General features: G+C 51.2%; 5 protein-coding genes and 3 pseudogenes across 48 annotated transcripts in view; 4 read left to right on the forward strand and 4 right to left on the reverse strand.

Annotated features, from left to right (window-relative positions):
- The first annotated feature begins 8,890 nt into the window (after positions 1-8,890).
- RAP1GAP (RAP1 GTPase activating protein) lies at positions 8,891-82,503 on the forward strand. Of its 31 annotated transcripts, none has more exons than XR_008679851.2 (27): positions 8,966-9,050; positions 13,011-13,117; positions 28,716-28,751; positions 52,197-52,290; positions 58,539-58,574; positions 59,517-59,564; positions 60,609-60,647; positions 61,089-61,274; positions 64,482-64,585; positions 64,866-64,944; positions 65,343-65,396; positions 66,463-66,546; positions 66,756-66,856; positions 66,991-67,120; positions 68,297-68,452; positions 68,926-68,997; positions 69,744-69,830; positions 70,329-70,466; positions 72,488-72,619; positions 74,797-75,051; positions 75,792-75,901; positions 76,907-77,020; positions 79,108-79,231; positions 80,220-80,322; positions 80,629-80,763; positions 80,996-81,038; positions 81,460-81,563. XR_008679851.2 is itself a non-coding variant. In XM_031016616.3 (27 exons), exons 5-26 carry the CDS (start codon positions 58,557-58,559, stop codon positions 81,002-81,004), a joined length of 2,070 nt encoding a protein of 689 aa, XP_030872476.1. In that variant the 5' UTR covers positions 8,966-9,050; positions 13,011-13,117; positions 28,716-28,751; positions 52,197-52,290; positions 58,539-58,556; the 3' UTR covers positions 81,005-81,038; positions 81,460-81,573. The 31 variants fall into 31 exon arrangements, 21 of the variants coding, with proteins under 21 accessions (XP_063558042.1, XP_055243078.1, XP_055243067.1 ...); XM_031016616.3 differs by having other exon boundaries at positions 74,797-74,874; positions 80,660-80,763; positions 81,460-81,573; XR_002003142.4 differs by lacking the exon at positions 13,011-13,117 and having other exon boundaries at positions 8,893-9,050.
- Positions 82,504-100,303: 17,800 nt separating this feature from the next.
- ALPL (alkaline phosphatase, biomineralization associated) lies at positions 100,304-169,843 on the reverse strand. Of its 3 annotated transcripts, none has more exons than XM_063701986.1 (12): positions 169,722-169,843; positions 124,975-125,138; positions 118,488-118,607; positions 118,022-118,137; positions 115,945-116,119; positions 115,013-115,188; positions 110,655-110,798; positions 108,547-108,616; positions 105,148-105,282; positions 103,018-103,209; positions 102,077-102,196; positions 100,304-101,335 (listed from the first exon to the last, which is right to left on the reverse strand). In XM_063701986.1, the coding sequence occupies exons 2-12, from the start codon at positions 125,033-125,035 to the stop codon at positions 101,070-101,072; spliced, it is 1,575 nt and encodes a 524-aa protein (XP_063558056.1). In that variant the 5' UTR covers positions 125,036-125,138; positions 169,722-169,843; the 3' UTR covers positions 100,304-101,069. The 3 variants fall into 3 exon arrangements, with proteins under 3 accessions (XP_063558056.1, XP_055243051.1, XP_055243053.1); XM_055387076.2 differs by lacking the exon at positions 169,722-169,843 and adding an exon at positions 127,792-127,932; XM_055387078.2 differs by lacking the exons at positions 124,975-125,138; positions 169,722-169,843 and adding an exon at positions 169,316-169,468.
- A 22,280-nt stretch (positions 169,844-192,123) lies between these two features.
- Positions 192,124-236,601, reverse strand: LOC101131274 (neuroblastoma breakpoint family member 3). The gene is made up of 22 exons (XM_063702015.1): positions 236,357-236,601; positions 217,087-217,169; positions 216,748-216,817; positions 214,012-214,221; positions 212,174-212,276; positions 211,123-211,337; positions 210,000-210,072; positions 209,325-209,536; positions 208,067-208,276; positions 206,229-206,331; positions 205,178-205,392; positions 204,055-204,127; positions 203,385-203,590; positions 202,039-202,090; positions 199,419-199,496; positions 198,699-198,880; positions 197,605-197,656; positions 196,800-196,972; positions 196,043-196,094; positions 195,265-195,437; positions 194,499-194,550; positions 192,124-193,881 (listed from the first exon to the last, which is right to left on the reverse strand). Exons 3-22 carry the CDS (start codon positions 216,770-216,772, stop codon positions 193,638-193,640), a joined length of 2,703 nt encoding a protein of 900 aa, XP_063558085.1. The 5' UTR covers positions 216,773-216,817; positions 217,087-217,169; positions 236,357-236,601; the 3' UTR covers positions 192,124-193,637.
- LOC129529740 (profilin-1-like) lies at positions 222,653-223,465 on the forward strand (annotated as a pseudogene).
- Positions 236,602-241,335: 4,734 nt separating the features above from the next.
- Positions 241,336-242,331, reverse strand: LOC129533533 (rootletin-like). The gene is made up of 2 exons (XM_055387068.1): positions 242,122-242,331; positions 241,336-241,407 (listed from the first exon to the last, which is right to left on the reverse strand). Exons 1-2 carry the CDS (start codon positions 242,329-242,331, stop codon positions 241,336-241,338), a joined length of 282 nt encoding a protein of 93 aa, XP_055243043.1.
- A 748-nt stretch (positions 242,332-243,079) lies between these two features.
- On the forward strand, positions 243,080-260,386 carry LOC101149432 (rootletin-like; annotated as a pseudogene).
- Positions 260,387-265,046: 4,660 nt separating this feature from the next.
- Positions 265,047-283,426, forward strand: part of LOC115930576 (neuroblastoma breakpoint family member 3-like) — a 50,463-nt gene continuing 32,083 nt past the window's right edge. For 8 of the 12 annotated variants that reach the window (XM_063702030.1, XM_063702029.1, XM_063702035.1 and 5 more), the window contains exon 1: positions 265,056-265,324. Coding sequence is in view for 1 of the 12 variants with exons in the window: in XM_055387063.2 (XP_055243038.1) it covers positions 265,288-265,324 (37 nt within the window). In the remaining 11 variants the exon portion in view is untranslated. Of the gene's footprint in view, positions 265,325-283,426 lie in introns of all 12 variants that reach the window. The other 4 variants (XM_063702023.1, XM_063702027.1, XM_063702040.1 and 1 more) reach the window with 2 other exon arrangements.
- Positions 278,212-279,036, reverse strand: LOC109028375 (profilin-1-like; annotated as a pseudogene).

Consider the following 283,426-nt stretch of genomic DNA (forward strand, 5'->3'; position numbering starts at 1 on the left):
TTCCTTTAAAAAAAAAAAAAGTTTTCTCTGTTGAGTCCGTATGTGTAAGTTTGTGGCTGAGATGCTAGCTTAGGCATCTCTCTTGTTAACACTTTTCTTGGCCTTGGGTTTGTGCAAGGCTTTTTCCCCCTTTCATGAAAATGTGAACTCAGATCATGGATGGGGAAGGCAGATTTTGATTTGAGACTCGATAACCTTGGCAGCATCCCTTTTGAATAGCTCCTTTTGTCAGAGTAATTACGGCCATTTGGTAAAATTCTAACTTCGTTTTTGTGTTTCCCCTCTGTGTTTCTAATGTCTTCAGTCTGCCCCCTGAGGAGGCAGGGGGTCTCTAATGAGCCTATCTATGGGGGAAGGTGAGAGCTGCACACAGCCCCCTGAGAAACCATCCTAGGAGCGGAATCAAGGGACCAGCTGTTCTGGCCTTGAGGTTGGCACAGGGGAAGGACTTGAAGTTGAGCTGATGGATCCTGATTTTTAGATCTCATTGTTTTATTAGCTCCAAAGAAATGAATGCAGGAGCCTAAAACTAATAACACAAACTTCTTCTTTCCCAAGGTAAAGACTTTTATAAAAGTTCGCACAATGCTTGATTGAAGCCGCTTCCTTTTCCTTACAAAGAAGCTTGTTGGCCAGAGAAGGTTCTTTTTGGGGATTGACATAAACATGTTAGCAGCCCCCAGAAATCTGATACATTTTCCCCAATTTGCTGTTGATAACAGTTTTGAAATTTGTTACTTGGGTATTTTTTCCTCCTGCAATGCTACGAAATAACAGCCTTTTGTAAATCTTTCAGGCTGGTGGTACCTGCTCTGAGTACTGGCTTCTTTATTATCTCTGTCCAGGGGTGGGGTGGGCACCGAGTGAGCAGGTGATGCTGCAAGAGTCTGCCCTTGGCTCAGGGTCATCTTCCTCCTGCTCTGACAACTTGCCTTGTTCTGCCAGCACTGCTGAAAGTAACTGCAGCCCAGCGGCTCCAGTGACACTGTGAAGCTTTATTACCAAGGCAGGAGCTCAGGCCCTAGACCCGCTGAATCGGAATCTGCATCCACAGGCCACTCCTGTACTCTTTGAAACCCTGGGCTGGGGCCTCTCCCACCCATAGTAGGCAGAGTTGCAAAGAAACGTATGCTTGTATTGAATGGTTTTGCATTGCCACCCTTCTCACTTGGTACAGGGAAAAACAGGTAAAGGGTATGACCTAAAGCCCAATTCTCGTTTCGTCTGTAATTATGAATAGATGGAGTCCATTTGCCTTCTGGACTGTGAAAAGTTCAGAGACTCTTTGTGTTGGGGTTCTAATGCCGTGCATGTGTCCTTTTTTATATTAGATCAGTCTCCTGTATAAGGTATTATGAAGCTTGGGTCTTTTCCCCTTGATTTTTCTGACCATTCTTTAATCTGAAACGAATGTGTTCAGCATACTACACTGGTACAGATTGTCACCACGAACTGAAATGTAGGCTGCATTTGGGTGTCTTCATTTCCTGGGGAGTAAGTATCTTTCTGTGTATTTATGAACTCTATTGTTTAGAATTACTGTTACCTTCCTGCCAAATTAAAAAGATATGAGTGTCCCTTTATTTCTGTGGGATCATAATCCATAGTGAATTTTTTGGTTATTTTAAATGTGCTTTTGGTTGGTCTATGTGGTCATAGATCTGTTAATCAGACTCTGGTTAATATTGGAATCTAATGCTCAGGTTGAATAACCTGTTTTAAAAACCCAAGGGATGATTTATCTCTGTCTAAACAAACCACTGAAGCGAAATGAGCAAGAAAGCCTGTCTTTCCTGTTACCGAATCATGGGGCAGAATCAGATCCTTTCTCTTGGGTACTTTAGTCCTCAGCTCATTCAGTGTTAACAGGGGTCTGCGAACAGAGTGCATGCAGATTAAAAGCCAGCGTTTTCATTTTAAGATTTTCCCAGCCTGAGAAACATAGTGAGACTTCATCTCTATAAAAAAGCAAAAATTAGCCAGGTATGCCGGTGGTCCCAGCTACTCTGGAGGCTGAGGCAGGATAATTGCTTGACCCCAGGAGGTCGAGGCTGCGGTGAGCTGTGATCACACCACTGCACTCAGCTTGGGCGACAGAGTGAGACCTTGTCACAAAAAAAAAATGTGCATGTCTGTGATAACGCCCCATACTCCCACCCCCACCCCAGAGTACAGGGTTTTGTCAACAACATTTCTAATTCTGAAAGCTGGCATCACCACCCCCACCCAAAACAAACACACACACACACCCCCATCTCCTAGACATTCTATAGGCAGAAATACTGGCTGGGGATTTATCAACATTATTCGAACCCTCTATTTTTCATTAAAGTACAAATTATAAACATTTGTAAAATGGTAGGTAGCACTTTGTTGATTTCCCTGAGCAACATTTCTGTGTCAGGTACTGTGTGCCAGGTAGACAGTCTCATTGGAAGACAAAACCACTTCTCCATCCCATATATCTCAAACCTTGGATTTTTTTTTTTTTTTCCATTCTGGCTGTTAATTGGGCTAAGGAGTATGCTAGCTATCCAGATAGCACATAAACATACAGGCAAGTGTTGAAAGTGTGGAGTTGTAGAAGTTGGGTCACCTGTGTTACAGATAATTTCACCATTTACCTTGTAACCCAGAAAAGTGACTTAATCTTGCTTTACCTTAATTTCTTCATCTCTCAGAATAGCAGTATTTGCTATTTTTGTTTACTACACTCAGAGGATTAAACAGTAATAAATATTGTTGAGGTAAAAGGCTTTGTATTTTTCTTTGCATTTAGAAAAACTGTTGCCTTTCTGAGGAAATGATGTTGGAATCTCTTTTGCAAGTCTTCAAAAAGAGGCCTTGTAACCACCTAGCAAAGCTACCTGGAGCATCTTCTCTGAGAACTTTAGAAACTACCTTTTACTTCAAGCCCTTCCAACTAAAATGATAACTAGACAGGTGTTCGACCATCGTGTTACATAAATCTTTTCTCCTGGCCCATAAGAATAATGAAGCCAATGGCCAAACTGCAAGCCTTCTCAATTCGGTGTTTTTTTTGCAGGGTCATGTCGAAAGGTATTTGAAACACGCTTAGAATGCATGTTGAAGATTTATGTCTCGGTGATGGGCAGTTTCTGCCCCAAAGGGGCAGCTTCAGTTGTTTTGATTGTCATTGCTAAGAACATCAGGAACAGATGTCTCGAGCTGCCGAGGCACGGCTCTGCGGGTACTGGGAAGCAAAGCCGTGCGGAGGCCTGTGGCTGGTGCTCAGAGGTCACTTCCTGGTCTGAGAATTGCGTTTTTCATTATTTACCTGGTGATACTTAGTGAATAATATCGTTCCAGGGTAGAGTACACGAAACAGGTATTTCTTACGTCTCCTCTCCCCCAACAAATGACAGAACCAGTTATCAAATAAATACAAGATACTAACCATGTGAGATTTCTGCATATGGTAAGGTTTAATATCTCTTTGAGCCTCACTAGATTTTAGGAAGGAGGAGGTTGCAGAATTGTGGCTTGCCAGGAGTTGTATGACCTCTTCAAAGTGACATTAGTTTAACTTTATTTTATTTTAATTTTTGAGACTGAGTCTTGTTCTCTCACCCAGGCTGGAGTACAGTGGCACAATCTCGGCTCACTGCAATCTCCGCCTCCTAGGTCCAAGCGATTCTTGTGCCTCAGCCTCCCGAGTAGCTGGGATTACAGGTGCCCGCCACCACGCCCTGCTAGTTTGTTTTGTTTTGTTTTTGTTGTTGTTTTTTTTTTTTTAGGTGAAGTCTTGCTTTGTCACCAGGCTGGAGTGCAGTGCTGTGATCTTGGCTCACTGCAACCTCCGCCTCCAGGGTTCAAGTGATTCTCCTTCCTCAGCCTCCCAAGTAGCTGGGACTACAGGCACGCACCACCACGCCCAGCTAATTTTTGTATTTTTAGTAGAGACGGGATTTCACCATGTAGGCCAGGATGGTGTCGATCTCTTGACCTTGTGATCCGCCCGCCTCGGCCTTCCAAAGTGCTGGGATTACAGGCATGAGCCACCATGCCCAGCATTTTTGTATTTTTAGTAGAGATGGGGTTTCACCATGTTGACCAGGCTGGTCTCGAACTCCTGACCTCAAGTGATCTGCCCACCTTGGCCTCCCAATGTGCTGGGATTACAGGCATGAACCACCACTCCTGGCCTGGTTTGACTTTAGAATTGGGACCTGCACCAGCTTGTAGTGGATTGGGCCTCTGCTGTGTCTCACCCAGCAGAGACCAGACCAAGGTTGCTGCAGAAGGGGATCCTGCTGCAGAAGGGGATCCTACTGCAGAATGGGCTGCATCCCACAAGCAGAACACGGGTGGCAGGCTGGTCCTTCTCATTCCATGAGCTTTCACACTTCTTATTCATGAGGCTGGGGTTCCCCCTCAAGTTAGCCCTAAGAGCTTGTCCAACATAATTACTGTATTGATCTCAAATAGAGGGCATCATCTGTTTCTCCCCAACATGCTTAAAAAAAAAGAAAGGGAAAAAAACCCTGCTTTCAAGGACTTGGAAGGCCTTTGAAGTGAAATTGCTCTCGGACAGGGAGGGAGCCAGCCTTATAACAGCAGCTGGAATGGCTGCTTGAATTCCAAATCTGCGTTAGTGCTGCCAGGCGAGGCAGGCCCTCAGCCACAGGAAGTGGGGCACGCACTCCAGGGAGGCCAGGAGGCCGACGCAGCCACTGCCTGGGTTGGATTGTTGCCTGCTGGCACACTGGCCTCTGCACAATTCTATCTGGGTTTTCCTTTCCCTGGTGCTCTGGTGTTTTGTAACCAAGGGAATGCTAAACTGCAACCAGTTCCTTTTATGATCCTGGACAAGTCTGTTCCCCTTTGAGCCTCGGCGTTCTCTCTGAAAGGAAGTGGGATGTGTAGAAGTTGTCAAACATGAACTCCGTGGAAGTAGATAGTGGGGCCTCCTCCCACACCCACCTACTCCCTTGAGGAAGCTCCAGGCAGTACGTTTGGAAAGCTACCAAACAGGACTACCTCTCAGGACTTCTCTTGTTTTATTAGTCTCTGAGCTGCCTCTTTGGTTGGTTTATCTGGAGTTTTTGTAGCATCTTCTCACTCATCCACAGCATGTCTCTTGTTCTCTGGATGAAGGAGGCTCCAAGTCATGCTAGACTGTGGAGTTCTGGAACTAGAGTATACTGTTTATTTCCTGTACTGGAAGCCAGAGTTAGGGCCAGGCTGAATTTTATGTCTGCACCTAAAACCATTACGTCCCCCACAAGTGAATCAACCTAATTAGTGCTAGACTGTTGTAGCTCCCTGAGAGCAGGGCTCTGGCCATCTTACCACTGTATTCCCACAGCGGCCCACATGATACATCCTCAGTAAGGAAAAATGAATGACAACTTCGGAATCTGTTAGAAGTTTTCCCGTGGCCCCTTGCGGGAGAGCTCTTTTTACTACTTTGGTTTGACCAGTACTGTCCCCACGTTCAGGCTTTTCTTCTTTGTCCTCAAAACAGGGACTTCCTAACTATTCATGATCCAAAGACCTCTAACCCCAGGGGTAGTCTCTGTCATGTCTGCTGCACCAGGTTGGCAGCCTCCCACCCAGACGGGGGCCGCTGGCCCTTCCCTGATGCGTGTGCCCTGGCGCCGACTGCCACTCTTCATCCTGCCTTGCTGTGGTTAGAGTGGAACTGTCCTCTGCTCCAAGCCGCCCCTGAAGCCCACCCTCCTTGCCGGCCTTTCCTAGACCTTACCTGTGGCTCTGTGGACAGCACACCTTGAGGACTTGCTGCTTTGGGGTTTTCTTCCCCTACTTGCTCTGGTGGGCAGTTCCTATCTCAGTTTTTCTCCCATTTGATCTGACTGGGAAGGAGTGGGCGGGCAGAGATGGGGAGTTATTTCCAAGAGGCATCATTCCCATTTTAGGACTCTTCCCCCCTCCCTCACCTGCAGTCTCATGCATTATTTGGAGTTTACTGTGGTGCCACCCATGTTTTCGTTCTGCAGCCTTTTTGGATGCCAGATTTTTAAAGCCAGCTTTCATTTCTCAGTGATCGGGAGCACAGAGATGGTGGCTGGGTTGCAACGTATTAAGTGTCTGAGACAAGGCTTGTGCCCAGAGGCAGCCATGCGTGAGTGGTCAGTCCTGAGTGGTTTGGATTGAAATAGGACAGGGAAAGCAAAGCTCCGGGGCCTTTGTCCAATCTTCCCCCTCAGTAGCTAGGCTCCATGCCAAGCTCTGTGCCCAGCCCCCTACGGCACGTGCTGTCTCCTCGCCAGGGGCCCTGACAGTCTCAGAATGATGCCCCCAGGACACGTGGGAAATTATAAGCCTCTTGCATTGAGGGAGGTTTTCTGTAAAGGGGAAAATGCTGTAATTGAAAAGCTCCTTGATTATAAAGAAGAAATAGAGACGCCTGGCATAGAAGAGCCTTCGTTCTTTGGTCTGCTCAGCCAGGGTCGGGGACATTCAGTACCCCCAGGCTAATAGGCTCTTGAGCTCTTAAGGACCTTGGAGTCTGCAGGTCCAGACTCCAGAAGGTTATGGGACCATGAAGAGGTCACACAGCTGTACCCCTTGGCTTGCTGCATTTCTGCATCTCCAGTGCCTCCATCTGCCCCCTCCCTCCAGCTCAGGTGGGACACCTTTGTCTCCACTCAGCACTCTGGGATGTACCATCAGCAATGCCTGGCCAGAATTGAGGGTCTCTGTCTTAAAGCATGGAGGAGAAAGGGGCCCTTTTGGAACAGGAGTTAGGGAAGCAAGAAGCATGAAGATTGTGCTCAGAATTGAATTCAGGGAGCAATGCATAAAAAAGCGAGAGGATGGGTAGGGATATGGTGCTTAAAAGGATCCTGGAATCCATGTACTTCTGAGATCTGTGAGCCCCGCCCCTGCTGAAGATGAGCCAGCCCCAGTACATGCTGCCCTTGAAGGTCTATAGGCATTCTGTTGGCATTTCCTAAATAGGATGTATTTCACCAAGCATCTCCCAGGACCAGAGCCCTGCAGGACATACCTGTCTAGGGCAGTTGCTATGCCCCACAGTCCCTTCCCCATCATCCCCAGAAGCGCCTCGGCCAGCCTCATTCAACTTCTTGCCTTTTTATTACAGTGTTTGAGCCAACTATATAGTCCTGGTGTATTCCTAGGCAGGAGATCAAAGGGCCCCCCGGGTCGGGTGGTCTGTGAGTGAGCACGTGATACTGCAGAAGTCTTCCTCCTGCCCTGACAACTTGCCTTGTACTACCAGTGCTGCTCAGGATGTCTGCAGCCACGAAGCTTCATTATGAATGCAGGAGCTCAGGCTCCAGGCCCACTGAATCTGAATCTGAGTCTACAGACCGCTCCTGCACTCTTAGAAGTTTGAGAAACCCCCCTGGGCTGGGGTCTCTTTCCCACATACAGCTAGGGAAGCTTGCTGGAGGGAGAAATCGACACAGAGGACTGAAAAGAACAAGTGCCTGATCTACCTTCCCCTCTGCCCTTTCACAGGTGGGTGGATGCGTGGGAAGAGGGTGGGGCATTTCCTGCTGTTCCCCCTTACTCACCTTTTCTCCACGGGGATTAGAGTCTTGACCGGGAAACATGGCTCTGGTCCCTAGCCCCTATGGGACTGAAAACCCGGAGGCTTGCATGTCTCAGATCCTCCAGAGGCTGATGTAAGGGTTGCTGAAGACCTCGGATCTTTTCTTTTGTGAAATGCAGCCCATGTGGCCGGGAAAATGGTGGGAGCTGGAAGTAACAGTTGTGGTTTTAAGCACACAGTAGATGCTCAAGAAATATATTGAGTACATGTCTTGGACTTTCCCCTCCCTAAATATTATCTGTCAAGTGGGCCTATTGGACTTGTTGACCTTGGAGGGCCCTGTCGGCTTGACCCACCAATTCGAAATGGTTGAGAAAGAGGTCTGTCTTTGTACCTTTTGCAGCCTGTTTTCCCAGTTCTTAGAACATTGGGGTGAGATCCAGAGATCTCAGAGATCCCCCTGGAACACGAGTGTTCTGTGACGAGTTCATGACCTTGGAGCCACCAACCATACCCCTCACCCGTTGTCCCCAGTTCTGGCCTTGCAGACCCACTGCGTGTTTCTTTGCTTCATGTGGGATGTTCCCCCGGGAGGGAGCTCAGTGGAGAACAGAAAGAGGTGTGGGTGAGGGCTCCCCCTTGGTGGGGAGTGGGGCACAGGAGCCTCAGGCTCTGTTGACCATCAAAGAAGGGACTCGAGTGGGCAGGCCGCTCACTTGCTGTGGACCTTGGGCAAGTCTCTAACTCTCCTTGGGCCTTGGAGGTCAGGCTGAGGTGATCTCTGCCGCCCCCTCCCTGCCTGGGGCACTCTTGTTCTGATCCCACTCTCTTCCGGGTGCCTCCCTTCCACTTCTCCGTAGCCTGTGGCTCCCCTCCCCACACCCGCCCTGGGCCCGGGTTAGGCTGGGGCGCGGGCGAGCTGCCCAGTCCAGAGACAAAGTCCAAGAGCCGCGAATGGGCTGGCGAGGGTCAACCGCGTGGCCTCTGCCAGGAAGCGCACCGAGCGCTCGGGTGAGGAGGGCGTCAGCCAGGGCGCAGCAGCTTTCTAGCCCAGCGAAGCCTGTGCGCCTTCCTCCCGCGCCTGCAGACAAGCGGAGCCCATGGGGGCCGTGGGCCCCACCTATCCCGACGTCTCCGCTTGATCCAGAAGTTGTCCCAGTCCCCTTGGAGCATGAGCTGTTGCCTGGACAGCTGGGCTGTCGCCCAGGTTCTGCCACTGTCTAGCTGTGTAAGCTTGAGCCAGTCCCTGCCCCTCTCTGGTCCTCAGTTTCCCCACCTGTAAAATGGGGGCACCGAGAACCCTCCTCCAGGACCTGCGGCGGGGAGGGGCGGCAGGGCGGGGGCCTCCCCGCCGCTCCCGCGCCCGCGGCTTGGGCTCCGCAGTGAGTGGGGAGCGGCGCCGGGGAAGGAGCGCTCCGCGGTCATGTGACGTCCCCCTCCCCGAACTGCGGCGGCGGCGAGCGCCGGCCGCGTCTGAGCAGAGCTGCAGCGGCGGCCGCGGGCACCAGAGTGCCGAGCCCAGGACGCCCCCGGCCCAGGCCCGTGGGTGAGTGCGCCCCGCCAGGGCTGCGGCCCTGGAAAGGGGAAGGGGACAGAGGTGTCCAGACTCCCGTCGGCCCGCAGCGAAGACCCCGCGCGGGCGGGCGGGGATGGAGGGTGGGGGCGAACGCGTGGGGGACCCGGGTCTCCAGGGGCGAGGGGTGGGCGCAGCTGGGCTCGCGCAGCTCGGTCTTGACAGCAGCTGGAGAAGTCGGGGGAGGCCTGGACTGAGCCGGCTGAACCCCCAGCCTGCGGGACTTGGTCCAGGCCGCGGCCAGGGGGCTTTGGTCCCACCCCCCTGGGTGGGTGGGGAGTCCAGTTTTCCGCCCACCTCGAGGTGGGGGCGCCTGGGGTTTAGAGGAGGGACTGTGGGAAGTGGGCGCGTTTCCTCCATCCCTGGGGAGGGGCCCAAGCCCTAGCGCCCCCCAGAGGGTGGCGCTCCTGTCCTCAGAGGAGGGAAGTGGGGGCCTCAGATCAACGACCCTGAGCGGGGAGGGCGGTGATGTCCTTGCATCCCCAGAGACAGGACGCATTCCCCTGTCCCTGACCCCCGCGGCAGAGCGGGGCACACGCGTCACGAAGTTGGGCGCCCCCTCGTCGCCTCCCCTGGCTCGGCAGGATCTGAGGACTCGGTGGGAATTCACGGGGCGGTTTCCGTGCCCTGCAGGGTTTGGTGCCAGCTGCGGGGCGCCTGGGCTTGGGGAAGAAACCTTGTGTACACACACCTGCACACACACACAGTCTCCGGAGGTGAGCGGCCCCCTCCCTACCCTAACAGACCCCAGCCTGTGCGTGCCCTCGGAGTCCTTGTTGGGGTCATAGCACAGGCCTGGTGGTGGGGTCAGGAAGAACATCCACTGCTCTCAGGGCTCATTGGCCTCTGTCCCCGGGCTCCATTCCCCTCCCTGCCAAGTCAGAGGTCAGGCCCCTGGGGCGGCAGGCAGGAAGGACACTGAGGGAAGGGGCACTGAGGCGGAAGGGGCACTGAGGCAGCAGGGGCACTGAGGGAAGCTGGCCAGGTGGAAGTAGGAGAGAAAGGCAATGGGGGTGAGATGGTACCACTTCCTCCCCATATGAGGCTCTCAGGAGGCTCCTGGCCCCCCCTGCACAGGTAGTGGTCCCTCCTTCCTGAGGGTGTTTGGGGGAAAACGCTATGGTTGGGGCACTGGGGAAGGTTGCCTCGCAGATGAAACAGAACATCGGCCAGAGGTGTCCCTGAATGGACTTCTGGACTGGCACAGGGCCCTGAGGGCTGTGGCTGAGTGGGGAGGCAGTGGTCAGGTCCAGCTGGCCATGGGGGCCCCCCATTCCCTTCTCCATGACCTCAGCCTCACTCTGAGAGCCCCCAGCAGCTGGAAGGTCTGGCAAGGTGTGCGTGTTCCTTGATGGCCTTGGGAAGGGTTCCAGGGTAATGATTAATCCTCAGGTGGCACAAGCAATTTCCCCCTTCACAGCAATATTTCAGGGCAGGGGCTGAAGCCTCCATTGCACAGGTGAGGAAACTGAGGCTCGGAGAGGCTAAATGAACTGCCTGAGGTCACCTAGTCACCTTCAGCGAGGTCTAGAATCGTGGTACTCTGACTCTTGATGGGAGAAGATCTCCACAGCGGTGGAGAGGAGGAAGGGTGAACGCCGTGGTGGAGTGGTCCATGTGGACCTGCTCCCGTTTGCTGCCAGGAGGGGAGGGTGCCTGTGGCTGGAAGCTGGGTCAGGTTGAGGAGAGGGTCCAGAGTCCTAGGCTTGCCTTGCCACCCCTTCCCATGGAGGGAGGGTTGTCCCATGGAGCACCATAATGGTGCTTTCACCCTGGGACCTTCCCAGCTTCCTTGGGCAAAGCCCTCTCCTCTTCTCTTCTTCCCAAGGTGCCTGCCTGGCAGGGGTCTCAGGAGGCCCCTCTCCTGGCTCTAACTACCCTCCACCCTTAGGAGACAAGAAGGATTCTTCCTTTGGCCTCTTGGAGGGCAGCAGGGAGAGAGGTCTCTGCCACTTAGGCCTCAGGCTCCCACAGCAGGGCCTCCACCTCCCTCTCACCTGGCCCTGCCCCTGCCCTGCTGTCAAGTTCTGGGGCCAAGAGGCCCTTTGAGGACTCCTCGGGCAGATCTGTCCTCCAGGCTGCCATCTGTCTGCGGAGGCCTTTGTCCTGGCTGTCAGAGGCTGCTGAGCAGCCGCACGTGCTGTGCAAACAACCGAGACCTGAGCACGGCCAGACACAAACGCAAATACAGTTAGACTGACAGATACCCTGAGACCCAGACACAGGAACACACGGACACACCCAGGCCAAGACCCCTGCCCCCGACTCTGCCTGACACACAAACACTGAGAATCACACCATCCAGATGCTGGCATGTGTGTACACACAGAGAGACGGAGGTTGTCAGCAAGGAGAAGAGCCTCTTCAGAAGCCCTCGTCTTCTGTCGTCTGCCTCCATTATCTCCTCCAGGGTGCACACATGGTACACGCGCATGCAGGAAGAACACGAGGATGCCCTACGCCCTTAAAAATGAACCTGGCAGACACGCACATGCACCCACCCACACCCAGGCCATCATGGGTGCACACACGCATGAATTACATCAGCTTCCTGCGTGTGGGATGTGAATGCTTCATCACCCGGGGAGGGGAGTGGAGGCCCCTGACCGTCCCCAGCAAAGCCTCCCCTTCCTCCCTCTTTTCTGATTAATGTGGACCCAGCTTGACTGGCCCCAAGAATCCTGGGAAACTGCCTGGTGCTTCCCACTCAGTGGACCCTCCTCTCCTGCCTCCCCTCTGTGTACACACCCAGCGGGTTGCCACGGGAGCCTCTCCCCAGGCTGCTCCTTTGCTGTCTCTGAAGGTGTTGTTCTGCAGGTCCTTCCCAAGACAGGACAGGCCCCAGCGCAGGCTCCAAGCGGCTCTGGGGTTCCCTTTCCTTTCCACTTTTGCTAGAGGCATTACCAGGCCCCAGTTTCTGCTTTGTCCTCCCAGCAAGGCTGGGGGCCAGCTGGTGTGAAGGGAAGGGAGCCCTCAGCACTCTCTGCTCACCTCCTTGCATGCCAGGACCTCTGCCAGGCTGGCCCTGGCACCCTGTGCCTCTGAGAGACTGGCGCTGTGGAGAGGTGCTTCTGTGGGCTTAGGTGAGGCCTCCAGGGCAGACATGCTAGATGGGGAGCGCTGAGGGGCTCCCAGCTCCACCACGCTCCCTCAGCACTCACACCAAGCCTGCCAGAGTGCTGATTCCCTGTCCAAGCCTGGCCCTGCCTCTTGCTGGCTGTGTGGCCCGGACAAGTCATTTTCCCTCTCTGGGCCCAGCTCCAGCTCTGGGAGGCAGCTCAGCCTGGCTGGGGGATGACGAAAGTCAGAGGTGTGAGGTGGCAGCCCTGTGCCAATAAGGAAAGGAAGTTGGGCTCTGGTGGCAGTGTGGGCCCATGGGGCCCCAGGCTGAGGACTTCCTACAGAGTGCAGCCTCTGGATCCACACTAGGGCCAAGCAGGGGTCGCCAGTCTCAGGGCTTCTTGGGGTGGCCACCCTGGGGTCAGCCCAGGAGGAGGGTACCCAAGGGCAGTGGGCTGCAGCTATGTTGCTCACATTTGTGGACATTTTATGCCTCAAAATGTGCTCTATATTTAGGGCTAAAGACCAGCACTGTCAGGCAGGTGGTGACTCAGAGAGGAAGAAGGGAAAAGAGGCAGAGGAGTGCTGGTGGGGAGACACCCCAAAACAGAAAGGTCCCACTGGGATTCCAGCCTTTCCTACTGCAAGAAAGGAAGCAAAACATGATACTCCTGCTTTGCACCAGCACAACGGGAGCAGCCTCGTGTGCCTACTCACTAAGCATTTAATGAGCATGTAGTGGATCCCAGGGACTGTGACAGGCACTGGGGCACAGAGATGAGCTGGGTCCTGCGGTCCCTGCCACAGCCCGGTGCTATGTGTCAGATGAGGAGGTGAGGCTCAAAGAGAGAAAGTGACTTGCCCACTCTACAGGTTAATACCTCTGCCAACCGGGGCCACCCTCCCTCAGACCCCCATTCGGAGGAAGCAGACCCAAGTTCGAATTCTGACATTGCCACTGAGCAGCCGTACAACTTTTGGTGAGTTCCTCTCTCCCTCTGAGTCTTTTTCTTGATCTAGGAAGTGGGAATCATAGCACCTGCCTGATGAGTATGTTTCAAGGGATAAGAAGGTGAATGCAAGCAAACACTGAGGGCAGTGCCCAGCTTATCCTAGGCATTCTGCTGGGTCTAAAAGGACATAGATTGGGAGTCCTCAGAATGCCAAATCCAGCCTCTGCTGTGTGACTTTGGAAAAATCACCTGCCTTCTCTGTGCCTCATTTCTTTCTCCCTAGAACGGGGATGACAAGCTTTTATTTGCCTGCCTCCCTGGGGATGTTGTTTGCGAGGCCAGACATACTGGCTGGGAACTGCTTTGAAAAATATAAAGCTGCACTCAGAGAAACACAGAGAGACACACTGAAGGAAAAGCAAACACAGACAAATCTGGAGAAAAATCTTTTCTAAAAACATCAAATACTTCTCTACAGCCAGAAAAAAAAATAAGCCTTTTCTTCAGTGTTTTGAGGGTAGTGAGAATTTTTTCCGTAACTTCGCATTTCCAAGGTAGTTGGCATGGCTATCACCAGGTGAGCTGGATAAGTTTCCTCCTTGAGGAGTCCTTGCCTGGCACATATTAGGTGTTCAGTAAGTGATAATGTTAGTAGTAGAATTACGAGTTGCACAGCAAGAGGAGAAGTGGAGGCGCTCCTGGAGGCGAGACCAGCTACGGCGTGGGCAAGGGCGGGGGATGGCAATGTGGACACTGGGTTGGATTCATGGAAGGTGTGGGTAGGGACAAATCGGGGTCAGTCTATTAAGGGCCTTGAATGGCAGGCTGAGGAGTCTGCATTTCCTCAAAATCAATGCGGGATACATGGGAGGGGCAGGCTGAGGAGTCTGCATTTCCCCAAAATCAATGCGGGTTACCCGGGAGGGGCAGGCTGAGCCCACTAGCCTGGAATGAGGAACCACCTGGCGTAGTTCTCTGCCCTGCCACTGCTGTGTAAGGATGGCCCCCTCGCCTGTTTCCCTGGACCTCATTTTCTCCCAGTGTGCAAAGGAGAGGATTCCAGCCTCTTCCATCCCAGGGGCAGGCAAGAGGATCAAGGCACCAAACCACCCAGGAACTAGGTTGCTATGAGAGCTGGAGAGCCGGGGGCTATCATTGGTTCAGGAAGTCAGGAACCTTGTGTTCCGCTTCTGGCCCCACCCCACTAGCTGGGTGAGCTCAGGCAAACCGCCCGGCCTCTTTGAGCCTCCCTTTCCATCTGTGGAATGGGAGGATGTAGTTTCTGTTTTTGCAGTACAGCTCCCATAAGTTGAACCTGGTGACTGTGTTGTGTGAGCCTCAAGTGTGTTGCTGTATCTCTGGGGGAATTGCAGTATTTCTTGAAGCTACAGTACCTGTTCCTCAGACTCCCCTGAGACGGTGGATCTGCTGACAAGGCTGGGGTTTGGGGGCAGTGGGTGAGGATCAGATGCCTGAGCCACCTCAGAGGCTGTGACCTTCTCAAGGCCACGGGAGCCATGTGTCTGCCGCAGCCAGGCTGTGGGGGCAGCAGAGGGAAGGTGGAGGTGGGGCAGATGGGTCCAGCCCTCTGCTTGCCTCCTGAACTCTGGGCCCCAGTTCTGTGAGGGAAAGCCACCCCAGTACCCTGCTCAGAGGACAGCCGTCTCCAAGGCCTCACTCCTTGACTTAGGGCTTGAGGGGTAGGGTGGAGGTGACTGATGGAGGGTGACCTTGGGAACTTCTTCCTGCCTGCAAGCTCGGTGCCAGAACTGCCAGGGCAGCCCTGATTCTTCTTGCTCAAAAGTTGGCAGCATCAGGGACCCTCGAGAGGCTGCCAGGACAAGGCCTGAGCTGATGTCACCATCACCAGCCTCTTGCGTCTTCCCCTGTGTTGGAGGTCCAGAGAGAGGCCATCCACCCGCTGGCAGACTGCTGTAGGCACTGTGCCCACCCGGGCAGCAGGCTCAGGATGCCATGGGACTGAAGACTCTGGCCTTGCCTCATTCACCACTTGCCTTTCACTTGAGGTGTGGGAGCTCTGCCAGGGATAGAGGGTTGCCCTTACAGCCCCTCTCCCAGGGCTCCCTGCCTCTAGAAACAGGACTGGGCAGAGCCGCTGGGACAAAGACCTCACCTGTCCGAGTCCCCAAAGCCCACAGCCCTCCCTGGCTGGAGAGGTGTGGGCTCTGTAGTCCTCTGAAGGGCAGAGAAGCCTGGGTCCTGCCCAAACTCTACAATGCTGGGCCCACCCAATGGCAGTCAGGGTGGGAAGTGGGCAGCTAGCTCAGGAATTCTAGGAAGATTCTGGATGGGGGGAGGCATGATGGGGCCTGAGCAATTGTATGCAGGTGGGGGCATTCATTGAGCACTTGCAGTGTGCTGGGCCCTATGTAAGCACTTTTCATGGATCTATCTCATTTAATCCTCTTAGCAACCCTCAAGGGCTCAGAGAGGTTAAATAGCCTGCCCCAGGTCACCCAGCTGGTGAGTGGCTGGGGCTGAGATTTGAATTGAGGGTTGTGTGACTCTACTTTTAGCCATTTCTGTGTACTGCATGCAGAATGAGAAGGGGTTGGGGAGGGCGCCACACAGAATCTGTGCTCTGGGTAATGGGAGCAATTCTGGGCAGGGGCAGGAGCAGGGGTGGGGCTGAGACTTGGAGGCTCACACCTGCAGGACTTGGCCCTGAAGCTTCCAGGCCCTAAAGCTTCCAGCTCCCCCTCCCCATGGCCTATCCCTGGGGCCCAGTGCCCCAGGCTGGCTTGGGGGAAAAGGATGAATGGGGACAACTTTTCAGAGGTTCCCGTGGACACACAATCCCACAGACCCTGACTTCTCCTGGCCCCCTACGTCTCTGTGAATTCCCAGCTTGGAAACCCAAGAAATCCCCAGCTTCAGAGCTGGGAAGGAGCCCACAGAGATCAGCTGGTCCAACCCCCTCGTTTTACAGATAGTAATTATCATGATTATGCCTGATGGGAGCAATTCACAAAGGACTTTCACATCTGGGTTGCTGTTGAGTGTGCCGGAGCCCTTGGGGCCAGCAAGATTCATCCACATTTTGTGGGTGAGGAAACTGAGGTTCATAGAGGCAAGGAGATGGACCTAGGGGCACGCAGTTGACCTTGGTACAGGTCTCTTCCTTCTGAGACCCAGCACCTATGTGACGTGGCTCTGGGGCTGCACCCTGCATTGGAGTGGGGCTGGTCCTGAGAGGTCTGTATGGCGCCAGGGCAGGTATCAGATGAGGTTCTGAGATTCCCAGTGATGCCTGCCTCCTCCCTGTCATGGGAACACCACGCCCTTCAGTGGCGTGGTCTGGAAGAGACAGACTGGTGGGCAGAGCTGTTTCCAAGAGACTTCTCTGCCCACCATGCACATGGGGGCTATGCTGCCCCAGAAAATCAGATTGAGAAGGGCCCTTGGAGGGGCCTCATTATTCAGAGAAGAAAACTGGGGAGCTGCCCACAGTCACACTGTGAGCCATTGGTGGCACTAGGCTTAGAACACAGATTTCCTGGCTCAGCTCACAGCTGTCCTTGCACGTGTCCAGTAATAGTACTAAAGACAGTCTCCATTTATTGTGTGCCTACTATGTGCCAGGGGTGAGCAGTTTACACTGAATCCTAAGAACAATCCTATGCGGTAAGTACTTTTATTATCATTGCCATCCTTTTTTACAGATGAAGAAACTGAGGCTTTGAGAGGTTATGAAAATGGACCAAAGTCACAAGCCAGGAAATGGCAAAGCAGGAATTTAAGCACAGATCCATGTGATTCCAAACCCATACTGATGCCAGTCCTTATATATATTATGATAGGACTAAAGTTGACTTTCTGTTTCTTTATGTTCATAGTCAACGTAGGCCATCGTTCATTCATTGAACATTTATGGAGTGCTCACTAAAACAAGGAGACTATAGAGCTGATCAGGGTTGAGGGTCAGAGATTAGGTCATGAGGCAAGGAGTCTCAGACACTGCTAAGCTCTCTGCCTCCACCAAGAATGGCTGCCTCTCCCTCCCTTTTTTTTTTTTTTTGGAGACAGAGTCTTGCTCTGTTGCCCAGACTGGAGTGCAGTGGCGCGATCTCAGCTCATGCAACCTCGGCCTCCTGGATTCAAGCGATTCTTGTGCCTCAGCCTGCTGAGTAGCCAGGACTACAGGCATGCACCACCACGCCCAGCTAATTTTTGTATTTTTACTAGAGATGGGGTTTTGCCATATTGGCCAGGCTGTTCTCGAACTCCTGACCTCAGGCGATCCACCTGCCTCAGTCTCTCAAAGTGCTAGGATTATTACAAGCATAAGCCACCGTGCCCCAGCCATCTCCCTCCTCCTCCTGTCCCCAGCTCAGCCCGACTACATTTGCATCCTCTTCCTCTGCTCCTCCTGCCCACCTGATTTACCCTTGGGGTAAATGAAGGCATGACTCAGCTAGGGCTCCTGGGCTTTGTGTATCCCAAAGAAGACCCTACTGGCAACAGTGTTAACAGCCACCACCGTGCAAGCCGTTCGTGAGCACAAGGCACCATGCTAAGGTGTCTGTGTGCATCACCTTGTTTAACACGCCATCACCCTGTGAGCTAAGAGCTAGTATCATCTCCATTTTCCAGATTGGAAACTAAGGCTGACGGTCACAGCTCAAGACTGAGTCGGGGCTGGGTGCAGTGGCTCTTGCCTGTAATCCTGGCACTTTGGGAGGCTGAGGCAGGAGGACCACTTGAGGTTGGGAGTTGAAGACCAGCCTGGCCAAAATGGTGAAACCGCATCTCTACTAAAAATACAAAAATCAGCCGGGCATGGTGGCGGGTGCCTGTAGTCCCGGCTACTCAGGAGGCTGAAGCGAGAGAATCGCTTGAACCCTGGAGGCAGAGGTTGCAGTGAGCCAAGATCGTGCCATTGCACTCCAGCCTGGGTGACAGAGCAAGACTGTCTCAAAAAATAAATAAATAAATAAATAAATAAATAAATAAATAAATAAATAGCTGAGTTGGAACCCACTCTGTCCAGCCCTCTTGAGCCTGTGCCCTTCCTCACTGGCTCACACTGCCCTGCTCTGTATCCAGGCTGTGTAGTTATGCATTCAGAGCCCTGGTTCCTGGAAGGCAGGGCTTCAGCCAAGCAACGGGTTTATTAAGCACCTGCTGTGTGTCTTGGGGAGGTGCTTTGTGAGGCTAAAGCTTGTGAGGACGGGGAGATTGGGTTCCTCTGTGAGAGATCTCAAGGCTCCATGCCCGCATCCTACCCCAGAAGGCATTCAAGCCCGAGGATACCAGGACAGAGCAGCCAGGGCAGGGCAGTGTGTACTGTTGGAAGGACTTTTTTCCTGGCAGGAGCGTCCCTCACAGTGACTCAGAGCAGTGTGAAGACCTCAGAGAGGTTTTGTAACCATATCTGCATCCACTGATCCTTAGGCAAGCCACTCGGCCTCTGGGACCTTGGCTTCCTGATCTGTGAAATGGGGAAGATGATTGTACCTAATTTACAGGGTGGGTTTAAGGACTGGATGAAAGCACTTGGCACAGGGCCTCGGGAACTAGAAGGGGCTGTGCCACTGAGCCGCAGCGCACGGGTGATAGGGACTGAGGTCCCGAAGAGCTCGGAAGAGCTGGATCTGCTCTGCACACCTCAATTTCCCCCGTCAGCCATGGCAGACATGTAACCCTTGCAAGATCAGCCTCACGGGGCTGTTGTCAGGATCACAGAGATCCCGGAACGCGTAGGTGCGGCCCCGTGATCTGCGAACCGAGAGAACGGGTCCCGCGGGAGGGGGCGGCGAGAGCACAGTGGGCGGGCGCAGGTGCGCCCTTGTGAGCTGGGAGACGTGCGGCGGCGCCTGGCGCCGGGGAGAGGGCGAGGACGGGCGCTGGGGCCGCCTCCATGTAAGGGAGGGGTGAGGAAGTGCGGGGGGCGGCGAGCGCGCGGCCGGTGACTGGGGGCGCTGTCCCGGCGGCTCCGGGTCCCCACCCTTCTCTGAGAGGCTCCCGGGGCGCTGTCCCTGGTCCTGGAGCCCGGGCGGCTGTCGCCTGCAGTTCTTATGACGGCCAGTTGGCGGCGCCCGAGACCGCGGCGGACTCCCGGACCCATTAGAGAACACGTTTTAAAAAGCGTTCTTCGGCCGGGCGCGGTGGCTCACGCCTGTTATCCCAACACTTTGGGAGGCTAAGGCGCGCATCACCTGAGGTCGGGAGTTCGAGGCCAGCCTGACCAACATGGAAAAACCCCGACTCTACTAAAAATACAAAAATTAGCTGGGCCTGATGGTGCATGCCTGTAATCCCAGCTACTGAGGTGGAGGTTGCGGTGAGCCGAGATCGCGCCATTGCACTCCAGCCTGGACGACAAGGGCAAAACTCCGTCTCAAAAAAAAAAAAAAAAAAAAAAGCGTTCTTCATTTTCCTGTCATGATATTCCTAGGAAATACGCCTGCCTAGACACCTGACTTCAAAAACCAACTATATACTGGCATAAGAGATGAAAAAGGACCTCCACCTCCCTACATGAATGCTGTGGCATGACCACACCACAAGAGCCAATGAAGTAACCAGCCTTGGGCACCTATTTATTAAAAATGTACTCTTAGATTTAAAAAAATTAAAATTATTGTAATAGAGATGGAGTCTTGCTTTGTTACCAGACCGGTCTCGAACTTCTGGGCTTAAGCAGTCCTCTCACCTCAGCCTCTCAAGGTGCTGGGATTACAGGTGTGAACCACCTTGCCCAGCCTACACTTAGATTTTTTGTTTTTGTTTTTGTTTTTTGAGACAGAATCTCAAAAACTCCAGGCTAGAGTGTAGTGCTGTGATCTTAGCTCACTGCAACCTCCGCCTCCTGGGTTCATGCAATTCTCCTGTCTCAGCCTCCTAAGTAGCTGAGACTACAGGCGCATGCCACCACACCTGGCTAATTTTTGTATTTTTAGTAGAGACAGGGTTTCACCATATTGGTCAGGCTGGTCTCGAACTCCTGGCCTCAGGTGATCTACCCGCCTCAGCCTCCCAAAGTGCTGGGATTACAGATGTGAGCCACTGAGCCCGGCCTACCCTTAGATTTAAGAGCAGAAAGTCATGTCGCTGTACCTGACCTGTAGTTCAGAATGACTTCAGTAGCTGCACCTTTGAAAAATGTATTATGGATTAAAGCCACACCAAAAAATATTCATTTGTAAACCAGAGTTAGGTTCTAGGATGGGTTACCCGGGCTTTTTACCCACTTGAATATCTAGGAGGATATCTGATGAACAACAAATCTCCTGAAGTGGGACTCTCACCAGCGTAGCTTTCCTGTCCCCCACCCACTGAATGACAGTGGTGACCCCGTCATTTCTGAGGACTGAAACCACCCTGGTGCCCTCTGGGGGGCAGAGCCACCCTTGTTGAGAGCCACTGCCTCAATGAGGGCCTTGTCGGGGTGGAGAGGGGCTCTCAGAGTCCCAGACTGGTTGGCCTCCTGGGAGGGTGGTATCATAAGGAACTGCTGGGAAACTCTCTCCCCCCATTATAGATGAACCAGCAGAGGCCAGAAGTGGGAAGGCACTTGTGATGAGAAATGGTGGGTTGCCAGCAGAGCTGGGGCCACAGGCAGGTCTCCCCAGGTCAGGACTCCGCCAGCCCAGCTTCCTGAGGGGAGCTCTGGGCCTCAAGCAGTCTCCCAGCTTTGTCCAACTGCCCCGAAAATGGGCTGGGAGGGCCACGCCCATAGCAGTGGAGGTAGGAGAGGGGGGCTGGCCGGCTAGACACCAGCCTGTAATACATGAGAGGTGTCTTGGCCTCCACTCTGCAATCCTGGAGATGCAGCAATTGCACCCTTCTCTGACCCCCAAAGAGCCATTCTGTCTCCTACCTTTATTTCTTCCCAGTAGTTAGCTGGATGCTCCATGCGTGTTTGTGAGGTGTGTACACATCTGTCTGTGTATATAGTATGAACACAAATAATGTGATTTGAGTAAGGATGTGTGGGCCTGAGATTCCTGTGCCTGCATGTGCTGTCATCAGTGTGTACTTACATGCATGTACAAACCCAGCCGGAGTCAGTAGGTGCATGTGCACTGATTGGGGACCTAAGGGTGGGAGCTGGAGTTGACCTTTGCATGTGCACGTACTTGTGGGTTTGCAGCATAGGGGCTGGTGTTCATGTGAGCCTGTCTGCATGCATTTGATCTTGATGTGATCTCTACAGGCATGAGTTAGATGACTCTTTGCATGTGCATGGCACGGTACTAGGCCAAGTGCATGTGTGACCTGGGAAAGTTTGTGTGCAGGTGTGCACACAGGTCTACCAGAGACCTTGTCTGTCTTGTTCAGACTCTATCGCCAGTGTCTGAACAGTGTCAGCCACACAGTGGGTGCTCAATACAGTGTCAGCCACACAGTGGGTGCTCAATACTGAATGAATGGGGGAAGGAATGAAAGACCGTACACCTGGGTGCTGCCTCCAGAAGGGCTTTGCTTCCAGGGCCTTTCAAGCCACATGATCTGCATGGAGATGAGAAAGACATCCTCAGGGGTAGGGCCTGAGTGGGGGCAGGTATTCTGGCCAGGCCAGATTTTCCTGGTCCCTGATGGGGTCCCTTTAAGTAGGCAGGGGTTTCAGAAACCCATTGAATAGAGCAGGAGTCTCAGAGCCAGGGCAGAGGCTGGCTCAGTAACCTCACTGGCCAGCTGCCTAGGGAAGGGCTGTGAGCCAAGTCACACCCACTCTTCCCTCCCTTCCCAGGGGCTGGGGAACCCCCAAGAGACTCTTTTTCCAGAAGCTTCCTGGGATTGGGTTGGTGTGGCTTGGCTAGAAAGGCCACAGGCAAAGTAAGGATAATGATACTTTCAGAGCTAGCAGAATTCTCTCAAGGCAAATGTATCTTTCCATTGTTAGGTCTTTTTTTTTTTTTTTTTTTTTTTTTAGATGGAGTCTTGCTATGTCGCCCAGGCTGGAGTGCAGTGGTGTGATCTTTGCTCACTGCAACTTCTGCCTCCTGGGTTCAAGCGATTCTTCTGCCTCAGCCTCCTGAGTAGCTGGGTGCCACCACGCCCAGCTAATTTTTGTATTTTTAGTAGAGACGGGGTTTCACCATGTTGATCAGGCTGATCTCGAACTCCTGACCTCATGATCCACCTGCCTCAGCCTCCCAAAATGCTGGGATCACAGGCGTGAGCCACCGCGCCCAGCCCACTGTTAGGTCTTTAATCCAGCAAAGTGAGAGTAGGTGTTTAACATATGAGCAAACTGAGGCCCAGTGAGGAAAACTGATTAATGCAAAGCTACACAAGAGGCTGCCTGGCCAGGGCAGGAAGCCCAGACGCCTCCTCTCCTGCCCAAGAGGCCTGGGGCAGATATCCTGAATGAGTATGACTCGGGGAGGGGAGGAGGCTATTGGAGGCCCTGGCAAGAGTTGGCTCCACTAGCCCCACCTAGAGCCCAGACCTGAGATCTTCCCGGGGTTTGCTCCTCCCTCTCCCCTTCCATTTCCCTGGAAAGGGGGAGCTGGAGGTAGGTAGGTGGAACACCCAGAGTTCAACAAGAGGTGAACTTGGAAAGGCAGCTCTGCAACCCTCCACCCGGTGCTCTTCTCCCTTCCTCTACAGTCTGGCAGCTGTTTGAACAACTTGGGTACAAATCTAGGAGGCCCAGAGGGGAGGCTTCCTCTCAGAGGGAGGGCCTGGACCCTGGAAAGCAGCCTGGCACTGTTTTCTAGGTAAGAGGCTGGAGGCCAAGGAAGAAGGGGGCTCAAACTCCTTCAACGATGGCAGTGACTTCCCAGTGCCAGTTAGCAAGCACCCCGTGCTGACTGCAGAGCAGTGATGTCCCCGTCACAGTGGGCCAGTGAGGCCAGTGTCATGGGATGTTACTAATGTGTTTGACATCACACAGCTAGGAAGCATCAGAGCCTGGTCCAGCCCTGGTCCCTGTCACACTGCCTCTGTGTGTGTGTGTCAGTCCTGGAGGCTGTTCCACATGCCCACACACAGATCTTCCCCAGTCTGTCCCATAGCTGCATGGCACTGCATGGCATACATGGACCATAATTTATCAAATTTCCTCTGGGTGGCCATTTAGTTTTAGAATTCTTACTAATAAATCTTTGCTAGCCCTACAAAAATGGCAACTTCATATAGTTTAGCCTAATAAAAATGATGCTGCTACAACAATTTTTTTTCTTTTCTTCTTTTTTTTTTTTTCAGACAGAGTCTTGCTTTGTCACCCAGGGTGGAATGCACTGCAACCTCCACCTCCTGGGTTCAAGCAATTCTCCTGTCTCAGCCTCCCAAGTAGCTTGGACTACAGGTGCCAACCACCATGCCCGGCTGATTTTTGTGTTTTAGTAGAGATGGGGCTTCACCATGTTGGCCAGGCTGGTCTTGAACTCCTGACTTCAAGTGAACTACCCGACTTGGCCTCCCAGAGTGCTGGGATTACAGGTGTGAGCCACCGTGCCTAGCCTTTCTTTTTCTTTTTTCTTTTCTTTTTAAGACAGGGTCTTGCTCTGTCACCCAGGCTGGAGTGCAGTGGTGCAGTCAGGGCTCACTGCAGCCTCAACCTCCCAGGCTCGAGCAATCCTCCCACCTCAGCCTCTCAAGTCACTGGGACTACATATGTGCACCATCACACCTGGCTAATTTTTAGAGTTTTTGTAGAGACAGGTCTCACTATGTTGCCTAAGCTGTTCTCCAACTCCTAGTCTCAAGTGATCCTCCCTATTCAGCCTCCCAAAGTGCTGGGATTACAGATGTGAGCCACCGTGCTCAGCCAGCAAATGTTTTACTTAACAAACACATGTTAAGTGACAAATACTCTACTATTCTCAGTGCTTTATCATTATTAACTTATTTAATCCTTGGCAAAACCCTTTGAAGTAGGTACTGTTATTTTCATCATAAATCCCATCTTGCAGATGAAAAAACTGAGGCTCAGAAAGCTTAAGTAACTTGACCAAGGTCACACAGGTGACAAGCGGGAGAGCTGAGATTTTAGCCTTCAAGGGTGAGGATATAAGCAAATGCCTCAATGTCCATTGTCCTTGCCATTCATCTACAGGCTCACATGCTATGATGCAGAAGATCAATTCTTGGAAGTGGTCTTGCAGGTTAACAGGATGCATTCAAATTCAGCTGTCACCAAAGGACCAGGAGCTGGTCAGGGACTGTCCTGCTGCAACCCTGGCCAAGGGAACGTGACCCCCACTAACTACCCCCACTCCCACCCCCACCCCCATCCCTTGCCAATGAGGCAGCTGCAGCTGGTCAGAGCAGAGAGGCTGGAGCCCACACTGGGCTCTTTGTCTTCGGTGGGAACCCTTCAGCCCCCATGGCCCCTCTCAAGGGCCCACTGTCCCAGTACCAGTGGGGCCTCCCGGGGGCCAGGCCTGGCTGGGAAACTTGCCACGTTGGCAGACCCTTGGCCACTCTGCCAACTGGGCATGCAGAAACCACTCAGGAATCATTCCCACTAAAAAGACTGGCGAGGTATAGGTCCATGTCGAAGGGGATGCAGCAGCTCAGATGTGGCTGGAGTCCAGGCCCCAGCCCAAGCACTGTGCACATCCTCATAGCCCAGGCCTAGCTCTTCAGTCCTCTGCCCCAGCCGCCTCCCACCTCTCTGAGAGCCCCTGCTGCTGCTGCTGCTGCTGCTACTACTTAGGAAGGAGGGAGGGAGGAAGGGAGGGAGGAAGGTTGTTGCTGCTACTACTTAGAAAGGAAGGAGAGAAGGAGGGAGGGAGGGAGGGAGGTAGGCTGTTGCTGCTATTACTTAGAAAGGAAGGAGGGAAGGAGAGAGGAAGGGAGGGAGGGAGGCTGTTGCTGCTACTACTTAGGAAGGAGGGAGGGAGGGAGGGAGGAAGGAAGGAAGGAAGGAAGGAAGGAAGGAAGGAAGGAAGTTCGTTCCTCCCTTCTCAGGCAAACTTCAGTGCTCTCAGGACCCACCCCTCAGGAGCCTGCCCCGGTGTGATTCCTCCCCCCAGGAATCTGCAGCACTGCCCAGAGCAGAAGGGGCCCAGTCCAGGCTCCAGAGCACCTTGCAAGGGGAAGCCAGACCCTCCTCTGAGGACTGAAAACCAATGGACATAGTTCTAGGAATGAGGAAATAATGTTTGCCCTGTCCAGGCTCTGAACCCTGCAAGGGGCTCTTGAGGGCTCCTGCACCCACCAGAATGTGCAGAGAAGAGGTCCCAGGTGGGAGCCGAGAGGGGGCTGAGGGCAGATCCCCAAGAGAGAAGTAATTGGTGTGAGCGAGGATCTCAATTTCTTCGTGTCTAAAATGGGGAAACTGCAGCGCCACTTACCCTGCCTAGGTGAGACAAACCGTAGACCCTGGTACCCAGACTCGTCATTTCCCAGGGGATGCTGGAGCTCACCAAGCCCAGGCCCGGGTCCCAGGTGGAACAGCTCCTGAAAGGCGTCTGCAGAATCCCTGCTGCCCTGTCCTTGTGCCCTTGGTCATCCTTCCTCCCTCATCCCGGCTGCATCTGTGCCCTAGAGTTTGTTTAAACAGAAAATCCCATAGCAAACCTTGAGACTGTGGGGGCCTCCTTGGGTGCAGGGCCTGGGGGAAGGATCTCTCCCTCTATGGGGGGAAGACTGGGTGTTGGGCTGGAGGGCAGTGTGCTCTGGGGTCAGGGCTAGTGACCCGGTGTCTGCTGACACAGCTCCACTTGGGTGGGGGAAACAGCTTACTCTGAGGAAGAGCACTGGACTGTGAGCTCTGGGCGAGCTGGGTGCAGAAGAGGGACTTGGAGTGTTTAGTGAGCGAATGAGTACCTGCTGCAGAGCTCAGAGCCCAGTTCCCTCTAAAGGTTGGGACCTGGACTGCATGACTTTTCAAGAGGGGAGTGGAGGGGGGCGTCTCCACTCCTCCCCTTTGCTCTTCCTCCTCACCAGGGCAAAGGGGAAGGGGACTCCTGGGAGAAGGGGAGACAGGTGGGCAAGGAGGGGCTGTTGGAGGCTCTGTTCATTCACTCATTCGTTCGCGGGAAGGGTAGAACGCTGTCCCCGCTGCGGAACTCTTGTACCCGGCATTTATTAAGCATCTGCTGTACGCCAGGGCCTGGGCCGAGCGCTTTACGTGCGTGAACTCATTTCGTCATCCCCAGGTCCTAGGAGGCCGGCGGGAGGAATCCCACTTTACAGACGAGAAAGTCGAGGGATACGGAGGGGCGGGACATGCCCGCCGTGCAGACCCAGGCTTCTGGGAGGGAGCTCCCAGCTCGTGATGATGGGGACGGATCCGCCGAGGAGCGCGGCGGCTCGAGGGGGCGGGAGGAGGGCGTCCCCCCAACAGAGGGTCTGCGGCCTGGACGGGGGGCGGCGGCCAGGAAGCGGGTGGGGGAGGGGCTGCCCCGGGCCCCGGGCCCCGGGCCCCGCAATCCCCGCCCGGCTGGGCCCGGCTCGGAAAGTCCCGCGAAGCCCCCGCCCGGCCGGCCCAGGGCGGCGCGAACAAGCGGCCCTTTCTGCGCCGGCGGCCCCCGGCAGCTGGACCGCGGCCCGCAGGGGCGCGGACGTATCCGAGCTGGGGCGGGGGCGGGGGCGGGGCGGCCGCGTTGCCAAGGTGACCCGGGCGCGGGAAGGCGGCTCCGGCTCGCGCGGGCCGGGCCGGGCGGCGGCGGCGGCACCATGAGCGGCCGGAAGCGCAGCTTCACCTTTGGGGCCTACGGCGGGTAGGGCGCGGTGCGGCGCGGGGCGGGGCGCGTGCGCGCGTGTGCGTGTGCACGCGTGGGGGGAGCCCGTGCGGGGTGTGCTCGCGCTTGGGCGGGTGGGCCTGGGCTGTGACTGCTTGTGGGGGCTGAGCGTTTGACCTCAGTGCGCGCATGGCTGTCGTGCTGCGGCGCCTGTGTGTGTTTCTGTTTCTGTGTCTGTGTGTGTTCCCATTGCGTGTCCATGTGCATGTGTGGGGAGGTGAGTGCAGGGTGGGCATTGCTGTGTTTGTGTCTAAACACATGATAGTGGCGCTTACGCATGTGACTGGGGCTGCGGGGCTACCCCGCCTGTGTGTGTGCGCGTGTGTGTGCATGCGTGTGTGCGCAACTGCTCACATGTATAGGTATGTGGGAGTAGGGGCAGGCAGGTCAGGGGGAGGTTCTGCTGGACCTCCCACTTTGCCTCTGCAGCTGTTGGGCCCCTCAATGATGCTCTGGATAAAGGGACTCTAGAAGCCCTTAGCAGGCCCTGCCCACCCTGGGCACCAGGCTGCCCTCCTTCCTGCATCCTGGCTCTCAGGAACCTCCTCCTCCCTGGGCCACTGGCTGCCTGGGCTTGGAGGCCTGGAGGAGGTCAGAGTGGCAGCAGGTTCATCTTGGGGTCAAGGGGTGCAGAGGTGGGATGGGGATTTATGCCTGTTGCGGAGATTTGGCAAATTGGAGGGAAGATGGGTTAGACAGAGTGGGCTCAGAGCCCCTGCCCAGCCAGGCAAGCGGCTCCATGACCTTCACCAGGCCCTACCTCCCAGTGGTCATAGGGACCCATGGGACCCACCTTGGGGTGTGGAGCGCTGGGGCTTGTGTGTGGGCATGGTCAGTGTTCTCTGAGCTATGGGGGTTGTGTCCAAGCTGCCTTCCCCTTGTGGACGCTCAACTTCTGAGGTGACCCCAGCAGAGGGTGGGGTGGAGTGGGAGGCCAGAGGCTACCCCTCCATATGGGGTCTTGCTAGCTGTCAGGTGATGAGAGGAGCCTGGGCTAGGCCCTGAGTTTCCTGGCCAGCCAACACTGAGGGGCAGCTCACAGGCTGGGTCCTGTTCTATGACCTTGGGCAAGTCCTGGCTTCTCTGACCTCACTGTCTGCAGAGTCGACCTTCCCCATCAGCTGTCCCTGGGAGCCCCCAGCCCTGCCCTGCGGAGGACGTCCTCTCGCTGGCAGAGTTGGGCTGGGCTCCCTCCTCATCCCCTTCTTACCTCTAGGCAGAAGGCGAGTTGTTTGTTGTCCCAACAGCTGCTCAGCCCCTGCCCCCAGCGGCACCAAGGTGCTCTCAGAGGGCAGTAGGAGAATCGGGGCGGGGCGGGAGTGCTACCCACACATGCGTCCTGGGGCTGGATCTGGGTGGATTTGGGGGAGACAAAGTCTGGGGTACCCCTGAAGTCTTAGGGAGCAGGGTACGTGTGTTGGGGTGAAGGTGGGGGGAAGCTCCTCCTAGATCTCCTCCCAGATTCGCAAAGATTTGCTTCCTGGGTGGGTATGAGTAAACAGCTTCAGGATTGAGGCAGGCTACGGGCCTTGGGGGTGATGTTCTTTCTGCCCACCATAAACCATAGATATCCAGCAAACTTCCATCCTGCCTAGAAAGGCTCTAAGCTAGCCCCAGCCACACCCCTACATCCTTGCCATGATCCAAGCTGCTGTAGTCACTGTCCTACTCCACCTGTCCCCCCACCCCTGCTAACACCCCACAGCCCTGCCACCTGCCCCACTGCCCCCAGTCCTGCCTCTTTTCCTGGCTCTTTAACCCCTATGCCTTCCCATGTCCCTAATCTGACAGTCAGGCGACTGCAGCCTAAGGGTGATAGTGACTGCATCAGGCATCCTTAGAAACAGGACCTTCTCCAGCCCCTCTGGGAGGGTGGTGCAGTGCAGGTGGGTGTGATATGCTGGGCCAAGCTGGTGAGAAGGGATGTCCCCTCACCTATGGCTCCTCTTGTTGTGTTTCAGGGTGGACAAGTCCTTCACTTCTCGCCGGAGTGTGTGGTGAGTACTGGGGACTCTCAGGAGGGCCTGGGTTGCCTTGGCTGGTCCCTGCAGATACCCCCAATCCATTCCTGCCCCTGCGATGCCAGGCCAGACCTTACCAAGCTTCCAACCATCCTCTCAGGGCAAGGGGGTGGGCAGACCCTCTTACTGTCCCCCGAGTACTTTTTTAGAGAGCCTTGGAGGCAGGCAAAGCAGGTTTACATCTTCACTCTGCCACTGCCTGTGTGAATTTCAGCAATTCCTTAATGTCTCTGAACCTCAATTTTCTCATCTGTGAAATGGGGATTAAAATGCCTATTCATAGGGTGTAAGGTAAAAAGAACAAAAACAAAAACTGGCCCTGGCATATTTTAGGCCCTTTTTGCTTAAATGCTTCCTTCCTTTTTTTCTTCTCTATTTCTTCCCACCTCAGGGTGGCCCTTCGCTGGGCTGGGGTTCCCTTAGCCTTTACTGACCCCCAAATCCTCTACTCCCCCCGACAGCCCTCAGAACCCCTTCCTCCCATATTTCCTGTGTCTGGGGCTTGCCCTCTCTTTGGAGGAGGAGGGAACGAGGCAACTGTATGTGCAGCTTCTCAACACCAAGAGGCAATGGGTGGAGGTGCAGCCTCACCTCGGGATACACCGTGGCACCCTGATGCCCCAGCAGGCAGGTGCCTCCGGGCTTCCCTGGCATCAGCATCATGTGGGCCTGGCTGGCTGCTCCTGCTGCTGCTTCACCTCCAGCAGGAGAGCCCCCGACAGCTCTGGCTGCTGCTTCCTGCCCCTGCTCAGGGCTTCCTGGGGTCCGTGGGTCCTGCAGTACCCCCCAGCTGCTGGGCGACTCCCATCTGGCACCATCGTCCCCGCAGAGCCCTCCTGGGAAGCCAGGCCTGGGGTGGGAGGCACACAGGGTGCCTCAGCTAAGCTCCCAGCCTGCCTTTCTGTTTCCCTTTGATGCTCTCCATGCAACCTCAGGCTGCTTCCTCTCCCTTTCTGGGCATCATCTTCTGCTGCTGTGCCTAGTCCATTTGAGCCCCTCCTTCTGCAAGATGGTGTGCTATGCTCAGAGCAGGGGTAGACTGAGGGGGGATAAAAGCAGAGGTGAGGAAGATGCCATCCTTTCCTTCAGGGAGTTCAGTAATAACACCACTGACAACTGCCACTTGTTGGGCACCTGCTATGCACTGGGTACTGTAGTAGACGCCTGACATGTGTTATCTCATGTAACTCTGACCACACCTCAGAGTTAGGGACTATTATCTCTAATTACAGATGAGAACAATGAAGCCCGGAGTGGGGAAATGAGTTGCCCAAGGTCACACAATCAGTTGGGATTTGAACCTTGATCTTCCAGACTCTGTGCAGAGCCCAAAACCTCACCTACTCTGTCCCAGGGCCACCAGGCCACAGGGAGGGTCTGAACGAAGGATGCGCTTGAGGGAAGACTCAGAGACAGGGGCCACCCAGAAGGCCCACCCCAGGAAGCCCTAAGCCAAGAGTTAGAGACGAGGGCCCAGGACTGATTGTAACTGGCCAGCTGTGTGACTTTGGGCGAGTCCCATCCCCTCTCTGGGCTTCAGTTGACCCATCTATCAAGTAAAGATCGGCCGTTCCCCAGGACTCGCCCCATTACCCAAAATGCCTTGCCCGTGCCCGCCTAGCTGGAGCCGCTGTCCAAGGTGCTAACCCTAGGCCCTCCCTTCCCAGCTGCCAAAGGCCATCGCTTAACTCCAGCCCATGCGTCAGTGGTGGCCATTTTGACCATTAATCATGATCTCCTGGCACTCAAGGGCTGTCTCCACCTCCTTTTCTAGTCTGGGGCTTGCTTCTCCTGTGCTCTGTATTTCTGATCAACGGGAACATGGCCCAGTCAGCATCACCTCCCCTTGATGTCCCTCCACTTCCATTTGCACAGGCCCTCGCCACACCTCCAGCCCACCTTTGTCACCATTTGTTGGGTGCTTTCTTTCTTGATCCCTACACCCCCATTCCCTCTTTAGAATGCCTCCTCTGCTGCTACAGAGCACGCATTCGTGAATGTTCCTGGGGTAGGGGAAAGAGCATGGCAGGTGTGGACTTGAGTCTGACAGGTGTGGACTTGAATCTGCCTCTGCCACATTCTAGTTGTGTGACTTTGGCAAGTCATTTTCCCTCTCTGGGCTGCACTTGCTGCTCAACATGTGCTTGTTGAATAGGGCATTTCCGGGAGTTGACTTCAGGTGAGCTGCATGTGTTCACATAACCCTGCAGTGCAAAGCAGTCTCTGAACTCCTTGAAAGGAGAGGTTCTTGGTCGCTTTTTGTTTTTTTGGAGACAGGGTCTCACTCTGTCGCCCAGGCTGTAGTGTAGTTGTGCAATCTCGGCTCACTGCAACCTCCACCTCCTGGGTTCAAGTGAATCTCTTGCCTCAACCTCCTGAGTAGCTGGGACCACAGGTGCATGCCATCACTCCTGGGTAATTATTTTTGTATTTTTAGTAGAGACAAGGTCTCACCATGTTGGCCAGTCAGGTCTCGAACTCCTGAGCTCAAGTGATCCTCCCATCTCGGCCTCCCATTGAGTCACATTTGAGCTCAACTTAGCCCCACTTTCTCCCATAAAGGCCAGGCTGTACTTTTCTCATGTCTCTGTCCTCCACATGGTCTTGTGCAACTACCATGCCCATAAATGCTTAATGCTTGTGGAATTGAATTGAGTGTATTCAGGGAGGGGAATAAGTAAAACCTTGTCAGTAGGCTGGGAAGGCTTCCTAGAGGAGGTGATTTTCCCCCACCCCTTTACAAAACAGGATTAAGAGGTTAGGACTTGGATTAAAGGAGCAGTGAGTCCTGGTAGAGGCCAGATGTGATCATGGCTCAGTTCCCCTACACATCCCTAACCCCTCTCAGCAGGTTGTCTGCAGTGGAGGACCTCAGAGTAGGTGTGCAGATGCAAGAGGAAGGAGGCCCAGTGTGAGGGTTGGGAGCCAGTGGGACAGTGGGTGACTGATTCTGCAGCCCTAAGGGACCCAGATATCCTAGAATGGGGGCTGGACATTTAAAGTGTATTCAGATGGGTGGTGGGAGGTAGAGTGGTGCCAGGGTAGAGGAATGGTCAAGTGGACTTGCGCAAGGCAGGAGGGTTCTGAAAATACCTCTGGGAAGAGGAGAGTCAACTTTGGCCTTAAAACTAGGAGCCTGGGAGGTGGAGGCAGAACCCAGAAAGGATTAAGAGCTGACAGCATGCCAGGCATTTTACTCTGAAGGTCTCATTAAATCATGGCATCAGTCCTGCAATTTGGCCTATTGTTGCCAGTTTAGAGGCCAAAACCAGGACTGAGAGTGGTGGAGGCTCTGGCTCAAAGTCACAGCTGGTGAAGGCTGGATTTGAATCCAGCTCTTCTGCTGAGGAAGGGACCTAGGTCAGAGACAGTGAAGCTGCAGAAATGGGGAAGGTCTTGGTTATGAGTTAAGGGAGGAGCGAGGAGTGATGTAGCCCTGAATGCCACCCAAACGGGAGTCACTGCTCAGTCCATGTGTCCTGCTGGGAAGGCCCATCTGGGTGCTGAGATGTTTCCTCTTGACAGAATTGGTACCAGTCTCTCCCATATATGGAACACTTCCTGTATCCCAGGCCCTGGGCCCAGCACTTCCCCTGAATCATTTCATTCCATCCTGACACCAGCCTTACAGATGACTGTTTGTCCCTTACTACTGTCCATCCCCATTTTACAGATGAGGGAACTGATGCTCAGAGAGGGGAAGTGGTGGCCCAGGGGCATGCAGTCAGTGAGGGGTGAACCAAGACTGACAGTAATGCCACTCTGAGCCCATGCCTTTAGCCCTCGATCTCCTGGATGCTGCTTGTGCTGAGTGGTGGGCTGGGGTGGGTGGCCCTGTCCTCAGGTGGCTCCTTATGGCAGTCACTGAGCCAGAGGCCCTGGGGCCTGTGTGCTGCTGCAGGAAGCACGAGGCTGGCCTCATTAGTGGCTCTGAAATGCCAAGCAGGCACAGCCCGCTGGGCCTCCTCATCTATTATGCATCTGGTGGGCAGGCCCCTGACGGGCAGCTGGCAGTGTATGGGATGGGGGAGCTAGCAGCTGCTTCCTGAGCCCATGGCCGCCACTATACCTCTGGGCAGGGATCTCCCAAGGCAAATGCCAAGGCCTCCTGCCTCATCCCCTTGGCCAAGCCAGGGTGAGGGGGTTCTACTGGGGACAGGGGCATGGATGCTGGTCCCCAGCTCATTAGCCTGGCTATCCTAGCAGCCACTTCTCTTTATTTTATTTTATTTTTATTTTTATTTTTTGAGACAGGGTCTCACTCTGTCACCCATGCTGGAGTGCAGTGGGGCAATCTCAGCTCACTACAGCCTCGACCTCCTGGGCTCAAGCGATCCTCCTCCCTCAGCCTCCCAAAGTGCTAGGATTACAAGTGTGAGCCACCATGCCCAGCCCCTGGCAGCCACTTCTAAGAGAGGCTGAGACTTCGATTGAGCTGGGGGTCATTTGGGACCAGAGTGGGCAGAGGTGGGCTGAAATAGAATCTTAGATGCCCAAGCTCCTGGCTGTACAGAGCCTCAGAGCGATAGAGCTGTGGTCATTTGTTCATCATTTATTCATCCAGCCACAGTAACCACTGAACACGTACTGTAGGCCAGGCATGGTTTTAGTTACTGCAGATTCAGCAGAAAATGAGACAGGCCTAGCCGCTATACTCAGAGAGCTTGGTTTGGGCAGTACTTCACCTCACTGAGCCTGGATTTCCTCATCTGTAAAATTGGGAATGGCGGAGGCAGACTATAAGTAAATAGACAAGGAAACAACCTCTGATGGGTACACTGAATTTCTTTCTTTCTTTCTTTCTTTTCTTTTCTTTTCTTTCTTTTTTTTTTTTTTTGAGACACGGTCTCACTCTATTACCCAGGCTGGGGTGCAGTGGTGCTATCTGGGTTCACTGCAACCTCCACCTCCCTGGTTCAAGCAATTCTCTGCCTCAGCCTCCTGAGTAGCTGGGATTACAGGCGCCCGCCACCATGCCCGGCTAATTTTTTTGTGTATTTTTAGTAGAGATGGGGTTTCACCATCTTGGCCAGGCTGGTTTCGAGCTCCTGACCTTGTGATCCTCCTGCCTTGGCCTCCCAAAGTGCTGGGATTATAGACGTGAGCCACCGCGCCTGGCCAGGTCCACTGAATTTCAAAGCAAGGCTACATGCTAACAAGAGCTGGTCCTTGCCAAGAGCTGAGCGCGTGCCAGGCTGTGTTTCAGAGCACTTTGCCCATGTTCATGGGTTTGATCTTCACAACAGCCCTGTGAGGCAAGACCGTTATGAACCCTGGTTTAGGGCTGGGGAGGCTGAGGCAAAGAGAGGTTAAGTAACCTGTTCAAGGTCCCTTGGCAAAGCTGAGATTGGAGCTTAAGTAGCCAGGCTCCAGTTTGCCTGTCACCCTGCGCTGTATGGCTGGAAAATGAAGGAGTCCTGGAAAGCCTTTCTGAAGAGGGGGTGTTTGAACCAACACCTGAAGGATGAGAGGAGCTGGCCATGGGGGAGCTGGCAGGGTGTCCAGACAGAGGGAGCAGCAGGTGCAAAGGCTCTGAGGCAGGGATGAACCTAGTGCCAGAGAGATGCCCTGCTTCCAGGAAGGATCCCCTATAGCTTCAGGAGACAAGAGAAAAATCCCCTCCACATGCATTGTGGCTCTGGGACTGCCACTGTTTGGCTGCGTGATCTTGAGAAGTGGGTCCCCATCTCACTTGTGCACAACCCTGCTATCCCACGTGTATTCTCAGCATCATGAAGAGAGGACTCTTGCAGCCCTGAGGTCCCTGGTCTGGTTGGCCCTGTGTGCCCCTATCTCCTGGTGATGCTCAAACTCTGGTCTATTTGTCTGAGATGCATGGGAATATTTGAATTCTGTTAGGTAGACCTGAGTTGAAATACCCAATTCAACTTCCACTTACTTGCTGTGTGGCCTTACCCCAACTACTCTGCCTCTCTGAACCTCAGATTGTCCATAACAATGGAAACAGTATTGCTTCGAATGAACTGAGTGCAGAGTGTATGCGCAGGGGGATGCTCTCCCTTCTAACTAAGCATTTGCATTTTGAGAGGAAAGACTCATTCATCCAAAGAGAGATTCTCTAGTGATAGAATTTTAGGCACTGTGGTGGCCACAGCGGGTGAGTAGATGGCTAAGGAGGGGATTTTCTTTTTTTCTTTTTTCTTTTCTTTTTTTTTTTTTTTGAGACAGAGTCTTGCTGTCTTGCCCAGGCTGGAGTGCAGTGGCACGATCTTGGCTCACTGCAACCTCCGCCTGCCAGGTTCAAGCATTCTCCTGCCTCAGCCTCCTGAGTAGCTGGGATTACAGGCGCGTGCCACCATGCCCAGCTAATTTTTGTATTTTTAGTAGAGACGGGGTTTCACCATGTTGGTCAGGCTGGTCTCGAACTCCTGACCTCATGATCCGCCCGTCTTGGCCTCCCAAGGTGCTAGGATTACAGGCGTGAGCCACCACACCCAGCCTCGGAGGGGATTTTCTGATAGCCGAGATCCTGGAAAGGCCTTCTGAGTTCAGGATCTTCCCCAAAGTTCATTCATTCAGCAAACTAATTCAACAAGCATTTAGTGTGGGGACACCCTCCTAGGGCCAAACCCTGTGCTGGGCGTTGGGGACATGGTGGTGGAGAAAATAGATGAGGCCACTTCTTCTGGGTTCAGAGTCTAGAGAGGGTCATAAGGAAAGAGGTGGTCTGATGGGAATGACATGTGCTGACTAGGGAGATGTGAGGGTTGCTGAGATCTCAGAGAAGGGACTCCTGCCCACATCTGGGAATCAAGGAGGGCTTCCTGGAGGAGGTGACTCAAAAGTCGAAGTGGGCCAAGTGGCTGTGTGTGTGTGTGTGTGTGTGTAGTGGGGAAGGGAGGTGCACTGTATGAGAATGTTCCAGGGACAGGAGGTGGCAGGTCAGCAATGTGGAGGAGAAAAGTGTGTGGTGGCACGTGCTGGATTCAAGACTGAGTTGGGCCTGACAGGTGAAGGGAAGAGAGACAGCCACCAGATCATGTCCCTGCAGGCCCTGCTGGGACTTCTGTGGGCTACGCTGGAAGGCTCTGAACCCCCCAGCCACCATGGGAAGAGGCCTGCTAGGGTGCCAGTCGCCCATCCTCCTCCCTGCTCCAAGGAGCTGCTGTGTGAGACTGAGTCAGTCCGCAGCTCAGGGAGGCCCTGACTGCTCTTAGTGCAGGGCTGTGGAAGCCCTGGAGCCAGAGTCTGGGCTGGGACCGCAGATGCTGTCTCGGCCACCAGCTGGCTGGGTGACTTCTCTGGATCTCAGTTTCCTCGCCTGTAACATGAGGGCAATAAAAGTACTACCTGGAAGTTTGGTGGGGGGATTAAATGAGATAATGGGTGCCAAGGCCTGAAACCAGGGCCTGGCACAGAGCACGTACTCCGTCGATGCCAGCTATTGCGGTTACTGCCGTCATCGTGGTCATGGTTACCTGCTGCGCCTGCAGTGGGTGTGGAATTGCGCTTGGTGTGTAGACTCTGTCCTCTGGAAGCTTGCTGCCTGCCAGGGGGTGACCTGCCTGCCTACACGTGACTGTACACCCCAGCCGTGGGCACTGGCCTTAGGCACTGGCCCTGAGAACACTGGCTTTGGAGTCTGATGCGCCTGGTGCCAGGTCCTGGCCAGTGACCTTGAGGAGTCCGTCACCTTGCTGAGCCTTGGCTCATTCCTTTGTGCAGTGGGGGTGTTCATGGCCCCTGCCTCACGGTGAGTGAGAGGCAGTGAGGAGGTGCTTTTAAAGGGCCGGCCGGTGTAACAATGCAGCTGTTTCTGACCCCATGCTGCAGGAGGGAAGAAATACGTGCCTCGGACCCAAGTGACCTAGAGAAACGTCACCCTCCCTCTCGGAGGCTCATTTTCATACCTATGAAATGGGAAGGTTGGCTGTGATACACTCTGATGTGCTGGGGTTCTAGTGGAGTTAGCTTGTCCCTAAGTTTGACCTGGTCCAGCTGTTTGCTGTGTGACATTGGGCTAGAGACTTAACCTCTCTGAACCTCAGTTTCCATGCCTGCAAACGGGCAATGTTCACCTCCTGGGATCTTTCAGGGCTTCCATTAGCCACTCGTTAATTCAACAAATACTTACGGAGTTCCTACCACATGCCAGGTACTAGTCTAAGAACTGGGGATGCAGCAGTGAACCTGACAGACACGGTCCCTGCTTCACGCACGTTATCCTCCAGTGCAGGAGACAGACAGCTAAGGTAGCTTCAGATGGGTAATGTGTAGTACGGATGGGGTGGGTGCAAGGCCTGGCTTTGCCAAGGGTATCAGGGAGGGGCCTCTCTGAGGCCTGAATGGGAAGGAGCTGGCTGTGGGAAGAGTAGTCCAGGCAGAGGGCAGAGAAAGTGTAAAGGATTGGGGGCAGGAATAGGACCCCTTCCCCCGCCCCAAAGCTGGAACATTCCAGATCATCTCCTGGCAACAGGTGGAGGTGGCTGAGAAGGCAGAGAGGCTGGAAGCCCACTTCTTTCAGATCAGGAACTGCTCCCCAGTCAGGTGTGGTGGCTCATGCCTGTAATCCTAGCACTCTGGGGAGGGAGGTGGGTGGATCACCGGAGGTCAGGAGTTTGAGACCAGCCTGGCCAACATGGTGAAACCCTATCTTTACTAAAAATACAAAAAAAAAAAAAAAAAAAAAAATAGCTGGGCGTAGTGGTGCATGCCTGTGATCCCAGCTACTCAGGAGACTGAGGCAGGAGAATCGCTTGAACCCAGGAGGTGTAGATTACCATGAGCCGAGATCACACCACCGCACTCCAGCCTGGCCAACAGAGCAAGACTCCATCCCACACACACACAAAAAATAACTGCTGCCCACAAGACAGGCCCGGTGGGGTGGTGGGGAGTGTGGGCAGCCATGGAAGACCAGGCTTGGCTTGAATCTCAAGTGAGCTGGGCTGTGCAGGCAGGAGGCTGGGCTCCAACCTGTAGGAGCAGGCAGGGGTGGAGCTCACTGCAGGGCAGAGTCAGGCCTCCAGCCTGGAGGCCACCTGACTGGACCTACCTGGCGCAAAGACCCTGGACCTATTTTAGTCGGGGGTAAGGGAACTGGTGCTTGTTCTCCCCTCACCCCAGCCAGCCTGGGCACTGGCCCCAGGTTGCCTTGGCTTTTCCCAGCCCACCTGCCTGCAGGCTGAGGAAAGGTTCTTTGAGATGACCCATTACATGTACACACACACATATTTCCCTACTCACACTCATAGGCTTGACCCTCGTAGAGACAGCTTCATCATGAACATAGAGGCACAGACATACACATTCATTCATGCAGCAGATCAGACCCAAACAGACCCAGGCATGACCTGAAGAAACCCCATTTCTAGCAGGAGAGACTGACAGTGGCTTAATGGTCACACCATGAAATGTGCAAACGCAACAGGTAAATCCATGAAGGCCCAAGACAGGCTTCTGGGAAAGCTGGTCAGGTTGGGAGCAGCTTCTCCTGGTCTGGGGAGGGGCCTCTGGAAGACTGAATACAGACATAGCACCTGAAATGTGATCCAGGCGGACGGGAAGAGGGTAACAGGCAGGGGGCACAGCGTGTGCAGTGGCCTGGAGGTGGGAAGGAGCACCTCGGGTTTGAGGAGCGGAAAGGAGTCTGGAGAAGGAGGAAAGATGCCCTGGATGAGGCCAGAAACAGTGGGCGGGCGGGAGGGGGGCCGGGGATGGGGAGCAGACACGCAGGGCCTCGTGGGCCACGTGAGGCGGGCGTCTGGATCCTGCTCGCGGCGGGAAGCCATTGGGGCCTTCTAGGCAGGTGGGTGGTGTGATCAGATCCAAACATGCGACACAAGCGCTTTCCCTCCCACACCCATTCACGCTCCTGCCGGGGCCTCCCATCTCCATTCTCACCCACAGTCACACACACCCTCTCGCACCACCAGGCAGAGCTGCGGAACACCCGGTGCCGACTCCCAGGAAAAGTGTCAGACGCTGCCGCGCCCACCAGCTGAGTCTGTGCGGCAGGGCCCTGTGGTCCAGCCAGGGTGGATCCTTGCTCACTCCACATCCGCACAGATGTGCCTGTGCCCCCTGCCTGCCCCCACAGGAGTGAGGTCATAACTTCTCTACACGTGCAAGGTGGCTTCTAGCTTAGGACGTACTTTCAGGTGCATTCTCTCATTTAATGCTCTCAGCAGCCCTGCAGGGAGAAATTCTCAACACCATTTTATAGCCGAGGAAACAGAGGCTCAGAGAGGTGAAGGGACTCTCCCTAGGCCACACAGCTAGAGCTTGGCACAGGCAGGATTTGAACTCAGTTCCGTTTGACTTCCAGGTCTTGTTCTCTGGCCCATCCAGACTCAGACACACTCAGGTGTGATTGTCACCTTTCCAGGCTGTCACTGAGAAGGTGACAAGTGACCTTCAATGCCAAATCCATCCACAAACAGGTTGATCAACACAGAAAGTTATTTAGAGCTCCAGGGAAGGGCCTGGGCTAGCACGTGCCCACCTGCCTGGTGACCCTGAGGCTTCTGGGGGTAGTGCCAGGGGTGGGGCTGGGCACCTGCCAGCCTGGGGCAGCTCAGGGCATGGAGCCCGCGCTAGGAGCAGAGCCTACATTTGCATTTACAAATGAGGTAGACAGCCCTGTCCCCACACATGCTAACCCGGCTGGCCTGGCTTGCAGGACGTGACAGCTGAAGTCCCAGGGCACATCCCTGGGCCCAGCTGCCTGGGCCGCTTCTGTGCTGCCTCTGCTCTTCCCTGACCCTCGGAGCAGGTTGTCTAATGCCTAATGTAGGGGAAAGAGTGTGGGCTTGGGAGCCAGCCAGAATGGGGGTGCAACCCAGCTCTGTAACGCCTGGCTCAGGGACATTGGTCATGGTGTTTAGTCTCTTTTCGTGTCTGCTTCTCCCCCTTGGAATAAGGGGTGAGTCATACCTCCCTCTCAAGGTGATGGAAAAGGGTAAAGCAGTCAGGTGCTCAGGGAGCTGAGTCATAGTGAGTGCTCAGCTCTCTAAAATCTTTAATTTTTTTCTGATTACACAAATACTAAGTGTTCATTATAAACATCCAAACCGTGCAGAAAAGTATTTGCCACAGAAGGCAGAAGTTCCTAGTGGTCCTGCTTCTCAGAGATAAGCCATGTAAACTTCCTTTTTGTTTTTGTTTAAAGAGAGAGAGGACGGACAGACAGACACAGCCCAACTGGGCTTCATCCCACTCAAAATTCTGAGGGCTTTTGGGCCTCAGGGTCCCATACGCAGCAAGCCCCTTTTCTCTCTTTTTTTTTTTTTTTTTGAGACAGAGTCTTGCTCTGTCGCCCAGGCTGGAGTGCAGCGGTGCAATCTTGGTTCACTGCAACCTCTGCCTCGTGGGTTCAAGCGATTCTCCTGCCTCAGCCTCTTGAGTAGCTGGGATTACAGGCATGCGCTACCATGTCCGGCTAATTTTGTATTTTTAATAGAGATGGGGTTTCACCATGTTGGTCAGGCTGGTCTGAAACTCCTGACCTCAAGTGATCCACCTGACTTGGCCTCCCAAAGTGCTGAGATTATAGGTGTGAGCCACCACGCCTGGCCTTTTTTTCTTTTTCTTTTTTTAATAGGATCTTGCTCTGTTACTCAGGCTGAAGTACGGTGGTGCAATGTTGGCCCACTGAAGCCTCAACCTCTCAGGCTCAATCAGTCTTCCCACCTCAGCCTCCTGAGTAGCTGGGACTACAGGCATGCACCACCATACCCGGCTAATTTTTGTGGTTTTTTTTTTTTTGGTAGAGATGGGGTTTTGCTATGTTGCCCAGGATGGTCTTGAACTCCTGGCTTCAAGAGATCCGCCTGCCTTGGCCTCCCAAAGTGCTAGGATTACAGGCATGAACCACCACTCCCGGCCAGCCATGTAAACTTTGACATGTAATTTTAAATTTTTACAAATGAGATTTTTGTTGTGTGCAGCCCGCTTTATTCACTTAACAATATGCCTCAAACCCCCTTTTCCATCAAGACTAAAGACCTTCTTTGTCATTGCTGTATAGTATTCCATGGTTTGATATATTTAACTAATCTCCTTGTAATGGACATTGAAGTGGCGTCCAGATGTTTGTGGTTGCAAACCCTGCTTCATGACGTTTTTGTTCATATATCTTTATGCATTTGTGTTATATTTCTGGAGAATAAATGCCTAGAAATGGGGTTGCTGGACCAAAGAATATGCACATTTTAACATCCATTGCCTCTGCCCTCAGTCACAAGGATCCTAGAGTCATCAAGAGGCAAAGAATCCCAGATGTGGAGCTGGATGCAGTGGCTCACTCCTGTAATCCCAGGACTTTGGGAGGCTGAGGCAGGTGGATCACTTGGATCCAGGAGTTCAGACCAGCCTGGGCAACATGGTGAAACCCTGTCTCTACAAAAAAAAAAATTAGCCGGATGTGGTGGCATGCACCTGTGGTCCCAGCTACTTGGGAGGCTGAGGTGGGAGGCTTGCTGGAGCCCAGGAGGCAGAAGTTGGAATGAGCTGAGATCTCACCACTGCGCTCCACCCTGGGCGACAAAGTGAGACCCTGCCCCCAACCACCACCAAAAAAAAAAAAAAAAGAAAAAAAAGAATTTCAAATGTGGGAGGCGCCTTGAGGTCCTCTAGTCAAACCCCCCACCGCTCCTCCCATTCCCACACCTTCAGATCTCCCTGGCTGCACCTCTGAGAAGCTCACTCTGCCTTTGCTTGATGCAGAGCTCGGTACCTTACATGGCAGGTTGCTTAGGTTGCTTTCCCTTCCTCCCTCCCTCCCTCCCTTCCTTCCTTCCTTCCCTCCTTCCTTCCTTCTTTCCTTCCTTCCTTTTCCCTCCTCCTCCTCCTCCTTCTTCTTCTTCCTTTCTCTCTCTTTCTTTCTTTCTATTTGATATGGAATTTTGCTCTTGTTGCCCAGGCTGGAGTGCAATGGCATGATCTCGGCTCACTGCAACCTCTGTCTCCCTGGTTCAAGTGATTCTCCTGCCTCAGCCTCCCGGGTAGCTGGGATTACAGGCGTGTGCCACCACACCCGGCTAATTTTTGTATTTTTAGTAGAGATGGGGTTTCTCCACGTTGGTCAGGCTGGTCTCAAACTCCCGACCTCAGGTGATCCGCCTGCCTCGGCCTCCCAGAGTGCTGGGATTATAGGCATGAGCCACCATGCCCTGCCTAGATTGCTTTACTCTTGGGCAGCTGTGTTTGTCCCATCGTTTCTACCTTCTCACAACTTCCACCTAGGAGTCTTGTCTCAGTCCTCAGGCACCTACAGAGGAAGGAAGAAAGGAAGGAAGAGAAGGGAAGGCCAAGAAATGCTCATGGTGAATGTTAAGCACTTTACACCAATGAACTCATTTAACCCTCAGAGGTCAGCACTGCTATCCCCATTTTATAGATGAGGAAGCTGAGGTTCATAGTGGTTAAGTAACTTGTCCAAGGTCACACAGCTGTTATGTGGCAGAGTTAGGATTCACACTCAAGGATCTGGTTCCAGAGCCCACACTGACGCTACACTGCCTCTCCAAGCAGGAGCCTGTAATTTATTGAGCACCTACTGTGTCCTCAGCTCTAGGCTAGTCAGGTTGTCCATATAATACCTAATTTATTCCACACAACAACCCTGCAAAGTTGGTGTTACTCTCCCATTTTGTAGCTGAGGAAACTGAGGCTCAGAGAAGAGAAGCGACTTAGAAGAGTCTAAGGTCCTCTCCACTGGGAAAGCCCTCCTCCAGGGTTCTGCTTCCAGCCAATCCTTGGTGGACTCAGTTTCCACTTTCTCATCCTCCCATTTGTCCTCTGTAGGATGAGAGAGCCGGCCTGAGACCCAATTTTTAGTAGAGAAACTGAGGCTTGGAGAGGTTATGGTGACTTAATCCTGCACACACTGTGATCTGGGGGCAGAGCTAGGGCTTCCCCATGTCACCTTTGGTTAGGAGATGGAGACCTTGTCTATCCCCGTGGGGGTTTCGCCTTGGCCTGGGCGGTCACCCCGCCTGGGGAGTTGTGAGGGGCAGCAGGTACTTCTGCTCACCAGACTGGCCTGGAGCCTATGAGGCAGCAACCCCAGCCCCAGCTAGGGCTGGTGCAGAGCGGGAGGGAAGGATTAAGCAAGGCCTCAGCGCTGGGGGACTCACTGTCTAGGCAGTGAAGCCAGAGGCTCCTCAGGAACAGTCCAGGCAGGTATCTTTGGGGCTCTGCTTTGAGATTGGGGAGGCCTGGTTCACCCCACTCTGATCCCAGCACCCAGCACCATTGTCCAGTCCAGAGCAGACCTCAGGACATGTGTTCTGAATGAATGACTGAGCAGAGGAATGAAGGGCAGATGGGGGAGTGGGTAGATGACCGAGTGGGTGAGTGAGCGAAGGAATGCCTGGAGCTCAGAGAAGGGAGACCCCCTGGGCTGCGGAGGCTGGGGAGGGACAATGAGGTCAATGTAGGGAGTGAGGAGAGACAGAAAGCGTAGGCGGCTGTAATACCATGTATGGGCTGACGGGTGCTGGGAAGGTCACCCTGGCCCAGACTTGCCCATCAGTGGGAGCTGTGTCCTGCGTGGACGTGGGCAAGGGGCAGAGCAGCTGGGGCTGAGCTTCGGGGTGGAAGCTTGGAAGTCACGATCTCCATCCAGGCTCCAGTTTTCTTCCAGGCAGAATGGAGATTAGCGTTACTGCTCTGTGTTCCTCAGGAGGCTGTTGAGAGGGTTGATGGCAAAGGCAGTTTGTAAACTGGAAAGTGCCAGGCTGGGGAAGCAGATGATGTTGCCCGGCAGGAAGAGGCCCTGCGGCCGGGTCATCTCAGAGTCACTCCTCCTCCTTACCCCAGTGCAGGGGAGGAGTCAGTCCACACTGAAGTCCACGGTGGGGTGGGAAGGGTCAGGTTTTGGCCACAGTGGGGCTCAGGCCACCTGAGCAAGGGAGACAGATGCTGGATAGACAGCAGGTAAATGGGTGGCCTGGTTCCCAGATGCTGTGCCCTGGGCAGGGACCGGTCCCGTGACCACCTCTCTAGGCTGCCAACCTGTTATTTGTTCAGGAGGCCTCTGCCTGGCCCAGCTCCGGGATCCGGGTGTCTCGGCATGCAGCCAGCATGGGGCGAGGGTGGCGGCCCCATGTGCCACCTTTCTGCCCATCCCTCTGCCCAGCTTGGGGCCTGAGTCTCCCACCCACACCCCCAGGGGGACCCTGCCAGCTCTGTCACTTGGTAGCTGTTGAGGCCCTTGGCCCATCATAAACCTCGCTAAGCCTCTGCCTCCTTATCTCTGAAATGGGTGAAGATAGCATCCTGAGGTCAGGGTTGTTGTCATAAGGATTGAATGACATCACAGTGCCCGCATGGCAAACAGTCCCCCTGCCGCTCCTCTACCCCATCGCCACGCTCCCTCTAGAGTCCTGGGAGAGGTCAGCGGTGCCCAGGGAAAGGGGACGCAGGAGCCTCCCGTGCCTGTGCCTGTCTGTTTAGGCTCCCAGTGGGCTGGGGAAGAGGGGGCCAGCCTCTCCAGACCTAGCTTTGGAAACCTGCTCAACTGGCTGCCCCGGCCACCTTCCCTGGCACTTTGGCAGGGACAGGGGCAAGCCAAGGGGAGGGCAGTGCCGGCTGGTTGAGCTCAGAAAACAATGGGCTTCTGTGGCCCCCCCTGGGAGGGGGCAGTTCTGGGGCAGCCACTTGGTTCTGGTTTCAGGAGATTCGAGTCCCCTCAGACCCGATGCCCAGGGCTAGGAGACCCGGCTCTGGCAGCCTCCCAGCCCTCATCCAAAGGAGCCTCTCTCAGGGTTGCCCTCCACAGCCCTCTTGTCACTGGGAGGTCTGTGCCCTTGTCCTCATCCTCCACCCCACATGGGTGGTAGAACTTGGTAGAACCAGGTTGATCTCCTGGAAACCAGGAAGACCCCAGGGAACTGGACCCAGGCCTTCCCCTCCTGACTTCTGATGACCAGTGCTGGACTGGCCGGAACCCCTCAGGCCCCTGTTCCAGGCTGCTGCCCCCAACAAATTCTTCTCTGCCCTGTGTTCATTGGCTCCCTGAACCCCTCCCCCGCCCTTCCAGACCACTCCCTCTTTCCGTGTCCGGTCTCCCAGCCTGTGTGCAGTGGGTGGCTGTCCTCAGGGTGGGCTCCTCCTGCTCTTGCTCCAGGCACTGTCACCTGTCCAGATCCCCATTCCCCTGCTCCCGGTCCCAGCCTTCTTGCCTTGATGGTCCTGTACCACCTGCCCTGGCCACCAGAGTTTCACCTGGTTAAGTTGAATTTCAAAGCATCAATGGTTCACTAGGCAGAAAAGCAGGAGAAGGCACCCCCAGCAGAGGGGGGATGCCTGTGAACAGTGTGGCTGGTTAGGAAAGCTGCCTGCAGCCTGGGGAGGTTAGGACAGAGCCAGGACAGGCGGCTGGGGCAGGACAGGAAAGGGGAGGTATGAGGTTGAGGCTGGAGGGAGTCAGCAGGGGCTGGACCCACTGGGAGACCACCATCCAGGGCAGCTATCTCCGGGGGGCCAAAGGGCCAAGCCCACCACCCAGGACAGCCCCACCACACTTCTGGTGCCCTGAAAGGGTTGGGCTCTCCAGGAGAGTGGCCAGTAATAATAATTACAAGCACTTTATAGCAACTCTATGAGGTGGGTACATTATCTCTCATTTTGCAGATGAGAGAAAAAGACAGGACCCTCTCACCACCCTCCAGCTGGTTAACAGTTGAGAATCACCCCAGGAAGGCATCTGGCCACCTGTGCTTGGTCTCCCCCTCTGCCCAACCATTCCTGAGTCTGACCCTCATGTTTTGTTGGTCTGTTTCCATTGTATAGATGGGGTCTTGCTCTGTCGCCAGGGCTGGAATGCAGTGGCACCATCATGGCTCACTGTAGCCTGGAACTTCTGGCTCAAGTGATCCTCCCACCTCAGCCTCCTGAGTGCCTGAGACTATAGGTGTGAGCCACTGCAGTGGGCTGGTTTTTAAATTATTTTGTAAAGATGAGGGCTCACTTTGCTGCCCAGGCTGGTCTCGAACCCCTGGCTTCAAGTGTTCCTCCCACCTCAGCCTACCAAAGTGCTGGGATTACAGGCATGAACCACTGAGCCTGGGCTGACCCTGCTGTTTTGCAGAGTATGGAACTCCCTTGAGATCTGCCCACCTTGGACTGGTGGAAGGCCTGTGTTCTTATCCCTGATCTGCTGCTCAAGGCCTTACTGGCTGACTTTGAGGTCGTGTTTTCACCTCTCCAAGCCTCAGTTTGCCCTTCTGGGAATTGGGGATCCTAGTGACTGCCTTATCTCCACTCCAGTTCCGGTGAGAGCCCCAGGAGTGAGCAGATAAAGAAGGCTTTTGAAAAGTACAAAGAGCTGCACTCACGATGGTGCGATTATTATTGTTACCTCGATGCAGAGATAAGGGAGGGGGAGGAGGTGCAGTGACAGTTGCCAAGAAACCGAGGAGCTGTCAGCAGCGGCTTCCGGCCGGGCCCATCCCACTTAGGAGCTGGGCCCTTCCCCCACACCCTTGCTTCACCCTTTCCCTGGAAAAGATGGGTGCTCTCCCCGAGAGGGAGAGATAGCCGCCACACAGACACAGGGGCTGAAGGTGACCCCGGAATGTGCCTGGCCCAGACTCCAGGTTGGCTCCAGCTTTCCATGTGACCTTGGGCGGGTCACCTCCTCTCTGGCTGCTCCCATTTCATGTGTTAGAGGAGGCAGCGTGCAGGTGTCCAGGCCAGACAGAGCAGAGCCGGAGCTGGGCCTAGGGAAGGCGCTTGGCGGTGGCTGCAGGAGCCAGGGCCGTGATGGGAGGTCACTGGGGTAGGAGGCCAGGTGACGGGACTGAGGGCCTGGGCTGAGGGCAGTGGGATGCACGCTGTGGAAGGGACACTGGACTGGAGTCACACCTCAGCCCTGCCCTTTCCCAGTGTGCGACCTGGGGCTTGTCACTGAACCTCTCTGAGCCTCAGTTTTCTCATCTGGAAAAAAGGTTTATATCTCATCTGGATTTCTTTTTTGTTTTTTGTTTTTGTTTTTGTTTTTTGAGACAGAGTTTTGCTCTTGTTGCCCAGGCTGGAGTGCAATGGCGTGATCTCGGCTCACTGCAACCTCTGCCTCCTGGGTTCAAGTGATTCTCCTGCCTCAGCCTCCCAAGTAGCTAGGATTACAGGCGCGTGGCACTACTCTCAGCTAATTTTTGTATTTTTAGCAGAGATGGGGTTTCGCCATGTAGGCCAGGTTGGTCTCAAACTCCTGGCCTCAGGCGATCCACCCGCCTCAGCCTCCCAAAGTGCTGGGATTACAGGCGTGAGCCACCGTGCCCAGCCTCATGTGGATTTTTAATAAGTTGCTGTGGCTCTGGAATGAGACAATGCCAGTGTAAGCTCCAGGGTGCTGCACAGATGTGACCACGGTCATGACGGGGGGAAGGAGGAGAAGGGAGAGCACCCCATGTCCCGGCATGCTCTGGGCTCCCCGCAGCTGCTGCCGCCCAGGAGGAATGCAAAGCATTTTAAGCTGAGCCAGGCCAGGAAGTTGGATGGTTTTTGGAGACATGGGGAAGGGATAGAGACCAGGGGGACAGCCATGATGTGAACTGAATGGAGAAGACCAGGAGGAGACCAGGGTGGGATAGGAGAGAGAAGGGGAGGGACAGAGAGGTTCGGGTTCGTGAAGTGGGAGGAAACGACCACATTGTGGGTGGTCTGCAGAGGCCAGAGGAAGAAGGGGATTGGAGGGGTGCTGGGAAAGGTGGGGCAGAGATGGGCGAGCTGGTGAGGAAGGCTGAGCAGGAAAGGACGTGAAGCAGAGAAGGGCAGGGGGCTGGTGAGGAGGGAAGAGGCTTTCATTCATTGCTTCAAAAGTATTTATTGGGGCCAGGTGCAGTGGCTTATGCCCCAATCCTAGTGCTTTGGGAGGCCAAGGTGGGAGGCTCATTTGAGGCCAGGAGTTCCAGACCAGCCTGGGCAACACAGCAAGACACCCATCTCAACAACAACAACAACAAATTTATTTTTAATTAGCCGAGCACACACCTGTAGTCCCAGCTACTAGGAGGCCGAGGGGGAAGGATCACTTGAGCCCAGCAGTTCAAGGCTGCAGTGAGCCATGATCATGCCACTGCACTCCAGCTTGGGTGACAGAGCAAGACCCCATTTCTTAACAACAACAAAAGGTCAGGGGCCGTGGTTCATCCCTGTGATTGCAGCACTTTGGGAGGCTGAGGTGGGAGGATCTCTTGAGCCCAGAAGTTCCAGACCAGCCTGGGTAACATAGGGAGACCTCATCTCTACTAAAATTAGCTGGGCATGGTGGTGCCTGTAGTCCCAGCAACTTGGGAGGCTGAAGAGGGAGGATGGCTTGAGCCTAGGAGTTTAAGGCAGCAGTGAGCTTTGATCACGCCACTGCACACCAGCCTGGGCAGCAAAAGCAAGATCCTGTCTCAAAAAACAAAAACAAAAAAAAAAGGGAAAAAGAAAAAAGTATTTATTGAGCAACTGCTATTTACTAAGTGTCAGTGTGGTAGAGTGTTAAGGGCACTGCAACCAGATGTTGGGGGAGGTCAAATCTTCAGACTTTCATTTACTGTGTGTGACCTTGGACAAGTTACTTAACCTCTCTGTGTCTTAGTTCCCTCCTTTGAAAAATGCAAATTAAATGAGTTAATACAATAAAGTAGAGCAGAGCCTGCACATAGTAAGCTCTGTATCAGCTGTGTCTGCCGTTGCTGTTGTTACTATTACCTTTCCAACTTGACTTGAGGTGCTGGGTCGTGTTCCTGAGCTGGAAGTTGTAAGGCTCTGTGGGGAGGCCCACAGGATTGGACATACATGTTATAAAGTTCAGATCTTGGGCTCTGAAGTCAATAAACCTGTGTCCAAATGCCTGCCCTGCCTCATTGCCTGTGTGAGCTTGGGCAAGTTAATGCACCTTTCTGAGCTTCGTGTGGAAAGCAGGAGGTTTCTGAACATCTGCCTCATTGGGGAACTGTGAGGATTAAATTAAATTATGCAAGACGCCCGGTAGGACGTGGCTTTGTCATTCCTGTCCCTCTTCTACCCCTTCAGGTCTGGGGATGGATGGGCAGGCAGTGCCCAGAGCCTCCAGTTTCCTTCTCTGTCCCCATCCTGGAGCCCCTCCCTTCCCCTGCCCCTTACGGCCTCAGCAGTGGCTTTTTAGGTGGAGTTGCCTTCGGGGGACAGGACTGTGGCCAGCCAGGAACTGGAGAGCCAAGGGCCCTGGGATGGGGTCCCAGGTGCAAGCCAGAGCACCCTGGCCTTCAGAGGCTGCTCTGGTTCTGCACCCACATGAGCAATCCTGAGTGAAATGGACACCTACACATGGGGAGACTGAGGCAGAGAGGGTTCTGGAAGGGGGTTTGTCAGGGACTGCTGCATGGCTATCATATGAGCCTAGGGGAAGACAGAAGGGCACCGCTGGACTAGCCTGATCACAAGCAACAGCCACCACTGGGCAGCCACAGCCGCACCCAGCACTCCAGCTTTACCGGGCTTCTACCCCAGGACTTCCTGACCCCCAGGCAGCCTCTGCCCTCCACCCCACTGCAGGATCCCTACTTCCTCTAGGGCATGTACTTTAAATTCCAGCTCCATCCCCCATTCGTTAGGGGAAGTGGCTTCACCTCTCTGAGCTTCAGCCTCTCCATCTGTGAAAATGGAGAGAAATAACACCAACCTTCCTGCACAGTAGTCAGGGGAGAGTATATGCTTGACGCAGTCCCAGTCACATAGTAGGTCTCGCCAAAGAGTCCCCATGGGAGCCTCAGTGGAATTGCCTGGAAGCCACCCTCCCTCCCTTCCTTCCTTCCTTCCCACCTCTTTTTTTTTTTTCTGAGGCGGAGTCTCCCTCTGGAGCCCAGGCTGGAGTGCAGTGGTGTGATCTTAGCTCACTGCAACCTCTGCCTCCCAGGTTCAAGCAATTCTCCTGCCTCAGCTTCCCAAGTAGCTGGGGTTATAGGTGCCCACCACTGTGCCCAGCTAATTTTTGTATTTTTTTATTTGAGATGGAGTCTCATTCTGTCGCCAGGCTGGAGTGCAGTGGCGCAAGTTCAGCTCACTGCAACCTCCGCCTCCCAGGTTCAAGCGATTCTCCTGCCTCAGCCTCCCAAATAGCTGGGGTTATAGGTGCCCACCACTGCGCCCAGCTCATTTTTGTATTTTTTTATTTGAGACGGAGTCTTGCTCTGTCGCCAGGCTGGAGTGCAGTGGCACAATCTCAGCTCACTGCAACTTCCACCTCCTGGGTTCAAGCGATTCTCCTGCCTCAGCCTCCCGAGTAGCTGGGACTATAGGCGTGCACCACCATGCCCAGTTAATTTTTGTATTTTTAGTAGAGACGGGGTTTCAACATGTTGGCCAGGATGTTCTCGGGATCTCTTGACCTCATGATCTGCCCACCTCGGCCTCCCAAAGTGCTGGGATTACAGGCGTGAGCCACCACGCCTGGCCTGTATTTTTTTTTTTTTTTTTTTTCAGTAGAGATGGGGTTTCACCATATTGGCCATGGTTGGCCAGGCTGGTCTTGAACTGCTGACCTCAGGTGATCCGCCCGCCTTGGCCTCCCAAAGTGCTGGGATTACAGGTGTGAGCCACCACGCCCAGCCTGCCCGTAACTATTTCTATGGACCTCTCTTTAGTCCCCACCCTCCCACTCCAGACTCTCCCCATGTCAGTGTACCCTGCAATATGCAGGAACCTGTGCGTAGGGACGTTCCTTTGCTCACAACCCTTCAGTGACTCCCAACCTTCATTCATTCATTCAGTCATTGAACAAATAGTGAAACTTGGGGAACGAGAGTTTACCATGAACAAATGATGTGAAAGTTTTCATTGAGTGAGTTCCCATGAGCTGCCCAGGCTCTGCGATGAATGTTTTTGGAAACTGAGGCTGAGAGAGGCTGTGTCACTAACCCAAGCTCACCTAGCCAGTCAGTGTCTGAGACTATCTCCCCCACACTGATGCCACAGGCTTGAAATGCCACTGCCACCATATCTGTCCTTTTGGGTCAAGCATTGCCCAGCGCAGACCCCTCTTGTGAGATGCCATCACTCCTGGGAGGTGGAGAGGACTCTAGTGCATAAGTGGGGCTGTGGATGGTTCCTCTGGGCCATTTCTCCTGCTGGAGTAGCTGGGCTGAGTGGAATTAGAAGGGAGGCTCAGACTGGGCGCAGTGGCTCACACCTGTAATCTCAGCACTTTGGGAGGCTGAGGCGGGCAGATCACCTGAGGTCGGGAGTTCGAGACCAGCCTGACCAACATGGAGAAACCCCGCCTCTACTAAAAATACAAAATTAGCCAGGCATGGTGGCGCATGCCTGCAATCCTAGCTATTCAGGAGGCTGAGGCAGGAGAATCGCTCGAACTCGGGAGACAGAGGTTGCAGTGAGCCGAGATCAAGCCATTTGCACGCCAGCCTGGGGAATAAGAGCGAAACTCTATCACAAAAAAAAAAAAAAAAAAAAAAAGAAGAAGAAGAAGGGAGGCTCACAGCTTTCTCAGTCTTCTTCCTGGGCCAGACTTTTTCGGGTCCTTCCCCTCTTGGGGTGTGGCAGCCCCGGCTCTGCCTGACTCAAGCCTGCTGTAGGCCACCAGCGATCATCTGAGTCACCCTCGAGGGACCAGCTTCTCTTGATGGGACCTGAGCAGAGGTGCAGCCACGTCAGGGTGGCCCAAGGCAGCAGCGGAAGCCAGGCCTGCTTGCCCAGCCCCAGGATCCCGGGAACCACTGGGCATTTCCTCTCCCTGCCCCAGAGGTGGCCTCAGCAGGCTTTTTAGGGTGATAGGAGCTGACTTCACCCTCGCCAGACCTGCTTTCTTTCCTCAGGGAAGGGTGTGGTGTGGGCAGAGAGTCCGGGCTTAGAGTCAGGCAGGTCTCACGCAGATGCTAGCTTTGCTGCCGGCCAGCCGTGTGACCTCTGTGCACAGCTGGGTCCTGTCCGTAAAGTGGGAATACCAGTGTGGTGAGGAGGCCATGCCGTCAGGCCTAGAACGAGGGCTCAGCACAGGGCCTGGCATGTAGTAGGCCCAATGAGTGTCACTTATGGTCACTGTCATTCGTAATAGTGGTAGCCCTGGTAGCCTCTCAATGCCAAGGCGGCTACTCCCAGAGGCTCAGGGAGGGGTCCATTGTAGAGGCGGGGGCACCCTGCTTAGTCCAGAAAGCTCACCCTCCACAGCAACCCTCAGTGCCCCTGCCTCAGTCTACTCATCTTCAGAGTAGGTCACTGCTTGGCTGGAGGCCTAATGGAGAGCTTGGGGAGAGACCCTGTCCACGTCTCTGATCTCCGGGGAAGGAGAGCCTGTGTGGCAGCCCTGCTAATGAAGCCCCTCCTCTCCCTCCCCTTGGGGAACCCATGACCCTCTCCTCCATGAAGTCTATCCTCCCTCACATCCCCCAGCTCTGAGAGTGACTCTCCCAGAGTTCCCAAATTTCCTGGCTTGGGGCTCTCCCTGACCTCAGACTCTTTCTCTTCCAGGAGGAGTGATGGGCAGAACCAGCACTTCCCTCAGGCACTAGACCTGTCACGAGTGAACTTAGTTCCCTCCTATACTCCTTCACTCTACCCTAAGGTAAGTGTCCCCCTCCATACCTACGGCCCCTGGTCTGCCCCCTACCTCCGACACATGCCCAGGGCTGGGAAAGGCCCAAGAATGAGTTTTGGGCAAAGGTAAAATGTTCAGGCAGATGCTGATGGGGTTTAGCTCCTAAGGGGTTGCCACTCCTGAGCCCTGGGTGAGGCTGGTGCAGTCACAAACGTTGAACCTAGGTCTGTAGACTGTGGCGGGGAGGGGCTTAGGGCGAATCTAAGCAAAACAGCTGGGAATAAACCAGCCCCCCAGCTATCTTCATCATCTCCACAATCAACGTCACCATCAGTCTCCTTATCTGTAAACCAGGTGCAATGAGAGGACGCACTTCACAGGGTCATTGTGAAGATTGCTGCAAAGTACAGACAGGGCGGCCCAGGCACAGCATCCGGCACAGAGCAAGAGCCCTGTCAACGAGCCTCTATCATTATCGCTAAAATCAAACGTTTGCCCAGTACCTGCTTCATGCCAAGCCTTGTGCTGGGTGCCAAGGGACCAGAAACCAATCTGATACAGATCCTGCTGTCAAGGAGCCACAGTCCAGTAAAGCAATAGATAACTGAACAATGTATGCAGGATATCAAATAGCAGAAATAACCTCTAATATTTATTGAGACTTACTGTGTACTAAGAGAGTACTTAATGCTTTATTTGCAGTATTTCATCTCATCCTTGGACTATGTGATAGCTACTATAATCAGTCCCATTTTGCAGATGAGAAAATTGAGGCTCAGAGAGGTTCAGTCACTTGCCCAAAGTCACTCAGGTTGGATGTGGTGGGGCCACGACCGGATGCAAGCTGTCTGACCAGAGGGCCTGGTGTTAGGACCTCTCTGATGCAGGGGTGATAAGCTCTCACTTTTGCAGTACTTTTTGCAGTTTCTAAAGCACACCCACAGACATCATGCCACCTGGTCCTTTTAGTAAACCTTGGGTAGTAGGCATTATCTAGCTGAGGATGCAGGAGATCAGAGAAGTAAAGTGGTCTTCCCAAAGTCACACAGCCAGAAAATAGCAGAGGCGAAATCCACCAGGCTCCTCCCTGAGAGCTCTGGCCTGGAATAAAGGCCAGGTACCTTGCCTAGGCTGGGAGGGCAGATGGCCAAGGAATGGTGACCATGTGTGAGGCCACCACCTTCATGGGGGTCCCACGTGGGGCTGCTGGGAGCAGCAGCAGGAGATTCCTGAGACTGACTCCTGTTTTCTCTCTCTGGGCAACAGCCCAAGACTGGGGCATGTGGATCCGGGGCTTGGCAGGAAGGGAGAGACTCAATGGCAGCCCTCACTTGACAGCTGGGTTCATGAATGAAGCTCCCAGTCCCTCTTCCCCTGAGCATCTCAGGAGGAGCCCTGGGTTCTCACCAAGGGCTGTGTGCCCTCGGACCACAGCTTCCCCTCCCTGGGCCTCAGTCTTCCCATCAGGAGACGAGAGAGAGAGCAGCCCATAGCCCTGGGCCCTGCGTGCTAGACAGCCCGGGGTTGGCCTTCTCAGATTATTGAAAAGCTGCCTCCCCTCGGGCTTCCTGGCTTCCACCCAGTCTGGCTAGAAGCCTCCGTTTGTGCCAACACAGCTCAGACAGCGGGCTCTGAACCTTCCCTTCCCGACAGCCCACCCCCACCTCAGAATCAAGAGTCTGTGGATCATCCTCCTTTGACAGGAGAGGAAACCAGGGGCTAGAGAGACTGAATGATTCATCTGGGGTCTCCAGCAAGCCAGTGCTGGGCTGAGGGAACACAGGCCTGTGACATATTCTCCATTCCCCTCCCCTGGTGTCCCTAGCTCTGTGCACATTTATAACATGGATGGCATCCATCTGAAGGGCAGGTGACCTTCCTCTGCCAGTGGGCAAATCCCTGCCCCTCTCTGGGCCTCAGTTTCCTCATCTGTAAAACAGAGGTGACAGTTTCTTCTCTACTTGCCTTGCCAGCTTGCAATTGGGTGAAAGTACTTTGGAAAGTAGAAATTAGGAAGCTGAGCTCTTATCAGCGTCATTACATTCCCAGGGCTGGACAGGGCACCCAGAAGGGACATTCTCCTCCCTTCAGGCCCCACATTTGTACAGGCATTGAGCTACCCAGGACCCTCCTTCCCTCCTCCCTACAGGGGTTTCTCCACTCGGGGATTCAGAAACCTGCACACACGTATATACACAGCCTACCCACACCTACATATGGGGACAGAGTCACAGACACAAAACACACAGCCACAGCCACCGGTCTGTAAATATATTCAGAGACTTGCACATGCATGAGATACACATGTACAAACACAAATTCCCATACCAAGGCATTCCCATACACACAGAAAGACAGTATGCCCACATATATACAGCCACATCCGGTCGTGGAGTCTCACACGCATGCCCACATGGCTGCACGCATATGTGCACACACCTTCCATGCCACCTGGCACACAGCCATCTCCAGTGCTGTGAGCAGGTCCTGCCTCCCCCGGGGGCAGTGTGGGAATGGATGTTTCTCTGGCTGGATTTCGATGGGTGCCCGGAAGCGTTCAGGCCTGGAAGTGGCTGCATAAATCAATATTTGCTGTTGTTAATTATTAAAACCAAAGCTACACCGTGTCTGGAACACACATCTCCAGAGTTCCTGCTGGCTCTCCAGGCCCAAACCTGATTCAAGGCCAGGTCTAGGGGGAAAGGGAGGGCACAGTGCTTTCCTTCCAGGAGCCCTTGGCTTTGGGGCTGGAGGGTGGTGGGCAGCCGCTGGCAGCTCTTTCAGGAAGCTGAACAGAGGTATGGCTCTGAGCTGGTGGGCAGCCCTGCCCCCGCAACATCCAAAGCAGCTGTGTCTCCTTGGCCACAGTTCAGGAAGCATTTGCTGTGTTCCCAACATCTGTCTGGAGGAAGTGGTAGCAAGGCCCTGTCCCTGTCCCTGCTGTACAGTGGCTATACCAGGCCAGGGACACACTGCAGAGCCAGCTGGAAGGGCCTACAGAGTCCTTATATTTTAAAGATGGGGAAACTGAGGTCCAGAGAGGAGGTAGGGACTCACTCAAGGCCACTTAGCAAGTTGTAGCTAGAATCCACATGTCCCAAAATCTACCTGGGTCCTTTCCTCCATACCACGGGCCTGGCAGCCCCTCCCTAGGTGCTGTGGCCATCTCCCCAGGATCTGGGGCAGCTGGGGCGGGGGAAGGGACGGAGCAGGCCAGCCACTGTGAGGCATGGGAAGCAGGATGGAGGAGAGGAGGAGGAAAAGGGACAGACCCCAAAGAGTAGCACCAGGCCTTTCTCTGGATTCCACTTTGACTTCTTCCTGACTGTGTGGTCTCGGGCAAGCTATTTCACGTCTTGGAACCGGCTTCTCATCTGTATAATGGAGATGACATTTGTACCTCCTGGGCTGTGACGAGATTACAACACATGCGAAGGGCCCAGCATTAAGTAGGTGCTCAAGAAAAGCCCTCTGTCTGCAAGGTAACCCAACCCTGTCCTTGATGCCGAGGCGGGGATACCCAGAGCCTGGGAAGATGGAGAAAGTGAGGTGGAGGCGCGCTGGGGAGAACCGAGTGGGGGGCCCCCTCGGGGAGCCCGACGCACCCAAAGCTTCTAGCGCTCGGGCCGGAACGCGCAGGCGCGGTGTCCCGGGGCCGCGGGCTGGGCCGCCCGGGGGGCGTGGCTTCAGCGCCCCCGCCCCGCCCCGCGCCGTGCCGCCCGTACCTGGCGCCCCGCCCCCTCCGGGCCCCGCCGTGGGGCAAGCCCATCGCAGGCAGCGCCGCCGCCGGGAGCCGGGAGCGCGGAGCTCAGCGCTGCGGGGCCCGGACCCGGGCGCGCACGGGCCAGGAGCCGGCTGGGCCAGCTGAAGTGTCGCCCGGGCGGGGGCCGGGCCGGGCCGCGCTCGGGATGGCACAGCCGCGGCCCGCGGTGCCACCCGGCCGTCCGCGGAGGGGCTCGCTGCCCGCGGGGGCCAGCTGGCAGGTGAGGACCCGGGCGGGGCGGCATGGCGGAGGGACCCCGGGGCTGGGTCACCCCGACTGCTGGGGAGCCCGGCCGGCTCTGCCCCAGCCAGGGCGGGCGCGCAAGGCTCCGTCATGGTGGGCGTGTGAGCTTCTGGGCTGACACCGGCCACGGGGCGCACCCCTACCCTGGGGTCCCGGACCCTGGGGCTCTTGCTGTGGCCTCCCGGGTGGCACTGTGGCTCTGGGCTGCAGTGGCAGGGTGTGTGTGGGTGCGTGCTACCGTCGGGACCACTTTACCCTGCCCCTGCCCCGTTTGGGGGGCTCTGAATGCTCCAGGGCCACTTTGTGGTGGTGCTTTCATGTGGGGCACCCCCCATCTGGGCCCCATCTCTCAGAGCCCTCGCATGTGTCAGGGCGTCTGCTGCTCCCTGTGAGGCTGTAGCTGTGGGTGTTGCTTGTTGCTGTGTGTACACTCTGGGTGACAGGACCATGTGTCAGTGTTTATGTGACTGATTCCCAATGCAACAAGGCGTATAAGAGTGTTCCTGGCTACGTTTGGTCACCCTGAGTGGGGTGTCTTAATGGGGGACATTAATGCACCCATCATCAGTGTGACTCTTTGGGGTCATGCCCAGCTGAGGTTGTGTGGCTGACCTGGGCACAGAAGCCAAAGTTGCTGTCATACAGTGTGTTGTGTTGACAGGCATGTTTGTCTGCCTGGACTTCAGGTGTGTGTCTGTGGTTTCTGCAGTAACTGCCTGCGGAATTGTCTCTTTCAAATGCAGAGGTGTTGGGTGTGACCATAGGTGACCATGGGTCAAGGTGTCCTATGGACTCCTGTGGTGGGTTTTACAAGGTGGGTCTTGCCTCTATGGGCAGGCCTCACAGTGTGCACATTTATACGGGCTTGGATCTTGTGACCCTTCCCAGGGCTCTGTGTGTGTGTGCAGGTGAGGGCTGTGTGAGGTTCAGACCGTGGCCCTCATCCTTGGGGATTAGCTACCCCGGCAGTTGCTGGATACCTTTTGAGTCTCATTTACTGTTGTTATGTGACCCTGCTGGGGCAGGCAGGGCTTGTAGCCATGAGTGGGGCTGCATCTGGGTCTCCCTGGACACACCTGCCCGCCTCTGTGGCTGCGTGTTGTCATGCCTCTTGTTCTCACACGAGAGTGGTTTGTGGTGTTACCATAGCTTTGTGTGCAGTTACTGGTGTGCAGACCTGCACAGGTGTGGGTTTGCATTTGTGTGTGTATCTCTCCTGGTACTTGGACCTGCATGTGTTTGAGTGGGTGTGCTCCTGTGTAACTCAGAACGCCAACGTGTGTATTTGTGTGTTAGTATATAGCTCTAAGAATCACTGTGCACAGTCCTCATCATATGTGTTTGTGTGTGTTGTTTTCTTGGTACATGAAACATATACGTGGTGCAGTGGGACTTTAAATATTGGTGTGCAGGCTTCTGTGTGTGTGAGCAGGAGGGGAGGGAGAAAGATGGAGAGAGAGAGAGAGTGTGCATGCTTCCTGGTGTACAACTCCATAGCACATGTGTCAGCAGGAGCTGCCTGAGCTGAGCCTTGGAGGGGCAGGGGGAGGGTCACCATCCTGGAGGCTCTGGGGGCTTCCCAGGCCCAGCCCCCAGCCGGGCCAGCCGGCAGGGATGCCGCCTTCCAGGAAGGCTCGCAGGGAGTTGGCGCTGGAGAGGCCAGGGCTGCCAAGCGCAGCTGACAGACACCGGATTAACTCTGTGTGTGCCCTGGCTCACCCGGGAGAGGGTAGCTCGAGCGTGCGAGGGTTCAGGTGGCTCATGCACAGGTGCTGGGCCGCTGGGCATCCCAGTGTCCTCTCCCCTGAAGCACCCCCAGCTCACTCCCCTTGGAGAGGGGTGGGCTGTCTGAGCAGTGGGCTGTGGCCTGAGCCTGGTTGACTGAGCCTTGCCCCCTTCCGGGAGAGGTGGGGAGAAGCACAGACCCCTCCTGGGGATCCAGGACAGGCTCATCTCTGCAGCTGGGACTTGGGGACGATCTGTCCATCCCCAAGGGTAGCAGCCCGTCAGGGAGCAGGACTGAGTGGGTGGGTGGCTGTGGCCCTGGGACCTAGGCTCTGGGTTCACCTCACTTGGCAGTCGGCCAGACCCTGTGGGTCTCCCACACAGAGCCCCCTCCCGCGATGCTCCCGTCACTCCCGCTTGCTGCTCAGACAGGTGCCTCGGTCACTGATCAGAGCTGGTGGGACCCGGAGGGCCGGGGCGGGTGGAGACTCCTCTGGGGCTTGGCGGGATCAGCTGACCTCACTCTCCCCTGTCTCTATTGCAGAACACAGATCTATTTGAGATGATTGAGAAGATGCAGGTGAGGATGGCTCTGTGGCCTGTTCTGGGGAGCCACAGAGCTGGCTGGGCTGGGGCTGGGGGGCCCTTGCTGCATCTCCAGCCCTTCACCTCTCTGAGGACAGGCCACGCCAGTAGAAGATGGTGGCTATTGGTAGTCCAGGGTCCTCTGTCTGGAGGTCAGGGTAGAGGGTGCCCAACCCCCTCTCTGATGCCAGAGTCCATCTAGGCTCCCAGCTCCCATCCCTGTGTGGAACTGCACCAGGGCTGGGGTCAGTTCATCAACCCACCCCACAGACACACACTGCCTCTCACCCAGTGAGAGACACTGCAGGCTTTGTGGTGGGGGGCCCAGGTGGAATGGAACTGGAGAAGGGGACAGATGCTGGGGGCCTGTCAGCCAGAGACTGTGCTGCAGGAATGGGAGGTATTACCCCTCCACCCTCCACCCCACAGCCCCGTCTGCGTTTCACATAGGTATGCATGGGAGGTGGGCCGGGGGTGCTGGGATGGGAGTGCCTTGAATACCCTCTGATCTTCGATGCCTCCTGTTTCTTTCTGTCTCTCTCTCCAATGCCTCCTATTTCTCTGTCTTTCTGTCTCGTCTCTGCCTCTCCCTCCCCCTCTCTCCCTCAACACATATCTGTGTAGATAACAGCCCCCCCCCCCCCGCCAGCTCGCACACCAGCGTGTGCACCTCCCCTGCCCCCACTCCCAGTGGCACGTGCGTTCCCGCAGAGTCCCCAGCCCTCCCTGAGGCTGCCAGCCTCCAGCCCCGGTCACTACCGGGACAACCAGCCCTTCAGACAGGCCCAGGGCCCCCAGCCAGCTAGCACCCTGCCCTGGGAGTACCCCTACCTTCGCGGGCCGCCTCCTAGGGCTTTCCCCTTGCACGCCTTGGGGAGGGGAGGCAGCGCCTGGCGGCGGGCCTGGGAGGGTGTAACAGTGCTGCCTTCTCTTACAGGGAAGCAGGATGGATGAACAACGCTGCTCCTTCCCGCCACCCCTCAAAGTAGGTGGGCCTGGCAGTCTGCCTCCCTCTCTAGGGGGTGGAGGGGGTCCGGGAAGTGCTGCCACCACTGCCCATCAAGCAGGAAATCCATCCCCTTTCAGCAAGTAGTCTTACAGTGTGCCAGGTGCGGGGAGGGGCAGGCACAGCCCCTGCCCTCTAGGAGTTCTGTGATGGGGAGAACCCCTCTCTTGCTAGAGGGCTGGGGCCTCTATTCTAGCTCCTCCTCTCGGTCTTCACTGCTGCAGACTCCCCCTGCCTCTCCAGGCGTCCCCGCCCCAAACTCAAAGCCCTCCTCTCTCAAAGACAGCTGCTGCCAAATGTTTTCCCTGAAACCAGTGATGACCAGCAGTTGCAGGAAGACTCCAACTCAGGCCCTAGGAGACTTATGAGCTCCTACTCCATGAAGCTGCTGTCTGGATGGGGAGGGAGTGATAGGGAGGCAGGCCTGGGTGCCCCCCAGCCACTGGTGAGGAGACTGACTGGAGGCAGGGGACCCAGCGAGATGAGGGGGAGGCTTTTGATTTTGACCCACTTTTCTTAGCATATGGTTCTTGGTGAGTTGAGATCCCAGAGACCCTAGAAGACCAGGCCTGGTGGAGTGGGCCCAGGGCTACAGGGTGAGGGTTGGAGGAGGGTGCATGGGCAGTAAGCCTGATGCTCTCTTTGGGGCAGAGGCCCTCACACCAGCAGCATCGGTGCCACCTGGGAGCCTGTGAGAAATGTACATTCTCAGACCTTGCCCAGACCGCTGCATCCAAAGCTCTAGGGTGGGGTGCAGCAACCCGTGTTAACAAGCCCTCCAGGCAGTCCAGCGGTTTCTTCTGGGCAGGCAGTGAGCCCTCCTTTCTCCAGGCAAGGAGAGCCCCAGAAGATGCCAGCACTCAGCACGCTAAGCCTGCCTCAGCCCCTGCCCATCTGTAAGAGGTGATGAGGCCAGGGCCCCATCCACACTCTCAGCCCTGAGGCTGGCCAAGCAGAGGCGAGCTCTTGGGGGACTGGAGGATGGACAGATGGAGAGACCCTTGCCCTGTTTGTGTTTTGCAGACAGAGGAGGACTACATTCCGTACCCGAGCGTGCACGAGGTACTCAGCTAGACCCCCGCGCCCACCCTTACTCAAGCCCAGGAGGCACTTACGCAGGGCTTCTGGATACCAGGTCCTCCTCCTTAGGAGCCTGACCTGCAGGCCTTGCTGCGGGCTGGAGACTTAATTTGCAGGCCCAAGGCCTCAGAGCCCATTTGAACCCTTAGGCCTTCTGAGCCAAATGTTCCAGACTCCTGGGCCAAGGTCGTGCTGCAGCTCTACCTGCCCCCACACCCCCCGTTAGAGACTTGGCTCTCGGCGCTGTCTGGGTCTGGCTGAGGGAAAGGGCTGGAGCAGAACCCTGGGGCCCACACGGGCTCTGGCCTGTCCCTCATACCCCTTAGCCACGACAGAAGCAGCTCCAGGTCTGAGTTGGGAGGGTGTCCTGGGGCCCCCAGTGGGGTACAGTGTGGGGTGGCTCTCAGCTGAGTCCCTCTTCAGGTCTTGGGGCGAGAAGGACCCTTCCCCCTCATCCTGCTGCCCCAGTTTGGGGGCTACTGGATTGAGGGCACCAACCACGAAATCACCAGCATCCCCGAGACAGAGCCACTGCAGTCGCCCACGACCAAGGTGAAGCTCGAGTGCAACCCCACAGCCCGCATCTACCGGAAGCACTTTCTCGGCAAGGTGGGTGGCCGGCTGGTGCAGCGGGGCTGGCAGGGGTGGGTCACAGTTCAGCCCCATTCGAGGTTGGCCTGGGAGGGAGCAGAACCCATGGGCCAGGGCTGGGTGACAGTCCTAGAGCCCTGAGTGAATGTGCTCCCACCACACACACTCCCAGTCCCCAGGGAACATGCATGGCAGAATCACTTGTTCATTCAACATTGATTGCAAAGGCAGCATTATGGCATGGTGGTTCATGGCAGAGACTCTACCAGGGTTTGAATCCCGGCTCTGCCACCCACTGCACAGGACATCGGGCAAATCACTTAACTTCTCTGTGCCTCGTTTCCTAATCTGTGAAAACGGTGGTTGGTGGTAATGATACCCACCTCCTGAGGTTGCTGTGAGGCTTCAGTGAGCTGATATCTGTAAGGTCTTTACAGTGGTGTCTGGGACAAAGTAAGTGCTCAGTCAGGGGTGGCAAATAATGAGCACTAGCTGTGTGCCCGGCCCTGTTCTAGGCACCAGGTATACAGCAGCCAACACAATAGACCCAGGCCCTCCCTTTGGGCAGCTTGGAGTTAGGAGAACAGTAATGTCATGGATTGATGCAGCCCCTGCCCCACCACCAGCACAGAGCAGGGACCCTGCCCAGCAACAACTTGTCAGAGTGTTGTGGGAGCCAAGGGGAGGTCCCATGCCGGGAATGTGTGTGTCAGGTTGCAGGCCGGGTGCTGTCTCTTCGTCAGCATAGAGCCAAAATGGGGAAGTGTGTCGTGGGCTCTGGAGCCTCGTGGCATGTGTGGGAATCTTGGCTCTTCCATTAACTGTTTGTGTGACCTTGGGCAAGTTATTTAACTTTCCTCATCGGTGAAAACAGGGATAATAAAAGTACACGCAAAGCTTCTAGAACCACACCTGGCACATGGTAAATACTCAGTTAATGTTAGCTGTTTTCATGTCTTCATAATTACTTGGTGATATCAGGATTATTCTGTTTTTGCAGAAGAGGAAACCGAAGCTCAGATAGGTAAATGATTTAGTCAAGGTCACACAATGACTAAGCCTGGGAATTGAACCAGCTTTGGCTGACCTTCCATTAAGGTGCATGGGAGAGATCATGCTCCTAGTCATTGTATGTGTGTGTGTGTGTGTGTGTGTATGTGTGTGTGTGTGTGTGTTGGGAAGAGGGGGTGACTCCTTGGGGGTTGGGAAGATGTGTGACCTCAGTCTGGGCCCGGCCATTGGCCTAACTCTGGGAGACACCGGTGCTAACCAATGGAGTTAGGGGAGGATCCATTGTGACTGGGACTAAACCAGCAAGCCCAGGTTCAGGAGCCTTTGCCTGGGAACAAACCCAGAACCCAGCATGGAATTCCACTTCCCAGCTGAGCCCTAGAGGTGGAGCGAGACCTGCATCCTAGGCACCTGCTGTCCAGAGGTTCCCAGCTGGGTCTGGCAGGTGGTAGGATCTGAGGGTACTGTATATGCCAAACACATGGTTGGCACTCAGAAAAGTTTGTTGAAAGAGTGACAAGTGACAGATGAAGGTAGGAACAGATGAAGGTAGTGGACCTTGAGTGCAGCAGGCTCTGAAGAAGTGCAGACTGGAGGGTCAGAAGAGGCGGCTGGGCGCCGTGGCTTATACCTGTAATCCCAGCACTTTGGGAGGCTGAGGTGGGCAGATCACTTGAGGTCAGGAGTTCAAGACCAGCCTGAGCAACATGGCAGAACCCCATCTCTACCAAAAATACAAAAAATTAGCCAGGTGTGGTGCTGGGCACCTGTAATCCCAGCTACTCGGGAGGCTGAGGCAGGAGAATCGCTTGAACCTGGGAGGTGGAGATTGCAGTGAGCTGAGATGGTGCCACTGTACTCCAGCCTGGGCGACAGAGCAAGACTCCATCTCAAAAAAAAAAAGAAGAGGCTTCATGTACAGGATCAGATTAGCAGTAATGAGGGGAGAAGCCCCAGGGCTGGCGGAATGGCAGGGCCCCTTCCTGACTCCAGGTGGGGTAATGGGGGAAGCAGCTAGGTGCTCAGGCACTGGGCCCTATCCTGGCAGAGGGGGGAGGTTAGGATGACTTTGGGCGTTGACTTCCTGGGACCCTGAGCCCGCTCTCCCACTGTGTCCCGGGGGCTCCTCTGGGCTTGGGGGTGTCCAAGGAAACTCCCCACTCTCTGGACTTCCCTGCCAGGGGCCTCCTTATCAAGTGCCTGCCACTCCCTCTTTGCTGGATGATGTCAAGCATTTGGGGGTTTCTGCCACTCTGTGCCCAGGCAGAGCTGGGGGACTCTGCCCCAGGTCCATTGAGAATGCCCCTGAGCTGCGGATTCGTGGGGCACATTCACTGGCCCCTGCCTCTATCTGCTCCTGGCCTCTGAGCACAGGTGTTCATGTTTGAACAGGATTTACTTCTAGGATGATTCCTGGGGCGGGTGTGGCCGGGCAGCCAGCTCCACTCCCAGAACTTGGGCTAGGGCTGGGGCTGAGGTTGGCAGGGGGAGCCCGGGGCCAGGCTGGGTGGTGTCTCCCTGAACTTCCAGCCCTCGGCTTTGGGACTTCCCCACCCGGAGGTGCCAGCCCTGGGCTCCTGTCTGGGGGTGCCATCCCTGCCGCAGCCACCCCTGATACTCCCCAGGGTGTCTTCCCAACCCTGTGCCCTCTCCTCCAGGTGAGACAGGAGGGTGGAAACCTGCCTGGCCAGCCACCCTGTGTGTTGTGAGATGTTTCGCTTCCTGTTTCTCACGGGCCCTGGCTTCAGGGGCCACAGAGTCACAGGTTGGGCAATCAGCTTTTGCTCATTGAGCACCTGCTGAGTGCCCAGCCCTGAGAAGGACCAGGGCTGAAGACAGGCACGCAGGTCCGAATATGGTCCAGACTCGATGAGCACCCAGAGATCCGGCGTTACTACCCACCTTCACTGAACTGAGCCAAGCACTTCATCCCTTTCAGTCCTGGCTGCCACCAAAGTACAGGGTTCCCTCCTATTTGGCAGACTAGGAAAGTGAGGCACAGAGAGGCCAAGTGACCTCCTCAGGCTGCCCAGCTGGTCAGTGGCAGAGTGGGGCTTTGAGTGCAGGTCTGTCTGATGTGGGGTCTGCTATCAGCCGTGACACCTGCTATCGGCGAAGGACCTGCATCTGGGAGTGGGTTGGCTTTCTGGCCTCCTTTCCAAAAGCCCCATGCTCAGCCTCACCCACTCCCCTGGCCCCCACCTCCCACTGCAGGAGCATTTCAATTACTACTCACTGGACACTGCCCTCGGCCACCTTGTCTTCTCACTCAAGTACGATGTCATCGGGGACCAAGAGCACCTGCGGCTGCTGCTCAGGTGAGGGTGGTGGGGGAGTCCCGAGATGGCAGGAAGGGCTGAGGTCTTAACAATCTCAGAGCCCATCTCATTTGACCCACTCTCTTCATCAAGGCCCATAGAGGGGCAGGGATTTGCTTGAGGTTGCACAGCAAGTTAGTACCCGAGTCAGCCTGACACCCATCATCACCTCTGGTCCTCGCTGTGGTCCACCCCCTTCTGGCCTTACTTTGTGGGGGGTGGGGTTCCCATTTTCCTGTCCTGCTGCCCAGGCCTTCATCATGTGACTTTCTCTTCTCAGGACCAAGTGCCGGACATACCATGATGTCATCCCCATCTCCTGCCTCACCGAGTTCCCTAATGTCGTCCAGATGGCAAAGGTGAGGTCTCCGCTCCCCTGAGCTTCCCTGGCTGGCTCCGCAGATGGGCACCTGTGGGGCTTCAGCTTGCCTTGGCGCGTCCCCTTCAGCTGTAGGCCCTAGCCCTGGCCTGCCGCCCTATCCTGAGGCCATCTCTCACTTGTTCCCATCGTGTCTTGGGCTGCCACGTGTTCTCCTGGGCCCCCGTCCCCTGCCTGTGTGCTTTTGGTTTTCTCTATAGCACCTTCAGATCTCAGGGGACCTCCGTTCCCTGAGCAACAGTGAACCCCGAGTCCTGCTTTAGCCTTGGCCATTCCCAGCATGGCTCCTCCCCAGACCTTGACCAGGGAGGCCCAGGCAGCCCCATCCTCTCCTCCCTGGCCCCACACCTCACACCCCTCCCTTATCTCCTCCTGCAGTTGGTGTGTGAAGACGTCAACGTGGATCGGTTCTATCCTGTGCTCTACCCCAAGGTATGGCTGGATCTGGGCACAGCTCACTGAGGGTGGGTGAGTAACTGGAAGACCGAGCATTTATTAAGCACCTTCTGTGTGCCAGATACTTTCCCCAGGTTCTCTCATTTAATCCTCACAATAATCCTGTGAAGTCCACAATTTGCAGAAGAGGAGCCACCGAAAGGGCCTGTGCCTTCCCCCAGGGTGCACAGCAGATAGGAGGGCCTGCATTTAAGCCTCGGTTTGTCTGCCTTCGAGGCTGGCCTCACATCTGGAACCTCTGTGATGTTTGGGGACCCTCCTGAGAGCAAGCTGTGCCATAGTCCTCCCCTGGAACGGGTGTCTTTTCTACCGGCCTTGCCTTTTTATCCCAGAGGAGACCTAGAGAGAGAGAATAGCCCTGGCACTTCCTGCCTGGATGCTGGGAGCTGGGCTCTAGGCACTGTGACAGTGTGGGGATAGGGGCACGGGCTTCTGCCTTGGATGAGCCAGGGGCACCTCCTGGAAGAGGACAGACAGGTAAACCCTTGGGTCCCTGACTGAATTCTGGAGCAGTGTGAGGTGGTGTGGTCCAGGAAAGGTATCCTGAAGGGGCTTCAGAAATCAGGGCCCCCCTCCTGCTTATGGGATAGGAAACTGAGGCCTAAGGTGAGGAGGAGAACTTGCTCAATGCCCACAGCAAATTGGTGGGACATGTCCTGTTCTGGGAGGATGATGTGGGTTTACAGAGGAGCCGAGGAGTGAGTTGGGAGTTAGAGTGGAGTAGGGGTGGGCTTGGCATGGCAGGACCGGGGCTCACAGCAAAACTCACGAGCGATGAACTTAGGCTTTGGAATCCAACAGACCTGGGGTCAAATCCCAAGCCTGCATGTGCTTGCAAGCCATTGACCCTAGGTGAGTCACTTAAGGTCTCTGAACCTGAGTTTCAGAGGGGACAGCTGGACTGTCTCCCTCCCAGGCTTGTTCTGAGAATCACATGACGTGATGTGTGTAGAGCGCCTGGCTCAGTGCTTGGCACGGGGGAAGAGCACGTCGAATGGCAGCTTGCACACGCAGCCTCTTCACCTGGCGTCCTCTCCTGCAGGCTTCCCGGCTCATCGTCACCTTTGACGAGCATGTCATCAGCAATAACTTCAAGTTTGGCGTCATTTATCAGAAGCTTGGGCAGGTGTGCTCACCTCCTCCCTGCCGCCCCTCCCCACCTGGCCCCATATCTGGAGCCTCACACCTTTTCCAGGGCAGCACACCGGCCAAGGGACTCAGGAGCCCAGGGGCTGCCAGAGGTCCTCCCTCCGGCCCTCTCTGGGTCCAAGTAGGGACAGAGGGCAGGGGCTTCTCAGGAACTCCAGCTCAATGACCTTGGCCCCTCACCCCCAGACCTCCGAGGAAGAACTCTTCAGCACCAATGAGGAAAGTCCCGCCTTTGTGGAGTTCCTTGAATTTCTTGGCCAGAAGGTCAAACTGCAGGACTTTAAGGGGTGAGTATTAGGGTGGGCTGAGCAGAGTGTAATCTGACTTGTGCTCCTGGGCAGGGAGGGAGCCCCTGTCCTGGCCCCGTGGAGGCCTGGCCGGGGCTGGAGACTGAGCCGTGGCCTGGGGGGCCCGGGGGCAGGTTCCGAGGAGGCCTGGATGTGACCCACGGGCAGACGGGGACCGAATCTGTGTACTGCAACTTCCGCAACAAGGAGATCATGTTTCACGTGTCCACCAAGCTGCCATATACAGAAGGGGACGCCCAGCAGGTAGCCTGGGCACCCCCACCTGCCTCCCGTCTTCCACCTGTCCTCCCCCTCCACCTGTCCGTTCAGCCTCCATCACGCCAGGCTCAGCGCTGGGCCCTGGGATGGAGATGGAAATGATCAGCGCCCCCACTTGTGGGCTCTCGTTGGGTCAGGGGAGACAGAAAGCCTTGGTTTCTACAGTCAGAATGGCACCCACTTCCTAGGTGAGCATAAATGCGTGGGTGCATAGAGGGACTAGAACAGTGCCTAGTACATTGCAAGAGTTCAGCAGATCTGAGCTGGTGTTTTATGGGGAGTGGAGAGCATCATGGGGTCATGTGGGGACATGTAGTCTTGGCAGAGGTGGGAGTCAGGAAAAGCTTTCAAGAGAAAGTGACTTTTAGTCTGTGAAGGAGCTGGGAGAAGGAAGGGAAATGTTCCACGTGGCGAGAACAGCTTCTGCAAAGGCCTGGACTCGAGGACATGCAAGGCATGTGCCAGGAACTGAACTCAGAAGCGTGTCCCCTTGTCCTGAGCCTCCTACAGGGCTATCTGCCTTCCCAGTCAGGTCCCCAGCCCAGGGGGATAAAAGGAAATGTGAGAAAAATGGAAATAGCTATTCCTTATTTTTAGTGTCTTTTAACTTTCGTTTACTAAGGGTCTGTGTTCATTTTAGCAACATGAATGTATACCAAGTTGAGCTTGTTTATTCAATTGGGGGCCATGTTTGGGGCATTGAGATAGGAGAAGGGCTGAGAGGTAGGGTCTGGGGACCAAGAGACCTGGGCTCGAGTCCCCAAGCTCATTATAGCTCATTATAGCACCTTCCAAGTCACTTCTCTCGGCCTTGATATCATCATCTGCCACAGCATCCCAAGAAAACTAAAATAATTTTTCTTGTAATTTCAATAGATATCCAGGTACAAGTGGGTTTTGGTTACATGGATGAATTGAATAGTGGTGAGGTCTGGGATATTAGTGTACCCTCATCACCTAAACAGTGTACGTTGTTCCAAACAGGCCATTTTTCAACTAAAATAGTTTTAAGACAAGTTTTTTTGCTACATTATTTTGGGGAAAGCAAATCCTTAGATGTGCCCTCTGACTACCCCAAACCCTCCTAAACCCCCGTGGGCACCCCTCTCCCCCGTGGGCCCCCTCTGGCCAGACCATGAAGGCCCGTGGCTTTGTGCTCAGTTGCAGCGGAAGCGGCACATCGGGAACGACATCGTGGCTGTGGTCTTCCAGGATGAGAACACTCCTTTCGTGCCCGACATGATCGCGTCCAACTTCCTGCATGCCTATGTAGTGGTGCAGGCTGAGGGCGGGGGCCCTGATGGCCCCCTCTACAAGGTGGGCGCTCTTGGAGCCTCCCAGGGGCATCAGCAAGGGTCCTGGCTGCAGCTCTGCCCTCCCTGGGATGCCCCTCTGAGCCTCACTTTTTCCAGCTATAACGGGGGGACCATGGAAGGCTTCAATGGTGCACTGTTCACACCACGCCCCCTGTCTTCCCCAAAGCTCACCCCCTCAGAGAGGACAGTTTCCCTCCTCTGCCTCCTGGCCTGGTATCACTGTCCTCCACCTCCCGTAGCCTCCTCTGCCTTCACCATCCCGATGATTCCTAAGGCCCCTACCCATCTCCACCACTAAAATTCAGGGCAAAAGATAGAGGGCAGAAATCTCTGGAAGAAAGATTCATCCAGCCCACAGTCACTGGGTCTCCCCGATCAAGGGGCAGTCCAGGGAGGCAAAGTAGGCGTTTCTGGCTGGGTGGGGCAGAGCAGACCCCAGGCTCCACAGGAACAGACAGCTGCCCTCCCTTCCAGGTCTCTGTCACTGCAAGAGATGATGTGCCCTTCTTTGGACCCCCCCTCCCGGACCCCGCTGTGTTCAGGAAGGTGAGGGGCACCCCCCCAGTCATGGGCAGAGCAGGACAAATGGGTGGGGGCCTGGGGGGTGCATACACATTCTGCCTTATGAGGTCCCAAAGTCTCATTGTATGCCAGGGCAGCTGGGCTCCCCTAACTGCAACCGGGGCCTGGCTTTTCCGTACATCTTGAAAACACCTTTTTTTTTTTTTTTTTTTCACAAGGTCACAGGATAAACTACACGATTGTTTTACACTTTCCATAGTAGACTGGCCTTTCCTCATTTCTGTTCTCTTTCTGACAGTTCCAGTCTCTTCTTTCTTCTTAAATGTTTGGGGAGGGGCACACTTCAAGCCTGGGCTTCAGCTCTGTACATAGCGTGTTCTGCTACCCTAGACTGAAGCAGTAGGTTGAGACCCCAACCCAGACCCTAACATCTGTGGAGTTTGCTCTCCCGAGGGCGTGGGCAGCCATGAAGGGCACTGGGGCCCCTTGAAGGTACCTGGGGAGCTGAGCCCAGGGAGATACCCTTTTGGGAGTGAAGAGGGTGACCCCAGGCCCCAGCAGAGCATGGTTCAGGAGCTGCAGCCTCTGCCTCATTGGGGTTCAGACCCTTGTTTATGTGTCATTACCCTTTTGAGAGTGAAGAGGGTGACCCCAGGCCCCAGCAGAGCATGGTTCAGGAGCTGCAGCCTCTGCCTCATTGGGGTTCAGACCCTTGTTTGTGTGTCATCTCAACTTCCCTTTCTTATCTCCTCCACACTGGGGGTTTCCAGGGGCCTGAGTTCCAGGAATTTTTGCTGACAAAGCTGATCAATGCTGAATATGCCTGCTACAAGGCAGAGAAGTTTGCCAAACTGGAGGTGAGGATGGGCTGTGAGGGCTGGGTGACCCTCTTCTCACCTTCCAACCTATAACTTCAGCCCTGTCCCTGGGAAGGGAAAAGCCATATTCAGACCTTGGCCTTAGCGGGGACACCTGGGGCTGGATGGATTGATGGACGGGTAGGAGGTCGGGAAGAGGAAGCCGGAGGGATACTGAGGAGTTCCCAGGAGATGCTGGGAGGCGGTTAGGCTGACAGGGACACCTTGGGACCTGTCAGGTGGGGGGTGGACCTGGGGGGTGGGGACATGAAGCCAGATCTTGAAGGGGCTTTGAGGGGCCCTTCATATGAGGGTCCCTGGGGGATGCTTGAGCTGTGGAGTGGCCTGGGGGAAGGCGGTGCAGGAGCCCTCCGCCCTCCCCACTCCCCACTCATTCAGAGAAGGTGGCCCGTGCCTCAGAAGGTGGCCAGGATTTGAACTGTGGGCCGAAGGGCTGATCCTTGGGGTCCCTCCTGACGGCCCGGGCCTGGCCCACAGGAGCGGACGCGGGCCGCCCTCCTGGAGACGCTCTATGAGGAACTACACATCCACAGCCAGTCCATGATGGGCTTGGGCGGCGACGAGGACAAGATGGAGAATGGCAGTGGGGGCGGCGGCTTCTTTGAGTCTTTCAAGGTGAAGGGCCCCACGTCTAACTGGCCGGGGAGCAGGGATGTGGCCAGGGCGGAATCCCAGGCTGAGGCTGATAGACTGATGGACACGGCGTGGGGGTGGAGTCTGGCAGAAGGGGCGTGGCTGAGGGGGTGGAGTCCCGGACTGGGGGATTGACACAGCATCGGGAGTGCGGCTAGTGGCCGTTCGCATTGGAGTCTGAGAGGGGGCGTGGCTGGGGCGAAGTCCCGGACTGGGGCTGATTGACATGGTGTGGAGGTGTGGCTAGAGGCCGCTCGTCTGTGGGTAAAGTCTGGGATGGGACGTGGCTGGGGGTGGAGTCAGGGGCCGGGGCTAATGGACATGGCGTGGGGGTGTGGCTAGAGGAGGCTCTAGTCTGGGATGAGGGCGGGGCTCGATGTGGACTTGGGCTTTAGAATGGGCTTACACTTGGGGACATAGTCTGCCTTGGGTAGAGTTTGAAGGAGCAGCATGTAAGGTGGGGCCCTGGCTTGGGGAGGAGTAACTGTTGGAGGTGGGGCCTAGGTGGGGAATTCACCTGGGAATTCTGCTGAAGGGTGGAGGATTCTGGGAGACAGCAAGGGCTGCTGGTACAAAGGCTGCTAGGTCAGCAGGAAGAGAAGAGAGGAAGAGGCTCTGTCTTGACTGAGGGAAAGAAATAGAGTTCTCAGAAGAGGTGTGTGAACCATGATCATTGGAGAGGGACTTGGCCTGTGTGACCTACCCTGCCTGTCCCTGGTTTAGCTTAGCATTAAGAGCACGGACACTTCAAATTTCAGCTCTGTTACTTATCAGCTTGGGCATTCTGTGAGCATCAGTTTCTTTATCTGTTGAGTAGGGTAATGGCAACTTGCCTCATACAGTTATTGTTATCTGTAAAAGAGTTAGGTTAGTGCAATACAAGTTTAAAAGCAAAATGCAAAACCTTGCCTGTCTGCCTCAGCAACTGTTGTCTGAAATGAGAAGTGTGGGGAGTGGAGTAGTTCCTGGACAGGGTCTGGACTCACTCAGGCCACAGGGCCCCAGGTGGTAGCCTTTTTGCCACCATCTCCTCCACCCACAGGAGGATAACTGCCCATCCTCCAGCTTCCCGGCCGGCTGGTCACACCTCACCCTCAACCCAGGGCAGGTCACACAGCTGGAGCTATGGGTTGGAATAAGGGAATTAGTCCAGCTGCCCAGGCCTGCCCAGGAAGTGAGGTGAACAGATCATCTTTGAGAAAGAGGCTTGGGGACTGGAGACAGGACAGGTGGGGTCAATATGGATCTGGAGTGTCTCCTTTGAGGAGGGCTCCGATGGTCCCACATCTGGTAGGTGCTGGATGGTGGACCTAGATTAGGTCAAAGAATTTCTCAGAAGCAGCGGAGTCCAGAGTTGAGGGCATGGGTCCTGGCATGCCGGGCTCACCCCTGCCTCAGTTCCATCGTGTGTGAAATGGGCATGATTGCTAGTCCCCATCTTGCAGGGGGATCCAGTGACAGAGTGATTGTAAAGCGCTGGTCCCATAGCAAGCATTTGGTATAGATTGGTCTGAAAAAAACAAGGAAAGAGGGTGGGAGGGAAGAGAAGAAAGAAGGCAGGAGAGCTCTAAGAGGCCCTAACAGGAATGAAACTCAGGTGTCAAGAGGGCTCTCTGTGCACACTTTTGGCCATGACCCAGTGTCTTCTGCAGTCCTTACGCAGCCACATGAGGACACTCAGCACAGAGCAGCCTGTGTGTCCCAGAGAGTGAGAGAAGTGAAGTGGTGTCCCCAAGGCCACCCGGCAAGTTGGTGGCAGAGCCAATACCTGAGCTACCCTTAGGCCCCATATGTACCTGCTTCTCATGTGACGCACAGGGAAATTGAGGCCTGGCCCCACCTCCCTCTGTTGCCCTGCTGGCCACATGCCCAGGGGAAGGGATTTCCAGGGCTCACCCAGAGTGGCATTGCTGGGGAGAGACCAGATGCCTGGGCTCCTGGGTTTCCCCAAGGGGACAGCCCTTAGGAATCCTGTGCCTCCTCCACTGCCACCCCCTTCACAGCGGGTCATCCGGAGCCGCAGCCAGTCCATGGATGCCATGGGGCTGAGCAACAAGAAGCCCAACACCGTGTCCACCAGCCACAGCGGGAGCTTCGCGCCCAACAACCCCGACCTGGCCAAGGCGGCTGGAATAGTGAGTGCCCTCCCCCTCCCCAGGCCCCTTCCCCTCCCTGGGGGGCCCTCAGCTCTCCTCTGCCTCCTGAGGCCTGACTCCAACTCTCTCTGTTGCCCTGCTGCCCACATGCCCATCCTAGGCTCTGGATTTGGTCTAGCCACTACTTTCCATGGGAGGGGGGTGAAGTGCCCAGGCCAGGACACTGCGGTGCTGACAGCTTGCAGCCTGCAGCCCCTTCCCAAGCTCCTTGGCCCTCCCCTCCTCCTGGCCCTTTATGCATTGAGGTGTGACTTTCTGCAGGTCAGCCCTGGGACAGCCTCTGTGTCTCATTCCTTATTGAGTATCTATCTGTTTGCTGGGGACTGGGCTGCTGTGTGGGCACCTACTGTCAAGCCTTGGGTTTCTGGGAGCACCTACTGTGTGTCGGGCTGTGGACACCCACTGTGTGTCAGGCTGTGGGTACCCACTGTGTGTCAGGCCCTGGGCTGCTGTGTGGACATGCACTCTGTGAGCATCTACTGTGGGCCTGGCCCTGAGTACGTGTGAGCACCCACTGTGTGTCAGGCCCTGGGCTGCTGTGTGGGCATCAACTCTGTGAGCGCCTACTGTGTGCGCAGCCCTGGGCTGCTGTGTGAGAACCTACTGTGTGTCAGAAAATGGACTGCTATGTGAGCACATCGTGTGTGATAAGCCCTAGATGTCAGTGAACACCTACTGTGTGTCAGGAAGTGAGCTGTTGTGTGGGTACTTTCTCTGTGAGCACCTCCTACTGTGTGTCCGCAGCAGCCAGGGCCTCTGTGGTGTGGCTGCCTATTGTGTGTCGGGAATCTGGCTTCTGTGTGAGCATCTCCAGAGGGAGCACCTCCTGTGTGATCACTGACTGTTGTCCAGGTTCTGGGATTCTGCTGCTCACACTCAGGAGTGCTGGGCACATGGATGAATACGGCCTATGGCTGTGGGCCTCACTGCTGTCCACTGCCTAGTGGCCACCCCAGGACACTGCACCCACTGCTGTGCTCCCCACCCATCCATCCAGCCACCCATCCATCCACCCACCCATCCATCCATCCACCCACCCATCCACCCATCTAGCCATCCACCCACCCATCCACCCATCCAGCTATCCACCCACCCACCCATCCACCCACCCACCCATCCACCCACCTACCCATCTACCCATCCACCCACCCACCCACTCATCCATCCACCCACCCATCCACCGATCCATCCATCCATCCATCTCTATCCATCCCTCCATCTCCATCCATCCATCCACCCACCCACCGATCCATCCATCCACCCACCCACCGATCCATCCATCCATCCATCCTTTATTGACTGTCTACTGCATGCCAAGCCCTGCGCTCAGTGCTGTGAGGCTATGTCACGTGGCAGGAGGGAATTCCCCGACCTCTGCTGTCCAGCAGTCACCAAGCACACTGTCATGCGAGGAGCAGGCCCAACCTCCCCCAACCCAGTTTTATCAGCCACTCCCTTCCTCTCCACCAGAGTGACCCAGCCTCCTGTGGGTGGCCGAGAGGGGCCCCAGGGACAGGACCAGGCCAGCAGCACCCACCATGGCAGTAACCGGACCCATTTCTGTTTTGTTTTTGCACAACTCTCCCTCTCTCTGTGTTTCCTCTTTTCATTCTACTCTCTCTCCTTGTTTTTTTTGTTCCCTCCTCCCTTCCCTTTGCCCGTCCTGTGGCCTCTCTGCCCTTTGGCTCTCTGTTTCTCCTTCCTTCTTGCACCTGTCTTTTTTGCTCCCTCTCCTCCTTCCCTTCTCCGCTCTTCTCACCCTCGCTTTTTCCTTTCGGCCTTCCCCTGGCTTCCTTCTCTCTCTGACCCTCCCTGGGCCTGTCTCTGTGTCCTTGCGTCCCTGTCTCTCTGGATTTCCCTCTGTGCCCATCTGGTGTGCCCTCGCTGGCTCACGCGTGTCCCTGTCTCTGGGTAACTGTCTGTCTGTCCATCTCTCCCCCATCTCCCTTGTCCTCTGTCTCTCCTTGTGCTTCTCGCCTTCCCTTCCCCGGCCCTATCTCTCCCATTGCCTCCTGCGCCATTCTCTTCCTTTTTCTGTCTGTCTTCCTCCTTTCCCTGCCTCTCCTCCTCTCTGTGTCTCCCTCCCACCATCTCTCTCGCTCTCTGACTCTCTCTCTGTCTCTCTCTCTCTGCCCCCGCCCTCTGCTGCTTGCCAGTCATTGCTTATTCCTGGGAAAAGTGCGAGTAGATTCGGACGCCGGGGCAGTGCCATAGGCATAGGAACCGTGGAAGAGGTTGTCGTCCGCGGGGCCGCCGGCTCTGGAGGCTGCCTGCACGCGCTGTTCTCTGCTCGCTCTCAGGACGGAGGCCATATTGGGGACGTTGCCCCTCTGCCCCCGGGACAGGCCCCAGGGCGTGCGGGATGGAGTGGCGGCAGCTCCGATGGCACTCAGCACCTGCTTTGGGGCCTGGTACCTGTGCCAGAGCCAGTGCCCCTCACCAGGGGCTTCTGGCCCTGCCTTGGCCCCTGGGACCCTGGCCCAGTCCCTGCCAGGATCCGGTACCCAAAGGCCCTACACCCAGCCGCACGTCCCCCAATATCGCCGGTCTGCATGGAGCGCCATCCCTCTCCTCTGCCCTGACTCCTCCCCGCCACGAAGTGACCTGGGGTCCTACCCCTTCTTGCCTCCAGAGAAGCTGGGGGCGGGCTTCTGGGGCCTGGGGCATCCCAGCACAGTGTGTGGGAAGCTGGGGGAGTCTTCCAGCTACTGGGCCAGAACCTCCCCCAGCCAATTTGGAGGTTCCGGGGAGGGGCCCTAGCTGGCACGGGGTGGGACTTGGGTTGCTACACTGCCCTCTGACCACTGCCCTTAGGCTGCAGATCCCACAGAGCCCTGGGGGGCGGAGAGCGGTAGCCATTCTGAGGACTCGGCCTCCTGCCACCCTAGCCCCCTCAGGACGCTGTCCTAATCCTGGGCCAGTATTGATGTGCAGTCCTGCCGTGTGAGCTCGGGAGAGCCCCTTGCCCTCCTGGGGACTGTTTCCCTTTCGTAAACTGGGAGGCTGTCTCTGGGGATGGATATCTTCTCTCGTTCTTTCTTGCTCATCAACTCTGCTTCAGGGCCTGGGGCAGCAGGGTCCCCAGAGGGGATGTGGGGGGGCACTGGGGCTCCCAGGTAAGGTGGCACTGAGTTGGGGCCTCTCCCCACAGTCACTGATTGTCCCTGGGAAGAGCCCCACGAGGAAGAAGTCGGGCCCATTCGGCTCCCGCCGCAGCAGCGCCATTGGCATCGAGAACATACAGGAGGTGCAGGAGAAGAGGTGGGTGAGTGGGGGACAGTGCCCCATTCCCCTGCACCCCCATCCCTGAGCCCCATTCGGTGGCAAAGCAAAGCAGGCAGAAGGGAGTGCCCGCCCCTCTGCCTCTCCATCCCCACTAGTGACAGCTGTGTGGTCAAGTCCCTGCTGCGTGTCGGGCACCAGGGCCAGCACGTCACCTAACGTGCCACATGCAGATCAAGAGGCGGTAGGTCAGAGGGGTCAAGGGGCTTGCCCAGGTCACACAGCCAGTGATGGGCAGAGCTAGGATCTGAGCCCTGATCTGTCTAGGGCCAGCATCCGTGCTCTTCCCACGGCCCCAGCGCATGTGGGAGGGCCTAGTGCTGGTTTTCAGGGTGGCCACAGATGGGCCTGGGGGGTCCATGAATGTGGGCAGCATGAGGGCAGTGAGCCCAGGCCAGCAGCAGGGCTGCCCCCGGACATCAGAGGCTAGCTCCCGGCTGCCTCCCCGATACTAACCATGTGGACCTTGGGCGAGTCACTGACCTCCTCTGAGCCTTACTGTCCCAACCTGGAAAAGGGACAAGAACACAACCCATGGCATGGGGCTGCTGTGGGGACTCAGGGCACTGCGTGTGAGGCCAGGGCCAGGTCCCCTGAGAGGGCTCCAGGAGGGGAGTGGGCATTGTCATTGCTGCTGCCAGAGCTCCGCGTGCTGTGAGCCCTGGGTTCAGGTCTTGGCACTGCCACGTCCTAGCTGTGTGTCCCTGGGCAGTTTCCTTATCCATAATGGGACAGCTATACCTGCTCCTGTGGAGAGGACCTGGGAGGAGTCCCATCCTGTCCCGTATAGCCCCATCAGTGCCAACCCCATCACTGGCCAGGCTAGCCAGGGAGCCCACAAGACTGCTCCAGGGCTGGCCCTGAGTATAGGGGCGTGGGTATGAGGCAGGAGGCACTGTGACTCCCCTCACCGCCTGGGCCTCACGCTACCCCTGATGCCAGGCCTGGTGCTGAATCCCCCCGCTGCCCCCGTGTGCCCCGCAGGGAGAGCCCTCCGGCTGGTCAGAAGACCCCAGACAGCGGGCACGTCTCACAGGAGCCCAAGTCGGAGAACTCATCCACTCAGAGCTCCCCAGAGATGCCCACGACCAAGAACAGGTTGGGGCTCACGGCACGTGGGGCTTGGGGGCTTGGGAGTGGTGAACCGTCCTTCCCCTCCCCTGCCTGGGCCCGGGACAGCACAGGAGCCTTGACTGTGCCACAGCAGGGTGTCAGGGGGACCTGGGCATTCTCTGGGGCCCTCCTTTGACATATACCCAGCGAGCACTTTGTGCACGCCCAGCCCCGCGCCCGGCTCTGGAGCACAGAGGTGCCCTGCGCATAGGTCCCTGCCTCACGGCCGCAGGTCCATCAGAACACGGCCTCATAAGCTGTTGCCAGATCATGGTGATAGGAGGAACCCGAAGCAGGGTTGGGGGGATGAAGAAGGACTGGGGGCAGAGGTGTTTTAGATGGGTCCTCAGGGGAGACACCTCCATGGGGTGACATTTGAATTGGGAACTGAACCAGCCCTGCTAGGACTGGCATGGCAGAGGAGCTCGGCCAGTGCAGAGGCCTGGGGCACACTCCAGGGACAGAAAGAAGGGTGGCTGGGAGTGGTGACGTATGCCTGGAGTCCACCTACCTGGGAGGCTGAAGCAGGAGGATGATTTTAGTCCAGGAGTTGGAGGCTGCAGTGAGCTATGATCATGCCTGTGAATAGCCACTGCACTCTAGCCTGGACATCATAGCAAGACTCCATCGCTTAAAAAAAAAAAAAAAAAAAAAAAAAAGAGTATCTGAGGGGCTGGGCCTGGACAGACATTGTGACATTGTGCTGGGTGGTGGCGGGAAGGAGGTTGGAGAGGTGGGCAGACACTGGCTTATAGCTTAGCAGGCTGTACAAGAGCTTTGACTTTTTTTTTTTTTTTTTTTTGAGACAGAGTCTTGCTCTGTCTCCCAGGCTGGAGTGCAGTGGCACGATCTCGGCTCACTGCAAGCTCCACCTCCCGGGTTCACACCATTCTCCTGCCTCAGCCCCCCAAGTAGCTGGGACTACAGGTGCCCGCCACCATGCCCATCTAATTTTTGTATTTTTAGTAGATACGGGGTTTCACCGTGTTAGCCAGGATGGTCTTGATCTCCTGACCTCGTGATCCGCCCGCCTCAGCCTCCCAAAGTGCTGGGATTACAGGCGTGAGCCACCGTGCCCAGCCTAAGAGCTTTGACTTTTATCCTAAGTGTGACAGGGAACCTTGGGAGGATTTTAATTACGAGGGCGATGCTTTAAGAAGCTGACTGTGGTTGCTGTACAGAGAAGAGGCTGGAGTGGGGTGGGATGGAAGCAGAGAGGCCAGTGAGGAAACTGTCCCTGCATTTGGTGTCCGTTGGCTGAGCTGCCTCTGTGTTGGGCTCTGGGGGAATCAAGAGGACTCAGCCCAGGCTAAAGAGCCGGGTAGGTGAACAGAGAGGCAGGAAAGGGTGGCAGGGACCGGGGAGACGCAGTATGCAGGAGCCAGAGTGGGGAGGGTCATTCTCACCTTGGGAGGAGGAATCAGGGAAGGACTCCTGGAGCGAGAGCCCTGGGCTGATTTTTTAAAGGCACATTTGCTTTTCGGGATTTGAGAGGACTGAGACTCCAGGCAGGAGGCACGGAGGCCCTGAGCATGAAAACCTTGTGGGGTTGAGAGAGTAGACTGTGGAGTTGCCTGGACCTCATCCCCTGCCCTCCCACCTGTGCTGAGTGACCCTGGGCTGTGTGCCTGTCCCCTCTGTGCCTGGTGTCTTCTCATCTGGAAGATGGGTATAATAATCATAGCGATAAGATAATTCAGGTAAAGGCACGTAGAGCAGTGCCCGGCACAGAGTGAACGTGCACCCAATGATGTTAGTGTCGCTAACCGCTGCTGTTTTTGAACACCACGCCAAGGATATTGTGCTTTATCTGGGGAAATGGGAGGCCAGGAGAGGGTTTTGAGCAGGGGAGGGACATGGTCAGATTTATGGATTAGGAAGGACAGTGGGGGTAGGAGGAGGCTGCAGGGGGAGTTTGGGGGGCTCAGAGGCCCAAGGATCTGTAAGGGGTCCTCAAAGGTGCTTGGCTGCTACAAGCTGGGCCTCCCGGGTTGGGGAGGGCAAGGGAGTGAGGGCCTGGCCCAGGAGGGGCTCGGGGTGGACACCGGCTAATGGGGCACTGTCTGTGGCAGAGCGGAGACCGCGGCGCAGAGAGCAGAGGCGCTCAAGGACTTCTCCCGCTCCTCGTCCAGTGCCAGCAGCTTCGCCAGCGTGGTGGAGGAGACGGAGGGTGTGGACGGAGAGGACACAGGCCTGGTGAGAGGCTCAGGGGGTCAGGGGCCCCACAGGAGCTTGGAAGGGGGCTCTTTGGTCCCTGGAGATGCCCTGAGTAGAACCACGAGCCTGGGCGTGGCTGAGATGTGATCAGGGGACCCGGCCCAAAGGAGCAGTGCAGACGAACCCTCCCCTGCTCAGAAGCCTTCCACGGCTCCCCACCACTGTCCACAGGAAGCTCAGTCTCTGGAGCTCTTGGAGATCTGGTCACTCCCTTCCTCTCTAGTCTCCTGTCTTACCACTTCAGACATTCTGTACTCCGTTGCAGTCCCCCAAGCCTCCCAGGCTCACTGCACCCCTGGCCCTTTGCACATGTGCCATCTCTTCTGTCTGGAACACTTCCTGCCGCCTCCTCCTTTCTTTGCCAGGCTGGCTCTGACTCATCCTTTTTGACTGAGTCTCACACACCTCCTCCTGAAAGCCTTCCCTGATTTCCTAATCTCGGGGTAGGTTAGGAAGCCCCTTTACGTTCTCACAGTCCTCGGGCTTTGCCCGGAACACCCTTTATCATTCTTCATTCTGCAAACCATCAGTGGGCCCCTGTTCCTTGCCAAGCGCTGCCCCAGATACAACAGATGCAGCTGGGAACAGCGCAGACCCAGGCCCTGCCCCCTGGGGCACAGAGTCTAGAATTGCAATGGTCTCTTCACAGCCTGCCTTGCCTCCCAGATATCAGGCTCCTGAGGGCAGGGCCCATGCCTGATTTATGTCAGTGGCAAGCCCTGGAGAACATCAGTGAATGTTTGTTGAGTGAGTGAGTGGCAGTGGGTGGCGTGTGCCTGGGTCTGTGCCTGCCCTGACTCTGCCCTCCTGTGGTCTCCCTGGGGCAGACATGGCTAGGCCCGTCCTCCTCGCAGGGGGTACGGGTGGCGGGTTGTGGAATGCAGAGAGGGAGAGGGTCTGGGAGGGAGCCCTAGCCAGTGCCAAGGGCATGGGCTAACCTCCCTCCCTCTTTCCACCCCCTCCCCAGGAGAGCGTGTCATCCTCAGGAACACCCCACAAGCGGGACTCCTTCATCTATAGCACGTGGCTGGAGGACAGTGTCAGCACCACTAGTGGGGGCAGCTCCCCAGGTACCAGGACAGGGCAGCTTCCCCACAAAGCAGGGCTACCTTGGGGTAGGAAAGGGACAGGGCTGGGCACCAGTTCCCATGCCCCATGCAGTGGGTATGTGATGTGACTGCCCCTGACTTGGAGGACAGCAGGCAGGTCATTGTCCAGCCTAGGGTGGCTGGGTGGATTGGAGGGCTGGTTTCTTCTGGAAGGGTCTCGGAGGATAATGGGGGATGGCAAGGAAGAAAGTTAAGGGTGGGGTTGGAGCGCACTGGTGCCGACCGCACACCTATGCCCCCGTCTCCCTGGTGCCTCCCCGCGGCCAGTGAGGTGGCTCCCTCCTGCCCCCCTCCCCAGGCCCCTCTCGATCACCCCACCCAGACGCCGGCAAGTTGGGGGACCCTGCATGTCCCGAGATCAAGATCCAGCTGGAAGCATCTGAGCAGCACATGCCCCAGCTGGTACGTGCAGCCTCCTGGGGCTGGTGTTGAGGGAGCCCCACCCGGGAGGGGATGAGCTGGCGGGGAGGCTGGGAGCTGAGGCTGGACCAAGAGGTCCCCCTAGGCCCCCCTAGGCCAGGAGGGGTGGGGCTTGCCCGGCCTGGACACAGCCAGTGACTTTGTGCACCTGTGTCTCCCGCCCCGTTGCTTCTCCCGTCTTGCCACCTGCCTCACCACCACTGTCTGTCTGCAGGGCTGTTAGCCGGGCCACCCCCTCTGAAGGTGAAACTGAGCAGGTTAGACCCAGCCCCTCAGCTTGTGTTTGGTGGGAGAGGGTGGGGGTGTATAGAGGGCTGAGCTGATTCCTCCCTGTTCTTCTGTCACCTCTCTGGGGTGGGAGCTATGTATCTGGGTTTGAGCCCCCTGGTCCTCAGTTGCTGGGTGACTTGGGCAGGCCATGGCCCCTCCCTGTGACCTCTGCCCTTGCATTGTTGGAGGATTTGATGGGAGTGTGAAAGGGACTTGGCAGTTGCCAGGTCGGGAGAAGTTTCAGTGGTTCCCAATGGGATGGAAAGACCTGGAGCCTGGAATTCCAAGGGTGGGCCCCTCCCAGGGTGGGGTTCTCTGAGGCAGGGACTTGGCAGAGTTGGGGCACACTGGTGCCAGCCACCTATCATGCCATGTTTCATGGTGTCTCCATCCCCCTTTGCCCTGCAGATGAGGCCACAGAAGCACAAGGGGAAGGTGCCGTGTCAAGCCCAGGCAGACGAGACCTCTGCCCTGAAGACCAACACCAGCCCGTGGGCTGCCCCCTGCCTCCCCACCCTCCCCATGGCCCACCCATCTGGGCTGTCTCTGCAGGGCAGAGCCGTCCAGACCTGGGATCAGGGAAGCTGCTGGCATCGTCCTCACCCCCAGCCTGGGGGTCTGGGCTGGGGCAGGGATTGCTCAGTGGAAGCAGGACTGGGGGTCTGGCTTGCCCCTTCCCTGGGCCTCCATCACCCCTGAGCATCCCTCTGGACTCAGACGGAACAAGGTGGGAGAGAGAGTTTGAGACAGCTCTGTGTGGAGAGCTTAGCCTCTGGAGGCAGCACAAGGAGGATGTGATATGTGGGGGAGTGAGCACTGGGTTGGGAGCCGGGTCCTGGTTTCCAATTTGGGTTCTGCTGTGTGACTCTGAGCAAGTCACTCTCCCTCTCTGGGCATGTCTGCTACAAATGGACAAGATTATTTCAGAGGTCACTGAAGACTGTGATTACATGCACCTGCCCTAGAAGGTGGGATTTTCTTCCCAGGGACCTCCCATCATCCTACCCTGCTTCTTGAGGTCCCTGGAGCCCCAGGTGGACTGAGGGGCAGGGAGCTGGCTGTGCCCAGTATGCCTCCTGGACCCTCCAGTTCTGCCACAGGTCTGCCGATGCCCTGTCCACTGCCTACACATGACAGACAAGTAACCCCCTCATGGGGGATGGGGACCTACCTGGCTCCTCAGCCAGCACCCAGCTTAACCCCTGCCATCCCATGCTGGGCCCTCCAGGCCAAGAGTCTCAGCTGGCCGAGAGTCCAGGCCTTGCCTCCCCCGACCGCCATGGAGGGGGCAGCCCGGCACAGCTGCTGGGAGCCCTTGTGTGTCTGGTCACACTTTTTAGGCGCCACGCCAAAGGCCAGCCTCCTGGCCCCAATACCCATTTTGGAAGCCCCTGTGGCCGTGTGGATGTCGGTAACAGTTGTATAAAATAAATTCTATTTATCGCTATTGTACCCAGAGTTGGGCCTGGCTTTGTGTGAACCGTGGCCAGATTGACCCCAGACAGATGTCCAGGGATGTCAAGGTGGCAGGGAGCAAGCCTGTCCCCATCAGAGCTGCTGGGCCTGGGGACACCTCCAAAGCCAAGCCACCGGCTCTGTGAGCACCGCCCGTGGTTTCCTCCCCGGGGTGCTGTCCTTCCCTGAATCCTGGGCCCCTTCCTCACTGCAGGAAGAACATGGCTGTGCTGTCAGGCAGACCTAGGTTTGAGTCCTGGGACCGTCTCTTGTTGGGTGGGTGGCGTTGAGAAACTTACTAGCTTCCGTGAGCCTCAGTGTTTCCTTTTGTAAAATAGGAGTGGTAGTGTTTCTCCCAAGGGTTTGTTGTGAGGATTCAATGAGCTGGTGCGTATCAAACATACAGCACAGTGTCTGGCACACATTAGGTGCTCAATTAATTACTTCCTTCTCCCTGTTCTCATATTCAGTGAATCCCCTGATATGGCCACAAGGGGGCGCCAAGGGATCACTTACGGGACCCGATGGGGGCCCAGGAGATGGGGATGAGTCCAAGTCCCTCTACCAGGATCTCACAGCTGGGACAGTAGGACGAAGGGTGATGAGGGGCAGCCGGGGACAGGAGAGGTGCACACAAGCAGGGCCTGGGGAGAGAGGCGTCAGGGAAAGTCCCTGGAGTTGCTCCCCGTTCCTGAGAAGGCCTAGGGAGGAGGGACCCTGCAGGAGGGGGCCTAAAGTAAAGCGCGGGGAGGCAGACCACCCCTGGAACCAGGAAGGTGGCAGCCAGCTCTGAATGGTGGGAAGGTGACAATGGAGGGGACAGGGAGATGGGCAGGGATGAGGCCAGAGGCAATGTGGCCTTGAACTCCCGACGGAGAGACCAGGGCTCTGCGCCAAGGGCAGGGGGAGCCCCAGGCAGGAGCGGTAGTTGCTGGTGGAGGCTGCACCAGTGGAGGGAGGAGGGGACCAACGAGGTTGTTGCTGGGGTAAGAGGGTGGCCAGGAGGACGCTGAGAAGGACACCAGGTGGGCCTGAGCAGGGGGACCAAGCGCCTGATGGGCTGTGGGGCTAAGGGGGGAATCGGGAGGCTCCCGGGGGTACAGGCTGGGTGTTGGGTGAATGAGGGGACTCCTCCCTCTGGGGCAGGACCACAGAGGAGAGCAGGTCTGTGGGATGGGTTTGGGGACATTTGGGAGTAGGCACCAAATTGGGCCCCGAAGGGATGAGCCGTGCCTTGGCCTCCCTGACAGCTTGGCAGTGCCCCCTATCCCCTGCTGGCCCTGCCCCCTTCCCAGGATGATGCTGAAGGAACCCCAGGGGGTTGTCCAGGGAGTGCCACACTTTTCCCGACAGGGCCCTTCTGTGACCCTCTGATGCCTCAGGCCACCCATGGGTGGTGACTCACACCCAAACCCCAGCCCCACCCAACTTGGTTTGGCTCTAGGCTGCTCTGGGCCCAGTGAGTCCCCTGTGAACTGCCCACCCATCAGCCTCATCCCTGCTCCCTGTCCTTCCGCCGCAGTCCTCTGCCCTTTCTCCTCCTGCCCCACCTCCACAGGGCCGGCATCACAGTTCAGCACCACGGTTAAGAGCTTCTTCAGAGTCAGCTCTGAGCTGCTTCACCTCCTCGCGCTATGACCATGCAGACATGATTTTGGCTCCCTGGGCCTCAGTTTCCTCATCTGTGCAGTGGGGGTGCTAACAGCCCTGCCCTCGCTGGCACCCTGGCATGAAGATTAAATGAGGTGACACCTCATAAAGTTCTCGGTGCAGCCCCAGCACGTGGTGGGCTCAAAGAAGAGAGTGTGCATACCGCAGGAAGGGATCAATGATGTCTGTAATTCAGAACACGTGGGGTCCGCTCAGTGCGTGGAGGACGCCCACCTGCCACTGGGCCCAGCACAGGTGCCTAGATGCGAGGCTTTGGGAATGGACGGCGTCAGGTGCTTCCCTGGGCCTCAGCTTGCCAGGTTTACCTGGGGTGACGATGCTCCCATAACAGAGCTGGGGGAGGTCTCCGGCTTGTCTCCCTGTACTTAGCAATGCACCCCCACTCCACTCTATCCCGCAGCTGAGACAGAGCAGCAGGGGCTGCTGAGACAGAGCAGCAGGGGCTGCTGTGGCAGAGCAGGTGGGCAGCTTGGTGGGCAGAACCTGCCTTTGCCCCATCCCTGTCCAGCTGGTGCCAGGCCGTCTGCGGGAAGGAAGGCCTTGGGGCTGGGTTTCACCCTACTGCATCCCTCCAAGCTCCGAGGTGGGGTCAGGGGAGGCTGGCAACGGATCGGGCCTCTGGGATCAAAGTGTCCGGTGCTATTTCTCTTGTGCCCGCGCCAGCTCTGTGCTCACCCTGGGCTGTGAGGTGGGAGGGCGAGCCGGGACACTCTGACTCGAGGCTGGAATTAGAACTTGGGCGGGGGGGTACCAGGCTCCAGGAAGCGCTGGACTCTGCTTAGAAATTACTCTGGTAGTGGAAACAGCAGCCGGGGGGTTCCTCCAGACACAGGAGGGAAGAGGCCTCCCGTGGAGGGACCTGGGTGCCTGGAAGACGTGCCCTCCCCCATCTCCCCTACCTCACAGCAGGGGCCTCCTGTCTCCAGGAGTCTGTTTCCTTACCTGGAGAATGAGGACAAGGCCCCTACCTATTGCTCTGAAGAGGCTGTCTTGGCCTCTAAGTTACCTGGGATGGCTGCTGGCACAGAACCCGTGCCCAATACAAGGGGGTCCTCCCCTACCCACCCCCAGCTGGGGTGTTCTTGGACCTCCATGGCCAACCCTGGGGCAACTTTGCCAAGGAGATGACCGCAGGCCCGGGCCGGCCATGCCAGGGAACTGGGAGCTGGACGTTCTCTGCTGCTCAGGCCACAGGGGGTGCTCAGCCAGGGACCCTGGAATGTGGAGGTTCCTCCCTTCTTCCCTGCTCCCGCCCTGCCAAGGGGATGGAGCCTCCTGAAATAACCAGATCTGGTTAGCGAGGCTAATTTTAAAAGCCACTCTGGCTGCCCCATAGGCCGTTCTGGGAAGCCATGAATGTCCCTGTGTTTGCCCCTGGGAGGCAGGGCGAGGGGAGAGCCCTGGGGCTGAGGCCGGCCTCTGAATGGACTCCCACCCCTGCCTCCCAGGGCCGGCCAGTCTGGGGCCCAACGTTGGGGCTCAGGGACCCCACCTCTCCTCCACCCCAGTCCACTCAGGCAAATCCTAGTGGGCTTTCAGGACCCTCCACCCCCTTCACTGGTCTCCTGAAGCAGCTCTGGGCAGGGGTCCCGAAGCTCTCTGTCTCCCTCTCAGCTGTCTCCCCCTCTGTCTCCAGTGCTCAGTCTCTGTGTCCCTTTATCTCTGTGTCTCTGCCTCTCTCTGTCTCTGAGACTTGTGGTCCCTCTCTGCAGCTGTGGCTCTCTGCCCCTCTCTCCCTGGACCCATCACGCAGGAGGCGGGATGCAGTGTTCCTAAGGGTCCATAAGCTGGGCTCTGCACTGGGTGGCGGGCGGCTGTGCCCACCTAGGAGCTGGGGTTTCAGGTGCGGCCCAGCGAGGGAGGGAACCAGTCCTGGGGACCAACAGGAGCTATAACTGGGCAGGCAGGAGCCAAGTCCAGACACGACCTGGGCCATCTGGCCAGGCCCATTTCCAGCAGGAGGAAAGAGCTCCAGGTCTAGGGTTGCCAGATTTAGCAAATAGAAACCCACGGTGCCCAGTTAAATTTGAATTTCAGATAAACAAGGAAGAATTTTTAGTTTAAGTATACCTTGTGCGATATTTGGGACATACTTATACTAAAAAATTATTCTTTGTTTGTCTGAGATTCAAATTTAACTGAGCGTCCTGTATTTTATCTGGCAACCGTCTCCAGGGAGGCTCTTGGAGTGAAGGGAGAGGTTTCTCAGGAAAGGCAGGTTGCATAGGCCAGTCTGATGGCAGTGTCACAACCATGCCCTGGAGAAATCCCAGTCTGATGAGGGAGGCATAGCTACAGACCACCAGGAGTTGGCGTGGGGACAGTCCTTGGGAACATGGTGGGGAGGCACGTGACACACAGTCTTCTTAATGGAACCAGAGACATCAGAAGGAAGGGTCTGTGTGCGCATGAATGGCTGAGCCCAGCACCTTGCACACAGTAGGGGCTCCATAAATATTTGCTGAATGAATGAAGAATCCGGGGAATGGAGGGGGATGGGCAGCCAGCAGGGGGCTCTAGCACCCTACTGCCCAAGCTCCTAGGAACCAAGTGTGTGCCACCCCCAACCCAGGGACTCCCCAATATGAGCTGCAAAGGGGACGGGAGGGGGCAGAGTGGGTGAAGAGAGGAGGTCAGCTTTTCCCCTGTTTTGGCCCCTCTCCAGACCCCAATCCTATGTGGGAATTCAGCCCTGGGCAAGGGTGCAGGTGGCGGTGGGGACTAGGGCAGGTGATCTACCCTTGTGGCATTTGGGGGATGGCTGGGATGAAGGTGGGGGGGCGCAGGCCAGAGGGCACTGCTCAGTGACGCTGCTGTTTCTCAGGGGCCTCCCGTGTGCAGTGCCCTGTGCCCTAGCGGGGCGTTGGACGAGCCAGGGGACCCCTGGAACCCGGGAAGTGAGGGGTCCTTGTTTCTGAGCAGGTGAGACTTGGGCCTTTGTCTGTGGCCCATTAATCTCAGGGGTCTCCCTGGAGGTGACGGGGGGAGGCAACTAGGGAGAGACCTGTGGCCCTTTCATGCCTCCCCAGGGGCAGAATTCATTAAACAGCCTTTTTATTCGTTCACTCATTCATTCACTTGCAACAGGCTTGCTTACTCACTCATTGTTGCCATTCACTGAGATGACCCCCCGACCGCCCCCTGAACTCTGCCCCCTGCTCAGGATCTCAGGCGCTTGTCCAGTCCCAGCAGGAACATACCACTGGCTCCTGGCATGACACTGGGCAAGTCATTGACCCTTCGGAGCCTTGGTTTCCCCAGCCCTGCAATGGGGCTACACTAGCAGCTCCCTGGCAGGATTATTGCGAGAATGCGTGAGATGTTGCCTGCCCCCAGGGAGCACTTCCAAAGGGAGCCATGGCTGCTGCTGGCACCATTATCATTATTATTATTATTATCAATCATTGCAAGGCCCCCATGGGTTGGGCAGGGAGCAGCCGCCTGGCTCCACGTCCAGGTCATGCCGAGGCTGTTCTGGGAAGCGCCCGCTTCCCCTTGGGGCGTCAATCATCTCAGTTCCCAGCCCTCCTTTTCAAGGGGTGTCAGCGTTTTGGCTTCTAGATGCAGCATGAAATCCTGTAGAGAAAAGTGAGAGGTGGGGATGGAGCCGAAGCCTCGCCCCCTCTTCACCTGCAGTGTGAATTCCGGGCCTTGGTTTCCCCAGTCGTGCAGCCGGGGGCTGGGCTGGGCATCCTGCCAGAGCCCAGAAGGGGCCTCTCCATGTGTCATCCTGTTAGAAACGGTTTAGCTCCGAGCCTATAATCACATCTACCCCGGGAGGAACTAACACAGCGTTTCTTTAAATTGGGCTCTAATTGCGGCTTTTAGTGGAGTCACATGCACCCCATCCCCCAGCCGGTCTGAATTAGGGCGGCTGTCCCAGCCTGCCCTGCCAAGTACAGGAATCCCCCAGGATTGCTGTGGCTCCCACTGAGCCAGCGGTGGATGAGTCCAGGGCTGCTGTTTCTCAGGGGCCTCCCATGTGCAGTGCCCTGTGCTGGGCGCTTCCATCTGGGGAACTCCCTGTCATTTCACCACCTGAGGATCAGGCACTTCTGGGACCTGCTTGCCACCAGGCCTCCTTTCTATTCACCCAGAAGTGGGGAGCCAGGCCTGGAGAGTGGGGTGTTGGCGGGCAAGGCCAGAGGCCGTGCCCCTCCTTGGGGGCGTGGTGGGGGAGCCTGCGGTTTCCCTGTTTGTTCTGGAGATCCCAGCCGCTTCCCTGAGGAGACAGCTGACGGTTCCCAGGCCACAGCCCCTCAGGCGGGGCCAGACCACGGCTGGCCAGCCTGGGAGCACTGCCTGCCAGCCACCCGGGCTCCGCCAGGCCCTGGTGCTGGGTGGTCTGGGTAAGGGCCGGGGGGGCCTTGGTCCTGGCCACAGGGCAGGAACCGTGACCAGAGCCAGGCATGGGGCTGCCCTGCCAGGGACCTAGAGGGGTCCTGAAGGCCGGGGCGGGGCGGGGCCGGGCCAGGGGCAGAGGCCAGCATGGGCAAACACTGCCTTGGGGGAGACCCAGGAGGGGAAGACTCCAGGCCCCAGGTCCATCTACAGGAGGACCTCCAGAGAGACATTCACCCCCTTCAGGAATGTCCCAGTTGGAAGGTTTCAACCCAGCCATTGAGTTGGCTCAGACAGGAGTCCACCTTAGAGGCTGGCAGAAGAGTCGGGGTTGGCAGACAGAAGACCTAGACCCCAGCCCTGCCTTCCTTCAGACCTCAGTTTCCCCATCTGTACAATGGGCAGGGGACACAACCTCGTGCTTGACATGGGCTCTTCCAGCTGACCAGGCTGTGGATGGGAGGTGGGCAGCCCAGGCTGGAAGGATCTCAGTCATTCCCACATTCATTCTCAGGGACTTGTCTTTTTGTTTATGATTTGTTTTTGAGATAGTGTCCTACTCTGGCGCCAAGACCGGAGCACAGTGGCACGATCATAGCTCACTGTAGCCTTCAATTCCTGGGCTCAAGCAATCTTCCCATCTCACCACCACACCCGGGACTAGAAATGGGGCCTCATTTTGTTGCTGAGGCTGGTCTCGAACTCCTGGGCTCAAGTGATCCTCCTGCCTTAGCCTCCCAAGGTGCTGGGATTACAGGCATGAACCACCACATCTTGCCTGACCAATAGGATTTTGATTAGGATTACATTCACTTTACTTCTTTATTTGGTTTTGTTTTGTCCTCAGGGGCTTCTCCTTACCCCACCCCTGAATCCTGCGGCACCCCCTGTACCTTGGACGAAGCCCTCTCTGTTCCCAGCTGTCCGGGAAAGAGCCCCTGTGGGTTTCAGAGCCTAGCAGACCCCAGTTCAAATCCTGACCACTGGCTCTCTGTAACCTTGGGCAAGTCACTTGCTCTCTCCAGCCCATAACTATAAATACCATCCTGACCCTCATCTTTCTATTTCCTCCCTCGAACTCCAGACTCTTTTCCTCCTACCTACCCAGCGTCTCCACTCCAAGGTCCAGTGGGCACCTCCAGCCCAATGTGATCCAAACCCAACTGTCTATTTTCTCCCCACTTCTGGTTCCCCATATCCGTAAACAGCACCTCCGTCAACCCAGGGGCCCAGCCCCGATTCCCCTGTTCCCTCCCCTCCCGACGTGCAGTCCACCAGGGAGCTCTGCTGGCCCTCCCTCCCAGCATGTCTGGGATCCAACTCCTTCCCGCTACCACCACACTTAGCCTGGTCCAAGCCACCACCACCTCCAACCCAGACAGAGAAAGCTCCAGACTGAGCTCTGGCCTCAGCTCCTGGAGCTCCCCAGCCTCCTCTGCTCCCCAGCCACTCGAGTAATCAAAGCACAAGCCGGTCACTTGTCTCCCCTGCTTCTTTTTTTCTTTTTTTTTTTTGAGACGGAGTCTCGCTCTCGCTCTGTCGCCCAGGCTGGAGTGCAATGGCGTGATCTCAGCTCACTGCAACCTCCATCTCCCGGCTCCAAGCAATTCTCCTGCCTCAGCCTCCTGAGTAGCTGGGATTACAGGCACGCACCACCACACCCGGCTAATTTTTGTATTTTTAGTAGAGACGGGGTTTCATCATATTGGTCAGGCTGGTCTCGAACTCCTGACCTCATGATTCACCTGCCTCGGCCTCCCAAAGTGCTGGGATTACAGGCGTGAGCCACCGCGCCCAGCTGTCTCCCCTGCTTCTAACCCTCCAGTGGCTTCCTCTCTGCGACCAGAAGAAAATGCCAGCTCTTTTCACGCCACATTCCCATAATGCAGCCTCTGTCCCACTCACTGATCCCCGTTTCTCTGGGTTCCAGCCACATCACCTTATTTCTGGTCCTCATTTCTGCCCCAGGTGGTTGCACTTGATCTATTGCCTGCCTGGAGCCGTTGTTCCTCCAGGTCTTTGCAAGGCATTGTCCTTGCAAATGTCACTCCCTCAGACAGGCCTTCCCTGACCACCAGCTACAGCAGTGCCCCAGTCACTCTCTGGCTCTTGGTTTTCCTATCTGTAAAATGGGGCCGGCACCGGTGTTGTTAAGAGGGTGGGAAGAGACCGTTGGGACTGGAGGCTGAAGTGCCAGAGTCAGACAGGCACTGGGTACCTGTGAGTCCCTCCTTCTCACAGGCCGGGCCCAGGGTCAGAAGGCTGTGAGAACCCTTTGCTGGAGATGGAAGCTGGGCTCCTCTGCCCATTTTACTGTGCGGCTGCAACTTGGTGCTGACCCTTCCTGGGCCACCTTCCTCCCTGGACCATAGGGAGCCCATTCCAGGCTGAGCTTTGTCTGGGAACCTGTGGAAAGAGGCCTTTGCCCCAGGAGACTCTTCGACAGTGGAGGGCTCAGAGCACAAAGGGCCCATCTGGCACCGAAACTCTCCCTGAGGCTGGGTGTCATGATGGCACCTGTCACAACCTGAGAGGAGGCAGCAGCTAGCCAGGCCTTGGCCCAGGGCTCTGGGAGGCAAAGAGGGGCAATGATCACATCTCAAGGCCTCCAGACCCTGCCCCAGGCCCCTCCTCTCACCCTGACCCAGCACTCTGCCCCTTCACTGCCATTTTTCCCCAACCAGGTGACCTGAGTGGGCTGGAGGCCGATGACACACCTGCAGGCAGCGTGGTCAAGCCCGGGCTGACTTGGGGATCCAGAAACCCTGGAGCTGCCCCCTGGCATGGGTGGGTGGAAGCTGCTGGGCACTCCCCACAGGTCAAGGGCACAGCCATGGGTGCCCTGTTTACAGGCCAGGAGGACAGAATTCCCAGCCACTGAACCCCCACCTCCACCGCCACCCCCACCACCTCAACCCTTGCAGTTAGATTCCTGAGTCGTCCTCGTTACTCCTCCCCACCCACGGCCTCCGAGCCCTCCCCGCACCCTGCCTGCCCACACCACAGCACATGGGAGGCTGCGGCTTCAAGATCAAGGAGTCCGCAGATGAGGGCACTGGACTCCAGCCAGTGGGTGGCAGTGACCAGCCAGGCCCCGACCCTAGGAGCAGAGAATCGGCACGTGGTGACTCACCCCTAGACGTTGGGCCCTCCTCTCCGCCTGCAGTCACAGCGCAGGAAACTTAGACTCCAGGAGGAGACACGACGTGGGTGCAGCTGGGAACGGGGAAAACCCGGCCTGAAGTCCAGCCCTGCCCGACGCCAGAGGATGCAACGGGTGATTAAAATCCTGTACTCTGCAGCCACACTGCATGGCTAGAGTCCTGGCTCCAGCCCTTGTTAGTGGTGTATCTTCCCATAAGTTTAATCATTTCTGCTTCTGTTTCTTCATCTGTAAAATGGGGAAAATCACAGTCCCTGCCCTCCAGGGCTGGTTGCGGGGAAGACGAGTTAATATGTGCTGTGAGGCACGTGAGAACAGCGCCTGGTCAGCAGGGAACGCCGTAGAAATGTCCACTCTTGTGCCCACAGCTATGTTCCCACCGCCTCAGTGATTCTAAGCCTCAGTTCCAGTGGCAGGAGGGAGAGGTGACACTGGAGGACCGAGTCCGGCCCATCCCCTGCTTGGCTGGGGGTGCCACGTGTGCCCACCCCATCTCAAGGTTCACACAGACTGCTGAGAAGCCAGAAAAGGCCCTGGCGCTGTGATCAAGGCAGAGTTCCTGCGAGGCTCAGAGGAAGCCACACAGGCACTCGGGAGCCCAAATCCTCTTCTGAGAACTTAATCCCCACCCGCCTTCCCCAGAGACGGGCTCTGGCTGGATCCTGGTGGGAGGTCTTCGGTTCAGCCACGGGGCTAATTACAAACGCTGCTGTCTCATCACCCCCCATGGTCACTTTTGGGCTTCTGGGGGGCCCAGGGAGCCCATGGTTCTGTGGCTCATGGGACTGGGGTTGTTTTCCTTGGAGAGATTAGAGCCCCAGAGACAAGGAGAAGAACATGAGCTGGGAGCCAAGGAGACCTGGGTTCCACTTTCGGCTGTCACCTACAAGCCACGGGCCCAGGAGCAGCTCACTATATCCTGCCGAGCCTCGATTTTCCCATCTGTGAAATGGAGGGTGCCCACTTCAGAGGATGGGGAGATATAGAACATGTACCCCCAAGGTGACAACTTCACTGCTAGGTCACAGCACTCAGTAGGGTATGTGGCACACAGTAGGCACCTTACTGCCTCCTGCTCTCCACCCCAGAGCGTTAGATTTGCTCATAATCCTTTTATTCACCTACTGGGCCGGCTTCCTTCTTGACAAACAGGAGCTGGGATTCACAGGGTCACATTTGGGGCTTGTCCCTCCCCTCTCCATTTCCATAGCTCCAGTTTCTCCTGCCTGGTCTATTATAGCAGTCTCTGGGCGGGTCTCCCGGCCTCCAGTTTCTCTGCTTGAAGCGCCCTTGAAACTGATGGCCAGGATGATATTTATTTATTTGAGACAGAGTCTCTCTCTGTCACCCAGGTTGGAGTGCTGTGGCGTGATCTCAGCTCACTGCTAGCTCCGCCTCCCGGGTTCAAGAAATTCTCCTGCCTTGGCCTCCCATACCTGGCTAATTTTTGTATTTTAATAGAGACGGTGTTTCACCATGTTGGCCAGGCTGGTCTTGAACTCCTGACCTCAGGTGATCCACCTGCCTCAGCCTCCCAAAGTGCTGGGATTACAGGCGTGAGCTATCACGCCCAGCCAGGATGATCTTTCAAAAACAATGCTGACTCCCTAGCTCCAGAGCCTTCCATGCCTCCCCAGGGTCTTCACAGTCAACCCCAGCTTCTCCAAATGGCATTTGAGGCCCTTCTGCCCACCTCTCCCCACAGCGTTTCCCTCTGAATTCCCCTCAGTAGCCTCACGCCCTGGTTCCTCCTCCCTTTGTTAAGCCTCAGCTTACTCACTGCCCTCTGTGCCCTGTGCACCCGCCCCCACCGTGTTCCCTTCCTGTCCCCACAGCTCCTGGCTTCGACACACACTGGGATGGTCTCTGTAAGTCTCTGTCATGAGATATGAACTTGAGGACAGCCTTGGACTTGTCCACGGCTGGGCAAGATTGCGGCACAGGGCGTGGTACTCAATAAGGCAGGGGCCACAGGCTGTCTCTACCATGACCAGACAGGTGACATACATCTGAAGGCCCAGTGTCAGAATACAGGGCACGCTGGGGGCTGTGGCATCCAGAATAGTGTAGTTCCCTGACAGCTTGTCACTCAGCTCCAACTGAAAATTGCCCTGCAGAAATGTGGGGTCCGCTGCTGGCTGGATCTCCCTTTTTTTTTTGTATTTTTAGTAGAGATGGGGTTTCACCGTGTTAGCCAGGATGGTCTCGATCTCCTGACCTCATGATCCACCGGCCTCGGCCTCCCAAAGTGCTGGGATTGCAGGCGTGAGCCACTGCGCTCAGCCTCCCTTTTTTTTTTTTTTTTAAGCCAGAATCCCAGATCTTATAGAGAATTTCCCAACTTTTTTTTTTTTTTTTTTTTTGAGACAGGGTTACACTGTCACCCAGGCTGGAGTACAGTGGCATGATCTCGGCTCACTGCACCCTCCTCCTTCTGGGCTCAGGCGATCCTCCCACCTCAGTCTCCCCAGTGCAGGGACTACAGGCTTGCGCCACCATGCCCAGCTAATTGTTTATTTTTGGGTAGAGACGAGGTCTCACTATGTTGCCAGGCTGGTCTCCAACTCCTAGGCTCAAGCGATCCACCCACCTGGGCCTCCCAAAGTGCTGGGGTTACAGGTCTGAGCTACTGTGCCTGGCCTCAGTGTTTTAAAACACGGCACCCGTGCTCAGCAATGGCTGGGGAGTGTGTGAGTTGGAGGATGTCTCCAGCCTGAGCCAAGTTGACCATCCCAGTCTCCTACGCCTCTTCCTTCCTACAGAGCAGAGGTTTTCAACTGATGTGGGGGTGATTCTGCCCCCAGGATGAGAACCTGCTGTGTTGGTGTTGGTGGCAGCGGTAGCCCAAGCGAAGACGGCATTTCCTAGCTTTCCTCGCATCCAGGAAGGATCACAGGACCGGTTCTTGCCAATGCACTAAGGGCGGAAGTGATGTATGTCACTTCCAGGATGAAGTGGTTAAAAAGCAGGCGTGGTTCCCACCATCAAGGTGCTGGCCAGATAGGAAGGACATCCAGAACTTACAGGGGGTGGCAGAGCCACCCCTGGAAAGATCCTGGGTCCCAGCCACCTGAGCAGGGGCGCTGATGTTGGAGGTAAGAATACATCCTCAGGTGTCAAGTTATTGAGCTTTCTGAATTTACCTTTAACAGAAGGCAGGGTTATCCCAGTGAATACAAGAGGGCATGTCAGCTCATCTTTGTTCCTCCTCCGGGAGAAGGCATCTGAGGGCAGAAGAAATCCCTGTGCTGTGGGTCTGGACTGTCATCCTTAGGGTCTAGGTCCATGGCCACTGGACCTAGTTGTGAATGGAGCTGGGACCTATGCCTGAACCCCGGCTCCAATTAGGACTCAGGGCCCACAGCAGTTAAAATATAAGGTGATGAGTGACCCAGGGCCCAGCCTGAGCGTGGGGAGACCCTGAAGCCATGGGTGCCTGAGCACCTCAATCTCTGCTTCTTGAAGGACACGTCATCCCACAGCCTGGAGTGTGGGCAGGACGAACTCCTGGCTCCTAATGGGGTCCTCAGTCCTCACTACGTGCTGGGCATCGCTAGGCACAGGGCGTCAGAGAAGCTGAATCCCTTGCCCAAGTTCGTAGAACTGAGAAAGGGATGGAGCAGAGATGTGGACCTCCATCTCTCGGACTCACAGCCTGCGCTTTCTACCCCAGCAGTGTATCCCAAAGTTCAACAGAAGCTGTTGGTTTGTGTCCTTTGAGCAGTTGATGTTCCAGCACCAGGCCTGGAGGCTTTCTCTCAGACCTTCATGGGGAAGGTCAGGAGTGCCAGTGTTAATTTCCCCAGGAGCAGCCCTCGGCCAGTGAGAGGTGAGAGTTGAAGAATAAATACCCCTGCTCCCTCGCCCCTTGGGTGAGATATCTCTGAAGTGTCGCTCCCACACCATCTCCCAGAGGTCCTTCGTGGGGTTGAGCCCTGGCCAGCCTCAGTGGCAACCTGTTTAAAAACACATCTTTCTCAACATCCTTCCCTTTCCTGTCTTGCTTCCTCATTCCCCCATGTGTGCAGCTTTCTGTGTTCTAATAAACAAACTGCTTGTGCTGAGTTCTGTCTCAGGTTCTGTCTCCGTGGAAACCCAATGCAAGATAAAGTGTGGTTTGTCAGACAACCCACACGGAGAAAATCTTCACAATCTATACATCCAACAAAGGATAAATACACAGAATCTACAAGGAACTCAAACAAATTAGCAACAAAAAAAACAAACAGCTGGGCGCGGTGGCTCACGCCTATAATCCCAGCACTTTGGGAGGCCGAGGTGGGCAGATCACGAGGTCAGGAGATTGAGACCATCCTGGCTAACACAGTGAAATCCCGTCTCTACTAAAAATACAAAAAATTAGCTGGGCGTGGTGGCAGGCGCCTGTAGTCCCAGCTACTCGGGAGGCTGAGGCAGGAGAATGGTGTGAACCCAGGAGGTGGAGCTTGCAGTAAGCCGAGATCGCGCCACTGCACTCCAGCCTGGGTGACAGAGCAAGACTCCGTCTCAAAAAAAATAAAATAAAATCCCGTCAAAAAGTGGGCTAAGGACATGAATAGACAATTCTCAAAAGAAGATACACAAATGGCCAACAGACATATGAAAAAATGCTCAACATCACTAATGATCAGGGAAATGCAAATCAAGGTGGTATCACAATGCGATACCACCTTACTCCCGCAAGAATGGCCATAATCAAAAAATCAAAAAAATAATAGACGTTGCATGGATGCAGTGAAAAGGGAACACTTCTACACTGCTGTTGGGAATGTAAACTAGTACAACCACTATGGAAAACAGTGTGGAGATTCCTTAAAGAACTAAAAGTAGAACTATCATTTGATCCAGCAATCCTGCTACTGGGTATCTACCCAGAGGAAAAGAAGTCATTCAACGGAAAAGATTCTTGCACACGCATGTTTATGGCGGCACAATTCGCAATTACAAAAATATGGAACCAGTCCAAATCTCCATCAATGAGTGGATAAAGAAACTGTGGTGTATGTGTATATACTGTGTGTATGTGTGTATATATGTATATGTGTATGTGTGTATATATATATGAATATGATGGAATACTACTCATTCAGAAGGAATGAATTAATGGCATTTGCAGCAATGGGATTGGAGACTACTATTCTAAGTGAAGTAACTCAGGAATGGAAAATCAAACATCGTATGTTCTCACTCATAATTGGGAGCTAAGCTACGAGGATGCAAAGGCATAGGAATGATACAATGGACTTTGGGGACTCTGGGGGAAAGGGTGGCAAGGGGATGAGAGATAAAAGGTTACAAATTAGATTCAGTGTATACTGCTCAGGTGATGGATACACCAAAATCTCACAACTCACCACTAAAGAACTTACTAATGTAACCAAACACCACCTGTTCCCCCAAAACCTATGGAAATAAAAACAAAACAAAACAAAGTGTGGTTTGCACACCCTGGAGACATGTAAATTGACTTCAGGTGGTACTGGGAACATTTAAAAACTGACTGCTTAAATGTCAATTTAAAGGAGTGTTTAGGAAATAATAGTATACGGCCGGGCACGGTGGCTCACGCCTGTAATCCCAGCACTTTGGGAGGCCGAGGTGGGTGGATCACGAGGTCAGGAGATCGAGACCATCCTGGCTAACACAGTGAAACCCCGTCTCTACTAAAAATACAAAAAATTAGCCGGGCATGGTGGTGGCGCCTGTGGTCCCAGCTGCTTGGGAGGCTGAGGCAGGAGAATGGCATGAACCCGGGAGGCGGAGCTTGCAGTGAGCCGAGATCGCGCCACTGCACTCCAGCCTGGGCGACAGAGCGAGACTCCGTCTCAAAAAAAAAAAAAAAAAAAGGAAATAATAGTATGGATACGGCAACAATTGTGAAGGTGGTGTGAAAATAACACCTGGAAAACACTGCATTGTACAGTTCAAGATGAGGCGTTTCCTCTTGCTCCTGGCCAGAATGTATGCATATAGTTTCTTTTCTTTTTCTATGTATTATTTTTTGAGACAGGGTCTCTCTCACTTTGTTGCCCAGGCTGGAGTGCAGTGGCACCATCTCGACTCATTGCGACCCCTGTCTCCCAGGCTCAAGTGATCCTCCCCCTCAGCCCTCCAAGTAGCTGGGACTATAGGTGCCTGCCACCATGCCCCCGTAATTATTGTATTTTTCATAAAAATGGGTTTCGCCATGTTGCTCAGGCTGGTCTCAAACTCTTGGGCTCAAGGGATCCTCCGGCCTCAGCCTCCCAAAGTAGTTTGATTACAGGTGTGAGCTACCACTCCTGGCAGTTTATTTTCTTTTTTTTTTTTTTTTTTTGAGACGGAGTCTCGCTCTGTCACCCAGGCTGGAGTGAATGCAGGGGCATGACCTTGGCTCACTGCAAGCTCCACCTCCCAGGTTCACGCCATTCTCCTGCCTCAGCCTCCCGAGTAGCTGGGACTACAGGCGCCCGCCACCACGCCTGGCTAATTTTTTTTTGTATTTTTAGTAGAGACGGGGTTTCACAGTGTTACCCAGGATGGTCTCAATCTCCTGACCTTGTGATCCACCCGCCTCAGCCTCCCAAAGTGCTGGGATTACAGGCATGAGCCACCGCGCCCGGCCCTGTTTATTTTCTTTTTAACTGGAGACAAGGTCTTGCTCCTTCACCCAGCCTGGAGTGCAGTGGCATGATCATAGCTCACTGCAGCCTCTAACTCCTGGGCTCTAGTGATCCTCCCACCTCAGCCTCCCAAGTAGCTAGACCACAGGCACATGTCACCATACCTGGCTAATTTTTTTATTTTTTGTAAAGACAGGGTCTCACTATGTTGCCCAGGTTGGTATTGAACTCCTGCCCTCAAGCAATCCTCCCACCTCAGCTTTTCGAAGTGCTGGGATTACAGGTATGCACCGTTGTGCCTGGCCTATAGTTTCATCTTTTATCCCAGCGTCAGCTTGGCTGTGCTTCCCTTTTTTTGTCAGGACTGCTAGGAAGCTCAGAGACAAATCTGCTTAGTTTGCATTTTCAATCCTGAAGAAGTCCACTTCTGACATACGGTTTCTCATCTTCCTGAGTTTATATTTAACTGGTGTATGTCATGAGTCATTAGTATTGTCTGCTTCAGGACCTGGTTGACAGGAGGTCTGAAGTGTGTTATAACCAAATAAAGGATGGTATTAAGTACAGGAGCTTTGGAATAGGACACACCTGGCTTCAAATACCAGCTCCACAGCTTGGGGGCATTTGGACAATCACCTCACTTCCCAAACCCTCGGGGTCCTCACCTATACATGTGGATGATGGGGGCCTATTTCCTAATGAGGATTAAATGCAATGAATCCACATAAAGTGTCAAGCACAGACCTGGCATGTTGTAAATGATCAGTGTTAATTGTCATGATTGTTATCCTTATTAAAGGAATTTCCATTTCAATGAAGCAAGAGGAGCAAACTTGGACAAGTCTGTATCCCAACAAGGTCAGCTGCAGGCCTGAGTGTAGTACCAAGGTGTGAATATCAGAAATGGAAAGATCACAGTTGCTAAGCTGGGCTGACACTCTGTGAGGGCAAGGAGCCCTCTGTCTGTTCAGCCTTCTGTCTGTCATGTTCGCCACTAAATTCTTTTTTTTTTTTTTTTCTGAGATGGAATTTCACTCTTGTTGTCCAGGCTGGAGTGCAATGGCACAATCTCGGCTCACCGCAACCTCTGCCTCCCAGGTTCAATCGATTCTCCTGCCTCAGCCTCCCGAGTAGCTGGGATTACAGGCACACCTAATTTTGTATTTTTAGTAGAGACGGGGTTTCTTCATGTTGCCCAGGCTGGTCTCGAACTCCCAACCTCAGATGATCCACCCGCCTCAGCTTCCCGAAGTTCTGGGATTACAGGCATGAGCCACAGCACCTGGCCAACAATTCTTAAGACTTAATACCATGCCTAGCACGTAGTCTGTATTTGTTGAATGAACGAAATGGGCCAAGGTATGTAGTGCTGTTTGTGGGTATCATGCAGCCGGACTGCCACTGGGCCCCGGAAGTCCTCCTTGCTGTGCGTTTCTGGGCACACAGGCACTCCTCTTTTATCTTGTTTTTTTGTTTTGTTTTGTTTTGTTTGTTTTTTCTGAGACAGAGTCTCACTCCATCACCCAGGCTGGAGTGCAGTGGCGCTGTCTCGGCTCACTACAACCTCTGCTTCTTGGGTTCAAGCGATTCTCCTGCCTCAGCATCCGGAGTAGCTGGGACTACAGGCATGCGCGCCACCATGCCTGGCTAATTTCTGTATTTTTTGTAGAGACAGGGTTTCACCATGTTGGCCAGGATGGTCTTGAACTGCTGACCTCAAATGATCCACCTGCCCCAGCCTCCCAAAGTGCTGGGATTACAGGTGTGAGCCATTGCACCCAGCCTCCTCTTTAATCCTCACAACAACCCGGAAGGGGGCTGTCTCCCATTTCACAGACAAGAAAACTGAGACACAAACCTATGTGTCCAAAGTGGCACAGGTAGGGAGTGTGAAGCCCCCAGGACAGCAGAAGGCCTTTCCACCCTGTCCAACCCACCTGTACCCTGGGCCTTGAGGCCAGTTCTTCCCAGAGAAATAAGCTTCTCTCAGTCTTTTTCTCACTGACCACAAAGACTCAGCTCTGTCCTCAGAAATATTTGGAAAGTTTTATTTAAATGTTTTGTGTTCCCTTTTAACCACCACCAAAAAGAGAAAAAAAAAACTTTTTTTGCCGTTCCAAACAGGAGAGTCGCTTCAGAGAGGAGCTGGCGTGTGTGTTCAGAGCCCAGGAGTGTGAGCCCTGCCAGGTGGCTCTTCCCGGCCTGGGCCACGCTGGGTAGGATGGCCACCCAGGCACCGGCTTCCTGGGACCCTGGTGGCCTTGGAGTGAGTGAGTGAGCAAGGCCTTGTCCTGAGGAGAAAGACCTCAACTCCCCTGAAGGAGGGCTGGGCCTGGGGACAGGGACATGAGCATGGTAGGGCCTGGGGGGGTCCAGAGGTAAGGAGATGAGAGTGGGAGGGTCAGGAGATGAGACTGGGAGGGTCAGATCCAGAATGTTCCATGGAGGCTTCAGGGCCTCTGGGTCTGGAGAAATATGTTTGCTAGAAAAATAAGAGGCTTTGAGAATTTCTGCAGTCTGTACTCTCTGCCTGCCCAAGAGAAATCTACCCTGTTGGCCAAAGGGCAGTGGGGAGGGAGCAAAGGCTGGAGGCCAGAAGTGGGTTTGGCCCTTGGGGAAGATTCCAGAGGGGAGCGAGGTGGGCGGCAGACTTTGGTTTCCTGGGTCCCCTTTCTTGCAGTTGCAGAGGCTGAGGAGGCCCCCACCTCCCTGCCCCTTGAGGGGTGGGCTGCCGTGTGGGAAGTTGGCATCTGTCACGGGCTTGTGGGTGCCCGGGCCCTGGGCCCTCAGAACAGGACGCTCAGGGGGAAGAGGGCCAGCGCGAGCAGCAGGGGGCCTGCAGCAAGGCTGCCTGCCGAGCTGGCAGGGGCACAGTGGTCGAGGTTGGCCCCGATGCAGGCTGCATACGCCATCACGTGGGGGATGTAGTTCTGCTCGTGGACGCCGTGCAGCAGGTGCGCCATGGGGCCCTTGGAGAAGACGGCCACGTCCTCCCCGCCGTGGGTCTCGTGGCGCAAGGGCACAGCAGACTGTGCCTGGTAGTTGTTGTGAGCTGTGGGCCAGGGGAAACACCTGCTGAGAGCCTGCCAGGGGCCTGGCGCTGCACATGCAGCTTTTCCATCTCCCCTCCAGGCTGGCTTGAATGCTCCCATTTCATAGAAGAGGAAAAGGAGGCTCAATGTGGGAAAGTCATTTTGCCTAAGGCCACAGGATTTGAACCTGAGCCTGTTCTGACACAGGAGTCTGCATTCTCAACCCCCAACAGAGAAAATTAACCTCATTTGGGCTGCTTGGATTAGCAGGGAGAGTTGAGGGGGAGACTCTTACCATTGCTGCATCTTTAGACCCCCTAGAACCACTGGGAGTATCAAGAATGAATGAATGATATGGGATGGGATGAACTAACTGCAAAGTCTCGTATACTGGAATATCATAGGGCCAAGAAAAATGAGTATAAAATATTGAGCACCTACTTGTGCCAGGCACTATGCTAAGCTCATCAGACCCATTTGGTCCTTCAGACAACCGTCAAAGGTAGAACCCTTTTAGAGAGGAAACTGAAGCAGAGAAAGGTGAAGTCACATGCCCAAAGTCTCAGAGCTGCTAGATTGTAGAAGGCGATTCAAACTGAGGTTGTTTGAATCAAACAACCTGGGACTCAACAATCAAACTGGGACTCAAGTCCCAGTCATTCTGAGACCCCTGACCTTGACCACAAGCTGACACCCTATTCCCAAGCCCATCGCCGAGGGGTGCCCTGTCCCCTCCCAGCCCTGGGTCCTGGAGGTCTCACCATAGTCCACCATGGAGACATTCTCTCGTTCACCGCCCACTACCTTGTAGCCAGGCCCATTGCCATACAGGATGGCAGTGAAGGGCTTCTTGTCTGTGTCACTCAGCATGGGGGCCAGACCTGCACAGGGAGGGGGTGTTCAGGGGTCATGCTGGGGCCCCAGGAGTACAGTCCCCAGCCCCCAGATTAGGCTCCTTGGTGGCTTGGTAACCCCTGGGATCTTCTTTGAAGGGCCCTGCAATGCCTCCAAGAAGCCACCTTCTAAACCTTATTATTTCCAACTAACCATTCCCCAGTTTTCATTGTACCCATGTCCCTCCCATTCATCTGTCCATCCATCCATTGATCCATCCATCCACCCATCCATCCATCCATCCATCATCCATCCATCCACCCATCCATCCATCCACCCATCCATCATCCATCCATCCATCCACCCATCCATCATCCATCCATCCACCCATCCATCATCCATCCATCCATCCACCCATCCATCATCCATCCATCCATCCATCCATTCATCCATCATCCATCCATTCATCCATCATCCATCCATCATCCATCATCCATCCATCCATCATCCATCATCCATCCATCATCCATCCATCCATCCATCCACCCACCCATCCATCCATCCATCCATCCATCATCCATCCATCATCCAGCCAGCCATCCTCTCTCATTCATCTATCCACGTTCTCGCCCAGCCATGGTCAATGTGGCCATCCATCCACCCACCTGCCTGTCCACCCGACCACCACTCAACTCACTCCCCTGCCTCACCCTGCATTTTCTCCCCATCCCCAGTAATTCTTCCTCCCCACCCAGTTGTCATTGAGTCCCCACCATGCTCTGGGCTTGCTGGCTTTCCACCCACTCCTGCTCCCAGGTGGGTAGACAGGAGACTCCAGGAGTGTCCACCCCAAAGAAGGCCCACCTACCAAAGATAGAGTTGCCACGGGGGGTGTATCCACCAAAGGTGAAGACGTGGGAATGGTCCGCAGTGACCACGGTCAGAGTGTCTTCCGAGGAGGTCAAGCTGCCTGCCTGCCCGATGGCCCGGTCCATCTCCACCGCCTCGTGCAGGGCCTGCTTGGCTTTTCCTTCATGGTGCCCATGGTCAATTCTGCCTCCTTGGGACACCAAGGCAAAGGCCTTGGGTGAGGGAGGAGGGGAGGAAGATCTGTTCCCCAGCCCCACAACACTGCTGCTGGATTAACCTTTGTTAGCTAGGGAAGGACAGGAGCCTTTGCCGGGCACCACTCTGAGCTAGCACCACAGCCTGGGCATTTTACGCAGCCATTCAACCTGACGGAGGCCAGAGAGGGACAACCCCGGTGCCAAAGGCACATGCATAGGGGCTGCAAAGTCCAGATGTGTAATCAAATTCACCAGGCCGGGAAGCTGTACTCCTCCCACCGCCCCTCCCAGCACTGTCTCTAGCTGCTTGAAGGAGGCACTGAAGCCTTTGGGAGGTAGGGAAGGGGGCACGCTGGAATCCCTACAATGTGCCAGGCACGACACACCCATGTCTCTTTTCCCCTGAACAGCAATGCTGGGCAGAGAGGAATATGATCAGTCCTGTTTACAGATGGAGCAACTGAGGCCTAGTGTGGGGAAGCCCACAGTGGGATTTGCCAGGATGTGAATTCAGGTGTGACTCGTCCTAACCCCGTTTTTCATCTCTACCTCAAATCATCCCCTCTAAAAAGAAAGCACGGAGCTCCCAGAGGTGGTGAAAGTCCCCAGTGCCTGGGCAGTGCCTGTGGCAGGTTCCACAAAGCCCTGCCAAAGCCTGAACCCCCACAGCCTCCGCCCCCGCTTCCCACCTCCAGGTGAGTGCAGGGGCCTGGCTGGAGGCTTGGCCCAGCGGCCGAGGGCTCTGTGACCTTAAAGGAACACCTCCCTCGCTAACAGGAGGGTGCTGCCTGGTGGACACTCCCAGCTTGGAGGGTCCTGGGCGCCAGGCAGCCCTCTGTTCCCACCAGTCTGAGCCTCGCGGTGGCCCGGCAGGCTGGCAGGGCGTGTCCTCCCTTTGTTGTGGCTCTGGGAGCAGCTGGCCTGGGCGGCCCATCCTGGCCTTGCTCACAAAGGAAACCGCTCCCGGGGGAGCCCGTGCTCGCCACCGCTGGTTTCTGGCTGGCTCCTTGGCGTCAGAGGCCTGTTCGGGGCCAGGCCAAGACCGCTGTGCTCGAGTGGGAACCCCGGGGTTTGGCAAGAAAGCAGCCAAGCTGGGCTGGCGGACGCTCACCTCTGGAAGGCGGAGGCGCTGAGCATGTGTGTATGCGTGGGAAGCCTATGTGCAAACATGTTCACGTGTGTGCGTGTGTGTGTGTGTATACATACAGATGTCAGCAGGGCAACATGAGGAACTGCGGTGGGCAAGGGCTGTTAGCACTGGAAGGTTTCTGGAATCTTTATCACTTCCTCACACTTCCTATTGTTCCCGCCTTAACTATTGTGTAGCCGTAATAAGGCTAATAATAGAAACACGGTTTATTCTTTACTGGGCCCCGTTCCAAGTACTTTATGTCTCTGAACACAATGGAGGCGAATCACTCTCCAGGAGACAGATGCTATTTTTGGCTTCACATAACAGAAGTGCACAGGTAGAGGTCACACCGCCAGCAGATGGCAGCGCCAGGCCAAGAATTCAGGTCTGTCTGCAAGGCCCCTGGCTGGCGCTGGAAGAGCCTGGGAACGTCAGCACACAGCGTGGGAAAGCCGGGGCCTGCGGATTTGCTTTTCTGGGCAGTGAGGCTGAGGGGCTGCTTGCCCCTCCAGGGCCAGGTCTCCAAGAAAGACTACCAAAGGGGAGAAATCTGCCTCCTCTCCCAGGAAGCCTTCCTGGATTGCTAAACCTAACTTGCATCTCCATGCCCAAAGGAGAGCAGCTTGCTGGGCTGGGACCGTCTACAGTGCCACCCATCTCCTTCCACAACCCATTCCCCTAAAGGGACCTCTCCCTTCACCCCCAAACCAGTCAGTTCCCTTTAAGAGCTGGACTTCTCCATCCTGACACCAGGGCCGTGTTTCCAGCAGCCCCCTCTCAGCAGACCCGGGGCCCCTACCTTCCACCAGCAAGAAGAAGCCTTTGGGGTTCTTCCTCAGGATCTGGATGGCCACCACCACCATCTCGGAGAGTGACGGGTCCGTCATGTTGTTCCTGTTCAGCTCGTACTGCATGTCCCCTGGCTCGAAGAGACCTGAGGAGGATGCCAGGAGGATGTGGATGCTGAGAGGCTGTGACCCGGCTAGGAGGACTCCAAAGAAGCTGGGGTGTCTCAGGGAATGCAGGCTCCCCACAGCCAGCTTGGGGTAGAGTATGGTGGCTGGGAGGATCCTTATCTGGGTGATTCTTGTGGGCCCAGAATTAGGCCCCCAATTCCTTTTTTTTTTCTTTTTCTTTTTTTGAGACAGAGTCTCACTCTGTTGTCCAGGCTGGAGTGCAGTGGTGCGATCTCAGCTCACTGCAACCTCTGCCTCCCGGGTTCAAGTGATTCTCCTGCCTCAGCCTCCTGAATAGCTGGGATTACAGACATGCATCACCACACCCAGCTAATTTTTGTTGTATTTTAAGTAGAGACAGGGTTTCACCATGTTAGCCAGGCTGGTCTCGAACTCCTGACCTCAGGTCATCCGCCCACCTCGGCCTCCCAAAGTGTTGGGATTACAGGCGTGAGCTTCCGCACCCAGCCCCAATTCCTTTCATTTTCGTTCCCAGCACTATGGCGCAGCGGGATCACCACGCCTGTTTCACAGATGAGGAGCACTGAGGCCCAGAGGTGTTCCATAACTTGCTATTGTCAGCTGAGAAGTGGCAGATCTGGGGTTCAAATCCATCAGTCAGTCTGCCTCCAGCCTGCAGGGCTCAGCACACAGCACTGTGGCCCCAAGGCAGAGGGTCACAGCCTGGACTCGATGGGGCCACTAGAGTGTGTGTGCATTTACATGTTGGATTTGAAGGGCACGGTGGCCTGTGCAGCGAAACAGCAGAAGGTTTGGAATCATTGTCCCTCCTGCTCACCGGGCTCCGTTTTCTCACTTGTGACATAAGGAGAATGATCCATTCCTTGCCCATGGCACAAAGTTCCATGTGTCCTATGCTGGTGCTTCTGATTCTGGTGTCCTTCCAATTCTGGTGTCCTTCCAGAACACCCTGCCCCTCTGTGAGTGGATACACAGCCGAACAATAGCTCCCATGCACACAGGGTTCACTTGGTGCCACATGCTGTTAGCGCTTTGGAAGTCGGCAAAAGCCAGCCTCCAAGATGGTGCCCAATAACCCCTGCCCCCTGGAATTCATGCGCTTGTGTGGTCTCCTCCCTCCCTAGCCTTTGTATGCCATAGAATGCCACCGAAATGATGGTGTGTGATTTCGAACGCTGGGGCATAAAATGTTGTAGCTTCTGTTTATATACTCTTGGATCTCTGTGGGAAGCCAGCCACCATGTGATGAGGACACTCAAGCTGCTCTATAGAGAGCAATGTGCCAAGGAACTGAGGCCTCCTGCCAACAGCCAAGACCAACTCGCCAGCCATGTGAGTGAACCATCCTGGAAGCACCAGCCCCAGTCAAGCCTTCAGATGACCGTGACCTCATGGGAGACCCAGCTAAGCTGTCCCCAGATTCCTGACCCAAAGAAATTGAGTGAGGCAATAAATGTTTACTCTTGTTTTAAACTGTTAAGTTTTGTTTTGCGACAGGGTCTCACTCTGTTGCCCAAACTGGAGTGCAGTGGCATGATCATAGCTCACTGCAGCCTCAAACTCTTGGGCTCAAGCAAGCCTCCCACGTCAGCTTCCTGAGTGGCTGGCACCACCACACCTGGCTAATGTTTTCTTTCTTTCTTTTTCTTAAGATAGGGTCTTGCTCTGTCACCCAGGCTGGAGTGCAGTGGCATAATCACAACTCACTGCAGCCTTGACCTCCTGGGCTCAGGTGGATCCTCCTACCTCATCCTCCTGAGTAGCTGGGACTAAAGGTGTGCACCACCACACCTGGCCAGTTTTTAAAAAATTTTTGTAGAATTGAGGTCTCGCTATGTTTCCCAGGCTGGTCTCAAACTCCTGGGCTCAAGTGATCAACCTGCCTTGGCCTCCCAAAGTGCTAGGATCACAGGCGCGAGCCATTGCACCTGGCCTAAGTTTTTTTTTGTTTGTTCTTTGTTTTTAGACGGAGTCTCGCTCTGTCGCCCAGGCTGGAGTGCAGTGGTGTGATCTTAGCTCACTGTAACCTCCACCTCCCGGGTTCATACCATTCTCCTGCCTCAGCCTCCTGAGCAGCTGGGACTACAGGCGCCCGCCACCACGCCAGGCTAATTTTTTGTATTTTTAGTAGAGATGGGGTTTCACCTCGTTAGCCAGGATGGTCTCGATCTCCTGACCTTGTGCTCCGCCCACCTCGGCCTCCCAAAGTGCTGGGATTACAGGCATGAGCCACCATACCCGGCTTGCACCTGGCCTAAGTTTTGAGATAATTTGTTATGCAGCAACAGATAACTTATACAACACAAGTTCATGTCATGCTCATGACAACCCAGGGGTTGTCTCCAGCCCCATCACTATCTCCATTTTATGGGAGCATCATTATCCCTACTTTATAGAAGAGGAAACTGAGGCAGAAAGAGGAGAAATCACTTGCCCAAGGTCACACAGCTTAGAGGTGGTAGAGCTGGATTTGAACCCAGCACTCTGGCTCTAAGATCCATGAGCAAAACCAGCATGATACACGGGTGCATGCACAGCCCATGTGGTACTGGGTGTGTGCCATGTGACCCAGGGAAGCAAAAGGCTGTGTGCATGTGTCTGGAGGACCCACCAGGCGCACAGCTCTGAGCCCATAACCTCTAATGACACCCAGGACGCGGAGCTGTGTTCCTTGGGAAATGTCTGCAGGAGATTTTGCCACCACTTGCTTGGCACTACAGACAGCTGGAAAAGAAAACCTGGATAGCTGCATGGTGGTGCTCAGGGCTGCATCCCACCAGACCTGAAGCTGCCCCTGGGCCCTCACCACCTGCTCCCCACTGCCTGGGGAGGAGGGCAATCGTCAGGATGGGCAGAGATAACTTGGCTGGCTTCTGCCCTGGCCATGCACACAGTAGAGCTGACTCCAGGTCCCAGGCTCCATAGCCCAGGAGCTGTTAAGTCCCAGTTCCCAGCCAGGGCTCAAACTTGCCTGGGCCGTACTGCTGTCAGTTGTGCCGCATGCCACGGGCCACTCCCCTCTCTGAGCTTCAGTTTCTTCTTGTGCCCAATGGGGCTAATCCCCCTGCACAGCCAGCAGATTTCAGGCCTAATTCCAGGAACCAGAACCCCCTTCCTTGCCTCTCCCAGGTCCTGAAGCCCAAGGGCAGAGGCCCCTAAGTGGGAGTCAGGCTAGGGCCTTGTCCCCAGGTGCTGGCCACATGCAGCTCCGGCCACCAGGCTCCGAGCCATGCATCCTCCACTCCACCCCCTCCACTTACCCAATAGGTAGTCCACATTGTGGGGGTCAAGGGTCAGGAGTTCCGTGCGGTTCCAGATGAAGTGGGAGTGCTAGGAGGAAGGGCTGTGTCAGCACATGCTGGGGGCTAGGGAGAGTCGGAAGGACTGACCCCAGCAGCTATCAGAGTCTGAGGCCTTTACTTGTTTCCTTCCCTCACTTAAAAATCTCTCCCTGAGGACCCACCATCCCTGACCTCAAGAAATGATGAATCAATAGCCCATTATAATGTATAATGCAAGGGGATGAGAATTCTGATAGAGCCCAGGGAGGCCGTGAGCCCAGACACAGGACCAGGGAGGGCTTCCTGGTGGAGGTGATGTTCTAATGGGTCCCTGGAGGACAAGTGGGAATTGAACAGCCTAGGGTCAGGAAGGCTATTCCAGGGAGGAGGGATCATGGGGCAAAGAAGAGCCAGGCACAGGTCTCCAGGGGCCTTGAGTGCTGACAGGTGTGGGCTGTTTTCTGGAGGCCGTGGAGGGCCAGGGAGGAAGCAAAGCCCCAGCTCTGCTTTGGGGACCCCATCTGGGAGGGGAGATAAAGGCATGGCTGTTTCCCCAGGGAATAAAGTCCACAGAAAGAAGCCAGCTAGGCCAGGCCTGGAGAGGGCACCATGTGGGCCTGGACCAGGGGTCCCAGCACTGCCAAGGATCTGCTGTGTGCCCTTAGAAGACCCCCTGCCTTCTCTTAGCAACGACAGTGGGATCAGTGGCTTTTCAAGCCTCAGGGGCTGTTGTGGGGAGGAGGGCAGAGAGGCTCAGAAAGTGGGGCTCCGCACCCCGCCCCCAGCCCCTGCTTCCTGGAGGTGGCTCTCCTGTGCTCTCTCCCTCCAGGGTTGTTCCTGTTATTCCCTCTTTACAGATGAGGGCAGCGAGGCACACAGACCACGTAGCCACTGAATGGTAAAACCCACTCTTAAGGCATGATTTTCTAGGGATGTGGGGCCTACACGGGACCTGATACCCAATGTGGCCAGGCTCGGGGCCATGGTGTAGACGCTCTCTCCCCGTCTTAGAGGTCTAGACCGAGCTCCTGGGTAAGCACCCTGCCTGGGCAAGGAGGATGAAGCTCTGGCCCCATGTGCCACGTAGAGAAACTGAGGCTGGTGTCTCTCTGGCTTGAGCTTGGAGGGGGCTCTGGCCCAGCCTGAGCTGACTCAGAAGGGATGGAAAGGGTTCAAAGCCACTCAGTTCCACACCCCCACCAACCCCACGGGGGCCCTTCCCTAGTCCCTACCCCCACCTCGTTCTTGGCCCAGCCTCATCCCACGAGGCCTCCCCAGGGGCCAGTCCTGGAACTTGCAGAAACCCAACCCCAGAGTGACATCAAAGTGGCTGCCAGGCTACTCCCCACTGTCTTCAGCCCTGACCACAGTCATTTCCAGACCCCAGCTGCCCCAGGCCCGCAGGCCAGCAGCTCAGATTTAAAGGGCCAGAGGCCACTCCAAGGAGCTGAAGCTTGGGGTCCTTCCAGAGGTCCCTCCAGCCTCCCTTCCCCAATCTATTCCGTCCTCCAGCCTCCCTTCCCCAATCTATTCCATACCCCAGCCAAGGAGGACTCACTGTGGAGGGCTTCTCCGCTCCCTCCATGGCTTGCACACTGGAGCCAACCGTGTCCTCCCCTGATCCATCCAGCGCTGCCTCCTCCCTCCGTCCTCCTACTTGCCCAGAGCTTCTTGGCCCCTCCCTGTCGTCTGTCCCCCCAGGGCGCCTGCAGAGCCAGGCGTCCCCCATGCAGGCACACAGCGTTCCATGTTTCCTTGGCCATCTGGCTCAGCCTCTGTGCCTCACGCATGCCCCGCCAGGTGCCTACATACAATAGGTGCTCAGGGTGACTGAATGTCCACGCAGGTTATTCCCTGGCCCAGCCTCCTCCTCACCGTCCGCCTTTCTCTGGTGTCCCCTCCAAGGGAAGGAAATGATTAGTCACCGACTATCTACCACTTGTATATCTCTTAGGCCATTTGAGCCCATGGAGGAAAGATTTCCGATGCCCTTTCTACAGAGGACAACAGAGCTTCAGAGCGGGGGTCACACAGCCTCTCCCCATCACAGGCCACCTCTGCAGCCACATGGCCCCAGCACAGGCTACCTTGTGTCTCGGTTTGAAGCTCTTCCAGGTGTCAACGAGGTCCAGGCCGTCCAGCCTCGTGCCCCTGGCTTTCTCGTCACTCTCATACTCCACATCAGTTTTATTCTTGGGGTACATGTATTTCCGGCCACCCCCCATGATCACCTAAAAGAGACAGGAGCCATCACTTCTGCAGGGTTCCAAGATGCCCAGAAGCCCCAGTGACCTCGGCTTGGAACCTGGACTCCTGGAGTCCCTGGAGATGGTGTGGACACTTTCCCAGCCTGGTGAGCCAGGCCTCAGTCATCTCTGGGCCTTACTTGTCCAGCGTGGGGAGATGAAATCACGAGTCTATTGGGACGGTGGTTTGGCGCTTCTAGGGATATTGGAGGAGCTGATAACTTACCTTACTTGGCTTCCCGGAATCCACAGAACTCCCACTTGAATAAGAATCAGACCATTTACAGAGCGTTCCCTGTGTGTCAGGCACTAAGCATTTAAGATACATTCTGACTCAACTTCATACCAAGGCTGCAATAAACCCTGGTCACCTGTTTTCCAACTAAAAAAATGGGCACAGAAATTGGTTTTCTCCCCCCGAAGGCCACAGAGCCAGGAAGTGGCAGCATCAGGATTCAAACCCAGGGCTTTTCTGGCTATGGCACTAGGGCCCTGCTGTATTCGTGCAGCTGAGGGCAGGGACTCCCAGAGCCTCCTCTCCCACGGTGGAAGGCTGAATGCGTGCAGGGAGAGGCTCCAGCCAGGGAGGTCTTTGGGGCAGCCCACAGCTGGGAGCCAGCCCACCGCAGCCTGGGCAAACAGCGGGGCCGGGCCTCACGGCTCTGTAGTCACCACCAGGCTAATTTTACCCACCAGCTGGTGTGTGCGGGCAGACGGACGCGGGACTGTTTGTTTTCCTTGGGAGTCCATGTTTGAAGTTCTGACTATTTTTAAAATAGGGCCAAGAGCATAACAGCAGCCGCCTGTGGTGACCACCACACTAGTGTTCTCTTGTCACCGCGGGCGCCAGCCCGGGCCACTGCCCCTGGCTGACACCTTGGGAGTGCAGAGCCTGGCTGACACTGGCCCCAGATCCACCATTCCAGGCCTGCATCTCATAGGTCCCTTGCTCTATCCTCCACTCTGTCTCCCACCTTAGAACCTAGGTTTTGTGGAATGCACAGGAGGCCAGGAACACAGGATGGCAGGAGAGGTGGGAAAGGTGCCCCAGGACCAGCCTGGGTCCAGGCCATGGTCATGGCCGTGAGCTTTGAAGTCAGACTTGGGTTTGAACCCTGAGTCTATCACCTACTGACCAAGGGCCTGCCACCTAAACTCTCTGAGCCCAGTTTTCCTATCCATAAAATGCGACTGGCCAAGCGCAGTGGCTCATGCCTGTAATCCCAGCACTTTGGGAGGCTGAGGCGGGAGGATCACTTGATGCCAGGAGTTTGAGACCAGCCTGGACAACATGGCAAGACCCTGTCTATACAAATACAATTTGTTTCAAAACTTAGCCGGGCATGGTGGTACAGGCTTGTGCTCCTAGCTATTCAAGGGACTGAGCCAGGAGGAGCACTTGAGCCCAGGAGGCTGAGACTGAAGTGAGCCATGATCACGCCACTGCACTCCAGCCTGGGCAACAGAGCGAGACCCTGTCTCAAAAATAAAATAAAATAGGCCGGGCGCGATGGCTCACGCCTATAATCCCAGCACTTTGGGAGGCCAAAACGGGGGGATCACCTGAGGTCCAGAGTTTGAGACCAGCCTGGCCAACATGGCGAAACCCCGTCTCTACTAAAAATTAAAAAAAAAAAATTAGCCGGGCTTGGTGATGTGCGCCTATAATCCCAGCTACTCAGGAGGCTGAGGCAGGACAATCGTTTGAACCCGGGAGGTGAAGGTTGCAGTGAGCCAAGATCGCACCACTGCACTCCAGCCTTAGAGACAGAGTGAGACTCCGTCTCAAAATAATAATAATAAATAAAATGCAACTAACATCCATCCACAGACCCATCACAGGAGGAAAGGCAGTCACCCAGGGAAGTCCCCAGCACCCAGGGGGTGGCTGCCACTGGAAGGCATTTCTATTGCCAGAAGGACTGGGGAGACAAGAGGTTCAGAGAGGCAGAGTCCTTGCTCTCAGCTGCAGCCAGGAGCTCAGGGGGCAGGGCGGGCTGGGAGAAGAAGGAGAAGGGGACCCCAGGTCACGGGTCCCTTGCCCCTCCCCCCCCCCCCGCACAACTGTTCCCACAGAACCTGACCTCTTGGCATCTTCAGAGTGGAAAACGAAGCCCCCAGTCTTCCTGCAGGGAGCCTCATCGTTTCCAGCCCGGCAGCGACTTCACACGGGCTCATTAAACTCCCAAATAACAGACTTGCTGTTTGGCTTTGGGGTTTGGGTTTGTGTCTTTCTTTCTTTCTTTCTCTTCTTTCTTTTTTTTTTTTAAGCAACAGTATTTATTTTCAGGGTGGACACCAGGATTTTTGTTTCATGTACAGTCTGGGGACTGGGAGGCTTTTGGGGGGGTGGTGACGGAGAGGCAGGTGGGGCTGGGAGAGAAAGGAAGAGGAGGAAAGAAAGGGATCCTCACACAGGTCCTCCCTCCTCACTCACTCCCTGGCTTGTGCCCCTTGACGTGGCCCCTGTGGCCCCCCCTCCTCATCTCCCACCCCCTCACCTGAAACATCTTCCCTCCCCTCGAATTTCCTTCAAGTTCCTGTCCCCTGCTCAGGCTGTCCCTGACAAACCCCTCTGAGGAGCAGTCCCCATGTAATTATACCCTGTGCCTGTACAACAAATGTTCTCACATCCATGACCTCATCACGGCCTCCCACGGCCCTGGGAGCAAGCAAGTGTGGCTCTCTGTTCCTGCTGCAGAGAACAGAAACCGAGGGGAAACCGAGGCATAGGGAAGGGAAGGAACTCGCCCCAGGCCACATGTCGGGTGAAGGCAAGCCAGGATGAGTGGCTTGGCCTCAGATGTCTGCTCACTGAAAGGGGCCAACAGCACTGTGTGTCCTGAAAGCGGGTACTTAATCCACCATGCTGGGAAAAGGGCAGACGTGGGTCTCTACTGTAGAGGGGCCAAGTGGCCCCCAGAAATTTGTGGGGGGCAGTGCATGGAGGGCTGAAGGCAGGTGAGTTTGTCTGGTGGTGGAGAGAAAGAGGTGAGGCGTAGCTGGGCGGGGGGGCTTTCTCTGCCCCTCACCGAATCCCCATTCCAGGCTCAAGGGGCAGAAGTCCCCAGATCGCCTCAGCAGTCCCCCACAGTAGGCAATAAAAGCCTGAAAAGGAGCCGGGCGCGGTGGCTCACGCTTGTAATCCCAGCACTTTGGGAGGCCGAGGCGGGCGGATCACGAGGTCAAGAGATCGAGACCATCCTGGCTAACGCGGTGAAACCCCGTCTCTACTAAAAATACAAAAAAATTAGCCGGGCGTGATGGCGGGCGCCTGTAGTCCCAGCTACTCGGGAGGCTGAGGCAGGAGAATGGCGTGAACCCGGGAGGCGGAGCTTGCAGTGAGCCGAGATTGCGCCACTGCACTCCCGCCTGGGCCACAGAGCGAGACTTCGCCTCAAAAAAAAAAAAAAGCCTGAAAAGGAACGAGCCGGGCATTCTCACTTAAGAACAGAGAGTAAGCGTCACATGGATGACTTCTGTCTCCATGAGTCAGCTCAGTGTGTTGAAGTGTGTTTCAGGGCAAGGACATGTGGCTCCTGCATAAGTGCCACCAACTTCTGGGCACTCGCTGGGCCTCAGGTCCTGTGCTGAGCTCCACAGGGATTATCTTAATCAGTTCTTGGCATAAACTTATGAGGCAGGTACAGTTCACAAAGGAGTTGTGAAAGGGAAGCCTCAGAGAGGTTAAGTAACTGACCCAAGGTCACACAGCTAGCAACACGCAGGGCAAGGTCTGGAACTCGGAAGTTTAAACATGAGAGCTGGCACTAGCCAACCACTGTACACACCAGCTCTTTGCCGGGCATGCTGGTGGTTGAGTGTACAGATATGTACCCATCTGTGACCATGTGAATACGCAGGGCAGGCAGACGACACTTGGCCATCACCACCTCCCTGTGTAGTTGGGGGCAGAGGTGGGCACAGCACCAGGTTTCAATTTATGGAATCATCCCTGGATGCCTGGTTCTTGGGGTGTGGTGGCGGTCACATGAGGGTTCACCCCGCAGCCCCACCGCAGAGAAATCCCACAGTGCCTGCCTGCCCAACCGCAAATCCCCTAATGGGCTGGGAGCCTCCCAGGTGTGTGGGGAGCCAGGCCAGGCTGCTTTCTCCGGGGCCAGCCTGGGCCTGAGGCCTCCTGCCCACCAGAGGCCCCGCCTCACCCTGTCCCTGCCCGGCTGCCCCCGAGCACTCACGTCAATGTCCCTGATGTTATGCATGAGCTGGTAGGCGATGTCCTTGCAGCCCTGGCTCAAGGCCTCAGGGGGCATCTCGTTGTCTGAGTACCAGTCCCGGTCAGCCGAGTGGGCGTAGGCGGCGCTGGGGGTGGCATGGTTCACTCTCGTGGTGGTCACAATGCCCACAGATTTCCCTGGGGTGCAGGAGGGGCGGGTTTGGCTTTATCCACAGATCGGGGTGTCCCAGAGGCCTCTTCCCTCCCCTCCCCCTCCCTGCTAAAGACAGGCCCCCGCTTCAGTTCTGAGGATTGCCCGGGTCTCAGTCTCCCCAGCCACAGCAGTAGGTGTCTGGCAGTGGCTTCCAAGTAGCCGAGCAGCCAGAACACCGCCTCTGGAACCCTCTCCCCTCACCCCGAAGGCCCTTGAGATGTGAGCACCTGGGCTGGAGTCCTCCCCTTCATCAAGGCGCCCACAGGACCCCTGAGGGATCTCAAGTGGACTGTGGCTCTGTCACCTGTATGTTGGCCTTGTCACCTGTGTTTTGGCCTTGGCCCCTGACTAAAGCTTCTGGGGGCATGGGCTGGGCCTCCCAATTCTGAGGAGGGAAGGCGCGTGGCCATGGACTGCACCCCACAGGCTAGTCCTGGGCTGACTTCTCCCTCCTCACACCAACCCTATGAGCGGGCTACGTTCCCACCCGTTTTATAGTCAAATGAAGAATCGACTCAGAGAAATGAACTGGGACCAGAACTCACCACTGAGTGAACCCCGAACCCTCAGTTTCCCCTGTCACGGAAGGAATCCCATGGATATTACAGACTCCCAGCACATCAGAGCTGGGAGCCCCACAGAGAAGCCTTTTCTAGCCCCTTCCCATGACACAGTCAGAAAGACTGAGGCCCGGACAGGCCACGAAGCTGGCCCTGCTCCCCGCTGCTCCCCCGACTCACCAGCATCCTTGGCCCAGCGCAGGATGGAGGTGACCTCGTTCCCCTGGGTGGTGTTGCACCGGGAACGCTCAGTGGCTGCGCTTACCCCCACGGTGCCCTCATTGGCCTTCACCCCACACAGGTAGGCGGTGGCGGTGCCGGCGCTGTCAGGGACCTGGGCATTGGTGTTGTACGTCTGCAGGTGGGAGAGGAGGATCAGGAGATGGCCAGGCCTTCGCCCCTATGGCACCCACCCCGCCTACACTCACACCACGGGGACTGGGGCGTGAGGAACCAGAGAGGACCCCATAGCCTTGACCAGGCCCACTGCCCACTGAAGCCTCCCCAGAGCCACAGGACTACCTAGCTGCCTGCTTCCTGCCATCATTCCCTGCACCCTGGCAGCACTGGGGCAGGACCTTAGCTCTCCAAAGTACAGAGAAGTGTCCGGCAGAAGAGTGGGGCTCAGGTGGGGTCAGTGGAGGCCTCTCTCTGGGCCTGGGGCTGCAGGAGCCAGCGAGGGGTTGGGGAGCAGGGGAGTCCTGGAGAAGGGAGAGGGAGGGGCCTTCTTGAAGGAGTGGGGGGTCTGGGGATAGGGTAGTGAAAGTGAGGGGGAAGGGGACTGGGGAAGGAAAGGGTGGGGCCAAGACCAGCGCTGACTTCTCTGCCACCTGCCCTGCGGCCACCATCACAGGGTTGCCCTACATCCGGATGTTTAGCAGAGACCCCAAAACTATTTGCCTGTCTCCCTTCCCCACCAGCCTGAGAGCACCTTGAAGGCACAGAAGGCACCATAGTCCCCACTACTCCCCCAAAAGTGAGCCTGGGGCCTGACCCAGGGTCTGGAGGTTATTACATAACACCACTATCACCACCACCAATAGCAATAGCTACCCGGCAGTGCACACTGCCTTGAACAACCTAGGTCAGTACAGGCACACCTCATTTTAGTGTACTCCACAGACACTGTGTTTGTTACAAATTGAAGATCTGTGGCAACCCTGTGTCAAGCAAGTCCATCAGCATCATTTTTTCCAAAAACATGAGCTCACTTCATTAGTGTTTTTTAGCAATAGCATATTTTTAAATTAAGGTATATACACTTTTTTAGACATAATGCTATCCCACACTTAAAAGACTACTGTAGGGTGCAAACATAACTTTTATATGCACTGGGAAACCAAAAAATGTGTGACTTGCTTCATTGCAATATTTGCTTTATTACAGTGGCCTGGAACCAAACCCGAAGTATAGCTGAGGTATGCCTATAGTCTAATTAACTTCACGAACTGCCTTGGGAAAGAATGAATGAACTGGAACTTCATGCAAAAGTGTATACTGGCCAGGCACGGTGGCTCATGCCTGTAATCCTAGCACTTTGGGAGGCCAAGGTGGGCAGATCACCTGGGGTCAGGAGTTCGAGACCAGCCTGGCCAACAGGGTGAAACCTTGTCTCTACTAAAAATAAAAAAATTAGCCGGGCATGGTGGCGCGTGCCTGTAATCCCAGCTACTTGGGAGGCTGAGGCAGAAGAATCACTTGAACTCGGGAGGCAGAGGTTGCAGTGAGCTGATGTCATGCTACTGTACTCCAGCCTAGAAGACAGAGTAAGACTCTGTCTCCAAAAAAAAAAAAAAAAAAAAAAAGCATATATAGGCCGTACATGGTGGCTCACACCTGTAACCCCAAGACTGGGAGGCCAAGGCTGGAGGATCTCTTAAGCCCGAGAATTAGAGACCTTGGGGGGGTCTCCAATTATCCAGATGTGGTGATGCACACCTGTAGTCCCAGCTACTCAGGAGGCTAACGTGGGAGGATGGCTTGAGCCCAGGAGTTGGAGGCTGCAGTGAGCTATGACTGCACCACTGCACTGCAGCCTGGGCAACAGAGCAAGACCCTCTCTCTAAACACACACACACAAGCAGGTACAGTGATGCTATGGTGTCAGAAGTCAGGGTGGTGGCTGCTCCAGGTGGGGAGTGGGCTTGGGCATGGAGGGGGTCAGTGGGTCAGGGGACCTCTGGCTGCTGTCATGTTCAGATGCTCGACCTGGATACTGGTTATACAGACCTGAACTGAGCTTGGGGATGGGGCTCACCTTGGAGAGGGCCACGAAGGGGAACTTGTCCATCTCCAGCCTGGTCTCCTCCCCAGGGTTGTGGTGGAGCTGACCCTTGAGGATGCGGGCGGCCGTCACTGTGGAGACGCCCATCCCTGCAGTGGGGAGTGGGGGGCTCAGTCTCTCATGCTCCTGCCTCTCCAATCAGCCTGCTTGGGTACCCAGAAGCTCTCTAGTTCGGTACCAAGGCAGGCTCAGGCAGTTGGCACTGGGCGTGGCTCTGTAAATGTCAGTGAGCAGCCCCTCTCTCCCTTCACTCCCAGATCCTCAGGGGGCTGCCTGGCAGAGCAGGCCTCTTGAATCCACAGCCTGGCCCCTCATCCTTTTAAACACCCTTCCTCCAGAGCCCTAGCCCCTTCAACACAGTCCCCTTCAACTCAGCCTGTCTCCCGGGCTCCTAGCTAGGTGTCCTGTCCCACCCCTCCCACAGGCCCCTGGGCCTCACCATCTCCCAGGAACATGATGACATTCTTAGCCACGTTGGTGTTGAGCCTCTGAAGCTTCAGGGCATATTTCAGTGTCTCTTGCGCTTGGTCTCGCCAGTACTTGGGGTCTTTCTCTTTCTCTAAACAGAGAGACAGGCAGTTACTTGGCGGGGTAAGGATAGCCTCCTATCCCCAGATGTACAGATCTCCCCACTTCTGATTGCTCAAGCTGGAATGCCTGAACTTGGAGGTGGGTGCAATAGTTGCCCACCCAGACAACACATCTGTGGTTTATAAATATGTGCCATCCAGATCCTCCAGAAAAGCCTGTGGACCCTGGGGTCTTCTCACAACTCAGAATGAAGAAACCAAGGCTCAGAGACAACAAGCAACTTGCCTAAGGCCACACAGCACAGGCAGACACTGGCAGGGCTGGGTTTCGCTCCAAAGCCCACGCTCATTCCTTCTACCCAGTAGGGAGATGAGCTGCTAAGGCAGCAAATGAATTGTGCTAGCACAATTAAGAGAGTAATGTTTAACCTATTCAACAAACTCCTTCCAGCAGAAGGGGTCCCCTGATATAGCCAGCCATCAATTATCAACTCTGCTTAGCTTATTCATTAAAGTAGGCTCAGCAGGAACCTGACTTGGTGGCAGAGTTAATAGCAGTGCTGGAAAGCGAAGCTTGCCTTTTGCTTAATATGTCAAATTTAAAGGAGCCAGGTGATCTCACTCTTGTTAGGATTAGTTATCAAGGACGACATTCTGCATCTCTCATCGCCCCCTCCATCCGTCTTGGCTGATAGTGACTTCTGGCTGGGGCTTTATGGTTTTGAGATAAAATGAGAACTAAGAACACTTCTTTCTCTCTCCCTCTTTCTCATGTGTGTGTGTGTCCAGCAACCAATCCACAGCTTTAGTGCCAGACAGACCTCAATTAAAACCTCAGCTGCCGGGCATGGTGGCTCATGCCTGTAATCCCAGCACTTTGGAAGGCCGAGGCAGGCAGATCACCTGAGCTCAGGAGTTCGCGACCAGCTTGGGCAACACGGTGATACCCCGTCTCTACTGAAATACGAAAAATTAGCTGGGCATGGCAGTGTGCACCTGTAGTCCCAGCTACTCAGGAGGCTGAGGCAGGAGAACTGCTTGAACCCGGGAGGCGGAGGTTGCAGTGAGCTGAGATCATACCACTGCACTCCAGCCTGGGTGACAGAGCGAGACTCCGTCTCAAAAACAAACAAACAAAAAACCCCCAGCTGCTCCAAGTACTAGCTCTGTCACCTCCCTGAGCCTCAGTCTCTTCCCGTGTTAAATGACATTGCTGGCATCATCCCCTCAGGGTCGCTCTAAGGACTGGGCCGGATAAGGCAAGTGACACACCTGACCCACAGGAGAGGCTCAAAAGTTGCCTCCCATCCCCATTATCCCGTCTCCAGGGCTGGACCAGGATCCTGGCTATGGGAGCTGGAGTCCCTCCCAGAGTCTGCGGGGCTCCCCTCTGTCCCAGGGCCCTATCAGATCTGCTCAGAAGCCTAGAGAGGAGGCTCCCTAGCAGTTTCCTCTTTCAAGGCCTCCCACTGCACAGAACGGGAGGAGAGATCAGGAGTGGGAGGGTCTTGTCCAAGGCCGTGCAGCATGTTCATGGGCTGGGGACACAATTCTCATCTTTTGGCCCAGCTCCAACGCGTGCCTGGCTCTCGGAGTGGCCGTGGGTGAAGAACAGCCCTCCTTCCTCACACACGCACTGGCTCTGGGCGAGATGCCAGGGACCCCCCACACAGCTTCTCTTATTCCTCTCAACTGCCTTGGCAGGTGGGCACCAGTGTCTCCTCCACATTAGGAAATGGAGAGCCTGAGATTAGGGCCCCAAGTGGGAGAACCGGAAACTCACGCGTCGCCGTGGCTCTGCTCCAGCCTAGCATAGGCGCAGAGCACAGGCGAGGAGCCGCCAGGGTGCTGCAGTGCACCTCTAGACTTGGACCCAAGCACACCCCACGCCCCTCCCCAAGAGGCCTCCCCTTACGTCACCACCACCCCAATCCCTCAGCCCACTGCCCTCATCCGGACAGCCCCAGGTCCACCCTCTCTCTTCTGGAAGTGTCTGCTGAGGGCATCAATTTCAGACGTCCCCACGCAGTCCCCACTGGGAATTGGGAGCACCTTGGCCCTTCTGCCCGACAGGGTGCCTTTGGACAAGAGTTTCTGCCCCAGGAAATGGGACACCCGTAGCTATCCACAGGCAGTTCTAGGATGACATGAGATAAAGTCTGGGCAAGGCCGGGGCCAAAGGTTTTCCTCAGAGGTCCCCCAGGCCCAGGCTAGTTCCAGCCTCCCTCCTGCCTTCCTCAAAACACACCACGGTGCTGTTGGTCATAGAGCCTCTTTGGCCAGTTGGGTGCCACTGGGTGGTGAAGACCTTCTACCCACCCTGACCCGCTACAACCTGTACCTGACTTAACAGCTTGGAGGTCCCGGGGCTGGGCTGACATCAGCCCGCCCCACACCTGTTGCCCTTGTTCAGCCCAGGCTCTGCCACCGGGTCCCCTGCTCCATCGAGTGCTTGTTCTCTCTAGACTGGAGTCCCACAAGGGCAGAGTCCTTGTCTTTTTCACCAGAGCCACCCAGGGCCTGTCCTTGAGAAGGGTTTGGAGTCTGGTTTAAGCAACGATGGCTCTGGACAACTGGATTCCAAGAGGCTATTGTTTTTGGAGACTACTAAATGATATGTGCTAATGCTCACGATAGAATGCCGGGGAAAGGGCACTGATCGGTACATACTATATGATTCCATTTATATGAGGCTCAAAACAGGCAAAGCGAGTCTCTGGTGGCCAATGTAAGCCTGGGCATCTCCTCTGGCTTTGGGAGGGGGTTGGCACAGGGAAGCCCACAGATGCCACACAACCAGAAATGTTCTGTCTTGATCTGGGTGGTGGTTACATAGGTATAAATATATGTCAAAATTTTTTCAGGCTATGTATTTAAGATCAGTGCCCTTTTCTGTAAGTTATACCTAATTGAAGAAAAAAAAGAAGGCTGAAGAAGTGGCTCATCCTGTAATCCCAGCACTTTTGGAGGCCATGGTGGGAGGACTGCTTGAGGCCAGGAGTTTGAGGCTACAGTAAGCCATGATTGTGCCACTGCACTCCAGCCTGGCAACAGCAGATACAAAAAGTTGAACTGCTGAACGTTTGAAGATTTTTCATGTTGTCACTTTTTCACCTTTTCCCTTTTCATCCACTAGTTCATCTTTCACCCAGGTGGGCTGTAAGTGCTGAGAAGGCAGGGACCCCATCCCAGAGTGACCTTGGTCCCCCAGGGATGCAACTGGCACCACGAGGTCTCAGACGCAGCAATGGCCTGAGAGCTCAGCAGCTCAGGCTCAGTGCCCCACTGCACCCCATCTCCTCATCTGCTGAAATACAGCCGTCCTAAGAGAAGAGACCAACATTCACTGAGCATCCACTCCTTGCCAGACACTGTGACTATCCCATGTGATTCCCATGATGACCCTAAGCAGGAGGAACTCATCCCCACTGGACAGATGGAGACACTGGAGTGCGGGGAAGGCAAGTGGGGACTTCTAGCCACATAATGGACTGAGCCGAGGAAGGCTCTCTTCTCCAGCTCCAGATACAGAAATGCTGGGGGAAAAAAAAATAGCACATAGCTTGAAAAAGGAAGAAAAGGGGGAAGGAAAATCCTCAGGAGGCAGCATTGATGAGGGAATCTAAAACCAGAGGGGCCCACAGGAGCTGATGCAGAGAGGAACGGCTGTGACGGCAAGCCAGGTACAGGTTCAGGCTGAAGCTGGTTTCTTTTCTTTTTTGCGACGGAGTCTTGCTCTGTTGCCCAGGCTGAAGTACAGTGGCGCAATCTCAGCTTACTGCAACCTCCGCCTCCTGGGTTCAAGTGATTCTCCTGCCTCAGCCTCCCAAGTAGCTGGCATTACAGGAGTGCGCCACCATGCCCAGCTAATTTTTGTATTTTTAGTAGAGAGGGGTTTTTGCCATGTTGGATAGGCTGGTCTCAAACTCCTGACCTCAAGTGATCCACCTACCTCGGCCTCCCAAAGTGCTGGGATTACAGGCGTGAGCCACCATTCCCGGCCAGAAGCTGGTTTCTTTTTATGAGACAGAGTCTCACTCTGTCACGCAGGCTGGAGTGGTTTGATTATAGCTCACCGTAATCTTGAAATCCTGGGCTCAAGTGATTCTCCCACCTTAGCCTCCCAAGTAGCTAGGACTACAAGCATGCAGCACTATGCCCAGCTAATTGTTTGTTTGTTTTTAGAGATGGAGGTCTCACTATGTTGCCCAGGCTGTCCTCAAACTCCTGGACTCAAGCGATCCTCCCACCTCAGCCTCCCAACGCACTGGGATTACAGGCGTGAGCCACCATACCAGGCCTGCTAAAGCCACCACACCAGGTCTGCTGAAGCTGTTTTAAGGTACACATTTTGCCTTGGAGCTATGGAAGGGATAGAGAAAGACAGTCATTCATAAGAAATGTGAATTCAAGTCCAAATCTGAGCCAGGTCTAAGTGGGGATCTGAATTTATAGTATAAGAACTGTAAACCAAGAAATCAACATAAAAACTGGCCTAGAATTAGTTGAACCCCTAGTGTCCTGAAAACACCACGCTATGCTGTGGAAACACTTCCGCGTGAATCTCCAACAGAAAAACAAAAAACTCGGCCGGGTGCGGTGGCTCACGCCTGTAATCCCAGCACTTTAGGAGGCCAAGGCAGGCGGATCACCTGAGGTCAGGAGATCGAGACCATCCTGGCTAACATGGTGAAACCCCGTCTCTACTAAAAGTACAAAAAAATTAGCTGCGCGTGGTGGCGGGCATCTGTAGTCCCAGCTACTTGGGAGGCTGAGGCAGGAGACTGGCGTGAACCCGGGAGGTGGAGCTTGCAGTGAGCCGAGATTGCGCCACTGCACTCCAGCCTGGGCAACAGAGCGAGACACTGTCTCAAAAAAAAGAAAAACAAAAAATTCCTGTTGAAGATGAGTTCACTAGTGAGAACTACAAATGACAAGAAAAAGGCTGGGCACAGTGGCTCACACCTGTAATCCCAGCACTTTGGGAGGCCAAGGCGGGTGGATCACTTGAGGTCAGGAGTTCAAGATCAGCCTGGCCAACATGATGAAACCCCATCTCTAATAAAAATACAAAAATTAGCCGGGTGTTGCAGCGCACACCTGTAATCCCAGCTACTCGGGAGGCTGAGGCAGGAGGATCACTTGAACCTGGGTGGCGAAGGTTGCAGTGAGCTGAGATCATGTCACTGCACTCCATCCTGGGCAACAGAGTGAGATTCTGTCTCTGTCTCAAAAAGAAAGTGTCAGGCCTCTGAGCCCAAGCTAAACCATCATATCCCCTGTGACCTGCACATATACATCCAGACGGCCTGAAGTAACTGAAGAATCACAAAAGAAGTGAAATTTAAATGGCCTGTTCCTGCCTTAACTGATGACATTCCACCACAAAAGAAGTGAAAATGGCCGGTCCTTGCCTTAACTGACGACATTACCTTGTGAAATTCCTTCTCCTGGCTCAAAAAGCTCCCCCACTGAGCACCTTGTGACCCCCACTCCTGCCCGCCAGAGAACAACCCCCCTTTGACTGTAATTTTCCTTTACCTATCCCTATCTTATAAAATGGCCCCACCCATATCTCCCTTGGCTGACTCTTTTCGGACTTAGCCCGCCTGCACCCAGGTGAAATAAACAGCCTTGTTGCTCACTCAAAGCCTGTTTGGTGGTCTCTTCACTCAGATGCGAGAGGAAAGAAAGGAAAGAAAGAAAGACAGACAGACAGACAGACAGACAGACAGACAGACAGAAAGAAAGAAAGAAAGAAAGAAAGAAAGAAAGAAAGAAAGAAAGAAAGACAGGCCAGGCGCGGTGGCTCACGCCTGTAATCCCAGCACTTTGGGAGGCCGAGGCAGGTGGATCACGAGGTCAGGAGATCGAGACCATCCTGGCTAACACGGTGAAACCCCGTCTCTACTAAAAATACAAAAAATTAGCCGGGCGCGGTGGCGGGCACCTGTAGTCCCAGCTACTCGGGAGGCTGAGGCAGGAGAACGGCGTGAACCCAGGAGGCAGAGCTTGCAGTGAGCCAAGATGGCGCCACTGCACTCTAGCTTGGGCAACAGAGCGAAACCCTGTCTCAAAAAAAAAAAAAAAATTAAGAAAGAATATATATAGTATATATGAAATATATATATGGAAAAAATATATATATGGAAATATATATATTTCCTTGTATATATATATTTTCCTTGTATATATATACTTCCTATATATATATGGGAAAAGAGTGACCTATCCAACTAACACATGCAAGTAGCAGGGCTGAGGTTTCCTGCTCTGAACCCTGTTTTCAGCTCTTAAATACTTTGGATGGTTCTGGGACCTTAAACATAGACACTGCCCTCATCATACCCCATCTGCATCACCTTTTTATGCCTCCACCTGTGTCCCCAAGCATACCTGGCACTAAGGAGTTGCTAAGGCAGGTGCCAATGGCCAGTACTAAGAATGGTGAAATCATGGTGCACCCCAAGACCTGCTTTATCCCTGGAGCCCAGAGATGCGATCGACGTGGGTGGGAGGGGTGGGCTGGCAGTGGTCAGATGTTAACTGATGTTCCAATCCTAGAAATTAAAAAAAGAGAAAAAGAGGCATGTGGGGCACAGCTCTAGAGATCCTTTTTCACTCACTTATTCATTCCTTGATTCATTCAACAAGTATTCGGTGAGCACCTATTACAGACCAGGCATGGGGCTCGACAATGGGATGCCAAACCCAGCTGGTCCCTGTCTCAGGAAGCTTAACCACACAAACAGCTGTGTCAGTGTCAATGAGTTCCATGCTGCAAAGCGGTTCCGTCCCATTTCCTAAGTGAATTTCCACTTTCAATTCATCTGAAGCCCCCTACCTCCCAGAGTCCAATATTTTGGTGCAGTGTTTCTCAAACTGTAAGGAGAGCAAGCATCTGAATCCCCCAAGGGCTTGTTACAACAGATTCCCGGCCCACCCGTGAGGCTCCGATTGTATTTCTAATAAGCTCCCACGAGAAGCTGCTGCTTTGCGGACCACACCTTGAGAAGCCCTGTTCTACAGCACTCGGTCTTCAGCCTTTTAATTACCTGTGTCCCAGGAACATCAGGGACAACACAGAGAGCACCCCTTCTTTCAGGACCCCTACATTTGCTACATTCTCTTCTAGAGCTTGTCGTTTATGGTAAGAGATATAAAAATGGTAGGAGTCACATATGTGAAAAAACTGGCTGGTAAGTGTGGCCATTTCTGGGTGGTGACATCACAGAAAACTGATTTTTCTTTTCCATTGTCTTTCCTGCATTTCCAAAATTTTCTTTTGTGCTGAGATACAGTATTATCTTTAAAATTTTAAAAAAAAATATATATATATTTAAAGTTGGATGTAATTGAAGAGTTTAGGTGGAAAAAAAAAAAAAAAAACTGGAAGGAAATACACCAAAACATTAACTGTGGTTTTCTCTGGGTGGTAGGACTATGAATGATTATTTCCTCTTTTTTTCATTTTTTTGAATTTTCCAAGTAGCCTAAAACAAGCATGTATTAATGGCATAAGAATGTTTTTACACTGTGGTCTTCCTGTTAAATCACAAAGAACAACCCCATTGGCAGCTGAGAAATGTACTAACCCTGTTGCACATGAGTTACAAGACAAAGAATTTTAAGTGGCAAGAGTTTCACTGGGAAATGTTATTGCTTCAGCCAAAACCAAGATATGACACCATTTGTTGTGGGAAACGGCAGTAATACACACTCTACCATTAGAAAAGTGTTGTGACAGATAAGACACCACTCTAGTCCAATTATTATATGTTAAGTAAAAACAAAATAAAACATTTTTAAAAAGTTGTTTAAAGAAAAAAAGCCAGGCATGGTGGTACATGCCTGTAATCCCAGCTACTTGGGAAGCTGAGGCTGGAGGAAGTTCGCTTGAGGCCTGGAGTTGGAGACCAGCCCGGGCAGCACAGCGAGACCCTGTCTCTAAGAAAAATTTTTGTATTTTAATTTTTTAAAAGTTTCTTTTCTTTTTAAAAATTCTTCTCTTTGCAGCTCCAGCTCAAAGGAAAAAGATTTTTTCTTTTTCTTTTTCTTTTCTTTTTTTTTTTTTTGAGACGGAGTTTTGTTCTTGTTGTCCAGGCTGGAGTGCAATGGCACAACCTCGGCTCACTGCAACCCCCGCCCCCCGGGTTCAAGCAATTTTCCTGCCTCAGCCTCCCGAGTGGCTGGGATTACAGGCTTGCGCCACCATGCCCGGCCAATTTTGTATTTTTAGTAGAGATGGGGTTTCTCCATGTTGGTCAGGCTGGTCTCGAACTCCCGACCTCAGGTGATCTGCCCACCTTGGCCTCCCAAAGTGCTGGGATTACAGGTGTGAGCTGCCGCGCCCATCCAAGATTTTTTTTTTTAATTTAAAAATAGAGAAAAAGAAAAGGAGAAAAGGAAGGAGGGAGGGGAGGGGAGGGGAGGGGAGGGGAGGGCAGGGGAGGGAAGGGAAGGGGAGGGGAGGGGAGGGAAGGGAAGGGAAGGGAAGGGAAGGGAAGGGAAGGGAAGGGAAGGGAAGGGAAGGGAAGGAAAGGGAAGGGAAAGGAGAAAAAGAAACCACTACCACCAGAAGAAGGATCTTGATTCAACCTTAAAAACACGCAAATGGCCGGGCGCGGTGGCTCACACCTGTAATCCCAGCACTTTGGGAGGCCGAGGCGGGCGGATCACGAAGTCAGGAGATCGAGACCATCCTGGCTAACACAGTGAAACCCCGTCTCTACTAAAAATACAAAAAATTAGCCGGGAGAGGTAGCGGGCGCCTGTAGTCCCAGCTACTCGGGAGGCTGAGGCAGGAGAATGGCGTGAACCCTGGGGGGGCTGAGCCTGCAGTGAGCCGAGATCGCGCCACTGCACTCCAGCCTGGGCGACAGCGAGACTCTGTCTCAAAAAAAAAAAAAAAAAAAAAAAAAACACGCAAGCTGCGCTCCAGTGCCAGAAGTGACGGCTCTGGGGTAGGGGCTGGGGGTGGCGGCGCAGAGTGGAAATTAAAAGGCAATATCCCACATCTAACATCTAACAACACTTAACTGTGAGTGGTAGAATTTGGAATTTCAGATGATTCCTACATTTTTTTTTTTTGTTCTACTTTACGGTTTCCAAATATTTCTATAGCAAATCCTAAAATCAGAAAAATGTTATTAACTGAATACGAAATACTAATTCATTAAACTATTATTTAAAATCACTTAAAAACGAAGTCACCTCTTTCAGGAAGGCTCCAGGATGGTCACTCACTGATTCCAGTATAACACCACTGAGCTTCATGCCACCTCAAACATCGCATGTACCTCTCTTTTTGAAGGTAATATAGTTCTTTCCTGGGCCATCTCAGCTGCCACACCGGGAGTTTCTAATTGTGAGGACTTTGTCTTGTTTGTCTCTGCCCTCCTAGTGCTTGGCATAGTAAATATTTACATCAGTTGAAAGCCAGTGCCCTAAGGAAGGTTGTGGGGGGAAGGGAAGAGCCATCCAAAATTATCTTCTGTGTGTGTGCAGGAAAGTCCAAGAGTTCGTGAAGATGTTTAACTACCGGAAGGTCCGCTCGCCGTTGGTGGAGTGCAGACAGGCACAGCGCATGGGAAAACCGGCAGGATCTACCGAAGCTGATCATCCTACCTGTACCCTGGGACCCGTTTCTCTCCAGCAGAATGTGCACATCAGCCCTGTTTATAATGGCTTCAAAACTGCCTCCATCTACGGCAGGCTGGATAATACATTGTATGTGTTCACAACACAGAAAGCACCACAGACAGCAAGGAGAATGGATGATCCACAGCTCCTCACAACAACATGAATGAATCCCACAAGGTAAGCTTGAGCAAAGGAAGCTAAACCCAAGAGCACTTACAGTGTGATTCCAATGACAGAAAGTATAAAAACTAACCCAGGGCGTTGGGAGACAGAGGGAGGGATTTCTGTTGCCCCCAAGTGTAAAATGAGGGTTCTGACGTTTGACACATGGATAGATTCATGTAACCACCACCGCCACCATCAGGACCCAGAACAGCCCTGCCACCCCAAAAATCTCCCTTGCGTTCTTTATAGTTACACAATCCCCCCATCCCTAAACCTGGCGATCCCTGATCTGTCCTCCACCACTGTGTTTTTGATAGGTATGGTATTAAATCCACAGATCAATGTGGGAGGGTTTACGTCTATACCACATGGAGTTGCCGAGTCATGAAGACACCACGTCTCTCCACTCATTCAGTCAGAGTTCTTCGGTTTTATCAGCACTCTGTAGTCTTCAGCCTGTAGATCTTGGATATGTTTTCTTAGATTTATACCTACGGGTTCCATCGTGTAATGGTTAGCATTCTGGACTCTGAATCCAGATTTATACCTAAGAATTTTGCTTTTTGGGGAACTATTGTAAATGGCAATGTTTCTGAGCCATATACTACCGAGCCAAGTGCAATGGCTCACACCTGTAATCCCAGCACTTTGAGAGGCTGAGGCGGGTGGATCACTTAAGGTCAGGTGTTTGAGACCAGCCTGGCCAACATGGTGAAACTCTCTCTACTAAAAATACAAAAAATTAGCCGGGCGTGGTGGTGTGCACCTGTAGTCCCAGCTACCTGAGAGGCTGAGGCAGGAGAATCACTTGAACCCGGGAAGCAGAGTTTGCAGTGAGCTGAGATCGCACCACTGCAGTCCAGCCTGGGCAACAGAGTGAGACTCCATCTCAAAAAAAAAAAAAAAAAAAAAGGAAAAAGAAAAAAGCATTCAGCCTTTCGGCGTTTGGGGTGGTCTTTTGAGGCGTGAGGTGGAGACAATCAGGAACTTGTTTTTGGACATGTTGAGTTGGAGATGTCTTTTAGAAGTGGAGACACTAAGGAGGCAGCTGAATATTTGACTCTGGCATTTGAAAAAGAAGTCTGGGTTAGAGTATAAATTTGGGAATCATAGGCACAGGGGTGGCAGTTAACACCCTGATCAAACTTGACGTGCTCACCTAGGGAGAGGGAATGGGGTCACAGAAAACAATGTGACAGAAGCCCTCAGCAAACCAGGTATTGAAAAGAATTTCCTTAATCTGATAAAGGCTTTATGCCAAGAACCTGCAGAAACCATCATACTCGCTGGAGAAAGCTTTGGCGAACTCCTTTTAACACTGGCTTATGATGGTGAGGAGCTGAGGCAGTCTCGTCCACAACTAGGGAAATGAATTAGTAAGGAGTGGTGGAGGCAATGTCTGCGTGGCAGTAGTATTAAAACTAGATGTCAAAACAGCAGCGTGGTGGAGTCTAAAGGCAGAGGACTGAGTGATGAATGTAAAGAATCAAACGCAGTGTATGTAAGTGCAAACCACCCGCACGGACAGAATGCTGTGTAACGTACAAGGACACTTACAACTCCAAGGCCATATTAAGTACATTAGCATAGGGACTTCGGTGAGCTGTGGGAATGGCAGTGGGGAGGCAGGGAGTGGGGACAAAGGAAAAAACGAATAAATAAAACAAGAACTGAGAGCTTATTTGGGTATGTCATATGCTAAGTGAGATAACGCATCCCACTCTCTCTGCACCAAGGGTCCAAGACAGGTGAGCGAATAAAGAAAAATAAAAGTGTAGTGACCCGGGAGCGCTGAAAGGCTCATCCAGCCCCACATGATTATTCTTCCGGTTATTGGTTTGTCTCCTCCCTGCTAGCCTGAAGCTCTGTGAGCGTAAAGACCATCATCTTACCCATCTCTGCATCCCGAGCCCTTGCACATGGTAGCAGTTCCCTAAGTGCCACCAGTTCAGGCTGGGATGCTCTGAATTTTGGCCCCAGGGATAGGCATTGAGATAGGCTTGGCCTGGAGGCAGGTGCCTTCTCCCATAGCCTCCGCTCAGGACAAGGAGGGGGTGGGGACCTGGGAAAGCCTTCAGAACCCAGAGCCTCCCTGCTGGCCCCACCCCTCGGACCCCTCCCCCGCGCAGAGGCTCCTGGCTGCTCTGTGGCAGCCCTGGAAGCGGAGGGGCCCAGTTTGGGGCTGCGGGGGCCCCGGCTGCCCACCACCCTCCGCCAATGTCTGCCAGCTTAAAATGGGACCTCCGGGTGTGTGTCAGCCCCATCGCCACCCCCTCCCTCCCTTCTCTGCCAGGCTCCCGGCTCCTCCGTAGCCTGATTACGCATGGCCAGTGCAGAAGCCCCGGCTAGGCTGTGGCGCCAGAGGAGCAGCTACTTGGCAGTTCAGTGCAGGGGGCTGAGGAGCCAGGCAGGCCTTAGCTCTGAGGACTGATTCAGCAACCCAGGCAGAGGGCCCGGGAGCATCCTGGAGTGGGGCAGAAAGCCAGCCTTGGGCTGGGTCTCAGAAGATCTGGGGCAAATGACAGAAGAATGGGACAAACGTGTCACTACCATTTCTTAGGCCCTCATGTTCCACTCAGCCCCATGCTGTTTACATCCCTGATCTCACAATATGGATGAAGAGCCCCCGTTTTGTAGCTTAGGAAACCCAGCAGAGGGTTTGGCTAGTCTTCGACTATGCGCCATTTAAGCCCAGGCTGACGCCAGGGCTCAACCTCTCCGGGCCTTGGTTTCCCCACCGTGAAGAGTAAGAGAGATGAGTGCCCCACTTGCTCCGTCTCACGAGAACAAATGGAAGCTGAACGAGCTTAGGGCGGGGAATTTGGCGGGATGCGGGGGGAGTCAGGCCAGCTGAGTTCCCCTACCTGAGCGGCCTGGCCAGGCGGCAAGTGAAGAAACAAAGGAGGCCCAGGATCAGCCCCAGGAGGAGGAGGCTGAGGGCCACCGTGAGGACCACATCCAGGATGGGGGACAGGAGGGCCATCTTGGGGCAAAGGGGGCCCCTGGGAGCAGCCACCACACCCTGCACACACTCGGTCACACTAGCTCCAAAGCCCTGGGTCAGTGGCCGTGACCCGCTTTATCCCTGGGTTAATCTTTGTGGATTAGTCAGGAGGGATGAAACGGGGTGCTGGGGTGGGAGGGGGAGCAGGCTACGAAGCTCCTCTCTCCCATTTGGGCCCCGGGGGAGGGCCCGATGCTTGTTCATTCAACTTTGTTCATTCATTCCTCACTCCCAAACACCTACAGAGCACCTGCTGAGTATCTCTGTGCTAGGTTCTATGGAAACAGTCGGGAACGGGACAGAGTTTCTGTCAGCTCGGAGGTAACTGACCAGCCAGTGTGGACAAAGCACCTACTGTATGCTAGACATTGTGCCAGGTGCCCTGTGGGGTAAAAACACGGAAGGGAACCCCTTGGCTAGTAACACAGTAGGTTTTCCCCTAACAGCAGCAGCTGTTCCAGCCCATCTATGGGCCTAGAAATCTGAGTTGGTGCTTACCCCAGCCAGAGGGATGCACCCACGCTCAGAAGACGACGAACTGCTCTTATTGAGCACCAACTGTGTACCAGGCCCCATCTGGGCTAGGGACTAGTATCCCCATTTGCAGAGAAACAGAGGCTCAGAGGTGCAATGGTGGAGTTGGGATTTAAGCCCAAATCTGGGGGTCTCCACGGCCCGTACCTCAGAACTGAGATAGCAGCAGCCTACGGAGGCTTTAGTGAAGCCCTGCCAGGCGCTGGCCTAAAGCCAGCAGTCACCCAGGAGGCAGCACACACAGGCTGGAGGTGGACGAGCTGTTGCCAGCACGGAGGGGCCTTTTCTGCTTCCAAAATTGTCTCCCCAACCCAGATCCAGTCTCTCCCAAAACATCCTATGAAGTCAGGAGAGTGGTTATGATTCCCATCTCACAGATTCAGAAACGGCCCAGAGAGGTCAAGCCACTTGGCACATGCACAGCTGTGCACCATTAGACCAGGCCTTTTCTGATCACACTTCCTGTCTCCTGGTACACCTCAGATCCCATGGTCCAAAATACCCAAGGTCAGGAGGAGACACTTTTACCCTCTTGGTGCCAAGGAAAGTCCCCTCTTCTTGACCCCAGAAAGGCCACTGACCTCACCATAACAGGAAAACTAATCTCGTTACTCCATTACGCCCTTTTCTTTCTCAACATTCCCGTAACTCAAATTGCGTCAGATCCTCACAACATCCTAGTGATACTGGCAGGGTGGGGATTATTAGCCCTATTGATAAAAGAAAAACTTCAGCTGAATTAAATTTAAAAGAGTTGCCTGCAATCCCAGCACTTTGGGAGGCTGAGGTGGGTGGATCACGAGGTCAGGAGATCGAGACCATCCTGGCCAACATGGTGAAACCCCGTGTCTACTAAAAATACAAAAATTAGCTGGGCATGGTGGTGTCTGCCTATAATCCCAGCTACTCGGGAGGCTGAGGCAGGATAATTGCTTGAACTAGAGAGTTAGAGGTTGCAGTGAGCTGAGATCACACCACTGCACTCCAGCCTGGCAACAGAGCGAGACTCTGTCTCAAAATAAATAAAATAAAATAAAATATAAAAAAATAAATTCACAAGAGTTTAATTGAGCAATTAATTAATTGATCTGCAAATTAGGCAGCCTCCTGAGCCGGAGTAGGCACCAGCGCAGCCACTTGGTAGAAGAAGATTTATGAACAGAAAGGAAAGTGAGGTGCAGTCAGATTGGTTACAGCTTAGCACTTGTCATTGGAACACGGTTTGAACAGTTGGCGACATTTGATTGGCTAAAACTTGGTAATTGGTGGCTGGGCATGGTGGCTCACTCCTGTAATCCCAGCACTTTGGGAGGCTGAGGAGGGTGGATCACCTGAGGTCAGGAGTTCGAGACCGGCCTGGCCAACATGGTGAAACCCTGTCTCTACTAAAAATACAAAAATTAGCTGGGCATGGTGGCAGGCGCCTGTAATCCTAGCTACTTGGGTGGCTGAGGCAGGAGAATCGCTTGAACCCGGGTGGCGGAGGTTGTAGTGAGCTGAGATTACAACGCTGCACTCCAGCCTGGGCGACAGAGTGAGACTCTGTCTTAAAAAAAAAAAAAAAAAAAAAAATCCCAAAACTTGGTGATTGGCACAAGTGTAGGCTATAGTCTGTTTACACCTCTATTGCTTATAGTTTACAATGTAGAGAAACCGCTAGGCTGAACTTAAAATATGTAAGAAGGCAGCATTAGGCTAGATTTGATTTAATAATTCCCTTCTTTTAGTTATTTTTTAAATTTTGAGACATTGACCAAAACTTGAGTCACTGATGTCACTATCACCATTGTAAATGTACTTATTTGGTCTCGAAACCCACTGGGAAACAGTAGGACAGTGGGTTTCGTAAGGTGGGAATAAAGACTTTAGATTTTTTTTTTAAGGGTTAGAGGGCATTTTTTTTTAATGTTGGAATGTCCTGTTTACAAGAAAAACAAAACAAAACAAAACTTGGTTTTAGCATTTATGTGTTCTTTTTAAAGTTTTAGTTTGATGATATCACATTTAGCACAAGTGACTCTATTTAGGTTTCGTCTGGTCTGTTGGGGCCTAGTGTATGCATTTAGTCCAAAACAATAGCCTCTCATAATTTTGTTTTTGTTTTGAGACAGTGTCACTTTGTCGCCCAGGCTGGCATGCAGTGGCACGGTCTTAGCTCACTGCAACCTCCGCCTTCCAGGTTCAAGCAATTCTCATGCCTCAGCCTCCTGAGTAGCTGGGACTACAGGTGCATGCCACCATGCCCAGCTGATTTTTTGTATTTTTTAGTAGAGACGGGGTTTCACCATGTTGCCCATGCTATTCTTGAACTCCTGAGCTCAGGCAATCCACATGCCTCGGCCTCCCAAAGTGCTAGGATTACAGGAGTGAGCTACCACGCCCAGCTCATAATTTTGTTTTAAAATTCCCCCTTTTTGGTCAGGTTCTCACTTAGGTGAGAGTGTGACCCAAACTTAGGGCCTTAGCGCCACTCTCAGTCACCACATTTTGAAACCAAGGCCTAGCAGTGAAGTCACTGGGTCAGCCGTCACACAGCCAGCAAATCTGATCCAAGCCCAAGCTCCACTACTTCCCAGGTATGTGATGCTGGGTCAGTCCCTGCACCTCCGAAACTGTTTCCTTTGGCGTCTAACATTGGTTTCCCATTCAAGAACTACAGTGCACCAGGTGCTGACTGTGACACACCTGACCTGCTGTGTCCTCATTAACAACCCTGAGAGTGAGACAGAGCTGTCCCCCTTTACAGGTGAGAAAATGGAGGTCCACTTGGCCATGGTGAAGATGGCCCAGGGTCACACTGATGGCAGGTACTGGGCCAGGCCCTGCACAGGCCTCCATGTGGGACCTACCCAGGGACACCCCTGTGCCAAGCTCTCTCCACCTCAGCTCAGCCGGGGGCCTTCCCCATCCAAGCCCACCCAGCTCCCAGGCCTGCTCCAAGGACACCCTCCAAGGCTCTACCAAGCAGCCTAATAAACTGATGTGCCTCCAGGGAGCATCAGCTGGTATGCCCCAGCTTGTACCTGGCAGGACTCACAGGGTCAGGTATTTGCCCTTAGGGAGCCCCCGGTCTAGAGCACACAGCCCCAGACTGTCCGAGCTGGGAAGGTCTTTTGCGATTTCCCAAATGCCCCAAACCACAAAAATCACTTGAGGTGCTTATGGAAAAAGTCTTATTCCCAAGTGGTTACCTTGTGAGGAGGATTGACTAGGCAGTGCATGAAGGAACTTCCTGGGGCAATGGAAATGTTTTGTTTTGTTTTTTTTCAGATGGAGTTTCACTCTTGTCGCCAAGGCCGTAGTGCAGTGGCGTGATCTTGGCTCATGGCAACCTCCACCTCCCAGGTTCAAGTGATTCTCATGCCTCAGGCTCCCGAGTAGCTGGGATTACAGTGTTTCTGCCCGGCCGGTCTTTATCATGACCTGAGAGGTAGTTAAACGTGTGTATATTTGTGAAAAGTTCTCGAGGGGCTAATCGTCCCTACCCTGTCTATATCGTGAGGTTTTTGGGGAGGAGCTGATGAGATTTCAATAAAGGGAGTGTTGGGGAAAAAAAGGGTTTAGTGGAGGGATGCGACTATACGCAAGTTTAAAAGGACAGATTAGAAAGACATAACAGCCCCCTAAATAAATTCCTACTTCTCCTATTCCAGACCTACTCGGTCAGAATCTCCCAGGTCAGGGCCTGGGAAGCTGTTTTTTATTTTTTGTTTTGAGACAGGGTCTTACTCTCTCACCCAGGCTGGAGTGCAGTGGCACGATCATAGTTCACTGCAGCCTTAAGCGATCCTCCTGCCTCAGACTCCCAAGTAGCTGGGACTACAGGCACACATTACCACATTTGGTTAATGTTTACATTTTTAAAATAGAGGTGGGGTCTCACTATGTTGCCCAGGCTAGTCTCGAACTCCTGGGTTCAAGTGATCCTCCTGCCTCAGCCTCCCAAAATGCTTGGATTACAGGTATAAGCCGCTGTGCCCAGCTGGAAGCTGTATTTTTTTGGTGGGGGGATTGGGGGGATGGAGTCTTGCTCTGTCACCCAAGCTGGAGTGCAGTAGCGCAATCTCGGCTCACTGCAACCTCCGCCTCCAGAGTTCAAGCGATTCTCATGCCTTAGCCTCCCTAGTAGCTGGGATTGCAGGCCCACCACCATGCCCGGCTAATTTTTGTTTTTAGTAGAGACAGGGTTTCACCATGTTGGCCAGACTGATCTTGAACTCCTGGCCTCACGTGATCCGCCCGCCTCGGCCTCCCAAAGCGCCGGGATTACAGGCGTGAGCCACTGCGCCTGGCTGGAAGCTATATTTTTAACAAGTCATTTTCTGAGCAGATTCATTTGGGGAACTTTGTCTTAGAGATCATCCCATTGTCCAAATGGGAAGACTGAGGCCTAAAGAGGAGGAAAGCCTTGCCCGGTGAGAGGAACCACTATAAGCAGACCCTGCATCTCTCAGCTGCTCCCCACCAGAGGCACACATAGGGAACTGAGTCAGCTTGGAGCCAGCATCCCCTAGCCTGTCAGCTGGGCCTTCTGGGCTCTTCCAAGGAGCTGTGGCTAGAGAGGAGTGCTGAGTCGCCCTTGTGTCCCTGGTGGGCATGAGGAATGAGGCAGGGGCTGGGGGGCACCTGCACAGCTGCCTAGGGAGGGAGCCCTGCTGAAGACCAGCCCAGTAACATTTCAGCTGCAGAGTCACAGGGAAGGGACATGGAATTCCTCTCTCCGCCAAGCCCAGCATCTCTGGCAAGCCTTGCTGGCCAGGACTGTATTCATTACTGGAGGAAGTTATTTATGGCTGTCATGAAGAGCTGGATGAAGTGCTTGGGCAGGAATGTGTGGTGGTTTCAGAGTGGGCTGCAGGTCAGATCCAAGGAAAGACTTCCCTAGAGGGCAGTGGGCCAGTGCTGGGGATTATAGTAAGGCTCAGACTTCTAGCCATTGACGGCACCCCATCCTGGCAGGAAACAGACGTGGAAGTACCCCAGAGGCCTGGTGCCAAGCCACTGCATCTTTAGGGCTTTGATGAGAACCCAGCTGTCCCCTGAGCGCTCCCAGCCTCAACACCTCTGCACTCTGTGCTTCCCAGACTAGAATGTCCCATGCTGTCCAACCAATGAATCCCTCCCCCTGCCCTCTCCCTACCCTACCCCAGCCCAGACAGCAGTTTCGGCTCCTCCCCAAGCTCCCAGAACCCAGTGCCATGAAGCCCTTGGTGAAATTAATCAGAGCCTTAGAGAATCATAGGTTGTCACCCTCTCACCATGGTGAGCTCCTAGGGAGCTGGAATCCTGCTCTGCTGATGGCAGCAGCCCCGCGGCTGGCAGAGGCCGGCACAGGCCAGGTGGCCAGGGAATGTCACTAGGTGGAAGGGTGATGGGGTCAGAGGGTGGGTGGCTGAAGAGACAGCTCAGCAGCGGTGAAGATGGATGCTGGAGCCAGGCTGCCTGGGTTCTGATCCTGCCTCTGCCCCTCACCAGCTGGGCAGCTCAGGGCAGGTGACCTCACCCCTCCCCACCTAATAGAAGCCACTGCGTTGTTGTAAGGATGCCTTCATACACACAAGGGTGTAAAACGGAGGCTGGGATGTGGTAGGTGCTGAGTGAATGTCAGTCAGGGGCTAGGGTTATGGGGAGGGGGAACAAATGAGGTGGATGGACTGCGGGGCAGAGATGGGCAAGTGGGGCAGATGAGGGGCTGGAGCAGAGAACGGATGGACCCTTCCCCGCCCACTCGGTCAAGCCACCATGTGCTTTGGGATTTCCCAGAGACCTGTTCACCTGGATGGCTGCAGACAGTCCTTCCAGCTCTGAGACTCTAGAACCCAGAAGCTCACCCGCCTGCTGAGTACTTTCCCTTCGAGGGGCCTGTTCTTAAGCGGCAGAGGTCCTATTCTTACAGTCAAAGGGCTCCCATCTCCAGAGAGAGCCAGATCTCTCTCTCCCTCACACACTCACTTGGGAAGAAAGGAGTAACCTGCCAGGTAGCCTGACACTTCCTTTCCATCTTGAAGGGGAGAGAGAGAAAATCTAGGACAGGGTATGGGCCAGAAGTGTCCGTGGGGGTGGGTCGAGCACCAGGCTGGAAGGATGATGGGGTTGAGATGAGCAGAGAGAGAGCGAGGACACTCCCAACAGGACCTGAGTGTTTAAGGCAAGGAGGCAGGAATGTGCGGGGTTTGGGGTTCAGGGAGAAAGGCACGAGCAGGCGGCTTGCATTCAGGACAGAGGGGCAGCCTGGACCCACCACAAAGGGCTCTGCTCCCCAAGCACGGCCTGGTGGAGAGCAGGCCCTCTGCATGCCTCATCTCACTACATGCCCCATTGCCAGCCCCATTTTACAGGCGAGGAGGGTGAGGCTCTGACTGTCACTTACTCAAGGCCACATAGCAGAGCTGGAATCAGAAACTCTGAGGGTCTGGGTTCAGAGAAGCCAAAGCTTCTCTGGGGGTCCCTGAGGCTCCAGGACGGTCATGATGCCCCAAACCAACTCTGTGGGCAGAGGACTGAAGCCAGAGGACTGGTGGCAGGAGAGACGGCAGCAGGGAGGCGCAGTAGGGAGATCGCAGGGGAGGGAGATAGCAGGGCCCAGAGACACCATGCCTGGGGCCCGCAGTGCCCAGGCAGGGGTCGGGGGTGGAGCATGGCTGCTTTGCAGGCACACAGCCTTCTGCCATGCCATGGAAAGGACATGTTCTGCCCCAGGCCACCTCACTCTGTGCCAAGCCTAGATGCCAAGCACAGAAAGCGGTGGGGGAGGGTGGCGCACGCACTGCATCTGCGGTGTTCGCCAACCACCTCCTCCAGCACTTCCCTCAGCCCTCTGCAGGGGGAGCCTCCCTGGTACTAGGAGACATGGCCGGCCCATCCTTGCTCTCACAAACAACAAGAAAAGGAAGGCACAGGCCCGGCGCGGTGGCTCAAGCCTGTAATCCCAGCACTTTGGGAGGCAGAGGTGGGCAGATCACGAGGTCAGGAGATCGAGACCATCCTGACTAACACAGTGAAACCCTGTCTCTACTAAAAATATACAAAAAATTAGCCGGGCTGGGTGGCAGGCACCTGCAGTCCTAGCTACTCGGGAGGCTGAGGCAGGAGAACGGCGTGAACCCAGGAGGTGGAGCTTGCAGTGAGCCGTGATCGTGCCACTGCACTCCAGCCTGGGTGACAGAGTGAGACTCCATCTCAAAAAAAAAAAAAAAAAAGAAAAAGAAAAGGAAGACACAGAGAGGGTACACAACCTCCCCAGTGTCACACAGCACATCAGGGGCAGGGTTAGGTCTCCCCACTAACCAGCTGAGGATTTGGGGGGCAATTACTGGAAAGGCAAGGCAGTGTTCAAGGCGCAGCGTGGATGCCAATGTCTTGGACTTCCGTACATTAGTGATTTGCGGCAACTGATGAAAATATTTCAAACTGAGACTATTTTAGAAAAATCCTATTTTACATATTTTATCATTGTATTCATAAGATTAATAATAACAAACCTTTTCATAGACCTTATTATGTGCCAGGCATTGTTCTAAACACTTTACCTATATTAACTCACTTGATCCCCACAACAACCTTCAAGGTAAGCACTATTATTATCCCCATTTTACAGATGACAAAACAGAAGCACAGAGAGGTTAAGGAGCATGCCCAAGGTCACACAGCCAGTAAGTGAGCGAGCCAGAATTCAACCTTACTTGGGGATGTTTCTGTCTCCCAGGACTAAGCATAAACTCCTCAAACAGGAGGCAAGACTGGAAACAAACCACCATTTGCCCTCTCTGCAATATGTACATTACACAGTACATTATACTTTTGCAGATGAAGGGATTGCGTGCAGCTGCTATTTGATTCACACTCACTACACGCTGTTCCCAAATGTTATTTCATTGTATCTGCACCACGGTTCCCAGTGGGAGGGCTTCCTATAATCATAACTTTACAGGAGAGGTGAGGTGACTTGCCAGAGGTCACACAGCAAGAGAATGTCACATCTAGGGTCCAAGTGTCTTCTGATCTTTGCACAGTATCTTGTAGCCAGCCCTGCAGTGGCACTCACTTGGGGCTTGCAGTGGCAGGGAGGGGAGGATCCCAGATTCAAGACCTGGCTCTGCCCCTGGCCAGGTGGGCGCACCCTGGCCACCCCCACCCATAATCCCCTCCTTCAGCTCATCCTCAAGACAGGGCATTGGCCAATCCCGGCTCTCCCCACTCCCCTCCCCCTAGCAGAGGATGTGTCCATTGTGCAGATGGCCCCACGCAGGCCCTGTGAGAGGAGGCTGAGGAGGCGCCGGGCTGTGGGAAAAGGGACAATGAACTTGTAGCTTGCTGGGCAGCGGCCAGCACAAGCCGAATCCCTGGGTGGCGGGCGCAGAGGGCTCAGATCAGAGGAGGAAGGACGCGGGTGTTCCCAGAGACAGTGCTCAGGGCAGCTGGGCTCCAGATAACAGCGTTCCTCGCATTCCCAGAGGACGCTCCAGCCGGCCACAGAAGGCTCCGGTGGCTTTTGCGTTTGATCTCCGCGGCGACCTTGGGACATAGTAGGACAGGGCTGACGCCGAGAGCCCCAGACAGGAAACTGGGGCCTATGGAGGTGAGGTCCCACCCAAGGGCACGCAGCTCAGCAGGCCCCCATTGACCTTGGGCACACCACCTCACCCGTCAAATGGGGAACATCCTGGTGAGAGCCTACGTCACCGGAGGAACAAGAATTCAGTGAGACAATAAACAAGGAGAGAAAGACCCAGGGCCTGGTACGCATTAAACAATAGGTGTTAGCCAGAAGTAACAGTGATCACGAGTGTGTCGGGCACTGCTCTAAGCGCTTTACATGCAAATCCATCTGGTCCTCACACCAACGCCCTCATTGCTCCCAGTGTACAGAAAAGTCAAGGAACTGGGCCAAGGTCACATAGCTACTAACAGGACCCAAAGAGGAAGAGGGAGAAACTCTATGGAGCAACTACTACGCGCCGGGGGCTTTTCACCCAGTCTTCGAATTCCAGTGAAGCGCAAATGATCAGCTCCGGCTCAGGAGGAAAAACCAAGGCTCAGAACAGGAGGGAGGTTCAGGGTCACAAAGCAACCACGTGGGAGGGCTGGGATTCAGGCCAGGCCCGTCCAGCTCCATGTCCAGTGTACGTGCCACCCCCATCTCAGTCACATGCCAGGACAACCTCGGTCACCAATGGCAGAGCTCGTGCCTCAGCCATCCCAGGCACAGGGAGCCCTGCCTCAGTGGGGCTGCCTGAGCTCACTCTGCTGGGGTGTAGGGGGGTGGCGGTGGGGGGGGTGGTTCTGGCAATGAGAGCTGCAGGAAGCCATGCCTGGCTGCTGCCCTGTGGCTGGTCCTCATGTCATGCTGCTCTCTCAGCTCCCTGTGTACTTTCCCGTGATCGCAGCTTCCTGGGGGCCTCTTGTATCTAGACAGAGTGCCCGCTCCACAAAGGGAGGGGCTTCAGTCACGTTGGCCTCTCCCTCCTGGGTCAGCTCCTCTGGGCTTGTAATTCTGCACAGAGAGGCTGAGATCACTGGGGGCAGCCCAGGGTTACAAGTCAGAGTCCTCGCTGAATATTCAAGGGCTGTTTCCTTGGCTGTAGAGCAGGGATAATAAACTCCATTCTGCCTCCAGTATCAGCGTCTTAGAAGGGAAGGAACCTGGCCGGGCACGGTGGCTCACGCCTTTAATCCCAGCATTTTGGGAGGCCGAGGCGGGCGGATCACAAGGTCAGGAGTTCAAGACCATCCTGGCTAACACAGTGAAACCCTGTCTCTACTAAAAATACAAAAAATTAGCCAGGCGTGGTGGCGGGCACCTATAATCCCAGCTACTCAGGAGGCTAAGGCAGGAGAATCGCTTGAACCTGGGAGGTGGAGGTTGTAGTGAGCCAAGATCGCGCCACTGCACTCCAGCCTGGGTGACAGAGCGAGACTCCGTCTCAAAAAAAAAAAAAAAAAAAAAAAAAGAAGGGAAGGAATCTTGCAAATCAAAAGGTACAATGCAGAAGTTTCTATGGCTCTCCACTGCGCTCCCTCTGGTGAGTGGAGTGGACATCTACTGTCATTTTTGGCCACCCAGAGTCTGTTTCCCCTTCCTAACAATACCACCAAGTTTCCTTGGGAAGTGACCCTCCCCCTTTCAGCCTGGTTTGGGTGAGACTGATCCCGCCTCCAGCTCCAGGTGGACCCTGACTGGCTCCAACTGGAAGACTCTCTCTGCCTGCTGGGTTATGAGGGTGTGAAGTGGTGGGGAAGGGCACTTTGTATAGCCTGAAGAGGAAGCAACCTCTCAGAGATGGACTAGAGAAAGGTAGAGACCTTGAGTCTTTGATAGCATCACTTGGGCTCCTAGATGCAGCCATGCCTGAAGCCTTCCTCTGAACATCCTGGCTACATGAGCCAATTAATTTCCCCATTGTGCGTCTTGGCTTTTCTGTTACTTGGAACACAGAGTCTGACCTCAGAACTGCAGCTCAGCCAGTTTTTCTCAGCCCTTTAGATTGTGAGCAACCAAATCAGGTCATTCATATTCTGCCAGCTGTTTCTGCCAGAGGAAAAATCTTGCAAACAAGCTAAAGCTGACAAGTTTCAAGTATGTGGTAATGTAAGAGTCCAACTTCCTACAAGTCACTTTCTACTTGGAATCTATAAACTTCTAGAATTACAGAAAGTTTTGGGGCTGGACTTGCCTAATAGCCCTGCAGGACTCAGATCCTCACTTTCTGACAGGTTGTTGTCCACTGAGGTTTACAACCCTTTGACCACCAGGTTCCACGCATCTATTGTGTGCCAGCCCTGTGACAGGACCTGCAGGTACAAGCTCTGCCTTCCAGGCCCTTCAGTTTGGTAATGACTGGTTATAATTCACCTTTCTAGTAGGTTTTACACAAAAGGCCTTGGAGGGAGAATACCACTACACTCATTTCAGAGGAGAAAGTAGAGACTCAGCAAGGTGAAGTGACTTGCCCTAGGTCCCTCTGCTAAACAGGGGCAGGGCCAAGCCATGTCTCCAGATCTGCCTGGGCCCAGTGCTACTGCTTTTTCTCCTAGTCACTGGAGTGGAGTGGGCTGGGGCTATCATTTCTTTGAGAGAGTTTGTTCCACTCAGGAGCAGTCAGAGTGGTTTAAAAAGCTAAAGAAAACGAGAAAGCTAAGTGTCATGAGCTTCCTGTCTGCCTGAAGGTCTTGACTTCTTCAGAAGCCCCAGTATTTGGCCCATCCAGCTTCACTCTCCTTTCTTTTTTTTGAGACAGGGTCTTGCTCTGTCATTCAGGCTGAAGTGCAGTGACACGATCATAGCTCACTGCAGCCTCAACCTCCCGAGCTCAAACGATCCTCTTGCCTCAGCAAGAGACCAAGTAGCTGGGACCACCGGCACACAGCACCACGTTCGGCTGGTTATTTTATTTGTAGTAGAGACAAGGTCTCACTATGTTGCCCAGACTGTCTCAACCTCCTAAGCTCCAGCAATCCTCCTGCCTCAGCCTCCCAAAGTGCCGGGACTCCCGGGTGAGGCCCCCACACCCAGCCAAACTTTCCTCTCCTACAGGGCTCGCTGCTTGCAGGCTGTGGCCAGAGAGGAAACCAGCACCACCCTGAAATCCAGACCCCAAATGCTTTCATGGGAGACCTCATCACCCCAAGTGAGCTGTCCCAGCCTCTCTCAGGCGTCTGCCCTATGTCTCTAAGATCCAGCTGACCTTGACTAAACACCTTCTATGCCTAGGGCTTTCCCTATATGTTATTCAACCAATATTCACTGGAACACTGTTTATTGAGCAGCCCCAATATGCCAGGGGCTGTTCTAGGTGCTGAACATAACAGCCCAAATCCCTGTCAGTGTGGCAGGCAGACAACAAGGAAGTAAGTAAAAGCAATAGAACGCCAGGTGGCGGTAAGTACAGTGGGGAAAAAGAAGACAGGGAGGAGGACAGGGAGGTTTGCAGTTTTAAATAGAGAGATCAGAGAAGGTCTCACCAAGAAATCATTTCACCGTGGCCTTGCAATGATCCCACACAAGCCAGAACGTGATTCCCAAATCACAGATAAGGAGGGATAGGGTTTCAGGATAACTCTCAAGTCCATGCATGTCAATACAACCAGCGCAACTGGATTCTTGCCCAGGGCCTCCTGTCTCCCTTGTACCCTCTCCCCTAACTCTACCAAGGGGTACTAGCAGCCCTTTTGCAGATGAAGAAACTGAAACCACAAACCCAGACCCTCAAGGGTACACCAGGGTGAGGGACAGCGGTGGGGGGCTAGAGTTCAGCCCCAGAGCTGCCCTCTGGACCTGCCTCTTGGCAAAGCCCACATCCACTACCCTAGGCTTCAGTCTCCAGCTTCAGCTCTGGGTTTGTTGAAGCATAATCCTCCTCTTCGCTGACTCCGTGTCCTCCCAGAATCCTCCTCCCTTTCCCAGAGCCCCTATGGCTCTCTATCTCAGGTCATATGAGCCCCAAATTGTCCAACCCACCTTTGTTCTGCCTCCTCAATTAACTTCTGGCTTATCACTAAGCCCACATTTGCATGAAACTACAAAAGGCATCTTGCATACGGCCAAGGGCGGACAGTCCGAATATACATGTAAGGTCCTGGTGTGGTGGCTGACACGTGTAATCCCAGCACTTTGGGAGGCCAAGGCAGGAGGACTGCTTGAGCCCAGGATTTCACGACCAGCCTGGGGAACATGGCGAAATCCTGTCTCTACAAAAATTAGCCAGGCATGGTGGCACACACCTGTAGGCCCAGCCACTCAGGAGGCTGAGACTGGAGGATTGCTTCAGCCCAGGAGGTCTAGGCTGCCGTGATCCGAGATTGCACCACTGCACTCCAGCCTGGGAGACTTCTCACTGTGCTTTCCCATCTGCCTGTATTTGGTAATCTCCCAAGTCCCAGTCTAATCTTCTTCTTCTTCTTCTTCTTTTTTTTTTTTTTGAGACAAGAGTTTTACTCTTGTCACCCAGGCCAGAGTGAAATGGCGCGATCTCGGCTCACTGCAAACTCTGCCTCCGAGGTTCAGGTGATTCTCCTGCCTCAGCCTCCCAAGTAGCCGGGATTACAGGCGCCCACCACCACATCTGGCTAATTTTTGTATCATTAGTAGAGATGGGGGTTTCACCATGTTGGCCAGGCTGATCTCGAACTCCTGACCTCAGGTGATCCACCCACCTCAGCCTCCCAAAGTGCTGGGATTACAGGCGTGAGCCACCGTGGCCAGACCCAGTCTAATCTTCTGAATAGTGTGGCATTGTGGAAATACCTTGGTCTTGTGGGAAGTGGACCTGGGGTTAAGTCCTGGCTGTGTAGCTTTGAAAGCAACTCTGGGGCTTCAGGTTACTTATCCATAAAACAAGGTTGGTCATCCTCACCTTGCAGGGTTGTTTTACAGATAAAATGCAGTGGAGAGCATCCGTTAAAAGTTAAAATTCAACAGAGAGTGTATTTGGAAAGCAGAGCCTGGCAGATAATCATCAAGGATCTACCAAATTGAAAGGAGATGTCTGTATAGTGGTGAAACAACTGTCACCAGCAGAATGACAGCTGCATTCACTGTGCTCCTACACTTTGAGGTAGGTATTCTTAGTATCATTCACATTTTATGAAGAGGAAAAAAGCACAGAGAGGTTAAGTAACTTGCCTGAGGTCACACAGCAGACCTGCAGCAGAGCTGGGATTCTGAGCCCAAATTGTCCAACTCCAAACTACAAGCTCTTAACCCTTATGTTAGGGTAAGTAAACGGTGGCTTTCCATGTTGAAAGAACTGCTCCGTGATACATAGCGTTAAGTGCTGACCCAGGAGGGGCTGGTGGGCAGCCCCACTCCAAAGCTTGTGCTCCCCACCACGGTATCACAACAGACTGAAAGGGACTCTAGTAATACTCTAACCCAACAACTTCATCTTTTTCTCCAAGAGAAGCCTGAGGTCCAGAGAGGTAGCATGACCTGCCCAAAGTCACAGAGCCAATTAGTTGAAGAATCAGGGCAGGCACCCTGGTGTCCTGACTCCAGAACCCCATGCCATCACTGAGTGTCACCTTGACCATGAGGCATGGTAAGAGAAGGAGTCTTGAGGATGTGCTGAAGTGTTTCAGCAGAAGTGGAGGGAAGGAAGTCTAAGCTGCTGGAACAGCCCATGCCGAGGTCCAGAGGCCGTGAACGTCTTTCCTGGAGAACAGGGAGCTGTAAGGTGCACGCAGAGGTTTGGGTGGGGCAGAGAATGAGGCTGCTTTCTCATATTGAATATTTGCTTTCAGCTCTTTTATTTTTAACACTGTCTCATTCTACTTTATGTTGCTAATGTTTTTCCTTATTTCTCTTGTTTCCTTATTTCTCATGTTTCTGATGTTTATTTAAAATATTGGTCTTGGGCTGGGCGCAGTAGCTCACGCCTGTAATCCCAGCACTTCAGGAGGCTGAGGCGGGCGGATCACATGAGGTCAGGAGTTCGAGATCAGCCTGGCCAACATGGTGAAACCCCATCTCTACAAAAATACAAAAATTAGCAGGGCATGATGGCAGGTGCCTGCAATCCCAGCTACTCGGGAGGCTCAGGTGGGAGAATCGCTTGAACCTGGGAGGCAGAGGTTGCAGCAAGCTGAGATCACACCATTGCACTCCAGCCTGGGTGACAAAGCAAGACTCCATTTCAAAAAATAAAAAATTAAAAAAAAAAATCTTGTTCTTTTTATTCTAATACCACTGACTCTGGGTTGTCTCTAATCAGTTTATGGTTTTACTTTTGAATTCATTGTGCTCTGGCTGGTGGCGGGACAGGGGATCGGGGAATCCACACGCTCCTTGCCCCAACAGAGAGAGAAGACATATGGCTCCTGGGTCCTCCTTCTCAACATCAATCCCAAGTAACGACAGAACAAAATACCACTAAGCCTAGGCAACAATGGGGAAACAGAATCTCCTGGGAGATGGAAGAGAGTTTAAACTAGTGTGTGTAGGGTGGCGGGGAGGGGTTGCTGCAGCCAGGAGAAAAGGCAGGGCATGGTCTTTAGGGTGGAGAGAATATTACAGAAAAGAAAACAGGGTTTGAGTTCTCCTCTTGCCTCTCTGTTCCAAGCCCAGGCCCCCATACACACACCCACTGTCCTGGAACAACTAAGGTCAGAGCTGGGTGTGGGGTTGGAGTTCAGCCCCACAGCCACCCTCTGGACCTGCCTCCTGGCAAAGCCCACATCTGCTACCCTAGACCTCAGTCTCCAGCTTCAGCTCTGGGCTTGTTGAAACTCCATCCTCCTCTCTGCTGACTCCGTGTCCTCCCAGAATCCTCCTCCCTTTCCCAGAGCCCCTTTGGCTCTCTATCCCAGGACCTGTGAGCCCCAAATTGTCCAACCCACCTTTGTTCTGCCCCTCAATTAACTTATGGCTTATCACTAAGCCCACGTTTGCATGAAACCCACAAAAAGTATCTTGCATAAAGCAGCCCAGGCGGATGGCACAAGTGTCTACTGAGATAAAGTCAAAGCATGGGCTGGGCCATAATTCCAGCACTTCGGGAGCCAAGGCAGGAGGATCGCTTGAGCCCAGGACCTTGAGACAGCCTGGGCAACAAAGTGAGACCCTGTCTCTTACAAAAAAAATCAAAAAATTGGCCGGGCGCCGTGGCTCACACCTGTAATCCCGCACTTTGGGAGGCCAAGGCGGGTGGATCACTTGAGGCCAGGAGCTCAAGACCAGCCTGGCCAACATAGTAAAACCCCATCTCATCTCTACTAAAAATACAAAAATTAGCCGGGTGTGGTGGTGGGTGCCTGTAATCCCAGCTACAATCCCAGCTACTCGGGAAGCTGAGGCACGAGAATTGCTTGAACCTGAGAGACAGAGGTTGAGCCAAGATTGCACCACTGCACTCCAGCCTGGGTGACAGAGCAAGACTCTGTCTCCAAAAAAAAAAAAAAAATCAAAAAATGATCTGGATGTGGTGGTGCATGCCTGTGGTCCCAGCTACTTAGGAGACTGAGGCGGGAGGTTTGCTTGAACCCAGGATGTTGAGGCTCCAGTGAGCCATGTTCATGCCACTGCTCTCCAATCTGGGTGACAGAGTGAGACCATGTCTCAAAAAAAAAAAAAAAAAAAAAAAAAAAAAATTCAAAGCTTGCCAGCAAACAATGTGGAACTGCAGGAATTGGGAGGGGACCGACAGTCACTACAGGGGGCCTCTACAGTCACTCTACCACCCCTTCCTTTCCAGACCCCAGTCTGAAGAATTCTGACCTAGGCATATAGCCCCTTCTCCTCACTGTTTCTCCCTGGGGTCTGAAAGAGAGGCCCAATCCTGTGGAGTGAGTCACTGGGGGAGGGAGAATGGTGATGTCAAACCTAGTGAGAAACCAAGTGGTTCTGATGTCCAGGGATTCCCGTCCTGGCAATGTCGTCTCCTTGGACTCATTGGAACTGGGCGACTAGGGTCAGCCTTAGACTCTTACCAAAGACACAGCACCAAACAGAATAGCTGAAATCCCCCACGGAGTAAGCTCACAAGTTAAAGAACAGAGTATCCAAGGAGCACAATGACTTCAAAAGAAACCCAAACTGATTAGAGATACCGCTGGAATCAGCCGTATTAGATCAGATTTACTGAGAATTTAAAATAAGCAAAAATCGTAATTGCCTAGGTTTAGTGATGTTTTGCTTTTCAGTATTTGGGACTGATTTGAGAGGGAGGATCCAGGAGCCATACGTTTTCCCTCGCTGCTAGTTTTAAGGGCAAGAAGTGCATGGCTCCCCGAATCCCACCCCATGCCACTACCAGCCATAGCACAATGAATTCTAAAGAAAAACCATTAACAGGACCAGATGCGGTGGCTCACACCTGTAATCCCAGCACTCTAGGAAGCCAAGGCGGGTGGATTACTTGAGCCCAAGAGTTTGAGACCAGCCTGGACAACACAATGAAACGCCATCTCTACAAAAAATACAAAAAAAAATTAGCTGGCCGTGGTGGTGCACACCTATAGTCCCAGTTACTCAGGAGGCTGAAGTGGGAGGATCACTTGAACTCGGGAGGTCGAGGCTGCAGTGAGCAGAGATCACGCCACTGCACTCCAGCCTGGGCAACAGAGGAGACCCTATCTCAAAAAAAACGAAACAAAATCAAACAAACAAAAAGTCTCCATAAACTGTGAGAAACGTGCAAAAGAAATGAGCAAAGATGTTAGCAAAACAGAAAGAGGAATGGTTAAAAGACCCCAGTGGAAACACTCTATGTGAAAAACCAGTTGAAATAACAAACACATAAGTGGAATAAATTACAGAGTGGATCCAGCTGCTGAACGATGGAGGCGAGAGCTAAGTTATTAGCTTGAGGACGCTTCCAGGAGGAAGCAGGGAAGGATTAAGAAACAGAAAATTGGCCAGGCTTGGTGGCTCATGACTGGAATTCCAACACTTTGGAAGGTCCAGGAAACATGGCAAGAACCTCATCTCTACAAAAAAAATTATTTTTTAATTAGCCAAGTGTGGTGTGCACCTGTGGTCCCTGCTATTTGGGAGGCTGGGGTTGGAGCATTGCTTAAGGCCAGGGGGTTGAGACTGAAGTGAGCCATGTTCATGCCACTGCACTCCAGCCTGGGTGACAAAGTAAGACCCTGTCTCAGAAAAAAAAAAAAGAAACAGAACATTGAAAGAAAAGTTAAAAGAACATTAACCCCAATCTTACTGCATTAATTTGAGATTAACCATAAACCTAATTGTAAGTCAGAATCACAAAGTTTCTAGAAGAAAATATAAAAGGATATCTTCATGACTTTGGGGTAGGCAAAGAATACTGACTCCATAATATTTTCTTTTTTTTTTTTTTGAGATGGAGTCTCGCTCTTGTCACCCAGGCTGGAGTGCAGTGGCGTAATCTTGGCTCACTGCAACCTCCACCTCCTGGGTTCAAGCAATTCTCTGCCTCAGCCTCCCGAGTAGCTGGGATTACAGGCGCCCACCACCACACCCAGCTAATTTTTGTACTTTTAGTAGAGACGGGGTTTCGCCATGTTGACCAGGCTGGTCTCGAACTCCTGACCTCAGGTGATCCGCCCACCTCAGCCTCCCAAAGTGCTGGGATTATAGGTGTGAGCCACGATGCCCGGCCCTGACTCCATAATATTTTCATGACTTTGGGTTAGGCAAAGAATACTAATTCCATAAAAGAAAAAAAAGGTAAATTGGACTTCATCAAAATTGAAAACCTCTTGTTATCAAAAGATACCATTAAGAAACTGAATAGGTCGGCCGGCAGCGGAGGCTTACGCCTGTAATCCCAGCACTTTGGGAGGTCAAGGTGGGTGGATCACAAGAAGGTCAGGAGTCCGAGACCAGTCTGGCCAATATGTTGAAATCTCATCTCTACTAAAAACACACAAAAAAATTAGCCAGGCATGGTGGCACATGCCCGTAATCCCAGCTACTTGGGAGGCTGAGGCAGGAGAACTGCTTGAATCCAGGAGGCAGAGGTTGCGGTGAGCCGAGATCGCGCCACTGCACTCCAGCCTGGGTGACAGAGCGAGATTCCGCCTCAAAAAAAAAAAAAAAAGGAAAGAAACTGAATAGGTCAGGCATGTAATCTCATGCCTGAATAGGTCACTCCTGTAAATCTCAGCACCTTGGGAGGCCACGGCAGGAGGATCGTTTAAGCCCAGGAGTTCGAGACCAGCCTGGGCAACATAAGGAAACCCCATCTCTACAAAAAATACAAAAATTACCTGGGTGTGGTGTTGTGCACCTGCAGTCCCAGCTACTTAGGGGGCTGAGGTGGGAGGATCACTTTATTTGGGGAGGTTGAGGCTGTATGAGCAGTGATCGTGCCACTACACTCCAGCCTGGGCGACAGAGCAAGACTGTCTCAAAAAAAAAAACAAAAAAACAAAAAAACAAACAAAAAAAACCACGTACACACAATGAAAACATCCTAAAAGTTTAGCAAAAAACAGAACACTTACAAATGGAATAAATGTCGAATTCACCAAACTACAGAAGGAAAAAAAGATTGAGCTGGGAATTTTCTATCCAGCTAAACAGCCATTCAAATGTTAAAGGCTGGCCGGGCATGGTGGTCATGGTGGTCATGCCTATAATCCTAGCACTTTGGGAGGCCGAGGTGAACGGATCACTTCAGGTCGGGAGTTTGAGACCAGCCTAGCCAACAAGGTAAAACCTTGTCCCTACTGAAAATACAAAAATTAGCCAGGTGTGGTGGCAGGTGCCACTAATCCCAGCTATTCAGGAAGCTGAGGCAGGAGAATCGCCTAAACCCAGGAGGCAGAGCTTGTGGTGAGCCAAGATCACACCACCACACTTCAGCCTGAGCAACAGAGCCAAAACTCCATCTCAAAAAAAAAAAAAAGTTAAAGGCTAATAAAAGTTACAGCATCAAGGGCTCAGGTTTGTACAAAAAGACAGCCCCTCACCCCCTCCAAAAAAAAGAATCAAATAATTTTAAAGGAATGATTTAATTAGGAGCAAATTCCACAGATTGTATTCAAGATATCTGAAGACTGAGCAAATAATTTAGTAAAGTTTAGTTTTTCAAAACAAATTCAACTTCAAAGAAAAGAACAAGAAGGGCCGGGCGTGGTGGCTCACACCTGTAATCCCAGCAGTTTGGGTGGCTGAGGCAGGCAGATCACCTGAGGTCGGGAGTTCGAGACCAGCCTGACCAACACGGAGAAACCCCGTCTCTATTAAAAATACAAAACTAGCTGGGCGTGGTGGTGCATGCCTGTAATCCCAGCTACTCGGGAGGCTGAGGCAGGAGAATCGCTTGAACCCAGGAGGCAGAGGTTGTGGTGAGCTGAGATCGCACCATTGCACTCCAGCCTGGGCAACAAGAGTGAAACGCCATCTCAAGAAAGAAAAGAAAAGAAAAGAAAAGAAAAGAAAAGAAAAGAAAAGAAAAGAAAAGAAAAGAAAAGAAAAGAAAAGAACAAGAAGAACATAGATCTGTAACTCAGAATTAGACAATTTTTTAAAAATCTAGACAATTTTCATGTGACATCATGGGGGCTGAGGGGAGCATGTCAGTGAAGGGTGTGGAAACTGAAGAGAGGCAGGGGAGCAAGGGACATGAGAAAATGCTAATCTTGTCTTTGTAGGGAAAAGCCACAGATAATTTTTTAAAGTGATAAAACAGAAAAAGCAGAACAAATTGAAATAAAAATGTAGGATGGTAGAAACAAAATACATAAACACACTTTCTTTTCAGGAACATGCAAACATTTAAATAATTCATCACCTACCAGGCCAATAAGTAAGTCTCACAGTTCAAATAATAAGTTTTCACATAGACCACATCCTGTGACCATCAATTAAGTGAGAAGCTAAGCATTTAAAAGTATAAATCATTACCCATTCACTTAGAAATGAAAAAAAATCCCTAAAAAATTCAAGGATCAAAGAAAAGTCATAGTAGAAATTTAAAATTACTTAGAACTGAATGATTAAAAACACCACATATCAAAAATTATATAATGCAGCAAAAAAGGTTAAAAATTAATAAAGTAGGCTGGGCACGGTAGCTCACACCTATAATCCCAGCACTTTGGGAGGCCGAGGCAGGCAGATCACATGAGGTCAGGAGTTCGAGACCAGCCTGGCCAACATGGTGAAACCCCATCTCTACTAAAAATACAAAAATTAGCCAGGTATGGTGGTGCATGCCTGTAGTCCCAGCTACTCCAGAGGCTGACGCAGGAGAATAGCTTGAACCTGGGAGGCGGAGGTTGCAGTGAGCCGAGATGGCGCTGTGGCACTCCAGCCTGGGAGACAGAGACTCCATCTCAAAAAAAATAAATAAACGAAATCTGCTGTCTCCAGAAATCCTTTGTGGCCATTCTGCCCAAGGCTTAGCTAGGTGGCCTCTGATGCTTTCCCTCATCCTCTACCACCTAGGGCTCTGTGGGGGGTCTGCTTACAAGACCATTTCTGTACACACTCTTTTTGTTTGTTTGTTTGTTTGAGATGGAGTTTTGCTCTTGTTGCCCAGGCTGGAGTGCAATGGTGCCATCTCGGCTCACTGCCACCTCCGCCTCCCAGGTTCAAGCAATTCTCCTGCCTCAGCCTACTGAGTAGCTGGGATTATAGGCACGCGCCACCATGCCCGGCTAATTTTTGTATTTTTAGTAGAGACAAGGTTTCACCATGTTGGTCAGGCTGGTCTCGAACTCCTGACCTCAGGTGATCCACTGGCCTTGGCCTCCCAAAGTGCTGGGACTACAGGCATGAGCCGCGGAGCCCAGCCTACACACAGTCTTTGAAGGCAAAAACCAGGGCAGATCCATCTGTGATTCCAGCACCTAACCCTGGGCCTCACAGGCAGTTGGGCTAATGAGATGTTTGTTGAATCAGTGAACGTCCTCCCGCACCCGTCTTTCCCCTTCTTGACTGGCTTCCTCCTCTCTCCACCCTGACAAGTGCCAAGACGCCAGCACCCAGGTGAGCACGCCAGGAGAGGCCACTCCATCAGGAATTTCCTGAGCAGGGGCAGCCTTTTTCTTCCTCCACTCAGCTTTCTCCAGGTAGACGGGACAAAGCCCAAGACAAGCGCTGCCTCCATCACAGGAATAGTCTGGGGCCTGGCCCAGCCAAGTCTATGGGCCATGCATTTTTCCTGTATTTTACCCTCGGTGGCTGGAGCGTGTGGCGGCATGAGGAGGTTGGCAGGCTTGCCTCAGTGCCCCAACTGGGGGCCTTGCCCAGCTGAGCTCCGTTTGGCCAGAGGCCAGCTGGGAAACACTTGATTATTCAAATCATGTGGCCGCCCAAGAGGAAAGCATCCGTTTCCTCCAAGAGGGGGAAGTGTGGCAGGCAGGCCCGCCCAGGGATTTGGGTGTTGAAAAGGGAAATTTCAGAACAAAGTTCTCACACAAACCAGCACTCTGAGATTCACTGCCCCAGGAAGACTCTGGAAGCCTCAGATAGAAACTCAGGAGGGTCAGGCTCGAGGCCAGAGCCCTGGAGTGAGGCCTGGACCAATCCCCCACTTACGTTTCTGAGTTAGCAGAGGCCTCAGCCAGGCTAATTGCTCTGGCCTCCCCCTGACCCTGGTCCTGGAGACACCAGGACTGCCCCGCCATGCCCCTTCGCCTGTCCTTCCCTTCCCCCAGGAATCGCGCAGGGGATAGATAAACTCCGCACTCCTAAGCTCAGGGAGCTGGAGCCTCGGAGCCTCCCAGCAAGTGTCACACAGTCTGTTCCTGCTATTTGCTCAACTCCTGCCTTGCTCCCCCTCCCCAGATCTGGCTCCAAAAGAACTAGCAGGTTCAAGAAGAGTGTACCCATCTGACATGCAGAGAATTATCTAGTACTCATTAAGTGAGACCGGACTCTGGAGCAAGGCTGCCCGGGTTCCAATTCTGGATTAACCCATGTATGAGCTATAGGACCTCGGGTGATCCCCTTCCCTTCCTTTGTGCTTCTATTCATTTTTTTTTCTTATATTTTTTATTTTTAGAGATGGGATCTTGCTATGTTGCCCAGGCTGGAGGGCGGTGGCTATTCACAGGTGCAATGATATCTCACTGCAGCCTTGAACTCCTTGGCTCAAGCAATCCTCCTGCCTCAGTCTCCCAAGTAGCTAGGACACAGGCATGTGCCACCACTCCCAGCCTGTGCTTCCATTCTTTACCTGTAAAAGCAGAGATTTGGGCCGGGCGCAGTGGCTCACGCCTGTAATTCCAGCACTTTGGGAGGCTGAGGCGGGCGGATCACGAGGTCAGGAGTTTGAGACCAGCCTGAGCAACATGGTGAAACCCCGTCTCTACTAAAAATACAAAAATTAGCCAGGTGTGGTGGCACGTGCCTGTAATCCCAGCTACTCAGTAGGCTGAGGCAGGAGAATTGCTTGAACCCGGGAGGTGGAGGTGGCAGTGAGCCGAGATCACGCCACTGCACTCCAGCTTGGGCGACAGAGCGAGACTCCATGTCAAAAAAAAAAAAAAAGCAGAGATTTGAGTATCTACCCTTTGGGGAGGTTAGATTCAGGAAATGACAACTCTTGCTATTATCAGTGAACAAATTAAGGTTTCATAAAAGAGCTAGGCCTGGATCTCTGGACCAGACAACCCCATGGCAGACACATCCCCCCTCACCAGAGCCAAGCCCTGGGTCCAAATCCCAGCTCAACCACCCACTAGCTCCACGAGCTGCTGGGTGGTAAGTTGCTACCTCCCTGAGCCTCCTTCTGCCCCAGAGCTGTTGCAGGCCTCCCCATGTTGGAGGGTGGTTGTCCCTGTTACTGCTCGTCCTGGGCAGTACCCGGGGATTAGGGGGCTGACACATGCTGGGCTGCCCCAGGCAGGGATGAGGTGACAGATCAGTTTCCTTTCCTGAATACCGGTCTGGGCCCAGCCTCAGGGTGTGACATAGGGGAGGCCCCTGAGGAGATGGGGATACTCCCCTCCGCCCCACGGATCATATAGCGCCAGCATGCACCCTGGCACAGGCCTGCTGCCAGTGGCCAACCTGGAGCAGAGGTACCAGGAACTACACAGCAGGAAGCTTCACGAGTCTTTACAGAAGGAGGCAGGACAGCAAGATGCCACAGCCTGAGTGCTGGTGTTCACACCCCAGAGCTATCATTTACTAGCCATTTACTGGACAAATGAGCTTATTCCCCATTTTTGTTTTTGTTTTTTGTTTTTGAGATGGAGTCTCGCTCTGTCGCCCAGTCTGGAGTACAGTGGCGCAATCTCAGCTCGCTGCAACCTCCACCTCCCGGGTTCAAGTGATTCTCCTGTCTCATCCTCCTGAGTACCTATAATCCTGAGGGATTACAGGCACCTGCCACCACATCTGGCTATAATGTTTTGTATTTTTAGTAAAGATAGGGTTTCACCATGTTGGCCATGCTGGTCTCAAACTCCTGACCTCAGGTGATCCACCCACCTTGGCCTCCCAAAGTGCTGGGATTACAGGCAGGGGCCACTGCGCCCATCCCAAATGAGCTTATTTCTGAGCCTGGCTCCCCATCCGTGAGTGGGGACAATGGCAATAATATCTACCTCCTAGGGCTGATATGAGGATTAAATGATTAATGTATCTGACTTGCTTGAACAGTGCCTGCCACTCAGTTAATATGAGCTGTTACTGTTACAATGATTTATGACCGCTGTCATTTCTTCTCTAAAGTCCCCCCAGCACCGAGTTTCCTCCAGCAGATTCGGGGCTCCCTCCTGCCAGCTTCTGCTCAGATCATGATTGGCGCCTATCCCACAGATGGTGATCAGAAGACCTATTGTGTGCCCGACACTGGATGAAGCATTTTATAGTCAGGGACAACATGACCGCTTGACTCACTTACTACTGTTCCCGTTTGTTCTGAGCCTAGGATCTGGGGCGTGAGGTGTGTGTTATGGGAGGAGGCTGGTAGGGGAGGTTGTTCCCATATTATGTTATTTGGAACACACATGTCCTGGGAGATATTAAAATATTTGCACGTGACACCAACCAGGTGACCTAGGAGACATGAACTTAATCTCTCTGAGCCTCAGGTGCAAGGATAAATGAAAAAATACATGTGAGCTGCTTAGAACACAGCCTGGTTCATGATATATTTTAAACAAACCTGGCCGGGTGCAGTGGCTCACGCCTGTAATCCCAGCACTTTGGGAGGCCGAGGCGGGCGGATCATGAAGTCAGGAGATCGAGACCATCCTGGCTAACATGGTGAAACCCTGTCTCTACTAAAAAATACAACAAAAATTAGCTGGGCGTGGTGGTGTGTGCCTGTAGTCCCAGCTACTGGGGAGGTTGAGGCAGGAGAATGGCATGAACCCGGGAGGTGGAGCTTGTAGTGAGCCGAGATTGCGCCACTGCACTCCAGCCTGGGCGACAGAGCGAGACTCCGTCTCAAAAAAAAAAAAAAAACATATCGACATATGTATTGGTTACTCCTCTGAGTACCTCTCACGGAGTCGACACATGAAACTGAGGCACGGAGGTCACGCAAGTGACCTTTCACTTAGGGACTCTCAGTCTCTAAGAAATGTTAACTCGCTGTGAGTATTCATTCATTCAACCAATATGTATTAAGTGCCTACTATGCACCAGGAAGCATGGTACATGCAGATTCAGCAAATTTACAGCTATGACTATTATTATTATTAAAGAAATTAAGGCTGTTTGGGATTAGGGGTACATCTGTGAACAAAATGGACAAAGACATTGGCCAGAGGTATGACACTGGGCACCTCATACCTGAGTAAGACTAAAGGCCTGAACTGCCAACAGGAAAACTGGACCCAGAGACACTGGCTTGTCCTGCTGCCAATCACTAACCATTTACGAGCTGGTGGCATTCGTGCAAGGACACCAGTGAAGGTCTGGGGAGGGTAGCCGGGCTTCGCATTGAGTGGCTCAAGGGTCACACCCAGTGGGGCATCCCTCCCAGGCTTCCCCATGGTAACCAAGCCAGGCCAGCTGTGGAAACCCTCGCCGAGTGGGGCAGCCTTTCATGAACTCAAAAGTCATTAAATGGGCTGTTGTAATCCCAGCACTTTGGGAGGCCAAGGCAAGTGGATCACATGAGGTCAGGAGTTTGAGACCAGCCTGGCCAACGTGATGAAACCCTGTCTCTCCTAAAAATACAAAAATTAGCCAGGCGTGGTGTCGGGCGCCTGTAATCCCAGCTACTCAGGAGGCCAAGGCAGGAGAATCGCTTGAACCCGGGAGGCGCAGGTTGCAGTGAGCCGAGATCGCGCTGTTGTACTACAGCCTGGGCGACAGAGCAGACTCCGTCTCAAAAAAAAAAAAAAAAAAAAAAAGTCATTAAACGCTTGCTGAAAGCAGGCATCTTATTAGGCATGGGAATTCACGAGTGACTCAGATGCGGCTCCTACCCTCCAGGAACTGAAACTCAGAGCCAGATGCTATGTGGATGATCAGATTACAAAGGGTTCAAGATATTCAAAGCAAGCTCTAGAAAAACAGCCGTGATGCCAACTGGCAACACAAACAGGGAGAGGTCGCTGCAGGGGAGGGGATGGCAGGTACAAAGGCAACGATGAGAGAGACTGGAGACACAGCTGGGGAAAGACCTTCAGCCTGGGATCCTGACCTGAGTTTGAGGCCTGGTTTTACCATCAATTTTACCTCAGGCAAGTTGCTTGCCTCCCCAAGCCTCAGTCTCCCACTTTGCAAAATGATGTTAATACTTTATTGGGTTGCTTTGATGGTTCGGTGAGTTCATGAATAAGAGGTGGCTTTCGGCCGGGCACCGTGGCTCCCAGCACTTTGGAAGGCTAAGGTGGGCGGATCACAAGGTTAGGAGATCGAGAACATCCTGGCTAACACGGTGAAACCCCGTGTCTACTATAAGTACAAAAAATTAGCCGGGCGTGGTGGCACACGCCTGTAGTCCCAGCTACTCCAGAGGCTGAGGCAGGAAAATCACTTGAACCTGGGAGGCTGCAGTGAGCCAAGATCAAGCCACTGCACTCCATCCTGGGCGACAGGGCGAGACTCCGTCTCAAAAAAAAAAAAAAAAAGAGAAAAAAGAAATGGCTTTAAAAACTGAAAAATATGCCAGGCCCGGTGGCTCACCGCCTGTTAATCCCAACATTTTGGGAAGCTGAGGTGGGAGGATTGCCTGAGCCCAGGAGTTCAAGACCAGCCTCATCAACATAAGCAAGACCTCATCTCACAAAATAAAAAATTAGCTGGGCATGGTGGCACAAACCTGCAGTTCCAGCTACTCGGGAGGCTGAGGCAGGAGATCACCTGAGCCCAGGAAGTCAAGGCTGCAGTCAACTATGATCGTGCCTGAACTCCAGCCTGGGTGACAGGGCAAGACCTTGTCTCAAAAAACAAACAAACAACAACAACAACAAAAAACCTGAAAAATAGAATAAGTGCCTGGAAACTGAGGTTGGCAGTGTTAAAGTGACTTGTCCAAGGTCAATGGCTGATTAAAACAGGATAGGGTGTATCTGGGTGGGATGCGGGAGGCAGCACAACCCCTGCCTCTGCTGAGCCACCACTCCTGCGTTCCCAGCACTGACCTCAGGTTCCCCTAGGCAATTTGTTCCAGAAGGCCTAGGGAACAGGTGGGGTACCTAATTCCTTGGTGCAGGGTTTACCGTTTATTCGCTGTGTGATCCTGGGCCCACCACCCTCCCTCCCTGAGCCTCAATCTTCTTTTTGTTTTCTTGAAATGCAGTCTCACTCTGTCACCCAGGTTGGAGTGCAATGGCACGATCTCTGCTCACTGCAACCTCCGCCTCCCGGATTCAAGTGATTCTCATGCCTCAGCCTCCCACATAGCTGGAATTACAGGCATACACCACCACGCCCAGCTAGTTTTTGTATTCTTAGTACAGACAGGGTTTCACCATGTTGGCCAGGCTGTTCTTGAACTCCTGACCTTAAGTGATCTGCTCGCCTTGGCCTCCCAAAGTGCTGGGATTACATGCGTGAGCCCTTGTGCCCAGCCTCTGAGCTTCAGTTTTCTCCCTTTTAAAAAGAGATGCCCTTTGCTGTGCTGCGCATGTGTAAACGTGGAAGGCTCTGCCGATGGTAAAGCACTTTCCACAGGCAAAGATGTATCGCACTCATCAATGAGAAATGATCATGGTAAGCTGAGAGAAAGACACAGAGCCCACAGGCCCCACACTGAGCCTGCGGTGGAGGAAAGCAGGAGGAACTAAGCTAGACTGTACCAGGGCCCACCCCAGGTGTGGGGTAGGAACCTTTTATGAGGCACACAGCTGTGCCCATGTTCAGTCCCAAGGGAGAGGCAGGTTTCTGGGCCTCATCACTGCCTAGGCTTAAAGCAAGAGTGACGAAAAAGAGGCCAGTTTCAGCCTTTGTGAGCGAAGTGCTTTGGCGAGGCAGGGGTCTCCCTCAGCAAGGCTGGGCTGCACTACAGCCCCTTTCCCTGTGTCCCATTGGATCTGAGCTGAGTAGCGCTTGTTGCATTACAAAGAAAAAGGCTTGTGCAGGAAATAGGGTAGAGGACAGGCTCTCTAGTCAGATGCAACTTGATCTGTGGCAAAACCAAGGGGGGTCTTTCAGCTTCAGTGTGTTAGCATCTCAACACCTGGGATGGAGTTTGTGGGCGGGTCGGTTTTGCCACACTGTAGGGCTCAGGTGGTCCCACTGTCACAGTGAAGCCAAGTTCTAGCCCAAGTCTGGCAGAGCAGTCGGGCAGCTAGTTTTCAGGGGAGAATAAAGGGGTGGGATGGGGGACTTCAGTGGCCTATTACGGAGCCCTCTCCCCAAACCAAATTCATAGCTGAGAGCTTGGGGATGGTACAGTTACAATTTAAAGTAATTGTCTAAATTCTGTATTTGGGTATTAATGTTTAAATGGTAATCTGACAACAGTTTATAAAGTGATGTTCTGAATACCATAAAAAAAAAGAAAGAGCTCAGTTTCAGGTCCTCCTGGAAAGAGTTAGGCTGGCCCCTCCCCATCCTTTGTAATAATATCCATCGTAGTAATAAGAGTTATTTATTCGGGGTTCGACAGATATGAATTCAAATCGTAGCTCCGACACTTACCAGCTGGGCAAACCCAGGCAAATTACTCTGAGTCATTCTCCTCACCTGAAAAATGGGCTGGTATAAGGATTAAATGTGCAAATGTATACAAAGCATTTCGCAGAGTGGCTTGGTGCGTAACAAGCGGTCCGTCAGTGTCGAGAACTCTTATTACTACTATGGATGTTATTACAAAGGGTGGAGAGGGGCAGGCCTAGCTCTTTCCATGAGGACCTGAAACCAGCCTCTTTCTCGTCACTCTTACTTTAAGCCTAGACAGTGATGAGGCCCAGAAACCTGCCTCTCCCTTGGGACTGAACATGGGCACAGCTGTGTGCCTCATAAAAGGTTCCTACCCCACACCTGGGGCGGGCCCTGGTACAGTCTAGCTTAGTTCCTCCAAAGACAAGGAAAAGAAGACCAAGGAGCACCGTGACACTGAACTGGGTGCCACCTGGGCCTATCCCTTCCCTAACCCCACCCACACAATGACCAAATCTAATCTGGTTCTGGGATGTCCTTTTATCTTGTGTGCCAACTCTATATTAGTTGCTAATGGCTGTCTGGAACACTGTACTTAGAAGGAATCTGGGAAGGAAAGCGAGCAGTGGTTGACTAGTGATGTCTGATGTGGGTGCAGGGCAGGAGAGAGGAAGGAGAATGCTGGCTATTCGCCATCCACAAATCGAAAAATCCAAAGGCCTTGCCTCATTCGAATAAACCATGCGTGGTAGGCAGGGTAGCCAGAAGCTAAGAGAGGGAAAGGGACTTGGCGAAGGTCACACAGCTTGAAATGGCAGGGCTGGGATTCAAACCCAGGCCCCTCTGGGTTTCTCAGGATGCTTCCTTCTAGGCTTGTCATTTCCTATGAGGAGGTGAACAGGCTAAGATACACTGTCTGGGAGAACAGACGCTGCTGCCCCACCAGGTGTGTCTATGTTCTGTCTCCTCCCCCTGGGGCCTCCCACCCCCACGTCATTTGCAAACACTCACTGAAAAACAAATGTGTACCACAAGGTGCCCTGAGAGCTCTTCTCCAAACATGCAAATTTGAATCCACATGCCAATCTGATTGGGCAACCCTGGATTTGAGTCTCACCTGCACTTTCCAAACTTTGAGAACATTACTCAATCTCTCTGAGCTTCCGTTTCCTTGTTTGCAAAATGGAAAGAATTATGAGCTCAATACAATAAGGTCATTCAAAGTGATTAGCTCAGTTTCTGACACAGAGTAAGCCCTTAAATGTTCATTACAGACTGTCCCCAACTTACACTTAAGATTTTTTTCTTTAGGATGATGCAAAAGCTATAGTGTTCAGTGGAAACCACACCTCGAGTACCCAACCAGCCATTCTGTTTTTCACATTCAATACAGTATAGCCAAGAAACTGACATGAGATAGTCAACACTTTATTATGAACTAGGCCTCGTGTTAGATGATTTGCCCAACTATAGGCTAATGTAACTGTTCTGAGCACATTTAGGGTAAGTCAGGCTAAGCTACCATGTTTGACAGGTTAGGTGTTATATCCATTTTCTACTTATGATATTTTTCAACTTACAATTCCAGGACAAAAACCTTTGGTAAATCAAGGAGCATCTGTATAAGGATTAGGTCATGGGGAAAAGCAAAAAACAGCATTTTCACACACAAAAAAATCACTTAGGTGATTAAGGGCTTGGACAAGCTGTTGAGAGGAACCCTGCTTATCTCTGATATCTTGATAGGCTAACGGACCTAGAATATGAATTTCTAAATTGGATGGTTTTAAGATAAATAGGGAACTGACTCTTCTAGGAAGATGGGTTATGTCATTTGCATTACGGAGAAAGCAGTAGCCTTGAATGGATGGATGGGTCACGGCAGGGAACAAACATGTCTACTTCTCACTTCCCAGCTGGGGGAGTTTGTGTTTCCGTTTCCTCATCTGTAATGTGGGGATAATAGCACCTGCCACCCAGCGCTGCTGTAGGACCAAATAGTAATTACAGGCAAGGCACTGAGCACCATGCCTAGTACGTGCATGTCGGGCTTATAGTCTATGGACTTTTAGCTAGCAGTGGCATGGCAGGGACCAGCGGAATGAAGCAGAGAAAGAACAGGAGCTATAGAAGGGCTCAGAAGGAGTGGAGGAGGGGAAATGGGCCTCAGATGAGACATTTTCTCACCAGAATGGCGGCAGACGGGTCAGTTAGTAACTCCTGTGTGCTGAGAGACAGGTAAGTCAACGTGGAGACAGGTGGAGACAGGTGGAGAGGGATGAGATCCTCCAAAAGGCCAGGCTGGCCAGATGCAGTGGCTCACACCTGTAATCCCAGCACTTTGGGAGGATGAGGTGGGAGGATCACTTGAGCCCAGGAGTTCGAAACCAGCCTGGGCAACATTGCAAGACCTCATCTCTACAAGTAATAAAAAAAATTAGCAGGGCGTGGTGGCGAATGCCTGTGGTCCCAGCTACTTGGGAGGTTGGGGTGGGAGGATTGCTTGAGTCCAGGCAGTCAAGGCTGCACTGTAGTGAGCCATGATCGTGCCACTGCACTCCAGCCGGGCAACAGAGCCACTAGACCCTGTCTCAAACAACAACAACAAAACAAACAAACAAAGCAAACAAACAAACAACAAGCCTGAGACACTTCAGTGACAGCCAGCAAGAGGCCTGAGAACCTCAGCCTGAGAGCTAAGTGGTACCCACCCTGTGGCTTTACTGACCTAGTAAAGGTGCACTAAAGAAGGCAAGAGGTTGACCCAACAAAAAGTCACTGGGGCCGGGTGTGGTGGCCCATGCCTGTAATCCCAGCACTTTGCGAGGCCGAGGAGGGTGGATCACCTGAGGTCAGGAGTTTAAGACCACCCTGGACGACATGGCAAAACCATGTCTCTACTAAAAATACAAAAGTTAGCTGGGTGTGGTGGCATATGCCTGTAATCCCAGCTACACGGGGGGCTGAGGCAGGAGAATCTCTGGAACCCGGGAGGCGGAGGTTGTAGTGAGCCGAGATCACGCCACTGCACTCCAGCCTGGGGAACAGAGCGAGACTCAGTCTAAAAAAAGGGTCACCTGGTAGATCTTTTTAAAGGGTGCACTTATGGGCCAGGCACAATGGTTCATGCCTATAATTTCAGCACTTTCGGGGGCCAAGGTGGGTAGACTTCTTGAACCCAGGCTGAGCAACATAGCAGGGACCCATCTCTGCAAAAATAAAATAAAGGTCACACTTCTGGTTTTTCCAGTAAAAGCAATTTGCTTTGGCCATCTAAAAACTTTTTTAAAGAACATAAAATATTTGCTGAGCTCTGCCCAGCAGTTTGCAGACCTGGCCAGGTAAAGTTCATGCACCTGAATGACAAACTGAGCTCTGGAAGGATGAAGAAGCATCTCTGAAACAAGCTGGAGTGGAGGAGGAGGGGGTGGCTTAGAAAGTCTGGAGGGTCAGGGCCTCACTGCAGGGTCTCCATGGCCTTATTTCCAGAAATGACCTTCCAGACTGTCCTCTCCTCCCTTCCCTGGGTCAAAGCAGAGAGGCATAGAGACCTAGGGGAGGAGTAATCCTAAGGTGTCTGCCCTCTGAACCTCAGTCTCCTTAACTGCAAAATGCTGGAGGGTAGGGGGTAGGTGAGTATCAAAGGTAATGTGTGAAAGTGCCTGGTACCCAATGGTGCTCACAAAATGCCACTTCCCACACAGGGCACATTTCTGAAGTTGTCTGCAGGTGTAAGGACCAGGGGATGTGAGGTTAGTATCAGCAATTGACAATCAATCAGTCTCCCTTGTCCATCTCATAACCCCTGGAGCAGTTGACTCGTGGAGACCTAGAATCTCACATCACAGCAGCTGCCTCCAGAGCCCCCGCATGTAACCATCTGGCTTCACAGCCTCCTGTGCTACCCTCTGGCTCAGACGTGGCGATTCTAAGATGCTTGCTGCAGCCACCATGGTACCTGCCTGTCATCACCAGGCCCTGGCTCCCAGCAAAGGGGGTGGAACAGAGAGCTGTGGGTTCAGAGTGCAAGATCGTGTTTCCTGTCTGAGAAGTGGTTATGCACTGATGCACAGGGCTATTAGGGAGCACAGGGTGAAGTGGCGCACCAATGCACAGGGCTCTTGGGGAGCAAGGGGTAAGGTGGAAGCTGTCAAGGGAGTGTCTTCCCTGCAGGAGCTGTGCAATCTTTAGAATGAAGTACCCAGCGATGCCTGTCCCCAGCTAGACCCTGGGCTCAACTCGCTGAGCCTTGACAGGTAGATGCTCTATCACCCCCAAACCTCCAGAGCCCTCAGACTCTTCCTGAGGACCACCGAAGCAGGAAGAAAGTTCCTTCGCCTAGCTGACATGTTTTGTAGATGTTGCCAGGCTACGGAAGAGGGGCTAGTGTCCACGTGTCCCATATTCTCACCCTGAGCCCCCTGAGGGCTGGCCCAAGCCCCACACAATCATTCAAGTGGAATTTGAGCCCCTCTTACATGGCCTCACCGCATCTAGCCCAGAAACCACAAGCTCAGAAGGTAGGTAGGTAATGTCAGGGAGGCAGGTGGGCAAGTGTGAGGCAGTGGGGCGTGGTGGAGACTGTGGTAAAGTGGATGGAGCAGCTGCTAATCAGCTCCAGCCACTGTGGCCAGGCAGGGACATAGCCCCATATGGCCACATCTTCTGATCTTTCAAGAGAAGCTAGAAATCCTTATCTTTATATAAAATGAAATTGCCTGGTTTAAAAACACCAGCAACTAAATTAAAGTTGTTTAATCACCGCAAAAGTCAACAATCCCCCACCCCCTGCAGCCTTAGGAAGGCAGTTTGTGATGGATCTCCCATAACCCAGTACACAGCAGGCTATAAATATCTGAGGACCAGTTGAATACATTAGACCCATTCCTAGTCTTAGGGAAGTCTCATCTCTCCACTCCTACTCCTCAGATATATTGGTTTACAGATGAAGAATCTGAGACTCAGAGAGGGGAAGTGACTTGCCCAAGGTCACAGAGGTATTCAAGGACTTCAGCTCAGCTCTCCTGAGCTTAATATCTTTTTCCACCAACCCACATCATCTGCATCCTCCCTTAAACAATGCTTTTCAAAAAACAGATATGCTAAGAATAGACTGTAGAAATGAAACACACCAAATTCAGGAGAGTGGTTGCCTTTGGAAAGATCATGTAGCTTAAGGCCAGGAGACTGAATTCCCAGTCCACTCTGCCCTAAGCAATTGCGTCACCCTGGGCAAGCCTCTTCTCCTCTCTGGGCCTCAGTCTCCCTGGTGCGCCAAGAGCCCAGTTGACCGAGCCAGCTTCTAAAGGCCTTCCAACTGAAATTCTGGGGATCTATGTCTCCTCTCTGGCCAGTACTCTGTGGCCTCAGATGAATACAAAATAGTAATAATAATAATAATAATAATAGAGAGGGCGAGTCCACACCAGCCAGGAAAGAACACTACAATTTTTTGTGAAACTTGACTCCTGGTTACTGGAATTCAGAAAGAACGATGGTAATACTTGAGCAGCTTAACCACCATCCTACAATTAAACAAAAGCACATCTGGTTTAACTTCGTCCTCATCTCCTCCCTAACCCCCTACTCTCATCTCAAATTTTACCCCTTAATTTGAGAAGTCAAATTCAATGCAAACAATTGATTTCATGCCACAGTGAGGCTGAGAATTTAAGCATGGAAAACTTTAAGCATAGAGTTTTTCTGGGAGCAATTAACGAAGTGTTGGCTGGGGGGTTGGGAGCTGGTACAAGGAGGCAGAAAAATACAGAGACTATGTTCTTCAGACGCTGAGCATCATATCTTGATGTTGGGGGCCTCCTATGAGCTTGACACTCAGAGAGGTAAAGTGACTTGCCTCGGGTCACACAGCTGGCGATTGGAATCCAAGACACCAGCCCCCAAACCAGTGTTTTCCCTGCTGTGTAGGCTTTTGTGACCTAAACGTGGACTTCCTTCAGGCCCTCAGGATCACCTGGTAGGGATAAAGTTAACTGCTTTTGAAATTGCTCCACAGGAAATATGAATGTCTTAATAACATCAATGCTGGTTCAGCCCAAAGTTGGAAAACGATTTATGATCTTGCGACCCTGCAAAGTATATAATTTTAACCCATATTGCAGATGAGAAAACTGAGGCTTCGAAAGGGAAGGTGACTTGTCCAGGGTCGCATGGCAGTGCTGGGAATGAACCTCCAGTCTACTGCCCCTAACTGCCCTCTGAAAGTGAGGACATCTCCAGAAGAAAAAAAACAAATCTAACATACCACAAAGCCCAGCTCCAGCCTGCCAAGGACGACGACATGGTGCTGGGAAGCCAAGTCAGCATTCCTGTGGCCACATGGAGATTTCTGAGTGCTGGTTCGCAGCCCAGCTTGCTCACTCTCCCAGCAATGTTCTCTCAGAGCTCTGGGTTTTGTATTAAAAAGCCAAGTCAGACTGATTTCAAGGTGAGAACTCGGGCTCTGCTACTGGATCCTACTCCCTGGATTAAAAGGCCTCATATGCCCAGAGATGGGTGCAGCATGGAGATTGCTAGATTTGGAATTCTAGATACGCAGGCTCCAGCCCCAGCTCCCCAGGTAGCATCTGTGTGCCTCTGGGCAACTCACTTCCCCTTTCCAAGATCATATCCAGCTTGCAGGGAATGTTGGGTATGTAAGTCATGGGACAGAACAGGGCTGAGTTTGGTCCTGAGCTAGGACACGGTGAGGCACAAGAACAGGCAGAGGCCAGGAAGCGCTGCAGAGATGATGGCTCCAGGGCTGATCTCATCATGGAGCTCTGCGCTCCCAGCCCAGGCTGTGTTTAGGATGGCGACAGAAGGTGGCATCTGAGTGTGAGCAAAGAGGGCACCACGCCACCCCACATGTGTAGCCCGACAGGATGGGAAGGGCCTGGGCAGAAGTGGGTAACAGGTTCAGAGGCAGGGTAGGCACATAACCCAACTTCCAGTCTCCGCATTGCATTTTCTGCTGAGAAGAGAGCTGAGGATAGCCAGGATTTTCTTAAGCACAGGTACCAGCTTAAACCCTTCGCAAGCATTCATCATATCTAGACCTCACCACTGGTAGGCATTATTGATCTCCACAGCTTATGGGAGGAGGCCGAGGCACAGAGAGGGAACAGAACTGATCCCAGGTCCCACAGCAAGGTTGCCTTTGCTAAAGTGAGGGCCAAAGGTTGGCCAATCCATTTTACAGGTGATTGCGTCTTAATCTCCTTCCTTATGAATAGCTTGATTTCAAGTCTACACTGTGAATTCTGACAGTTTCAAAGCCTGAAAGAATTTTGTTATGCAAACATCCAATCCAGAAGAGGGCTTTTGGCTGATTTACTGTGGCATTCCCGGCACCTAGAACAGAGCTTGGCACACGGCGGATGGTTAAGTATTTGCTGAATGAAGATAGCATCTTGTTCTGGCCTCAGTTCAGTTTTATTCCTCACAATAGTCCCGAAAGGGGAATACACCCCTTTTTACAAATGGGCACATGGACCGGGATCATCACTCAGCCTAGTCTTCACCAGTTGGGATGTTGAGAAGCTGTGTCCAGGGGCCTCTTCTGAGGGAATTCACAGGTACTCAGTTAAAGAAAGAAAAAGGTGACACAGGAACAAGATGCATGGGGCCAGGGAGTGGGATGGCTGGGGCAGGACAGCGTGGGGACACCCACAGGTGGGAAGGACTAAACAGTTGGAAAGAGCAAGACTGGAGAGTGGAGGAAGAGCGGGCTGAGCCCAGGAAGAGCCGGAAGACAAAACCAAGGCTCAGCCCCCTATCTCTTAGGCAACACAGTGGGAGCAGGACGCTAGGGCTGCAGAGTTTGGAGTCTGGATTCAAACCCTGGTCCCACCACTTACTTAAATTGTCTAAGCCTCAGTTTCCCCATTTGTAAAATGAAATGATGTACATGAGATGTCAGAGCAGGTCCCTCTACGCACGGTAGGCCTTCAAAAAAACAGTTGCAGTATCTACACTGAGGCTGGGACCCAACCCCTGCCTCCCTGGGCAGCTGGGCCCACCTGAGCGGTCTGACTTTTTCCCAGGGCCCAAAGCCCTTCCTGGCCCAAGAATCGCCCCCTCTTTAGATCTCAAGGATTTTCACCCTCCACCCAGAGGCCTTTGTAAAGGCCCCGCCTTCAACCCCATTATGTGTTGAAAAAGAGTCATAAGGCACAATGGGGAGTGGGGCAGGCTTTCCTCGGCCTCCTGCCTTTCTGCTGAGACCTGCGTTTAACCCTTTCTTACCAAGACTGGGCAGGGAAGCAGCCCTGGGAGGCCCACCTCGCAAAGCCCAAAGGGGGCGGCAGGCTCCTTCGGCTTCGCGGGCTCCAGAGCTTTGCCCCACAGCTGCGGTGCCCACAGTGGGTGCCCACACTTTGACACCCACGCGGGTGTCCTCTGTCTCCTCCCGCCACGCCCCCCATTCCAAGCGCCTCCTTCCCTCTCCTCCTCCCAAACCAAACTGCTTTAGACCCCACCGGGTCAGGTGGGACGCCTGGGAGGGCGCCAGGCCACGAGGCCTGGGGGTTGGCAGCCCAGGTCTCTAGAGCTACGGCTAAGGAGGCACCAGGAGGGGCTCAGTCACGGGGCACCAAGGGCAGGTGCCCAGACAGAGCGCAGGGTCCCAGGCAGCGGCTCGGGAGGTAGGAGACCCTGGGACTGCAGGGCGGTCCGGAGCGCGGTCCCCTGAGTTCGCCGGCTCCGCGGGCGCCACGTCCAATCTCCTGTCCCGCCCAGAGCGCGCGCCGGGAGCTTGGGATGCGCGGGAGGACAGGGGCAGGACCAATTGCAGGGCGTCCCGAATGGGCTGCTGTGGGCGGCGTGGCGCTGGAGACCCCGGCCCTGCCATTAAAGTTCAACCACGGGGCCAGCGGAGGATGCAGAAGGGGATGGAACACGTCCGCTGGGGCCCTGGGGAACCAGGGCGCGGGGCAGCGTCGAATCCTTACCTGCGCAGAGCACTGGCGAGGGTCCGTCCAGGCACAAGCGCGTGGGAGCACGGAGCCAGGATAGCGGGCGCGGAGTGGCGGGAGCACAACGCGGCCCGGGCCACCACCCCCGCCGCCTTATAAAGGCGGCCGCGGGGCCCGAGTGAGGCCCGGGCAGCCCGCCCCCTCCCCCGCCCCCGGCCCCAACCCCTCCCCAGCCCGGCCCCGGCCCCGCCCCCGGCCCGAGCCCCGCGCCCCGCGGGCCGGTCGTGCCACGAGGCCAGGGCGCCCCCTGCCGGGAGCGGAGCTAGGAACGGGCTGGGGTGACGCGGCCCTGGCGTCCCTCGCCCGCCCCGCAATCTCGGTCTCTCTGCCTCCGGGCTGCCCCAGCCCAGCCCTTCGTCTCTCAGCGAGCCTGGGCTCTGACCTGCTCCTTGCGCGCGTCTCCTGTTTTGTCTTTACCGTCGGCATCTTCCTTCTGCGTCTCTTGGTGGGAGTCTTTGTCTCTACCCGTCTCTTTGTCTGCCTTCCTCTCTGGCGTCTGTCTCTGTGTCTGTCAACATATCTGGCTTTCTCTGGGTCTCTGTCGTTATCCGTCTCTGCCCACGTGTCCCTGTCTCTCTGTCTCTGTCCACGTGCACCTCTGACTCTCCACCCCCACCCCCGCTTCCCTGCCCGTGGGCTGCCTCCCTGGCTACCGCAAGAAGAAGCAGAAGGGGACCTCGCAGGGGTGGCATCTGGAGGGAAACCACCCCCTAGACAAGGGCCCTTCCCTCTTTCTCTCTTTAGAGACGTAAAGGGCCCGCAGGTATCCGGCTATGTCCCAGCCAGAGCCCCAGGACATGCTCCCTGGATGCCAGAGGAGGGGCAGGCACTTCCCAGGCAGTTGAGTCAGACAGCTCAAGTTCAAAACTCTGCTCTGGTGACCTTGGCCAAGTCACTTGACCTATGTGGACCAGCTTGCCCCTCTTTAACAGGCAGACACCATCTCCCCTGGCCTCTCGCTGGTGCGAGAGTCATATGAGACAGTGCTTGAAAACTACAGAGGATACGCTAAAATCCCGGATAGATGGGAGCCAGGGACAGAGGCTGGGTGCTACAGGCCCTGCTCCCGCTCCTGGGGAACCAGCTCTGATGGAATAACCACTCCCTTTCCTCTGAGCACTGAATTCTCTGGACAACTTCGTAGTGAGAAGTCCGCAGGCTCTGTTTGAATGCCTCCAGTGACAGAGCTCACTGACTCGTAACAGGAGGGTCTTCTCAGTGGCCCTTGGGAAAATGTCTGCCCAGAGAACCCATTTTAGCCAGGCCAGGCAACCTCTCTTCCACTCACTCCATGCCAGTCTCAGGGCCAGGCACTGTGCATGCATTAACTTCCAAAAGCTCCATTTTCCAGAGGAGAAAACTGAGGCCCAGAGAGATCATGTGACTTCTCAGTAAGGTTGGAGCCAGAACTGGGGCCTGGTGCCAGAAACCAAGAATGTCTTTGTATTTATTTTTGTTTCTTTTGTATTTTTGGTTGATACTGTTTATTTAGAGGTGTGACATAGGTTCCCTTTTCAGATAAGTTTATGTTTTTTAAAAGTGAGTCAAAATATTGAGTAAATACTATTTATTTATGTATTTCATGGGTTGGGTGATATGGCAAAAATCATGGAGGTAGCAAATGAATGAAGTTTAGGAAATGCCATCCTCTGTAAGAAATTGCAGGTGAAAGCACCCAGCACTGGGCCTAAAACATGGGAGGGGCTCAATACTTGCTCACAAATGCCAAGGAAGGGTTTAAGGATTCCAGGAGACTTAAGATGGTATCATCATCAGTGAGCCAGGGGCAAGTCCCCAGGCATGGAAAATCTGCCTGTTGCTTGGACAGAGGCTGGGAGGCAGAGCCAGAGGGAATTGGAGGCACCCATTGCACCTATCATGGGGCCAGCACCCCTGACTTTTTTTTTTTTTTTTTTTTTTGAGACAGGGTCCCACTCTATTGCCTAGGCTGGAATGCAGTAGCATGATGTCAGCTCACTGCAGCCTCGACCTCCCGGGCTCAAGTGATCTTCCCACCTCAGCCTCCCCAGCAGCCAGGACTACAGGTGTGCACCACCACGCCCAGCTAATTTTTGTATTTTTTTGTAAAGAACAGGGTTTTGCTATGTTGCTCAGGCTGGTCTCGAACTCCTGAGCTCAAGCGATCCCCCTGCCTCCTTATCCCAAAGTGATGGGATTACAGGCATGAGCCACCACACCCCACCCTATCCCTGACTTCTGATCTCCTCAAAGCTATGAGGGACAGGCACTTCTGGTTGAGCCACATGGCCAGCATTAGGTCCCCTGTGTCTGTGATTTGCTCTCAAGTCCCTCCACCTCGGGAGTTCAGGGATTGGTTATCAGCAGCAGGGACTATACTGCTTGGCCAGCCCTGCCACCTTCCACCCTCAAACCCTCTTACTCTGCTCCTGGGCTGGGTCCCTCAAGGAGAATTCAACTGAGATGGGGCATCCAGCAGCCCTTGCCTCCCCTGCTCCCCGGGTGCCCCTCCTCTTGGCTGTGTCAACACAGCGGAAAGGAGTCCTGGACCTCGAACCAGGAGACTCCAGTCCACCCTCCAGCTCTGCCCTGGCTTGCTGGGGAGCTGTGCAAGTCACTTTTCCCATCGAGGTTCAGATTCCTTCTGGCCTTTTGAACTGGACAATCTCTAAGTGCAACCCAGATGCCACGATTTCAGGACCACTCAGCTGGTGGCAACAGCTCATTACATTCGATTTCTCTCCATCATTGTCCCCGGGGCACCACTTCCTTGTTGAAAACTAAGCAAATTTGATTTAACCTCCAAGCTCCCTGTGCCTAAGAGCTAATGATGTCTTTTGAGTCTCACAGCAGTATCATAAGGTGGGCAGGGCAGGTGTTTACAATCCCCGCTATAGATGGGGTACGCCAAGGCCAGAGATAGTAGTTACTTACAGGTCAGGGTCAGAGCTGGGTTTGGTTACCAGGTTTACTATTCCCAGTCCAGGGCTTTTTCCATTCATCCATTTATTCCGTATCTGTTAAGTGCATGCCATGAGCCTGTGCCGCAAACTAGACCTTCAAGTTCACTAGGCAGGCCAGGCATGGTGGCTCACGCCTGTAATCCCAGCACTTTGGGAGGCTAAGATGGGAGGGTCTCTTGTGTCCAGGAGTTAGAGGCTGCAGTGAGCTACGATCACACCACTGCAATCCAGCCTGGCCGACAGAGTGAGACTTTGTCTTGGGAAAAAAAAAAATTTAAGAGGTTCACCAGGCATTAGAATTAGAAGCTAAGTTAGGCCGGGCGTGGTGGCTCATGCCTGTAATCCCAGCACTTTGGGAGGCTGAGGCAGGTGGATCACCTGAGGTCCGGAGTTTGAGACCAGCCTGGCCAACACGTTGAAACCCCGTCTCTACTGAAAACATAAAAATTAGCCCAGCAAGGTGGCACACACCTGTAGTCCCAGCTACTCGGGAGGCTGAGGCATGAGAATCGCTTGAACCCTGGAGGCAGAGGTTGCAGTGAGCTGAGATCACGCCACTACACTCCAGCCTGGGTGACAGAGTGAGACTCTGTCTCAAAAAAAGAAAAGAAAAGAAAAGAAAAATTAGAAGCTAAGTTAGAGATGAGGCCAGAAGCCCAAGAGCATAGGGTAGGGTGGGGCAGGGGGACAGCCAGGACCTCAGTAGACAGAGATAAAGGAGAAAGAAAGGAGAGAGACAGAGAAAACAAAACTCTGAGGTCTGTTCATGGAGAGGCAGTGAGGAGTCAGCTGTGGCCTAGGGCTGGAGAAAATAATCCCTGAAATCTATTTAAAGGCAAGGGGGCCTGGAAACCTTGGTCTGTTTTGATGCTTGGACTTAAGGGGTCATTTTATCTCAAGCCCAGGCCTGAGCACAAGTTCAGCCATTTGATTCCCAGTGCCACCTACAGCCCCACCTTTAACTCAGTTAAAAAATGAACCAAAAGGCATGAGATGGAAGAGACTACGACAGCCGAAGCAGCATCATTAAACCGACAATGCTGCCGTGGCCAGGGCAATTGGATGCTAATAAAAGTAGGGACTTTTATTCTCTCTGTACGGATGAGGAAACTGAAGCATATATGAGCTATTGTTGCTGGGGACTCCCTCTGTGTCTGCAGCCTGGTGGAAAGATCTTTATAGGTGAGATTTAACTTGCTCCTCCCTGCAACACCAAAGCACCATCACTGTTGTCATCGTCACCTTTCCAGTGAGCAGGCTGTTATCCCAGGCAGACTTGGCAACCTTATTCATTCAACAAATGTTTATTGGATGCCTGCTCTGCACCAGGCACCCTTCTAGGAACTGGACATACCAGTGAACAAAACAGAATGTTTATCCTCACGGAACTGACACTTTAGTTGGGAAGGTAGATAATAAACAACAAACATTAATAAGTAAGTTAGGGGGAACATCACACTCTGGGGACTGTTGTGGGGTGGGGGGAGGGGGAGGGATAACATTGGGAGATATACCTAATGCTAGATGACGAGTAAGTGGGTGCAGCACACCAGCATGGCACATGTATACGTATGTAACTAACCTGCACAATGTGCACATGTACCCTAAAAGTTAAAGTATAATAATAAAAATAAATAAATAAATAAAAGAAACACACACACACACACACACACACACACACACAAAAATAAGTAAGTTAGTAAGATAACAGGGACCAGGCACAGAGGCGCACGCCTGTAATCCCAGTACTTTGGGAGGCCAAGGTGGGCAGATCACTTGAGGTCAGGAGTTCGAGACCAGCCTGGCCAACATAGAGAAACCCCGTATCTACTAAAAATACCAAAAAAAAAAAAAAAATTAGCTGGGGTAGGTGGTGCACACCTATATTCCCAGCTACTCAGGAGGCTGAGGCGAGAGAATCACTTGAACCTGGGAGGCAGAGGTTGCAGTGAGCCGAGATGGTGCCACTACACTCCAGCCTGGGCAACAGAGGGAGACTCTGTCTCTAAATAAATAAATAAATAAATAGGCCGGGCGAGGGTGTTCACGCCTGTAATCCCAGCACTTTTGGAGGCCGAGGCGGGCAGATCACGAGGTCAAGAGATCCAGATCATCCTGGCTAACATGGTGAAACCCCGTCTCTACTAAAAATACAAAAAAATTAGCCGGGCATGGTGGTGCGCCCCTGTAGTCCCAGCTACTCGGGAGTCTGAGGCAGGAGAATTGCTTGAACTCAGGAGGTGGAGGTTGCAGTGAGCTGAGATTGTGCCACTGCACTCCAGCCTGGGCAACAGAGCGAGACTCTGTTGTCTTAAAAATAAACAAATAAATAAATAAATTTAAAAAGACAATAGGAGTATGGATAAGGAGTTGGAGCAGATAAGGGGGACAGGAGCACCAAAGCGGAGCAGATTGTGGCATTAAATAGGGTGTTCAATGGAGGGAAGGTGAGGGGATTGAAGATGAGGGAAGTAGGGGCTGAGACGAAGACCACCCAGATAGCCAGGGAAGAAGGAGGGTTGGAACCCGGGCTGCCTGTGTCTGATGCCTGGGCTCCTGAGCAGTGTGTGACATGCCCCCCCAGGACCAGTTCTGACCCTCAAGCCTTCCCCCAGTCCTAGGCTTGTTCCTCTAATCCTGCCCCAGCTCCTGACCTCATCCTATCTTGACTCCAGTCTTTGCTCCAGCCTCATCTTCTCTATCTCAGTCAGTCTCCTGTTCCAATCCACCGTGTCCCTTCACACCCACAGCTCCATCCCCAGGCCCCAGGTCCCTCCTAGCAGTCAGCTCTGAGCTCAGTACCCTAACAGCCGGCCAGCCCCTGGCCCGGGTTGTCTTCCAGCTCCAGCTGCCCTTAAAGGAAGTCCTCCTAACAAAGGCCTGCGGAGCCTGCCCTGTGAGAAAACCCCATTGTCTGGCAAACAGTGTCCTCATTTTGTCTTTTATTTCTAAAGGGACTTGTGAAGAAGTGCCAAGCTCAGAGAGAGCATGTTGCTTCCTATTCTCAGCCCTGGAGAAGGCAGCAAGCCAAGAGGAAGGGTCAAGGCAATGTGCTGGGGGCTGGATTCCAGAGGCCAAAACAGATTCAGGCAGGCCCAGCCTTAGCAGTCCATGGTATTTTCCAGAACGGAGGCAGGAAAGAAGCTATCCCTGCCAGGTGCAGTGGCACATGCATGTAATTCCAGCTACTCAGGAGGCTGATGATGTGAAAGTATTGCTTTTGATCCCAGGAGTTTGAGACCAGCCTGGGCAACATAGTGAGACCCCATTTCAAAACAAACAAACAAAAAAAAGAAGCCATCCTCAGTAAGTAGGACAAAAGCTTGGCTACACCCAGGACGTCAGACAGATCTCCTTCACCTCTGACACAGGGCTTTCATCAACTGTGATAAAATCTTCTTAAAGATTCATCCATCTTCCTGCCTGTACCTCAGCCTGCCTGTACCTCAGCCTGCCTGTACCTCAGCCTGCCTGTACCTCAGCCTGCCTGTACCTCAGCCTGCCTGTACCTCAGCCTGCCTGTACCTCAGCCTGCCTGTACCTCAGCCTGCCTGTACCTCAGCCTGCCTGTCCATCTCCTTGTCTTCTTCTTCTTTTTTTTGTTTTTTATTTTTTAAGACCCAGTCTCGCTCTGTCTCCCAGGCTGGAATGCAGTGGTGTGATCTCGGCTCACTGCAACCTCTGCCTCCTGGTGATTCTCCTGCCTCAGCCTCCAGAGTAGCTGGGATTACAGGTGCGCACCACCATGCCCAGCTAATTTTTGTATTTTTAGTAGAGATGGGGTTTTGCCATGTTGACCAGGCTGGTCTCGAACTCCTGACTTCAAGAGATCCACCCACCTTGGCCTCCCAAAGTGCTGGGATTACAGGCATGAGCCACTGAGTCCAGTCATCATCTCCCTGTCTTCTGTGGATACAGCTGATATAAGCCTTGGAGATGCTTCCCCTGGGATGCTGTACCACTTTAGCATCCTGCTTCCTGTTAGACGCAAATTCAGGGACCTAAGGAGGCTTTAGGGCCTAGGCAATGGCAGGCTGGTGTTGGCCACATTGGGGATTCTTTTAGCAATATTCTTTGTTTGTTTGTTTGTTTGTTTGTTTGTTTGTTTTTGAGATGGAGTCTCGCTCTGTAGCCCGGGCTGGAGTGCAGTGGCATGATCTCAGCTCACTGCAACCTCTGCCTCCAGGTTCAAGTAATTCTCCTGACTCCTTCTCCCGAGTAGCTAGGATTACAGGTGCATGCCACCACGTCCAGGTAATTTTTTTTTTTTTTTTTTTTTTTGTATTTTCAGTAGAGACAGTGTTTCACCATGTTGGCCAGGCTAGTCTCAAACTCCTGACCTCAAGTGATCTGCCTGCCTCGGCCTCCCAAAATGCTGGGACTACAGGTATGACCCACCACACCAAGCCAACAATATTTTTAAAGGCTTACTCTGTGTCCTGTCTATTTGCTTCCACTGAAATGCACGGACCAGTAGCCCAACCCAGAGACCTTCGACGTCTCTGTGTCCAGAACACAACCTGGAAGTACGTATCTCCTGACAACTGACCTTGAGCTCTATGCGTTCCTCCAGGCCTTGTTTTAATGGATGACCTCTATCTTGGCAGGTTAAAGCCATGGACAGGGGCAGAGAGGTACCAGTAATTGGCCTCTTGTTTACCGTCTACATCCCAGCAAGAACATGAGAAGAGGAGCTGGGTCTGCTTGTCAAACAAAGAATACTTAACAGGCTGTGTTTAGGAGGGGCCTGAAGATTCTTCAGTTTTATCTCCTGCTCTCTCCTACCTCCTGGCCTCCCCTTACACTAAATATGGCTTGGAGTAGAGAATTAAGCTTTTTGGCTGGACTCCTGGACTCTCCATCAACTTGCATGGCAGGACTCAAGTCCAAAGGGCCTCTCTTGGCAAAGCTGTAGTTCTTCCCTCTCTCCTTTCAAGCAGGCCTGTTTCAAAAGAAGTATATTTCTTTCTTGTAGGAATTTACTAAAAACCACAAGAAGTGGCCAGCCAAACGTTTCAAAATGCTAAAATTTTCCCACAAGTCTCCTAAAGAAGTAGCCTTATGTAGGCACATGGTTTAAATTCCAAGATTCAGCAGGCTGTGGAGTAACCAATTCTTTAATTACCAACTATTTGAGAGTTGCCACCTTACCAGCCAAGAGCCTTGGGTCCAGGTCTCCTGCACCTACCTTGTCAGCTCTACAAGTCCCACAGTGCAGGGCCTGTTACTTGCAACATCCACTTCTGGTACCAGTTTCATCACCAGTTAGAAAGCTCCAAGTAACAGAAAATACAACTTCTCAAACTGGTTTTGAAAATAATGGAATGTATGGGCTCACTAGAATGAAAAGTCTATAACCAGAGGCAGGGCACGATGGCTCATGCCTGTAATCCTAGCACTTTGGGAGGCCAAGGCAGGAGGATGGCTTGAGCCCAGGACTTGGAGACCAGCCTGGGCAATGTGGCAAAATCCCATCTCTACAAAAAAACAAACACTACGACAACAACAAAACCCCACAAAAAGTAGTTGAGCATTATGGCACGTACCTGTAGTCCCAGCTACTTTGGAGGCTGAGGTGGGAGGATGGCTTGAGCTGGTGGTGGAGGGGGTATGGGGGGTGTCAAGGCTGCAGCGGGTAGTGATCACACCACTGCATTCCAGCCTGGATGACAGAGTAAGACCCTGTCTCAAAAAAAAAAGTCTACATCCAGAGCGTCTTCCCAGTGGTTCAGTGATACAATCAGGACCTTGCTTTTCTGTCTTTCCATTCTCAGCTCCTCTTCCTCCCTCTTGGGCCCATTCTCATCCAAGCAGAGGTTCCCAGGTGATATATGGAAGTCACTGTTAATATATTTAAAAAAAAAAAGAAGGAGAAGAAAAAAAGAAAAAAAAGAAAGAAAGAAAGAAAATCTATTTCCCCAAACAAACACAAGTCTTGGAATTGCATCTCCTGGACCCAGCCTCCACGATGAGCTCCCTAAGCCTGTCACAACAGTGATTGATTTAAGCCAATCCAGGCCCACCCTTGGAGATGGAGTGGAGTTCAACCCACCCAATCTGCCCTGAAAAGAGAAGAGGGGAGTGGGTGCTGGAGAGGCAACTCACATATGTCCCACACACAATGGCTTTAGGATTTAGGCAAGCACTTGAAGTAAATAATAATAAAAATATTGTATATGTGTAAAGTCCAATATATTTTAAAATATATAAATCATCTAGGTTCATGCTAGAAAGTGTAAATGCAAAAAGTCAAGTAAACTAAAATGCCTGGTAATCTTATCACACAGAGATATCCCATTTAACACCTTGGTTTTTATCTTTCCAAATCTAATTTTTAAAAAAACTTTAAAAGGATAGGCGCGTAGGATGATACATATTGAGAGTCCCTGCTTTTCTCCTATCATATGCCAACATTTTCCTAATCCTGTCCAAGTTTTTAAGCCCTTTGGATGCATTATCTCATTTACTCCTCTGGGTAGGGGTTATTATGATCCCCATTCAACAGAGAATGAAAACAGAGGCTTGGAGGCTAAACCAAGATCAGGCACCCAGCATGTGGCTCCCAGCCTAGGCCCCTAACCACGGGGCCTCACAGTCTCTGTCAGGGGAGACAGAGGGCATGCCCACAAGCCCTTCTGGAAGGTGAGAGTGACTGTGTGGCACACCTCCAGGACAGTCCAGTCTCCTTGCCAGCCTCCTTCTACGTGGTCCCAGGTGTTTCTGGGCACTCAGAGTAAGGAAGACCAGTGGGTTTAATGTTTATCACCTCAAAGTGCAGTGTCACGAATCCCAGGGATTCTGGACTCTTCACCTACCTCCAGGGGGCAGGAGTGGTTAGGGCAGCGGGGGACAGAGGGCAAACGTCCCTCCTCAGATTTCAACTCCTCCAGTTTTCTGTGTGCGTGCAGGGCTAGAGTGAGCGCGTGATGGGGTGGGCTCCGAAGGCCTGAGCCCTCATCTCCTAGCAGTTGCAAATGAAAAGGGCTATAGTGATGGACTCTGGCCCAGGCTCTGAAGTCAGACTACCTGGGCTCAAATCGGGCTCCAGTAGCTGCTTGACCTTGAGCAAGTGAGCCTCTCCATGCCTCAGTTCTTCATCTGTGAAATGGGAATGTGAACAACTTCCACAGAGGGTTGTTGGGAAGTTTATGTAAAATAATACCTGTAAGTCCCTTGGAAGAGATATACCTGCTCTTACGAGCATTATTTTATTGCATATCTATATTAATGAAAAATTTAGTTGCAGGTAATGGAAAACCTCTCCACTGGCATAACCAAAGAGAATAGTTTATTAAAAGTGGGGTTCGTCCATGACAGCCAAGGGCAGGAAGGCAGCCAGTACTCCAGAAGAGACTGAAAGCAGAGATTTGATCAGTTACCAGTCCAACCCATTTCCTATCTCTGAGTTTCTTCTCTCTGTGCCTGCTTTGTTCTTCTCTACTTGTAGACCCATTTTCTCCTCCTCCTGGCTGTTGCAGCAGGACCTTGCCTCCCCAGGGCTCCCCAAGCAAGTGCATTGCAATCCCAGTGCCCAGGAGAGACAATTGGATTGGCCCAGCTGGGTCCTCTCCTGGTCCAATCAACCATGGATGGGGGCTGAATCATGCGATGCCAACATGGCAGCTCCCAAAGACATTGGATTGGCCCAGCTTGGTCCACTCCCGGTCCAGTCAACCATGGATAGGGGCGGGATCATGCAGTGCCAACATGGCAGCTCCCAAAGAAGAGGGGACTGGCCTGTGAATGGGATGAGACACCCCCAATCCCCTGCCCCCAGATGATGAAATTCAGTTATCCTACTTCCCTCTGCCACAAACTACTTTTGCTCCTTGGTTCTACAACTAAGAGGACACACGCTGCTCCGGTTTGAATGTCCCCTCCAAGATTAAGGTTGACAATCCTGCATGTGGCAGTATTAAGGGGTGGTGCCTTTAAGAAGTGCTCATAAGGGGCTCTGCTCTCGTGAACAGATTAATCCATTTATGGATTAATGAGTTATCATACAAGTGGAACTGATGTCTTTATAAGAAGAAGAAGATGAATTCAGATGTAGTTGTCAGCTCCTGTAGTCTCAGCTACTTGGGAGGCCGAGGCAGAAGGATCTCTAGAGCCCAGGAGTTTGAGGCTACAGTGAGCTATGATCCACCACTGCACTCCAGCTTGGGTGACAGAGCGAGACTCTGTCTCTTAAAGAAGAGAAGAGGAGAGAGAGACTTGAACTAGCATGCTCAGCCCCCCTCGCCGTGTGATACCCTGCACTGCCTCAGGATTCCACCAGCAAGAAGGCCCTTACCAGATACAACCCCGTGACCTTGCACTTCTCTGCCTCCATAACTGTAAGGTACAAATTATTTTTCCTTATAAATTACTCAACTTCAGATATTCTATTATAAGCAACAAAAAACAAACTTAGATACACCTAGAGGGCCTGCTTGCAGGTTCCCTGTTGCTGGGGAAGCTACCACAACACCTGTTGCACTAAGCAGCCATCCCAGGACACTACACACACACACACACACACACACACACACACACACACACACACACTCCTCTAGCCACAGCTGACTAGATGGGGTTCAGCCAATCCCTGGTCTTGTCTCCTGATTCAAAAGGAGGAGCTGAGCCAATCAGATTCACAATCAGAATCTGAACTAAGAAAGTCAGGGAAGGGCAGTTGTTGGCCATGAGGGATGAAAGATCAGATTCTCCTGGGTCTTGAGGGTCAAGGTTAGCTGGTGGAATCTGAGGAGCAGTTACTGAGAGAGAAACTGAGGTAAGAGACACCTGCAGCCCAAGACACCAGGCAAATAGCTTCAGTCTCTGACTTTCCAGTTCCCACTTCCAGTACAGGAGAAGCCTGACCGAATGGAGCTTTCCTAAGCCAATGGAGATCCCCGGAATTTCCAGTCATAGTCTGACAATTTCCCCCATCCAAATGTTAGTTTCGTGTTACTAAAAAATGTTCTACCCCAAAAATTCACTTCCTTATTTCTCTGTAACATGAGCCACAATCATCCAACTTTTTTATTTCTCCATGGAGAGAAGACACAACCCACCCACCCCCGTACCTCTCCTGCTTCAAGCCCTGTGGGCATGTGGGTGGGCATGTGCCCATGTGTGTGCCTGGAGCGTGCACAGAATCATCTCCATTTAAGGATGGTTCACACTCAAATATTCTCCGTGTCCCAGTATCACCTGACCTCCCCCTAGGAGAGAGGGGACAGAAAGCAACTTGCTCAACATGGTCTGTAGAGACAACCATTATGGCCACCAGCTCCAGAGTGTGGGCACTGCATCCCTGAGGGCAGAAGGGGACATTCCCCAGAATTGGGCAGGCAGAAGGGAGCTCTCTCCAGGCCTCAGAGCTGGGCTGGTCACGGCACATCAAAATATTTCCTCCAAAGGAGTACCAATCTTAGTGCTTCTGTACTTGCTTAGATAGAGGCTGCTCATAGACCAAGCAGCCATTTGCATGAACAGAGGTGGGTCAGAATCCACCACAGGTACCCCCTCCCCAGCTCTTTCCACCCCACGGTCTCTGCACCATGCCTAAGTAGCTCAACCAGACCTGGTTCCAACCTCTTCTCTGCTCCAGCAAACAACAAAGTTCTATTCTGATTCAATGAAGATTTTTTCATCCGTAATTAAATGACACATGCACACACACTCCGGCCCTCCTTTGTGTGAGCCACTAGTAACACTGAACTCTTAATTCCTTATTTGTAAAATGACAAGGTTGGAGTAGGCATGGTCTGGGGCCCAGCCCTGCTCTGCCAGTCTAGGAATGTGTCTTTCATTGCTACTGTGTGTCATGACAATGGATGAGAGACTTTTTTTTTTTTTTTTTTTGAGATGGAGTCTTGCTTTGTCGCCCAGGCTGGAGTGCAGAGGCGCAATCTTGGCTCACTGCAACCTCCACCTCCTGGGTTCAAGCAATTCTCCTGCCTCAGCCTCCTGAGTAGCTGGGACTACAGGCACGTGCCACCATGCCAGGCTAATTTTTGTATTTTTAGTAGAGACAGGGTTTCACCATATTGGCCAGGCCGGTCTCGAACTCCTGACCTCAGGTGATCCGTCCGTCTTGGCCTCCCAAAGTGCTGGGATTACAGATGTGAGCCAGCATGCCCAGCCGATGAGAGACTACTTTGTTCCCTATTATTGGGCCATTTTCTGCACCTGTGAGGGCAGTCACTGTTTCCTGATCTCCCAGTATCCCCAGTGCAGGGGGTCTGTGGGGAGAAAACTCTGATGATTATTGCCTGCCTGGGAATCTACCTGGTGCCAAAGAGACGGGACAGGCTCCTGACTGACTGGCTAACAGACCAGCAGGGGACTGACAGCGGAGTGATCCTGCAGTTGATACGTTCACACTCTGAGCCTGGGTACAGCGGCAGCCCCTGAGCTGGGCCAGGTCATAGCCCCACCCTTCCTTAGGAATCAGTGTTTACTATAAAAAGTGAGGGCAGGAAAGTGGGAGAACCCCCAAATCTATACAAAACCCAAGAACAAAAGTCCATTCAACCATCTTATGCAAAATTTTGCATTCAGTAAGTTAGCAATCCTGAAGTATAAACTACTTTCAATGTTGGCATACATGTTAGGTGTTTGTGGGTGAGTGTCGTTGACATTTCTAATGACATAGAAGAGGTGGGTGATGGGGTCTCACCATGCTCTGGGAGTCTAAGGTCTAAAGCGGACCTTGGTGCTGGGAGTTGAGTCTTCAACAATGGAACTGGTGGCCCCAAGTCTTCACCTCTCTCTCTCTCTTTCTCTCTCTCTCTCTCTCTCTCTCTGGGTAGAAGACCTTTTCTGTTTTACCACTGCCCCTTGAATTATCTTAAAACTTAGTTTCGGCCGGGCGCAGTGGCTCACGCCTGTAATCTTAGCACTTTGGGAGACCAAGGCAGGTGGATCACGAGGTCAGAAATTCGAGACCAGCCTGACCAATATGGTGAAACCCCGTATCTACTAAAAATACAAAAATTAGCTGGGCGTGGTGTCACGCGCCTGTAATCCCAGCTACTCGGGAGTCTGAGGCAGGAGAATCACTTGAACCCAGGAGGTGGAGGTTGCAGTGAGTTGAGATCAAACCATTGCACTCCAGCCTGGGCGACAGAGCGAGACTCTGTCTCAAAAAAACAAAACAAAACAAAACAAAACTTTAGTTTCGAAACAATGTTCAGCTCACCCAGTGTTAACTGAATCCAAGTGCTTTTGTTTATGTTAATTTTTTTCCCAGGGAGTGGAGTTGGTGGAGGGAGGGAAGCATCCTCACGGAAAACAATACCAAACTTGTTCATGGCTCTCCTATCCCAAGGAGGTCCTTTACCAGTTGATCCTGGGCCAAAACAAAAGTCCTCGAATCTTTAGCATATTTTGGAAATATGTGGGACAGGGATTCCACAGGATACTTGTGAGTCGCTGGTGCTGGGTCGGGGCAGTGTGTTCCCCTTCTAGAGAGTTCTCTCAAATTCTAGATAGCTGCTTACCTCTTTCTTAGTTGTTGGCACATCCAAAGGTCACCACTTGTACTATTACTTAGTGGGTATACTTCTTCAATTGGATGCACCTTTTCTCCCCTTCCCCTTCCCTTCCCCTTCCATTCCCTTCTCTTCTCTTTTTGAGACGGAGTCTTGTTCTGTTGCCCAGGCTGGAGTGCAGTGGCACAATCACAGCTCACTGCAGCCTTGACCTCCCAGGCTCAAGCCAATCTCCTACCTCAGCCTCCTAAGTAGCTGAGACTACAGGTGTGCACCACCACACCTAGCTAATTTTTTTTTTTTCTTGTAGAGATAGGGTGTCACTATATTGCCCAGGCTAGTCTCGAACTCCTGGGCTCAAGCAATCCTCCTGCCTCAGCCTCCCAAAATGCTGGGATTACAGGAGTGAGCTGCAGCATCCAGCCACCTTTTCTTTTTTTAACTGCAATAGATTTATTTTATAATTAAATCGCCATTATAAATGGAAAACCAATCTCATTTGCCTGCCACAGACTTTTAGCCAGTGGTAGGGAAGTGTTGAAGATGTAGTGGCTCTGATAGATGGAAACAAAACTGAAAAAGGAAAACCTTCCTAATCTGTGGTTGGGGTTATTTAAGACCACGTCAGATTACCACCCTGGAGAGTCTTCTACTCTGGGCAAGGAGTAGAGCTTCTATGAGGCTGGAGCTCCCTGGGGACAAGAGATGGATCTAACCTCTGTTCCCTGCAAAGCACTAGCTGAATGTCTTTCACATATTAAGTGCTCAGTAAACCTTTCTTGCAGCCAGGTGTCCTATACACAATGGCAGCCTGCTGTGGACACAGCAACCCAGGGACCAACAGGCTCTCTTGGGCCACGACCGGTGAGGTTTAGGGAGCCTGTGGATAAAAGTGTCGCAGGCAGAACTTCACTGATGTGAACTGCTACTGGGTCCTAGGGTCCTAACAGCAGGGATGGGAGATGGCGAAGGGCCTCACTGGCATCACTCTCATCAACCTGGAGGGCTCTGGAGAGGAAGGCAAGGCAGACCTCTTCTCTGGAAGAAAACCGCTGCTGTTGAAACTCGCAGTTCTAAACAATAATCTGTTGCCACTTCTCCCAGGGGCCCTACTCAGCCTTTGCTCTCCCCTATTTTCAGCATTCAATGCTAATTACCCTCTGGGGCAGGTTGCCAAGTATTTGAATGAAATGTAATCACTTCCCCCTGCTTGGGAATTTTGTCTCCTCCCAACTCTCAAGGGGTGCAGCAGGGAGGTGCTTAGGAGATTGAAATTGAACTCTGCAAGTTACACCAGCATCAATTTTACTTTTCCAAATTTCTGAACCCTGGAGAGCTTCAGAACCAACCTTGACCTCTTTGACCCAATACTTAGTTCTTGTCCTGCCTGCAGCAGAAAGGGTTCGAGCTGAGGAGTTGGACGGACAGGAGTTGGAACCTCACCCCTGTCACTTGCTGCCTGTGTCCACTCGACCAAAAGTATTCCCCTCTGAACCTCAGTTTCCTTACCTATAAAAATGGGAATGTGACTCATGCCTGTAATCTCGGCATGCTGGGAGGCCAAGATAGGAGGATTGCTTGAGGTCAGGAGTTCAAGACCAGCCCAGGCAACATAGTGAGACTCCCATCTCTACAAAAAGTCAAAAAACTTAGCTGGGCATGGTGGTGAGCACTTGTAGTCCCAGTTACTCAGCAGGCTGATGTGGGAGGGGGATCGCTGGAGCCCGGGAGGTCGAGACTGCAGTGAGCTATTGGCGCAGGGTTTTTCTTGCTCCCTTTGTCAGGCTCACAGCAGGAGATGCCCTGTCAACTTGGCCTGCTGGGCTGTGCCTGAAGGCAAGCTTCCAGTGTGGATCCTGTGGCCCCTGCGACTGTGCACTCAGTCCCAGGAGGGAGGGGGTGTGTGAGTAAGTGATTGTGGGGTCTGGCTGGCTGTTCTGAGCGCTGAGCCCCAACACAGGAGCAGGCTCCGTGCAAGGCTGGTGGCTGGACCAGGCGTGTTGCCCAGAAGGGAACACAGTGGGGCCCAGGCAGGGGTGTTTTCAACTCCAAAGCCCCAGAGGGGGTGTTACAGTGTGCTAATCAGCTCTCAGTTCCAGCCTCTGCAGCCTGATGGACAGCAGTGTGTTAGCAGCTCAGTCAGCTCCTTGCCCTGCTCTGGCCCAGGGCTCCAGGACTGGCTCAGCCTCACCACTGCTTCTGTCAGATGGAGCGGCTGCCCTCCACCAGCAGAGGGCAGAGGGCCACAGTGCCACAGCCTTCTGGGTACTCACATTCGGTAGGTCCCTAGCTCTTGTCCCTCGTCCAAGAAAAATGAAGTCATGCCGACGATTGAAGGGTGATGAGGGCTGAGAATGTTATTGAGCTACAAAACAGCTCTCGGAGGAAAGGGGATGGGTAGGTGGTCTCTCACCCAAAGTCAGGTCATCTCCCTCAGTGTGGCTGAGTCTGGGATTTTTACAGGCATAGGATCGGGGAGGGGCAGGCTATAAGCAGTATTGAAAAAGGCAACATTTGATTGGTTAAAGAGCATTATTCAGAAAGAGCCAGTCAGTAAAGGGTAGGCAAACAAGAACAGAAGTTCTCACTCCTCTGGAACCAGCAGTCCAGCTGTTTTTGGCTTGAAGCTGGGGTTTCACCGGGGACCCGCCCCTATCTACCTAGGCATTTGTCTGCCTCCTGCTGCTGTCAATATGATCGCACCACTGCACTCCAGCCTGGGTGACAGAACAAGACCCTGTCTCTAAAAAAAAATAAAAATAAAAAGTAAATGGAAATTAATTTACTCTTAAATCAATCTGGTAATTAAATCCTCAGAATAGGTGTAAAGACTAGCATTGTCCCTGTCATGCAGTAGGTTTTCTTTTTCTTTTTTTTTTTTTTTGAGACAGAGTCTTACTCTGTCACCCAGGCTAGAGTGCAGTGTCCTGATCTTAGCTCAGTGCAACCTCCACTTCTGAGATTCAAGTGATTCTTGTGCCTCAGCCTCCCAAGTAGCTGGGATTACAGGCGTGTGTCACCATGCCCAGCTAATTTTTTTTGTATTTTTAGTTGATACGGGGTTTCACCATTTTGACCAGTCTGGTCTCGAGCTCCTGAACTCAAGTGATCTGCCCACCTTAGCCTCCCAAAGTATTGGGATTACAGGCATGAGCCACTGTGCCCAGCCATAGGTTTTCAAAAACAGTCGCCGTCTCTTTTTTTGTCCTAGCACCTGGGCTTTCCAGGTAGGGGAAGGGGTTACTATTCTTTTTTTTTTTTTTTTTGAGACAGAGTCTCGCTCTATTGCCCAGACTGGAGTGCAGTGGCACGATCTTGGCTCACTGCAAGCTCCACCTCCCGGGTTCACGCCATTCTCCTGCCTCAGCCTCCCGAGTAGCTGGATTGCAGGCACCCACCACCATGCCCGGCTAATTTTTTGTATTTTTAGCAGAGACGGGGTTTCACCGTGTTAGCCAGGATGGTCTCGATCTCCTGAACTCGTGATCTGCCCGCCTCGGCCTCCCAGAGTGCTGGGATTACAGGTGTGAGCCACCCCACCCGGCCAGGGGTTACTATTCTTGATTGACCCCAAAATCTGAGGTAGCCAAGAGGTGGGTGAGAAGGAGTGGGCAGAGCAGTCGCCCCAACGGCCCCTAGGCTTCAGGTGCTGGGCCAGCCTCAGCAGAGTGTCATGGGCCATTGAGTGCCTACTGTGTGCCACGTACCACGTGCTGTTAGTGGGGCAGCTGCTGCCCAGGATATTTTTGTGCTCCCAGGAAACGGTTTCTTGGCTCCATTCTTGCTAGCTCTGTCTTCCATATGAGGTGTGAAGTTTTCTTCCAGAATGCCCAGACGTGGATGATCCCAGACCTTCAGCAACAGAGCATTTCTTACCACCACCCCCGTTCCCCGGCTGGAAGTCCCAGAGCAGCAGGTGTTCACAACAGCATCATTGCCACCACCCCCGGCCCCCTCGAACTCTCTGGCCATGTTCAGTCTTTTTACCTCACAGAACCTTGGCTTTTTCAACTCAAGAGGAGGATAATGGTACCCAACTCCTCTCCAGCCCTCAGTCCTTCTCCAACTGTAACTCCTCACACCTGAGACTTGGTCCTCCTCCTTGTCCCTTCCTCCCTGTGTCCAGACCATCTCCAAGTCCTGTGAGTTTTACCAATGATCCCTAAATATTTCCAAAATCTGACCATCTCCTCATCTCCATCACTACCATCCTGGTCCAGGCAACTAGTTCCTCCCCAGGATGGCTGCAAGGCGTCCCCGTGGTCTCAGGAAGTGACACTGCTTTCTCTTCCCAGGGCACGTCTGATCACGTCACACCCCTAACCACACCGCTGCTGAAAAGCTACCCACAGCGCCTCCTTGCTGTTGTGTGACCTGATTTCCAACTAGGGTTGGCTGGGCCCTGCAAAGCTTGGTCCTTACCAGCTTCAGCCACATCTTGCTTCTTGCTGTAGCCACCTGAGCCTTTTAGTTCTTTCAATGCACCATACTCTCTCCTGCCACAGGACATTTGCACACCCTGTGTCATCTTCCTGGAGAGCCCTGCTCTACTCTTTAAAAGCCTTGACTCATTCTATCCTGTTTCCTTTGTTCTCTGATAAAGATTCACCTCCTCCTGGATGCCATGCCCTTCCCGATCAGCAGCCCTGAGAGTCAGAACCCCCATTATACCCTCTAAGGGCACTGGGTACTTCCGTTTTGTTTGTTTGTTTGTTTGTTTGTTCATTTTGTATACTTTATTTTTTGAGACAGTGTCTTGCTCTGTTGCCCAGGCTGGAGTGCAGTGGTGTGCTCACAGCAGCTTCAACCTCTTGGGCTCAAGAAATCCTCCCACCTCAGCTTCCTGAGTAGCTGGGACCACAGGCACGTGCCACCATGCCTGGATAATTTTTTTTTTTTTTTGAGGCGGAGTCTCGCTCTGTCGCCCAGGCTGGAGTGCAATGGCGCTATCTCGGCTCACTGCAAGCTCCGCCTCCCGGGTTCACACCATTCTCCTGCTTCAGCCTCCCGAGTAGCTGGGGCTACAGGCATCCGCCACTACACCCAGCTAATTTTTTTTTGTATTTTTAGTAGAGATGGGGTTTCACCATGTTAGCCAGAATGGTCTCGATCTCCTGACCTCGTGATCCACCCGTCTCAGCCTCCCAAAGTGCTGGGATTATAGGCATGAGCCACTGCGCCCGGCCTGGATAATTTTTTAATTTTTGTAGAGACAGGGTCTCCCTATGTTGCCCAGGCTGATCTCAAACTCCTGGGTTTAAGTGGTCCTCCCACCTCGGCCTCCCAAAGTGCTGGGATTACAGGCACGAGCCACAGGGCCTGCCTAACAAATTCTTATTGAGTATCTACTGTATGTCAGATGCTTAGCTCACAAGAAACAATATGAGTAAAAATAGCCACAGGCCAGGTGTGGGTGGCTCATGCCTGTAATCCCAGCACTTTGGGAGGCTCAGGTGGGAGGATCACTTGAACTCAGGAGTTTGAGACCAGCCTGGGCAACATAGGGGGACCATGTCTCTACAAAAAAAAAAAAAAAAAAAAATTAGTCGGGCATGGTGGCACATGCCTGTGGTCCCAGCAACTCAGAAGGCTGAGGGAAGATCACTTGAGCCTGGGAGGTCGAGGCTGCAGTGAGCCATGATTGTGCCACTGCACTCCAGCCTGAGCGACAGAGTGAGACCCTGCCTCAAAAAAAAAAAAAAAAAAAAAGAATTTGTTGCATAAATGATTGAATGAAGATTATTTTGAGTATCAAATAAAGAGAAAGAGGGAAATGGGGAGGGAATCAATGTTTGGTGAGTTCTCACGTGCTTGAGATATGTTGTGCTAATTTTTACAAATGACCCATTTTACACGTGGAAAAAAACTGAAATTCAGAGATGTTAGGTAACCTGTCCACAGTACACAGCTAATAAGGTAAAATTAGGATAAGAGCAGAGTCTGGGCTGGGTGCAGTGGCTCACACCTATAATCCCAACATTTTCAGAGGCCGAGGCGGGCGGATCACTTGAAGTCAGGAGTTTGAGACCAGCCTGGCCAACATGGTGAAACCCCATCTCTACTAAAAATACAAAAAAAAGTACCCGGATGCGGTAGCACATGCCTGTAATCCCAGCTACTCGGGAGGCTGAGGCTGGAGAATCGCTTGGACCTGGGAGACGGAGGTTGCAGTGAACTGAGATCGCGCCATTGCACTCCAGCATGGTGACAGAGCGAGACTCCGTCTCGGGGGAAAAAAAAGGCAGGGTCTGTTTAGCTCCAGCACTCACCATATCCCCCTTTCTCCAGTCTACCTCCATTTAAAAAGGTGAAGGGGATATGTTTTGCAAATTCTAAAGTTGTAGATGAATCAATCATCCCCAGAACTACTTACCACAATAATAAAAGACGTTGAGGGGAAAGGGGAGGGACTGGAAGGAGAAACTTTTGGGGCAGTGGAAATGTCCTATATCAACATATAGAGATGATGGTAGAAGAGTATATATTTAGTGCAAGTCATTGAAATGTACACCTAAGATCTATGAATTTCACTGTATGCAAAGTTTCTCCTTTGATAATTTTCCCTTTCAAAAACAGCTATACAAGGCATTATTGGTACAACTGGGGAAATTTGAATATATCTACATTGGATAATATTATCGTATTAGTGCTCAATTCTTGGATGTCAAATTCTTGGATGTTCCAGAGAGTGTTTCGCATATGATTAACATCGGGATGGGCAGACTAAGTGAAGCAGATTGCCCCCCTTAACGGGGGTGGGACTCATGCAATCAATCAAAGGTCAGGAGAGAATTAAGAGGCCTAATAGGAAACAAATGCTTTCCTGGGTATCCAGCTTTCCTTCCATCTTGGGAATTTCAGCCTCCATAATCTCAGAAGCAAATTCACATATGTATACACACACATATACATTTCATAGGTATGTGGCTAAGAGTGTATTTTTAAAAGTTCAGCCACGAGATGATTGGTGAAGCCAGCCAATGAATAAGGGTGTGTTCTATTATATGACTCAGTCTTCTTTCGTACATGATTGAAGTTCTGCATTTGAAGTAGGAGGATAGGAGAGAGCAAGTCCACCTAGGATGATAACAGCTGAATTTCTCAACAGACACTTCAAAGCCCTAGGGGTTAACTTAGAGAGTCAAAAATCCCACCCATAACCCTGCCCCTAAACACCAGGACTAGGGAACACTGTTGCCCTCAGGTGATTTTCTTTCACTGGGTCTGGGAGCCACACAAGGGCAGAGGGAGCAGGAAACACTATGCAAATCTCGAGGCCAGGACAGCAGGGAGGGCCTGTTCATGACAGAACACAGGTAAAACTATCCTCAGAAAGAGCATGTGGAGAAACACAGATCATGCCTGAGACCTGGTGGATTAGAGCACTGGCTACTGGGGAATTCAAAGGAAGGGGTTTCACCATGCAGAGGACCAGAGGTGCCAGTCTTGGAAATGCAGAATTGCTGGGAGATGGGGAGGCATGGACAAAGGAAGCATCCTCTGGAGACTCATGGTGAAGAGAACAAACAAATGAAGTAACTGGCAGAAATTATAGGTCCTGGTAGAACAAAATAGAATCTCACAACGAGAACATACACCATGTATGTCCCGCAAGGAAGACAATAGCTCCTAAAAACGCAAGAAAAATCATTTTGGGCAAACACCTTATATCCAGTAATGCGATCCATGTATCAAGACCGTGAGGAAGATTATTAAACATGCTAAACTCAGCGAGACCTGATTCCCTCATGAGGACTCTGTTACGATGAGTACCACTCAGCAAGTGATGACTGTGACATTCACTTTTGAACAGCTCATGAGCATTAATATATTTAATTGTGCATCTAAACCAAAAACCAAGGTGTGGGCAAGATGACAACCACAGAATGTCACTGGTATATGTTTAGGTTCAAATACGATTATGAGAAGTGGCAGGTAAAGGAGGTAGGAAAAAGAAAACACATCATGTAATTGACTGTCATATGGAAATATTTGACGTTGAAAGTCATAATTTAAAGTGTATAAACCAAATATTAGAAGTGTGTCTAGTTCAAAGGGGGGAAAACTATGAAACATTTTTAGTCAGTATCAAACATGAGCTACACAACCCTTCCTAAATGCCAGAGGCACACACAGACACACACACACACTCTCTCACAAAGAATATAAATATCTAGAACCAAGAAATGGAGTAAATGCATTCTGCTACATATGGTAAACATAGCCTACGAGGTGGAAGAGATTAGAAAATAAACAGGGAAATGAAAATGTTTTTATTAATTCACATCAGTACCCAGCAAAACCAATCAGCATAACAAAAGATTATAACACTGAATGTAAAAAACAATCCAACAGTCCAGAGTGATAGGCAAAAGTTTTTAATTGTATAGATTAAAATAACTTTGGACAAAAATTAAAACTCAGGCAGAGAATGTTTTTTTTTCAACAACACACACTAGCAAAAACAAAGGCACAGTAAACACTGAGGCAGAAAATTTCCAGTGTAGAGATATGAATATAATAATAGACACAGGCAGGGATGATTAATAAATGATAAAATGTTTAGAGGATGATCATTGGAATACAGGACATTTCTACTTTTAAAAACCACTCTCCCAAATACTTCATCATAAGTAAGGTGTCTCTAAAAGGGACAGATCTCCTAGACCCCTCCTTAACCAAGTAACCAGTCCTGATATCATGATAATGCTGATGGACAAACTAGACCTTCTCTGCCCACGGATGGGCTGAGGTTGGAAACTCACAGTATCGACTCTGTAGTGTTCTTGACAAAATGTTTAGGCTGAATTTAATCATGAAGACATTTTCAGACAACTTCAGAATGTAGACCATTGAGCCAGACAGCTGACCTGTCTTCTACAAATAAGTCCATGTCACCACAATCAATGACAACAACAAAAAGATGAGGAAATATTTGGGGTTCAAAATAACTAAAGAAATGTAGCTACATTATCATTTACTTCTTCTGAACCCAAAATATCTCTCCTCCTTTTTGTTGTGTGATTCGTGGTGACGTGGACTGTGTGAAGGAGACAGGTCAGTTGTCCTGCTCAGTGTTCTACATTCTGCAGTTGTCTGGTGATTACCTCCTATGAAACTCAGGCTAAGCGTTTTCTGCAAGAACATGGCATTGTTCATATTCTGCACCGGCAGAGTCCCAGGTGACATGCTGTCTCTTGCCAGCGGCTCCTGACTCCTGTTCTTTACAGGATGGAATTGAAAGGAGCAGGGCTAAGGCCTCTCAATGCTGTTTGTCCATCTAGCTGTGGTCTTCCTAAGTATTGATATCAATTGGAGGCTGAAGGACTGTGGCTTCTCTACTCAAAGGAGCCTAGTGGGTTAACAACTGTCAAGAGCAGTCAGTGGTTCTGAAATACAATCCTCAGCCAACGATCCCTCCTGTGTTACAGATGGATCAGCTAAAACAAACCAACACTGAAGATACAAAGAATGGGGTTAGGTTCAATGAAACCAGGGTAACACCTTTGGATGAGCTAAACACAAAGATGACACTGACCTTGAGCAGGTATAGAAGCTCAGAGACATGCCTGCAAAATGAAACCCCTGAGGAACTTTGTAGCTACCCAGAGACATCTGGTTCAAATTAGAATGTCTGGCAGATCACTCCCGGCATGTGCTACATAGTCGTGTGAACGCGTCACACCTAACTTGGGTCCAATGTCTCCAGACTGAGCACAGGTGGCCACTGGCATGGTCTGAGAATAGGAATAGAGCCATGCCCACTTTCCCATCCTATCACTGGGCTTCCAAAGGGAACTACAGTTTCATTCAAAATTACATGTGCCTATAGGTCCTGCCTGCAGCAATGACATCTCTCAGCTTAGTAAGGGCTGCTTAGTGTGGGAATATGACTCCCATCTGGAAGGCCAGGTGGTGCCTTATCACTGTCAAAGTAAAAAACCTATTCTCCACGTCAAGGGCCAAGCTGACGTCCTGTTCCTCAAATGAGTAAAAGGCACTTCTGTACTGCTGGAATGAGGCATGTAGTTGAAAGTAAGTTGAAGTAGTGGAATAACATCTATCCAGAGAGTCCTGCAAGACTTCAGGCTCTTCTGCTTCCATCAGCACCTCGTTGAGCCTGGAAAAGGAGACAAAACTAAAGAAGCAGCCAGGGAAAATCAGACACCACAGAGCCCCAACTAGATTTCAGGGGTAACATAAGGAAGTGGTCGAAAAAGGAAAAGGATAGGTCCATTAATGAGGTAAAAAAATTATTGCCTTTATGTTGGGATAGAACAGGGCCAAGTAGAAAACAATGAAAGAGAAAGACAGAGAGTGAGAGAGAGAGACAGAGAGAGACAGAGAGAGAGAGAAAGTGAGCTCAGTGAATTGGCCAGGTGACACATTGATGAGGGAGTAAAAGGACACTCTGAGTTAGTGCCCTCAGGACACACAGCAAACAGTGATCATGAGAAGAGTGAGCTCAATAGTTTTCCATCAAGTGTGCTTAAAATTCCATGCAGTCGCCATAAGGGTACAACTTCTGAGGTATGGTCAACCTATGGTACATTAGTAAATGATAAGGGGAGGAAGAAATGAAAACCTAAACATCTACTGCAATGAAAACCAATAGCAATGTCAGCAGGAGTAATTCAGCCTTCATTGAAAACATGAAATCAAACACACTGTTTTCCCTGGATCTGTCGTCTCCAGGTGTTAACACAGAATTAAGCGACCACGATTGCTGAAAGTTACCTGGGGCATGGTGGGTTTTGATCTTCTTCCCCTTCTTGGTACTTTTCAATTTCTGCAATAAATTCAGACATGGACAGACACATTAAGCTGATTCCCCTACACACATAACATTCCACTGTCTAATCCTCACACAGGGACCTCAGGCTCCTCAGCATAAGAATAGGACACTGTGAGAGATATATTTCAGGAGGCCTGAAGGATGGACATGATAGAGATTCCTTGGTTTTTGTCCCAGAAACTAAGGGTAAAATGTCCTTATTCTGGTAGATCATTATCCCAATATCATTTGTCCCAAGTTTGTGCAAACGGTTATGCCATATCTTTCCAATCAATTTAAAGCAAATGCCCTCAAACGATTTCTAGGAGAAAAACTGCAATATTCAGCCCTGTCTCATCAAATACTCAGATTGTTCATGGTTGTGAGGATTTTAGACACTGAAATTAGAGTGAGAAAGGAAATCTACAAACCCTTGAGTCAAAATCATAGTTCTCTGAATTTGTCCCATCTGCCCAGGTCCAATGCCTTGAGAGTAGAATCAGAGTGCCACAGGCATGGCCTGAGACTAGGAAGAAAGCCACGCTCACTGACCCATCCCATGTTTGGGCTTCCAGGTAGAACTAGAGTTTCGTTCAACCTATATGTGCCTATAGGTCCTCAGTGCAGCAATGACATCTCTCAGCTCAGTAACGGCCTCTTAGAGCAGGAATATGATCTCTATACGGAAAACTCAGTGGATCCTTATCACCTTCATAGAAAGGTACTCACCATCCACGTCAAGAGAAAAGACAACGTGTTCTTCCTCCAATGAGTAAAAGCAACTTCCGTAGGGCTGGCATGAATCAGGCAGTTCTACATAACTGAAAGGAGTCGAATAACCTCTATCCAGTGAGTCCTGCAAGTCCTCAGGCTCTACTACCTCTGGCAGCTCTCTGCTGAGCCTGGAAAAGTAGAAAAAGTAAAGAATAAGCCAGGGGAAATCAGACGCCACAGAGCCCCAACTAGATTTCATGGGTAGCATTAGGAAGTGGTTAAAAAAGAAAAAGGATACATCCATTAATGAGGTAACAAATTATTGCCTTCAGTTGGGATGCAACAGGGCCAAAAAGAAAAGAATGAAAGAGAAAGAGAGACAGAGAGACAGAGGCAGAGAGAGTGAGCGCTCACTGAATTGTCCAGGTGACACACTGAGGAGGGAGTACCAGACACTCAGAGTTAGTGCCCTCAGGACACACAGCATACAGTGATCATGAAAAGACTGTGCTCAATAATTTTCCATAAAATGTGCTCCAGTTTCCATGCAGTCGCCATGAGGATACAGCTTTTGAAGTATGGTCGACCTACAGTAGGTTAGTAAGTGATAAGGGGAGGAAGAAACGGAAACCTAAATATCTACTGCTATGAAAACCAACAGCAATGTGAGTAGGAATAATTGAGGCTTGGTTGAAAACATGTAATCGATAATGTCGGCCTGCTCTGCTTTCCCTGAACCAGGAGTCTCCAGGTGTCAACACAGAATTTGCTGTTGACAATTGCTCAAACTTGCCTGGGGCATGGTGGGCCTTGGTCTTCTTCCTCTTCTTGGTCCTTTTTAATTCCTGCAATAAATTCAGACAGGGACAGACAAGATAAGCCAATTCACCTACACCCATAACAGTCCACTGTCTAATCCCCACACAGGGACCTCAGGCTCCTCAGCATGAGAACAGGACAATGTGAGAGATATACTTCAGGAGGCCTCAAAGCCGGTCATGATAGAGATTCTTTGGTTTGCATCTCAGAACCAAGGGTGAAATGTCCCTATGCTGGTAGACAGTTATCCCAAAATCATTTATCCCAAGTTTGTGCAAACAGTTATGCCTTATTGCTCCCATCGATTCAAAGAAAATGCCCCAGATGATTTCTAGGAGGGAAACTGCAGTATTCAGCCCTGTCTCATCAAATGCCCAGCTCATTCGTGGTTGCAAGACACTGAAATTTGAATGAAGGAGGAAATCTACAAACCCTTGAGTCCAAATCATAGCTCTGTGAATTTTTTACATCTCCCTGGGTCCAATGTGCTGAGAGTGGGCTCAGGTTGCCACAGGCATGGCTGGAGACTAGGAATAGAGCCATGCTCACTGACCCATTTCATGTCTGGGCTTCCAACTGAAACTACAATTTCATTACAACCTCTATGCACCCACGGGTCCTGCCTGCGGCAATGACATCTCTCGGGTCAATAAGGGCCACTTGGAACAGGAATATCACACATATCTGGAGGACCAGGTGGAGTCTTATCACCTTCATAGTAAGGTACTCACTGTCCACGTCAAAAGCCAAGCCAAGGTGTTGTTCCTGCAATGAGTAAAAGTCACTTCTGTAGGGCTGGCATAAGTCAGGCAGTTCCAGGTACCCAAAGGGAGTTGAATAAAATCTATCCAGTGAGTCCTGCAAGACTTCAGGCTCTTTCTCATCCAGCAGCTCCCTGCTGAGCCTGGAAAAGTAGGAAAAGTAAAGAATAAGCCAGGGGGAATCAGAAACCACACAGCCCCAGCTAGATTTCATGGGTAACATAAGGAACTGTTTGAAAAGAAAAAGGACAGATGTATTAATGAGGTAACAAATTATTGCCTTCATGATGGGACAGACCAGGGCCAGGTAGAAAAGGATGAAAGAGAAAGACATACACACACACACACACACACACACACACACACAGAGAGAGAGAGAGAGATAGTGAGCTCAGTGAATTGGCCAGGTGACACACTGATGAGAGAGTCAAAGAACACTGTATATTTGTGCCTTCAGGACACACAATGAACAGTGATCATGAAAAGAGTGGGCTCAATAATTTTGCATAAAATGTGCTCAAGCTTCCCTGCAGTCACCATGAGAATACAGCTTTTGAAGTATGGTCAACCTTCACTAGGTTAGTAAATGAGAAGGATAGGAAGAAATGGAAACCTAAACATTTACTGTAATGAGAACCAAAAGCAATGTTTGTAGACATAATTCAGACTTGTCTGACAAGATGAAATCATTATTTTCAGCATGTACTGTTTTCCCCGGACGTGGCATCTCCAGGTGTCAACATCAAACTAACTGTCCATAATTTCTCAGACTCACCTGGGACTTGTGGCCTCTTGGTCCTCCTTTTTCACTTGATCATACCAATGTCCTGCAAATAAATTCAGACAGGGCCTCTTACATGAAGCAGTTCTTCCTTGCACACGGAAACATCCCTCTGTCCAATCCTAACACAGGGACATCAGTCTTTTCAGTGTGAGAACAGGAGACTTTGAGAGAAATATACCAGGAGGCCTGAGGGCAAGTCTTGAGAGAACTGACTTGGTTCCTTTCATGAGCCTTGGGCAAAATGCCCCTGTTTTGGAATGTGATCTTCCCAGTGTGCTCTGTCCTAGGTTTGTGTACACAAATGAGCAATGTTTTTCCCAATAGATTTGAGGCAAATCGTTCTAACGCCTCATAGGAGAGATACTGCAATATTCAGGCTTCTCTCATCAAATACCCAGGATTTGATAGTTTATGAGATTGTGGACACTGAGATTTGATGGAGGGGTGCAATGTACCAGCTCTTGAGTCAAAATGACACTTGGTTCTACACAGAAGCATCAGCTGTCATGGCTTTTGTCGGTGAAAAGTCAGCCATTTATCTAGAAAACATACCAGCAAGATGATGGACAGATGAGCTACGACAAGCCAACTTAGAAGACACAGAAAATGGGGATAAATTCAGTGAAACCTGGCTCACATCTTCCACAGAGAGGTAGACAAGGGTGACACTGGCCTTGGGCAGGTAAAGCACTGCACAGACATGCTTTGGGAACAAAACTCATAAACAACTTTGTAGCTGGCAAGAGACATTTAACTCAGGTGAGCTGATCTGACAGACAACCCCTGGACATGTGCTGCACAGCTTGGTGTGAGTTTGCCACGCCCGCCTTGTGTTCAATGTCCTGACAGTCAGTCCAGGGTGGCACAGGCATGGCCTGAGACTAGGAAGAGAGCAAAGCTCACTGACCCACCCCACGCCTGTGCTTCAGACTCGATTCCAGAGTGATTGAAATCTACATTGATATATAGGTTCCATCCACAGTGATGGCAACTCTCAGCCCAACCAGGGGCGCAAGGCCCAAAGATTATGGGGTCTACCTGGGACATGAACTGGAGCTTTATCACCTTCACAATGGAGTACTCACTGCCTATGTCAAGAGCCAAGCCGACTTGCTGTTCCTCTACGGAGTGAAAGGTGCTCCTGTCAGACTGGTATGAGGCAGACATGTCAGGAGGAATTGAGAGAGTCCAATCACCTTCATCCCAGGACTCCTGGGGGGCTTCCTCCTCTTCAGACTCCTGCAGATTCCTGATGAGCCAGGCAGGACTGGGATGACAGAAGATATAACCAACAAAGATTAGACAACAAAACCTTCCAGATGATCTGATGGGAGACAGAATGGAGTGCTCACAGAAACCAAAGGCATTTTTCCTTCAAGAGAAATAAAACTATCCTTCTAAATGCAGGCTGGAGGGTGACTGCTCTGAGGACCGAACAAAAATGGGCAGCACGTGCTCAGTACATTTGCCACAGATCAGCCAATGCAGGGCACCCAGACTCTCTCTGTAAACTACCATCATGACTTGCAGCACAGAGAACTAACACAGGGCTTCAACTACTTCATCTAAATTGGGATGAATTTTACATGCAGCATTCAAGTGAACAGAGCTCTTGAGGCAGTGCAGACACAGATCTTGTGTATTAAGGGTCCCCTTTTTACGATATTTTGATATGTTTATTTTTTCAATTTCTTTGCTTACACAAATACTAGCAAACACACTAACAAAAAATAAGCAGAAAGCATTTATACATTCTCTCCCTGGATTTAAACACATGGGAGAGGACAGGTGACACCAAGAAATACCTGTTTGAAGGTCTGGAGTGGACCTCCAGCAAACTCCACCAGACCTGCAGCTGAGGGACCTCACTGTTAAAAGGAAAACTAACAAACAGAAAGGAATCAACGTCAACAAAAGGACATCCACACCAAAACCCCATCTGTAGGTCACCAGCATCAAAGACCAAAGGTAGATAAAACCATGAAGATGTGGACAAACTGGAGCAGAAAAGCTGAAAATTCTAAAAACCAGAGCACCCCTTCTCCTCCAAAGGATCACAGCTCCTCACCAGCAATGGAACAAAGCAGGATGGAGAATAACTTTGATGAGCTGACAGAAGCAGGCTTCAGAAGTCGGTAATAACAAACTTCTCCGAGCTAAAGGAAGATGTGCAAACCCATCACAAGGAAGCTAAAAACCTTGAACAAAGATTGGACGAATGGCTAACTAGAATAAACAACGTAGAGGAGACCTGAAATGACCTGATGGAGCTGAAAACCAAGGCACGAGAACTACGTGACACATGCACAAGCTTCAGTAGCCAATTCGATCAAGTGGAAGAAAGGGTATTAGTGATTGAAGATCAAATTAATGAAATGAAGTGAGAAGAGCAGTTTAGAGAAAAAAGAGTAAAAAGAAATGAACAAAGCCTCCAATAAATATGGGAGTATGTGAAAAGACCAAATCTACATTTGATTGGTGTACCTGAAAGTGACGGGGAGAATGGAACCAAGTTGGAAAACACTCTTCAGGATATTATCCAGGAGAACTTCCCCAGCCTAGCAAAGCAGGCCAACATTCAAATTCAGGAAATACAGAGAACACCACAAAGATACTCCTCGAGAAGAGTAACTCCAAGACACATAATTGTCAGATTCACCAAAGTTGAAAGAAGGAAAAAATGTTAAGGGCAGCCAGAGAGAATGGTCGAGTTACCCACTAAGGGAAGCCCACCAGACTAACAGTGGATCTCTCTGCAGAAACCCTACAAGCCAGAAGAGAGTGGGGGCCAATATTCGACATTCATAAACAAAAGACTTTTTAACCCAGAATTTCATATTCAGCCAAACTAAGCTTCAAAAGTGAAGGAGAAATAAAATCCTTTACAGACAAGCAAATGCTGAGAGATTTTGTCACCACCAGGCCTGCCTTGCAAGAGCTCCTGAAGGAAGCACTAAACATGGAAAGGAACAACCAGTACCAGCCAGCCACTGCAAAAACGTGCCAAATTGTAAAGACCATCGATGCTAGGAAGAAAGTGCATCAACTAACAGGCAAAATAACCAGCTCACATCATCATGACAGGATCAAATTCACACATAACAATAGTAACCTGAAATGTAAATAGGCTAAATGCCCCAATAAAAAGACACAGACTGGCAAATTGGATAAGGAGTCAAGACCCATCAGTGTGCTGTATGCAGGAGACCCATCTCACGTGCAGAGACACACATAGGCTCAAAATAAAGGGATGGAGGAAGATCTACCAAGCAAATGGAGAGCAAAAAAAAGCAGGGGTTGCAATCCTAGTCTTTGATAAAACAGACTTTAAACCAAGAAAGATCAAAAGAGACAAAGAAGGCCATTACATAATCGCAAAGGGATCAATTCAACATGAAAAGCTAACTATCCTAAATGTACATGTATCCAATACAGGAGCACCCAGATTCATAAAGCAAGTCCTGAGAGACCTAAAAAGAGACTTAGACTCCCACACAATAATCATGGGGCACTTTAACACCCCACTGTCAATATTTGACAGATCAATGAGACAGAAGGTTCACAAGGATATCCAGGACTTGAACTCAGCTCTGCACCAAGCAGACCTAATAGACATCTACGAACTCTCCACCCCAAACCAACAGAATATTCATTCTTCTCAGCATCACATCACACTTATTCCAAAATTGACCACATAGTTGGAGGTAAAGCACTCCTCAGCACATGTAAAAGAACAGAAATCACAACAAACTGTCTCTCAGACCACAGTGCTATCAAATTAGAGCTCAGGATTAAGAAACTCACTCAAAACTGCACAACTACATGGAAACTGAACAACCTGCTCCTGAATGACTACTGGGTAGATAACGAAATGAAGGCAGAAATTAAGATGTTCTTTGAAACCAATGAGAACAAAGACACAACATACCAGAATCTCTGGGACACATTTAAAGCAGTGTGGAGAGGGAAATTTCTAGCACTAAATGCCCACAAGGAAAGGAAAGATCTAAAATCAACACCTTAACATCACAATTAAAAGAACTAGAGAAGCAAGAGCAAACAAATTCAAAAGCTAGCAGAAGGCAAGAAATAACTAAGATCAGAGCAGAACTGAAGGAGATAGAGACACAAAAAACCCTTCAAAAAAATCAGTGAATCCAGCAGCTGGTTTTTTGAAAAGATCAACAAGAAATCCCTGTTTGGCTAGTTCACCTGGCTCATCTGATTGCAAGTTCCTATCTTGAGAGGACTACGAAATTAAAACCAACACAAGGGCCACAAATAATGTACAACATTGTTAATAAGGACAACTTGTAGCTGGGTGAATGGAAGAAAAAGTTCTATTCATTGCTTCCTCATTTTCTCTAAATCTACAAACTCCAGCTGCCACTATTGAATTAACAGCCCACAATTCCATGGCATTACCTGGGAGACACTGGCCCTTTTTCTTCCTCTTGCTCATGATCACTTTCATTTTCTGGAAATAAATTCAGAGAAGCAGGTCACATTAAGCAATTCACACTTCACATATGACCAAATCAGTGTCCAGTCATAGGACAAGGACATAACTATTCTCAGTGCAAGAATATGGATTCTGACAGGAGCACTCTAGGGTGCCCTAGATTAACTCTGGTGAGAAGTAGATGACCCTGCTTTCCAGACCCACAGGCCAAAATTTCCCTCTACGGGTAGACCATAATGCCATATTCCCTGCCTGAGTCTATGCAAAGTTAAACAAAATTTTCCCCCCAAAATCACCAATAATTGGTCAATTTTCTAGGAGTGTTGTTGCAATACTGACTTATATCACCAGGTAACATGGACATTAAATGTTTAGAGGGATCTACACATGAAACTCGACTGATAGATAAATTCTAACAACTCTTGCATTAAAAAGAATCTGTGATTTGGGAGGTCAAGGAAGGTGAATCATTTGAGGTCATGAGTTCAAGACCAGCCTGGCCAACATGGGGGAACCCCGTCTCTAATAAAAATACAAATATTAGCCAGATGTGGTGCTGAGCACCTGTGGTACCAGCGACTCAGGAGGCTGAGGCAGGAGAATCACTTGAACCTGGGAGGTGGAAGTTGCAGCAAGCCAAAATGGAGCCACTGCACTCCAGCCTGGGTGACAGAGCCAGACTCCATCACAAAAAAAAAAAAAAAAAAAAAAAGAGAGAGAGAATCTATGATGCTACAAAACATTGCATCAGCCATTGCATTGATGGGGTGGAGAACCAGGGTCCAGCCTTGCTTTATGGAACTATATCAGCAAAGTAAAAAAGAAAAGTTTCTGTCCTGATTTCAAGGTGACTGTGCAGCTAACCAAGCTGCCTTAAAGGAGATCAAGATTAAAGCTGAGAGCAGTGAAGCCTGGGGAACAATATTTCCAAACACAAAGGCAAGGCTGCCAGTCGCCTTAAAAAGGCAGAGAAATTTCATGGACATTGTTCAGGGACAGACGACTTAATCACAGGTGACAAGAGATACTGAATCAAAGCTACGAGGCCTCACAGATACTTCCTGTGTACCTCCTGCACTCAGGTGACTATGAGATTGTCACACTTGTCTGGGGTCCAGTAACTTGACACTGGGGACTGTGAGACAAAGGCATGACATGAGCTGAGAAGGACAGAAAACCTCCCTGATATCTCTGTTAAGAATCCCAGAATAGATTTTATTAAAACCAATCTGTGTGTATAGAGCCTGTCTTCAGAGTTTATATTCCTCAGCATAGGAAAAGGTGTGAGACAAAGGAAAATAGAGGCTACCTGGGATAATGCATACAACATCCAACCATTCATCATGAGAGGATGAGTCAATGAGAGTTGAGTCGACTTGGTCTTCCTCAAATGTGATTCTGGTGTTCCCGTAAGGCTGGTTGGACTCACAAGGGTGGTGGCTATTTGAACAAGTGATGGCACACTCCTCCAGTGAGTCCTCAGGGACTTCCTTTTCTTCAGCCTTCTGCACCTCCCTGATGAGCCAGGTGGGAGAGAGATGACAGAAGACTAAACACAGAGGGATTGGACACCAGGGAGTGCTAGCTGGTTTTGACAGGAGGCATTAAGAGAGTGGTCCAAGAAAGCAAACAGGAGGATCCCCTTAAGAGGGAACAGGCAATCCTCTTCTCTCTGCAACAGAGCATGGCAGCCATGGGAGCCAGAGAGGAAGAGAGCAACTGGTGTTCATTGCACTGGACAGATAGGAGCCGAGGAGGATGAAGACTCAGCTATCCCTGTACGGTACAGACATGACACCTGCCACACACAGAGAAACACAACAGCTGCCAAACCCTGTGTCCAAGCTGGCTTGAGTTTCTCATACTGTGGCCAAGGGAATGCAGGCTTTCGGCCCATCGTACATGCCAGAGAGGGTGTGCCTCCTACACCTTTTTCATATGTTACCACCCAGTACTTGCTCCCGATTATTCAGTGTTACCTGGGGGCACATAATTCCTGTACTTTCTCAGCCTCCTCAACTTTAACATCTTCATCCTCATCTTCGTCATTTTCTGTAAACACAGAAATGTTCGTTCAGATATTTCCCACTTCACACTCTGCAAGCACAGTCAGCCCAATGTGCACACAGACATGAACATCTAGGCATGGTCACTGTTCAACTGAAAGCTCTCATGTTTTATCGTTAACAAAATGCCCTGGCATGGTTTCCCGATCCATCAGGCAATGCATTTCTGATCTGGAGGGCCACCATCAAGATGTGGCCAAATACTGAAAAGACCTTTTGCTCCCCATATCATGGAGGCTTCTACAGCCTCTCTCTGGACTTTGGCAGCTGTCTTCCCCATCTGGCTACAGGTCTGATTCCCAGGCACAGGCTTGGTGTCCTGTCACAGTTCACATTTCAAACCTAATTCTTTCTCTTAGGAGAGGACAAACCTGTCCTACAGTCCTCTATGCATCAGGAGACTGCACAGGCCCTCCATGTGGCTTCTGCCCTGTTATTCAGGGACATTCTCTCCACGGGGAGTGCTCCAGTCTCAAGCACTTCCTACCACCAAATGCCCCCACATCAAGTGCCTTCTCTAACACCACACGGCGAGGGGCTTTATCTCATTTTGAAAAGCAGTCCTAAGTGTTCCCACATTTGGATGCTTCAGACCCTTGCAAGAGACAATTTGCCTGCCTTTGCAGATGGAGACAGAGAAACTCAGGAAGGATAAATCACTCACTCACCGACAGTTACTAAGAACATTGCCAAAGAGACAGCCTGGGAACCTGCCTTCTGAATCCAGAGCTCTTTTCACTCTAAAAAGCGCCCTCCCGTCACAGCCTCCTTCCTGTCCTTTAAAACTAGAAACGTGCAGCTTCTTGCTCCAAAGACCACCTTCCATCAAGGGAGGAGGGACATTTGCAATACTGTGACCTCCAACCCAATCGGTTTCCCACCTCTGCTCTTACCCAGGAAGTCCTGGTTATGTCACGGCCACATATGTTAAGTGGGAAAAAACACCACCGATACAAATGTCATTGTGAAAGTATGGAGGTCTGGAGTCTCTCATAAGCCTGGGGTTTTGGGTCATCAGGGCCTATGGCCACCTTACCTGGGCTGAGCTTTTGGACGAGGTGCTGTGCCAGCCTACATCCCTCAGCCAGCTGTTCTCGGAGGTCCCGCCCATGGGAGTTGTCCGGCTCATCCGGAGTGAGGAGGGCCTGGAGATGCTGATTCAATGAGCGGGAGGCATCTCTCCCTTCCCGTAACTTCTCCCTTAACTGGGTCAGCTCTCGTTCCTGAGAGTGAACCAGGACTTTGTATTGCCTAAGGTGAGATAGTAGAGAAAATTTAACAGTGGAAAGGGATCAGTGATCAGTTCTAATATTTTGCAACACAGATTTCTGAGACAATGTCCTCAAGGAGACCTCCAAGCAGAAGGTCAGCACGTGTTTAAAGAAATGTCTGTGCCCAAGACAAAGAATAAAAAATGGTTCACAGGCTTCCTCTGTATGAGAGAGGGCTCCTGGAAGACCCTCCACGATGTTCCATTCATCTTTCTCTTCTGTCAACAAAAGTAGGTGTCTTCCTCATTCAGTTTCAAAAAGACATCCATCCTTTCAGTTCCTCACTCTGGCCATGGACATTTCCACGTGCATATACACATAGTGCATCTTGCAGCGACTAGATACAAAGCCATGGACAGAAATGAGGCCAGGTGCAGATGGGGCCAATTGAAAAGGTGAAAGAAAAGAATGACAGGCTTGAGAAGGCAACATTGATTGAGTGAAACGATGAGAAGCCGCAGTCAGTCAGGAGCTGATTCTGACTAAGGGTGAGTGGGGTGGTGATGGCACATCATTTTGAGTATACTGAATGCTGCTGGGTCGTTCGCACTCCTTCAGCTAATTTTGTGTTATGCGCATTTCACCTCAACAATTACTTGTTTGAAAAACAGAAAATAAGGCTCTGAGAAACAACTGCAACCCATAACTTATTATTATCCTTGTTCTCTGCTTGATAATCTTTGTGTGTCATGAGCCTGCCATGGCAATTCCTGCCCTTCCCCTCACCCAGTTCAGCTCTTATTTCTCCCTGCCGAGCTGCTGTACTTCAGAGATTTACACACCTGCCCACCTGCCTGACCCCAGGGGCCCACTCACCTGAGCTCCTCAGCCTGCCCGAGCTCCTCTGCAAGCTTCTCTTCTGTGAACAGCCGCTCATCCCTCAGCATAGATTTTATGAGGTCTTTGCAGTCTTCATAGTCTGAGAAAAGACACACACGCCTGCCTCAGTGAAAGGCTGGACATGCTGCTCTGGTCACTGCCTACAGGGCAGGAGCCAGGTCCATCCCAAGGACAAAACTGTCCCCACTGCCAGGCTCTACGTAGGGATTTCCACATCTTTACTCTTCAGTCTCCTGACTTACTGGCAGCTGATGCTCCAAAATTTAGAGACGAAGAGAAACTCAAGGCACATCAAGGAAGTTGACAAGATGATTCAACCACAATGAAGTGGAGTCAGAATTCACAGCCCCTGAGGTCTGACTCTGAATGTGGGGCCACTTTCCCAAGCCTTGCAGCCTCTCCTCTAAAGCACTGCACTGGGGCATGAAGTAGTGATTTCTTGTACAGTCGGGAAGGCCCCTAGGACTATGGGACTGATGGTTTCTCTTTTACTGGGAATTTCAAGGACAAATATGTCAAAGATCTTTAACATCTTTGATTTTTACATCCTATCTTTAGATGTGATTTTAAGAATCACATCTGAAGCATAAAGGATGAGACATAAGACCATAAGGCCATGAAGGAAATCTGCCCAAATACTAAGGTTTGTGTTAATTTAGAAACAGTAGAATGAAGAACTAACAGAGTGTTCACTCTGTGCCAATAAAAGTTCTAGGAGATTGACAAGAAACAGCTCATGTAATTCATTGCAGCAATTTACACAGGTAGGTATTTCTGTAGTACCCTATGTACAGATGAGGAAACTGAGGGACAGACAAGACAAGCAACTTGGATGGAGCCCAGGAGACAGGCCCAGAGTCCCTGGTCTGCACACTGCACTGCTACTTCCACACATTCTCAGGTGCGATCCTTCTTCCTCTTTAGGAACAAGAGCCTGTGCCCCAGGAAGCCAGGACTTCCCTCTCACCAGGTACTCTCTGCTTTTCTTTCAACGAGTCTTGCCCTGTCGCCCAGGCTGGAGTGCAATGGCGTGTTCTTGGCTCACTGCAACCTCTGCCTCCTGGATGCAAAGGATTCTCCTGCCTCAGCCTCCCGAGTAGCTGGGATTACAGGCGCCCGCCACCACGCCCAGCTAATGTTTGTATTTTTAGAAGAGATGGGGTTTCTCCATGTTGCCCAGGCTGGTCTCAAACTCCTGACCTCGTGATCCGCTCGCCTCAGCCTCCCAAAGTGCTGGGATTACAGGAGTGAGCCATGGTGCACGGACCCTACTCCCTGCTCTTGATGCTGTCACTTACAGATACCACAGGTTCTATTAGGAGCAGACTCCTCTTGAAGCCCCTCAGAGCGCGTACTGTGTACTATCACCAAGTTTCCCTCAGGGTCCCCAGAACAGAGCTTTGCCTATTGGCCCTCAACAGAAGCTTGAACACAATAAGGGTTCACTAGTCCCACACATTTAGAACAACAGACTAGATGTTATTTGTCTGCCGGATCTTATATGGTACAGAGAGGATTCTTGAAAACACGATTTAGCCTCTTGGAGAAAACAGGTGGTTCTGTGCCTGTGTCCCAAATGAATAACTGCGATTTTAACTCTAGGCCCACCCCCACCTGACTGCAAACATGGAAACTTGCTAAATACTTTGGTACCTCTGACTTCCAAATTTAACAAAATGTGAAAATGCCCATTTCTATTTTCCTAGAAGTATGGGAGGGTTGAACTTATTTTTAATGGAGAGAGCATTCAGTTTCTCAGAGAGAAGACAGGACATCATTCATCACTGTTGTGATGGTGAGCCTGTAGAACTTACCGTAATTATTCTGCCCCTTGGCCAGGAAGTAGGCCAGTTGAGTTACAAGACATTTCTGTTTGAGGTTTCTGAACTGCTGTTTGTTCTCTGCCAGCTGGGGGCGCGATTTCTTGTTGATTTCTAGAATGTTCATCTCTGACTTCTGACTGGACCAAGGGCCGGCAGATACCACCATGCTGACGTTTGTGGCAGAAGAGGTGGGGCCAGGGACTGGGGAGAAGACACCAAACACATGATGGGTTAAAAACTGGTGAAATCAAGTAGGTTTAATCAGGACTGAGGGATGCCACTGACAGCCTTGTCCACTTCTTTGAAGATGTTGTTTCCCTGGTTTCGCTCTTCTCATCTCCAGTCTTGATCTCCTTTAAGTCAACTTGTCTTAGCTATGCAGTCACCTTGAAACCAGGACATAAAGGCTTCTACCTTTTCTTGCTTATAAGTTTCTATAAAGCAAGGTTGGGCCCTGAGTTGTTGACCCCATGAGCAGCCAATGTTTCTGTGTAGCACAACAGATTGTTTTTGGTTTTTTCAATTTTTTTGTTTGTTTGGTTGGTTTTTGGTTTTTTTGTTTTTTGTTTGAGATGGAGTCTCACTCTGTCGCCCAGGCTGGAGTGCAGTGGTGCAATCTCAGCTCACTGCAATCTCTGCCCTGATGGGTTCAAGCGATTCTCGTGTCTCAGCCTCCCAAGTAGCTCGGATTACAGGCACCAACCACCATGCCAGCTAATTTTTGTATTTTTAGTAGAGATGGGGTTTTGCCATGTTGGCCAGGCTGGTTTCGAACTCCTGACCTCAGGTGATCTGCCCACCTCGGCCTCCCAAAGTGCTGGGATTACAGATGTGAGCCAGCGCCCCTGGCCAGAGACTTCCTATTAATAGCTAAGACAAGCCAATGAAAAGGAGAGAGAGTCTAGCCTGAGAGCAGTGAATGAGGGTGGGAGGATCATCTGAGCCGATACCCCCACCTAAGCCTCCTGAGCAGTTGGGACTATAGGCACGCAGCACCATGCCTGGCTAGTTTTTTGTATTCTTTGGAAAGACGGGTTTCAGCATATTGTCCAGGCTGGTCTTGAACTCCTGAACACAAATGATTCTCCCACTTGGGCCTCCCAAACTGCTGTGATTATACGTGTGAGTCACCGCACATAGCTCCATCCTAGTTTCCGACTAAACCAATATGTGTGTATACAGCCTGTCCTCAGAATTGATCTTCCATAGCCTAGACAGAGGTATGAGACACAAGGAAAACAGAGGCTACCTGGGAGAAGGTTTCGAGCATCCTGCCATTCATCATCAGAGGATTCACTGTCTACAACTAGAGTTGAGTCGACTTGGTCTTCCTCAAATGTGATTTTGCTGTTCCCGTGAGGCTGGTTGGACTCCCAAGGGCCGTGGCTATTTGAACAAGTGACGACACATTCCTCCAGTGAGTCCTCAGGGACTGATTTTTCTTCAGCCTTCTGCACCTCCCTGATGAGCCAGGTGGGATAGAGATGACAGAACATTAAACACAGAGGGATTGGACTCCAGGGAGTCCTAGCTGGTTTTGACAGGAGGCATTAAGAGAGTGGCCCCAGAAAGCAAACAGGAGGATCCCTTTAAGAGGGAACAGGCAATCCTCTTCTCTCTGCAACAGAGCATGGCAGCCATGGGAGCCAGAGAGGAAGAGAGTAACTGGTGTTCATTGCACTGGACACATAGGAGCCGAGGAGGATGAAGACTCAGCTATCCCTGTACGGTACAGACATGACACCCGCCACACACAGAGAAACACAACAGCTGCCAAACCCTGTGTCCAAGCTGGCTTGAATTTCACATACTGTGGCCAACGAATGCAGACTTTCGGCCCATCGTACATGCCAGAGAGGGTGTGCCTCCTACACCTTTTTCATATGTTACCACCCAGTACTTGCTCCCGATTATTCAGTGTTACCTGGGGGCACATAATTCCTGTACTTTCTCAGCCTCCTCAACTTTAACATCTTCATCCTCATCTTCGTCATTTTCTGTAAATAAAGAAGTGTTCGTTCAGATATTTCCCACTTCACACTCTGCAAGCACAGTCAGCCCAATGTGCACACAGACATGAACATCTAGGCATGGTCACTGTTCAACTGAAAGCTCTCATGTTTTATCGTTAACAAAATGCCCTGGCATGGTTTCCCGATCCATCAGGCAATGCATTTCTGATCTGGAGGGCCACCATCAAGATGTGGCCAAATACTGAAAAGACCTTTTGCTCCCCATATCATGGAGGCTTCTACAGCCTCTCTCTGGACTTTGGCAGCTGTCTTCCCCATCTGGCTACAGGTCTGATTCCCAGGCACAGGCTTGGTGTCCTGTCACAGTTCACATTTCAAACCTAATTCTTTCTCTTAGGAGAGGACAAACCTGTCCTACAGTCCTCTATGCATCAGGAGACTGCACAGGCCCTCCATGTGGCTTCTGCCCTGTTATTCAGGGACATTCTCTCCACGGGGAGTGCTCCAGTCTCAAGCACTTCCTACCACCAAATGCCCCCACATCAAGTGTCTTCTCTAACACCACACGGCGAGGGGCTTTATGTCATTTTCAAAAGCAGTCCTAAGTGTTCCCACATTTGGATGCTTCAGACCCTTGCAAGAGACAATTTGCCTGCCTTTGCAGATGGAGACAGAGAAACTCAGGAAGGATAAATCACTCACTCACCGACAGTTACTAAGAACATTGCCAAAGAGACAGCCTGGGAACCTGCCTTCTGAGTCCAGAGCTCTTTTCACTCTAAAAAGCGCCCTCCCGTCACAGCCTCCTTCCTGTCCTTTAAAACTAGAAACGTGCAGCTTCTTGCTCCAAAGACCACCTTCCATCAAGGGAGGAGGGACATTTGCAATACTGTGACCTCCAACCCAATCGGTTTCCCACCTCTGCTCTTACCCAGGAAGTCCTGGTTATGTCACGGCCACATATGTTAAGTGGGAAAAAACACCACCGATACAAATGTCATTGTGAAAGTATGGAGGTCTGGAGTCTCTCATAAGCCTGGGGTTTTGGGTCATCAGGGCCTATGGCCACCTTACCTGGGCTGAGCTTTTGGACGAGGTGCTGTGCCAGCCTACATCCCTCAGCCAGCTGTTCTCGGAGGTCCCGCCCATGGGAGTTGTCCGGCTCATCCGGAGTGAGGAGGGCCTGGAGATGCTGATTCAACGAGCGGGAGGCATCTCTCCCTTCCCGTAACTTCTCCCTTAACTGGGTCAGCTCTCGTTCCTGAGAGTGAACCAGGACTTTATATTGCCTAAGGTGAGATAGTAGAGAAAATTTAACAGTGGAAAGGGATCAGTGATCAGTTCTAATATTTTGCAACACAGATTTCTGAGACAATGTCCTCAAGGAGACCTCCAAGCAGAAGGTCAGCACGTGTTTAAAGAAATGTCTGTGCCCAAGACAAAGAATAAAAAATGGTTCACAGGCTTCCTCTGTATGAGAGAGGGCTCCTGGAAGACCCTCCACGATGTTCCATTCATCTTTCTCTTCTGTCAACAAAAGTAGGTGTCTTCCTCATTCAGTTTCAAAAAGACATCCATCCTTTCAGTTCCTCACTCTGGCCATGGACATTTCCATGTGCATATACACATAGTGCATCTTGCAGCGACTAGATACAAAGCCATGGACAGAAATGAGGCCAGGTGCAGATGGGGCCAATTGAAAAGATGAAAGAAAAGAATGACAGGCTTGAGAAGGCAACATTGATTGAGTGAAAGGATGAGAAGCCGCAGTCAGTCAGGAGGTGATTCTGACTAAGGGTGAGTGGGGTGGTGATGGCACATCATTTTGAGTATACTGAATGCTGCTGGGTCATTCCCACTCCTTCGGCTAATTTTGTGTTATGCGCATTTCTCCTCAACAATTACTTGTTTGAAAAACAGAAAATAAGGCTCTGAGAAACAACTGCAACCCATAACTTATTATTATCCTTGTTCTCTGCTTGATAATCTTTGTGTGTCATGAGCCTGCCATGCAAATTTCTGCCCTTCCCCTCGCCCAGTTCAGCTCTTATTTCTCCCTGCCGAGCTGCTGTACTTCAGAGATTTACACACCTGCCCACCTACCTGACCCCAGGGGCCCACTCACCTGAGCTCCTCAGCCTGCCCGAGCTCCTCTGCAAGCTTCTCTTCTGTGAACAGCCGCTCATCCCTCAGCATAGATTTTATGAGGTCTTTGCAGTCTTCATAGTCTGAGAAAAGACACACACGCCTGCCTCAGTGAAAGGCTGGACATGCTGCTCTGGTCACTGCCTACAGGGCAGGAGCCAGGTCCATCCCAAGGACAAAACTGTCCCCACTGCCAGGCTCTACGTAGGGATTTCCACATCTTTACTCTTCAGTCTCCCGACTTACTGCCAGCTGATCCTCCAAAATTTAGAGATGAAGAGAAACTCAAGGCACATCAAGGAAGTTGACAAGATGATTCAACCACAATGAAGTGGAGTCAGAATTCACAGCCCCTGAGGTCTGACTCTGAATGTGGGGCCACTTTCCCAAGCTTTGCAGCCTCTCCTCTAAAGCACTGCACTGGGGCATGAAGTAGTGATTTCTTGTACAGTCGGGAAGGCCCCTAGACTATGGGACTGATGGTTTCCCTTTTACTGGGAATTTCAAGGACAAATATGTCAAAGATCTTAAACATCTTTCATTTTTACATCCTATCTTTAGATGTGATTTTAAGAATCACATCTGAAGCATAAAGGATGAGACATAAGACCATAAGGCCATGAAGGAAATCTGCCCAAATACTAAGGTTTGTGTTAATTTAGAAACAGTAGAATGAAGAACTAACAGAGAGTGTTCACTCTGTGCCAATAAAAGTTCTAGGAGATTGACAAGAAACAGCTCATGTAATTCATTGCAGCAATTTACAGAGGTGGGTATTTCTGTAGTACCCTATGTACAGATGAGGAAACTGAGGGACAGACAAGACAAGCAACTTGGATGGAGCCCAGGAGACAGGCCCAGAGTCCCTGGTCTGCACACTGCACTGCTACTTCCACACATTCTCGGGTGCGATCCTTCTTCCTCTTTAGGAACGAGAGCCTGTGCCCCAGGAAGCAGGACTTCCCTCTCACCGGGTACTCTCTGCTTTTCTTTCAACGAGTCTTGCCCTGTCGCCCAGGCTGGAGTGCAATGGCGTGTTCTTGGCTCACTGCAACCTCTGCCTCCTGGGTGCAAAGGATTCTCCTGCCTCAGCCTCCCGAGTAGCTGGGATTACAGGCGCCCGCCACCACGCCCAGCTAATGTTTGTATTTTTAGAAGAGATGGGGTTTCTCCATGTTGCCCAGGCTGGTCTCAAACTCCTGACCTCGTGATCCGCTCGCCTCAGCCTCCCAAAGTGCTGGGATTACAGGAGTGAGCCACGGTGCACGGCCCCTACTCCCTGCTCTTGATGCTGTCACTTACAGATACCACAGGTTCTATTAGGAGCAGACTCCTCTTGAAGCCCCTCAGAGCGCGTACTGTGTACTATCACCAAGTTTCCCTCAGGGTCCCCAGAACAGAGCTTTGCCTATTGGCCCTCAACAGAAGCTTGAACACAATAAGGGTTCACTAGTCCCACACATTTAGAACAACAGACTAGATGTTATTTGTCTGCCGGATCTTATATGGTACAGAGAGGATTCTTGAAAACACGATTTAGCCTCTTGGAGAAAACAGGTGGTTCTGTGCCTGTGTCCCAAATGAATAACTGCGATTTTAACTCTAGGCCCACCCCCACCTGACTGCAAACATGGAAACTTGCTAAATACTTTGGTACCTCTGACTTCCAAATTTAACAAAATGTGAAAATGCCCATTTCTATTTTCCTAGAAGTATGGGAGGGTTGAACTTATTTTTAATGGAGAGAGCATTCAGTTTCTCAGAGAGAAGACAGGACATCATTCATCACTGTTGTGATGGTGAGCCTGTAGAACTTACCGTAATTATTCTGCCCCTTGGCCAGGAAGTAGGCCAGTTGAGTTACAAGACATTTCTGTTTGAGGTTTCTGAACTGCTGTTTGTTCTCTGCCAGCTGGGGGCGCGATTTCTTGTTGATTTCTAGAATGTTCATCTCTGACTTCTTACTGGACCAAGGGCCGGCAGATACCACCATGCTGACGTTTGTGGCAGAAGAGGTGGGGCCAGGGACTGGGGAGAAGACACCAAACACACGATGGGTTAAAAACTGGTGAAATCAAATAGGTTTAATGAGGAGTCAGGGATGTCAGTAACTGAAATTCTTAACTTACTGTTGAGAAAAATGTGATCAGTCCCCGCAGCACTTTAGGATCCTTAACGACAAAAACAACGTTCGAGGTGCCTGAGCTCAGAGCTGAAGGCACTGCCAATAGCTCAATCTCCGACAAGAGTGAGGCCAGTGTGCCAGGTAATGGTCTGCAGTTGCCATAACAAACTTACAAGTTGGGGGGTGTCATGGAATCTTAGGAGCCCTGCATTCCAATTGCCCAGGCTTTGCTGAAACACAGGCACCCTCGTCTCACCTGAGGGTCACCACCAATGGGGATCATTCCTCTAAAATTCACTCTCGGTATTCGTGTACCCTGGTGACAATGCCACAGACCCATCTCTTTCCCAATACATCTAAGCACATTCCTCATTGTTTATCGCTTGTCTGTACAACATCATCCAGGCAGAACCAGTTTCCCAACAGGTTATATTTTCTTAACGGTAGTCATGAAGTCACCCCACCTGCTCTAAGTTAAAACAGATCTTAAGGCTTTTCCACAAGTGTAAGATATCAAACTTTGAGCCTGCCCTGATTTCCTCTGGGTCTTCTGCAGTTTTGTCTGTATCCACTAGAAAGTCAATGAATAATTCATTTGTAAAAAATGTTGTCTTTCCTGTCTCAGTATTCTTCTTGCTGATTCCCATTGTTATGTTGATTTCTTTTTTCTCACTGGGGCACCATCTTTGCTTTTCATTACACTCTACACCAGTTTGACATCCCTATGTCCAGAGCTCTTCCTCTATGTGGGTTGATTTGGTTTTTGATGTCACTGAGCGCTACGTTTTATACTTGTCACTTATGGATGTCATTCTAGTGTCACAAGAGCTCTTTTCAAGGTATCAAGTGACCAAAATCATTTATATAGAGATCTCCTGAAAACATGTGTGACCATCTATCTTGGGAAGTTTCATAAACCTGATGCTATTTTGTTGTTTCCATTTTGTTTTCCCATATACTGAAAAGAACAGGGCCATGAGCGGTTCTTATGGAATGTGGTTTGATATCTATTTCGTTGGGTTGGACTAACGCCATTGATTTTTGGTTTCATTCCACTAACAGAACATGGCAAGATCAAGGTTATGGTCACGGTTGGTTGGTGATCCTCAGTGTTGCAGTAGAAGGTGAGTTTGAGATGAGAGGAATGAGTAGGAAAGAGTGATCCCCTGAACCACCTCCTCACTTTCTGAGCTTTCATCCCCACCTAGGTTTTGTGAGCCTGGAACTTGGGAGACTGTTCTGTAGCCCAGGTCTCCTAAGATTGGCTGCTGGACTTGCCTGAGTTGAGGGTACAGTGAGCGTGATCCTGGGCTGCCCAGCATTCATGTGGTAGTGAAGGAAGGAGGACTGGATCAATCCCATTTCAAAGCATGTCTCTCTGCACTCCACGCTGTCCTCCAATGACACTGTAAGGAAACCGCTTTAAGACGTATCAACGGCTTTAAGTAAATGTATTTTCTGGCATCTGGGAGACCTGACATTCTGTGTCATAATGAAAATCTGTCATGTTTCTTTATTTTAAAAATGATAAAACTGCAGGTTCACAGAGTTACGTGGCTTACTTGAGGTCACACAGGGATGAGTTTTCAGCACTGCCAATAAAAGCAATCACAGTAATTATTCAGTAATTATTCATAGGATCCATATAATTCAGTAAATATTCACATAATTATTTACTAGTTGTTCATTGACCAATTCGTACAAGGCATTTTGCTCAAAACTGTGCTTAAATTTGGACATTGTATCTTCATCATAATCCTGTGGTAATGCTATTATCCGTAAGTAACAGGTAAGAAACCTGAGGAGGAGGGATAGCAAATCATGTATTTGGACATATTTCCTTTTTTTTTGGTTTTTGTGATGCTGGAAGAATGACCAGAATGAGTCATAGGAAGAGTATACATTCCTGTAGTATTGTCCAGGACAGAGGTGTGACCTCCTAGAGTACTGGGACCAAAATTCCCAAGTGTCTGCAACCTTGCTTTAACAGTATGGGAGATAACCTCTATCACCTGGAATTCCCCTGGAACTCTGGAATATACAAGAGAAGTATGAGACTTGGGTCTTCCCTTGGCTGTGTTTAATTCACTCTTCTGTGGAATACCAATGATTCTCACTAAGACTTTGGCCTTTTCATAAGCACAATGTGCATTTTATGGAGAAGATTTTACACTTTGCTCTATTTAGAAAGAATAAATATGACCAGTGGTTTAGGTTTTATGCCCTGGACTTAATATATTTCTGATTCCTGTTTTGAGATTAAATTCTCATGTAAATAGAAAAATACTTATTATTTCTCATAAGGCCAAGTGTGTTATTAGTGTGAGTTTTTGAAGATGAAGCACAAACTTTTGATTTTATCTTTGTCTGTCTCTGTCAGCGCCACTCGTTGTCTCTCAGTATGACCTGGACTTGTCCCCTGCACTTACCCTTGTCCTGCTGAACCATCTCCATGCACTGTCCGATTCCATCCGTGATTCGGGCTCCTCCCAAGGCTCCCTGAAAAGGGCACAGAGATCAGGACGTTAGGCACATTCCGGACACAAAGGCAACCCATAATGTAGAGTAGGCAGCTGTGTTTCCACTTCCCTAATATTCCAGTGATGTCCTAAAACTGAAAGGAACACTTTCCCTTTTTAGGGATCTCTTCTTCATGTCTCAGTGCCTCTGATCTAGTGAACACAACTGTCCTGAATGTGAAAGAACTTGCTAAATTTCTAGTTTCTTGTTAGGTGGCTAAAATAGATTTATAAGACTTCCTTACTTACCCATGACTGCTGAAGTTTGAATTCTTAGCAGTACGATTCTTTTTCTTGTAAGGTCAGCAGCTTAGGAAAGATTGGCCATCTTCCTGTGCAAAAAGAGGCAAACTTAATTTCTACTCAAAGCATGCTTGAATTTGGAATTAGGGCTTCCACTCTTCCGAAGTTGGAGTGTCACTGCGACAGGCAAGTGTCCCGAAGGGCTCGTGTCTCTGCTATACTCAGAGTTTAAATGGAGCCCAGCAAGCCAGATGTCCTTTACTTCTAGGTTCCCTCAACAGTTTCTCCTCTGCTTCAGAGACTGCATTGAAAATATTCTTGTTCTGCTGTTGTGTTTTGGCTTTGGAATGATGTGATGCAGCTCAATGGGTCCCACCCCCAAGTTGATCAAAGTAAGAAACAGCTGGGAAAGTCAGTGCAAATACAAGTTCATTGTCCTCCTTGCAGGGATTCTGATTCAGAGGGCTCAGGTGGGGCCTGGAATGTGTTTGTTAACATGACTCAGATGTGCAGTCAATTTGGGGACTCACTGACAGCATTCACCTTACAGTTTTTGGGATGATTCTTTCTGTTTTGCTGATGAAGAAACTGAGGCAGACAGAGTCTGTAACTGGCCCAAGTTCCCCTTGTTGTAAGTCCTGGAGCCAGATCTCAGGTGGACCAGTGCTTCTCTCCCCTATACCTCATTTCTGAAAAAAGGAAATCTTCTGGAATTTGACTTCTTTCATCTAACACATTTCCTCACAACATGCAGCCAGCATCATATTTTGGCCACTTACTATTAAAGTGAGATGCTTTTTTTTTTTTGAGACAGGGTCTTATTCTGTCACCCAGGCTGGAGTGCACTGGTGATTATAGATCACAGCAACCTTGAACTTCTGGGCTCAAGCGATCCTCCTGCCTCAGCTTTCCAAGTAGTTGGAACTCTAGGCACACATCACCATTTCTGGCTATTTTTTTATTTTTCATAGAGACAAGGTCTTGCTATGTTGCTCAGGCTGGTTTTGAACTTCTGGCCTCAAGCAATCCTCCCACATAGGCCTCCAAAAGTGTTGGGATTACAGAAGGTAGCCACTGAACCTGGCCCTGAAATGCTTTTACTTTCTTTCTTTTTTTTTTAATGAAAATAGAGGACATGGAGATGTGGAAAGACACCTTGCTTTATTACTTTTGTTGTTATCATTATTTCTACAGTAGAATTTATATATCACAAAATTCACCATTTTTAAGCATACATTTCAGTGTCTTGTACCATATTCCAAAACTTTCGCAACCATCGCCACTACCTAATTCCAGAATATTTTCATAATGCCAAAAAGCATGCCTGTACCTATGGGCAGACACTCTCCAATTACCCTCTTCTTGCGCTCTCTGACAACCACTAATCTACCTTCTCTATATATTGATGTACTTGTTCTGGGCACTTCCTCTATATGGAATAACAAAGTGTGGTATTTTCTATCTGCTTCTTAGAATATTGTTCTCAAGTTTCATCCTTTCTAGCCTGCATCAGTACTTCAACTTTTTATGGCCAAATAATATTCCACTATATGGTTATACCACATTTTGTTCATACATCAACCGATGGTGGTTTAAGATGTTTCCACTTTTTAACTATTATGAATAATGCTGCTGTGAACAGCTTTGTACAAGTTTTTGAGTGAACGCCTGTTTTTCATTTTCTTGGTTATAAACCTAGGAGTGCAATTGCTGCATCATATGTCACTTTATGTTTAACTTTTTTTATGTTTAACTTTTTGAGGAACTCACACACTGTTTACTAACTTCAGTAGCTACATCATTTTAGATTCCCAATAGTAATATATGAGAATTCCATATTCTCCATCACTTTTGAAACATGTGTTGTCTTTATTTTTTTCTTAAGTCATACGGCTGGGTGTGAAGTGGTATCTCATTTTGGTTTAAATTTACATTTTCCTAATGACGAAAAACAGTGAACATCTTTGCATGTGCTTCTTGGCCATTTGTGTGTTTCCTTTAGAGAAACCTCTACTCACAGCTTTTTTCCCGTTGTTAAATGTGGTTGTCGTTTATTGCTGTTATATGAATTCCTTATATACTCTAGGTACTAGACCTGTGTCAAACATATAATTTGGAAATAGTTCTCCCATTATGTGGATTATCTTTTCACTTCCTTGACAGTGTCCTTTGACGCATATAAGTTTTTTATTTTAATGAAGTCCATTTATCTATTTTTCGTTGTTTGTGCCTACTTAAAAAATGTCTAATCCAAAGTCACAAAGATTTGTACCTATGTTTCCTTCAAGACATTGTCTTTTGAATGAGAACTTTCCTGGGTTTTAGTGGACGGTGGACATTGTTTATTTATGCCTCCCGTCCATTACCGATGTTTCTCCTGATTGTTATTCATATGCTCACCACCCCTCCATGGAGCATCCATGGCCTGTGACAGAGCTCTGGGGACTGATATCCTTCCACTGACTTTGGCGCTGGTGAGAGCCCTGGTCATGTGATTCAGCTTGGCCTTAACCCGACCCAGTTGCACATATTCCTCAGGCCCTTTAGAGTTGAATTCGAGACCTCTCTGAGAACGCTTGCCAGCCCATGCTGTTCTAAGGCTGGAGCAAACTTCCTCCATCTATTCCAGACAGAGGGGACTGCAGGGGTTGGACTCACTCAAGATATCTCTGGTGTTAGAAAGAAGACCTGTTTCAGGGTTTGGGGAAGATTGCTCAATATGAACTAGGTCCTCTCTAATTATTTTTACTGTATGTGTGACTTCTTTCTAGAAACAAGGGAAGAATATTTATGTTAGAACATTTCATCTATTCTTTGTCAACTGTTGTTCATCTACAATTTTAACATGGATAAAGGAGAGCTCGGTGTCAGTATATTCTTAACAACTGATTATGGCTCATGTCCACTGCCATGCGATCATATTTAAATCTATCAACTATCCTGTTACTTAGGTAGTATCCTGTTCCTGATGAAAAAATAAACTCAGAAAGATTGCAAAATTTTCCCAGGTCACAAAACTAGTGAGGAGAGGAATAAGAATTAGAAACCAGTTCCTTTTGGCCTTCAAAGCTAACCTTGTACCATTAGATCAAACTGATTCACATACTTTTGCTGGAATTAGTCTCAGAGTTGTGGTTCTCACTTGATTTTCCCAAGGAAACAGTGTGCCACTTGAATATCATTTCAAACTTTGAAATGTAAAACTCTTTTTATTATACTTTTTTGTCTTTGTTCTATTCCATTGCTTTTGGTTTCTTCTCAACGGATCCCTCTTATTCCTAGGCTAAATATTTGTTATCACTTTCCATCAATTTTCTATTTTTGAGTGTTTGTTATCTCTCTGTTGTATGCTAACATTTCTTCACTGAGGTAAAATTTGCATAGAGTATACTGCAAAAAACCTAAAGGCACAGCTTAATAAATTTTAATATAATTATACATTGTATAGTTAAAGACAGAGAACATTTTCCCCCATGCCACAAAGTTCTGATGTGGTCCTTGCCAGTCAATACTCATCCCCCAAATGAAGAATATATTCTGAATGTTGTCACTGCCTTAGCCCCTTTGTGTTGCTGGAAAGGAATACCAGAGGCTGGGTAATTTATCAAGACAAGAGGTGCCTTTGCTCATAGTTCTGCAGGCTGTACAAGAAGCATGGCACCCACATCTGCTCCTAATGAGGGCCTGAGGCTGCTTCCACTTGCAGCAGAAGGTGAAAAGGAACCAGGGTGTGCAGAGATCACATGGCGAGAGAGGAAGCAAAAGAGAGCAAGGAAAGGTGAGAGGCACTTTTTAATAACCAGCTCCTACAGGAACCAAGAGAGTGAGAATTCACTCACTACCTTCTCCCAGGGTGGGGATTCATCTATTCATGAGGGATCCACTCCCATGACCCAAACACCTCCCATTTACCCCCACCTCCGACACTGGGGACCACATTTAAACATGTGATTTGGAGGGGACCAATATTTAAACTTAGCGGCCACCATAGATTCATTTTGCTTGATCATGTGCTTCATAAAAATGGAATCATTTTGGCTGGGCCTGGTGGTTCATGCCTGTAATCCCAACACTTCGCAAGGCTGAGGCGGGCAGATCACCTGAGGTCAGGCGTTCAAGACCAGCCTGGCCAACATGGTAAAACCCTGCCCCTACTGAAAATACAAAAAATTAGCCAGGCATGGTGGCAGGTGCCTGTAATCCCAGCTACTTGGAAGGCTGAGGCAGGGAAAATTTTTTGAACCTGGGAGGCAGAGCCGAGATCCTGCCACTGCACTCCAGACTGGGGGACAGAGTGAGACTCCATCTCAAAAAAATTTAAAAAAGGGATCATTTAGTACTTTTTCGTTTTGACTTCTCCTACTCAGGTGCTTATATATGCCACTAATTTGTTTGACTGTGTTTTTCCCTTGTTTCATTTTGTTTTGGCCAAGTAATATCCTATTGTTTGTATGATTATCACACAATTTGATATCCATTTTTCTGACGGGAGACAGGTTTACTTGTTGGCTACTGTGCATAAGTAACTATGAATATTCTCATACAATTATTTCTGTAAAGGTACATACTTATTTTCCTGGGTCTCTATAGCTACGGATGGAGTTGCTTGGTGAACGGGAAGAAAATGGACACAGAGCTTTGCAAAGTCATTGTATTCTTTTACTTTTCTATGAAAGATGTAGGCCATTTCCAGTTGTTCTACATTCCCACACACTTAATATTTTCAGTCTTTTAAATTATAGCCATTCTACTAGGTGGGTAGTGATATCGTGTTTTGGTTTTCTCATGCCTAATGTTCAGTAAGATATCTTCTTATGGAAAATATCTTCTCAAAATTTTATGTTCATTGATACACTGGTGTGTTTGTCATTTTCTTGTAACCTATAGGAGTTCTTTATATATTTTGAATGCATCCATTTTTATATACATATTTTTTGCTATATTATATAGCAAATAATTATTTGCTATTCCTGGTCTACAGATAGCTTTTAAGTTGTTAAACAACAACATAATAAGCAGAAGGTTTTTAAAAATGAAGGGCAATTCGCTTGATTTCTTATTGTGGTGAGTGTTACAGTATCTAGTCTAAGAAACATTTTCCTGTGTCAAGTCCACGAAATTATTTCCTATTTTTCCTTTACAAGGTTTCTAATTTTAACTTTCACATCTTAAGTTAATTTCAGTGTATGATGAAGAGTGGTTAATATTAACTTTTTAAAACAACAAATATTATTTCACTCAAAATCGTTTTACTTAAAAGTCTTCCATTTCCCCAATGAAGAGCATTGGTGTCTGTTTTTAAAACATTTAGAAGTAGCGGCGTGAGCACGTTCTCATTCATGGATGGGAATTGAACAATGAGAACACTTGGACACAGGGCGGGGAACATCACACACCACGGCCTGTCCCTGGGGTGGGGGTGCTGGGGGAGGGATAGCATTAGGAGAAATACCGAATGTAAATGACGAGTTAATGGGTGCAGCAAACCAACATGGCACATGTACACCTATGTAACAAACCTGTACGTTGTGCACATGTACCCTAGAACTTAAAGTATAATAAATATATATATATGGCGGTGCGAGGGCGACTGCACAGCCAGCAGAGCCGTGGTGAGGACGGCAGTGCCTGCACGCAGCTCTCCGCCTCCCCTGCCCGCCAGCCCAGGCGGCCCCAGTGGCAGCGACCAGAGGAGCCCCCGCAGCCGCGCAACGGCCAGGTGGACGCCTCTATCTACAGCCTCGTGGCGGATGGGACCTGTTAGGTTCGCGGCCATCGTGAGCAACAAGGACTCACCCTCCATCTGGGCCGCCGTCCCAGGGAAAAACCTTCGTGAACATCACGCCAGCTAAGGTTGGTGTCCTGGTTGGCAAAGACTGGTCAAGCTTTTTCGTGAATGGGCTGACACTGCGGGGCCAGAAATGTACTGTGGTCCCGGACTCACTGCTGCAGGATGGGGAATTGACCGTGCATCTTCAAACGAAGAGCATCGGTGGAGCCCCCACCTTCAATGTCACTGTCACCATGACTGCCAAGACGCTGGGCCTGCTGATGAGCAAAGAAGCTGTCCATGGCAGTTTCATCAACAAGAAATGTTATGAAATGGCCTCCCACCTTCAGCGTTCCCAGTACCGAGCTCCTTTGTTCCTTCCCCTCAACCGTTCCCCACAGCTTTGCCCCCCTTTCCTTCTCATACACACATATACCATTTTAATTTTGGGGGACATTACCCCACACCCCTATTGCTGCCAAAACCACATGGGCTGGGGGCCAGGAATAGATGGACAGACACCTTCCTCTACCCATAGCCCTCCTGTGTGTTCTTGGAAAACGTTTTGGAGGGATTTTTTATGAATAAAAAAGATTCTACTAAAATAAATAACTACATATGTGGTCATATTGTTTGAATCTGTATTCTTTTACTTTGATATATTTATGAATGCTTACACCAGTACTACCATTTTAAATTACTGCAGCTTTAAAATCAGGTTTGAAGTCTAGCAGAGTAGTCCTCCAACTTATTGCTTCTTCAAGACCGACTTGCCTATTCTAGCTTCTTGGATTTTCAAATACATTTTGAAATTAGCTTTTACATTTCTCTAAAATCTCCTACTAGAAATATTAACCAGAATTCTGTTGAGGTAATATGCTAACAAAATTGAATCTTCCAATCAATGAACATGATATATATTTCTCTATTTAGTCTTCTTTAATTTTTCTCACCAATTGCTTTTAGGGGCCTTGTACCTGTTTCATTGCATGTATTCTTAAGCATGTAATGATTCTGACTATTAATCTCTATTATGTTTTACTGAATTTCATTTTCTAGCTGCTAATTACTAGTATGGAGAAATTAAGATGATGAAATCAATGTTATAAAGGCATCATTTAGGTACAACAGACTGCACCACTTTAAAATGTGTAATTCAATGCATGTTTACAAATGTACACATTAATGGAACTACTGCCACAACCAAGATAGAGGAATTTCCCTATGCCCCAAAGTTTCTTGTACCCCTTTGCAGTTCATCAGTCTTTCAGCCCTCGGCCTCAAGGAGCCGCTGTCACTTCAGGTCTGTTTCCATTTTTAACCATTTTCTATAAATGAAATTATACCTGTATTCTTTTGTGTCTGCCTTCTTTCATGCATCAACATAATTTTAAAATCCATCCATATGAGTATTTGCATCAACGGTTAATGCCTTGTAATTGCTGAGTAGTATTCCTTTGTGTAGCTATACCATGTTTGTTTATACTTTCACTTGTTATTGGACATTTCTATCATTCCACGTTTGGGCTATTATGAAGAAACTATCATGAGCATCCATACGGGGCAGGCCAGGTCTCACTAACACAGGCTTCCCTAACAACTGTTTCAGTACCGACTGAGTGGTTCAGTTAAATATTAAGAGAAAAAAAAAAAAAAAAAAAGCCCATGCCCTTATTACAAAGGCTGGAATGTAACCAAAGCCCACCAAGAGCTTTGCCTGGGCTTTTCCTGGGCCTTAAAGCATGACAAAATAACGAAGGCATTCTTAACAGGAGTCATTTAGTATTAAACAAGTTTTATTGGGGGTCTGAAGAAACTCCCCAGGCCTCCACAAACAAGTTTATTGGAGGTCTGAAGGAACTCCCCAAACCTCTGTGATTTAGCAGGAGACAAGATAAGGGTGCCAGCACCTAGACCCATTTAGATTAAGTGAATTTACTGAGGCTCTAGAGGAAGGTCTTCAGGACTCAGACCTTAGTTATAGATTAGAAGAAGTTAATCACTTCTGTATTTAGATGAAGGCACACTTCCACATACACATATAGCTTAGAAGCTATATAAGCTCAGGAAAACTTTGTAATTTTGACTTGGTCTGGTGATAATTTCCAGGCCTTTTCCCTGTAATCAGTTGCAGAAGTAAAAACTCTCTTCCTCCCCAGTTCATCTGCATCTCGTTACTGGGCCACAAGAAATAGCAGTCCACCCCTCAGTCTGGTCTGGAAATACACATACAGATCATGTGCACACATAGTGTGTACATTCCTAGGAATGGAAGACTGTCCATCTGATTTGCATATGTTTAACCTTTAAGAAATTGTTAGATTTTCAAACGAGTCCTACCATTTTTCATTCCTACAAGTATAAGACTTCCAAGTGCTTTATATCCTCACCAACATGTGCTATTTTCAGCCTTTTTAATTTTAGCCATTCTCTTGGGTATGTACTGCTATCTCGTTGTATTGATTGATCTCCCTGATGACTGAACAGTAGAGCATCTTTTCCTATGCTAATTGACCATTTATGTATCTTCTTTACTGAAGTATCTAATTCAAGTCTTTTGAGAAATTGTTTATTGTGCTGTTTATCTTATTAGACATATATAAACACACATATATATACACATACATATATATACATACATATATATACACACACACACACATATATATATATACACACACACTCTAAAAACCCTTTGTTGGAAACAAATATGATATCTCCTATATTGTGGTTTCTTTTTACGTTCTCTTAATGTTCCCTGTTTGGAGATAACGATAGATAATCTTCAAAAAGGTGAATATACACACCCACACCCACCCACACACATATATATATACACACGCACACACACACAGGTGAGCCACCAGACCCAGCCTGTTGAATTTATTTATAAGCACATGTATTTAGATGTTACTTGCAATGAAATTGTATTTTTATTTCATTTTCCAAATGCTCATTGCTAATACACAGAAATACAAAAGACTACTTCTATTGAGCTTATATTCTGCAACATTACCAAACTCACTAATTAGTTTTGGCAGATTTTTGCAGATTTCTAGGATTATTAACATACACAGTCATTATCTGTGAATAAAGACAGCTTCAATTCTTTCTTTTCAATCTTTTCAATACTTTTATTTTTCTTACTTTATTGCATTGATTTAGATCTCTAGTATAATGCTGAATTGAAAGAATAACAACAGATATTCTACTTTTTTCTCTGATTTAATAGAAAAGCATTCAATCCTGTGCCATTTAATATAATGTTACCTGTGAGTTTTTTTCAAATCTACCCTTAATAGGGTTGAAAGTGTTGCCTTCTCTTCTTATCATGCTGAGAGTTTTCTGGGGTTTGTTTTTATAAATCATGAAAAAAGTTTTCAATTTTGCCAAATGCTTTTACTGTGTATTACAAGGTAATCATACGGTTTTTCTCTTTTGCCCTGATAATATATAACATTAGATTTTTTAAAATATAAAAAAGATTTCTGGAATCAAGCTGGGACAGTTTTTTTAATTATAAACTTTTAACAAATATATTGAAATATAACTTACATGCAATTGAGATGCATGGAAGTGTATAATCATTAAAGTGTATAATTTTAAGAGTTTGAGCACAGTATACACGAGTCAAAGAGAAAGGACAGAAAATACTAAGGATGGCTCAGCATATGTGGTCTATCTTGCTGAATGCTCTATGTGAGTTTGAGGAGAGTTATTTGTTAGCTGTTCTTAGATGTATTTTGCTTAAGTCGACTTGGCTAACCTGTGTCATTGATTGTGTGAATTAATTTTGCTCTAGTGGGTGTAAAATTACTGTCTGATGGATCACTTTGGACTTATGTGGACTGGTTTATGTTTTATTACAATGGATTCACGGAAAGCCCACAGAATTTCCCAAGACCCTCTAATTTGGCCGGACTCAATCACCAATCCACCCCTTTGTGGATTTTGTCAGGGTTTGGTTTTAGGCTTTACCAGGTTGGTGAACAATAGGCCTTATTGAAAAGTGTGACACTTATTCCTAAAGCACATCCATTCTAGTGTCTCAGTTGGATACCTGGGTGCTAATGAGGTGTGCATGAGTTCTTCCCACCGTGGATGGCAGAAACTCCATCATATATTCCCCAACCCTCCTCCACCTCAAGTACCTCTGGTCCAAACTCAATTTTATAGCAGCCACCCCTCTGTTAAATCTGTTAGTCTTTTCCTTGTGCAGGTACAGTCCAGTCCTTGATAAGTATGCATATGGAAACCCACATAGACTTTGAGAGCTGCACCTTTGATCAGCTGTCTCCTCATTGTGCCCTGCCCTGCAGATTGCAGTTGCTTCAATGGTCTTGAACTATGATCTCTGCCTTCTCAGCTCAGTGGGCTGCCCTGCCCTGAGTGGACTCTAGCCCACTATGCAGCTGCTGAGAAATTCTCCCCAAAGAACTAGGAAATCATGGGGCTTCCCCTTTAAGTTTTCTGTTGGACTGCCTGTTGTACACTGCTGAAAACAATTTTACGTTTGTTTATGGAGGCAGGGTTAGTCTGATATGATTTATTCTAACAGACAGAAGCAGAAATCTGTTACACTCTTTTAACTACTGTGTCTTTATAATATTATGGTAGACAGAATCCTAAGATGACCCTCAGTGATCTTTGCTCTTATATAATCACTTCTTCCTGAGTGTAGACAAAGCCACTGAGGAGATGTCACTCCTGCGATTGTGTTACAATTTATGGCAAAAACAAGTTAACAGATGTAATCGAGATCCCAAATCGGTCAAATTTAAGATAGACAGATTATCTGATGAGCTTGACCTAGTGAAGGTGAGTTCCTTGGAGGGACAGAGGACTTCCTGGAGAGATGTGAAGTGCAGGAGGGTTTTCATGCAGGGCCATCCTCCTCTGCTGGCTGGAGGAAGCATGCAGTGGGAACATGGGAGGCCTCTAGGAGCAGCGAGGCCCCTGGCTGACAGCCAGCAAGAAAACAGAGATCTCAGTCCTACAGTCACAAGGAACTGAACTCAGCTGACAACCTGAGGAAACTTGAGAGGAAGTTCTTCCCCAGAACCTCCAGAAAGAAACCCAGCCTAATTTCAGCCTGTGAGGCCCTGAGAAGAAGACCCAGCAAATCCAAGCCTGAACTTCTGATCTGTGGACACTGCAAGAAAATAAATCGTTCTTATTTTACGCCGCTAATGCTTGCAGTAATTTAGTATGCAGCAATAGAAAATTAATACAAATAAAATGGAGGCTTTGGAGTGGGAACAAGAAGGAAACGGTGGGAGAGGGATGCCTGTATGCTGATATGGTTGATGCCTGCATGGTTGAATTGGGTCTACCATTCCTCATCTAATTAGCTATGGTCTATTAAGGTGCATAGCTACACACAAATATTGGTACTACGTTCAATTCAGAGGAAGAAGATATTGCATTCTTGAGAGTAGACAAGAACACCCTGAATTTGGGGTCACTGTATCATAAGTCATATTATCAGGTCCCTCTAGGAAGGCTTAGAGGAAGATTTCCAGGATACACTTGTGACAACATTGAAGGCTTCTTTCTTCCCCAAAGGGACCTGATCTCCCCTCAGTCAAGAAGCTCCAAGTCTCTGAACTGGATGCCAGGTTATAAATTCCCCCTATACTGACTCCATCAGGCTTCCGTCCTCAGAACTAGAGTTTATCAGTAAAAGATAGACTCATGGGAGTCTAGGCATTTATTCTCTTATTTGATATAAATCAGTTAATGTGCAGGAACAAAACAGACTTTGAAGAAAGAAAGTCACAGTTGACACAGGAAAACACCTTCAACATCCTCATGAGTCATCATGGGTGTTCTGTTGGGAGGACTTGATAGGAGGCTTTCCTCCTCATGGGCTAGTACAGATTCAGGGGAAATGTCATCAAGTCCTCCATTAGCAGTGTAGCAGCTGGGGCTGTTGATTCGTTAGGCCCCCTGCAGCTGGAGATGCAAGTAGTGCATTTTCATGGCCACCACGGGGCCCTTAGTTTAGCATTCTTCAGAGCCAGAATCCAACAAGCCACAGAAGCTCTGAATATTTCCCTTTCCTCAGTCAACCACATAAATGGCTTCAGGGCCTTCTGGGGAAGGCCTGGAGGAAGATTTACAGCATACACTGGTGGCAGCATTGAAGGCTTCACTCTTCCTCAAGGGATCCAATCTTCCCTCACTCAAGAAGCTCCAGGTATCTGAACCAGATGCCAGGTCATAAATTCCCACTATGGTGACTCCATCGGGTCTCTGTCCTCAGAACTAGAGCTTTTTGAAGTATAACATAAGTTGATTTCTTAGTAGATTTCCCATCCATTACATTCCCAGACACCTCACAATGATTCGAATGATTAGTAACCACCACATATCCCTGCCTCTCAAGGAAATCCCTCCCGCCTTGTCTCTAGATGGCCAAGTCCCATGGCCTGTCCTCTACTCTTCCAGAACCCTGTTGTTCTCACTGACAGTGGGGAGGGCAAATCCATGCAGCATCTCCCGCCATGACCTCCAGCCTGCAGAGGATGGGTGCCACAGGACCTTTACACACATGCCGCTGTTTCCCTCACCTGTGCATTTCTTAATGTCTGGGTAAGGAGAATGTCTCTGGATCTTCCTTGATGGGAGCTAAAGGAACAAAGGTAAATAATGCTATGGGACCCACTGAGAACTGGGGCTGTGGAAGAGTGGCCACTGAAGTAATAGACAGATGCAGCTATTGCCAGATACTCAGTGCCAGAGCAGGGAGGGAGAGGGAAGAAATACGGACCTCACCTTCCTCTCACTTCCAGGCTCCATCAGGTGCCCTCCATTGCTAAACCTAACTAGAAGTGTGCACGCAGGGGAGCCAGGGATGCATTCTAGAAGGGACGAGCCCCGAGTGGCATGAGACAGGATGGAAATGAGTGGACAGTGGATCTCTGGGAAGAAGGAGGGGATGTTATGGGGAAACAAAAGGAGAATACTAGCTAATAACGCTAGGTGACACTAATATTCCGAAGTCTGTGCTCATATTCAGAAAAAAAAGTTCAGCATAAAGCACTAACCCAGGAGTCAAGATATTGGACTTTCAACTGTTGTTCCAACAGCTGTATTATAAAGGGCCAGTTTATTTCATGCCTTCCTAATTTGACCTAAAGTGCCAGGTGGCATTGGGGCTGGCACAGCCTTGCTCAATTATGTGTTGAAGATTATACAGAGACTGTCAGGCTGAGGGAAGATGCAAGAGAATAGAAGAGATGCTCTCAGGGAACAAGAGACCACATGGTCCCAGAGTCAGGGGCAGCATCAGCCACTGTCAGCTGCTCATTTTCTCAGAGCCCACAAGCCTCAGCCATGCTTTGCTTCTGCAAGACGCTTCTTCACCTTTTCAATAAACCTGCCTGAATTTAAACTGACGGGGGTTTAATTCTCCTTCATCATAAATGAAATTCTTCACCGCAATAATCTCCAGTGAATTTTGGGCACAGCAGGCAGGCCCATTTCTGCTTCTGTTCCACTATCTCCCCTGTAGGTTGAAAAGGAGGAGGTACTGAATTACCTCCAAATGTTCCTTTGGCTCTGATATTCTGTTATTCTGGTTCCTTTTCAGCTACTTTGTTTTTGGTAGCGTGTATCCTAAGGCGTCCAGTTGAACAACCTTTGTCTACTGTGTCCAGGCATTCCTGGTGGTATTTCAGATAAGACACTCTTGGGTTGCTGAACTCACAACCACTGAACCAATTCTATGACCATCTGTTTCATGGCCACATGTTTGCTCATTTTATATGTACATAAAGGGAGGGGACAGACAGCAAACTTGCATGTTATGAATTATATCATCTTAAAAAGGAAGCAAGGCAACACTTTGCAATAAAACCTTAAGATGCATGAAATTTAAGCCTAATGCAATAAAGAATGCCCATTAAATTCTTATCTAAAGAATGTTTAGAAAATTGTTATACAAGGACATCATCATTTAAAGTGATATGAAGAAACCTTCTCAGCTAACATATGGGCTAGATTAGAGAGAGAAATAAACGACCCATCTCTGTCCTGGAAAAACTACTGGTGGCATCTTTCAAAAAAGCTCTCTGTGTTTGAGTACGCACCTTGATCCATAGGCTCACATTTGATCCCAACTGGCGGCTGCTTCATGGCATTAACACTGGATTCCCAACTGGTAAATCTTACCAAGATCTGAGTTTCTGCAGATATAATATTATTTTATTTGACCATCCTTATCTACAAGGGCTACCAAGAAGGAACCAAGAATTTATTTACCTCCCCAAGGGAAAAGGTTTTACCAATGAGACACTTTCTCACCATGACCCCAGGACCCCCTATGCCCTGTTCACTTGAGCGCCCTTTGTGGCCTGACAGAAGCTCATGCTGGTCACAGGATGCCTTATATGATTAACCTCCTTCCTGAATCCCAACTTCATGGTGGTGGTGATGACAGGTGTCCTATATCCCATGCTCATGTCCCTGAAGTCATCAGCCTGTCACCAGTTAGAAAAAATTACATGTATATAGACAGGCCTCTTTGGAAGGAGCAAAAGCTTTCTCACCTTCGTACATTAATGCATGGAATGTACAATAGTATAAACACTTTGGGGAAAATATCTGGCATATTCTTACAGAACCAAACAACTGCCTATTCTATGACTCAGTAATTCCTAAGCATTTATCCAAGAGAAACTAAAACATATGTCCAGAAAATGATTTATACAAGAATGTTCACAGCAGTTTTATTCATAATACGAAAAACTGGAAACATTCAAGTATCTGTCAATACAAGAATGGATCAATAAACTGTGATACATTCATTCCATGGAATGGCTAAAGGAACAAACTGTTGACACACAAAACAACATGGATGAATCTCAAAAACATTTTGAGTGCAACAGAAGCCATATGCAAAAGAGTGTGAGAAAAAAGATAAATAATAATGGTTTCAAGAAATGCAGAGCAGGGAGCCCAGAGGCAAAGACCCACAGGACGGCGGGCCAGTCCCAGGCTGTCGATCCTAATTAAGAAACTTCTGCTGGATTTTGCCCAGCTCCATTTCCAAACTATTTTGGGTCAGTGACTTCTTTATCCCTTCCATGTTGCCTCATTTTGAACTAGAATCACTGTAAGTGTTATTCTATGTCTGTCACATCATTTCACAGTAGGGGCAGATAAGCTGTTTAGAATGGCTAAAATTCAAAAAGGTGAACACACCAAATGCTGTCAAAGATGAGAAGCAACCAGAACTTTCCATCCCTAGTGGAAATCAAAAGGGTACAGTCACTTTGGAAAACTTAAGTTCACTCAAAATCCTGCACAGAAGTACTTACAGCAATTTTATTCATCATTGCCAAAACTTGGAAGTACCCAAGATGTCTTTCACCAAGTAAAAGAATAAATAAACTGTTGTAGCCATACAAGGAAATCTGATTCACTGATTTTAAAAAACAAGTTATCAAGCCATGAAAAGACATGGAGGAACTTAAAGTACATAATGCTAGAAAGAAGCCAGTCTGGAAACCCACATACCGTACCATTCCAACTCTAGGACATTCTTGGAAAGTCAAAAAGATAGAAGCAGTAAAATGATGAGTGGTTGTCAGGGGTGGAGGAGAGGAGGACACACGACATGGTGAAGCACAGGAAATTTTCAGCAGTGAATCTCTTTTGCATGACGCTGTATTGGGGATTTAGGACATTATGTAATTGCCAAAACCCATAATCTGTGAAACTCAAAGAATGAACTCTAATGTAAACTATGGACTTTAGTTGATAATGACGTATCAACAGTGGTTCATCAATTGTAACCAATGGACCACACTAATACAACATACTAATAGGGAAAATTGTGTGCTGGAGGACAGGGGAGCCTAGGAGAACTCTCTGTACTATCCACTCAAGTTTTCTGTAAACCTAGAACTGTTCTAAAAAATAATGTCTATTAACTTTTTTTTAATTAGGATGCAGCAGCCCCATATCAAGGTTTTGGTGGCATCCTGTAATTGTGTGGTTAGTACTTGGCATTGAAGTGCACCAACCTGGAGTCAGAGCAGTTGGAGATTTCAAGGCCTGTGCCATTTACCTCTAATCCTGGGGTGCCTGCCTGTAGATCCAGCTACTAAGGAGGCTGAGGTGGGAGGACTGCTTGAGCCTAAGAGGTCAAGGCTGCAGAGAGCCATGATCATACCACTGCACTCCAGCCTGGGCAACAGAGCGAGACACTGTCTCAAGAAAAAAAAAATTATGTGATGTAGTCCTAAAACTATTATGTAGAATACTATTGTTTACATCACATCACGTGAGCCCTTTAAATGGCTTAACACTTATTTAGGGATGATCCATAAAGCTTTTCTGGTAATTAAGTATACCTAAGAACAATTAAGTATAAAAGAGTTACTGCCTTGACAGGAAGATTGTAAAAATTTTAAAAAGACAAACAAATAAAAGAGTCAAAACTGCAGCTCTGTGAGGCTCAAATAACATCTAATTCAAGTCACAATGAACCTCTAGCAATCATTCTGAACACCATATAATTCACTTAATACATTTTGCCTGAACGCCCAACACATCTGAATTACCAACACCAATATGTAGCCAAGAAACTGACAATCATTTATAAATTATCACCTATGACTCCATCTGCTCTACGCACTTATTTTTTAAATTTTATTCATTTATTTATTATTTTTATTTTTTGTAGAGACAGGATCTCACTATGCTACCCAGGTTGGTCCAGAAACAGAAACAGACCCACACTAATTTCATAAATCAGATGACCATACAGTCATTCGATTTATGAAGAAAAGTGCCACATGGTGCAGAAGGAAAAGGATGGTCTTTTCAATAAATGGTGCTGGATCAAGCAGACACATCCATGTAGCAAAAAGTGAATCATAGCCAGGTGGGTGGCTCACACCTGTAATTCCAGCACTCTGGGAGGCTGAAGCGGGCAGATTACTTGAGCCCAAGAGTTCGAGACCAACCTGGGAAACATGTTGAATCCCCATCTCTACAAAAATTACGAAAATTAGCCAGGCATGGTGGCACATGCCTATAGTCGCAGCTACTCAGGAGGCTGAGGTGGGAGGATCACTTGAGCCAGGAGATGGAGGTTGAGTGAGCTGAGATCCTGCCACCACACTCTAGCCTGGGCAATAGAGTGAGGCCCTGTCTGAAAATAAAAAAATGCAAAAACTGAAATAAAATTGTTATAAGGTTAACACAGAAAAATGTGTTCATACTCTTAGGTTAGGCATTGATTTCTTAAACAGGACACAAAAAGCAGTAACCATAAAGGAAAAGATTGATAAAGTATAATTTCATTCAAATTAAGAATCTCAGGCCGGGTGCAGTGGCTCATGCCTGTAATCCCAATCCTTTGGGAGGCCGAGGCAGGTGTATCACTTGAGCCTAGGAATTCCAGACCAGCCTATGCAATGTGGCAAAACCCATCTCTACTAAAAATACAGAAAACAGCTGAGTGTGGTGGTACTCCCCTGTAGGTCCCAGCTACTTGGGGGCTGAGGCAGGGGGATCACCTGAGCCTTGTGAGGTCAAGGTTGCGGTGAGCTGTGATTGTGCCACTGCACTCCAGCCTGGGCAATGGAGTGAGATCCTGTCTCAAAAAGAAAAAAAAGAAACAGAGAATCTCCATTCATGAAAAAACAACACAAAAGAGTGAAAACGCAAGCTACAGATTGAAAAAAGGGAAATGCAATACATATAAATCCTAGAAAGGAGGCATATCCAGAATAAAGTATTACAAATCATCAGGAAAACAAGCATATCAATGAAAACTGGATAAAAAGGTTTAACAGGCACTTCACAAAAGAGGACATATAAATGGCAATAAGATACTCAATCTCAATGAAACCACACTGATATATTACTGCACCCCTACTAGAATGGCAAAATGATTTTTAACTGACAGGCATCAGCGAGGATGTGGGGTAACCAGCATATCCCTGCTAAATGGTACAACCACTTTGGGAAAATGTTCAACAATACGTAATACTAAAGTTTTATCATTCATATACCTCTAAAACCAACAATGCCACTCCAAAAATATACTCCAGACTAGTAATGTTCTATTTCTTGATCTGTGGTGGTTCACTTGGTCAAAATTCATCACCCTTTTTTTTTTTTTTTTTTTTTTTTTTTTTGAGACAGGGTCTCACTCTGCCACCCAGGTCGGAGTGCACTGCCATGATGACGGCTCACTGCAATCTCAACCTTCCGGGCTCTGGTGATCCTCCCACCTCAGCCTACCGGGTAGCTGGGACTACAGGCACACACCACCACACACAGCTAACTTTTGTATTTTTAGTAGAGATAGGGTTTTGCCACATTGCCGAGGCTAGTGTGGAAATCCTGGGCTCAAGTGATCTACCCACCTTGGCGTCCCAAAGTGCTGGGATTACAGGTGTGATCTACTGCGCTCGGGCCACCTGCACATTTAAAATTGTGAACTTCTTCTGTATACTTCAGTAACTTTTCCAAGATTTCTTTGACGCAAAGTTCTCAGAAATCTTAAAGCTAGCATTTCAGAATAGAAAAAAATAGCTTCTGGTTCACTAGTGAAATTTTACTAATAAAATTTAAAAACAAAAAGAAAGCTACTAACGCATATCAGCTCCAAACAGATTAAACACTACCAGCAGATCTTTAACTTCATGAAGCACTGGGATTCATTCCTTTGGCAAAGAAAGGATGAACAACACCGTAACCCAAAGAAAAGGTACCACTGCCAGAAAAGACTTCTTTTCGAAAGCAGCTCTAGCAGCAAAAGACAGAAGGAAAGCAAGGAAACCAGGCCAAACGTCTTGGTTAACTCTTCGGTGAAAGGACGCCAAATGAGATGATGATCTAAGAGGCCAGAAAGACAGACAGACAGGCACAGGGAAACCACAGCAACTCCTCGGAGTGCAAACAGCAACCCCACAATCCAACCTAGCGGAAATCCTGCGGTTCATTTGAGGCTTGCCCTGCTAGTCAGGAGGTGATTCAGTGATGGCTACAAACGCTCCTCATGTGCATCCTGGACCTGGCACACCTGGCTTGCCCATCACCAGCCTGGAGACACCGCCAGGAGCAGAAGCCCGGAGGCCAGTAAAGACCCCAACTTTGCAAGTCAGGGGCGCGAGCGCGCTCACCTCTCAGGCCCGCAGAGGGAACGGATTTCTGGCCTGGAGGGTGGGGTGCGGAGTCAGTGTCCTCTACAGGATATAGGAGGACGTGCCCCTGAAGCTGCTCCGTCCCTCCACCCCCTGGGATGCCACAGAACACCCGCCAGCGAGTTTCTTCCCCAGCGCCCACGAGAGCTGGGCTGCGGGCGGCAGCGGCAGGCGAAGAATCCAACGCGGGGAACTCAGGCCCCGGCGGTGCACGACCCCCCACACCCCCCACCCGCCCCCGCGCTCGCGCAACAAAACTTGCGACGGCCGCGCCTCGACCCAGGTGTGCGCCCGCCGATCCCGGATTCACCGGCCGCCCAGCCTGGCGCGGCGCCCTCACCTGAAAAACGCTGGGTGGACTTCGCCGTAACTTCCCATCCAGACGGCGGCCGGCAGCCGCGCCGCCGCGCCTCGGCCCAGCTCCTGGCGCCGCAGGTTGCCAGTCCCGCGTTCCCAAAAGCACCGCGCGCAGAAGCTCACTCAGTCTCGGGATCCTCACCTACCCATCCCAGTACCGCCGCTGTCTCAACCGCCACCCAACCCCTCGCCTGTGCCTGCGCCTGCGCCTGCAGCCCACTGGCTCCTCAGGGTCCGGATGGGCCGCGTCAGGAGAACCCAAGGCGCAGGCGCGGCGGGGCCTTAAAGGGACCCGGCGGCCTCTACTGCACAACGGGTTCGAGCAGGTTGGGGGCCCTGCGGGCTGAGAAAAGGAGTAACCTAGGGGATGCACCGAGTGCAGCTGGGACGGGGAATCCCTCTCTCCCCTCCGCCTCTCTCTCAAAGCACCAGCCCTCGACCCTCCAAATCGCTGATTTCCCCGGCCACTTGAACCGCCCCTGCCAGGTTAAAGAAGCAGAAGACACACCCCCTCGGAGGCCCGGAGCGTCCCCGCGTGCCCAAACAGATTTTATTTTTTTCTGAAAAGATGGTACATTTACATGGTTCGAAATTCAAATAGGGCCAGGCGTGAGCCCTGGAGTTCGAGACCAGCCTGGACAAAAAAGAGAGAGCCCCGTCTCTATTAAAAAAAAAAAATCAAATAGTACAGAAAATTGTAAAGTTAAAATAGGCATCTTTTCCATTCCTGTCTCCCAGTCTCACCCTGTAGGCAATCTGTGGGATGCTGTTCCTGTGAATCCTTCCAGGGATATTTTATGTACGTTTTCGCTTTTTTTTTTTTTTTTTTTTTTTTTTTTTTTTGAGATAGAGTCTTGCTCTTGTTGCCCAGGATGGAGTGCAATGGCATGATCTTGGCTTACTGCAACCTCCACCTCCCAAGTTCAAGCTATTGTCCTGCCTTAGCCTCCCAAATTGCTGGGATTACAGGTGCCCACCATCATGCCTGGCTAATTTTTGTATTTTTAGTAGAGACGGGGTTTCACCATGTTGGCAAGGCTGGTCTAGAACTCCTGACCTCGAGTCTTGCTCTGTCACCCTTGCTGGAGTGCAGTGGCACAATCTCAGCTCACTGCAACCTCTGCCTCCCAGGTTCAAGCGATTCTCCTGCCTCAGCCTCCCGAGTAGCTAGGACTACAGGCGTGTGCCACCACACCCAGCCTCCCTTCCCATTTGGCACGTGCCAGCCACGTGCCAAGTCCCAGGCCCCAAACTGGTTAGGGGTCAGGAAGAGCGTTCCAAAGAGCTCACACAGAAGTTCAATCCTAACTCTCCACCAAGGTGGGCGACACCATGGGGCTGCAATGCCTGCTTTTGTGCTTTTCAGGCACCTCCCCCAGTGCTGCCAACTGCCCTTCTGAAGGGCCTGTGTTTGCCACCCTCCGCCTTTGCACTAATTTGCTATTTCTAATCTGCTCTGGGCCAGGAGAACAGATAAAACTAGGGCCCTCAATGGTTTAGAGTTTTATAGTTCACCAAGTGCTCAAGGCACATTATCTTCTGTGAACCTCACCCCAGCCCCTAGGGAAAGACAGATCAGGACGAGCCACGTGACTGTGCAGGTCATTTAAGTTTCCATTCTCCTACCTCTAAAATGCTGAAAATAACAGGAACTACTCCATAGGACTGGTGTGAGGATTAAATATCCACGGACTGCTTAGAACAGGTCCAGCATATAGTGGCAATAACAATATTAATGAGAGCTAACATTCAGTGAGCACTTAGCATGTTCCAAAATCTGTTCTAAGTGCTATATATAGAACAGCTTATTTGATCCTCAAAAGAAAGCTACATTTTTAAGTATCATTACTTCCCCTGTCCTACAGATGAGAAAAATGAGGCATGGAGAAGTGATTTTCTAAAGATCACAAAACTGGGCTGGGCACAGTGGCTCAACCTGTAATCCCAGCACTTCGGGTGGCCGAAGCGGGTGGATCACCTGAAGGCAAGACCAGCCTGGCCAACATGGTGAAACCCCCGTCTCTACTAAAAATACAAAAATTAGCCAGACATGGTGGTGCACGCCTGTAATTCCAGCTACTTGGGAGGCTGAGGTAGGAGAATTGCTTGAACCCAGGAGGCGGAGGTTGCAGTGAGCTGAGATCATGCCACTGCAATCCAGCCTAGGGGACAGAGTGAGACTCCATCTTAAAAATAAATAGCCCAGGCGTGGTGACTCACGCCTGTAATCCCAGCACTTTAGAAGGCCCAGGCGAGGGGATCACCTGAGGTCGGGAGTTCAAGACCAGCCTGACCAACATGGAGAAACCCCATCTCTACTAAAACTAAGAATTAGCCGGGGGTGTTGGTGCATGCCTGTAATCCCAGCTACTCGGAGGCTAAGGTGAGAATTGCTTAAACCTGGGAGGCAGAGGATGCAGTGAGCCGAGATCGCTCCACTGCACTCCAGCCTGGGCCACAGAGTGAAACTCCGTCTCAAAAGAAAAGAAAAAAAATTAGCCGGGCGAGGTGGCGGACGCCTGTAGTCCCAGCTACTTGGGAGGCTGAGGCAGGAGAATGGCACGAACCCCGGAGGCGGAGCTTGCAGTGAGCCGAGATCGCGCCACTGCACTCCAGCCTGGGCGACAGAGCGAGACTGCATCCCAAAAATAAATAAATAAATAAATGTTAATAGGCACATGTAGCTAGTGGTGACCATATTAGTGCAGAGTCACACGCATAAGGCTCGACTGGTGTTATGCCCAAACGCTGACTTATTCTTCAGTACCCCCCAGCTCAGACCTCTCCAGCACCTGCTCAGAAGCTTCTTGGCTCTCCGCAGCCGCTGCACCTCGCGCTGGGCGTCCTCGTGGGCCTGCATGGTGCCCTCGGTCTTGTCCCGCAGGCGCTACGTCTGTTCCTCTAGGCCTACGTTTGAGAGCCAGGATTCCACTCCCCTATGTGCCCTCACCACCCTCTGAGCCCTCACCTCCCTGGGGTCCCGGACAACTCCAATCAAAGCCCCCACCCACCCACCGATGCCAGACAAACCCCCAGGCACACTAGTCTCCTGGGTTCTGACCCCACCCCCAGGGCTCCCAGGCTCCTCCCCCTTGCATCCTGGTTCCACTCTCAGACTCCTCCCTACCCTGGCTCTGCCCCTAGTTCCCAAGCTCTCATCCTAGGCTGTGATTTCCCTTGCTAGACCTTTTCCCAGGGTCCTGGCTCTGCGTGACCAGGGACCTGTCTCCCTCTCTACCAGGACCCTAACTCTGCCGCAGCCTCCTCCTTCCACCAGCTGCCCAAGCACCCATCCCCAGCTGCCCAAGCACCCCCACTTCTGGGCTCGGCTTCACCACAGAGCTCTCGGCCACCTCCTTGGGGATCCTGACACCCTCAGACACTATTTCTCAGGGCTCTGGCTGCACCCCAGGGCGCTCAGACTCCTCCGCCGGACCTGGGCCCCGGACCCGCCCCCGCCCCCACCCGGAGGGCGCAAGCCCCTCCCCCCGGGCCTCTGGCTGCGCCCAGAACGCTCAAGCCCCTTCCTACCTGGACCTGCAGCTGGTGCTTGTGCAAGGCGGAGTGGATCAGGGCGAGGGCGGAGGAGTCTCAGCAGGCCGGCGAGGGGCCTCGGCGGGGCGAACGGCCTCTGCCTGGCGAGTAGCGCCGCGGTGGGGACGGGGTCCGCTGGCCCGAGAGTCCCCGCAGGCTGCCCTCGGACGCATCCACGATGCACTTGGAGCCGCTCAGCTGCACGCCGCTCTCAGCCTCGGACAGGACGGCCTGAGGGTAGAGGAGGGAGGCAGAAGGAGGCCGCAGAGTTAGGAACCGCGGGGTTGGCTGGGCAAAGACGCCTAGGCGAGGCTGGGGGCCGCCTCATCCTAAATGCTGCCTCCTACAAGAAGCCTTCCTGATTTCACCTCCCCCACTAACTCAGCCCTCAGCTCGCCGCTGAGGCCTCCCGTTTATTGCAAAGACATCACTTGGCGTTGCTCACAGGTGGGCTCCGAAAGGGCCGTGCCTCCCCTCTGAGACTGGGGGCTCCCCAGGGCAGGGGCCAGGTGAGTTAGCAGGAGTGCTGAGCAGCTACAGCCTGGGTCCCAGGCCCCCACCCATTTGCAGTTCAGTCCCAGGCCACCGAAAGGCGTGGCGAGGGAGCCTGGGGTTTCCTGGCAGAGCCCTGTCTTCCCACCTCTCTGGGCTCACACCTGTGCCAGGTCCCTTAGGCTCTACTGTAGCCCCTCTCCGTCCTCTGTCTCCAGGGCTGCCTGCTCCTGTAGCCACAGGGATTCCTGGAGTGCGGTGAGGGAGACAAAGGGTAGTCGGGGTTCTGACTTATCTGAAACCTCCCCTTTCCCTCCCTCCCTGGCGCACCACTTACCAGGTGGCCTCTGAAGCCCTGTCCATAGGCCAGCCACCTGGTAGACCCCACAGCAGGCCCGAGACCCTCACTGAACAGACCAGGCCCAGAGAAGAGCTGTGTTCTGCCCCAGGTCACACAGTTGATGGGAGGAGAGCCGGACCTAGAACCCAGGCCAGGCCCCAGACAGGGGGGTGACCAAACCAGGCTGTACCCCAGAAGAGTGAGTGTCCCACTGGTCGGGGGAGGGAGTGGGGGGAAGCTGGGTTGCCAGAGACAGCATCTGGACCTGGAGACAGCAGATGGGAGTTCAAGTCCCGACTCTCCCGCTTACTGGCTCTGAGACTGGACAAGCATTTCCCCCTCTTGGCCTCAGTTTCCCCATCTGTGTCATGAGGATTACGCTACAGGGCTGCTGTGAAGAAGAAATGGGATGGAGGAGGTGAGTGTGCTTACCACAAAGCCTGCACACCTGTGAGGACTGAACCTGCCTGTGAGTGGGACGCTGGGGGTGGCCCAGGCAGCCCAGGCCTAAGCCTGTGTCCGTGGATCTGGCCGGTACCCCATCCCACCCTGCCACATCTCAGGGGCAGCTGCAGCTCACCAGGGCCTCAAGCTTCTCAGTGAGGTCCTTGTTGACCTGATCCTTCTCCAGATTCTGCTTCTGAAGATGCTCCACTGCCAGGCCCACTCTGTCACTCTGGAGTTGGGAGAACAGCAGAGGTGAGTGGGGGACCACCCCTGCCTCTCAAATCCACTAGATCTGTGTCCACCATGCTTCTCCAAACCCGAGGCAGGGACCCTAACATCCACCTCCCTGGCTGTGTGACCTTAGGCAAGTCCCAGCTCCTCTCCAGACCTCACACTTCTCATCTGTGAAATGGGAATGAGGTTGCCACCAGCTTTATCTCATGGGAAAGCATTTGAGGACTTGTCCAGGTGGCAGGAATAAGCGGCAAAAGTTCTTTTTTTTTGAGACAGAATCTCGCTCTGTCATTCAGGCCGGAGTACAGCAATGTGATCCTGGCTCACTGCAACCTCCACATCCTGGGTTCAAGCGATTCTCCTGACTCAGCCTCCCTGGTAGCTGGGATTACAGGCACGTGCCACCACGCCCGGCTAATTTTTGTATTTTTAGTAGAGACGGGGTTTCACCTGTCAGGCAGGCTGGTCTTGAGCTCCTGACCTCAGGTGATCCCCCCACCTGACAAAGCACTGGGATTACAGGTGTGAGCCACCGCACCCGGCCACAAGTTCTGTCATTGGAGGCTAAGCTGTTTATGATATACACTAGGCAAGTGCCTTCAGAACCTCAGTGGGGTGCCTGGGAAAACTGGCTGAGGTCACAGAGGAAGGCCTGACCCTAGTGAACAGATGTTCCCTTCTCCCCAACTCTCCAGTTTTACCTTCTGCAGGGACGCCTGCCGCGTGCAGCACCCACCAGGTACCCACCTGGCACTGAGGTGATCCTTGTCCAGGTCGCTTTGCATCTGCTGCTGGGCCAGGTCCTTCTCGTGGAGCACCTTGTCCCGCAGCTGCTCCTCCAGCTGGGCCTGCAGCAGGGCCTGTTTCTCCAGGGCTGCCTCTGCCCGGCTCTCTGCCAGCTGCAGGCCCATGGTCAGTCCCAGGCCGACCTTCTGGACATCTCCCCTCCCAGCTGCAGCAGGTCCCTTGGGGAGAGAGCACAGGATGGGGATGGGATGGGGCTCACTCCCAACTACAAATTAAAACTACGCTGGGGTCGGGTGTGGCGGCTCACACCTATAATCCCAGCACTTTGGGAGGCTGAGGCAGGCAGATCACCTGGGGTCAGGAGTTCGAGACCAGCCTGGCCAACATGGTGAAACCCCATCTCTACTAAAAATACAAAAAATTAGCCAGGCGTGGTGATGCACTCCTGTATTCCCAGCTACTTGGGAGGTGGAGGCAGGAGAATTGCTTGAACCTAGGAGGAGGAGGTTGCAGTAAGCTGAGATCATGCCACTGCACTCCAGTCTGGGTGACACAGCCAGACTGCGTCTCAAAAACATAAATAAATAAAATAAAAATAAAACTACACTGGGCTGGGTGCGGTGGCATGCACCTGCAGTCCCAGCTATGCAGGAAGCTGAGGCAGGATTGCTTGAGCCCAGGAATTTGAGACCAGAATGGGAAACATAGTGAGACTCCATCTCAAAAACAAAAGAGGAAGAAAAAACAACAACAACAAAAAAAAACGAAACAAACAAAAAAAACCCTACACTGGGATGCCATTTGTCCACTCTCAGATTGGGGGAAAAAAAGCGGTCACATAATACACAGGGAGGGGCCCTGGGGTAACAGGCCCTCCCCTACACAGCTCGTGAGAGGGTGAGTACAACCACAATGGAGGGCATTGAGGGAGAGCTCCAAAAACTGTGCATGCATAGGACCTTCCCCACCAGCTCCTCCTCTAAGAACGTATCCAAAGATATACCCCAGCACAGAGGAGATGGCTTGTGGACAAGGAGGTTCACTGCAGCATTGCTCATGTAAGAAATCCTGGTGACAACCTAAATGTCTATCAAAAGGGGACTGCTACTAAGTACACAATGGTACATCCTTTAAGTGGAAAACTGTGGCCAAGAAAAACCAGTGAAGTTCTTCCTGGTCTGACACAGAGCCACGTTCCAGTGATAACTAGTAGGCGAGGAAAGCATCTTCAAGAACTGTGAAGATGAAATTTTACCAGGCGTATATACAAAAAAGTGTGTGTGTGTGTGTGTCTGCGTGTATGTGTGATCTGCTTTATTCGCTTATATAAAATAACCCTGGAAGGTCACTTAAGAAACTGATAGGCCAGGCATGGTGGCTCATGCCTGTAATCCCAGCACTTTGGGAGGCTGATGGGGGAGGATCACCTGAGGACAGGAGTTCAAGACCACCCTGGCCACCATGGCGAAACCCCTCCTCTACTAAAAATATAAAAATTAGCTGGGTATGGTGGCTCACGCCTGTAATCCCAGCTACTTGGGAGGCGGAGGTGGGAGAATCGCTTGAACCCGGGAGGCAGAGGTTGCAGTGAGCCAAGATCGTGCCACTGCACTCCAGCCTGAGAGACAGAGCGAGACTCCATCTCAAAAAAAAAAAAAAGAAAGAAAGAAAAAAGAAACTGATAATGCTTCTCATGGTAACTTGGTGGCCAAAAAAGAAAAAGACAAAAAAAAAAAAAAGAAAAAAAAGAAAAAAATTGTATACATAAAAAGAAAAAGAAGCTGATAATGCTGCTTGCCTCCAAAGAAGGAAGGGGAATATCTGGGCTCAGAGGTGAGAGGGAGCCATTTTACTGTGTACCCTTTTGAAATGTGAAACTTGTGAACATGTGACCTAATCAAAAGTAAAATATAAAAATTTTAAAGACTACTTAAAATTTTGTTTTTGTTTTTGTTTTTTTGAGACGGAGTCTCGCTCTGTCGCCCAGGCTGGAGTGCAGTGGTGCGATCTCGGCTCACTGCAACCTCTGCCTCTCTGGTTCAAGTGATTCTCCTGCCTCAGCCTCCAGAGGAGCTGGAATTACAGACGTACATCACCACACCCAGAGAATTTTTGTATTTTTAGTACAGACAGGGTTTCACCATGTTGGCCAGGTTGGTCTTGAACTCCTGACCTCAGGTGATCCTCCCGCCTCGGCCTCCCGAAGTGCTGGGATTACAGGCATGAGCCACCGTGCCTGCCCTATCAGTTTCTTAAGTGACCTTCCAGGGTTATTTTATATAAGCAAATAGTGCAGATCACACACACACACACACACTTTTTTGTATATGCGCCTGGTAAAATTTCATCTTCACAGTTCTTGAGGATGCTTTCTTCACCTACTAGTTATAACTGGGTGGTGGCTCTGGATCAGGCCAGGAAGAACTTCTCCACTGGTTTTTCTTGGCCACAGTTTTCCACTTAAAGGATGTACCATTGTGTACTTAGTAGCAGTCCCCTTTTGATAGACATTTAGGTTGTCACCAGGATTTCTTACATGAGCAATGCTGCAGTGAACCTCCTTGTCCACAAGCCATCTCCTCTGTGCTGGGGTATATCTTTGGATACGTTCTTAGAGGAGGAGCCGGTGGGGAAGGTCCTATGCATGCATAGTTTTCGGAGCTCTCCCTTAATGCCCTCCATTGTGGTTGTACTCACCCTCCCACCAGCTGTGTAGGTGAGGGCCTGTTGCCCCAGAGCCCCTCCTTGTGTATTATGTGTCCCCCTTTTTTTTTTTTTCCCCAATCTGATAGTGGACAAATGACATCCCAGTGTAGGGTTTTTTTTTTTTTTCTTTCTTCCTCTTTAGTTTTTGAGATGGAGTCTCACTATGTTTCCCATGCTGGCCTCAAATTTCTGGGTTCAAGCAATCCTGCCTCAGCTTCCCACATAGCTGGGACTGCAGGTGCATGCCACCGCACCCAGCCCAGTGTAGTTTTATTTTTATTTTATTTATTTATGTTTTTGAGACGCAGTCTGGCTGTGTCGCCCAGACTGGAGTGCAGTGGCATGATCTCAGCTTACTGCAACCTCCTCCTCCTAGGTTCAAGCAATTCTCCTGCCTCCGCCTCCCAAGTAGCTGGGAATACAGGAAGGGGGCCATCACACCTGGCTAATTTTTTGTATTTTTAGTAGAGATGGGGTTTCACCATGTTGGCCAGGCTGGTCTCGAACTCCTGACCTCAGGTGATCTGCCTGCCTCGGCTTCCCAAAGTGCTGGGATTATAGGTGTGAGCCGCCACACCTGGCCCCAGTGTAGTTTTAATTTGTAGTTGGGAGTGAGCCCCATCCCATCCCCATCCTGTGCTCTCTCCCCAAGGGACCTGCTGCAGCTGGGAGGGGAGCTGTCCAGGAGGCCGGCCTGGGACTGAGCACAGGCCTGCGGCTGGCAGAGAGAAGGGTCGAGGCAGCCCTGAAGAAGCAGGCCCTGCTTCAGGCCCAGCTGGAGGAGCAGCTGCGGGACAAGGTGCTCCACGAGAAGGACCTGGCCCAGCAGCAGATGCAAAGCGACCTGGACAAGGCTCACCTCAGTGCCAGGTGGGTACCTGGTGGGTGCTGCACGAGGCAGGCATCCCTGCAGAAGGTAAAACTGGAGAGTTGGGGAGAAGGGAACATCTGTTCACTAGGAGCAGGGCCTTCCTCTGTGAGCTCAGCCAGTCTTCCCAGGCACCCCACTGAGTTTCCAAGGCACTTGCCCAGTGTATATCATAAACAGCTTAGCCTCCAATGACAGAACTTGTGGCCGGGTGCGGTGGCTCACACCTGTAATCCCAGCACTTTGGGAGGACAAGGTGGGGGATTACCTGAGGTCAGGAGCTCAAGACCAGCCTGCCCAACAGGCAAAACCCTGTCTCTACTAAAAATACAAAAACTAGCCGGGTGTGGTGGTGTGTGCCTGTAATCCCAGCTATGAGGGAGGCTGAGACAGGAGAATCGCTTGAACCCAGGATGTGGAGGTTGCAGTGAGCCAAGATCACATCATTGTATTCTGCCCTGGATAACAGAGCGAAACTCTATCTCAAAAGAAAACAACAAAAAAAGAACTTTTGCCGCTTACTCCTGCCACCTGGACAAGTCCTCAAGTGCTTTCCCATGAGATAAAGCTCATTCCCATTTCACAGATGAGAAGTGTGAGGTCTGGAGAGGAGCTGGGACTTGCTTAAGGTCACACAGCCAGGGAGGTGGATGTTAGGGTCCCTGCCTCGGGTGTGGAGAAGCATGGTGGACACAGAGCTAGTGGATTTGAGAGGCTGGGGTGGTCACGTATTCACCTCTGTTGCTCCCCCAACTCCAGAGTGACAGAGCTGAGCCTGGCAGTGAAGCGTCTTCAGAAGCAGAATCTGGAGAAGGATCAGGTCAACACGGACCTCACTGAGAAGCTTGAGGCCCTGGTGAGCTGCAGGTGCCCCTGAGATGGGGCAGGGTGGGATGGGGTACCGGCCAGATCCATGGTAGCAGGCTTAGGGCTGGGCTGCCTGGGCCACCCTCAGCGTCCCATTCACACTCAGGTTCAGCCTACACAGGTGTGCAGGCTTTGTGGGAGGCACACTCACTTCCTCCATCCCATTTCTTCCTCGAAGCAGCCCTGTAGCATAATCCTCATGACACAGATGGGGAAACTGAGGCCCAAGAGGGGAAATGCTTGTCCAGTCTCAGAGCCAGTAAGCGGGAGAGTTGGGACTTGAATTCCCATCCACGCTCTCCAGGTCCAGATCCTCCCTCTGGAATCCCAGCTGCCCATCCCCACCAATGGGACACTCACTCTCCCAGGGTACAGCCTGGTTTGGTCACCCCTCTGTGTGGGGCCTGGCCTGGGTTCTAGGTCCAGGTCTCCTCCAATTGACTGTGTGACCTGGGGCAGAACACAGCTCTTCTCTGGGCCTGGTCTGTTCAGTGAGGGTCTCGGGCCTGCTGTGGGGTCTACCAGGGGGCTGGCCTATGGACATGGCTTCAGAGGCCACCTGATCAGTGGTGGGCCAGGGAGGGAGGGAAAGGGGAGGTTTCAGATAAGTCAGAACCCCGACTACCCTTTGTCTCCCTCACCGCACTCCAGGAATCCCTGTGGCTACAGGAGCAAGCGGCCCTGGAGACAGAGGAGGGAGAGGGGCTACAGTAGAGCTTAAGGGACCTGGCACAGGTGTGAGCCCAGAGAGGTGGGAAGACAGGGCCCTGCCAGGCAGTCCTGGGCTCCCCCCTCCTCGACTTTTGGTGGCTTCGGACAGAACTGCAAATGCGTGGGGGCCTGGGACCCAGGCTGTAGCTTCTCACCACCCCTGTTAGCTCACCCGGCCTCTGCCCTGGGGAGCCCCCAGTCTCAGAAGGGAGGCACGGCCCTTTCGGAGCCCACCTGTGAACAATGCCAAATGATGTCTTCGCAATAAATGGGATGCCTCAGCGGCCAGCTGAGGACTGAGCTAGTGGAGGTGGTGAAATCAGGAAGTCTTCTTGTAAGCGGGAGCATTTGGGATGAGGCGGCCCCTAGCCTCGCCTGGGCGTCTTTGCCAGCTAACCCCGCGGTTCCTAACTCTGCGGCCTGCTGTCTCCCTCCCCTACCCTCAGGCGGTCATGTCTGAAGCTGAGAGCGGCAGCCTCTGTCCAACAGCGTCCGACGGCAGCCTGCGGGGTCTCTCGGGCCAGCGGACCCCATCTGCACCGCGGAGCTCCTCGCCGGGCTGAGGCCGTTCGCCCCGCTGAGGCCCCTCCCCTGCCTGCTCAGACTCTTCCACGCTCGCTTGCCCTGATTCTCTCCGCCCTGCAAAAGCGCCAGCTGCAGGTCCAGGTAGGAAGGGGCTTGAGCGTTCTGGGCGCAGCCAGAGGCCCAGGGGGAGGGGCTCGTGCCCTCCAGGTGGGGGCAGGGCAGGGGCGTGTCTGGGGGAGGAGTCTGAGCGCCCTGGGGTGCTCAGCCAGAGCAGCCAGAGCCCTGAGAAATAGTGTCTGAGGGTGTCAGGACCCCCAAGGAGGTGGCCGAGGGCTCTGCGGTGAAGCCAGCCCAGAAGTGGGGGTGCTTGGGCAGCTGGGGGTGGGTGCTTGTGCAGCTGGTGGAGGGAGGAGGCTGCGGCAGTGTTAGGGTCCTGGTAGAGAGGGAGACAGGTCCCTGGTCATACAGAGCCAGGACCCTGGGAAAAGGTCTAGCAAGGGAAATCACAGCCTAGGATGAGAGCTTGGGAACTAGGGGCAGAGCCAGGGTAGGGAGGAGTCTGAGAGTGGAACCAGGATGCAAGGGGGAGGAGCCTGGGAGCCCTGGGGGTGGGGTCAGAACCCGGGAGACGAGTGTGCCGGGGGCTTTGTCTGGCATCCGGCGGGCTTTGATAGGAGTCGTCCGGGACCCCAGGGAGATGAGGGTTCAGAGGGTGGTGAGGGCACAAAGGAAGGCAGCGGAAACCTGGCTCTCAGGCCTAGGCCCCTATCCTGCCCCAGGCCAGGTCCAGGCCCTGGACCCCGCCTAGCGTAGGCTAGTGTGTATCCCCGGAACCAGAAGAGAGTAGGTGGGCTCTGGAGGCCTCAAAGGACCCCCATAGACTCTGAGATCCCCGCGCCCCCGCTGGGCGCTATGAGGCAAGCCAGGACCTGCGGGGCACCCTGCAGAAGCAGCTTAGCGACAGCGAGAGTGAGCGGCGGGCCCTAGAAGAACACCGGCATGGCGCCCTGGGTCTTGTCCCGCAGGCACTGGCCAACATGGCGAAACCCCATATCTACTAAAAATAAAAAAAATTGCCCAGGCACAGTGGCTAACGCCTGTAATCCCAGCACTTTGGGAGGCCGAGGCGGGCGGATCACGAGGTCAGGAGCTTGAGACCAACGTGGCTAACACGGTGAAACCCCGTCTCTACTAAAAATATAAAAAATTAGCCGGGGGTGGTGGCGAGTGCCTGTAGTCCCAGCTACTCGGGAGGCTGAGGCAAGAGGATGGCGTGAACGCAGGAGGCGGAGGTTGCAGTGAGCCGAGATCGCACCACTGCACTCCAGCCTGGGTGATAGAGCCAGACTCCGTCTCAAAAAAAAAAAAAAAAAAAAAAAAAAAAAAAAAAAAAAATTAGCCAGGCGTGGTGGCGGGCGCCTGTATTCCCAGATACTCGGGAGGCTGAGGCAAGAGAATGGCGTGAACCGAGAAGGCGGAGCTTGCAGTGAGCAGAGATTGTGCCACTGCACTCCAGCCTGGGGGACAGAGCGAGACTCCATCTCAAAAAAAAAAAAAATCACGTCGTGAAGTTTTTTTGCACCTACCACCAGTGGGGAAAGTGGCAGCTTAGGGCAAGTCTTTGGGGTCCTAGTTGTTCCCATCTCCTCCCTCCCCTGCCGTGGCCACCATGTGCCTGTGTAGCAGGAAGCTGTGGGATCTGCAGACTCAGCTCTATCAGTCTTCCCAGAATTGAGGGGCATGGGGTGTTCTAGGGGACATTTCCTGGTCACGTGGCCTAGCAGAGCTGGTGGCACAATTGCCCGTGTGTCCCAGGAGCCTAGCCTGGCCTCTTCTACGTGGTAGGGTGCTTAGAGACCACGCCAGCACCTCCATCCGCCCCAAGTGGGCGGGCTAGGGAGAAGGTGGGCCAGGTTCTTCTGCTGGAGGGTGTGAGTGAAATGAGTCAGCTATGGGCAGGATCAGGGAAGGCTTCCTGGAGGCAGGTGCCTTGGAAGACGGGAGGATGTAGCTCATGGCTAGAGGAGTAGCCAGCCACCTTCCCTGGAGAGAGCAGCCCCAGCATCCCCTCTGCTCCCCCTCCCCTTGTCCTGAAGGGAGAAGAGCAACCTGGCCCACAGCCTGCAGGTGGCCCAGCAGCAGGCCGAGGAGCTGCCGCAGGAGCAGGAGAAGCTGCAGGCTGCCCAGGAGGAGCTGCGGCGCCAGCGGGACCGGCTGGAGGAAGAGCAGGAAGACGGCGGTGCAGAATGGCGCGCGGGTTCGCCGGGAGCTTGAGCGCAGGTGAGCAGCATCTCGCCACCCTGCCAGGGCCCTTCAAATGTGCCTCGGGTCCCCTGACAGTGCCCACCGTGGGGTTAGGGGACACCCACTGGGTCTTGGGCCTCCTACCGTCTGGACACCTCTGATGTTGGGTTTTCTAACCAGACCCATTTCAGGAAACTGGTGCTCAGGGAGGTGTCGTCACTTACCTGGAGTCAGAGAACTAGTTAAAAGGTAGAACTTGGATGATAATAACAAGAATATCTAATATTGATAATAACAAGAATATCTAATATTGATGATAATAACAAGAATACTAATATTACTGTATTCTTAGTAATATTAGTAGTAGTATTTTTAAAATTTAGTTATAATAATAATATCCTTACTAATTTCACTAAGTGCCAGATACCATTTTAAGCAATTCAGTTCTCTCATTTAACTCTATGATAACTCTGTGACATAGAAGCTGTTATCTCCATTTTGTGGATGGTAAACTGAGGCACAGAGAAGCCATGTCATTTGCCCCAGGTCACACAGCTAGTTAGCAGAAGAGCCAGGATTTGAACCCAGACATTCTGCCTTCAGAGTTAATCTCTTCACCACTGTGCTGCTTACCTCTCAGGGACGTGATCGATGATGATGTTCAGTAGACTGTGGTGGAGCATATTATTCTTGTTTCTGAAGGTCCTTGGGGACATGTGTCAGGCACTATTTTAAGCACATGCGAAGTTTGTATCCTTAAAATAGGCTGGGCACGGTGGCTCACACCTGTAATCCCAGCACTTTGGGAGGCCGAGGCAGGCAAATCGCCTGAGGTCAGGAGTTCAAGACCAGCCTGACCAACATGGGGAAACCCCATCTCTACTAAAACTACAAAAATTAGGCAGGCATGGTGGTGAACACCTGTAATCCCAGCTACTCAGGAGGCTGAGGCAAGAGAATTGCTTGAACCTGGGAGGCAGAGGTTGCAGTCAGCCAGGATCGCACCGCTGTACTCCAGACTGGGCGACAGAGCAAGACTCTGTCTCAAAAAAACAATGTCACAAGGCAAGTGTTACCTCATTTTGCAGATGTGAAAAACGGAGGCCCAGGGTCATGGAGCTAAGCGGTAGTGGGCTTGGTTGCCCTGTGGCTCAGGCCGTTTCTCTCCAAACTCCTGCCTCAGGCCTGGTCCCCGGCCCAGCATCTTGCTGGCTACAGGAGGTTCGGGGCAGGAAAGTGACATGGGCCACCCACCCACCCTTTGTCCCGCAGCCATAGACAACTAGAGCAGCTGGAAGGGAAGTGCTCAGTCCTGGCCAAGGAGCTGGTGGAGGTGAGGGAGGTGCTGAGCCGCGCCACGCTGCAACGGGACATGCTGCAGGCCGAGAAGGCCGAGGTGGCCGAGGCGCTGACCAAGGTGGGTCCCTGTTTGCTGCACAACCACAAACCTACCTCTGACCCCCAGCCCCAAGCCTTCTCACTCTGGCACAGACTGGTCCCAGTGTCAGGCAGACCTCTGAGCCTGGACACAGACTGACCCCTTCCTTCTGGATACAGGCTGATCTTTGTCACAGGCCACAGACCTCTGGACCTCTGGTCCCAGCCATAAGTGGACTGACCTCTCTTTATGGCCATATCCCTGCTCTTCTGGATGCTCCTGGGGGCAGTGCCTATAGCTCAGGGTCATCCTGAGATTCAGCTCCTGGGGTCTGAGAGTTGTGGCCACAGTGCAGAGGGTCCTTGGCGGGGGGGCCTGCCCTGTCTGCTGCAGCCTGGGCTCTGAGCAGTGCTATCCCTAGACCCTACTCAGGGGATCCTCTGAACTCTGGCCCTGCCCTGCAGCTTGAGCTATTTTTGCACAGTTCTGTGGTGTGTGGCTTTTAAATGGCTCATAAGCAGCAGGCTTTCTGCGGTGATTTTTTTTTCCATCTCACGCTGTGTCCCCTCCTTGTCTCCCCTCCCCTGTCTCCGAGGGTCCATCTCTCTGGGTCTCTTCTTGTCTCTCCTCACCTCCTCCCGACCTTTCTGCCTTTCCTCATCTCTTGGGGCCTGACCCTGCGGGCTGAGGCTGGCCGCATGGAGCTCGAGCTCTCCGTGACCAAGCTGAGGGCAGAGGAGGCCTCCCTGCAGGACTCCCTGTCCAAGCTGAGCGCCCTCAACGAGAGCCTTGCTCAGGACAAGTTGGATCTGAACTGCCTTGTCGCCCAGGTACACTATGCACCTGCGGGCCCACCTGCCTTGCCCACCTGTCCTCCCCACTCAGTGAGGCACCCTGGGCCCAGCCCTGCACCTGTCTTTGCCCCTGCCTCCCTTTCTGTCTCTGGTTCTCTGTCTATCTCTGTCTGTCTGTCTATCCTCTCTAGGCGTCAAAGCACAGAAGCTCCACGGGCCCTCCTCATCTCCCCCTCCCCAGTGTCCCACACACCCAAGGGCACTGTCCCTCATTCCCTGGGAGCCTCCCCTGGGCTATTGTGGCTGGTGGGTGGGTGGAGGAGGTGTCCTGGTCCTGAGAGGGACGCCCTGCTCATGAGGCCCCACTCTTTCCCGGCCCACAGCTGGAGGAACAAAAGGCCACCCTGCAGGGCTGGCAGCGGCAGGCGGAACAGGAGGCCACAGTGGCCCGGGAAGAGCAGGAGTGGCTGGAGGAGCTGCGGTTGGAGCAGGAGGTGGCGCGGCAGGGCCTGGAGGGCTCCCTATGATAGGCGGAGCAGGCCCAGGAGGCGCTGGAGCAACAGCTCCCCACGCTGCACCATGAGCTCAGCTGGCTGCAGGAGCAGCTAGCACAGGTGGGCCAAACTGTGTGTGGGGTGGTCTGGAGAGCATGTGGGGCAGGCCGGGCTCACAGCCCCCTGCATCCAGTCCTGGGTTAAGTCACAGGCACTGGAGCCTGCTTCTGGGTTAAATCCAGTCCCACTTCTCCTAGCTGGGGACCTTGGACAAGCTGCCCAACCTCCCATACCTCAGTTGCCCCATTTATAACATGGGGCTAGCCAGGTGCAGTGGCTCACGCCTATAATCCCAGCAGCTGGGGAAGCCGAGGCGGGTAGATCACCTGAGGTCTGGAGATCAAGACCATCCTGGCTAACATGGTGAAACCCTATCTCTACAAAAAATTAGCTGGGTGTGGTGGCACGCGCCTGTAGTCCCAGTGACTTGGGAGGTTGAGGCAGGAGAATCGCTTGAACCCAAGAGGCAGAGGTTGCAGTGAGCCAAGATCGTGCCACTGCACTCCAGCCTGGGCAACAGAGCAAGATTCCATCTCAAAAATACTACTACTACTAATAATGATACAGATTAATAATAGGTCAAGACTTTTTAGAATTGGAATCTTAGACTTTTGGGAACATCACATCTGGAAGAGACCTTAATGTTTCAGGGATCCAGGGACCTTCATGCAAGGTCTATCCTGGAGCGCCTGGGTTTCTCGGAGGAGCCTCTAGAGGATGGGGCAGGGGGTGTAGGAAGCGGGGTGCAGGTCTCCATCTTGAGGCCTGCTGAGCAGCTGCACTTGGTTCTGTTTTGTATATTCAGCTTCTCTGCAAGTTTAGAGTAATACAAGGGTTCTGTTACTCCCAAAGCTGAGTGAGGGCCCTCGTTTTTCTTTTCTTTTTTTTTTTTGACAGTCTTGCTCTGTTGCCCAGGCTGGAGTGCAGTGGCACGATCTGGGCTCACTGCAACCTCCACCTCCGGGGTTTAAGCTGTTCGCCTGCCTCAGCATCCCAAGTAGCAGGGACTACAGGCGTGCACCACCATGCCTGGCTAATTTTTGTATTTTTAGTAGAGACAGGGTTTCACCACGTTGGCCAGGCTGGTCTTGAACTCTTGCCCTCAAGTGATCCACCTGCCAAAGTGCTGGGATTATAGGCGTGAGCCACCGTGTCCGGCCGGGCCCTGGTTTTTGTACACACGTGCATTGCAGATCTAGAGAAGGTCCTGACTTGCCCAAGTACATATAGCACATCAAGGCAGACCCTGGGCTCCAACCCAGGCCTTCTGCCAGGACTGGGTTAGGCCCAGAGTTGGGGTGCTGCATGATGAACAAGCTGGGGGATGCTGGGAGTGCTGCTCAGTCTCTGGGTGGGAGCCAACTCTCCTGGCAGCTGAGCGGGCGGGAGCAGGAGCTGGAGCAGGCCCGGTGGGAGGCCCAGTGGCAGGTGGAGGCGCTGGAGGGAGTGGCCCAAGAGAAGGAGGCGCTAGCCAAGGAGCACGCTGGCCTGGCTGTGCAGCTGGCGGCTGCGGAGCTTGAAAGCAGGACCATGTCACAGGAGGCCACACACCTGCAGTAAGGCCTTGGGCTCTGCCCAACCCGCCCTGGGCGGTCCTCCTGGGGCCACACCATGACCAGCCTCACCCACGCATGGGCCCCCAGGGGCAGTTACTAAGGAGTCTGGCTTGCCAACTCGTCCTAGCTGTGGCTCAGGCTTCCCCAGGGAGTGTGGGCCTGGCCAGGCAGGTAGATTGGCACTTGGCCCATGCCTGGCCACTCCCTGAGATCCACAGTTTCCTGGGGCCAGGGAGGCTGAGTCCCAGGGCCTCAGGGACTGTATGTGCTGCAGCTTGGAGAAGGAAGCCCTGGAGGGCAGCCTGTTTGAGGTGCAACGGCAGCTGGCCCAGCTTGAGGCCCGCCGGGAGCAGCTGGAAGCCGAGGGGCAGGCCCTGCTGCTGGCCAAGGAGACCCTGACTGGTATGAGGGGCTGGGGACTTCAGGGGAACACCAGGTTCCAGACCAAACTGCAACCTCCCAAGGTCTGGGGTCTCACAGAAGTTGGGAGCACTGGAGTAGGAGTCTGGCTGGCCTGGGTTCCAGTCCTGTGCCACCACTTAGATCTCACCTTCCCTTGAGCAAGCCCCTTTCCTCTCTGGGCTGCAGATTTCTCATCTGATGATTAGAGGTGGCAATGCCCACCTTCTAAGCCTGTTGCCAGGATGACATGGGAAAAGTGTGTAAGGCCATGGCACGGTGCCTGGCTGAGTCAACAGTAACTGCTGTTCATCTGTCATCAGGCCTGTTAGCCTGAGTTCTCTGTGGTTTTCAGATGACTCTCTTGGCCCCAGAATCCCAGCCCCACTTCCCTGCACCGTTCCCATCCAGTCTCTGAACTCAGGGCTTCTTTCTGCTCACCTAACATTAACTAAGCACCTACTTGGGCCATGGAAATTAATTTTCCTGTCCATGTACACCTGAGCCAGACAGAACCAGGAAGGGAAATGCTGGTGGGTTTCCAACCCGGGAGATGGTTTTTAGATGATGGCTATACCATTTCCATTCCCTGTAGTCATTTCCATTAATACTGATAGTTAACGCTTGACAGGTATGTTCATGTCAGTCATTAAAGGAGATGCTTTATGTGTAGCTGTGCAGCTGTGGGAAGTTGCTGCTGATCTCCTCTGAGCCTCCGTTTCATCATCTGTTAAATGGGGATGAGGATAAACTACACAGGCATGTTATGAAGACAAAATGAGGTTATGTCTACAATACTTAGCTGGGTGCTTGACGCATAGTAAGTGCTCAGTCAGGAATAGGGGTTTTTGTTTGTTTGTTTTTGTTTATTTTGAGATGGAGTTTCACTCTTGTTGCCCAGGCTGGAGTGCAGTGGTGCGATTTTGGCTCACCTCAACCTCCGCCTCCCAGGTTCAAGCGATTCTCCTGCCTCAGCCTCCCAAGTAGCTGGGATTACAGGCACGCGCCACCATGCCTGGCTAATTTTGTATTTTTAGTAGAGATGGGGTTTCACCATGTTGGTCAAGCTGGTCTCGAACTCTCGACCTCAGGTGATCTGCCCGCTTCGACCTCCAAAAGTGCTGGGATTACAGGCATGAGCCACCGTGCCAAGCCTGTTTGTTTTTTTTTTTTTTTTTGAGACGGAGTCTCGCTCTGTCACCCAGGCTGGAGTGCAGTGGCGCGATCTCGGCTCACTGCAAGCTCCGCCTCCCGGGTTCGTGCCATTCTCCTGCCTCAGCCTCCCGCGTAGCTGGGACTACATACGTCCGCCACCACGCCCAGCTCATTGTTGTATTTTTAGTAGAGACAGGGTTTCACCATGTTGGCCAGGCTGGTCTTGAACTCCTGACCTAAGGTGATCCACCTGCCCCAGCTTCCCAAAGTGCTGGGATTACAGGCGTGAGTCATGGCACCTGGCCTAGGGTTATTATATGTTTGACATCCATCCCATTTGGGAGGCCTTCTCATCAGTCATTTTATGCCTTTAATGCCACTCTAGGTAGGCAGGAAAGGGGTCAGGGCCAGTGGGCCCATGTGGCAGATAGGGAAACTGAGGCCCAGAGAGGGCAAGCCACTTCTTCAAGAGGACCCAAACTAGGTGCCAGGCAGGCCCTCTGCCTCTGGGATTTTGCCCATGTGGCTCACCTGGCCTAAGTCTGCTGGCCCAAGGAAAAGTTTCAACCCAACCCTGCCCTTTCCCCCATTCCTCTCGTGCAGGGGAGTTGGCGGGCCTGCGGCAGCAAATAATAGCTACACAGGAGAAAGCCAGTCTAGACAAGGAGCTGATGGCCCAGAAGCTGGTGCAGGCTGAGTGGGAGGCCCAGGCCTCTCTGTGGGAGCAGCAGGCAGCCCACGAGGAGGACTTCCAGCGACTCCAGCATGAAAAGGTTCAGGCAGCTGGGGAGGGGTGGGCAGGACTCTGAGCCAGTGTCTCATCATCGTTCTTGCTCTGCCTCGGTCTCTACATCTGTGAAATGGGACTTCCTGTCTGTTGTGGAGGCCCTGGGGACAGCTGGGAGGACTGGGGGTGTGGTGGGGAGGTTGTGGTCCTTATTAGACATGCAGATTCCCAGGTCCCAAATCTGGTCCAGCCCTGGTAATCCTGATGCAGAGGGTCCACAACTACATTTGAGAAATACTGACCTAATGTACAGCAGGAAAGCACTTTCATTTGCTAAGAAGTACTGTTTGCATATGAAGGGCCACTCAGACCTGAGCATATAGAAAGGCAAGGGGCCAGGGAAGTTACTAGAACACTGACTCTGGGGTTGTATTGCCTGGGTTTGAATCAAATCTTGGTCACTTACTGGTGATGCTACCCAAGGTGTCTCTGCCTTCATTTCCCCACCTGTAGAAATAGGGATAGGATAGTGGAAGGTATTGAGGACGAGCTGAGACCATCTGCATAGAGGGCTTAGCATAGTGACTGGTACTTAGCAAATGCTCCATAAGTTATGATTGCTGGCACTGGCAAGCTCTCCACAGTGGCCCTCAGGACAGGGGCCCTCGGCCACCAAATCCTAGACAGGGCTGCCTCTGACAGAGGTGCAGGCTATGACTACATGGCTCCAGGGCACGCCACTCACCCTGCAGTCCCCATGGCCTTGGGTGGTTGTTATCACGCTTCTCCAGCAGGGGGCGGTAAAGCTCTTTCCAAAAGTGCTGGGATTCCAGGCATGAGCTACGGTGAAGCTCTTAAAGAAGGGGCGGCTTGGCCGGGCGTGCTGACTCATGCCTGTAATCCCAGCACTTTGGGAGGCCGAGGTGGGCGGATCACGAGGTCAGGAGATCGAGACCATCCTGGCTAACACAGTGAAACCCCATCTCTACTAAAATCACAAAAAATAAGCTGGGCGTGGTGGGAGGCGCCTGTAGTCGCAGATACTCGGGAGGGTAAGGCAGAAGAATCGCTTGAACCTGGGAGGCAGAGGTTGCAGTGGGCCAAAATCACGCCACTGCACTCCAGCCTGGGTGACAGAGCGAGACTTCATCTAAAAAAAAAAAAAAAAAAAGAAGGGACAGCTCTGTCTGCTTCTCACAGAGTTGCTAGGGGCAAGTGCTGAGGCAGGCACCTGCCCTCAGGCTCCCCGGGTGGGCTGCTATTTGCCTGTGGGCTCTGCCTTCCCCGCTTTTCCAGTCCCCAGGGATCTGAACTCCTGTGACCTCCCCCTTGCTCTTCTTGCCCTTTGCATCGCCTGGCTTGGCCTCATTAATGTCCCCAGATCTGTGTTCTTCTCTCCAGCTCCTCTGGCAACCCCTGGCCCCCTTCATTCCTCACAGCCAGTCCTAACTCCCCTCCATCCCAACCCCAATCCCTGTTCCACAGCTGTCGGAACATCCCCTAAGCTAAAAATCAGATTGCTCCTTGTCACCTTGGCTCGAGTCCTCTCTCCCACTCCCTTCACTGTCCTTAGAATCCCCATGGCCCACGCAGCCTGTCCTGGCCCCACCCCTGCCTGGGGCTCTGGCACTGTGACTCATGGTGTCCCATTTCCCTCTGCGCCCTGCATCCTCTAGGCCTTTCCGGGGGCTGTGCTCTTGGCCTGGGGTTGTCTTTTCTCTCTTTACCTGGCTGACAGTTACTTGTCCCTCCTCAGGGGATCATGTTCGGACCTCCAGGCCAGCCCATTGCTGCTCCTTGGCACTTTCACGGCCCTGGCATGTCCCCGTCATAGCCCTCATCACTCCCTTGTATTTACCTAGTCACTCTCCCTGTCCCTGAGGGTATGGAGGCCAGATGGTCTTGCTGCCCTGATGTTTTGGGGGGTCTGCCTGGGCCCCTCCTGGTGTGTCACACGCATCTGGTCCTGGCCCCCTAGGAGGCAGCACGGCAGGAGTTGGAGGCCGAGCGGGCCCAGCTGCAGAGTCAGCTGCAGCGTGAGCAGGAGGAGCTGCTGGCCTGGCTGGAGGCTGAGAAGGAAGAACTGAGTGAGGAGATTGCTGTCCTGCAGCAGGAGTGCGACGAAGGCCTCCTCCTGGCCGAGAGCAAGAAGCAGCAGGTTCGTGAACCCTGGCGTGGCCTCTGCTGCTCTCTGAGCTGTTCCCGTTCTGGGGCCGGGCCCCGCTCTGCCACCTGGCAGCTTGGAGCCCTGGGGCAGGCCACTGCCCTCTTGGGGGCCTCAGTTTTCTCACCTGTAGGACGGGAGGATTAGAAGGGGGTTCGTGAGGCTTTGCTGTGCTCCATGCCTGGCACACAGTGAGCACTTACTGAGTGACAGTGACAGTCATGACACCAGGAAAGCTGTTCCGTATTCTCCCACGCCTCATCCCACCCCAGGCCGGGCATGGATCCTCATGGCTGCCTTCTGAGCAGTCCCCACGATGCTCACAGGCATCAGCTGACCCATCCCCCCAAATAACAAATCCCTAACTTTCCTATAATGTAATGGAGACAGGGAAGACTGTGCCCATCTCCTCTCCTCACCAGCTGTGTACCTGGGCGAGTCACTTTACCTCCTTGAGCCTCAGTTTCCTCATCTGTAAAATGGGTAGAAAGAAAGACTCTGCAGTCAGGGTGCTGTGGCGGATTAGTGAGCTCTAAGAGTGGTGTCCACGTCTGGGATTCTTGTGACTGCCATTGTGCCCTTTTGCAGGGCTGCACGTCTGCCCTGGGTCCACCTGCGGTGGCACACTCAGGCTTCTAAGCCCCCAGTGGGCACATTTCCCAGGCAGGAAGAAGCCTGAGCGTGCCCCCAGGACCAGCCCATCCCCCAAGCCCTTTGTCCCCTGCCCCTGCCCAGGCCTTGTCTCTGAAGGAGTCTGAGAAGACGGCGCTGTCAGAGAAGTTGATGGGTACACGGCACAGCCTGGCCACCATCTCCCTGGAGATGGAGCAGCAGAAATGAGATGCCCAGACCCAGCAGGAGCAGGACCGGGTAGGCCTGCAGTCGCAGGGAGGCTTGCGGAGCAGGAGCGCCCTCTCTCCGCCGAGCTATCCCGCGGCTTCCAGCATCCCACCTGGCGGACTCCTCTTCCTCTCTTCTCCTACTCTGGGTCTTCTATCCTGGTGTTCCTTGAATGCCTATCTTCCTTTTGTGCCTCGGAACCTCTCACGCCTGCCACAACTTACTCTTTTCCTTGGTGGTTCTGAACTTTAAATAAGGTAATGCATGTAAGAGTGCCATAAATGCTCAATAATTGTCATCTGTTATTATTTTCATCAGTAACATCATCTGAATCATCAGTATTGTCTATTTTTAACAGCTGCATTTTTCATTGTCTGAATATAGTCACATACATTTGACCATTTTATAATTATTGAATAATAAATTCGTTCTGCTATTTTACAATTAAAAATAATGCTGCAGAGAGCATTTTTGCACATGTATCTTGGCAGATGTAGGCCAGAGGCTCTTGTTTTATCCATCCTGTGGCCAACCTATCAATGTATACACGTTTAATGAGATTTTTCCAGCAATCAAAGCCTTCAGAGAAAATGTCCCTAGCTCTTTACTACATCAGATCAAGGACTCTGGATAATTGGTATAACATCCTGGAATAGCTGAAACAGAGATATTATTCTCTGCTGTCCTGTTGTCTTTGTCTTTTCACGTCTTAATAAAAGTGCTGGTGCCAAGAGTCCAACTATGTCAGTGTTCTCCTGCTGTCGTTGCCTGTGTGGGTCTTCTCCCAAACCCAAATTTCCTCCAGCGGCTTCACTGAAAAAGAGGAGGGGGCTGCGGAGGGTGGGGCGGGGAGCGGAGGAGGAAATAAACTGAATAGGGAGGAAGCTGAGGAAGCTTCTCACAGGCCCGGAGAGGGTAAGGAAGGGAGTCAAAGACAGAATTTTCTTCAGCAAATAGTAAAAGGGGAAATTTGGGGATGCTAAGAGTTTTTAAACCCTTTGCTCCATCACATAAGTAATCCATGATTTTCTGTTCCACAAATCAGGACTCCTACTCCTCCCTCCCTCCCCATCCCCAATCCTGATTCCTCTTTACAAAGAATGTTGAAAAACAAGGAATTATGTATAACAGTTCCCAGTTTACTCAGGAAATTCTCAGATTATAAAGAGACATTACAAATCAACAAGTGAAGAGAAGCACCTTGGTGGTTCCAACATAGTATGGCCATCGTTTTATACTCAAAATATAGAAAGACAACCTCAGAAAACGAAAACTTTTGGAATTGAATAAATCAAGTTTATCATTAAAATGCAAAGAAAAAAACTCTCCAAATGTTGCTGATCTTCTGTTTTAAACTACTGTTAGACTGGGGAACCAGAGAGCAGGGGAATCCGCCAAAGAGTTTTGGATGAAAATTAATCACCCCTGTCTACCATAGTCACACCCCAATGCCCTTGAAACCCAATCCTTCGGAAGGAGTGTCCGAGAGGTATAAAGCAAAACTGAAAACACAGTTCCCAAATTCCAGAGTTCGTTTTCTCTCATTAAAAATATAAATATCAGGCTAACACATGTTGACACACAATAACAGGGACACAGAATCCCTCCTGGAAGACCGACGGGCCCACGGACCCCACGGGTGCCACGGTGGTTGACGAGGTTAAGTAACTTGGTTCAGGGTGTCTGGGCACACCTCTGCATGAGACTCTGTCTCTGCTGCTCCTCTCATCTCTATGCCGATTCCTACCCACAATCCTCCCTTTTCCTTGGGCCCCCGACACCTTTCCGACCAACAGTCTCCCCAGCCCCGTAGCTTCTCTCTTTCAGACCTTTACATCTTGATCCTCACTCCATAGTGAGATGTGGCCTTTCAGCAAATAAATTGATGTGCTCAGGGAGACTGAAAGAAAGGCGTAAACCAGGAAGGCGTAAACCAGGATTAGTGCTGCAGGGTCAGAGCTAATGACACAAGCTTCTCTCCTCAGGCCTATTCATTTGAGATGCATCTCAGGCACTTAGGCACAGCAGTGCTAAGTTAGTACCAATTATATACATGCACACATAAATATATAAAAGCATATAAATATTACATATGTAAATATAAATTGTACCAATAAAATCAACATCAAGCTTGTTTTTAATCATTCACTCAAAATACATTGAACAGCTACTGTGCAAAGTCTTGGGACTGCTTAGAAACTTAAGACAAAAATATTGGGCCTGTAGTCCCAGGTGAAGCCTAGGCAGGAGGATGGCTTGAATTAAGGAGTCCAAGTCCAGCCTGGGCAGCATAGTGAGACTCAGTCTTTTTTTTTTTTTTGAGATGGAGTCTCTGTCGCCCAGGCTGGAGTGCAGTGGCACAATTTTGGCTCACTGCAACTTCCACCTCCCAGGTTCAAGCGATTCTCCTGCCTTAGCCTCCTGAGTACCTGGGATTACAGGCGCGTGCCACCACACCTGGCTAATTTTGTATTTTTAGTAGAGATGGGGTTTCACCATGTTGGCCAGGCTGGTCTCGAACTCCTGACCTCAAGTGATCCACCCACCTTGGCCTCCCAAAGTGTTGGGATTACAGGCATGAGCCACCGTGCCCGGCCGAGACTCAGTCTTTAAAATAATGAAGTAAAATAAAAACATAAACCTCAAACAAAAAGATAAACTATGATTTCAATCATTGTGAAGCTCTTGATCTAGTAGATGAGATATATATATACATATACCAAAAATACTATAATTTCAGAGAAGTGCTATAGAGTCTAATGTTTAACAACTTCTGGCATTTGACTGATGGTGTTTAAAGCTCTTCCCACATTTTCCAGGGGTATAAATCGAGGCAAGTTATTTGGTATTTACTGCATTTTGGCTTCTTCATATGCAAGGGGGTTATGATAATAATACCTACCCCATGAGGACGGTATGAGGACGGTATGAGGACTAAACAAAATCGTGTATGTATAGCCTCGGCCAATGCCCATAGACACTGAGTACTCAACTAGGTGTTAGCTAGTAGATTTTAAATTTGCATTTATTCGTATAGTTTTTAAGGTAAAATTTACAGTCATTGAAATGTTAACTGTAATGTTTTTTGACAAATGAATGCACTTATATAACTCATATCCCTATCAAGACAGAGACCATTTTTACCACCCAGAAATTTCTCTCATGTAACTTCCCAGTCAATCCCCTGCCAGAGGGAACCACTGTTATGATTTTTTCAGCACAGATTAATTTTCCCCTTTGTAGAATTTCAAATAAATGGGAAGGTATGTGCTCTTTTGTGTCATTTATCTTCACAGACTTTAAAATAAAAAAGTTACAATTTTAAACCTTTTGGGCATTTAGTAAAAATCTCCTTCCCACCAGTAGCCACCAGTCACCAGTCTTCATTTCTCTCTCTCTCTCTCTCTTTGAGACAAGATCTTGCTCTGTCATCCAGGCTGGAGTGCAGTGGCATGATCATGGCTCACTGCAGCCTCAACCTTCTGAGCTCAAGCAATCCTCCCACCTCAGCCTCCCAAATAGCTGGGACTACAGGTGCCCGCCACCACGCCTGGCTAATTTTGCTTGTATTTTATGTAGAGACAGGGTCTCACCAAGTTGCCCAGGTTAGTCTCAAACTCCTGAGCTCAAATGATCTGCGGGCCTTGGCCTCCCAAAGTGCTTGGATTACAGGTATGAGCCACTGTGCCTGGTTCAGTCTTCCTCTCTTGAAGCAACCAATGTTATTAGTTTTATGTGGGCCATCCCATGGCTTATCATTATTAATTCAGGTGTTTATACAAGGTTCTTTGAGAACTCAGTTTTAAAGGTTACCCAAAGCATCCTATGACAACTCAGCCTAAAACAATATAAAATCAGTTTTAATATAACTGAAGTTCCTACATTCTGACTCCAACTGTCAGATTGTGACATTTTATCTTTCTCTGACTTTATGCCAAATTTACTTCAACTTCTAGCATCTATCATTCTCATTTATGAACAAATATGTATTTAACAAATGTGGAAATACAAATCATGAGCCAAACAAAACCAAATCCTGGGCTTACGTAGCCGATAGTAAAAAAAATCACCAAAATAACCACCCAATTACAGTTTCATGCAATGTGATAGGAGTAAGGGACCACCATAGGGAGGTCAGAAGGTGCTTTTCAGAGGTGGAGACTACAGCTGTTCTCAGAAGAATAGGGGTTAGAAGAAACTTCCAGGCACAGAGCAAAGCATGAGCAAAAGCTCTGTGGAGGCCAGGAAGCTGGTAAATAGGGAATAAAAGAGGCCAGTTTGGCTGGAGCAGAGGGAGCAGAATGGAATTGGTCTGAGTAGTGAGAAGAGATGAAGAAGTGGGCAAGGCGCCTGGCCATTCGGGGCTTGGTTAGTTAGGAGGTTTTGTCTAAGAGAATGGGAAGGTGTTTAAGTGCTTTAGGCTGGGAAGTGACACGGTCACATATTTTGGAAATGCCACTCTGCCTGTTGTGTTGAGATTAGAGAGGCGATAAAGGGGATATGGGTAAACCACAAGAAGACTAGGTCAGTCGTCCCTCGACCCTCACTCCCCAGGTGAAGGTAGCCTAGACTAGGGTGTTGATGGAGGAGATAGAAGAGGACAGATTCAAGGAAAATTTGGAAGGTAAAAACCAGTAGGATTTGCTGACGGATGGAGTATACGAGGGGAGAGGTAGATTATCAGGGATGTATCTTAGTTTTCTTGTACAAGATAGATTCAGTTGCAATGAAATTGTTAATTGAAATTGACTTTAAATAATGGCATGACCTAAAGTTATGCAAACATTTGCCTTAGATAAAATATCAAGTTTTCAAAGTTTTTAGCTGGGTGGACGGCATGGCTTTACTTCCTATTTCTTGGTATTCTAATCCTGTTGAAAAAAAAGTTTTTCTTTTTCTCAAAGGCTTATTTCAGTGGAAGCCCATCTGCAAAATCTCTTATAAATTTAAATTAGAAAATAACTACAAGTGCCATTGACACGTTGGTTATTGTTTTTGCGAGTGACCTAAGGCCACCTCTGGGGGAGCTGGGGGCTCTTCTGAAGCCTGCCCGACTGCACCGCGTGCCCGTGCCTGGAAGTCAGACTCGGGGGCGGTGCGGCAGCGCGAGGCCTGCAGGCCTAAGCGCGGGGTCACTCCGGGCCCCCGAGGGGGTGTGTCTCCTGTCTCTTTAAACTGGCAGGGGCCGTTCAAGTGGCCGGGGAAACCAGCGATTTGGAGGGTCGAGGGCTGGTGCTTTGAAAGACAGGCGGAGGGGAGAGAGGGATTTCCCCGTCCCCGCTGCACTCGGTCCTTCCCCTGGGTTACTCCTTTTCTCGGCCTGCGCGGCCCCTAACCTGCTCGAACCCGTTGTGCAGAAGAGGCCGCCGGGTCCCTTTAAGGCCCCGCCGCGCCTGCGCCTTGGGTTCTCCTGACACGCCGATCGGGACCCTGAGGAGCCAGTGGGCCGCAGGCGCAGGCGAGGAGCTGGGTGGCGGTTGAGACAGCGGAGGTACTGGGAGGCGTAGGTGAGGGTCGCGAAGCTGCCTAAGCTTCTGAGCGAGCGCGGTGCTTTTGGGAACGCGGGACGGGCGACCTGCGGCGCCAGGAGCTGGGCCGAGGCGCGGCGGCGCGGCTGCCGGCTGCCCTCTGAATGGGAAGTTACGCGAAGTCCACCCAGCGTTTCTCAGGTGAGGGCGCCGCGCCAGGCTGGGCGGGCGGTGAATCCGGGACCCGCGGGCGCACACCTGGGTCGAGGCGCGGCCGTCGCAAGTTTTGTTGCGCGAGCGCGGGGGCGGGTGGGGGGTGGGGGGTGTGGGGGGTCGTGCACCGCCGGGGCCTGAGTTCCCCGCGCTGGATTCTTCGCCTGCCGCTGCCGCCCGCAGCCCAACTCTCGTGGGCGCTGGGGAAGAAACTCGCTGGCGGCTGTTCTGTGGCATCCCAGGGGGTGGAGGGACGGAGCAGCTTCGGGGGCACGTCCTCCTATATCCTGTAGAGGACACTGACTCCGCACCCCACCCTCCAGGCCAGAAATCCGTTCCCTCTGCGGACCTGAGAGGGGAGCGCGCTCGCGCCCCTGACTTGCAAAGTTGGGGTCTTTACTGGCCTCCGGGCTTCTGCTCCTGGCGGTGTCTCCAGGCTGGTGATGGGCAAGCCAGGTGTGCCAGGTCCAGGATGCACATGAGGAGCGTTTGTAGCCATCACTGAATCACCTCCTGACTAGCGGGGCAAGCCTCAAATGAACCGCAGGATTTCGGCTAGGTTGGATTGTGGGGTTGCTGTTTGCACTCCGAGGAGTTGCTGTGGTTTCCCTGTGTCTGTCTGGCTGGCTGGCTGGCTTCTTAGATCATCTTATGTGGCGTCCTTTCACCGAAGAGTTAACCAAGACGTTTGGCCTGGTTTCCTTGCTTTCCTCCTGTCTTTTGCTGCTAGAGCTGCTTTCGAAAAGAAGTCTTTTCTGGCAGTGGTACCTTTTCTTTGGGTTACGGTGTTGTTCATCCTTTCTTTGCCAAAAGAATGAATCCCAGTGCGTCACGAAGTTAAAGAAAAGATCTGCTGGTAGTGTTTAATCTTTGTTCTGAGCTGATATGCGTTAGTAGCTTTCTTTTTGTTTTTAAATTTTATTAGTAAAATTTCACTAGTGAACCAGAAGCTATTTTTTTCTATTCTGAAATGCTAGCTTTAAGATTTCTGAGAACTTTGCGTCAAAGAAATCTTGGAAAAGTTACTGAAGTATACAAAAGTTCACAATTTTAAATGTGCAGGTGGCCCGGGCGCAGTAGATCACACCTGTAATCCCAGCACTTTGGGACGCCAAGGTGGGTAGATCACTTGAGCCCAGGATTTCCAGACCAGCCTGGGCAATGTGGCAAAACCCTTTCTCTACCAAAATTACAAAAGTTAGCTGTGTGTGGTGGTGTGTGCCTGTAGTCCCAGCTACCCGGTAGGCGGAGGTGGGAGGATCACCAGAGCCCGGGAGGTTGAGATTGCAGTGAGCCGTCATCATGGCAGTACACTCCGACCTGGATGGCAGAGTGAGACCCTGTCTCAAAAAAAAACAAAAAAACAAAAAAACAAAGTAATGAATTTTGACCAAGTGAACCACCACAGGTCAAGAAATTGAACATTACTAGTCTGGGGTATATTTGTAGGAGTGGCATTGTTGGTTTTAGAGGTATATGAATAATAAAACTTTAGTATTACATATTGTTGAACATTTTCCCAAAGTAGTTGTACCATTTAGCAGGGATATGCTGGTTACCCCACATCCTCGCTGATGCCTGTCAGTCAAAAATTATTTTGCCATTCTAGTAGGGATGCAGTAATATATCAGTGTGGTTTCATTGAGATTGGGTATCTTTTATTGCCATTTATATGTCCTCTTTTGTGAAGTGCCTGTTAAATCTTTTTATCCAGTTTTCATTGATATGCTTGTTTTCCTGATGATTTGTAATACTTTATTCTGGATATGCCTCCTTTCTAGGATTTATATGTATTGCATTTCCGTTTTTTCAGTCTGTAGCTTGCGTTTTCACTCTTTTATGGTGTTTTTTCATGAAGGGAGATTCTCTGTTTTTTTTTCTTTTTGAAACAGGATCTCACTCCATTGCCCAGGCTGGAGTGCAGTGGCACAATCACAGCTCACCGCAACCTTGACCTCACAAGGCTCAGGTGATCCCCCTGCCTCAGCCCCCAAGTAGCTGGGACCTACAGGGGAGTACCACCACACTCAGCTGTTTTCTGTATTTTTAGTAGAGATGGGTTTTGCCACATTGCATAGGCTGGTCTGGAATTCCTAGGCTCAAGTGATACACCTGCCTCGGCCTCCCAAAGGATTGGGATTACAGGCATGAGCCACTGCACCCGGCCTGAGATTCTTAATTTGAATGAAATTATACTTTATCAATCTTTTCCTTTATGGTTACTGCTTTTTGTGTCCTGTTTAAGAAATCAATGCCTAACCTAAGAGTATGAACACATTTTTCTGTGTTAACCTTATAACAATTTTATTTCAGTTTTTGCATTTTTTTATTTTCAGACAGGGCCTCACTCTATTGCCCAGGCTAGAGTGTGGTGGCAGGATCTCAGCTCACTCAACCTCCATCTGCTGGCTCAAGTGATCCTCCCACCTCAGCCTCCTGAGTAGCTGCGACTATAGGCATGTGCCACCATGCCTGGCTAATTTTCGTAATTTTTGTAGAGATGGGGATTCAACATGTTTCCCAGGTTGGTCTCGAACTCTTGGGCTCAAGTAATCTGCCCGCTTCAGCCTCCCAGAGTGCTGGAATTACAGGTGTGAGCCACCCACCTGGCTATGATTCACTTTTTGCTACATGGATGTGTCTGCTTGATCCAGCACCATTTATTGAAAAGACCATCCTTTTCCTTCTGCACCATGTGGCACTTTTCTTCATAAATCCAATGACTGTATGGTCATCTGATTTATGAAATTAGTGTGGGTCTGTTTCTGTTTCTGGACCAACCTGGGTAACATAGTGAGATCCTGTCTCTACAAAAAATAAAAATAATAAATAAATGAATAAAATTTAAAAAATAAGTGCGTAGAGCAGATGGAGTCATAGGTGATAATTTATAAATGATTGTCAGTTTCTTGGCTACATATGGGTGTTGGTAATTCAGATGTGTTGGGCGTTCAGGCAAAATGTATTAAGTGAATTATATGGTGTTCAGAATGATTGCTAGAGGTTCATTGTGACTTGAATTAGATGTTATTTGAGCCTCACAGAGCTGCAGTTTTGACTCTTTTATTTGTTTGTCTTTTTAAAATTTTTACAATCTTCCTGTCAAGGCAGTAACTCTTATACTTAATTGTTCTTAGGTATACTTAATTACCAGAAAAGCTTTATGGATCATCCCTAAATAAGTGTTAAGCCATTTAAAGGGCTCACGTGATGTGATGTAAACAATAGTATTCTACATAATAGTTTTAGGACTACATCACATAATTTTTTTTTTCTTGAGACAGTGTCTCGCTCTGTTGCCCAGGCTGGAGTGCAGTGGTATGATCATGGCTCTCTGCAGCCTTGACCTCTTAGGCTCAAGCAGTCCTCCCACCTCAGCCTCCTTAGTAGCTGGGTCTACAGGCAGGCACCCCAGGATTAGAGGTAAATGGCACAGGCCTTGAAATCTCCAACTGCTCTGACTCCAGGTTGGTGCACTTCAATGCCAAGTACTAACCACACAATTACAGGATGCCACCAAAACCTTGATATGGGGCTGCTGCATCCTAATTAAAAAAAAGTTAATAGACATTATTTTTTAGAACAGTTCTAGGTTTACAGAAAACTTGAGTGGATAGTACAGAGAGTTCTCCTAGGCTCCCCTGTCCTCCAGCACACAATTTTCCCTATTAGTATGTTGTATTAGTGTGGTCCATTGGTTACAATTGATGAACCACTGTTGATACGTCATTATCAACTAAAGTCCATAGTTTACATTAGAGTTCATTCTTTGAGTTTCACAGATTATGGGTTTTGGCAATTACATAATGTCCTAAATCCCCAATACAGCGTCATGCAAAAGAGATTCACTGCTGAAAATTTCCTGTGCTTCACCATGTCGTGTGTCCTCCTCTCCTCCACCCCTGACAACCACTCATCATTTTACTGCTTCTATCTTTTTGACTTTCCAAGAATGTCCTAGAGTTGGAATGGTACGGTATGTGGGTTTCCAGACTGGCTTCTTTCTAGCATTATGTACTTTAAGTTCCTCCATGTCTTTTCATGGCTTGATAACTTGTTTTTTAAAATCAGTGAATCAGATTTCCTTGTATGGCTACAACAGTTTATTTATTCTTTTACTTGGTGAAAGACATCTTGGGTACTTCCAAGTTTTGGCAATGATGAATAAAATTGCTGTAAGTACTTCTGTGCAGGATTTTGAGTGAACTTAAGTTTTCCAAAGTGACTGTACCCTTTTGATTTCCACTAGGGATGGAAAGTTCTGGTTGCTTCTCATCTTTGACAGCATTTGGTGTGTTCACCTTTTTGAATTTTAGCCATTCTAAACAGCTTATCTGCCCCTACTGTGAAATGATGTGACAGACATAGAATAACACTTACAGTGATTCTAGTTCAAAATGAGGCAACATGGAAGGGATAAAGAAGTCACTGACCCAAAATAGTTTGGAAATGGAGCTGGGCAAAATCCAGCAGAAGTTTCTTAATTAGGATCGACAGCCTGGGACCGGCCCGCCGTCCTGTGGGTCTTTGCCTCTGGGCTGTCTGCTGTGCATTTCTTGAAACCATTATTATTTATCTTTTTTTCTCACACTCTTTTGGGTATGGCTTCTATTGCACTCAAAATGTTTTTGAGATTCATCCATGTTGTTTTGTGTGTCAACAGTTTGTTCCTTTAGCCATTCCATGGAATGAGTGTATCACAGTTTATTGATCCATGCTTGTATTGACAGATACTTGAATGTTTCCAGTTTTTCATATTATGAATAAAACTGCTATGAACATTCTTGTATAAATCATTTTCTGGACATATGTTTTAGTTTCTCTTGGATAAATGCTTAGGAATTACTGAGTCATAGAATAGGCAGTTGTTTGGTTCTGTAAGAATATGCCAGATATTTTCCCCAAAGTGTTTATACTATTGTACATTCCATGCATTAATGTACGAAGGTGAGAAAGCTTTTGCTCCTTCCAAAGAGGCCTGTCTATATACATGTAATTTTTTCTAACTGGAGACAGGCTGATGACTTCAGGGATATGAGCATGGGATACAGGACACCTGTCATCACCACCACCATGAAGTTGGGATTCAGGAAGGAGGTTAATCATATAAGGAATCCTGTGACCAGCATGAGCTTCTGTCAGGCCACAAAGGGCACTCAAGTGAACAGGGCATAGGGGGTCCTGGGGTCATGGTGAGAAAGTGTCTCATTGGTAAAACCTTTTCCCTTGGGGAGGTAAATAAATTCTTGGTTCCTTCTTGGTAGCCCTTGTAGATAAGGATGGTCAAATAAAATAATATTATATCTGCAGAAACTCAGATCTTGGTAAGATTTACCAGTTGGGAATCCAGTGTTAATGCCATGAAGCAGCCGCCAGTTGGGATCAAATGTGAGCCTATGGATCAAGGTGCGTACTCAAACACAGAGAGCTTTTTTGAAAGATGCCACCAGTAGTTTTTCCAGGGCAGAGATGGGTCATTTATTTCTCTCTCTAATCTAGCCCATATGCTAGCTGAGAAGGTTTCTTCATATCACTTTAAATGATGATGTCCTTGTATAACAATTTTCTAAACATTCTTTAGATAAGAATTTAATGGGCATTCTTTATTGCATTAGGCTTAAATTTCATGCATCTTAAGGTTTTATTGCAAAGTGTTGCCTTGCTTCCTTTTTAAGATGATACAATTTATAACATGCAAGTTTGCTGTCTGTCCCCTCCCTTTATGTACATATAAAATGAGCAAACATGTGGCCATGAAACTGATGGTCATAGAATTGTTTCAGTGGTTGTGAGTTCAGCAACCCAAGAGTGTCTTATCTGAAATACCACGAGGAATGCCTGGACACAGTAGACAAAGGTTGTTCAACTGGACGCCTTAGGATACACGCTACCAAAAACAAAGTAGCTGAAAAGGAACCAGAATAACAGAATATCAGAGCCAGAGGAACATTTGGAGGTAATTCAGTACCTCCTCCTTTTCAACCTACAGGGGAGATAGTGGAACAGAAGCAGAAATGGGCCTGCCTGCTGTGCCCAAAATTCACTGGAGATTATTGCGGTGAAGAATTTCATTTATGATGAAGGAGAATTAAACCCCCGTCAGTTTAAATTCAGGCAGGTTTATTGAAAAGGTGAAGAAGCGTCTTGCAGAAGCAAAGCATGGCTGAGGCTTGTGGGCTCTGTCTGGGAAAATGAGCAGCTGACAGTGGCTGATGCTGGCCCTGACTCTGGGGCCATGTGGTCTCTTGTTCCCTGAGAGCATCTCTTCTATTCTCTTGCATCTTCCCTCAGCCTGGCAGTCTCTGTGTACTCTGCAACACATAATTGAGCAAGGCTGTGCCAGCCCCAATGCCACCTGACACTTTAGGTCAAATTAGAAAGGCATGAAATAAAGTGGCCCTTTATAATACAGCTGTTGGAACAACAGTTGAAAGTACAATATCTTGACTCCTGGGTTAGTGCTTTATGCTGAACTTTCTTTTCTGAATATGAGCACAGACTTCGGAATATTAGTGTCATCTAACGTTATTAGCTAGTATTCTCCTTTTGTTTCCCCATAACATCCCCTCCTTCTTCCCACAGATCCACTGTCCACTCATTTCCATCCTGTCTCATGCCACTCGGGGCTCGTCCCTTCTAGAATGCATCCCTGGCTCCCCTGCGTGCACACTTCTAGTTAGGTTTAGCAATGGAGGGCACCTGATGGAGCCTGGAAGTGAGAGGAAGGTGAGGTCCGTATTTCTTCCCTTTCGCTCCCTGCTCTGGCACTGAGTATCTGGCAATAGCTGCATCTGTCTATTACTTCAGTGGCCACTCTTCCACAGCCCCAGTTCTCAGTGGGTCCCATAGCATTATTTACCTTTGTTCCTTTAGCTCCCATCAAGGAAGATCCAGAGACATTCTCCTCACCAAGGCGTTAAGAAATGCACAGGTGAGGGGAACAGCGGCATGCGTGTAAAGGTCCTGTGGCACCCATCCTCTGCAGGCTGGAGGTCATGGCGGGAGATGCTGCATGGATTTGCCCTCCCTGCTGTCAGTGAGAACAGGGTTCCGGAAGAGTAGAGGACAGGCCGTGGGACCTGGCCATGTAGAGACAAGGCGGGAGGGATTTCCCTGAGAGGCAGGGATATGTGGTGGTTACTAATCATTCAAATCATTGTGAGGTGTCTGGGAATGTAATGGATGGGAAATCCACTAAGAAATCAACTTACATTATACTTCGAAAAGCTCTAGTTCTGAGGACAGAGACCTGATGGAGTCACCATAGTGGGAATTTATGACCTGGCATCCGGTTCAGATACCTGGAGCTTCTTGACTGAGGGGAGATTGGATCCCTTGAGGAAGAGTGAAGCCTTCAATGCTGCCACCAGTGTATGCTGTAAATCTTCCTCCAGGCCTTCCCCAGAAGGCCCTGAAGCCATTTATGTGGGTGACTGAGGAAAGGGAAATACTCAGAGCTTCTGTGGCTTGTTGGATTCTGGCTCTGAAGAATGCTAAACTAAGGGCCCCGTGGTGGCCATGAAAATGCACTACTTGCATCTCCAGCTGCAGGGGGCCTAACGAATCAACAGCCCCAGCTGCTACACTCCGAATCAAGGACTTGATGACATTTCCCCTGGATCTGCACTAGCCCATGAGGAGGAAAGCCTATCAAGTCCTCCCAACAGAACACCCATGATGACTCATGAGGATGTCGAAGGTGTTTTCCTGTGGCAACTGTGACTTTCTTTCTTCAAAGTCTGTTTTGTTCCTGCACATTAACTGATTTATATCAAATAAGAGAATAAATGCCTAGACTCCCATGAGTCTATCTTTTACTGATAAACTCTAGTTCTGAGGACAGAAGCCTGATGGAGTCAGTATAGGGGGAATTTATAACCTGGCATCCAGTTCAGAGACTTGGAGCTTCTTGACTGAGGGGAGACTGGGTCCCTTCAGGGAAGAAAGAAGCCTTCAATGTTGTCGCAAGTGTATCCTGGAAATCTTCCTCTAAGCCTTCCTAGAGGGACCTGATAATATGACTTATGATACAGTGACCCCAAATTCAGGGTGTTCTTGTCTACTCTCAAGAATGCAATATCTTCTTCCTCTGAATTGAACGTAGTACCAATATTTGTGTGTAGCTATGCACCTTAATAGACCATAGCTAATTAGATGAGGAATGGTAGACCCAATTCAGCCATACAGGCATCAACCATATCAGCATACAGGCATCCCTCTCCCACCGTTTCCTTCTTGTTCCCACTCCAAAGCCTTCATTTTATTTGTATTAATTTTCTATTGCTGCATACTAAATTACTGCAAGCATTAGCGGCGTAAAATAAGAATGATTTATTTTCTTGCAGTGTCCACAGATCAGAAGTTCAGGCCTGGATTCACTGGGTCTTCTTCTCAGGGCCTCACAGGCTGAAATTAGGCTGGGTTTCTTTCTGGAGGTTCTGGGGAAGAACTTCCTCTCAAGTTTCCTCAGGTTGTCAGCTGAGTTCAGTTCCTTGTGACTGTAGGACTGAGATCTCTGTTTTCTTGCTGGCTGTCAGCCAGGGGCCTCGCTGCTCCTAGAGGCCTCCCATGTTCCCACTGCATGCTTCCTCCAGCCAGCAGAGGAGGATGGCCCTGCATGAAAACCCTCCTGCACTTCACATCTCTCCAGGAAGTCCTCTGTCCCTCCAAGGAACTCACCTTCACTAGGTCAAGCTCATCAGATAATCTGTCTATCTTAAATTTGACCGATTTGGGATCTCGATTACATCTGTTAACTTGTTTTTGCCATAAATTGTAACACAATCGTAGGAGTAACATCTCCTCAGTGGCTTTGTCTACACTCAGGAAGAAGTGATTATATAAGAGCAAAGATCACTGAGGGTCATCTTAGGATTCTGTCTACCATAATATTATAAAGACAGTAATTAAAAGAGTATAACAGATTTCTGCTTCTGTCTGTTAGAATAAATCATATCAGACTAACCCTGCCTCCATAAACAAATGTAAAATTGTTTTCAGCAGTGTACAACAGGCAGTCCAACAGAAAACTTAAGGGGGAAGCCCCATGATTTCCTAGTTCTTTGGGGAGAATATCTCAGCAGCTGCATAGTGGGCTAGAGTCCACTCAGGGCAGGGCAGCCCACTGAGCTGAGAAGGCAGAGATCAGAGTTCAAGACCATTGAAGCAACTGCAATCTGCAGGGCAGGGCACCAATGAGGAGACAGCTGATCAAAGGTGCAGCTCTCAAAGTCTATGTGGGGTTCCATATGCATACTTATCAAGGACTGGACTGTACCTGCACAAGGAAAAGACTAACAGATTTAACAGAGGGGTGGCTGCTATAAAATTGAGTTTGGACCAGAGGTATTTGAGGTGGAGGAGGGTTGGGGAATGTATGATGGAGTTTCTGCCATCCACGGTGGGAAGAACTCATGCACACCTCATTAGCACCCAGGTATCCAACTGAGACACTAGAATGGATGTGCTTTAGGAATAAGTGTCACACTTTTCAATAAGGCCTATTGTAGACCAACCTGGTAAAGCCTAAAGCCAAACCCTGACAAAATCCACAAAGGGGTGGATTGGTGATTGAGTCCTGCCAAATTAGAGGGTCTTGGGAAATGATGTGGGCTTTCCATGAATCCATTGTAATAAAACATAAACCAGTCCACATAAGTCCAAAGTGATCAGACAGTAATTTTACTGCCCACTAAAACAAAATTAATTCACACAATCAATGACACAAGTTTGCCAAGTCAACATTTAAGCAAAATACATCTAAGAACAGCTAACAAATAACTCTCCTCAAACTCACATAGAGCATTCACCAAGATAGACCACATATGCTGAGCCATCCTTAGTATTTTCTGTCCTTTCTCTTTGACTCGTGTATACTGTGCTCAAACTCTTAAAATTATACACTTTAATTATACACTTTAATGATTATACACTTTCATGCATCTCAATTGCATGTAAGTTATATTTCAGCGTATTTGTTAAAAGTTTATAATTAAAAAAACTGTCCTAGCTTGATTCCAGAAATCTTTTTTATATTTTAAAAAATGTAATGTTATATATTATCAGGGCAAAAGAGAAAAACCGTATGATTACCTTGTAATACACAGTAAAAGCATTTGGCAAAATTGAAAACTTTTTTCATGATTTATAAAAACAAACCCCAGAAAACTCTCAGCATGATAAGAAGAGAAGGCAACACTTTCAACCCTATTAAGGGTAGATTTGAAAAAAACTCACAGGTAAGATTATATTAAATGGCATAGGATTGAATGCTTTTCTATTAAATCAGAGAAAAAAGAATATCTGTTGTTATTCTTTCAATTCAGCATTATACTAGAGAGCTAAATCAATGCAATAAAGTAAGAAAAATAAAAGTATTGAAAAGATTGAAAAGAAAGAATTGAAGCTGTCTTTATTCACAGATGACTGTGTATGTTAATAATCCTAGAAATCTACAAAAATCTGCCAAAACTAATTAGTGAGTTTGGTAATGTTGCAGAATATAAGCTCAATAGAAGTAGTCTTTTGTATTTCTGTGTATTAGCAATGAGCATTTGGAAAATGAAATCAAAATACAATTTCATTTCAGGTAACATCTAAATACATGTTGTGCTTATAAATAAATTCAACAGGCTGGGTCTGGTGGCTCACCTGTGTGTGTGTGCATGTGTATATATATATGTGTGTGGGTGGGTGTGGGTGTGTATATTCACCTTTTTGAAGATTATCTATCGTTATCTCCAAACAGGGAACATTAAGAGAACGTAAAAAGAAACCACAATATAGGAGATATCATATTTGTTTCCAACAAAGGGTTTTTAGAGTGTGTGTGTATATATATATGTGTGTGTGTGTGTATATATATGTATGTATATATATGTATGTGTATATATATGTGTGTTTATATATGTCTAATAAGATAAACAGCAGAATGAAACAATTTCTCAAAAGACTTGAATTAGATACTTCAGTAAAGAAGATACATAAATGGTCAATTAGCATAGGAAAAGATGCTCTACTGTTCAGTCATCAGGGAGATCAATCAATACAACGAGATAGCAGTACATACCCAAGAGAATGGCTAAAATTAAAAAGGCTGAAAATAGCACATGTTGGTGAGGATATAAAGCACTTGGAAGTCTTATACTTGTAGGAATGAAAAATGGTAGGACTCGTTTGAAAATCTAACAATTTCTTAAAGGTTAAACATATGCAAATCAGATGGACAGTCTTCCATTCCTAGGAATGTACACACTATGTGTGCACGTGATCTGTATGTGTATTTCCAGACCAGACTGAGGGGTGGACTGCTATTTCTTGTGGCCCAGTAACGAGATGCAGATGAACTGGGGAGGGAGAGAGTTTTTACTTCTGCAACTGATTACAGGGAAAAGGCCTGGAAATTATCACCAGACCAAGTCAAAATTACAAAGTTTTCCTGAGCTTATATAGCTTCTAAGCTATATGTGTATGTGGAAGTGTGCCTTCATCTAAATACAGAAGTGATTAACTTCTTCTAATCTATAACTAAGGTCTGAGTCCTGAAGACCTTCCTCTAGAGCCTCAGTAAATTCACTTAATCTAAATGGGTCTAGGTGCTGGCACCCTTATCTTGTCTCCTGCTAAATCACAGAGGTTTGGGGAGTTCCTTCAGACCTCCAATAAACTTGTTTGTGGAGGCCTGGGGAGTTTCTTCAGACCCCCAATAAAACTTATTTAATACTAAATGACTCCTGTTAAGAATGCCTTCGTTATTTTGTCATGCTTTAAGGCCCAGGAAAAGCCCAGGCAAAGCTCTTGGTGGGCTTTGGTTACATTCCAGCCTTTGTAATAAGGGCATGGGCTTTTTTTTTTTTTTTTTCTCTTAATATTTAACTGAACCACTCAGTCGGTACTGAAACAGTTGTTAGGGAAGCCTGTGTTAGTGAGACCTGGCCTGCCCCGTATGGATGCTCATGATAGTTTCTTCATAATAGCCCAAACGTGGAATGATAGAAATGTCCAATAACAAGTGAAAGTATAAACAAACATGGTATAGCTACACAAAGGAATACTACTCAGCAATTACAAGGCATTAACCGTTGATGCAAATACTCATATGGATGGATTTTAAAATTATGTTGATGCATGAAAGAAGGCAGACACAAAAGAATACAGGTATAATTTCATTTATAGAAAATGGTTAAAAATGGAAACAGACCTGAAGTGACAGCGGCTCCTTGAGGCCGAGGGCTGAAAGACTGATGAACTGCAAAGGGGTACAAGAAACTTTGGGGCATAGGGAAATTCCTCTATCTTGGTTGTGGCAGTAGTTCCATTAATGTGTACATTTGTAAACATGCATTGAATTACACATTTTAAAGTGGTGCAGTCTGTTGTACCTAAATGATGCCTTTATAACATTGATTTCATCATCTTAATTTCTCCATACTAGTAATTAGCAGCTAGAAAATGAAATTCAGTAAAACATAATAGAGATTAATAGTCAGAATCATTACATGCTTAAGAATACATGCAATGAAACAGGTACAAGGCCCCTAAAAGCAATTGGTGAGAAAAATTAAAGAAGACTAAATAGAGAAATATATATCATGTTCATTGATTGGAAGATTCAATTTTGTTAGCATATTACCTCAACAGAATTCTGGTTAATATTTCTAGTAGGAGATTTTAGAGAAATGTAAAAGCTAATTTCAAAATGTATTTGAAAATCCAAGAAGCTAGAATAGGCAAGTCGGTCTTGAAGAAGCAATAAGTTGGAGGACTACTCTGCTAGACTTCAAACCTGATTTTAAAGCTGCAGTAATTTAAAATGGTAGTACTGGTGTAAGCATTCATAAATATATCAAAGTAAAAGAATACAGATTCAAACAATATGACCACATATGTAGTTATTTATTTCAGTAGAATCTTTTTTATTCATAAAAAATCCCTCCAAAACGTTTTCCAAGAACACACAGGAGGGCTATGGGTAGAGGAAGGTGTCTGTCCATCTATCCCTGGCCCCCAGCCCATGTGGTTTTGGCAGCAATAGGGGTGTGGGGTAATGTCCCCCAAAATTAAAACGATATGTGTGTGTATGAGAAGGAAAGGGGGGCAAAGCTGTGGGGAACGGTTGAGGGGAAGGAACAAAGGAGCTCGGTACTGGGAACGCTGAAGGTGGGAGGCCATTTCATAACATTTCTTGTTGATGAAACTGCCATGGACAGCTTCTTTGCTCATCAGCAGGCCCAGCGTCTTGGCAGTCATGGTGACAGTGACATTGAAGGTGGGGGCTCCACCGATGCTCTTCGTTTGAAGATGCACGGTCAATTCCCCATCCTGCAGCAGTGAGTCCGGGACCACAGTACATTTCTGGCCCCGCAGTGTCAGCCCATTCACGAAAAAGCTTGACCAGTCTTTGCCAACCAGGACACCAACCTTAGCTGGCGTGATGTTCACGAAGGTTTTTCCCTGGGACGGCGGCCCAGATGGAGGGTGAGTCCTTGTTGCTCACGATGGCCGCGAACCTAACAGGTCCCATCCGCCACGAGGCTGTAGATAGAGGCGTCCACCTGGCCGTTGCGCGGCTGCGGGGGCTCCTCTGGTCGCTGCCACTGGGGCCGCCTGGGCTGGCGGGCAGGGGAGGCGGAGAGCTGCGTGCAGGCACTGCCGTCCTCACCACGGCTCTGCTGGCTGTGCAGTCGCCCTCGCACCGCCATATATATATATTTATTATACTTTAAGTTCTAGGGTACATGTGCACAACGTACAGGTTTGTTACATAGGTGTACATGTGCCATGTTGGTTTGCTGCACCCATTAACTCGTCATTTACATTCGGTATTTCTCCTAATGCTATCCCTCCCCCAGCCCCCCCACCCCAGGGACAGGCCGTGGTGTGTGATGTTCCCCGCCCTGTGTCCAAGTGTTCTCATTGTTCAATTCCCATCCATGAATGAGAACGTGCTCACGCCGCTACTTCTAAATGTTTTAAAAACAAAGACACCAATGCTCTTCATTGGGGAAATGGAAGACTTTTAAGTAAAACGATTTTGAGTGAAATAATATTTGTTGTTTTAAAAAGTTAATATTAACCACTCTTCATCATACACTGAAATTAACTTAAGATGTGAAAGTTAAAATTAGAAACCTTGTAAAGGAAAAATAGGAAATAATTTCGTGGACTTGACACAGGAAAATGTTTCTTAGACTAGATACTGTAACACTCACCACAATAAGAAATCAAGTGAATTGCCCTTCATTTTTAAAAACCTTCTGCTTATTATGTTGTTGTTTAACAACTTAAAAGCTATCTGTAGACCAGGAATAGCAAATAATTATTTGCTATATAATATAGCAAAAAATATGTATATAAAAATGGATGCATTCAAAATATATAAAGAACTCCTATAGGTTACAAGAAAATGACAAACACACCAGTGTATCAATGAACATAAAATTTTGAGAAGATATTTTCCATAAGAAGATATCTTACTGAACATTAGGCATGAGAAAACCAAAACACGATATCACTACCCACCTAGTAGGATGGCTATAATTTAAAAGACTGAAAATATTAAGTGTGTGGGAATGTAGAACAACTGGAAATGGCCTACATCTTTCATAGAAAAGTAAAAGAATACAATGACTTTGCAAAGCTCTGTGTCCATTTTCTTCCCATTCACCAAGCAACTCCATCCGTAGCTATAGAGACCCAGGAAAATAAGTATGTACCTTTACAGAAATAATTGTATGAGAATATTCATAGTTACTTATGCACAGTAGCCAACAAGTAAACCTGTCTCCCATCAGAAAAATGGATATCAAATTGTGTGATAACCATACAAACAATAGGATATTACTTGGCCAAAACAAAATGAAACAAGGGAAAAACACAGTCAAACAAATTAGTGGCATATATAAGCACCTGAGTAGGAGAAGTCAAAACGAGAAAGTACTAAATGATCCCTTTTTTAAATTTTTTTGAGATGGAGTCTCACTCTGTCCCCCAGTCTGGAGTGCAGTGGCAGGATCTCGGCTCTGCCTCCCAGGTTCAAAAAATTTTCCCTGCCTCAGCCTTCCAAGTAGCTGGGATTACAGGCACCTGCCACCATGTCTGGCTAATTTTTTGTATTTTCAGTAGAGGCAGGGTTTTACCATGTTGGCCAGGCTGGTCTTGAACGCCTGACCTCAGGTGATCTGCCCACCTCAGCCTTGCAAAGTCTTGGGATTACGGGCATGAGCCACCAGGCCCAGCCAAAATGATTCCATTTTTATGAAGCACATGATCAAGCAAAATGAATCTATGGTGGCCGCTAAGTTTAAATATTGGTCCCCTCCAAATCACATGTTTAAATGTGGTCCCCAGTGTCGGAGGTGGGGGTAAATGGGAGGTGTTTGGGTCATGGGAGTGGATCCCTCATGAATAGATGAATCCCCACCCTGGGAGAAGGTAGTGAGTGAATTCTCACTCTCTTGGTTCCTGTAGGAGCTGGTTATTAAAAAGTGCCTCTCACCTTTCCTTGCTCTTTTTTGCTTCCTGTCTCGCCATGTGATCTCTGCACACCCTGGTTCCTTTTCACCTTCTGCTGCAAGTGGAAGCAGCCTCAGGCCCTCATTAGGAGCAGATGCGGGTGCCATGCTTCTTGTACAGCCTGCAGAACTATGGGCAAAGGCACCTCTTGTCTTGATAAATTACCCAGCCTCTGGTATTCCTTTCCAGCAACACAAAGGGGCTAAGGCAGTGACAACATTCAGAATATATTCTTCATTTGGGGGATGAGTATTGACTGGCAAGGACCACATCAGAACTTTGTGGCATGGGGGAAAATGTTCTCTGTCTTTAACTATACAATGTATAATTATATTAAAATTTATTAAGCTGTGCCTTTAGGTTTTTTGCAGTATACTCTATGCAAATTTTACCTCAGTGAAGAAATGTTAGCATACAACAGAGAGATAACAAACACTCAAAAATAGAAAATTGATGGAAAGTGATAACAAATATTTAGCCTAGGAATAAGAGGGATCCGTTGAGAAGAAACCAAAAGCAATGGAATAGAACAAAGACAAAAAAGTATAATAAAAAGAGTTTTACATTTCAAAGTTTGAAATGATATTCAAGTGGCACACTGTTTCCTTGGGAAAATCAAGTGAGAACCGCAACTCTGAGACTAATTCCAGCAAAAGTATGTGAATCAGTTTGATCTAATGGTACAAGGTTAGCTTTGAAGGCCAAAAGGAACTGGTTTCTAATTCTTATTCCTCTCCTCACTAGTTTTGTGACCTGGGAAAATTTTGCAATCTTTCTGAGTTTGTTTTTTCATCAGGAACATTAGGATACTACCTAAGTAACAGGATAGTTGATAGATTTAAATATGATCGCATGGCAGTGGACATGAGCCATAATCAGTTGTTAAGAATATACTGACACCGAGCTCTCCTTTATCCATGTTAAAATTGTAGATGAACAACAGTTGACAAAGAATAGATGAAATGTTCTAACATAAATATTCTTCCCTTGTTTCTAGAAAGAAGTCACACATACAGTAAAAATAATTAGAGAGGACCTAGTTCATATTGAGCAATCTTCCCCAAACCCTGAAACAGGTCTTCTTTCTAACACCAGAGATATCTTGAGTGAGTCCAACCCCGGTAGTCCCCTCTGTCTGGAATAGATGGAGGAAGTTTGCTCCAGCCTTAGAACAGCATGGGCTGGCAAGCGTTCTCAGAGAGGTCTCGAATTCAACTCTAAAGGGCCTGAGGAATATGTGCAACTGGGTCGGGTTAAGGCCAAGCTGAATCACATGACCAGGGCTCTCACCAGCGCCAGAGTCAGTGGAAGGATATCAGTCCCCAGAGCTCTGTCACAGGCCATGGATGCTCCATGGAGGGGTGGTGAGCATATGAATAACAATCAGGAGAAACATCGGTAATGGACGGGAGGCATAAATAAACAATGTCCACCGTCCACTAAAACCCAGGAAAGTTCTCATTCAAAAGACAATGTCTTGAAGGAAACATAGGTACAAATCTTTGTGACTTTGGATTAGACATTTTTTAAGTAGGCATAAACAACGAAAAATAGATAAATGGACTTCATTAAAATAAAAAACTTATATGCGTCAAAGGACACTGTCAAGGAAGTGAAAAGATAATCCACATAATGGGAGAACTATTTCCAAATTATATGTTTGACACAGGTCTAGTACCTAGAGTATATAAGGAATTCATATAACAGCAATAAACGACAACCACATTTAACAACGGGAAAAAAGCTGTGAGTAGAGGTTTCTCTAAAGGAAACACACAAATGGCCAAGAAGCACATGCAAAGATGTTCACTGTTTTTTGTCATTAGGAAAATGTAAATTTAAACCAAAATGAGATACCACTTCACACCCAGCAGTATGACTTAAGAAAAAAATAAAGACAACACATGTTTCAAAAGTGATGGAGAATATGGAATTCTCATATATTACTATTGGGAATCTAAAATGATGTAGCTACTGAAGTTAGTAAACAGTGTGTGAGTTCCTCAAGAAGTTAAACATAAAAAAAGTTAAACATAAAGTGACATATGATGCAGCAATTACACTCCTAGGTTTATAACCAAGAAAATGAAAAACAGGCGTTCACTCAAAAACTTGTACAAAGCTGTTCACAGCAGCATTATTCATAATAGTTAAAAAGTGGAAACATCTTAAACCACCATCGGTTGATGTATGAACAAAATGTGGTATGACCATATAGTGGAATATTATTTGGCCATAAAAAGTTGAAGTACTGATGCAGGCTAGAAAGGATGAAACTTGAGAACAATATTCTAAGAAGCAGATAGAAAATACCACACTTTGTTATTCCATATAGAGGAAGTGCCCAGAACAAGTACATCAATATATAGAGAAGGTAGATTAGTGGTTGTCAGAGAGCGCAAGAAGGGGGTAATTGGAGAGTGTCTGCCCATAGGTACAGGCATGCTTTTTGGCATTATGAAAATATTCTGGAATTAGGTAGTGGCGATGGTTGCGAAAGTTTTGGAATATGGTACAAGACACTGAAATGTATGCTTAAAAATGGTGAATTTTGTGATATATAAATTCTGTAGAAAT

This window comes from Gorilla gorilla, chromosome 1 (genome assembly GCF_029281585.2).
Source record: "Gorilla gorilla gorilla isolate KB3781 chromosome 1, NHGRI_mGorGor1-v2.1_pri, whole genome shotgun sequence".
NCBI lineage: Eukaryota > Metazoa > Chordata > Mammalia > Primates > Hominidae > Gorilla > Gorilla gorilla.

Bases quoted from the DNA above. Each gene is read 5' to 3' on its own strand.
- RAP1GAP (XM_055387245.2), top strand. The intron at 67,121-68,296 runs GTAGCCTGGGCA...CTTTGTGCTCAG, and splicing joins CAGAAGGGGACGCCCAGCAG to TTGCAGCGGAAGCGGCACAT. The intron at 75,902-76,906 runs GTGGGTGAGTGG...TGTGCCCCGCAG, and splicing joins CAGGAGGTGCAGGAGAAGAG to GGAGAGCCCTCCGGCTGGTC.
- ALPL (XM_063701986.1), bottom strand. From the start codon at position 125,035: ATGATTTCACCATTCTTAGTACTGGCCATTGGCACCTGCCTTAGCAAC. The intron at 115,189-115,944 runs GTGAGTCGGGGG...CCTGCACCCCAG, and splicing joins GCGCTGGGCCAAGGATGCTG to GGAAATCTGTGGGCATTGTG. The intron at 110,799-115,012 runs GTGAGTGCTCGG...TGTCTCTTTTAG, and splicing joins ATAACATCAGGGACATTGAC to GTGATCATGGGGGGTGGCCG.
- LOC101131274 (XM_063702015.1), bottom strand. From the start codon at position 216,772: ATGGAGATGGTTCAGCAGGACAAGG. The intron at 198,881-199,418 runs GTATTTCTTGGT...CTGTCATCCCAG, and splicing joins CACTCCAGACCTTCAAACAG to TCCTGCCTGGCTCATCAGGA. The intron at 195,438-196,042 runs GCAAGTTTGAGC...CTACTTTTCCAG, and splicing joins CAAGGCCCACCATGCCCCAG to GCTCAGCAGAGAGCTGCCAG.
- LOC129533533 (XM_055387068.1), bottom strand. From the start codon at position 242,331: ATGGGCCTGCAGCTGGCAGAGAGCCGGGCAGAGGCAGCCCTGGAGAAA. The intron at 241,408-242,121 runs GTAAAACTGGAG...CCAGAGTGACAG, and splicing joins GGCAGGCGTCCCTGCAGAAG to AGTGGGCCTGGCAGTGGAGC.